Consider the following 267,996-nt stretch of genomic DNA (forward strand, 5'->3'; position numbering starts at 1 on the left):
TGTATTTTTCAACATTGTGCATAACTATGACCATTGTGTTATTTTTTATAAATCTCTGTTGAATATTACGCCATTATTCACAAAAGGGCCATAATATTTGACGAAATAAATTAAAGTGAAACTGAAAGTATTTTATATGTCAGAAAACAACGTCGTTAGCGCCAACGCTAAAACTGTCCTTCTAGAAAATTAACAAATTTATGATCGAAATTCTTTGCAATGATCAAATTACCCAGCATAATTAGAAGGAATAATTAGTTTTAGTCATGTTTTAGGCAAAAAGAGTGATTGCATGCCTTGTTTTCGTTAGAAAAATGCAATGCAGTAGTGCGCAGATTTAGGCACAGATTTTTTATTCATGTTCCAAATTCTGCGCAGTAATGTATCCTATGAAGAAATCGCGAAAAAATACGCAACTTCTCCCAAATGGCTGAGCTGTAGAGGCACAGAAATTCAAGTAGAACCTTTAACTAGCATTAATTGGAATCCTGTGTAACGGCTCGGGGTCCGAACCTACGAACGCCAATTCATGGAACCATGTCTTCTGATTTTTTTGACTGTCGAACTTCATTGAGCTGCCAGGGAGTTGGGAAGTGGTTTCTACATGAAAACACAATTGTTAGTATTAGTCTAAAGTGTAATGTTCAGTATATAGAAAACCCGAATGAACTCGCCCTTCACGTTATCGCCAATAAAATATTTAAAATAAGCCAATCCAAATGATAATAATGTTCCTGTGCCACCTGGACAGCAGAAGAAGGCCAGATCATGGATTTAATCATGGTAATGGCTAATGTCGGATTTTTGATGTACTTTCAGCGTATAAAGACATAAACAACATGGTATGAATGTGTATTGTTACTTTTTAGGTGCGCAGAATTAGGAACAAACATGCGCAGAATTAGGAACATGGGCAAGAGAGTGCGCAGAATTAGGCACCTTCAATAAATTTACAAAACGAAAGATATACTCAATTGTTGGTCGACTTTTAATTCCCATATTTTTTACCAGATATTATAGATCGTGGCACTACATGTTGCTGCTATCAACGTTATTAATTTAACTCTAGAATACTTATAATAGCGGAGGAATCATAAAAATGTCTTAACTGCGCAGAATATGGCACGTTCACGGTAGTCAATTGCTAATATTTTCGAACTCCATGTATTGTATCACATCTAAAGCAAGTTAACTTTGTCCAGTTTTCCTACGCAGACAATTCATTTTTCCGAAGGAAAACCTGGAAAAACCTGATATTGTTCGTGGGTGTTCGAAGTTTGTATCACGCCTCAAAACGTGATTCAAACTTCAAACACTTTAATGATTCAAACTTCGAACACTTTAATGTATCTAATATCTTTGAAATAATGCATGAAATATTGTATTTTAACTAGTACAGATATATCTTGCACTTATCTAATAATCGCGAAGTGGGAAGGTAAACGTTCTAAAATTGGTAAAATAATGCAAACGAAAAAAACAGCTACTTTTGCATGAAACGCTAAGAATATGCGAACCAAGTCAAAATCTGAGTTCTCACATTTTTCCAGCGCCTGCTTATTTCTTACAAGGAGTTCGACAGTTCAATGTCATACCTCACCGGATAGAGGACATTCTAACGAACACGGTGGTGTACAATAAACATAATATTTTATCATATTAGCGATACTGACGAGCATTTTATTCTGAAATGTTCCAAGTTTGATACTGTTCTAAGTTTGAGTCAGAACGGTACCATTCAATTGGTTCTTTGTGCAATCTTACTGTGGTTCGACCAATCACGGAATGCAAGTACGGGCAGTCTACCTAAGCTAAGCTAAGCTAAGCTTTTCCAGTATCGTTTTTGTTTATTTCTGTCTCATTACCTCCTTTACTATTTTTTTCATTTTCGTCCTTTCCGTTCTTCCCCTTGTTTTGTCCTGCTTTTTCACCTTTTCTGTCACATTCTGTTTAGCTTTTTATTCCGTTTTTCTGTCGTTTGCATTTTTTCTTTTCATTTTTATCTTTTTCTGTTCTCGTTTTTTTAATTTACTTGCTCACGGATTTTATCCTTTTCTTTTCCGTCTTTTCTGTTCCGTTTTTCCCTTTTTTTGTTCCGTTTTTTCTTCATTGCTGTCCAGTTTGCTTACATTTTCTTTTTTGTTTTCTTTATTTTTCCTTCTCATCTCTCATTTTGCTTCGGATTTTCTTTTCAGGCGCCTCTTTTTTGCCTCGTTTTCCTTTTTTCCTGATTTTTACTCTTCTTCAATTTGTGTCTAAAAATAGCCCAATCCATGTAGCTACATTAATAAGGGGGGTTGTGCAGTCTCCTTTTGTCCAGCGCCTCTGTGGTTCATAGATTCACGGGTACCAGCGAGCCACGTGCCCTGGAGGGTGTTGTGGGTTTGAATTCGGTTATAATCTCAGATTATAGCTTGGTTCGACCCATGCACCTTCCAGCATTGGACAAATAGTAGGAGTCACAACGACAACTTGTTAAGCGTAGCTACCTATTACTCCCCCTTCCTTTCCACTCTTTCCCCTCCATTCCCAAAAAATCCTTCTTCACTATTTTCCCTTACCGTCCCTTCATCAATTGTAGAACCATCGTTTCAAAAAATATTAATAGAAATAGAAGAAATAAGACATAATAAGATAACGGAACTGACGAAAACTAAACATGAGATAGAAGTGAGAAAAGACGAAAACTGGGACCAAATTGAAGAAATAACAGAAAACAGCCACAAAATGACGTAAAACGAAAAAAAGAGCTTTGCACAGTGGCGATATCGTAACCAGTGAGGTTTTGTCGAGGTGCATTTATTGCTAGTTGGTAGAAAAAAGATGAAAAATGAAGATGAAGACGACAGAGAAAAATCAGGGTTTTAGAAAAGGACGAAAAGAAAACGTACAGAGAAAGAGGAACCAACGGATAAACAAAAAAAGAAGGAAGTGGGAAAACGAGATAAGAAAGAAGACGAGAACACGAGAACACGGAATACAAAACTGAAAATTAAAAGGGAAATTACGAGAAAAGAAGAACAAAGGAATTACGAGAGAGAGAAAAAGGAAAATCGGTAAAGGAAACGGGAAAGAGAGGTTAAACAGGATATAAGATGGGGAAGGATATGGAAAGGAAACCCTGTGACGAAAGATAAAGAAGGGAGCAAAAAATTGGATAGCAAAAAGAGGAAAAACGGAGTAGGCAAAGGCGGATGCAAGACTGTCGCAGTGGCCTTTTACCCCAGTTTTAACCCTTCTGGCATACAAAAAAAAGGCGAAGGCGAAAAACGAGAAGGAAAGGAGATAAAAAGAGTTACAAAAAGACGTAATGTGTAAACGAGAAGACGGAAAACGCGAACGAGAATAACAAAAAACGAATGAAAAATAGGACTGAAAGGAAAAAATAAATGGATAGGATAGGAAAAAACAAGAAACAAGGAACAGGAAAAATGGAAGACGAGAGAGAAAAGAAGGAAAAACGGGAACAAAGGGAGAGTAAAAACCTAGAAAAAGGTACAAAAATGAAAAAAAAAACCAAAACAAAAAGAGGAAAAAGTCGACAAAACAAAAATGGGAAGATGAAAACGGAAGACAAAAAGGTCAAAACGGAAAGGAAAAACAGAACCCATTCGAAAAGGGGGAACAACAAAACGTAACAAAAGGAAGAATCGAACAGACGAGATAGAAAAATAGAAAAGTGCAAAAGATAGAAGCAATAAGTCTAGAGTCGGATAGAAAATGACAAAAAACGGGAAAAAGAGGAAAAACGGAACAGGAATAATTTTTTTATTTCACTTTTAGGGGGATTAATCAAAATTCAAATTCTACCAGACGATAGAGCTTTCAATTTCAAGAAACTCTTACAATGGTTTAATAAACTTAAAACCAAGTTTTCCCAGTCAAAACTCCCTTGCACACGTTTTCTTTGGTTTGGGACTATTTTGCGCGCGAATAACTGTATTACAAAAGTTGGCGCGAGTGTTCGAGGGTTAATATCTATTGACCGGTAAAACCAATTCTTATGAAATTTTGCATATATATTCGTAGTGTGAAAACCTCTCGTTTGATATTAAAATAATTGAAATTAGGTAAATTTTCTTCGTTAAAATCATTCTAAATTATTGTTAATTTTGGTGTGGTGTATACGGTTGCTCATAACTTTCAAATTAAACGTCCAATCAAAAAATCATTCAATAGTGATCTATTAGGATATATTATCTTTCAAATGAGACTAATAGCGCATAAATCGGTTTGGCCATCTCTAAGAAACAGGCGATAATTATTACCTTGTCAAAACAGGTTTTTTAAGGCTAACTTTTAAACTACTTGTTTGTTTTCAATAAAAAAATCCTGAACAATTTAGCTTTAATAAGGGCTTTCATTTGATACTAAGATCGTTGAAATCGGTCATGTAGTTCCGGAGAAACCCGTGTCACGTATTTTTCACATTTTTGCTTATAACTTTTAAACGAAACGTCGTATCACGAAACAACTCAATAGTGATCTACTAGACAATAATACCTTTCAAACAAAAGTAATAGCGAACGATTCGGTTCAGCCATCTCTGAGAAACAGGCGATAGAAAAAATCATTACATACATACACACACACACACACACACACACACACACACACACACACACACACACACACACACACAGACATTGCTCAGTTCGTCGAACCCTGTCGATTGGTATATGTGGCTCGGCCCTCCGGGCCTCGGATCAATTTCGTGTTTTTCGACCAATTTTTAAACCTTTGTTATAGTATAACAAAGGTAAAACGCGTAAATTCCAAAATTTGCGTAAAAAAATCGCGTGAATTCCAAAATTCGCGTAAAAAACCGCGTAAATTCCGAAATTCGCGTAAGAAAACCGCGTAAATTCCGAAATTCGCGTAAGAAAACCGCGTAAATATTGAAAATCGCGTAAAAACCGCGTAAATTCGGAAATTCGCGTAAGAAAACCTCGTAAATTTTGAAAATCGCGTAAAAAATCGCGTAAAAAACCGCATAAATTCCAAAATTTGCGTAAAAACCGCGTTAATTCCGAAAATCGCGTAAAGAAACCGCGTAAATTCCGAAATTCGCGTAAAAAAAACCGCGTAAATTCCGAAAATCGCGTAAAAAAAACCGCGTAAATTCCAAAATTCACGTAAAAAAACCGCGTAAATTCCGAAATTCGCGTAAAAAACCGCGTAAATTCCAAAATTCGCGTAAAAAAACCGCGTGAAATCCAAAATTCTCGTAAAAAAAACCGCGTAAATTATAAAATTCGCTTAAAAAACCAAAATTTCGCGTAAAAAAAACTGAGGATTTCAACACTACGCGAAAAAATAGACGTTTTGAGCACATCCGCGTAAATTCCGAAAATCGCGTAATAAAAACCGCGTAAACTCCGAAATTCGCGTTGGAAATGAGACTTGAAATTGAACTTAAAATAGGAATTGAATTTGGGACTTGAAATCAGTGTTAAAATCGGGTATGAAATTAAAATTGAATTTGAACTTGAAATTAAGCTTAAATTAGGCTTGAAAGTAAACTTGAAATTTACTTTATTATTGGAGTTGAAACTGAAACTATTTTTAAGTCATTAATTTACTTATCGTAAAAATAGTGTTGGATTCAATTCGAAACTGCGGACTTCTGGGTCGCAGAAATGATTTTGTTTTTCATTATATTTTTCAGAGAAGGTGGGACACATGGCCCAGCCTGAGCATGCCAGTGATGAAACCTAAACCAAGCCCAATACCAGATAAATACCGGGACAGGCTGACTCATGGTGCCACATCCACAGGTCGCTTACCAAACAAAGTTTTTTTTAGCGAATTTAGACAACTTCTTGCGTACATTCTCGCCAACTGCAAACATAGAGGTGGTAACACAGTATTCCTGTCCCGGCATTTGCCTGGTTTCAGCTTTGATGTAAGTTCTGTTGTGAGACACTTCTTGTACAGTTACCTTGCGCGAGTGTTGGCTATTGTTTGTCATTCCGGTTCGGTGCCTTCTGAACTTTATACAGATGTAGTCCAGAACGTGTCATTGTTTTTTTAACAAACCAAGAATTTCGTCTTTTTTGGTATAGTCCGAATCGAAACATTAGGTAGTGCTTGAATGAGTAGCTACCATCCGGCATTCTCTGGGTCTGTCGTGGCACGTTTCCTACTTCTACCTTCCATCCGGTTGGTAATCTGATGTTTCTTGAATGTTCTGATCACTTGGGATATGGTTGAATGTGCACTTCATAGCTATTTATCGATCCATCGGTGGAAATATGGTCTTTTTAAAAACGAGTCTCGAATCAAAAGGGTATTTTCGCCTATCAAACATATAGGTAAAGTTTCCTCGAAATCAGAAAGGTTCAAATTTTGTCATTTACTTCATTTATTTTTCATCGTCATTTTTATCTATTCCAACTGACGTGTCGGTAGAAGTAGCCCAGAGATCAATGTCATTTACTCAACTTATCATGCATTTTATTGGAGCCACAGAAAAGCGCTTGCTTACAACCTAACGGCAATGACACGGACCGGCATGTTGACCTTTCGCCTCGACCATCGGCAGTCGGCCAACTGTTCGGAACAATGATGACGTGACCACTCAAGTGGGTCAACCTGACCAACAGGAGGAACCCTTTCTGGTAATTTGAGCGTGTACTACGGCGTAATATGTGTATCTGCATCATTAGGCCGCATTGTTGATCCAACCAATATATTATGGAGGACACTACGCTTCCTGAATTACGTTTCCAATTCTGATACTGATGATGTGCTTGCATCCAAACAAGTATTTTGTTTGAATAGAAGCCAATACAATTATTATCTAGCCAATATCCAGACAGTAAGAGCTTAATAAACAATTTGATATGCAGCAAAACCGTTTGTCGGAAAGTTTCAAACAGGATTTTTTTACCCATTTTACCCAAATCATTTCTTTTCACACGTTATCCAACGCTTAGAAAGCTACGAGTGATAGATATGCTTGCATAAGCAGCGTACGGACACCCATCATAGTAGCCATCGTGAAAAGCGTGAATGGCATGATACTCGAGCGAAAGGATGGTGCACGTTCTCATTGATCATGAATCTAATAAGTACATAAAAGCCAATGCAATGCAATGGTAGGATTTCGTTCACCGACTAAAGTAGATCCCTTGCTTTGCAGTTAGAGTCACGTTTCGATTCGTAGTGGAAGAGCGGGTAAAATGAACGTGAACCTGACCGTGATAATCGTTTAACATTCATATCTCATTTAATAATAAAGCCATCATTGAAAACCAGCCGTTGGATCAATACTCAATTTCCCGTTATTCGAAACCGTAAACGGGTCAATTTCCCAGGAAAATAGCTGCACCACCAAGAATTAAAATTGTTTTCGACATCTCTCCAGTGCCCAACCATCCCGGAGCAACCATCCGCACGTAGTACCTATAGTGGTGCTCAACTCACACAAATTGCAAATCACTGTTGGGACGCTCCAAGTCGGACGGACCGATCGACGAATCGGATAGCATAAACTAAACCTAACCTAACCTCAACCGGAAGCGGTTGGCCGGAAAAGCTTTCGTAGCATTCTTTTGCTCGTTCAATAAGCATCATGACAAAAAGTTAGTGTGAGTGGAAAATGCGAATTTTGAGTGAGCTTAGGAGCGGTTTTCGGTCTACGAATGCTGCACTATATAGCACAATGGATAACGAGAGGTACTGGAGGTAATTCTTAGGCAAATTTAAAGTTGCTCTGCAACGTTACAATACAATCCATCCTGTCACTCGCTTGAGTAGACTTATTATGTAGCTTAACATACAATCACAGACAAACAGATATAGAGTAATTCTCGCTGAAACGGGGTCACTACTGGCACGAGGTCTTCAAATATTGGAACTTTTGCACTTAATTGGTTGAAAATGGTTTATATTTTTAATTCCTCGAAATAGTGAACTCCTCGTTCGCCAAGGGGCCTAACAGTTTCGAAAAAAAGTTGAATTTTGAGCAAACCTTGAGATCTATATCATGTGTTATTTCATGAATTTGCCATGAAACAACTGACAAATGGTCCGGTTATGTAAAGAAGAAGAATAGGGCTTTCAAATGGAATAAAAAATTTTGGCGGCTATCTTGGATTTGGCAGCCATATTGGATTTTATCAAAAAATCGCCGTTTTCACCATGAGCCCCCAAACGAATTTTATTTTAAGACCGCTATTGGAAAGCAGAGAAAAAATGCTACAAGAAACATTCATAAAATTAGGTGTGCAACGGCACTAACTGAATAAAACATCCAGTTATTTGTAGCAAGGTGCACAATTTTCGTATAATTATTGTGATATTTCCAAAATTTGCTACGAAACAAACTACAAACGACACGATTTTGTAAAGAGAAGACATAGGGCTTATAAACGAAGTGAAAAAAATTGGCGGCCATCTTGGATTTGGCCGCCATGTTGGATTGTATCAAAAAATCGCTGTTTTCGTCATGATCCCCCTAACCGATTTTAATTTTAAGACCACCATCGGAAAGCTGAGAAAAAATGACATGAGGAACATCCATCAAATTAGATGTGTAGTGGCATTAAATAAACGAAACAAATAATTATCTGTATCAAGGTTTACAACTCTCATATAATGGAATATCTTGCTACAGAAAATTAATTGTTTTATATAGTTAAGGACAAGGTCGTCAGAGTTCATTTATGGCAGTCAGTATGGCACCGAATATTACCCTTTCCTTCCCTTCTTCAGTGTATCAACATGCTCCCATAGACTCGGGAAACCATCACAAAAAAATAAAATTAGTTCAACTAACCAGCTAGTCGTAATCAGATCTTGCTACTCGAAGCACTAAACATTGCATTCTTTAGGTTCTATTACTTTTTTGGGGCATAAATTACACTAAATACTGAGATTTCTGCCCAATTAAAATTCATCACTATATTTTCACTTTTTCGCCGTCGATTTTTCTTTAATTTTTTTCGGCCGTTCCATGCATCACATCACTCGTGAAACTTAACTTGAAACACAGAGAACTGGTAAGATATTATAATGATTTTGCTCAAACTGTTCACTTGAATTGATATGAAAAACTTTACTTCGTTTGGATTGCAATTCCGAATCCGCGACCGTCGTTGTTGATACGTTACCAAGGAAACGGAAGTGATGCCATATTTACGTTGAGCGTCAATAATTTTCACTATTAAATTAACGGTCGTAAAGTGTCGAAAATATACTTATAAAATTCTCTGATAATAAAATTTACCGTAAACAACATTTTATGTGATAGAATTACTGTCGGATCTAGTTCAACAGGAAAAATAGTTACGCGATTCTACGTTTCATAATTTTTCATAACAGATTATTACCTACTACTACGTGAAAACAAGTAATGAAATCAGTAAAAAAGCATCTGGCCTCTGACGACCTTCACCGTAATGCTATTGCAAATCTAATTTGATGGATGTTCCTTACATCATTTTTTCTTTCTGTCAGGTGGTCTTAAAATTAAAATCTTTTGAGGGGATTATGACGAAAACAGCGATTTTTTAAATAAAATCCAATATGGCGGCTAAATCCAAGATGGCAGTCAATTTTTTTCGCTGCGTTTATAAGCCCTTTGTCTTCTCTTTACAAAATCGTGTTGTTTTTACTCCATTTGTAAGCCCTGTTCTTCGTCTTTACAGAACCGGACCATTTGTTAGTTATTTCATGGCAAATTTATGTCTGTTTTGACAAGCGAGTGGTCGTGGGTTCGAATCTTAGTAGTATTAAGCCACTCGATGTCAAGTGACTTCAGCATGATTATGCTCAGGCCCCTCATTACTCTTCTTTCATGCTTAATTCTATATTTACCTACTGAAGCCCTTTGACAGTGCAAAAGTCCCTCCTATAATTAAGTGTACTGGTCAGAGGAATGAATTGAGTCCTCGCCAGGGACGGCTATAATATGGGATAGTACTGGCATCGAGGAATAAGTGGGTAATGTAGATCAAGCTTTGTACACAAGCACGCATATAAAATTTAATAAGCATATCGCTGATTCAATAGCGATTATAGCAAAAGAAAATGCAGTGCAGGTCGTACAGCAAACACCCGGGTGATATCACAATAGATCAACTATACTGGTCGCAGTGATGAGTCCACACAGGAAAAAAGGCAAATTTATGAAATATCACATGATATAGATCTCAAGGTTTGCTTAAAATTCTTCTTTTTTCAAACTGTTAGGCCTCTTGGCGAACGAGGGGTCCACTATTTCGAGGTAATAAAAGTGTAATTCTAATTTTTTAACCATTTTCAACTAATTAAGTGCAGAAGTTTCAGTATTTGAAGACCTCGTGTCAGTAGTGGCCCCGCTTCAGCGAGAATTACTCATAGCTCTTTAAATGAAAACCCACAAAAATTATCGCTCCGCACATTTCGCCTGAACACTAGCACCATCTATGATTGACATTCCCAAATATTAACTTACAACTGGAGTATCTCTCGAACAAGGAAGTATTTTTATGGAGCATTCCTCTCCTACAGCTTGCGACAAATGGGAGAGTGAATGTTATCTTTGTTTGTCTTTGGTGTAACTTTCTCCATGAGAAGTCTGATATACTGGAATATGTTCTTCTTCAAAAAGAAAGACTCTGTGGCTAGTCAGTTAAAGCGCTATCAAAAAGACTTCATTTTATGTCTTGGAAAATGAGTTGTTTAATTGATATTGCAAGATACATCACACATTATTAGACTCCAGCGCTGGATATCGATTTTTAGCTGTAACAAGTATTTTGGATTTCTAACATTTCGATACTGTAAAGTTTTTCATGACTCTGCTCGACTACCTTTCACCATTTTGGATTTCAAAATGGTATTGAACATAAATTTTCAGCTTCTTTTTCAACATATGATGCGGTAGATATTCGATTCCTTTAACGTCCAAGCGGCTTACACATGCCGTTCTCATTTATAGAAGGCACAAAACCCTCCTGTTGGAGAGGTCACCACGATTAGGTTGGATAAATCGAGCAGAAAATAATCACCACCGAAAGGATTACGGAACAGCGCAAGTGGCATTAATTATATCGAATCATACCCACATAATTCAAATAAATTGCCGAACCGAACAGGAACTGTTCGCTGCTGCTCAAAAATTTCAACCAACTTAATACTGGCATTAAAGTAACTTCGATATTTTGCCAAATTTTCCCTCAAAAAAAATGACAAATTTCTTCGACCAAACAGCCCTAATCGGAATCTAAATCAAATAAGCCTGAAGCGTAAGGAAATCAAATTTAATCAATCCTGTTACCAGAGTGGACGATTCCACCGAACCACATCGCACCGTACCGACCGCCAGCCAACCAACGCAACGCAACCCGCCAAGCCACCGGCCACAGCAGCGGGCGTGCGGTGAAGCTTTTATCTTGATGCCTAATCTGGAAGATTCATGCTAAAACATATAGCTGCAAGCTAAATAAAGAAGGATAAACGAGGCACGTCAGAAATGGCATGCCGTGCCTCATTTTGCGATTATTTACAAGCTGCTGGAAACGAGGCGGAAGGATGGCATCAGGAGACGACTTTTCCGGCTAATTTTTCACACCATTAGTCTGAATCCAGAAAGCCAGAAAGCCGATCTGACAGGCAGACATCGCCGTTGATAAAATTCGACTTATTGCTGCGTATTGAAATTCCAAAAAAACAGGAATGATACGGGAATTAGAAGGAAGAGAGCTTAGCTATGCCAATCACGGTATTAACGGTATCTTTTCTCAGATAAACTTTGAGCAAGGCAGCAGCTTCGCCCGTGCACGGATTGAAAGCAATAAACAACAACACCAGCACTCAGCAGTGCGTACTCAAGTCTCAAGTGGTTTTAAATTGATTGTATGAAACTTCCCGGAAATTGGTTTGAACAATTTACATATGTAAATGTGTTGCCTACATGTTCTTATGTAGGAACGATGGAATGCCTACGGGAAAATCTCCTCTGTATGTTTTATTTTGGCAGGCCAGGAATGTTTATTAGGACGTGTGGCACAGCCTGTAGATGATGCGATACGTAATAGAGTAAGTTTTATTCCGAACAGCTGAAGAGTGTTATTCTAAGGATAACGAAATTGAGAGATACTTGCCATGTGCGATCTTTTGCGATGTATACAGAAGGGGGCTTTCAATACTAGGATGTAAACGAGTTTTTTATGTTTTTGAATTCCAGTAGAATTAAAAGGAAAAATTTCTCGTTTGCTCATCATTAGGGATGAGTTTAGACGCTCAACAATAACTCTTTTAATTACCTATTAGAAAGTTTATGTTTACTGATTCGCCACTAATGGTTGCATAAGTAACGAACTTAGTCACAAATGTTTCATTTGAACACGAGCAAAAGCCAGAAGCACTATTCAACCAAGATATTGAATATTCTGCAAGCAAAAATCGTGGTTTGATTGAATAATTTAAAAATCAGCAAAGAGAACCTTCACCGGAAATTTATTTTCTTCAGGCATAGAAGCAGAAGAAGGCGATAACAGCAAACGAATGGCACTAGGATAATTCCGGCAATCTTTTCAGTCGTGTTGATACCGCATGGATGCTTTTATCAATTCAAATGCTGTGCTCTGGTTAGGAAAATACTTAGACGTTGATTGTTTTTCATCCCATTTTGTTTTTTTATTCAATCTATACCATTCTGGTTGATGAAATTATTAATACATTGCACGTTTCAGTTCTTTCTTCTGTGATACAAAAAACACGAAACGTTGTTAGCAACGCAAATCAGAGACTGTTTAAAAACGATCACAATAAATTTGCGCAAACTGACACTTGCTTAGACTGCGATCTACATCTATACCTATAAAAATGGATTACTGTCTATCTATTTGTCAGTTTTTTTGCGTGAGGAAACGCTCAATGCCAGGCACACTAATGAATGATGTATTGTTACATCACGTGGCTTGCGCAAGCTGAGGCACGCTGGAGTAAATATATATCACGCCTTCTCTATAAAATTTATTGTAAAAAAATATCGTTAATCCTATCTCGTATCAAAGTTTAAGTCCAATTTCAAATTCACAGCCTACAGTATATACAGCCTGCTAGCCAATGTGGTTTCATTATGCTTTTCAATTTTAGGAAATCCGAAATGTGGCTATAAGAAAAAAGCTACCAGAAATCAGTTTACCAACACCGAAGGTTATGTGCTATCAACCTATTTGACCAGGCCGAAATTGCGCACGAGCAGTTATTAAATACCGATAGACATTTGTTACTATACGCGAAAGTTGCAGTTTATGTTATGTCGGTTTTACCGTGTGTGATATCAACTCTGATAGTGCCAATCGCAAGCAGCCCGATACATACGCGCGCTTTTGATCCGACTTTTGTTGTTAAAACGGTAGTGCAGCAAAATGGATAAGAAATTGTGCGGAGAATGTGCGTTGCGGTTTTTCTGATAGGGTATGTTGCTGCTTCGTCGTAATTGCCTATTCCCGTCCTATCCAACACAAATTGTTAAAAATATCAGCATTTTTATGTCACACAATGCAAAACTAGTTATTCCCTAATAATTTTGTTTTTTGTCTATCATACGCGATCAATCAAAGTGAGCTGGGATCTATTTAAATGCTTTTTATCATTAAAGAAGTGCTACCAGCCAAATTTCCTACGTTTTTTCGTGCGACGAAGAAGAAAATGTCGACCAATCGTTTTAATTTCCGTCATTCAGAAATGAAAATAACTCATACAAGGCATTGTCGTTATTCTACAGCCAGGAAAACTTGCCTGACCTGCAGAAATTTTGCAGAATAACATTTGCCATGCCGTCCTACACAAATACATGCGCGTTAACTTCGTAAACATTGTTGTGATTTTTAGTTCGGACGATGAAAAATTTTGATGGACGGATTTGAAAACGGTCCGACGAATTTAAGCAGGAAAGCCAGTTGGGTAATTTCAATAATATGCTTTAATAATCGCTTTTTAGTGATTTCAAAGATCACGGATCGGAAGATAAGTGTGTTTTAGTCATATTAGCACAAGAACTTTTGGAGCATTCATTAAATCCATTCAACAAATTATGAAAATTAGAATGGCTTTACTTACTACGACGGGAATTAGAAATAAACCCTATATGAATTTGTAATATAAATAACAATTCTTTATGTCATTTACAACAAAATTGGTCATAATAATTATTTTTCTAAATGCAGCCGTTCGGAGAAAAAGTTAGATTTGTTTTAATTTTTTATGTTGAACACGTCTTTTTCATATATTACTCCAGTTGCTCCACTGTTTCTATAAAATTTCTAATAACTACATTTAATTTCCTACAACTTACCCGAAAATACCTTATTGATCCAACCTTTTACTTTTGAGTTGTGGGTATTTGGAAAACTGTATTCGAAAAAACTGGACACACAACACACTTATTAGTTAGTAACTTTTTGCCGCGTGACTAAATATAACAGAAATTTTAACTAAAAATAGTTAAAAGTACATATGTTGTTTATACCGGTAAAGTTTTACCAAAATAGATTAAGAGATTACAGTGATATCTTCTGAACAAGAGAAAGTACGCAAAAAACTGTGGGTACTTTCTTCGAAAAGCCAAATGCTTCTCATCGACGGAGCAGTAAACAGCTCAGAATCGATCTACACTCAACCGTATCCCAAGTAATCAGACGTTTAAGATGCATCAGATGATCGGAATGATGACAGCGGTAGGAAACGCGGCACCACAGACCCGACGAATGCCAGCATGGTAGCTGTGCATTCAAGCACAACCATATATTTCGATTCAGGATGTGGCCAAAACAGGTTAAATTTTCGATTTATTTTGTGCAAAAAAATCAGAGGGGTTGTGCACAAGATACGACCGCATAGGTGACGTAGGACCACGTAAGTCTCTTTGTAGCGATAGTAGGATGTATCCATGTACGTAATAATACGATTCTCCATGTATACAACCTACATACGTCGCGTTTATCAAAGTAGTAACATTGTATAGGTTCAATCCTCAACCGATTTTGGAGTTATATCCATGAATTGATTGAAACTATTTTATTAAAACGAAACAGTAAATAAATTTTTATGATCTGTTTCTACGTTGAATAGTGCTTTTCCTCAGTTAATCAGTAGACGGTACACGAGTTTTGAAAAGGTTGAAAGTTTTATAATACTGATAATAAAGCATTAACAAGCTGCAGACGTTTTGGAAGTCGCAGAAAATGTCGCCCGTGACCAGAAAACTTATTACCGTCATTGGTTGGTCGCCCGCAATGGTGAAAAATTCAACTTTTCCCTCGTTGACTGTAATTATGGTATTAACTGGGCAAGAAAATATAATAAACTCTTCAAACGTTGTGTGGCACTTAAAAGAACCGATTGTTTGATTATCATAACTCCTGCTTGCAATAAACTTGCACCAACGCACTTAACGAAATTCTCTGTTCGGTAAATTGGAGTACCGATAACCGCTAACCAGGCACGGCTTATTGCAACGTCGCGAGCAGCATATTTCCTGCCAATTCCAGAACTTCAGCAGCCAGATATTCCATCACGGCAGCGAAATGAGTATTCCAGCTCCAACAAACGGTAAGTAGCCGACCGGGAATTGCAAACGTTCACGAGTTGACTTTCGTTTGCCCTGGCAAACCATGTTGCCAGTAGCTCAGCTAGCGTTTGAATAATGCTGTTCGCCGGCTTACCACGTATTATATACCAGAGCAAGCGACAAGAATCGGCCACACCTATTTTTCATGGTCCTTCATTGTATCATCTACGTTAAATAAAATAGAGCATTTCAATTTCAGTCTGAACAAAAGAGCAAAGTTACCAGTGAGTCGTTCGCCTTTTGCTGCCAAAGAAAAATTACGCTACGTATTAATACTGTAGCATTGGTGATGGATAAATTTGTGTTGCTAAAGAAAACCGAGTGAAAAGCCCAAGTTTCTTAGGTTTCATCAATTACCGAAAACCGTTCTTTGAAGAACGAACAAATTCTCGTATGAGGACGCAAAGATGTTACTAAAACTGTTTCATTTTATTAAACCCATGGTTTTATGCATTTTGACGTTTGACCGAATACATTTACTTGGAGTTGGTATATTTGTTGGCTGCTTTGGTACCTTCCGAGACGACCAACTTAACCAGCAGCAACAAGCGAACAGAAGCGCGAGAGGTGATCGGTTAAAATTATTTGATAAGAAGCGAACAATTAGAATCAGTCTAAATTAAATAGAATTAAAATCAGTGAGCGAAAATTCCTCAAATTTTCATGAACATTATGTTTTGTCCTTAAAAGAACATTTTGTCGACGTGATATGTTGGAAGTTGAAGCCTTCTTTTCCATCTTCTTGGGCAGCAACAAAACAGCTTGGATGTTCGGTAAGACACTTCTCTGAGCAGTGGTGACACCGGACAGCAATTTGTTCAACTCTTCGTTGTTGCGGATGGCCAGCTGCAAGTGACGATAATTTTGATCGTTTCGTTGTCGCGACTCGCGAGCAGCATATTTCCTGCCAATTCCGGAACTTCAGCAGCCAGATATTTCTTCACGGCAGCGAAACGAGTGCTCCAGCTCTAACACACTATAGGGCGTAAATTAAATACAATCATAAGGAAGCTTAACCCATAGCTTATATCGTATATATTTCTGTCATCCGTGTTAGGGAAGCACTGACGAGGGAAGGCAAAAATATGAAAATAATTCAATTTTTCAATGGCGCGCATTGAAAATCAATAGTTTTCTGTATTTTCAATATTTTTCAAATCGATTTTTCGATCAATTGGTGTAAATATCTTGGAAATCTATTGAAAATTGACTGAATTATAAGCCGAAGCGTGAAAACGCGTTTCTACTTTGATGACGTCATTTCCAACAACCAATCACGAAGCAAGAATTCTGGTAAAACATAGGTTCATTATTTTCAATTTTCAATAGTTCAACATCAAGAATCCATACTTTTCTTCATTTGGGTCAGATTTTCCGATCGATTGGTGTAAGAATATTGAAAATCGATCGGAAAACCGCTGAGCTATTAGCGCTCAAAACTCATTTTTCGTGACGCTCGCATTTTTCGATTATTTGGAATGACACCCTATCTCAAAACTTGCCGTAAGACGTAGTCCTACGTAAAAAAAACTGATAAATGTCATAGGCTACGAAAGTATACCCAAAACCTTCGATCTCATTTTAAGAGGTGTCACAGAATTAAACCTAGGGATATTCACCAGTTATACGACTCATTTAGGAATAACAAAAGGAGGGGAATGCCCCATAAAAAATATTTGCTTGTTCGAGAGAAACTCCTGTTGTAAGTAATATTTGGGAAAGCCGATCTTAGATGGTGGGGTTTTATTCATAGAGTTATGTCTGTTTGGTTATTGTTACTCTATACTTCGTCGTAGAATAGACTTGTATCAGCATGTTCGAAGTTCTTCTGTTGGTTTTGAGACAGATATCAGATCAGAGTCAGATATTCAAGGGACCATTTCGGAGCTCTTGTTTATTTTTAAAGCTTCTGCATGTACGACATAGTGAAGCTCTGCGATCAATGATGATGATAAATCTGGTGTAGTCATTAAAAATCACTTCTAATTTTGAAGCAGTACTCCCGTTTAAGAAAGCAATAAACATAAAAAGATTATAGATAAAAACTTGATACTACCTTATCCTAATAAGCAGGAAGAGAGGCATATTTTTTTCTGTAATGTACAATAATTTCTACAAAATTTGCTTTGAAAGAGAACACTAATTTTATCGTTTTGCACTGATAAAATCATTCCCATTGATTTCGAAACATCCTTTCAATACATATGGCTCGAATGACGCCGAGAAAGAGCAAAAAAAATCTGCACTCAATTTGCGAGAAGGCTTCTTCCTCGGACGTTGAAATGATTCTAACGAACAGTCGTTCTCATTTCAGAAATGTTCGACTTTTTCAAGCTGTAAGGCACGTCCCGGAAAAGGGCTTCAATATGCAAATTGTACTTTCATCTCAGGGCGTTGTCGATGCTGTTCAAAAGCAAATTCATCACACACAGCAGATACGGTGTTTTGTTTTTCGTATCGTAGGTACCGATTAAAGGGGTTCGTAGTAACCCAGTGTTTGGCAGATATATGTCTGTGTACGTTTGGTATGCTGGCCTAAGTAGGCCACCAATCAGTTTAGTTAACCAATCAGACAGGATAAATGTGGGTTTTGGCTCTATTTCCTTATTACTAGTTACATCAAAACGTTGGAATAGGCCATTGGTAAATAATAATTGATTTGATGAAGACCTGTATCAAGACGATGAAACTGGAAGAAACTTTCGTGTCGCATTTATCAAAGTGTATAGCATTCATTGTACTGCCCATAAATGAAAGACAGTCACATCTGCAAAAACATGCAACTACGAAAAACGCTGTTGAAGCCACGGCACTTTTTCTTTAATATTGAATCGATTTTGGAAACAAATCGTCCAAATCGTCATAAAATTACTTGAATGTACATAACAGAATACTTTTACAAGCAATTTGTTCACAAGTGACCTTAAATTTGTTCCAAAACTTAGAAACACTGCCGAAGTTACTGATATGCGTTTATTTGTGCTTAAATAACGGGTGGTAACTAAAATATTGGATTTTTTTCGCGGCCTTATACTCAACAACAAACGAGCTCAGAGAGAAATGAGAGTATGAATGTGTTAGCTCTCGCTCTCCTCTTTTTGTTAATATTTTTTGTTTTGTTTATACTTGCCCAGTTTTGCTAAAATGACGTCGAAACAAGAAGCATGTCGGGAGCGCGTTGTACACTTCTACGAACTGCCCCAGAAATCGCGGATAAAAGTATACGGTACAACATTCAAAAAGCAAATATGTTACGACTTCGACTATTTACCATGCTCTAAGATGCTCAACACCAATTCGTAAGCAAGGTAGTGGAAGACCAGTCAAAATTATGGACGCAGAAAACGCCAAAAACACACAATCGTTCCTGAATAACCATTCGTTCCCATTTTTACCCAAAAACCACGACCCGAAAAATCTGTTTCAGTGCACCCAATCGAAGATTTCTTCGGGATTTTGAGTTCCTTGGTGTACAAAAATAACCGGAGAGCCACGAATTGCTAACAGTTGATTGGTAGAATCAAGAGATGCATTTGCAAAGTTGACATGACGGTCGTACAACGCTCCTGTTTCGACGTCAAACTGAAGCTACGCCGAACAACCGATTACGGACCGTTTTCAAATGTACACCAATTTTTTTCAACAATGAATAATGTATTTTTCATTTTGGTAGATCAGATCTTCTTCATGTATCTTTGTCTTTTTTTGACAGCTTGAAAAAAAAATTCAAAAATTTTAATTGCCACCCGTTAAGCAAGAATAAACGCATAACAGTCACAGCATGCCTTGATCCTTGTGTTGTCGGTGACTCGGCAGTATTTTCAAGACCACGTGTCGTTGTTGTTTCGATAATTCACGTGCTCGTTCAATTCAATTGTTCAAAATGTCCTTTTTTACTCAAATCTTTTCCTGGCCTTTTCTCCTCTGTGTTGTAATTTGTTATCTTAAGTTTATAGCGAGGTCGCATGTTGGGGTTTGTTTGACTCAGAAGCTGGTCGCTTTCCTGTGTATCCGGAACACTCCTAGAACGTGTCCGAGTATGACCAATGTAATCCTGGACACTATATGTGACAGCAAATGAACTATTTCACACTAGTTTTGCAATTTCAAGTACCGACTTAGAGATGTCACATGTTGTATTTTAGCTAAATTCAGAAACTGAACACTTTAAACGGCTACCAATAGTCTAGATTTGCAAATCCGTGTATTTATAGGTGTCACATGACATGACCGAGAAAAGAATCATTGAATCATTGAAACTTGATTTTATTATATCAGAAGATAGCACATCAGATTTAGTTACTTTCAAAGAATTTCAATACATTAATCTAATAAATGTTACACTAAATTTTACATTCCTGTCGATACCGAACCAAGCATATTCTTCACCGAGTAGGTCAAAACTCAGCGGGTCGGCCGTCTTCTTCATTGCTTGTTATCGTCACCCGTTTGATGCTTCTCATGGTGCATGTTGCCGAAGAGTGCCGCGAAGAACGAACGCATCGATTGCTCGCCTCCCAGGCCAAACTTCCCAAGCCGATCCGTGTTGGCTATCAGCATGCCATCGATGACATCCAGCTGTCGCTTCACTGACAGCAGAAGCTCGGTGTGGGAAGCCATCACTCCTACGATGGGACACCGCTGTGAAATTGCGTTGAAGGTTATCGTCAGGACGAGAAGGTTTAAAGCGAAGGTAAACATTGACCTGCTCGACGGTCGGTCGGTCCGCTGAGATTCTGAAGGATAAAATCAAGAAAGCTACCATTCTACTAAGTAGGTACTGATTTGGTGTTCTATTATACATTCGACCATAGCAAAAAGCATACTCCGCTGGAATGATTGAAAGGTAGAGGATGTGATAGAACACGTTTTTAGTTGGGATGATAAAAAAAGCTTCATCAGCAACTGATGCTGTAAAAATTATCGGAGAACAAAGTGGGTAAATTTATTATACAAGTCTGAACCAAAATTTATTTCAATTTCATTTGGAAAATATGTTAAATCACTTTAAGTAGCTTTAAGTAATTAATCTACTTTTTTGCCACAAAAAGTACACCTAAGCTAATTTTCATTGAGCCATCGAAGCACTACAGTAGCAAATTTTCATGGATTCAAATTAATTCCATTATCGCTCGAGTTTGCAACGAATCCAGCGTGCAAGCGGGAAAGAAAAAAAATCAGGGAACAATCAGTGAAATCAGTGAAAAAGGTCCGCACGGAAAAGGAGGAGAGGATGATTCGAATCCATCGAGACAGCCATCGAAGTGCTAGAGATCTACTCGTAGCGGACAGTTTACAAAGGTATAATTGAATAAGAGGATTTGCATTCGAAAAAAAAAATCGGCCAGGTCCAGTTGGTAGACCACGGGACGAACTACGGTCCAAACTAGCTCGAATTTTCCAAGACCATCGGTGAAAAAACTTTCTTTAATTTCCGGACAAAACAGTTTCAAATATGCTGTGCTACGGGGGCGAGGACGCCGTTGTGGTTCTATTCAACTTTGTTGAATAAACTAAAATTCATCTGCAGGCTCTAACTTTAATTACAATGTTAAATTTCATCCTTTTTTATTTTTGGTACTTCCCACTTACGCAACCAACAATTCAAAACCAGCACCTAAAACAGGCAATTACAATGTAATAAATATAATCTGCCCACTCCCGGGCGGTGGTGGCAATTAGCGAGCACTAATTTGTAATATTAAAACAGACTGCCAACTTTCTGCCAATTATTATCAATCTTCAGCATACAATTAAGCACAGGTTACAAAGCTGAAAACAATTGCTAGCATTTTTACCTTCTCATAGTCTCTTCGGTAATCGTCAATTTCGTCCTGCAATCGCTTCGCGTGCGGAAGCAGGCTACGTTCCAGATGTTCCATCTCAGTCGGAAGCTTCAGCAAACATTGATACCTGAGAGCAACAGATGGTAATTTAGGATCACAAACGATGTGACGATACACACATGTCGGGAAAATTTATCGCCAAGCAAAGGCACCGATGAGTTCCGAGATATAATTGGATCATTTATACTGGCTGACAATTGTCTAGACGGGCGATGCTTATGATTTAGGGGAAAATGATTGGTGCGAAAATTATAACATTGAATCCTATCAATTAGAAAAATACCGGCCGCTGGCAATGAATACAATTCAATCAGCACGAACGGAAAATCCTACTTACAGATCGTTCCGCTGCTTGAATAAACCAGCCAATAGTGGTGATGTATGTCTGCTGCCAGCTCTGCTGGTTGTTCCCCCGACGCACCACGGCCACACTTGTCGAGGACACTTCTCCAAAGTGCTGATTGATTGTTCCAACTCGGAAAGTTGCCGCTCTAGCATGCGCTCGTGGTCTTCCAGCGCCGATTGCCGGGCTTGCATCGATTCCAGATGGTGTTGCAATGCGATACACTGCTCGTGTCCGGTACGGTACGGTACGGAATCATAAAATACAGAAAGCAAAAGCCATCAATAATCCAGGAATTGTGCCTTTGAAAATGCTAGGCATATACGTTACCCAGTCCTGATTGTGGCACACAATGTTATCCTGCTGAAGAACGGCTGCCGATTGCCGGTTGAAAGCAGGTTCAAGGTCGGTCTCAAGTTCAACCAGCAATCCGTCCGTTAGATGATCCAGTTCAGCGAAACTCATTTCTACGGGTGAGCAAACTTAGGGGAAAAATCTTCAAGCAGTGAAGTAAAAACAGACCACAGGAGATTAGCCGTTTGTTGCTATGGGGGTTGTAACAGGCCTACTCTTCGTTTCGTATTTATTTGCATCTGTATGTGCTTTGATTCCCAGAGACGAACTTTTATTGTGTTTCTAGACTGTTCACATATTACGAACTTGCCTTTAAACATACGTAATATATCAAGTAATCCAAACATGTAAATGAAGCCTGTCATACAACCGAGAAAACAAATATTGTACAAAACCACCGGAAAGCTCTCCCAATAGTTGGTTCCGGTTGTCTCACCGCTAAATTACAGCATCGCATGTCATGGTAATGATGAAAACCATACAATATTAATAATAACAATAACAATAATAATGATTGGCTCCATTAGCAGGAGCTCTTGCTGGCGGCTGGTTCAGCACGGCGGAACCACATAGATAAACAAAAGCTATCCAGATCCAGACAGGATCCACATAAGGACGAGGCCGAAGAAGAAGGAGATCTCGAACGGTAGGTATTTACAACTAACAAACAGCTGCGAATTGGGATGGTAATCAAATTTCGAGTACTTGTTGAAAAGCCTGTTTTCCTATGGGAAAACCCCTGCCCTCATTTGATTCGTTCGCATATGTGTTGTAGGGACGTCCTTTCGGAAAAGTCCCCCCGAAATCAGTGAGACAAATGTTCCTCCAACGCAACGCAGGAGGTCACGTTCGTAGCCGGCAAAAACCAGCAAAGCCACACCGGCTCGGCGAAGTGGTTCCCCTTTAGGCATTTACCGAAGAAATTCGAGATGAGAAAATTTAATTCGACAGACACACGTCAGACGGATGTTGAACCCGATTCGACAAATGGATAACTGCCCTGTCGCCAGAAGGCAAGATGTTGTTCTCGGACGTGTGCGTGTTTGGTGTGTTGTAAAATTTGCTGATATATTTGGACATGATGATACCATAAAAGCTTGTCAGAACAGTTACGAGAATCGCAACAAACGAGTTTCAATGTTTTCAAACTCCCACAGACTTATAAACTTCGGCATAAAGTGACAGATTAAGGAAGCTTCCCGCTTGCCGGTCAGTAAATAGATAGTTGGAAAAGAGACGCTTGGGTACTGGAAAGTTTCTCGTTGTCTGACTATGCGGATGCGATTGGCTGAACGATGTTGAAGAGGAAAATGTAGTTGAAAGTACACTTTAGAAGTGGTGGTTGCTTCTTTACTATCGGTTATGACGAATGATGAAGAAAACTGCGGTTGGGAATGAACGATTGGCCTCTGATGTTACGACAGAAATAACCAGATTAGGTCATTTCTTGCTTATTGCCTACTGCTAATTGCTAATTGCTTGTTTAAAAAATGCTAAATATGCTTGAAAAATTCTTCAAAAACTATTGAAAATGCTTGAAATATGTTTGAAACCCCCATGTAGCTTTTAGGAACAATGCTGGACTAGCAAGCCAGTCGTCGAATGTTCGAATCCCGGCAGGGCGGTGCTGACAGAGTCGGTAGGACCGTTGCACTAGCTCCGTAATTATCTTCGCAGACTTTGCATGTCGCTATGTTTGAAAAATGTTTAAAAATTGCTTGAACAATTCTTAAAAATACTTGAAATATGTTTGGAAAATGCTTGAAAAATTGTTAAAAATGGTTCCAAAAATGCTAAAATTATTTAAGAAATTGTTTCAAAATGCTTAACAAATGCTTGAAAAGTTATTGAAAAGAGCTCAAATAAATTTTGAAAAGTTTTTGAAAAAATCTTGAAAGATGCTTAAAAAATGTTCGCAAAGTTCTTGAAAAATCCTTGAAAAATGAATGATAAAGCCTTTGGCTTAAACGTGTTTTCAAAGATAAAGATATCGACTTCACAGCCGACTATTAGGGCATAGGACAGTTATGGGTCTAGTGCAACAATCCTACTGACTCTATCTAGCAGCACCGCCTAGCCGAGATTCGAACATACGACGACTGGCTTGCTTGTTAGACCAGCATCGTACCTCGAATACAACTAAGCATGAAAAATGCTCATGGAATGTCAAGAGCTTGAAAATGTCTTGAAAAATATACTAAAAAATACTTTAAAAAATCATAAAAATATTTGAAAATTTCTAAAAATGCTAAAAAGTTTAGAAAATGGTTGAAAATTGCTTGAAAATACTGAAAACTATGCCTGAAAAATCTTTGAAAAATTACTTAAAATGCTCAAAAACAGCTTGAAAATGCTTATGCATGTCCTAGAAATGCTTAAAATGCTCGAAAAACATAGACATTTCTTCTATTCAAAAACGTTAAAAAATACCTAAAAGTGGTTTAAAATTGCTAGAACAACGCCCAAACAAAGATTTAACATTCTTAAACAAAATTTAAAAATATCCAAACATTCTTAAACTTGAGAAATGCTTCAAAAACGCATGAAAAATGCTGAAAAAAGGTTTTAAAGCGTGCTTAAGGCATTCTTATAAAATATTCGAAAACTGCTAACAATATCACACAATGGTAGATGCTTCCAAAATGCAAAAAAAAAAAAATTGAATATTGAAACTTTATTGAAAATGCATGAAAAATGCTGCAATAAAAAAATGTTTAAAGGAACGCTAAAAGTATCGTAAAAATACATTTAATATTCACTTAAGTCAAAAGTATTTTAGGATTACAAAGTCCATTAAAAATGCCCCGAAAATACGTTGAAAATATCCTGAGAATTCCTTAAAAATGCCTTTAGAATCTTTGGAATAGGATTGATTTGACAAAAATTCGAGCAGTGAAAACAGCCGGTTTTGAGTAAAATAGTTTTTATATAAACGCGAATTTGCAGCCTTTCGATGAAATTTCAAAAGAAACAGTTTGAAACTGGAACTTAAAAAACTCTGTATGAATACATTTCTACCCGATGAATATAAATATGACTCCAGAATGACTGAAAAATAACTTGTTTTTAACAAAACTTTATGGCAAATACCTTAAAAATGTCTTTACAACACCAAAAAAGCGCGTTGAAAATTTCATAAAATTTCATGAAAATTTCACTCTAAAAATGTTTTGTTTTTTGGAAAGAAAGGAAGTGTCTATGGTGAAGAATGATTAATTTGATGAACTGGAAAATTTCGATATAGACCCAAAATATATTGGGTTGTGCAATGACAAGCAGGGCTCGCACCTACGCTCTTTCGGTGTTGGTACCCAAATGTTTTACTCACTAAACTACTGCCGCCCGTTATATTAGGTAGTCTAATACCTAGTCTAATAGCCATAACATAGCATAGCATAGACACTATTTTGATTAAAGCAGAGGAGCGTTTGGTGCGAAAAATGTTAGACTGAATACTGGGAAAATTTCGTTCTGCGGCTAAAAATATTGGGTATTGGGTACTCGAGTACTAATCGAGAAATTGTGGGTTGGAGTCCCACTGCCACAAACTACCCAATATTTTTAGCTGCAGATCGAAATTTTCCCAGTATTCAGTCTAACATTTTTCGCACCAAACGCTCCTCTGCTTTAATCAAAATAGAGTTTACGTTACAGTAAAACGAATAGCATAGACAACCGTACACATCATGGGTGGCTGATATGTTGTACCCGTAAGTACACCATACATCTGGCCATGTACCTACGATTGTAGAAATAGGTACGTTAGTTGACCACCTACTTCGAAGGATGCGCAAAAACTCACACAATCTTCATAGGTGTTCTTGTACCCAGTATATAGGGTATGTTGCTACATCGTCGTAATTGCCTATTCCCGTCTTATCCAACACAAATTATTAAAAATATCAGCATTTTTATGACACACAATGCAAAACTAGTTATTCCCTAATATTTTAGTTTGTTGTCAATCATACGCGATCAATCAAAGTGAGCTGAGATCTATTTAAATGCTTTTTATCATTAAAGAAGTCCTACCAGCCAAATTTCCTACGTTTTTTCGTGCGACGAAGAAGACAATGTCGACTAATCGTTTTGAATTCCGTCATTCATAAATGAAAATAACTCACGCAAGGCATTGTCGTTATTTTACAGCCAGGAAAACTTGCCTGACCTGCAGAAATTTTGCAGAATAACATTTGTCATGCGTCCTACACAAATACATGCGCGCTAGCTTCGTAAACATTGTTGTGATTTTTAGTTCGGGCGATGAAAAATTTTGACGGACGGATTTTAAAACTGTACGACGAATTTTAGAAATAAAGTCAGTAGGGTAATTTCAATAATATGCTTTAATAGTCGCTTTTCAGTGATTTCAAAGTTCACGGATTGGAAGGTAAGTGTGTTTTATTCAAATCAGCACTAGAACTTTTGGAGTATTCATTAAATTCATCCAACAAATGATGAAAATTAGAATGGCTTTACTTATTACGACAGGAATTAGAAAAAAAGCCTACGTCGAATTTTTTTAATAAAATCAATTGTCTGTGGGCTCTACAGCCTAAAGAACTCGAAAAATGACTACATACACTCATGTTAACTCGTCTAACATCAGACAGAAATGGATACTTTAACAATAGAATTTGCAAAAAAAAAGTAAGAACAGATTTGGTTTTCACGTTTAAACTTTAGGTAAAAATGCGTTAGTTTTTCTCGATTAAAAAATTCTCTTTCCGTTCAGTTACCCAACAGTGGAAGGACAAAAATTTTGTAGTAGCCTTATTGACTAATGTTTTATGGAAGAGTCCAAAATTTCCTGAGTTTGATTAGTTTTTGAGTTACGCAAAAATACACATGTTTTATCTGTATGTGAGTCCTCATTCCACTACCACAGGAGTGAGGGGTCTCAAACCATCATAAAACAAATTCATGCCTCTAAATTCCCCCACTTGCCAAATTTGGTTCCATTTGCTTGATTAGTTCTCTAATTATGCAGAAATTTGTGTATCAGTAGTATGGGAGCCCCCCCTCTTAGTGATGGGAGAGGTCTCTAACTATTATAAGAACCTTTCCTGGCCCCAAAAACCCCTGCATGCAAATTCTCACGCTGATCGGTTCAGTAGCCTTCGATTCTATAAGGAACATACCGACAGACAGACAGACAGACAGAAATCAATTTTTATAGGTATAGATTTGTGATTTTGAACATCAAATTTTAGACATAGTAAGCAAAGCAAGTGTGAGCTTAAACGTCTTTAATCCATTATGTCCTAGCGTATGAAATTTAATACGTCATTTCAATATATGCCTGGTCACGATAAGTTAACGACTTAGCCCTTCTTTATCAACAGAGTACAACCGAGATTCATATTTTTTTGTGTATTTTATATTAAGCAAGTTTTGGTGGTAATCGTGTTCCGAGAGTTGGAACGGTGATCCTCTAATTTAAAAGTGTCCATTAGTTGTCCATGAGTTAGGACTGGGAGGCCACCAGAATCATTCGATAGAGGAGTAAATGAACGGAAGTTTATATTTTCTCGGCTTGAGCTACGGTTGTTTAACTCACGTCCTTGTTTTCATGATTAGGATTAGGCAATATTTTATTTTCCTAACTGCCGGCTCCCATAAGCCGCCGAAATGTGGGACCCCTCATAGAGGATTGAACTAGAATTTAGTTACTCACGGAAAGAAATAGACGCACTAGAATTTGTCATTTTTTGGTTGTTTTATTTTAAGCATTTTAATAGTCAGTTAATCTTCCAGCAAGCTCGATAGTGAGGAAAATTCTTTTGATCATACTTTCATTTTAGTTCTTTAAAATTTCCATATTAAAATCCTTGTACACTTCCAAACTACCACTTCCAGCTTATTAGTGCTATCGAATTGCTTCTTTTTGCACAATATTTCTCATGAGTTCTTTGTATTTAGATCTTGATTGTGGACTGGACCCTAGCTAAAATTTTCCTGATTTGAACACTATAGTGTTGTCTTTTGCTGGAACACGATGCTTTTGCGTCGGTATTTCTCTTTGAACTGTGCATCTTGCAGAATATGAATGCCAGTTTAAGGACAAGGTCGTCAGAGTTCATTTATGGCAGTCAGTATGGCACCGAATACCACCCTTCCCTTCCCTTCTTCAGTGTATCAACATGCTCCCATAGACTCGGGAAACCATCACAAAAAAATAAAATTAGTTCAGCTAACCTGCTAGCCGTAATGAGATCTTGCAATTCGAAGCACTAAACATTGCATTCTATAAGTTCTATTTTTTTTTGGGGCATAACTTACACTAAATACTGAGATTTCTGCCCAATTAAAATTCATCACTATATTTTCACTTTTTCGCCGTCGATTTTTCTTTAAGTTTTTTCGGCTGTTCCATTCATCACATCACTCGCGAAACTTAACTTGAAACACAGAAAACTTGAATTTATCACTCGACCAAATATCTGGTAAGATATTATAATGATTTTGCCCAAACTGTTCACTTGAATTGATATGAAAAACTATACTTCGTTTCGATTGCATTTCCGAATCCGCGACCGTCGTTATTGATACGTTACCAAGGAAACGGGAGAGATGCCATATTTACGTTGAGCGTGAAATTGGCCAATAATTTTCACTATCACATTAACAAACATTTGTGAACAACATGTGTGAACTACATTTTATGTGATAGAATTACTGTCGGATCTAGTTCAACAGCAAAAATAGATACGCGATTCTACGTTTCATAATTGTTCATAACAGATTATTACCTACTACTAGCAACTTAGCATAAACAAAACGATAGTGAAAACAACTACTGAAATCAGTAAAAAAGCAGCTGACCTCTGACGACCTTCACCTTAAGCTTCCTGATTGATCAGACCTTCCAAACTGACCATTTTTCATCAGAAAAGATAATCCACACATTAAAATGAATTAAGCTGCATCATCATCATTCATATAAGTGCCTTATATGGATGGAAATCCACTGGAATTTTTTAAAATGCACGTTTGAAGCTCAGAGAGAAGAAATCCGGCTTCTTGACCATTCGTTTCTTGCCGATCTATTGATCACCGTCATCGAAACGCCAACTGTAAGGTTCCTTTTTGGGCTCCTCGAACAATTTACATCTGCGGGTGATCATTGGCAGGTATATCATCATCACAATTCCTTGCACTTCCCAACTGCCAACTTCAAGCTGCTTCAGTCGCGTCCTGGAATAGCGGACGCAATCCGACCTCGGATCCAACCGTTGCGAGTTCCTTCGTCCACAATAATCACTAGGTCTCCTATTTACAGCGGCTCTGATTCCTCGTATCGTTTGGAACGGTGCGCAATTACGGGCAAGTACTCCCACCCGAATCCATCTCGTCCAAAACTGGTCGATTAGTTGCCTCGCCAAATCCCAGTTGGTTCTCGAGTTGCGGATAAAAACACAATCGAGATAAACGTAAAACAAGCTATAGAATACCCGTAAAATTTTTTTGCTCCATTTAATATACTCTAAATATGTTCTTGAACATGTTCAAAAGTGCAGTACAGTGGGGTACAAGTGCCCACACATCATATTTTCGTGATTTTCAGGGCAGCGTATGATAGAGTCGAGCGCAAACAGCTATGTTGGTACTCGCATAACAGTCCCATTTATATAGGAAACTCAATGTGAAAATGAACGATTCACCTATCTCGTAAAGCTGATGATAATTCAATTCTCCTCATATACAGGAGCTTGAAGCTTATCTCTTCAGTATCAAAGCACAGCCAGATAATTAGAGAACCGAATTAGTTCTATTAAAGCTTTCTTCGGTAACGAAATTTGTGTGAGCGAAAAGGCGTTTTATCAGACATGTTAAAAATTGCAATTCGAACAAAATAGTAAATTTTAAAAAATCAATCAAGATCAATCTAGTCGAGATCCAAGTGACTTTGATCTTTGACTAAATTTTTATATAAATGGGTGCAAATTCAGTTGAATCAGTATAAATGTAGAATAACGAGTTTTTTGCTCGTTGGTCCCCGGTGATCAATTTCGCTCGAATCGACGGTAGTTAAATAATGAAAAGACTCTCAAAAAACGCTGAAAAATGCCTCAATAAAATAAAAATAAATAAAATTAATTCTGCTACCTAATACGAACTTCATAGATTTGTTCACGTGTACTCCGGTTACGGCTTGTAACCTAATTTTTCTCTTAAATCGTAAGTTCGAATAAAAATAATTTAGGTATTCCAAAAAAAATTGGCAGTTTTTATTTCTGGACAGGTAAAACTTTTATCAGTCTCTAATGATTAGCATAGGCATGCTGTTGCACATAACAGCCAGCGGTCTGTTGTTGTCATCCCTGTTATGCCATTGCAGCCAGTTGAAAACAATCACTCGCATTTCAATCCGACATGAATTTTCTTACTTTGAAAAACAATTGATTAAATAGCTAGGTAGGGGAGCGCACTTGGAACGAATAACGTCCGTCGGTCGGAAGCAATGTGTGGTTGTCATACCGAATGTACGAGACTAGAATCGCAGTACCTAACCCTATACAGGTGGATTGTCTGGCTGGATACGCTGGAAAATATTTCGGCATGGTTAACCAGCGCCAGCACCAACAAATCATAAATACATCTGATTCGAAATTAATTTTCGTTTTATTGATTCATAGGAAAATGAGAGGTTCCCCAAATGAATTCAAAACTTTTCATGTCAAATTTTATTTCCTATCAGAAACATTGATGTTATTCAGGTCGGTTAGTATGCAGTATACATTTCATTGAATTTTTTTCAACGGAACTAACTTCATTGGCAACTACATCCAGCTGCGGATATGCAAGTTTAATTGTTCATGTAAGGATATTTTATTTTGCTCCGGAATTGATAAAATGGAATACGTTATTCAACTTTTTTGCAGATGGATGAATACAGATTGAGATGTTTTATTTATTGTCTGCTCAACTCGATTTTTGACTGAAGTTTTGAGAGCGATTTTTGAATAACAACAAAAAAGCTTATAGGTAGTTGAAACGTGTTCTAACTTTACACGAAACTACACTGTTCTTTTTTTTTAAATAAACCGAAATACCTAAATCAATATTTTCACGGTGTGCTTACCAAACAAAAATCCTTGAATTGGATTCATTTCCAATAAAAACAAGCATTCACTGTGGAAGTATGTATTTCACACAGCGTAAACGCCGATGGATTGATCCGAGACCAATCCAAATCCCACCTAGAGAATATATCATAGTACAGATGAACGCATGCGAATTATTGAATGCTATTGAGAATTATTGGATGTATTTCCATAGCAAAAAAGATACTCGACAGCAAAGCTACATTCCATTTCTATATTTGAAATCGTTTTGGACATGGTAAAAGTTTGGAATGGTGTAACTAAGTACAAAGTATATATTGAATTGCTATTTGATTGTCTTAAAATTGATTATTGAAGTTATTCCACATTAAAAAATATTATTTCATTGTTTTTCTTAGGAACAGGACGAAATCGTTTTTCTTTTTAATTTGGTGTCTTCATTTTATTTTTCATTTTCATTTTAACGATAGTTCTGCACTGACGTCACATGTACACATTTATTTCACAATTTTGGTTTGTATTTCACCTTTTCAACTTGTTCGGTACACACATAAGCGAAACCGACCGGAGCACAGGTGAACAAGTTTGTTAATAAAAATAAAAACCGCAATCGGCATAAAAACTGCGGAAAATAAAACGAACCGCATCCACCTAACAGTGAATGGATAACTCTCATAAATAATTATGTAAGACAAAAATGATTGTAACGCAAATTAAAGTGTTTCACACTTTGACATTCATTAAATCCACTGTGAAAAACAAGCAAACAAAAAGCAAAGCCTTTCCCTCAGCGAGGAAGGCAAATCGCTTCCAACGGAAGGAAGGCAAGCTTCCTATCCGTGTGCTCACCTGACACCCTGGCAGTGAAATTAATTTGCGATGACATCGTGCTTCGACTCGAAATTGAAAGCGAGCGACAATATGAGTAGGTATAGTGAAATGTCCTTGAAAACGTGCTGAATGCTTTTCCAAACCAGACGCAATGTCTGCGTAGCGGTAGATAGGTATACCGACCGACACACATAGTTAGTGGATTGAAATGTGCTTCAAAAGCAGACTGCTGGCTACGGCTGCTGCTGTATCCTACGTGAACAATAGCAACTAATATACTAGAGGCGCACAACAATGTTATATTCATGGTAATGCGTTTACATGCAGCATTTCCATTTGAAACAAAAGCTAACATTCTGCAAATAAATATACTCATTATGCGAACAGAGAGAAAAAGGTTAAGCGCAACGCAGAGACCCGTCCTAGTAGGCGGAATTAAGGTACCGGCAAATGAGTACACCTTGCTGAATATTTTAGCACAACATTCCCACCGCAAATTTTCCGCCGAAACATACATACTTAAAAGACTAACAGAAATCTTGGCTACAGTATTTTTTGAACACAAATTAAATTATATTACCCACCTTGTGGGTTGTTGCGTGCTTCTGGAAACAGGTAGGTATGCCCAAACTTTGACAGAAGATAGAGCACCAACGTTATGCAAGGTAATGGACTAAACTATTATTATTGGAAGGTTCCGCAGCCGCAGGATTAACGAGTCTGCTTTGACAAACGAGTGATCTGTGTTCGAATCTTCGAATAGCATCAGGCCATTCGATGTCGAGTGACTTTAGCATTCATCGCCAAGGATGTCCATAATGTGAGATAATACTGGCGAGAGGAACGAGGTGGCTAAAGTAAAGAAAAACTTTGAAGGAAGGATTATGCCCAATACAATCGAAAATCAGAGGGGTTGTGTACAAGCTACGATCGCATGGTTGATGTAGGATTACGTAAGTTTCTTTGTAGCGATAATAGCATGTATCCATGCATGTAGGATTCTTTATATATACATGCTACATGCTACGTTGTATGTAACATTTATCAAAGTAACGGGTGGTAACTAAAATTTTGGAATTTTTTCGCGGCTCTTATGCACAAGAACAAACGAGCTCAGAGAGAAATGAGAGTATGTATGTGTTAGCTCTCTCTCTCCTCTTTTTGTAAATATTTTTTGTTTTGTTTATGCTTGCCCAGTTTTGCTAAAAATGGCGTCGAAACAAGAAGCATTTCAGGAGCGCGTTGTACACTTCTACGAACTGCAACAGAAATCTCGGCAAAAAGTGTACGGTACAACATTTAAAAAGCAAACATGTTGCGGCTTCGACTGTTTTCCATATCCTAAGAAGCCCAACAAATATTCGCATGCAAGCTAGTGGAAGACCAGTCAAAATTATGGACGCGGAAGGACATCGTTATCTTTCTCGTTTCTTCAGCAACAAGCCCTCTGGTTAGGCTATCAATTAAGATGCACCAGACGAATGTTTGAAGAAAATTTTGATTCCGTTTCTACAAAAACATCATGCAGATAGACAATACGTTTTTTGGCCAGATAGCGCATCATCGCATTACGCCAAAAAAAAACACAATCGTTCCTGAATACCCATTCGATCCCATTTTTATCCAAAAACCACGACCCGAAAAAAGCTGTCTCAGGGCGTCCAGGCGAAGATTTCTTCGGGATTTTGAGTTCCTTGGCGTACAAAAATAACTGGAGAGTCACGAATTGCAAATAGTTGGTTTGGTAGAATCAAGAGATGCATTCGCAAAGTTGACATGACGGCCGTACAGCGCTCCTGATTCGACGTCAAACGAAAGCTTCGCCGAACAGCCGATTACGGACCGTTTTCAAATGTACACTAATTTTTTTCAACAATGGATAATGTATCTTTACTTTCGGTAGATCAGATCTTCTTCATGTATCTTTGTCTTTTTCGAGCTTGAGAAAAAAGTTCCAAAATTTTAGTTGTCACCCGTTATACAGTGTGACGTAAACTGTAGTAGGTTTGTAGAAATAGATCTCCCGGGAAGGAAACCATGCTGAGCAGTTGAGATATAAGATTTGACTGTTTGCAGCAGTTGCCTACTGACTAGCGTTTCTAGCTGTTTGGATCCAGCACTTAGCGAAGTTATGCTACGGCAATTGGCGATATTTCTCTTTTCTCCTTTTTTGAACACTGGGAACATGATGGTGCTCTTCCAGCGGTCTGGAAACGTAGATTGGCTCAGTGAATTATTGCATATGAAACGTAATGGTTCACATAGAGTTCTCGCACACCGCTTTAACACAAGCGTAGGAATTCCGTCAGGCCCTTCAATAGCCAACGATTTAATTCCTCTGATAGCGGCCTCAACATCCATAGTGGTGAATTTGCCCGCACGGAAGTACAGTTTTGCAATGCGCTTCTCACTAGCTGGTCGCTGATAATTCCCTCTTCAAACACACTAGAAAAATGATTTGCAAATAGGTTGCAAATGCCGTTAGCTGAATTGGCAAACTCGTCACCAAGAAACATACTGCATGGAATACCGGATTCATTGCGTTTTTTGTTAACGAACGCCCAAAAACGTTTTGGGTTGCTTTTGAAATTACAGCAGAAATAGCTTCGTTAAGAGAGTCAGACATTCCTGGGGCATTTGCAACTGCGTCGACTGAATTAATAAGCCTTTCAATAACGCTTGCCTGAGCTGCGAGATCAGGTGGAATGTATACCACTTCAACATAAATTTTCTTTCCTGCGCCGTGTATGCATATCCAGAGCTGTTCAATTCCTTCGTCAACTTGAACTGTACAGCGTGAAGAGGTTAATCGGTTACTGACAGCAATCAAAACCCCACCACCTCTTAATTTTCCAGCACGAATGGGATCACGATCTTTACGATAAACGGTATACGCCTGACTGAAGATCTGAGGTGATTGAATCTCGCCATTCAACCAAGTTTCGATTAAAACGACCACATCATACACAGCGTCACAGGCAGCAACAAAAAATCGTCCACTTTGGTTCTTAAGCCTCGTGTGTTTTGATAGCAGAAGCTAATTACAGTACCTTGAGGTGGCGCTACTTGTACATCTCTGGAACGAACAGGAACTATCGGATATAGTAGAGAGAACACGGCCGACTCCGTTTCGATGCGTAGCGTTGCAGTAACAGCGGTGGATTGGTTGACAGAAACGGTGTAATTCTGGAATCGTCGAGATTCATTAAACGGGCCTGCAGTATCTTGCATAACTTCGGCTAAACATGTACTGTTGAATGATTTAGCTAGACAAATGAAGCGGTGCTTCACCGTAGAATAGCCAGGTAGAACTAGGCTTATAACAAACCTTGTAAAATGATTTTATCTAAATTGTAATACATTGCGTAAAATGTTAATTGTTAACACTTCCAGATATTCCAAAAATAAGCTTGCAAATAAAGAGATATCAGCTACTATTAATAACTGTGAAGTGATGTATTTAATATAGTTTTAAAATGCTGATGGTAATTTTGCTAATTTGCTAATGCTAATTTTTTTGCAGGTAACATATTTTTTTATAAAAGTGATATAAAGTAATAAAGATTATAAAAGTAATAATTTTAGGGGTGGAATCTTTATTGCTCATTTATAACTCAATGTGTTACTCCTATCTGAATCTTTTGTAAACTTGATTTATTTTGTTTTTGCTTCCTAATTAGTTTATTTTCGATTAGTACCGTAATGTGTAATGAATATCAGAATGTGTCATAAAACAGACATAATCTTGTTATGGCCTCCTGATCGGGGTAACATTGACGACGATTCGGAAATCTTAAGTTAATCATCGGAGTGGAACTGTCGACCGGAAACGGCGTGGTAAGTTTTTGAAGACCATCAAGAGGAATCTCAATCTATCGGACCGTGATTTGGCCAGAAAATTCGATGCGGCTCTTAGTATCGTATCGGAGAATTCGACTTCGGGAAGGAATCAGGTCGTATCAAGCTAGCAAACAGCCAAACCGAACCATAAAACAGAATAGTGTGGCCAAAATCCGTGCTTGAAAGCTATACGACCGGGTGCTAACCAAGTTCGACAGGTGTCTTCTGATGGACGATGAAACCTATGTCAAGGCTGACTTCGGGCAAATGCCAGGTCAAAAATTTTACTTGGCAACGGCTATCCCCCCGAGCCGTTCCAAGAGAGTTTAAATTTGTTTTTGTCGACAAATTTGCACGAAAATTTATGATTTGGCAGGGCATTTGCAGCTGTGGCAGGAAAACGAAAGTGTTCGTTATAAATAAGACAATGACATCGGAACTGTACCCAACGGAATGTCTCCAAAAACGATTTTTCCCGTTCATTCGATCCCACCACCATCCCGTGATGTTTTGGTCAGAATTGGCAAGTCTACCACTTCTGGTTTGTCGCCGTCAACGATTACCGTCTGCGAAAAAGGCATGTTCGTCTCTTTCGAGCCTCTGTCATTCAGACAAAGAAACAAAGCAAGGTTGAGAAAAAATCTAATCGACCTGTTTTTGCTCAAAGATTAGATATTACATATAACAAAATTACAGCCGTGTAAACATAACAGTTCTAGCTAATTTTCGATTCGCGAAATTTAAAATGTCGTCTATTACTGGTCTAGATGGTATCCCATCAGTAGTTTTAAAAAAATGCGCAGGTGCAATATATCTCTACAACAACATAAGTTCCCGGAGCTCTGGAAAAGGTCTTACGTTTTCCCAGTTTTCAAGAAAGGTGATAAAAGCAACATAGAAAATTACCGTGGGATTACATCCTTATGCACGTGCTCTAAATTGCTGGAGATTATTGTCTGTGAACTTTTGTTCAGTAAAGTAAAGTCATATATTTCAACAGAACAACACGGCTTTTATCCAAAGCGTTCTATTGGCACAAATTTATGACAGTTCTGTTCGTTTTGTCTCTGCCATATGGAGGATGGTGCTTAAATTGATGCAGTATATACCGATCTTAGAGCCGCTTTCGATCGCATAGACCACCAGGCTTAGAGGTTCTAATGAATTTGTTCGCTGGCTCCAAACATACTTAATGAATTGTTGCCTCTCGCTACGGCTGGGCACTACCGAGTCGAGTAATTTTTGCAACCAGTCCGGCGTTCCCCAAGGAAGTAATTTGGGTCCACTAGTTTTCCTTATATATTTCATCGATGTTTGTTTTGTGATACCAACTGGAAGCAAGTTATTATATGCGGACGATTTGAAGATATTCCTCGCTGTAAGATCAGTTGAAGATTGCAAAGAACTACAAATGTTGGTTGATCGATTTGCAGATTGGTGCAGTCTAAACAATCTTACCATATGCGTTTCCAAATGTACAGTTATCACGTTTTCCAGAAGCAAAAACCCAATAATACACGCATATAGGATTCAAGCAACTCTTCTTGAACGTGTAGCTTGCGTCAAAGATTTGGGAGTTGAACTGGATTCGAAGCTTACTTTCCATAACCATTATTCCAACATTTTATCAAAAGCAAATCGCAACCTGGAATTTATTATGCGCATAGCTAAGGAGTTTCATGATCTGTACTGTCTGCGCTCCCTTTACTTTTCACTAGTGCACTCAATCCTTGACACAGCCTCTATTGTGTGGAACTCTGGATATCAAGAATCGAAGCTGTGAGATTCATCAGGCACGCATTAAGATTCCTTCCCTAGAACGATCCTTCAAATCTTCCACCGTATGAGGATAGATGTAAACTGCTGAACATTAATACTTTGATTAAAAGAAGAGAGGTTTCTAGAGCCATCTTTGCTGCCAAACTATTGAAAGGGGAAATCGACGCTCCAGTTATTTTGGCCCTGCTGAACATCAATATCGCGCCTCGAAATCTCCGAACCCGCAACTTTTTCCGACCTGCATTTCATCGTACGACATATGGTAACAATGAACCGATCCAGGCCATGTGCCGCGCTTTCAACCGTGTGTACCATCTCTTCGATTTCACGCTTTCATGTGATCAATTCAAGCAGAGAATTTCTAACTGTGATATTTTAGGTTAAGCTGTGAAAATGTAACTCTGTAACTAATTATGTTGTATGACTTCTATTTCTGTAAACCCTATTTATGTAAAAAGATGAAGGATTTTTATGCCAATTTGAGAATGGTTGTAATGTGACCAACTCAAATTGGCTTTTCCCATTTGCCTCAATAAGATATAATGTCAGTTGAGGATTAATAAGTAAATAAATAAATAAATAAATAAAATAAATAAAGAATTGAATCCTAGATTTGACAGTGACAGCAATCTGTCGACCAGTCCACATAGGCTTAAGGGGGCATAGTATTTTTTTTATTGATTATATCGAAAGACTCACATTTTGAGCATATGTGTTTGAAACCGCTTCGATGAATTCCAAAAAATGACAAAGTTACAGCTATTTGTATCGCGCATGTCTGAAGCGATTACATTGCGAATAAAAACTTCAATGCCGTTTTTCTCGAAACCAGGTCTTCAAAGTCGGTACCATAAATATCTCAAGAACGGCTCAAGCAATTCACTTGCTTCTTTTTTGTTTAAAAGCTTATAAAATTATCTTGTCTTTGACCCATCCTTTTTTCGATATAGGAAATTATGTATTTTTTAGAAACGTTTAAAGTCAATTTTTCGACTAAAAAACTGACTTTTGTGTTTGAATGTCCGCCATTTTGTTCATGTCGTTTTGGAATTTTTCATTTCGGATAAACCCCCAAGCGCCAATCCATGGTACCGCAAATCATGTTTTTTTCGAATGATCATGTTCAAAGAGCCACAGGGGAGAGGGGAAGGGGTTCACATATGAAAACAAAATTGTAAATATTAGTATAAAATGCAATGTTTAGAATGTGACAAACCCGAATCGATTCGCTTTTCGCGTTATCGAGAAAAGAATATTTGAAATAAGGCAAAAAATTTGGTGTAAAAAGTACTATGCCCCCTTAATGTACCATGCGTTTCCATCCGGAGCATCTGATGGAGGCGCTTGGTGTATAACGCTCAACACCACGGAAACTTCGTTTAAAATGTGATTGTTTTATGCTGTAATCGGTATTATCGCAATATTTTATTTCAGAATTGTACAGAGAATATAATGTAGGTTTTCATTTACTTCCAATCGGATTTCAGGTTAGGATTGTGAATGCTAGCAGAAATTGTCTGTCTATCTCCATCGTTGTGCTTCAGCATTGCGGCCAGTTCCACAATCAGGCAGAGGTCGTTCGTTATTCAATACTCGGCTCTTTTAGTTTTGGTTTTGTTTTTAGTTTTTCACTACGCCACTAGCCGGTTGTTTTTTCTTAGTTGCTGCAGCAGCAGTGCAAATGCTGAATGCTGTGCAGGCAGGCAAATGAATAACGGATGACCTTGGCACTTGATGAACACAGCCCGGGAGAAGGCGCTTGTGCACACCTAGCAAATAAACAACTGGAAGATGAAAATAAACTAGGATGGTTGGGGAATTTACGCACTATAGTGCTTCGTTTACTTATGGTCGTTTCTTTATTATTTTTGCTGTTAGCGTAGATAAAGTCAGTGATGTCTGATGTGGCACTGCTATGGGTGTTTACTGATAATTAAACTTATTCATGGATTGAATGGGGTTCTTGTTTTCCATATTAAAGAACTTAGCGTGGAGGAAAGGATTCCGATGTTTTAAATTAAATATTATCACTATTATTATTTACATAGTAAACAACCGCAGCAAAAGATCCAGCTGATGTTAAAATAAATGGATCTCAGTGGTGTGGTTTACTCTACCTTCTTCATTCGATCCAATATCCCATTCTGCAACTGATGGGCACTGCCATTCGAAAGGTCAGACCATAACAATAGCCATTCGGGGACAAAACTCTTCACCACATCGAACCCGTCTGTGTACACGTTAACATTGTAATTCCATTCGGGTCATCTAATAACGGAATTGAAAATTCAGGTAGCTAACTGAAGGCAGATCGATGTGACTGCTGGTGGGTCCAAACATTATTGGAAAGGTTTGCGTCACGGCATCATGATTTACAAGTTTAATGGCAGTGGGGATGGGTGTTTTCAATAATGCAACTTTCTTGCTCTAAGCCGTCTATTTTCAATATGTTCCAGTGGCTTTTCAATTGAGAAATTATGTATGCAATGTTTCAAGCCTTATATGAACCGTCGATTCAGTGGGCACAGATTGTATCGGTCTTTATAAAAGAAAGTTCTAGACTGTGACACAATTGAGTTTCTTTTTGAGCTAGAGAAATTGGTCATAAATGAAACAAAAATTGTTTATTTTAATTTCAAAATGAAATGAGCAACAATGTTAACAAATAATTAAATTAAAGATATTATTTTCATGTTAAGTGACATTGAACTAATCTAGAAAACTTCTTCAGGTGTAGTTCTATCCACTGCCCGTTAATTAGAGTGTTAATTGCCAGCAATAATTGGCAGTTGGTGATACGCTTAATACGGTAATAATAGAAACAGTTTGAAACAATTTTCGATTTCTAAGCCGCTATCAACCAGTTTGAAACTTTTACTGTTCAGTGACAGCAGATAAACCCGCATCAGTGCATTAACCAACACCGCAATTGTTTATGATAATTATATGATAGTGCTTCAACAATAATTACGGTGCATTATGCAGTGCGACATCGATAGTGGCACTGCTTGTCATGATTATTATTAGCTGGTTTTCCATTAGCGAATGTTGTGACCGGCTTCGCACTGCAGCAACAACTTTGATACTTGCAATTGAACCAAATTGGGAGGAACGGTAGATTACATTTCGGAAAATCGTTTAGGCCGTTTTACGTCAAGTTAAATAGAAGCGTTGCAGTTATGGAGTCTGACTTTATGTTCCCATGGTTACTCATTTTGTTTGACAACTGACCATTATTATCAATAAAATATTATTAGCAAATAATTTTCAGACATATCAAAAAGTGTGCAATTTGTTTGTTGAAACGGCAATGCAAAAGTAAGTAACCATGTCCTGCCGTAGATATATTTCAATTACCGAGTCTCTCTCTTTCCCGTACATAGCGGTCACGACGCCTAGGCCGATGAACATAACAGCAGCGTAGGGCAACAGGTTTTAACTTCCGCTTACATAGACGTCTGTCTCTGTTACTACATGACGGTCTAGCCACCTGGCCCGTCGTCCGTAGTAATCCTCTTCCTCCCCCAGCCCCTCTCTCCTTAAAACGGATAAATAATATTCCTCGGGAATCAACGCACTGTGTCGGTCGTTCCATTCATTGAGCAAAACCCGCCCGATCTGCGCAGGTGTCACGAATGAACACTTCCACCGGAATTCGACGTGAATTTCACCTCAACCGTTTACGTTGTCCCACCCAACCAAAGGCTCGAGCTGGGGCGACCGGCGGACGGATGGATCTTGAACTTGACTGTGTCACGTTGGATCTTCAGTCTAACGGTGCATATAATCGCGACAGCAGCAACAGCAGCGGCAGCTCCGAGCCTGCTCCGGTTCCGGTCGACATTAAAAAACAGTTCTAGCGTTTAACAGAGTGATCTTTTTTAGATGTGTAACGACGGTTTCATGAAATCGCGACTCGATGATCGGGTTCGTTGACAGCAGAGATGTAGTGCTTTGGTGGTGCTGAGCTTTTGGCGGTTGCTCGCCTCTGTGAAACACGTGCTCAAATGTATGATAGTTTAAATTAGGGAGGTGCTTAAATTAGTTTAAAAATTGAATCAAAATCTATTTGGAAAAGTTTGCTCAAATCCAGTTATTCATGTTTCTTCTTGTGTCAGAGTTAGAGTGATAAGCAGTGTGAATAGAAGTGATATCAATTTCAATAATCCATTATGGATAGCTTACCGCACAGTTACTCGCTCGGGGGTCAGGATTTTCCCAGCGCAGTACCCAACCATACCGGTGTTAGTTTACGACGAATGGTGTCTGTGCCGGGGGTAGCGCAGGATGTGAATGCTTTGCAGACCAATACCGGATCGTTAGTTGCAGCTGAGGATACATTGCATCGAAACTTGGCCGTTATGGCAGGAAATACCAGTGGAATCGTTGTCGGCATGGAGGCGATCAACAGCACGGAACCGGGAATCGCACCGCCAGGTAAGTGATTAAACTGGTTTTGGTTTGGTTTGGAGGTACAACCCGGGTTGTGGATAGAAATCTCGTGCGTTCTAAACAGATGCCCTTTTACGGTTTCGATTAGATAGTGATTATTATTAGGTGAAATAGGTATAGTTTTTTTTCTTTGGAGTTATCCGACGCCATGGAAAATATAGTAGAAATTTTTTTCATGATATTTTCTTCGTGGATTAGGTACTAAGAAAATTTGCTACTTTTTTATGAACGAAATAAACAATGTCATAAAAAATATGCGGTGTATCCTAAAGTTTTTTGGGAATATTTACGACATTGAGTTTTTAAAATATTATTCTCGTTTATGAGTGACATAGCATATAACAAGAACGGTACTAATAACCATACCAATACCAATAACTAACAATTTTCACTCGAGCACCAACATTTGGGAATAACACTGGTCCAGTTAACGCTGGAATATTACATGAAAATCATCATAGCAGGCCACGCCCATTTTTTTAGCGGAGTTTGCTTATACAAAACTCCGACCAAAATCTTTATTCCATGTATTATTTAAGCCCTAGTTTATTTTTATTCTACAAATGCATGAAAACTCCACGAAAACTTTTATCCCTTTTTGACGTTGACTATAATCCGCGCTGTTCCTTCGTGCTAATTCTAGATATAATATTTTACCCTGACCAAAAATGGAACCGGGCTATAAGCATTAGTGTATAAGCTGGCTTAAACATCCCTCATTACTATAGCATCGCTTGATCGTCATTAGTCTGATGCAACCGCGGCTCGACGATTGCACCTCAACCGCCAACCGTCGGTCTCACCGTGTGGTGCTGGAAATGCACCTGCTGATGCTTGCTGGAAGCTCGGCTCACTTTTTGCCACGAAAACGAAACGAAGGCAGCATTCAACATCCTCCAACTCACGTTCCCTGTGGTTTTTGTTAATCTACCCTTTTTCAGACTGTGCAATGCATTTATGATATGAATAAATTAGAAATTAAAGATAATAGCTGGCTAATCGTGTATTTTTGTCTCAACCTTAAAAATGAGGTCAGGCATTAAATTAAATTTTTATTACGATAGTTTTTACAATCCATGGTTTTCTCCATCGTCGTCCGTCTCGTCCAAGGGCGGTAAAGTTCAGTTCGGATCCGGCTGTAATTGGATTCCATTATAGCTTGGTTCCATCAGCGCATCTACCAGTTTAGCTAATGAGTAATGGTACACATGTTACGTAGTTAAGCGTTGCTGCAATGATCATCTTACCTAATTTTCCGCTTTTTCCCCTTCACGTCTTGTCCCACTTCGTTTGAATACTATAAACACCTTTGTTTCTTTACTTTCTTCTACCGTTCTGTAAAATTATCTCTTTCCTTTGTTCGATTTTATCGTGTGAACATCGAACCTACACGAACTTAATATCTTGAATGTAAACCGTTAAAAAAGAGTGTTCCCATTCCAATCATTCTCTTCAACCGATTACAGGAATCCTCCGAAGAAGGCGATGGGTGGTGCTCTACACCCATCGCGATATATCAGCTGTTTATTGACCAATAAAGTTGATTTTTGGTAGTTGACTAGGTATTAGCAGATACTAACAATGTACCAAAAATCAACTTTCTTGGTTAATGGGCGACTAAGAAATCGCCGTGGGCGTAATGTACCACCCACCGTCTTATTCGGGAGACCGCTGTACATCGATATACTGTAAGAATTTATTTGAAATTGAAGTTTTCTATGAAAACGTCGTTGGCGAAAGATTCTGGCACAAGACAGTAGAAATTTTCAAAGAGGAGACCTGCACTCAAAGACTACTGTCTTACTTGACTTACAACGAATATATTCAGGAGTATTTAGTTGCGTGCTATTTATTATTAAATCAACGGGCTCGAGATAGCCCCAATGATTGTCGATAGTTACATAAAAATACAGTAAAGTGAGTAAAATACAAATACAAAAACAGTTAAAATATAAGTCTACATCACACGCGGATTATTGCTCCCGAAAAAAAGCTTGCAAATCTTCTGCCAAGTATTCGACGCGACAGATGAAAATCGAATAATGACGACACTTGATTAAAAGCTCGCTGCAAGCCACCGAAAGCGCCATTCATAGAGTAATTAGTGCGACGAACTGGTAGTCTCAGCATGGCGCTATTACGCAGTGCTCGTGGTTGCACATTTATGTTAATCTGCTCCATAAGCACATGGCTGTCTATTCTACCCTGCAGGCAATCCGCAATAAACAAAGCTCTAGAGGCAGCTCTACGAACATAGAGAGGTTCCAAGTCAATCAGCTGACAGCGGCTTACATAACTAGGTAGACGGAACGGGTCTCTCCATGGCAACCTACGCAAAGCGAATCGAAGAAATCGGCGCTGAACTGATTCAATTCTCTCTGTACTGTTGTTGTAGTTAGGATTCCAAACGGGCGAACAGTATTCCAGGATGGACCGCACCAGCGAACAATATAGTGACTTAAGGCAATATATATATCAGAGAACTTTTTCGCGATCCTGAAAATGAAGCCTAATGACCTCGAAGCTTTAGCGATAATGTACGAGATATGCTCCTTGTACGTTAACTGCGGATCCAAGATAACTCCCAGGTTTTTTATATACGAAACACGTTCGATGGGTGTGCCATTGAGCTCATAACAAAACAGGATCGGGTCTTTTTTTCTGGAGAAAGTGATTATTGAACACTTCCCCGGGTTCACTAACATGCGGTTCACATCGCACCAAGCGGCAAAGGCCTCCAACTGATTTTGGAGAAAGTGACAATCGTCTGTCGAACGGATCTGGGAAAACATTTTCAGGTCATCTGCATACGAGAGTCGAGGGCATTTGATAGCCAAATTAACGTCGTTGAAGTAGAGCAGAAAGATCAAAGGTCCAAGATGGCTTCCCTGAGGTATACCTGAAGAGGCTAGATAGCTATCGGACCTACAATCTCCAATGGCAACCACCAACTGTCGATTGGTCAGATATGAGCGAAACCAGCGCAAAAGGTTGTCGCTAACGCCCAGTCTATGCAATTTTGCAATTGCGATGTCATGGTTTATCTTATCAAAAGCGGCCGACAAGTCTGTGTATAAGACATCGGTTTGAGCACGGTGGTCCATACTTCCCGTTATGTATGATGTTAGACACAGCAGGTTAGTGGTGGTAGAGCGCTGGGAAATGAAGCCATGTTGATCGGCACTTAGATATTGTTTGCAGTGTGACAATAGAGGTTCCATGATTACTAACTCAAATAGTTTTGAAACTGCACTGAGCGATGTGATTCCTCTATAGTTGTTCACATCTCGTTTACTACCTTTTTTATGCACAGGAAACATATGCGCAAATTTCCAACACGATGGGAATACGCCGCTAGAGATAGACATTCGGAATAGGTAGAGCAATGGCGTCAACAAACAGGATATGTGTCTCTTCAGGAATGCAGAAGGTACTCCATCAGGTCCAGGGTTGAAGGACGACTTAAGCATGGAAGCGGCTTTTGAGATTTTCTCGACGTTGACATCAATGGCACCTAGCGTTTGACCATAAATTGGAACATTGCATGCTGCTAGGGCAACATGGTCAACGCTCAATACCTCGTTAGTGAAAACACTTGCAAATTTGCTGGAAAAGGAACGGCATATATCCTGAGGTGCGGCAGCGAATTCCCCGTTATACTCCATAGAAGACGGGAGGCCGGACTCTCTGCGTTGATCGTTTACATAGTTCCAGAAGCACTTCGGATGACGCTTTAGTTTCCGTTGAATGCTCTGTTGATGCCGTGAAAAGCATTGCCTACTGGCTCGCCTATATAAGTGGCTCACTCTCGCATAATGACGTTTTAGCGAACGCGTGCGATGCTTCGTGAATCTCCGCAATGCTGCTCTTTTGAATGACTTCAGTTTGCGCAACTCATTCGTGTACCAAGAGGGGTGAGAAGTGTAGCGGTGACTTATTTTCGGGACGTGTCAATCTATGACATATAATAAAATATGTGAGAAGGTTTGCGCTGCAGCTTCGACGTCCTCTGGGTCAAGTATCACTGCCCAGTCAATACTGGACAATACGTCATTAATACTATGCATATCAGCTTTACGGAAGTTGTAGGATATAGCCGCGGGAAATTCAATGAAGTCGCGAAGGGGCTTATCATCAATACAGACTATCAGGGGTGGGTGGTGCAAAACTGGCTTAATTAGCGGGCATGGAGCTGCGGTGATGAAGGGGGGCTTTTCTAATGAGCTCACGAAACAGAGATCCAAACAACGGTTGTTTTCGTTAACTACATGGTTAACTTGATGGAGCATTGCAGCACTATAATTGTCGAGAAGGTTTACTGCAGCAGCGTGAATCGTCGAGTTTTCAGGATCCGGGAAGAGAAATCCGCTATGGACAGTTTTCCATGATATACCTGGGAGGTTAAAGTCGCCCAAAATGATAATCTCATCAAGAGGAGTCGCCCCTCTCATAATAGAGTACACCGATTGACAGTGGACATCAATAAGATCGTTGTCGCGGACACGATCAGGTGCGATGTATAAAGCGCAAAGAAAAAGTGTGCGATCACTTAGCTTGATGGCCGTCCAAATTTGCTCTACACAGTTCCATGCATTGTTCTCGATAGCCCTGGCTTCTAACCCGCGACGGACTGCTATCAAAACACCTAAAAATAAAAAATAAGAAAACTTATCCAATTTAATTCTACTATGTGTATTTTATTCAATGACAGATACGTATTTCGCCTACGACTTGCAGGCTTCCTCAGTGTCTGTTTTCGAACCCAGACACTGAGACAGTGTTCGAAAACAGACACTGAGGAAGCCTGCAAGTCGTAGGCGAAATACGTATCTGTCATTGAATAAAATACACATAGTAGAATTAAGTTGAATAAGTTTTCTTATTTTTTATTTTTAGGTTTCGTATTCTACTAAGACGCTCCAAAAACTTCAGTCTATCAAAACACCACCGCCGATAGATTTGCGGCTATTATTCGGGTTCCGATCGCAACGAAAGACCTCGTAATCGGATCCAAACACTTCACTGGAGACTGTTCGGGAATCGAGCCATGTTTCGCAAAGGGCAATGACATCATAGCAGCGATCTGAGACAGCTAGTCGGTACTCTTCAACATCAGAATTCATTCCACCGGCGTTTTGGTAGAAGACGATGATATCTTCCTTGCGGCTCGGAGTGGAGCAATCCGTTTCTCTGACAAATACGTTAGGTGGATGTTGTCCATTTTCGATGCTGAAGCAAACAGGATTCTCGCCGTCGTCGGCGGGCTGGGCTATCCTCTTGTCAAAAGATGGCGCAACTGGACCATTTTCGCGAAAATTAACGTAGTCCACAGTACTGTGAATCGGATCAACATCAGGCAGCGAATGAACAATATCGTGACTATACTTGCATGAGGAGGCAAGTTGGAAGACCCCTGATCCACATCTAGCCACAGGTCCGGGACGACTTAGCTGGATACTGGCAGGGGACGGTACGACTGGGCTAGAGGATCCAGGATCTTCTAAAGTGCAGTCCAATGAGCGTCCCGGTGGTGAAAAATGATGACTCGGACGATGACACGGGTGTTGAATGTTGACGAGATGAGACATGCCCGTTGGCAGTAGCAGGTTGGCAATAAAACGGTCACGAGTGGTTCTGGTAGGCCATTGAGAACCAGAGAGTGTGCTAGAACTCGGAATCTGATTAGGCAGTGAAATGTCGCCAGTATGTACATACTTGCCTGAGGATGAAGTTTGGGAGAACCCTTGACCAGACTCGGCTACAGGGCCAGAACGACTCTGATGGCAGGATACAGTACAACTTCGATGACAACGGCTTCGAACGGTTAGCGCGACTGCATCGAGTGGTTTAGGGTCTCCCATAATTCAACAGGCAGTGCGTTCTGACTCACGGGTTGGAAGATCAAGACATACTTCTTTGGCAGATCGGTGACGATTACGATGAATGTGAGATTCAACCAACGTGGCTGAGTTTTGTAAGACGGGGGCTGCACAACAGTTGGGTAAAGTGCATTCCGGTTCTGGCGTTTCTAATGTTCTTCCGGTGGTTCCGGTGGCCCGGGTTGAGTTGCGGCTTGCGGGTTTAACTGCAATCCGACAACGACGTTTTTTGCTCGATAATCCTCAAATTCCCGAAAAAGCACATTGTCTGGCCAAGAGTCACTAGAAAGCGCAACAGCTTTAAAAGCACGACGGACGCCAACTTTGAAGAAACGAATCTCCATGTGGAAAGATCCGTATCTCTGGGCACCAGCCTAACCACTTTTGGTTTAGTATCTGCATTTAAACCCAAGCAATCTTGGACAAGTGCCGCAATCTCATCTTCAGAAGTTCGTGGGTGGAAGGCCGAGAGATAGATCCAGAAAAGATCATCGCTTAGTGATGCCGTATTTACTGAACCTACTGAGGGTTTCGTACCACGAGTGCCGCTTGCTTTCTTCAACGGTTCAACTGAGTTGTCGCTGTTCCCGCGTCTGCGTTTAGGAGTATAAGGCATCACGTCCTTAGGAGCTCCCCATGGCATAGGGGCGCTTGGGACAGAAACTTTCAGTTTAGTGCCTGAATTTCTGAAAGGGGTAATAGGGTGGTCATTAACAAGAGAAGAATTTTCGATGAGAATTTTCGTTACAACCGATGTACAAGTGACTGAGAGACAAAGAGGCTCCGAGTAAGATCGGGCAATCAGCTAGTAGGTTTATATTTACAGTGGAAGGTGAAGCATTTTGAGATGCTGACGGTTACTCGGGCACCAATCTTCAAATTTGTCAACTAATCGTTGCAGGTCATTGCAGTCGGAAACCATTTTATTTACTTTCAAAATTTTTACATCGTCGGAATAAAAATACCGACAACCAAGTGGTGGAGAGCTGATAGTTTATTTTATGAAAAGAGAAAAGAGCAGAGGTCGAAGGTTGCTGCCCTCTGGTACGCCAGAGATTATCTCGAGCACTATAGAGCTGGAGTACAACGATGTAATTTCTCGATAGTTTTCAACGTTACGCTTATCACCTTTCTTGCGTACAGAGAACATAACTCAATCTTTCCATAGGGTAGAGAACTTACATTGCTGAATTGAAGCATTGAACAATAGCGGAAGAGGTCTAACGAGAACAGTAGCGCACTTTTTCAGGATGCAAGATGGAATACCGTCAGGTCCGGCCACTAACGAATATTTTAGTTTTCCGGTGGCAGTCTCGACAATCTCCTCAGTTATTCGACGTCAACGTTCAGGTTGACGATTTTGTTGGGAATGTATCTAACAGCAGAGGCACAAAAGACCATAATTGATTATTGCTTATTTATAGCTATCAATATCTATCTACATACTAAACAATTTTGTAATTACTTCTTTATCAGTTTGTTACCAGTTTGTAAAATAAGAGATAAATATCATATAATGTTATGAAATTGAGAAAACCTTGTTATGGCCTCCTGATCGGGTTCGGTTCTGAAGCAGATCTAACCGGAAATTTAGTTCAATGACAACCGGTTTCAGTACGGTCGTCGGATAAAAGAAAAGTTTTACTGATCAAGAAATGCCGCAGCCGAGGGTAAAAACGGCATACCATATTCTGGCCGGGTTCTGGTTGTTATGCTTCCCAAGTGCCGAAACCAGTTTGGCAGAGGTACATATTAATAACAATAACATCGTGATATGACGGTTTCACGTAAATAGTGGCCACAAGCTTTATATCAACGGTGTCCGGTAACAGTCACACACAGAGGACAATGAATAAGGAGCTATTAATTCCGAAAGTGCGTTGTCACTGTGTCGGTTGGGGTGGATCCGTTTTTGGATGGTTGAGAGATGTTCTTTGTGTTCTATGTTCTATGTTCTAATGTGTTTTCTCTATTTATTAACAATTAAGTTGCAAATTCTTTTAAAGTAGATGTATTAATTGGTTTCTGAAAGTTTCCAGAAAAAAGTTTGTTTCAAATTTTTGAGCAGTCGTTTTAAATAGTCTCCAAGATGGAAATAAACTTGCAAGTCATTTAATTTTTCTCCTACTTGTAATGGATGATTATAATTTATGGAATTTTATCCCAGTTAGTTGGTTGCTTGTTTGGCTCACGAAGAGGCGTTCATTTATTGAGGTGTTTCTTCGACACGACGACGATGTCGATGTGACGCTGGCGGTAGGTATCGTTAGGCAGTTGTTTTGATAAATACTTGGAAGAACGGGAGCATGTTTTCAGCGTAGGATGTAATTATTTCAAAAGTCAAGAGCGTTGCTTAATTGTGTACAGTGAACCAGCCAAGTGTGACTAACTCGCTGCTTCCATAGGCGTATATCGCATCGACAAAAAGTCGCATTTTTCGCCAACGCCAATCTACAAGTTTTTTTATCCACACGGACCGTAAACAACTTCCTTTCAAAGTGAACATTAAGGAACAAGTTTAGTTTTTTTTTGGTGTGTGAATGTGTGAAAATAACAAAGTCAGTGATAATGTGAACAAGGAAGGATGAATCTGTGGATGAATTATTGTCCGTTTGAAAAAATACAAACATTTTTATCTTTCAGCCACAGATTAGCTTTCGTCATTAGCGCTAGACACAGCGAGCAAACATGAGCACCGTAGCGGAGGAAATGATGTGGTAATATTATTTTATTTTCCTTGCTGTTGAATCTCCTATTGTTTGTCAAACCAACATGTTGACGTTCAATTACCTGAGCTTGATTGATTACCACCGTACACCGTGCACCGGTGAGTTGGTGTCAAACAGCTGGATGCCGGTGCAAAATAACGTTTCAAAGTGGAATAATTTAATTCACACTAGTTCTCCAATAACACGAAAGCCGAAAACACATTGCCTACAAATTACCGTAAATCTATGAAACCTGGACTACGGAGGATTTGTCACGCACAAAAATAGCGAGATCCTTTTAGATTGGATCAGCACTATATGAAGCCTCAATTACCAACGGGCTTTATTTTATCTGAGTTTCAAAAGTTGCGACAGCACACACGTGGCAAAGTACATATACCTGCGATGCAATACATACAATACATGGTTTGCGTAAATCATCTCAGCTTAACTGTCCGGTTCTGCTACTGTGCGTAGCAGTTTTTTTCTTCTGTGAGCTTCGTGCTAATAATATATGGGGAAAAGCATCCATATATGCCGGCTCACGTTTCATTTTGCTGAGCCTTATTTGCTCCACTGTTTCTCTTTTCCTTTTGTAATGCCCCAGAAAAACGCCGGGACACAAATTTCGATGATTTCGTTCCGGTACACTTTCGTTTGCAGTTGTGCCGCAAATTTTACCGAGTTTTTTTTTGCCAAACCTCATAGCTGTATGTTGAGGTTATCGATACCTAATGTCATATTGAACCTATTGCGGGATTGCAAGTTTATTATCGGAAGAACTCATTTCTACCAGGATTTACTGTTTTACTGTCATCCGATGGTTCCGTTTTATTCTCAATCTAATTAATTTATTAAATACGAATTTACGAATCTATTTGAATCAATAAAAATATATTGGTATTCATCGAAAAAGAGAATTACAATTACATTTTTTATAAAATACCAAGCGCCTCCATCGACAGTGAGCAAGTGGCGACGCATGGTTAAGTTTGGAAAATTTTCCAAATCCAAGAAAAAAGAAAATTTTACAGATATCTGCTGTTTTCTCATTTTTCATTCTTTCATAAATTTGAAATGTATTTCAAGTACTTTTAAGTTCGACTTCAAGTCCGATTTCAAATCCAGTTTCAAATCCAAATTAAACCAATTCAAATTCAATTCCAATTTTAAGTCTAATTTTAGTTAAACGAAGGCGGAGGGCTCCAAAGAAAAGTCGGAAAATTATCTTCTTAATTCGTAATGATATTTAATATTTATTATTGTTGTTTTGTTGTTTCTGAGCATGACAAATGTTATTCTGCAAAATTTCTGTAGGTTATGCAAATTTTCCCGGCTACAGAATAACAACAATGCGTTGCGTGAGTTATTTTCATTTTATGAATGACTTAAATTGGAACGATTAGTCGACTTTTTCTTCTTCGTCGCACGAAAAAATGCAGGAAATTTGGCTGGTAGGACTTCTTTAATGATAAAAAGCATTTAAATAGATCTCAGCTCACTTTGATTGATCGCGTATGATAGACAACAAACTAAAATATTAGGGAATAACTAGTTTTGCATTGTGTGTCATAAAAATGCTGATATTTTTAATAATTTGTGTTGGATAGGACGAGAATAGGCAATTACGATGAAGTAGCAACATACCCTATCTGTTCCATTCTCATTTTTCATTCTTTCATAAATTTGAAATGTATTTCTTATAATACAAAATTACGTAGCAAAGATCAACACGAGCAATTCCCACATGCGTTTGTGGACACTGGCGTGCTCAGGATGGACACTGCACTGGGACCCATGCCTCACCTTCACTTTAAAATTGACTAAAAAACAAAATAATTTTCGAACCCCAGAGGTCCGTTAATTTTCATCTAATCTGCCACTATTTTTGCGATTAGTAAAATAAATGCGTTAAAATAGTTCCAGTTTCAAGTCCAGTTTTAGATTAAATTCCAACTTTAGTTTCTAACCTAATTTAAGCTTAATTTCAAGTTCATATTCAATTCTAATTTCATGTCCAATTTCCATGCTGATTTCGGTTACAATTTTGAGTCGGTTTTCAAACTGAATTCCAAATGCACTATTAAGTGCAATTTCAATTCCTGCTATAAATTCATTTTCAACTCTAAATTAATGCCCATTGCCAAGTCTAATTTCAAGCCCAATTTCACGTCCGATGTCGTGTCCAATCGTAAATTCTTTCAAGTTCGGCTTCAAGTCCGATTTCAAATCCAGTTTCGAGTCCAAATTAAAACCAATTCAAATTCATTTCCAATTTTAAGTTAAACGAAGGCGTAGGGCTCCAAAGAAAAGTCGGAAAATTATCTCCTTAAGGACAAGGTCGTCAGAGTCCATTTATGGCAGTCAGTATGGCACCGAATATCACCCTTCCCTTCCCTTCCCTTCTTCAGTGTATCAACATGCTCCCATAGACTCGGGAAACCATCACAAAAAAATAAAATAAGTTCAACTAACCTGCTAGCCGTAATCAGATCTTGCAACTCGAAGCAATAAACATTGCATTCTATAGGTTCTATTATTTTTTGGGGCATAACTTACACTAAATACTGAAATTTCTGCCCAATTAAAATTCATCACTATATTTTCACTTTTTCGCCGTCGATTTTTCTTTAATTTTTTTCGGCCGTTCCATTCATCACATCACTCGCAAAACTTAACTTGAAACACAGAAAACTTGAATTTACCACCCGAACAGTTATCTAGTAAGATATTATAATGATTTTGCCCAAACTGTTCATTTGAATTGATATGAAAAACTTTACTTCATTTCGATTGCAATTCCGAATCCGCGACCGTCGTTGTTGATACGTTACCAAGGAAACGGGAGTGATGCCATATTTACGTTGAGCATGAAATTGGCTAATAATTTTCGCTATTAAATTAACGGTCGTAAAGTGTCGAAAATATACTTATAAAATTCTCTGATAATAAAATTTACCGTAAACAACATTTTATGTGATAGAATTACTGTTGGATCTAGTTCAACAGGAAAAATAGTTACGCGATTCTACGTTTCATAATTTTTCATAACAGATTATTACCTACTACTAGCAACACAGCATAAACTTAGCATAAACAAAACGATAGTGGAAACAAGTACTGAAATCAGTAAAAAAGCAGCTGGCCTCTGACGACCTTCACCTTAATGCTATTAGGTTAACAACTCCAAAGTTTGGAGTTACACTATTAGGACTTTTTACATTTAATTTTATAGAGACGATGGGATGTGCGTTCCAGTCTGGGCACAACCGCAAAATATAAATTTAATTGAAAACCAAATTTAAAATTGAACTTTTGATTAGAAATAAGATTAGCATTTGAATTTGAATTCGGGTTTGACGTTTGGTTAGAAAATTGGATCAAAGTTGAACTGAAAATTGGACTTCAATGTGGACCTGAATTAAGAAGTTTCGATTGGACTTTGAGTCGAACATAAATTGGAATTAAATTAGACTAAATGTTCAAATTGGACTTGAAATTGGACTTTAAACTGAAGTTAAATTCGATTTGATATTGGCTTTGAAATTGGACATTAAATTGGGCTTGAAATTGTTAAAATTGTGCTTGAAATTGCTCTTCAAATTAGTTTTGATATTGGAGACAAATCGGAGTTGAAATTAGATTTAAATTAGACATGAAATTGTACTTTGAATCGGATATTACATTGGACTTCAATTGAACTTGAAATCGGACGAGAGATTGGAGATAAATTAGGCTCGGAATTGGACTTAAACTGGATTTTTGGACTTGAAATTGTATTTAAATTGGACTTTGAAATTGAACTTGAAATTAGGTTTGCAATGGGACATGAAATTGAAACTCAATGGGATTTGAAAATGTACTTGAAATTGTACTTGAAATCGGTAGTGAAATAGCAATTTATTTACTATTTATTTACTAGCAATAGAAATTTACTTTCAAATGGGGCATTGAAATTAGATCTCGATTGAACTTCAAATAACAGTTTAAATTAGATTGTGTTTAACCTTAACATCGGACATTAAATTGCACTTGAAATTGGACCTCAAATCGAAAATGAAATTGGAATTAAAATAGTCTCGGAAAATGGGACATTAAATTGGACATGAAATCAAACCTAAGCTGCAAAATAGACTGGAAATTGGATGGACATGAAATTGGGTTTAAACTTGAACTTGAATTAGACTAGAAATTGACTTTAAAACGGGATATTGAAATTGGACTTGAAACTAAGCTTGCGATTAGACATGAAAATTGACTTAAATTTAAACTCCAAATCGTACTTGAAAATTGACTTAAATTAGACTCGAAGTTAAGGTTTAAATTGGCTATTGAAGTGACCACTCCGGCATTCCCGGTAGTCTTTTGCGAAATGATTTTGTTATACATTCAATTTGTTATAAAAAGTGGGCCACGTGCCCCAGGCTGAGTACGCCAGTGATTCTTAGATATGTTTACCCGAAATACTCGGGTTTCCTGATAAATCTAGTGGTAATTAGACTCTTGGTGATCCTGGATAAAAAAATTAAAAGGAGCACGGGAGAAAATGGGTGACAATAACTGGACAAACTGGATATAAAAAGGGAAAATGTGACAGAGAAATGAAAAAAATAAAAAATAAAAGATAAATTGTGACTGACTGCGTGGTGAAAGTGGAAAAGAAAGAAATGGGAGTATAAAAAAGAAAACGTAGGCAAAAAAGAGGAGACTGGACAGAAAAAAGGGGAGAACGGAAGAGAAAAGAAGATCAGTGAGAGAAAAGAAGGAAAACGATTTAGAAAACGAAGACAGCAAGAAAGAAAATGACGACAAACTGGACAGAAAAGGAGAAAAAACGAACAAAAATGCAGAAAAAACCTGATAGAGGAGATAGAAAGAGGAGACGGAGGATAAACCTGAGAAAAGGAGAAAAAACAAGCAGAAAAATTAAGAAGCGAGAACCTTAAAAGTGGAAAATGGAAAGAAAATATGAAAACGAAAGACAAACGGGATGAAACTCAAAAGAAACAAAAGAACATGACAGAAAAGGAGGGAGAGCAAGACATAATAAGAGCTAGGACGGAACAGATAAAAACAAAAAAAAACAGAAAAGGAGTTAACGGGACAGTAACCAAAAAACGAGAAAAAAACAAACGGAGCAGAAAATAGATAAACAAGAGGACAACCAGGACTGAAAAGTGTGAAAAGCAAGATTGGAAAAGAAAAAAAAGAGGAAACAGCGGGCAGAAAACCTGAGAAACAAGATAGTAAAGGAGGGAAGACGGGACGGAAAAGTTAGGAAAAGGCAGAAGAGAAAGCAAAATGGAACTCAGCAGGAAATGGAAAAACGGGAGATAAAAATGAAAAATCGGCGAGCAAAGGGAAAAACGAGTCCGAAATTAAAGAAAAGAAGAAAATTTTTTCCAAATTAAATTTTACTATTCATATCTTGCCAGACACGTATTTCGCTTACGACTTTAGGTTTCTTCAGTGTCGGTTTTCGAACGAGCGAAAACGAGTGCCAAAAACAGAATAAACATGATAGAAAACAAACGAGAACAAACTAAACGAGTGTAGACTATAGAGAAGGAAAACAGACAAAACTTGGAAACGAAAGATAGAAAAGGGAAGAGAAAAGCCTAAAACCGGGAAAAAATTACAATGCAAAACAAGAATAAAAAACAAGAGGAAAAATAGGACTAACAATACGAGAAAACACTGAGGACTGAGACAGTAAACGAAGAAAAACGGAACAATGAAATAACAAACACGGAGAACAGAAAGGCAGAAAAATGAGTGAAAAACAGGTAAAACGGAAGAAGAAGAAGAAAAATGAGAACAAAAACCAAGAAAACGGATAAATGAAAAACGAGACTAGAAAGGAAAAAAAAGAAAAGTAAAGAGGTAAAACGTGTGAGAAAGCAGGAAACAAGAGAAATCAAATGGGAAAAAAGATTAGCGAGAGAGAGAGAAAAAAATTTTCATCACTTTCCCCTACCGTCCCTCCATCAATTGTAGAACCATTGTTTCAACAAAATATTGAAAAAGGAACAGTAAAGTGGTAAAACGTGTGAGAGAGTAAGACGAAAAACGTCAATCCTGATTTCATGTAAAAATTCGTGTCTGTTCAAGTCGAATTTAACGTCCAATGTCAAGTTTAATTTCAAGCCAGAGTGCATGTCCGATTTTAAGCTCAATTTCAAGTCTAATTTCATTTAATTTAATTTAAAATTTTTAGTTAAATTTTAAGTCAATTTTAAACTTTGATTTCACATCCAATTTCTAACACAATTTAATTTTCAATTCCAAGTCTAATTCCAAATCTAATCCCAAGTCCAATTTGAATTTTATTTACGTCCAATTTCAATTCCAAATTTAGGTTCAATTTTTAATGTTTGATCCAAATTTCAAATGTCTAATTGGATCCCAATTTCGAATAAAATTTCAAGTCCAATTTCTAATAAAAATTTTAAATTGTCTTTTAAATCCGATTTTGTATCTAATTTCAGATAAAGCTTCCAGTCCAAATTACTCCAAATTTAGGTTCAGTTGAAAATCCCATTTTAAGTCAAATTTCCACTTTAATTTGAAATAAAGTTTCAAGCCCAAATTAAAGTTTAATTTAATGCCCTATTAAAAGATATGGCTTTTTGGTCTCGGATTTTTTACGTACGCTTCATTTGACGTTCTCGGCTGACGTTTCGACGATCTATGTCTGCATCCTCGGAGTAACAATCTTCATCTTGATGCCCTATGTCAAATGAAAGTAGACAATCATTCTTGATGTGGAAAAGCGCATCGACGAAATTGATAGAACCAGACTACAATCGCATTTTCGATCGTTACCAAGTGGATGAAGGGTTCCGTGCCGCAAACATGCGCTGAACGTGAAACTGAGATACCTACATCTCATTCTAATAACTATAACGAGCTTGCATTGCGAGCTTGTTAGTGTAGACAATAGCAGCTTTCTCTCATTACCTAGGTAAGCACTTCTCTAGGTGTACTCTTGCAACAAATTGAACGATGCTATGCTACGAATCAAAAGTCAAGTACAAATGTGTGTCACCCGTTGCTCGAGTGCACCGTCTGCAATTTAATGACTTACGACCCTGCAGATATTTACGCTTTAACATGCTGTTGAATATGGTATTAGCTTTCAGATTGAATTTATTAGAGATTTGAGGCATCGTATCGGATGACGACTTCGCTCCGAGTGCGAACTCGTGAACCAATAACAGGATAATAATATGCTGCTGTTCAGCTCCATTCGCTCATGTTTATTGATAACCGCATCTGGTCGCACGTCTGGATCGTTTCGATGGGATGTTAAAAAGAAATTTAATGCTCGCCAGCAGTCAGTGGTAGGAAAATATCTCGATAGATTTTCTCCGCTGCCGTCGGTTCGTTTGAAATTGAATTTGCGCAGCGTTCCCGTTCGCCGTTTTGCCGCCGCCCCCTATAGCGGCAGGAAGTGACTAGACTTGTGAGGATGGGTCTTTCGTTTGTGAATTGCTTGCGGCTGTCGCGGCTGTCGTTAATTGGATTTCAACATCTTGAGAAAGGAAAAGAAAAGAAAGGAAAACCACTGGATGCTGGTCGAACAGAAAATTCTGTTCAGGAGAATTATTCCAGGAATCAACATCAATGTTCTATCCGAACTGGTCCAATGTAGCTCTGTTCTGCTGACAGTGTTTTTTCCCAGGAATCAACGCCTTACCTATCTGTTTGAAGCTTCCATCAAAGAGAAAGAACAAGAAAGAGAAAAAACAACTTGCAATTTGAAAACAATGTTAACGGGTATTCCGAAGGATTGTGAAAATAGACTGACGAGGAAAAACAACGCTTCCAAGTAAAGCATTATTCTTGATTCGTTGGATTGTGGTAAACCGTTTGTTGCAATTGTTCATCTTTTCGTCTGTCTTCGCGAAAACCCGCTCAGTGTTACGGAAATTGTCTCCGGGTTTGCTTTCGCAGTTACTAGGAATTTCATAACCAGTTCTAGCGGATGAGTCAAACTATTTCGAAATAGTCATACAATCTAGTTATTTTAATTGCGAAACTTTAGGAAAGCATTTTTTGTGAGTTTTTAGATTTGAGCTGTTGTATTTTCAAAGTAAGTTTTGTGCTAAATTCAGTTATAATAGTTGAGAGTTCATTCACGAACAGCACAGCTCAAGTTGCTGCATATTTAACAACTCCGCCTTAACTCTTCCATCGCCTAAGGATGTGTTCTAATGTGTTGACATTGTTGCTAAGAGGTTTTGCATACGCGTGTGAAAAAGTAGCCGAAGTCGAAGCAGTCAAAACTAGAGAACGTTTTCGAGTTTAAATATCCAACTGTTATTTGATTTTCATTAATCAACGGTTTAATGAACCAAAAGTTTTTTAACTACTGAAAAAAAAAAAACAATGGTGCCATGCTACTCCTGCTGGATTTTCCCTTGCTATACCAGGAAGGAAGGAAAAAAAGAATATTAAGTGCTCACAGAGTACGACAAAAGGCTATTCTTCCTGGATATATTATCAGAACAAAGAGTGGCCGCAAAATGCGACAAAAAAAAATTCAATCCCATAATCAGCGGTCTAGAAGGCATGCCTAGGAAGTAGTCTTTCAAGTGATAGGTATAACGGAGCCATAAAGCAAAACTAGTTCCCTTCAGATACGCTCAGTGAAACGATGGAAGGACGATGCGTATAAAATGCCGTACCTACGGTTTATGCGGAATGAATTGCTGGTTGCGGTTGGATGGAAGCGGACATTTTACGGTGTTGGGCTGGTTGGTTTGGTCGTACGATGGGGCGGGTCCTATTATCAGGATTAATAACACTGTAACCGGATAAGAATATTGTAGGTAAGGACAATTTAGTGGACATAATGGTAGCTTAACTTTATACACCGAAACGGAGCTAAAGTATTTAGAATATTATCCTTAGTCTGGACTAATCCTAGTAGAAACCGGTTTGATGATAAAAATGTAACTGTGTTACTTTAACCTTATTACTTACTTTGCTTAAACCTTTTATATATTTGAATTGAAGTACGTCGGTACTGATAGGGGGAAGTCCTTTAAGCTCGGACCCATTTTGTTTTTAGTAAAGAATCAGTAATTATTGAAAAGCAAGCAAAAAAGTCATACAATTTACAGTAAAGATGTAAGTTTTAACAGGTTGTAGTGGAAAAATGTTTTGTATATCTCGGGGAAAGTGGTTAATTCCAATAAAACGAAGTTATACGGCAATTTAAAAAAAAATCAAGATTTCTAATCTTTCCGAAACACGTTAAGTGAAACTTTCCGATTTCCTCGCTCATTGCTTATTTCAAAAGTTCATAGCTCTTGAAGCACGCATCGTAGATTAGATTGAACATTTTATTATGAAAATTCAAGGACATTTTTTTCAACTGAAAAAGTTTTTCACATAATTTTCCACAATGGTGGAAAACTCTAAAATGTAGCAAAAACTTTTGAGCCACTATTTAACGGGAAATCGATCTAAAAAGCTGAAATCCCAGGTGACAATTTAAGTTTCATATCACAAGAATCTCTTTTTAGGTTCATTGATTTTACGTGATTTTTTTACAGTCCACTTTTTAACGTCCGAAATTTAAATTCTCATTCTCGTTTTACTTCCAAAATTTGAATTGACGTCCTCTCATTTTACGTCCAAAATTTGAATTACGTCCTCTTTTTTAGGACCTAATTTGAATAAAGGTACCTACTCTTTTTTTACAATTGATATTTTTAGTGACCGTAAAACGAGATTTGAATGTACTCTTCAAATGGACCAAATGGTTTTCAATATTAGGTTATCAAGTTGCTCCACACAACGTTCTGACTTTCTGACAACCTTCTGCTATAAAACCATGTTGCCAAGGGACCCACTCTTTGAAAGGTTTTGATATCCTTTCTAAAAACAAGGTTATATGCAAAAGTAGTCTTATTACGCTCTACGGGAACCAGCAATAAATCCGATTATGCAAGTCAGTTTCGCAAACAAGTGGGGTAGTCCCAATGACTAAAAAGGTTTGTGTCCATCTGGTATTTAGACGGTTCTTCCTCAAATTTGGCATGTTCTTGGACGTAATTAGCAAGAATCAGAGAAATTTACAACGAGGACAGTCTCTTACAAGGAGAAGGAAGGTTCAAATGGGTACAGGAGTGCGTTTCTTGCGCATTTGGACCGATAGCAGTTGTATAAACGGCTGGTAACAAGATGTACAAGAGACAGACTTGTAAAAATATATTATCAAAATTGTGACGTAAATAGCCGTATTTCGATATCTCAATTTTTACTGCATTTTTAAACAAATCGTTACATTTCGCAACCAATAAGAGATAGATGGTTACTATGTATAGCAAAGTTGCTTATTTTACTGTGTTCTACAACGTTTGTAAAGACTAAGTACTTTTCTGGGCGTATTTAAAAAAACAAAAATTTGTATCACCCTAATAGATGGATTTTTAGTCACTTATATAATCGAAAATTTACAAAAGATGTGGCAGTAGAAAGACCTTTCATAGTATAACAAAGTTTTTATAGTATAACAAAGGTAATGTAGTATAACAAAGGTAAAAAGAAACACAGAAAGATAGAAAGTTGAAAACATAGAAAGACAGAAAAAGAGAAAGTCAGAAATCCAGAAAGACAGAAAGGCAGATAGCAAATCAGAAACTCAAAAAGATGGAAGACAGAAAGAAGAAAGACAAAAAAACAGAAAGAGTGAGAAATAGAGAGACAGAGAGGCAAAAAGACAGAAGACAAAAACAGAAAAACAGAAAGCCGTAAACACAAACAGATAGAAAAAAACAGAAAGACAGAAAGGCTGAACGACAGATAGCAAACCAGAAACTGAGAAAGAGAGGCAGAAAGACTGAAAGAGAGAAAAACAGAAAGAGTGAAAACCAGAGGAACAGAAAAGCACACAAAGACAGAAAAACAAAAAGACGGAAAGACAGAAAAACAGAAAGACAGAAAGACAGAAAGACAGAAAGACAGAAAGACAGAAAGACAGAAAGACAGAAAGACAGAAAGACAGAAAGACAGAAAGACAGAAAGACAGAAAGACAGAAAGACAGAAAGACAGAAAGACAGAAAGACAGAAAGACAGAAAGAGAGAAAGACAGAAAGACAGAAAGACAGAAAGACAGAAAGACAGAAAGACAGAAAGACAGCAAGACAGAAAGACAGAAAGACAGAAAGACAGAAAGACAGAAAGACAGAAAGACAGAAAGACAGAAAGACAGAAAGACAGAAAGACAGAAAGACAGAAAGACAGAAAGACAGAAAGACAGAAAGACAGAAAGACAGAAAGACAGAAAGACAGAAAGACAGAAAGACAGAAAGACAGAAAGACAGAAAGACTGAAAGACAGAAAGACAGAAAGACAGAAATACAGAAAGACAGAAAGACAGAAAGACAGAAAGACAGAAAGACAGAAAGACAGAAAGACAGAAAGACAGAAAGACAGAAACACAGAAACACAGAGAGACAGAAAGATAGAGTGATAGTAAAAAGAAAGACAGAAAGAAAAGGAATGAAAGAATGAACGTAGGTGAAAGGGAACAAAAGAAGGATGAATGAGAAAGAATGAGAGAAAGTATTTAAAAGAAAAACTGAAAGAATGAAACAAAAAAAAGAAACAAAGAAAAAAAGTGGAAAAATAGGAAAAAAGTAAGGAAAAAATGATAAATAAAGAATAAATAATAAAGACAGAAAGGAAATTTTAGAAAATAACGAATGGAAGAATGAAGGAAGGGAAGAAAGAAGGAAATAAATTTAATACACCGGTCAATTTAGAATTGCATTCAATTGTATTTCAATACTCTATAGGTTTTCGTTTCATATTCAGTTCAACAATTTATTCCAATTTCATGAAATCAACGTCAAATTTTTTTTTGAATAAGGAATGGAATGGAAGGAATTATAAGGAATTATTCTATGGCAAGGTAAACTAATACGACAGTAAAGATTGAACGCGAATAAATTCGGGCAAGAAAATCTTGTCAAAGTAACATGCCATAGCACAATGGTCCAAAAGGACAAATTTCTAGCATCTTTTGCTTGCATTTTGGGACTTGTTTTACGAGTAGGGAAAGCTGCTAAGCACCTTAGAAGATACGGCGCTATCAGACACCTGGTAAAAATAAGCAAATTTGCTAAAGAAATAACATTTCTATCTCTATGCGAAACTATAGAGCATTTTCTTAGAAAGTTCTTTAAAAATTAGTTTTTCTTAACTTAATTTTTGTTGATTGCATTTTACAAGAACTCATTATTCTAGGCAATTACCGAAGTACTTAAAACACACGTTTTGGCAGAAGCTCGTAAATCTCTGCGACTATTACTTGCTAAGTTATCGCATATTCAAGCATTATTTTTTCTTAGCCTCGCAAGTCTATAGGATGAAATGGGGCAAGTGGATAAATCAAATCAGTGCTTCAAAGGTTTATTTTAGGTTAAGTACTACAAAGTTAGATATGTGCCGCTTCCCCACACCCACCCAAAGTACGACATAGCTTCAACATACGTCCACTTTTTGGTGTTAGTAGATAGAGACATGATTTCTTCGGCAAAGTTGTAGAAAATGTAAAGGCAAACAACTTTGCTGCAAAAGTGACATTTCTATCTCTTTCGGGTGCAGAGTTATGGAGCATGTTCTCAGAAAGTTCCTTAAAAATTAGCATTCCATACTATTTTGTTGGTTGCTTTTTACAAGAACACATTATTCTAGGCAATTAACGAAGTACTTAAAACACACGTTTTTGTAGAAGCTCGGAAATATCTAGGACTTTTACTTGCTAAGTTATCGCATTTTCAAGCATTATTTTTTCTTAGCCTCTATACGCAAGTCTATAGGTTGAAAAGGAATTTTCTGTCTGTAACTGAATATGACCCTTTTGATTTGAGGATTCGATCAAAAAATACTTCTAAAGATTTGAAAGCAATAACTGAACCGCCAATGTTCACTCATTTGCCTTCATCGTTCAGGCAGACTGACCACGGTAGACTACAAAGCGGATATTTCAAGCCTGAACGCGCTTTTCCTCAACAAACCAGGAACCAGGTTTAATTATAATTCGATTAATCTGATTTTCAATTCACACGAAATTCGAATTATCACTTACTATAGAAAAAGGGTTGAAACAATTATGTCTAATTATTTTGTTGGATACATGTACTAATTGGGCGGTTATCATGTACCGTCAATGTTTAAATTTAATTGACGTTAGCCAATCGTGCAATGCGTTGTTAAGTAAGAGTGAGTGGAATTCCAATTATATTATGGTCATCGAAAAGTTCTTCCCGATAATTACTTTCTATTTGAAAATTTAATTGAACCATACTGCGGTTGATTCAGTTACTCTTGATTGAATAGCTTCTGTTGAATCAATATTTTTCAAACTAATTTGCGGTTAATCATGGCAAGTGGTGCAATTGAAATATTCATCGACACTGTGCTGTCTTCTGTCACGTGGACAGTTTCGCAACAGCTTTCAATGTTCGTCTTTAATGCACCCCTTCTTAGCCGGGGCACGCTTCTCTGCGGTTGGCTTTTTCAACTTCAACTTACCAATCAAACAGCAACCAAACCAAAGCTTCTCGAAAGAAGGCGGGTAATTGCACGCGGAAGTCAATAAGTTTCCGGACAATGCTGCATTTGTCCGGTCCGGTGGGAAATCGATTTTCAATTGGTTGGTCGTTTGGAAGCGCTGCAGTCACGGAACGAGCCTGTCCAATGCAGCTGCAAGCCGTTTGTTATGGCCTGAATGCGGCAAAGCAAACAAGGTGTTAGTAGTCCCAGTACAGAGTGCGAAGAATGTGAAATGGCACGGTCAGTGCTTAGTGAAAAAATAAATTGCGTGCATAACCGGAGACCGGACTGTCGGGAGACAATAGGATCTGTGTTGGGAAAATTATTATGTTTTCCGCTTTACTGGTTCATAATATTTGCATGTGATTAAATTTATGTCAATTACGACACTTGAATTAATTGTCCTTTTTTATTTATTTTCATGCTTTGATATTCTAAAATTTGGGTAAGGTTCGGCTGCCATGAATAAATTTCATTCATTTTTGAAGTCAGCAGACTTCATGAGTAAAATAACGTCCATTCGAGATTCGGTTTATTGCGAGCTTTTCTATTCGCTTAACTGACTAAATGAAGATAAAAAGCTAAAAAGTCTTTCGGTTGAAGATGGACATAATAGAATCACTGGCAGCTGTGATTCGTGGGGACTTGGGTGGCAGGTGGATTTCCTTATCTTCATCTTGCTTCCAATCTTCTTGGTTGAGGAGCCCCTACTAATTGCTGGATATGGTTGAGCGGCAAATAACAGGTGACATGTAATTTAGATCCATCATTTTCCATGACACTGCACATTGACTGTACGGATAACACATAGGCACATAGGCGGGCAGCATTGTTTACGTTTTGATACGAAGATGCGTAGAAAATCTATGTGACTACCTTGTTGCTTCTATTTTTATGGGGAACGTTGATTGTAAGGAAACAATGATGATGATCAAGTGTATCAGAGCACAGGAGAAAGATGCACGAACGAATGAGTGAATATTATTATGACTGATATTGTATTCACTTTTCTTGTGTTGGGGTTGAAACTGAGTGGCAGTTATTTGGTGGGCGAACGGTTGCTAGCATAATGAGGGTAAGAAAATAATTAAAACCAACAATCTTGGGGCTATAAGCCACATTCCACAAAACATCCGCTGCTCCCCGCATTATTGAGATGGTGGATCGGGCCGTGTTGTTTGAAGCATGAAGGTCTTCTATTTTGTGAGTGGGTACAATGACTCGTGAATTTATTTCGCAGCAGCCAGCCAGCAGCAGCAGCAGCAGCATTTAGTCAACATTGAACCGAAAGGTTACAGATGAAAGGTTATTGTTAAAAGGTGTGTACAACGTATCGTTCGTCGTTCCGGTGAAAGAAAGTCTTCAAACCGTTTTACCTATGTTTGCCTGCTCGAGAAGGCAAATACCGTCATTCTTCTTTTTTTTCACATTCCCAAAGATAATGTTTAACATTTTCCTGGAATGAAGAATCCGAAAATATTTGCCTTGGGAAATGATATTTCTGCAGGAATTTAGACGTGTTCGTTGATTGAATTTCAATTTGTGTTGAAGCCGTTGAAGATCTGAATGCTGTGGGAGGTAAATGTCATCATTTTTTCTTTAGTGTTTCCAATAAAAGTATGACTAAAAAGTGTTAGCCATTGTGTCTGTGCTTGAATAAGCTTTAGAAGGTAAACAAAAAAAACTAGAAGGGTTTGTTTCTCAGGACACTCACTGTTGATACTAAGGGTCACTTTATAGATTTCATATAAAGATATTAAATTTAAACATTATTAAGTCGAAGTGTATGCTACAATTCAACACTTCTACAAGAATCTGTAAAGTTCGCTCTTTAAACATTTTAAATTATGAAACATTTGAAATATTGTCTGTCCAGTTTTTGATCAAGCTATAGCCACCATGCATTTTCAGTGACTAGTCTTAAAATAGCGATATAGATCTGCGTAGCTACCAGCGCTTTGCATAGTCAATATTCAATAAATAATTTTAATATGTAAATGTACCCAACTAACGTTGTGATCCTGTAACCTAGAAGAAATCTGAGATTTTTTAGTGTACGTAAACGAACTAACTTCTGCTTCTGCTTTTCAACAAAGCAAAAAATAAACGTTTTATCATAAACCCAGCGGAGAAGAAAAGATAGCAATCACTGGGTATTTACGTTTTCCAAACTCGCTGTTTATAACCTAGTAGTTCCCAACAGGAAACAGCCATCAGTTGATGATTTTCGAATCATTGCTCAAAAGGATCACCAAACCACGAGAGAACATTACAGTTGCCTTGACGAAAATGCGTATTTGGAAGCAAAGAACAAAACTACTACTGTCCTTTTATTTTACAAAAATCAAAGATTGTTTTTTAAACCAACCCTTTCCTCACGTTGAAGTTATTTTACTACTTCAATCCCTTTTTGATCTGTTGCGCATCCTTGCCACAACGCAATATACTCTCTGTTTATTATTCTTTCAATGAAATGGCAAACGTGCGCATCATTTAGAATCATATTCGCGACTATGACTATGGTTTTTAAATTTGCGTGAAAATAAAAGCATTTCCTTCTCTTGTTGACGTAGGACTACGTCTTTGAGTTCTATATTGGGGTGCACTTTAGAAAAACGGAAAGGGAATATGTAACGAAAAGTCATCATCCCTCGATGGATTCTAGCGATATTGGTATAACTCGATTGGAAATTTTTCTAAGAATCTAATACATTACAGTAGATTACAAGTTTCTCTATTAATATTTTTTGAAACGGTGGTTCTACAATTGGTGAAGGGACGTTTGGGGAAAGTAATATAAAGTTTTTGAATGGAGGAGAAAGAGTGGAAAGGTGAGGGGGGGGGGGGCAAGCAATTGGTAGCTACGCTTAACAAGTTGTCGTTGTGACTCCTACCTTTTGTCCAATGCATGGAAGGTGCATGGGTCGAACCAAACTATAATCTGAGATTATAACCGGATTCGAACCCACAACACCCGCTAGGCCATGTGGCTCGCTGGTACTTGTATCTTTGAACAATAGAGGCACTGGAAGTTTCTCTAACAAACCTTTAAACAATTGAAAAATGTTAGGCATTGTCTAACTAAAAATCCTCGCTCTGCGATTGGTCGGAATAAGTAGTACTAATTTAATTTGATATATGTACCTCGGATGCACTCTAGAAAAAGTGATGAAGTCCTCTCGTTCTAACAAATAATTTTAGGATCGCTTTAAACCTGACCAATTTGATGTGATGAAAGTAGTCGAAATCACAGTTAACATACGGTATATTAATCAATCGTTCATGCCTTGAAGCTAGGGCTAGGGCTAGGGCTAGGGCTAGGGCTAGGGCTAGGGCTAGGGCTAGGGCTAGGGCTAGGGCTAGGGCTAGGGCTAGGGCTAGGGCTAGGGCTAGGGCTAGGGCTAGGGCTAGGGCTAGGGCTAGGGCTAGGGCTAGGGCTAGGGCTAGGGCTAGGGCTAGGGCTAGGGCTAGGGCTAGGGCTAGGGCTAGGGCTAGGGCTAGGGCTAGGGCTAGGGCTAGGGCTAGGGCTAGGGCTAGGGCTAGGGCTAGGGCTAGGGCTAGGGCTAGGGCTAGGGCTAGGGCTAGGGCTAGGGCTAGGGCTAGGGCTAGGGCTAGGGCTAGGGCTAGGGCTAGGGCTAGGGCTAGGGCTAGGGCTAGGGCTAGGGCTAGGGCTAGGGCTAGGGCTAGGGCTAGGGCTAGGGCTAGGGCTAGCCCTAGGGCTGGGGCTAGGGCTAGGGCTAGGGCTAGGGCTAGGGCTAGGGCTAGGGCTAGGGCTAGGGCTAGGGCTAGGGCTAGGGCTAGGGCTAGGGCTAGGGCTAGGGCTAGGGCTAGGGCTAGGGCTAGGGCTAGGGCTAGGGATAGGGCTAGGGCTAGGGCTAGGGCTAGGGCTAGGGCTAGGGCTAGGGCTAGGGCTAGGGCTAGGGCTAGGGCTAGGGCTAGGGCTAGGGCTAGGGCTAGGGCTAGGGCTAGGGCTAGGGCTAGGGCTAGGGCTAGGGCTAGGGCTAGGGCTAGGGCTAGGGCTAGGGCTAGGGCTAGGGCTAGGGCTAGGGCTAGGGCTAGGGCTAGGGCTAGGGCTAGGGCTAGGGCTAGGGCTAGGGCTAGGGCTAGGGCTAGGGCTAGGGCTAGGGCTAGGGCTAGGGCTAGGGCTAGGGCTAGGGCTAGGGCTAGGGCTAGGGCTAGGGCTAGGGCTAGGGCTAGGGCTAGGGCTAGGGCTAGGGCTAGGGCTAGGGCTAGGGCTAGGGCTAGGGCTAGGGCTAGGGCTAGGGCTAGGGCTAGGGCTAGGGCTAGGGCTAGGGCTAGGGCTAGGGCTAGGGCTAGGGCTAGGGCTAGGGCTAGGGCTAGGGCTAGGGCTAGGGCTAGGGCTAGGGCTAGGGCTAGGGCTAGGGCTAGGGCTAGGGCTAGGGCTAGGGCTAGGGCTAGGGCTAGGGCTAGGACTAGGGCTAGGGCTAGGGCTAGGGCTAGGGCTAGGGCTAGGGCTTGTTATTGATAGACTTCGTGCCGACTATTACAGTACAGGACAAATACGGGGCTAGTGTAAGAATCCTACTAACTCGATCTAGTAAGCACTAGCGTGTCCAGACATAAACAAAAGGTGGGGCACCCGACTTATCACAAAAATATCGGCCGATTAGATTGAAAACAACGGACTTAGCAATTAGATTTTAAATCAAAGTTGAAATTTGACTAGAAATTAGACTTGTAACTGCATTAGAAATTAGAGTGGAAATTGTTATTGAATTCGAACTTCCATAGGATATTAAATTTGACTTGAATTCGCACTAATTTGGGCTGATTGGGAGATTAACTTCATATTAGAGATGGGTGAATGGCTCAAGAAATTAGTCTCGAAGTTTTACTTGAAATTAGATTTGACATTTTCCGTTTTATGCTCTGACACGTTTTCTTTCTTCTCTGTTTTGTCTCTTTTCCAATCACATTTTTCCACTTTTTACTCGTTTTTTTTTTTCCCATTTTCTGTTCCGTTTCTCGGTTTTTAGTCTACTTTCCTTTCGTTTTTCCTCTTTTTCTCTCACTTTCTTGTTTTAGTCTCGTGTTTTTTGTTTCATTGTTCCGCTTTTCTTCGTTTTCTTTCTTGAAGGAGTTAGAGAGAAACGAAACCGAAAAAAAAGGAAAAGTGAACGGTAAAGACGGAAAATAGTAAAATTTCTTCCAAAAAAAAAATCTTATTTTCAGTCCTGTTTTCTCTCATATTTCTCACTCTTTTTTTGGTATTATCTTTCCCGTCTTCTGTTTTTTCTCTTCTCTTTTCTTCTTTTTTCCGGTTTCCTTTTCAGTTTTTTCTAACTCTTTATCTCCTTTCCTTCTCGTTTTTCGTCTTCGTCTGTTCTGTTCTGTCTTTGTCTGTCCAACGCCTCTTTACGACGTCCCGCTTTCCATCTTTTCTGTCACGTTTATTCTTGGCTCCCTATTTTCCTTTTCCTCACCGGTATTCCTTGGTTATCTCTTTCCTTTTATATCCCGTTTGTCCTCATTTTCCCGTTTTCCTCGTTTCTTCTAATGGTTTTCTATATTCCCTTTCATGCCATGGTTTTCCTCTTTTTCCTCTCTCGTTTCACCTTTTTGTCCCCGCTGTTTTCCTTTTTCTCTTTTTCGCCTTTTTTTAATCCTGGTTTGGTTTAGCTTTCATATTTTTCTTCCGATTTTTGTCATTTTCTGTCCCGTTGCGACTTTTTTTTCATGGTCCCGGGTTTCGTTTTTTCTCGCTTTTTAACTCCTCGGATATCCCATCGTTTGTACCTTATTTTCTGTCACGCTCTGTTTTTCTTTTCCGTTTTGTCCCTTTTCTGTCCCGTACCTCTCTTTCTGTTGTCTTTGCTCCATTTTCGTGCTCCCAAATTTTATCTTCTTTTTCTATCCTTTTCTATCATTTTTTTCTTTTTTTGTCCCTTTTTACCTTTGTTATACTATATAACAAAGGTTTAGGAATTGGTCCAAAAACACGAAGTTGATCTAAGGCCCGGAGGGCCGAGTCACATATACCAATCGATAGGGTTCGACGAATTGAGCAATGTCTGTGTGTGTGTGTGTGTGTGTGTGTGTGTGTGTGTGTGTGTGTGTGTGTGTGTGTGTGTGTGTGTGTGTATGTGTGTGTGTGCGCTGCTTATTTTCTATCGCCTATTTCTCGGAGATGGCTGAACCGATTCGTCTGCTATTACTTTCATTTGAAAGGTATTATTACCTAGTATATCACTTTAAAAATTGTTTCGTGATCCGACTATTAGTTTAAAAGTTATAAGCAAAAATGTGAAAATTACGTGACACGATTTTCTCCGGAACCACATAACCGATTTCATCGATCTTAGTACCAAATGGAAGCTCTTACTATCGCTAAACTTCACACCAATTTTTATTGAAAACAAACAAGTGGTTTGAAAGTTAGCCTTAAAAAACCAGTTTTGACAAGGCTCAAATGATCGCCTGTTTCTCAGAGATGGCCAAACCGATTTACCCGCTACTAGTTTCATTTGGCAGGTAATATAGCCGGATAGATCACTATTGAATGGTTTTTTGATTGGATGTTTAATTTGAAAGTTATGAGTATTTGAATACACCACACCAAAATTAACAATAATTTATAATGATTTTAACCAAGATAAATAACCTAATTTCAATTATTTTAATATCAAACGGAAGGTTTTCACACTACGAATATATATGCAAAATTTCATAAGAATTGGTTTTGCCGGTCAAAAGATATTAACCCTCGAACACTAGCACCAACTTTTATAACACAGTTACTCGCGCGCACAATAGCCCAAAGCCAAAGAAGACGTGCGCACTAGAGTTTTGACTAGGAAATCTTGGTTTTAAGTTTAACGAACCTTTGGAAGAGTTTCTTGAAATTGAAGGCTCTATCGTCTGGTAGAATCTGAATTTTGATTAATCCCCCTAAAAGTGAAATAAAAAAATTATTTTCCATCAGTTTCAATATAACACATTGATGTGTTCTGCAAAGTTTTAGAGCATATTATCACAAGAAATTTTGCCGAGGTTAGTAACCTTATATCTCTTCAACGAAGAGATCTTATTGTATATAAGTTTGTAAAATCAGTTTTTCTATTTTAGCTCTTTTTGTAATTGTTGTATGACTTTTTCAAGTATTACAAAGTTGTATAAATAATAAAAATACACAACTTTGCTGAACATAGTATACCTCTATGTTTGCTTGTTTACGAACTGTAGAACTTTGATTATAAAAAATACCCTGATTTTGACCCCGAATTACTCAACTACCAACAGACGAATACATTTTACATTTGCTGGTGGTTTTGCTGCATACAGACACCATTTTTTCATATGAAGAAACGAGAGAAAATTGCTGTTGGGACCAATTACGGTACACCTCACATGCTACTTGCTTCGTTTCCGTGATGTCGGGTTATGCTAATCTATTTTCCTAACAATTTAAAATATTAATGCATTGAATAATTCTGACATTTTGCTCATAACAAGTTGATTGAAGAATATACGTTAGTATATACGTAATACACGATTTGTAACTTTATAACAATATGGCATTCAAAAACCTACACATGGTGTACAAAATACAACAACGTGAGTAACCGTGAGTAACGTGAGTGAGTAATAAAAATTAATAAAATTTATTCGAGAAAACTTTATTGTTGTGAATCAAATAGAATGGCAATACAGGAAATTATGCATAGTTCAAAAACCTATAAACTAGACCTTTACTACACAATGTATATGTTAAAGAATAATATTTCATGTTACAACTTACTTTTACTTGCACTTACCCTCATTAGTAACAACTTGCACAGCAATTTCATGAGAAAAGGAACTATCAAAATTTATAAGTGCTTCTATTTGGTTCAAATTTTGTAAATTTATTCAATTTCAAAAATTTCATGTAAACCAAACGTGTCGATTCCTATCTCAAATAGCAAGTAAGACCGTATAACAAAAGTTCCTTTCACCACTAGGTGGATTAAATCAGGTTTTTACTCTTTCGTTGACTAGTTTATCTTCATTTTCCTTATCGTTTCTCCTCTTTTTTCTCATTTTTATTCTTTTCCTTTCCATTTTTCAACTTTTTCTATTCATCCTTTTTGTTTTTGGCTTTAAAGATTTTCCCCTTCTTAATTGACACAGATTTCGCAGCCGGTTACTACAGTACAAGACCATTAGGGGGCTAGTGCAACGTCCTACTGACTCCAGAAGCACCGCCCAGCCAGGATTTGAACATATGATGCCTCGAACATATCGTACCTCGAAGGTAACTGAGTGGTCGAGACTTGAACCTGAAATTGGGCTTTGAATTAGTCTTGAAATTTATCATACAACTGGACTTAAAAGTTGACTTCAAACTGGAACTACACAATCAGTAGAAATTTACAGAGAAGGTGGAGCACGTGCTCCAGTGTGTCCCAGCCCTTGCTGGCCGGTGCGGTCCAACGGAGATTCGAACATACGACGACTGGTTTGTCAAAACTAAACGTACGCTAAGGCCATTACAAATATTTAAAAAAGTTTTTGTCCCTCCGGTGTTGGGCCACTGAAGGGGGGGGGGGGCGAAAAAAAAACAAAGAGAATTTTTTAATCGAGAAAAAAATATGGATTTTAGGCATTTGTAAATTCCGTCTTCGATCTTCGCGCACTGGTTCAATTGTCCTTTCTTTCTTAACCTGGCCGATTTGCACAGGTTGCCACAGTTCGCGCGCGTATAGAAAATTGTGCCCTACAAATGGGAATTTTCTTTGAAAGCACAAGAACAGGCCAGTAAATGCCAAAATGTACGTTTATTGCGACAAATAAATCTGGCCGTATATTTGCGGCTGGTTTGTTCGAGTACTTATAGCTAACTAAACTTCTTTACACTATCTGTTATCAGAGCTATCAGATTTAGGTATCTACTATTCTGGTTCTCCGAACGTTGGGGAGAATGACCGTATATTAATCAATTTATGAGATTACGATCGACAACCTGCGAGAGTAAGTTACATTCTCGCGATCATCAGGTAAGCTGATGATCGTTGCAGAGTGGGTTCAATGATGCTAAATGTATGGCCAAAAATAACATAAAAGATTTTACATACCGGCCGCCTTGGAATACGCGGTATTTCAAACAAACTATATACTACAAATTAAGCTCTATTCTACAAATAACATATCCATATACTACAAATAACAAATTTAAAAAGTAAATAATACTATCGACAACATAATGAGATAAACGTCTGATGCGTTAATGCGAATCGTTGATGTAGATCAAATTCTTTCACATTCTCGGACCTCGGAATCAGCGAACGAAATATGCGTGATTTTCAAAAAAAGGAACCCATCGAGTTTTGCTTTGTTGCGTATTCATGCTGCCGCACTACACCACCTGGTGGGATAACAATTTCCTGTCGACGCACTTGCGCCAAATTGAACAAGACTCCTCCATTCTGCTAGACTGAGTGAATCGTTGAGATGAATGAATACTTGATGACATACTTGATGGACGTTTTCCTTGAACCGCTGCAGACTGACGGATGCTCTAGTAGTGATGAAACGGACGTATACCAACTTTGGTACTAATGATAAGTACCAGATCCCGTGACTCAAGTGGTGTTGATCACAGAACCGATCCGGCGATATCCCGGATGTGGAAATGGTAGAACTACGCTGGCACCGCGATCATCTGAGCATTCACAGGACGATGATGTTTCACAGAAGACATCTTTCGTGGGGTGGCTTCGTTGATCGGCCGTCCGCCGTTGGAGAGTAGTGGAGTGCGGGAGCCCGCTGGCTCCCGCAGGCGCATTGCGCCTTCGTTGGAGGAGGCCTAGTTCTCCCCAGTTGTTGCAGGTTGCTTGTGGTGTTAGAGTGCTGCGAGCCAGGCTTCGAGCGCTGAGTCACCAACACCATTCACGAGTACTGGTAACCAGCAGTAGTAATCCAGCGAGGAGAAATTCGAAATGATAACGCGTAACCATGGTTGCCAATGGAAGAGTGTTATCCGATAGTGTTGGGTGCCTTTTGTCGACCGGGATATCTGTATGTTCTAACCGGCCGCCAAACCGCAATACGCCGTCAATCAAGCATGGATGCCGAATGCTGGTGCGAAATGTTGAGTCTGCTTTATTGTCTCTTGCAAATTCTTTGACCTCTTGAGCGAAGCATTGCTGTTGTGGTAGCGCCACTAGTTGTAGCAAATTGTTCTCGTTCGCAATTGTTATAGGACCCGAATTTATACAAATCAATTCGCGTGTATAGAGAGGATAGAAAAACATTAGCAAAATTGCGAGCAAGTTTGTCCAACGACGCCGTGTAGATTTCAGGCCAAAATTTGCACTTGATGAGGAAATGGTGGCTACCAAAAAATTTGACGTAATTGCTCCATAGGCCTTCGTCGAAATATCACAAAGGCCGTGGAGAAGACAATCGTACTGGAACGTCCTCCATCTTAGAATCTGCAGATTTTTTAATCTGGATAAGAGGATTCGGAACGTAAATGATTGTGCTTGGAGATCAAAATGCAAAGGTTTGTCCAAAGAAACCTTCTGCTTCCAGAGAGTCTGGACGAATATTTGAGCAAATAGAACCATGATTGCATTTAGCAGGATTAAATAGAAGACCTCTCTTAAATTGGAAATGACCATTCGTGAGCAGATTTCCAATGACGTCCAGTTAAGAGCTCTGAATCGGAATACGTTTTCTTTGGCATCCCATTCTCGTGTTGGTAAGTCATTGCACCGCTCTGTGAGTGCGGTTCTAATGTGTGGTCTGCTACTGTCCGATTCACCAGGAAGATTTCTGCATGCTATCCGAGCAAACGATGCATTGTATACGATCGGTCCGTCTTCTCCTGGTCTGATAGACTCTTGGTTTAGCAGGTCGAAAAATAATCCTGTTCCAATGATGACGTCTATCCTACCAGGATTCATAAACTGTGGATCAGCGAGAGCGATGTTGTCCAGAAGCTGTAGACTCGTAAAATCGATGCCGCTTATCGAGACTGTTTCACGAGATCGCTTGAAATGTAATTGCTGCGATGGCCGTTTTGAGATGAAAGAGAGCTGAGAGCCACTGTCGAGTAGCGCTCTAGTTTGCATAGAGTGACCAAAGTTATCCTCAAGAATCAAGGTTGCAGTTGCTTGTAAAACTGATTGCGATGGCTTGATTTCTTGGGCAGTAAGCGCAACGTTGAGAGAATCAACAGTGGGTGGTGGTGGTTGTAATGCAGTTAAGAACATCTGGTTACGTTGTGAGTTCTGTGCGCTTTGTTGCGAGCGATCGCTCGATTGCAATAATTGCTGTTCAATAGTGTTAGTATTGATGTGCAATAATAAATGATGCTGCTGTTCACAAACACGATATTTTTCGCTCGAAATCGACTGCAACACTGTCCTGTTGTTCGATAGGAATTTGCTGTCAGATAGCTGAGTGCACGAACTAGTTTCACGTGAACATGCTTCCAGTGCCTGCGTTAGCCTGAAATAACGATTAACAAATGCTTTCAAAATCTTCGAATTCTGGGCTGTACTGTCCGCTATCTTAGCCGCAGTCTTTTGGGCCTTGGTTATAGCCGATATTGTAGCCCGAAAAGATGCCTCTTCCTTGCCCGTATCATCGTCTATATCACATTCTTCCAACATAATTTCGATATCACTGCGCACTTCAAAATATTCGTCGTATATTTGGTCAAGCTTTGTCAATCTTACCGAGACTGATCCCTTGTCACGATCATTCTGGTATTGTTGAACAAATTCTTCGATAGATTCCACCAAATCTAGTAATTGGTGCTCCCGTTTTGTCAGTTTACTTAAATCGGAGCAAGTCATAATGGCCACAAAATGGACGCTGAATAATGCACGTTAAGCGTCGATGACAGTAAATTCACGCCGCGTAATCGAATGCTTCTGCACTTGAATTGTTAAATCCGAAAACTAATTGCTACGGGGCTTGGTTAGAGTATCACTGTCGACAGGTTTCCGCAGCAGAAATCCGCCAATAGTCACCGCGGTAGAGGAATGTCTCGAAACACCACGTGTTCGTATATCACAATAGCCGCAACCACACCGAGCAGCAAAAAAATGCTGGCAAGCAGCAGCAAAAGGTAGCACAATAGACAATGCTGCCTTTGATTCTCCTCGCAATAGCCGATCCTCGCCGTCGCACAGAACTAATTAACGATTCACGATATGGCGCACTGTGGTCCTTTGTCGCTTCGATCGAATCCGGCTCGAAGGACCAATGTAAATTCCGTCTTCGATCTTCGCGCACTGGTTCAATTGTCCTTTCTTTCTTAACCTGGCCGATTTGCACAGGTTGCCACAGTTCGCGCGCGTATAGAAAATTGTGCCCTACAAATGGGAATTTTCTTTGAAAGCACAAGAACAGGCCAGTAAATGCCAAAATGTACGTTTATTGCGACAAATAAATCTGGCCGTATATTTGCGGCTGGTTTGTTCGAGTACTTATAGCTAACTAAACTTCTTTACACTATCTGTTATCAGAGCTATCAGATTTAGGTATCTACTATTCTGGTTCTCCGAACGTTGGGGAGAATGACCGTATATTAATCAATTTATGAGATTACGATCGACAACCTGCGAGAGTAAGTTACATTCTCGCGATCATCAGGTAAGCTGATGATCGTTGCAGAGTGGGTTCAATGATGCTAAATGTATGGCCAAAAATAACATAAAAGATTTTACAGCATTTTTACTTAAAGTTTAAACGTGAAAACCAAATCTATTCATGCTTTTAATAAATACGTTGTTATTTTTCCTGCAAAAATTCACGAACAAAAAGGCAAAAACGAAAGAAAATTTTTTTGGTCGAGTTTCGGAAATTTCACTATTTGAACTTCCATTTCTATTTCGTGCTAGAAGCGTAAAGTCAACTCGTACACTCATTTTTTGAGCCCACAGACAATTGATTTTATGAAAAAAATTTAACTCATATCCTACAAATTAGTTTTTTGCCCCCCGATTTTTCAAGCAAATTTCCAGGGGGGGGGGGTGACAAAAACTTTCAAAATGATTTGCAATGGCTTAACTGGGAGGCAACAACTGATAACTATTTTAAAAATATATCCAAGCACTTGAAAATCAATTGTAGGTTTTGGTAAGTAGAAAAGTATTTAATAAGACTTGACAATCTTCTATAGGGCATATCTTGAAGCCAACCATATACAAGACATGACGGAGATAGTTATTTTCGTATTTAATTAGTGAAAGTAGCTTAAGCGTGTATTAACACTTGATTCCTAATCTTAGATTAATTTGATATTCATTAAGCACTGCTGTTCACCGAAATTGGATGCCATTTTCTGCTACTCAGAAGAGATGAGATTCAATGCATCCATACGATGCTACCATTGCGACAAAACATTTCCTTCTTACTGTTTCAGCCGGTGCTGCTGGGGACTCGACGGGGAAATTAGTCGGCACAAGCATTGATAATGTATTCTATTTAGGCGATTCAATATCAGTCACAGTTTCTGTATCAAAAATGAGCTTCGTGCGTAAATAACAGGCTGTATAAAACCACGAACGGAAAGGTTAATTACAATTGTAATACTCTTGCTTACTAGTAATTGTAAGAAAATTTATGCTCTCCTGTTTACATTATATTAGGCTGAATGTCGATTTTGAGTATCAATTTCGATAGAAAACTTATGAAATATGCGAAAAAAACTAATATTGTGGTACTTGGAAGTTAAAAAAGTTTTAACATTATTGAGGTTCTTTGTTTTCAATCCGCTCCTTGGTCAGATGCTTACAAAATTAGTATTAAAGTAAGGGTAAAATTCTGTAAAACCAAAGTCTGGAATAAGAGAATACTGATTTAAAAAACGATCAAACATCCAACAAGTCGCTTTGATAAAAATCAACTTGAAGCTAAGTAATTGGTGGCAATATGTTTCACGTTTAAGGTTGGATGTGCTTTTGTAGCACAATTTTCTTTTGTCCGGTAACAAGAAGTTCCTTGGAAACGAGTAGGTAAGTACGAAGTGAATAAATCCATTGTCTTTACCGTCCATTCGGGATGATATTAAGATAAACGACTTGCCGACGAGAGCTCCTAAATTCTTGCACGCTTATTCAGCTTTAATTAACGTCGGTCGTTAAGAAGGGTTGTCATGGAAGATTACACCATCGATTCTGTGAGCCTTGTTGCTGTTGTTTAATGCTTTTTTTTCACTTTCATACTACCGTCATCGGTCCCAGCTCTTGTTGCCAGGGTAATTTAAACTGAAAGCCTTTCTCACTTGGTTCGGCATTTTGCTGGCAGCAGAAGTATACGGCAGAAATCAAGAACACCGCACCGCCATCGGTTCGTTAAAATTGATTTCAATTTAAATCAGTTTGTGCCAACGGAAATGTAATCAAATTATCTCTTTTTTTATTTTCATTATTCTGCTGGTGTCGCTGGGAATTTAATTAAAATATTTTAATGACAGTTTCAATCCGTATCTACGGTGTTTGAGTTTAATTGTGAAACATGAGCTGCCAACAGTTAGTTGGTAGAGTCGTGTTCGTCTTTGTGTTGTGAAAAGTAATCCGTAGATCGTGTTTACCACATGCTGTCCATACAGGCAGTCTGGATTCCTGTAACTTTTTCAATGGAAAGATACGATAGTCCTCCCTTAGAGAAGCGAGCACTTAATCTACAAAGTTGACAAGGGCGTCAGGTTGGTTTGCACTGGTAAATCCACAACAAAGCCAACTAGCTACCTAGCCATTTTCGAAGAGAATAAAAAATTCATATCATAATCATGATACATCGGCCACAGACAGAATAGCCAAGCCAAGCATTATGCATTTTCTAGCTTGCATATTCCGTGCATCGCCGAGTCCCGAATATATTGGAAAAAGACCGGTCTTATTGTGGAATTCATTTTGTTACCCTTCTAGGAAATCATTGTTGGATATGTCCAAGGGGTGAAAGCTTCTATATTTTCTCAACGTAGGGAGAAATATATTTTGCATTCAGACACGACGGTATGGTATATTTTCACTCAGTATATTGACACAACATTTGTTAGTTTAAGTGCACATTCAAGCGCTGAGCTGCGAAAACCAGAAAGGGGAAACATTTTTGTTGCTGCTTTTTTCTAACAATTTATATGTTTCGCTAAGATGTCGCTTGCCATATTCTGAAAAGCTAAATTGAAGTATCGGTTTGCATTACTCTGTTCTACTTGCTTGTAGAAGTTATGGGGAGAAGTTTTGGATGTAGAACTACGCCGTTGAAAAATCTGCTGATATGCTATGAACAAGAGTAACAATTGGAGTTAACTGAAATTAAACTCTAACTCACCGCAAATACGTTAGAATGCATGGAAAACTATGGGTTTATTGAAATAAAATTGTTTTAGTAACATTTTTGCATCTTAATATAAGAATCTGTTCGTTCTTAAAAGAACGGTTGTCGGTAATTGATGAAACTTAGGAAACTTGGAACTTAGGGCTTTCTTCTTAGTTTTCTTAAGAACATAACGGCTTGGCAGTTCGGCAGTATACCACCTTTGGCAAAGGTAACTCCATTCATTAATTGTTTGCCGTTGCTTCCAGTTCCAACATTCAATCCTGGTTGTTCAATCCTAGCACAAATGCTTAATAAATGGTACGCGTATCGTAAAGTCTCTTTGGCAGAAAACGATGAACACGACACGAGCATAAATTGAATGGGACTTAACTTTGCCTCCTTTGTGCCCAAACTGCAATTGAAAAAGCATAAAACTCGCCGATTTACTTCTTACCGGAGGAAAATGACCCGAACAGGAGGACCTAACAAAATTATAACACATCTTGTTATGTTGTTATCAAATTTTCTACCAACAGTTGTTATTAATTAGATATATTACCGTTGTTATAAATTACCCTCCGTAAGTGGTTAAAATTTCAAAAATTATAACTAAACTGCCCCTAATTAATACCTGATTCATAACAAATCCTGCAATGATTTTATCTTAATTGAAACACATTGTGTTAGAGATTAATTGTCAACATTTCAAGATATTCCAAAAATAACACAGCAAATAAAGATATATTAGCAAGTATTAGTAACTGTGAAGTGACGTATTTAATACACTTTTGAAATGATGGTAATTAATATTTTTTGCATTGATTGATATTTTTTGCAAGAAATGTGTCATTTTTAGTGGTGGAATCTGAATAGCTCATCCATAACTCAATGTGTTACTTGTATCTGATTCTGTTATAAACTTGAAATTGCCTCCTAATTAGTTTTTTTCGATTTGTAACACAGTATGTCAAAGATATCAAAATGTGTTATAAAACAGATATAATCTTGTTATGGCCTCCTGATCGGGGACTGTTCTACGTAGTAATGGAATGACAGATCATGAAAAATGGGACGGACTTAAATTGGACCTGAAATGTGTTGGAATAAAATAAGGTGTTTTAGCATCAGTCAGCAGTGTTATCAGTTGCAGCGGAACAAACGAACAACAAACACAAACAACAGGTCTTCGAAGATACAATTTGTTCGAACAAAACACGGCCTGCTGCGTAGTAAGGTTTCCTCAGTTGCTGTAAAGCGAGCTATTCTTGTTTTTTTTTGTTTTACTCAGCGTGAGAGACGTAAATGATAAATGCTGGGATTGATCCCTCATTTTTTGAAGACTTTTTACTTTTGTTCATCGTTTTTCGTTATTTTTAACACCTGGCTTTCCGGGTCTGTGCATTTTTTTGTCTTTTTTCAGCGATTAGTTTTTTTATCGTCTTTTGTGACCTTATTTATTTGATGGGGTCTCTGTTACATTGCTTGTTGCTGTTTTGTAGTGTTTTTATTGTCTTTCAAATTGCTTTTTCTGCTTCTATACATGGTCTTTTCTTCATTTTGTATTTTTTTCAAGTATTTTTATCACTTTTTCGGTGTATTTTCACCGTATTTTTGTCGTTTCTGCTGCTTACATACATTTTCATTTTATTTCCATGTTTCCCTTTCACTTCTTCGTGGTATTTCCTTCGTCTTTTCGCTGTCTGTTGCCTGCCTGTTCATCCTCTTTTTGTTGTTTGTTTGCTGTCTTTTCGTCGTTCTTTCGTCATCTTATCGTGGTCTATTCGTCATATTATCGTTGACAATTTCACCGTCTTTTTGTCATCTTTGCCTTTTCTTCGTACTCGTCGTCTCTTTGTCATCCCTTTGTCATATTTTTGTTGTCTTTTTCATGGTATTTTTTGCCATGAATCGTATATATCGTTATATGATATTTTAATTAAATTAAAGAATTGTCTTAAAATTACGCCTGATTACTTCTCTGGACAAATTAAAGTCAAAACCTTCTGCAACTCTAGTAATTGCAACTCTATCGAAAAAGTTCAGCGGTACTACCGTATTGTCAACGCAACAACAATGTTGTCTTTTACTTGTCTTTTCGTCATTCTACGTGGTCGTTTAACGCTTTTTTAACCGCCTCTTTGCGTTGTTGTCGCTGATTTGGCGTCTTTTTGTTATCTTTTTATAATATTTTAATGTTATTTCCATCTTTTTTCGTCTTTTCGATTTGTTAACGTTAATTTTCATTATCTTTTTTTTTATCACTGTCTTGTCACCGTCTCTTTGTTGTCTTTTCTACGTATTTTAGTCATCTTTTCATCGTTTACTGAAGGCATAAATACGTCGATCTGGCACCACTGGTGCGTGCATCTGTTGTTGCCTGGTGAATTTGATGAGCACGTAACTGTTAAAGCAGGCTTGTTTTAAGTAAATATTGCAAGCTGGTGTTATGATAACACTAGTTAACAGCATTTATGAACTCAGTATGCTAAAGGTAATTTTTGATGTAAAATTGGCCGCAGAATCCGAAAATGAGGTCAGAAAAAATTAAAGTAATTAGTTTTTGAGATATGCACTAAAGTTGAAATTTTGCTTAAAGAAAGAAAGTACATGTACATAAATTCAAATTTCTCCGGCTACGATGCATCAATTTTAAATCTCTTTTTTCATATTAAAGAGGAGAAAATTTGCTATTGATTAGATGAACTTCACTTTTCTGTAAGAATAATAGTATTGTAGATATTTGAGAATTTGTTCACAACAAAACAAAAAAAACACATTTTTAGGAAGAATTTCAACTTTATCAATGATTTTAGACAAGATTAACGTACACTGAAGTCGCTTTTTACGCGAATTTCGGAATTTACGCGGTTTTTACGCGATTTTCGGAATTTACGCGGATGTGCTCAAAACGTCTATTTTTTGCGTAGTGTTGAAATCCACAGTTTTTTATTATGCGAAATTTTGTTTTTTACGCGAATTTCGGAATTTACGCGGTTTTGATTTACGCGGGACGTATCCTTCGTGTAAAAAGCGACTTGAGTGTATTTTAAAAATTTCATTTTACGTCAATCTCAAAGAAATCAGACGATTAATGATTACAATCGGTTGAAAATTGTAGAAGTTATGACCATTTTACTAAATCAGTAATGTTTGCGTATTTGAATCTCATGCTCTTGCAAACACCCTCTGACTTATCCACATGCAAAAAATACCTCTCTCTCTCTCTCCCTCTCTCTCTCTCTCTCTCTCTCTCTCTCTCTCTCTCTTTCATACACACATAAAATAATTGTGTATTTCTTTTATTTTCTCAGCTAACTCAAAACAAATATGGAAGTGAGTGATTGAATTTCACAGTAAGAATTGTAAGAATTTTTCAGACGGCAAAATTAAATTTTTCATAAAGTTTAAATTATTCCAAAAGAATGCGTTTTTTTTTGTTTTGTTGTGAACAAACTCTCAAATATCTACAGTACTATTATTCTTACAGAAAAGTGAAGTTCAACTAATCTATAGAAAACTAGAAGACCCGGCAAACTTCGTACTGCCACAAATTGGACTGAATGTTTCAGATTGTAAATTTTATGTCGAATTTGTTTATTCAATCCGGGTTGAAACTGGATTAATTTTATCTGTCAGATAGGAGCAAATGAACACAAAAAATTCATCCAGTTCTAATCCGGATTGAATAAACAAATTCGACATTAGTCTGCTGTCTAATTAAGTCTAATAGTCTAATGGAATATACGTTAAAACATTCCTGAGAACAGAATGCTGAAATATGTCATTGTTCTATGTAACGCTCTCAAACACTTTTTATTCGCTTTAGTACTTTCGTGCCATTATCATCTTCCTATTCTGTATGCTGGTTCTTAAGTTAACCAATAACAGTCATGCAATGTTTTTTTATTTGATTCATAAATTGATTGATAAAAATTAAGCGAAATAATTGCATTGCCGAATATTAATAATTGTAATTCGCGAACTACGTTAGTATTAATTACTGATCCAGTTGACTTCATTATTGCACAAAATGAATTGGTGTGTTAATTTCATTTCTAACAGCCTCCTCAAATATATGAAAATACTAATAAAAGCACCCATTTGCCCTGAATCAATTTTTATTCTTACTGTTCCTTTGGTAATTCACGCACTAAAATAATTTAACAAAGAAGCATAATTTTGTGCGCTTTCTAAGCTTTTTAGGGGTGCAATACGAAATGAAATCGGTATTTTTCATTTGGCGATTGAGAAGTGTCAATTTAGTGCTTTAACCATTTATATGAATTTCATTACTGACACTTTAGGCTTGAGCTTAGGTTTATCAATAAGTTATACAACACATTACATAATGCTGATTATTTTCTGATTTTGCAAGTTCACAAATATGGTTAATAGCAAGAATATCCCTCTTTGTTACATGTGGCGATTTCAATAAAGGTAACATGTGCTTGTTTACCGCGGTAACGGCGCTGTTAAAAATCGTACGTGGTATCGGTCGATGATCATAGTAGCCAGTAATATGGCGCATTGAATGTGCTGCAGGTTTTATATGGAAAACTAATTTTTGGAGTTTTCCAATCTCTTCAGTAAATTTTACAATTTTTCTCGCCGTAAAGACATAGCGGTGGTGGAAACGAACACAATAAAAAAAAGATCACTCAAATCGGACGCTCCGTTCTCAAGTGATGCGCGGTCGAACTTTTTCGCTCCTCTTTTATATATAAGATATTCTCATCTTTAATATGAAAAAAGAGAAAAAAAAATTGGTGCACCGCAGCCGGAGAAATTAGTATTTATGTACATGTACTTTCTTTCTGTAATCTAAATTTAAACTTTAGTGCTTATCTCAAAAACTATCCTATTTTAAATTTTTCTGACCTCATTTTCGGATTCAGCGGCCAATTTTACATCAAAATCACCTTCAGCTTACTGAGTTCACACTTTTTGTTTTATTTTGTTAACTAGTTTAATCAAACAATCGGTCCTTTTAAGGGCCACAGACAACGATTGAAGAGTTTATTATATATTCTTGCCCAGTTAATACCAGTTAATACCACAATAACCCCCAGGCAGCGGGAAAATTAAATTTGTCAGCTTTTTGGACGCGTAGCTGCTGAGACTTCTTGGTTGGCTCGTTACAACAACTTCGCTTGTTGTTGCCGGGTGAATTGACCACGTACGCCGTCTCAGGTGATACCAAAGCCGCCAACAAATATACCAGCTCGAAGTAAATGTGTTCGGTGAGATTTTCTATGACCGTCCAACAATTGACCAAATATGTAAATGAAGATGTAATTAAATTTTCTCACCAACCCATTTGGTCTTAAATGAGGAACATGTGTAACTATTTGTAACAGGTTGTAATTATCAGCGCATCTGCTCTGTCATTGCGGGGATCTTGCTTTATCTAGGCATAACTTCTTCGAAAGTGTTTTTCTTATTCCATACGAAGTATAGAACCCGAATACCAACAAAAATTAATTGATTTTATTAACCATGAGTACCAAATAACTAGTTCAACTTCATCAATGAGTATAAACAGCCCGTAAACTGTGTACAGCAATCGAAGCCTGTCCCAAAAGAAGATCATTTCCTGCTGCCTTTCATCAGTTGGCAATCTGTACTAAAACATAACGAAATGCATACAAAAACGAAAAGCTTTTGGAGCTTCATTTGCACTGATTTTATATTCCCATTGGATACACGTTTTGCAGATGAAATTAATCACGCAAATCTCTTCAATCCGCTTTTGATTGAAATTATTTGTCAATTCTGCAGATTATATCGATTAAAAGGAGTAACAGATATTCAATTGGTGGTCGAATCGATTGTGCAATTATAGCCAGCTTAAATGTTCCTGAGTGGATTTGCGGACAGCCACCACTTTACGTTAATCGTTTATAATTGCGGGCGACCTTCTATCGTTTCGATTCACATCAACATTACCTACATTCGATAATGTAAATTGTGGAGCCATCAAAATATGTACCACCGATTGGTCTCAATTAACTTTTTATATGGATAAAACATATCGTTTCAACTCATGTTTTCATGTGTCACGTTATTGTGTACCAATTGTATTTATCTTGTGAAACCAATGTCCATCACCTCCGTTATCGTTTTATTGGATTTTATTGAATTTCGTCAATATCTCTAAGGAATCTCTTGGAGTCTGTTGCAAAGCATTATTTACGTTTTCAACTTGCAACCACAACAAGCTGATCACCTGAGCATTATCTGAGCAGAAATTATACCGCAAGAACAACGTCTACTGATAAATGTAATTCTGTTCACTGATCCAGAATAATGAAGACATATTTGCAACGTCTGCGACGTTGCAGCAGCCGTGCTTCTTGGCGAAGAAGAAGAAAGGACGGCTATTTTGTGATTCATGAGCCGCACTGTTGAAGTTGAATTGCGCCATTTAGGTGTACACGAGGAAGAAAATCGGCTGGACAAGATTTATCAATTACCTGCAGATTATAGCCTTTCCTTTCCCGGCTGGTAAGGAAGACAAACGACTTTGCCAGTTCACAATTTACTCAAAATGAATTGCCATTTTTAAAAGAGGAAAAAAAAAGAGATTTGTTGAACAGGATTTCTCAATTACCTGGAAATTATCTGCACGCAGTTAAATTAGTAAGTTGTCAAACAAATTTGTGTTCGTGTTCGTGTTCGTGTCAAAACAGAGCTTCACAAAACAGAAACAGCTTTACGTCACAGCTAATGCTGTAAGCACAGGAAGCCACCACAGGAATTAAGTTGATTTATTTCTGCTACTGATTGCACTAAGCGCCTTTCAGTGAGTTGTGATTACACCAAGTTGAGAAGTTCCGAGAGATAAAAATAGCACCCAGAGCTATAAACTGTCAAAAAGTTCTACTGTCCGGTCCGGGTGCGTAGGTATATGAAAATTAGTTTGCCACTCTCGTTAAAAGTTTCCACCAGCTGTGATGCGAATCAAAGGAAAAGTACATCAAACGGTTTTGGTCTATGGGAGAGTTTGCGTAACATTAGCAGGACGGAAAAGTCGTCTTTGCTCTGAAAGTTCTAAGAAGCAATAATAATCTACCATTGTCATAGAACTTTTAAACTTCTGTGATTTCTAAAAAAAAGCCCAATTAGGTTTTTCTCATGAGTTGATATCACTTTAACCACTTTTCTTCTAGTTCTATCTTCTAGTTTAACCAGATGAATGAGATGAGATGGATAACCACCCATGCAAAAATATAAGTTTTATTCTACTCATATTGAGGTTTTTTAGCCAAATTTAAGCATAAACACTTGCGTAAGTGTGCAAAATCTAAATTTACCTAAAAAAAGGTTTGATACCGTATTAACAAAGATCCATAATTTAATAACAAAAATTATCAAAAACTCGTCTTACTAATTAAGAATATCCGCAGGAAACGGTAAATGAATCGTTATCGGCTTTTCCTGACAATCACTAACGACTGCCATCATGAAGGGCTCGAAGTACGGATTACAGCCTATGAGCTTATTACCGATGGCTGTGCTTTTGAAAATTACGGGCACCGACTGGTAACCAGCGTGCACGGATGAAGCTTATTAGCCAACTGCGTATCGAATCAGCTTATCATCCAGAGTTCACTGCACACAATTAATAAGCCCAGCAGTGATGCAACTGCCACTAATTAGTTAGCTCGTCGGTCTCATAACCTATGCGGCCGGTCAGTGCCTATTCGCTGCCAGTCCCGGCGGCGGAGGTAGAAATAGACTTACATTAATCAATCAATCAACCGGAGTAATATCGTTGTTCTCCTGCAGAAACGGAAAAAATATTTTGTAAATACTAGTAATGAGTAGAGAGTTTATTATTTTTGAGTTATTATATTTTCGGTGCCCTACCAAAGTTGAATTAGGTGGATCGATATAGTTAAATCCACCCCATCATTTGTAAATTAATAACAAACCAAATAGAAGTGAATAATCATCATTCGCAATATCAATCACTTACTTCCAGCAGAAATCCAAGGATTCTAACCCTACCTCCTCATGGAACCATCTGGAATATGAGCAACCCCTGAACGGAACGAACGGCTTACTATAGCTTCTGCTCCAGAGCGAGCGACTGAATTAAGAAACATGGTGTCTCGGCACTAAAGCTACGAAGACAGTCTCTTTACGAGACTCGGCAGGTAGCGTAACTCCGGTAAGGTAACCTACCTAAACCAAACTACTTCGAACAGTCAACTCAATCTCAAACTGACGCAATTTGAGATCCCAAAATTTGAACACCCAAAACTGAGGTCCCAAAATTGAAGTCCCAAAATTGAGGTCTAAAAATTTGAGCTTTAAAAATTTTAGGTCTAAAAATTTGAGGTCCCAAAATTGAGGTTCTAAAATTGAGGTCCCAAAATTGAAGTCCTAAAATTGAGGTTCCAAAATTGAGGTTCCAAAATTGAGGTTCCAAAATTGAGGTTCCAAAATTGAGGTTCCAAAATTGAGGTTCCAAAATTGAGGTTCCAAAATTGAGGTTCCAAAAGTGAGTTTTCAAAATTGAGGTTCCAAAATTGAGGTTCCAAAATTGAGGTTCCAAAATTGAGGTTCCAAAATTGAGGTTCCAAAATTGAGGTTCCAAAATTGAGGTTCCAAAATTGAGGTTCCAAAATTGAGGTTCCAAAATTGAGGTTCCAAAATTGAGGTTCCAAAATTGAGGTTCCAAAATTGAGGTTCCAAAATTGAGGTTCCAAAACTGAGGTTCCAAAATTGAGGTCTAAAAATTTGAGGTCCCAAAATTAAGGTCCCCAAATTGAGGTCCCCAAATTGAGGTCCCCAAATTGAGGTCCCCAAATTGAGGTCCCCAAATTGAGGTCCCCAAATTGAGGTCCCCAAATTGAGGTCCCCAAATTGAGGTCCCCAAATTGAGGTCCCCAAATTGAGGTCCCCAAATTGAGGTCCCCAAATTGAGGTCCCCAAATTGAGGTCCCCAAATTGAGGTCCCCAAATTGAGGTCCCCAAATTGAGGTCCCCAAATTGAGGTCCCCAAATTGAGGTCCCCAAATTGAGGTCCCCAAATTGAGGTCCCCAAATTGAGGTCCCCAAATTGAGGTCCCCAAATTGAGGTCCCCAAATTGAGGTCCCCAAATTGAGGTCCCCAAATTCCAGGTCCAGGTCCAGGTCCAGGTCCAGGTCCAGGTCCAGGTCCAGGTCCAGGTCCAGGTCCAGGTCCAGGTCCAGGTCCAGGTCCAGGTCCAGGTCCAGGTCCAGGTCCAGGTCCAGGTCCAGGTCCAGGTCCAGGTCCAGGTCCAGGTCCAGGTCCAGTTCTGTTTTCTATTTTATTTTTCTGTTTTTAAAAATGAAATTGGGCTGGGAAAGTGAAAAAACGGCCATCCAAACAAGGGAAATGGAAGAAAAGAGGAGGGAAAACGGGAAAAAAGAGTACTGATAGCAAGATAAACCAAAAGGGAAAAGAGAATAGCGAAGGAGTGATAAACTCATAGAGGACACAAGGAGAATGGGTAAATGAGATATAAAAGGAGAAAGATAGGACACGATTCGGGAAAATGAGATAGAAAATGAAAAAGAAAACAGGGATGGACTAAATAAATAGGTAAAATGGGCGAGAAAAAGACGAAAAATGGAGGATAAAAAAGGAAATCCGGAGAGCAAAGAGAAAAAAGGGGTCAAAAAAGAAAAAACGTGACAGAAAAGAAAGCCAAGGCATCGAAAAGAAGAAAATGAGAATGTAAAAAGAATAAAAAGAATAAAACTGGAAAGAAAAGAGAGAAAATGAAAAGACGCGAAACGGGAAAGAAAATGACAAAAACGATTAAAAAAGAGAATTGAAGGCAAGAAAAAAATGTAACAAAAAAAGAGGCAAAATAGCGGAGGAAAATGGACAAGAACACAAAAAATTGGAGTGAAAAGAAGGAAAAAGAAAATGAGGACAAATTAGAAAAGAACACGAAAATGGAGAACAAGCCGGAACAAAAAAGGAAAAAACACTGGGGCGGGAAAATAGAAAAAATGAGAACAGAAAAAAAGTAAAATGAAAGAAACAAATGAAAACGGGATAAAGCGGAAAGAAAAATAGAACGTGACAGGAAAGGAGGAGAACCAGGACAAGATAAGAGGAAGAATAGAACTGCGGAAACGGAAAAATAGAAAAGGTGTAAACAGGACAGAAAATAATAAGAAACGAGAAGGAATGAGGAAAAACGGACTTGAAAATAAAAGAGAAAAACAAGGGAAACAGAGAGAAGACAGAAAGAGAAAAGAACGTGACAAAAGGTGGGCTAATGGGAGACAAGAACGGAACACAAAACAAGAGAAAACTGAAGGCGTATAAAGAATAATGAAAGAAAAAAAATTAAACCGATAGAGGGAAATGATGAAAACGGGCAATAGAGATCAAACGCGATATAAAGCGGGAATGGCATGGAAAAATGAGACAGAAAAAAAGAAAACTAAAACAAGAAAAACAGACTAAGGAAAAAGATAAAACGAAATAGATAAATTCGAAAAAACAGGGAATTTAAAGGTAGATAACAGTACAGACCAAGACGGAAAATCAAAAGGAAAAAATTTAATAAGGTTTAGAGAAAGAAAAGAGGAAAAAAAGAAGTGAAAAAATATAAAAAGGAAAAGAAAAAAGCAAAAAAAGATTGTAAAACAAGTTGACAGGACTTAAAATGAGAAAAAATGGAACCTAATGAAACTAAGAAAACGGAACAGTATAACAGAATAACTCGTGATAGAAAAAAATAAAAAATAAAGAATAAGAAAGCAGAAAAGTGAGAGCCTAAACCAAGAAAACGTTATAGAAAAAAAAGTGACAAACACACGGTACTCACGTATTTTACACCGGACTGGAAAAGAAAATGCGATAGAAAAGATGTAAAACGTGCGAGAAAGTAGGACGAAAAATGGATCCTAATTTCAAGTAAAATTTCGTATCTAATTTAGTATCCATCGGCAAGATCTATTTCAAGTTCAATTGCATGACGAATTTAGAGCCCAATTTTAAATCTAATTTAATTCCAGTTTTAAGTCTAATTTTAGGTTTAATTTATACTTTGAATTCATGTCCAATTTGAATTCCAATTTCAAGTCAAATTTCATGCTTAATTTCTGTTCCAATTTGAATCCAATTAACGTCCTGTTTCAATTCCAATTTGAAGCTCAATTTAGAGCTTAATTTCATGTAGGGTAGTTGATCCAGTAGTTGTGGTAGTACCAATAGTTGCGCTACTATTCATTATTAATGCATATTTTCGTCACCGTAGCATTTTAGATAAAACAATTACATTTATTATATAAAACAGATTTTTAGAAGTATTGGTAGTTAGACTACACCATTTAAAATTAAAGCTTTATTTGCAAAAATGCCAATTTTCCAAAATCTAACGCGCAGTTGGAGCGCACAACTATAGGCGCTCATCTATAGTTTTGCTACGATGTTTTTTCACTTAGCAACCTAGCAATGTATATGGAATAACACAATTAAAGGAATATAAAACTTAATTAAGGAAACATTAGCGTAACTGTTGGTACAATGTAATTAAATCGGAAAATTCATTTTTTCTTTATAAAGCTTCTCGTACAACGAAAGCAATTGTCTTGCCTTGTGACAAATACCTTGTATTTGATAAATTTATATCCCACAAGCATTAATTGAAGCATATACCTCAATGAACAAGCAAAATGAAGGTATATTGTGCTTAGTGGCGCAACTAATGGATCATCTACCCTATCATATTTGAAATTAGACTGAAATTCAAATTGAAATTGAAGTCATCAGAATTTCCTCATTTTGATAGCTTGTTCTTCCGTTTTGTTTATCTTTTGTGTTTGGGTCCCCTTTTTTATCTCTCGGGTTTCGTTTTTTACTATGCCGTTTAACCTTTTTCTTTAGCTTATTTTTCTAATTGTTCATTTTATCTCTTTATTTATTGATTAACTGATTGATAGGCTTCGCCCGTTATTATTATTAAAACTAATTAATTATCACATAAAATTTACATAAAACAATCTAAAACTACACTTAATTTGCTGCTTTGTCATTTGAACATTAACAATATCTCGATAATTATTAAATATGGACATCATTCTGTATACTGGTTCGTTTCTAGCATAGTTTTGGACTCTATTTGTCAGTTGAAAAGGCCTAACCCGCCTCAACGAAGAACGTCCATCGTACACGGTTATCTGACTCAATAGATATGGCGAGTTATACCTGCCGCTGAGTAGATCCTTTAAGAAAAGAGCATCTGTGGTACGTCGTCTGCTCTCTAAGCTTTCCGTTCCAATCAACATGCATAACGACTTGTAATCGGGCATCTCTCCAGACCATCCTAAATTTCGAAGGGCATACCGTATGATTTTTTTCTAAATTCGTTCGACTCGTTTCTTATGAACTTCATAGCATGGTTGCCAAATTATGCTCGCGTATTCAATACCACTGCGTACTACGGAATTGTATAGAGTAATGATAGTATACGGGTCATTCAGATCTCCACTAAGGCGTTTGATTAAACCGAACAGCGAATTTGCCTTTGCTACTATCTTTTCCACATGACGAACAAAGTTGAGCTCATTATCTATTTCTACTCCAAGATCACATACACAATCCTTTCTAGGAATTACGTCACCTTCTATTAAATACTCAGACAACAATTTGTTTGGTTTTCGAGTGAACGAAACCACGCTGCACTTCGTTGTATTCACTTTGAGACCAAACATTTCGCAAAAGCCGACGAACCGATCGACGCTATCTTGAAGTATGCGACAATCTTTCATGCATTTTACTGGGAGAAAAATCTTAACATCGTCGGCATAAATTAGGACGTAAACATCGGGAAGCAGTTCCGGGAGCTCGTTCATGATAGTTACGAATAGTAAAGGTCCAAGATGACTCCCTTGGGGTACGCCAGACCAAACGGGATACGACATTGATTTGCTTTTATCAATCTTGACATATTGCGATCGGTTTCTTAAATAATCGTCTATCCACTGCAGATTCATTCCGCCTATTCCATATTTTGGTAACACAGCTGTAATCGCATCTATATTAATTACGTCAAACGCTTTCGACATATCAGTGTAGATTGTATCCACCTGATAACCATCCATCATCCATTGCGCAGTTCTCGAGACAAATTCTGCCAAATTCGTTACCGTTGAGCGGTTTTTAAGAAAACCATGTTGAAAACTTGAAATTTTTGGTTCAATAACAAGATACAATTGGTCATATACCAGAGATTCAAACATTTTAGGTATGGCCGAGAGAATGGCAATTCCTCTGTAGTTCTCAACCGGCAGCTTAGAACCTTTTTTGTGAATGGGTATAATGTGCGAGATCTTCCATAACTTTGGGAATGAACCTGTTGCTAATGAGGAACTGAATAGGCTATGTAGTGGAGATAATAAACCATCTACACAACTTCTTAACAAAGCATTCGGAATTTCGTCAGGCCCACTGGATTTAGAAGTATCTAAAGACAAAATCGCATTACGAATGTCTGTCAACGATAGTTCGAATGTAGCTGGTGTTGGATCTTTCTGTTCCATATTCCGATTTATTGTCCCATCTATCTATCTATACATATAAAAATGAAATGCTGTTCGTGTGTCCGGTATAGACTCGCAATCCGCTCGACGGATTTTGATGAAACTTGGCATACACATTGCGTTTGATGTGAGGAATGTTGTTAGCATGGTTTGAGACCCCTCCCCCCTCTAGAAGGGGGGCTCCCATACAAATGGAACACAAATTTCTTCATAACTCGGGAACTAATCAAGCAAATGGAACTAAATTTGGCATGTGAAGGTTTTCGGAGGCAGATATTTTTTCTATGGTAAATTAAGACCTCTCCTTTCTTTAAGAGGGGGGCTTCCATACAAATAAAACAAAAATTTTCTCATAACTTGACTATTAATCAAACAAATTTCTCTATAACTCGGGAACTAATCAAGTAAATGGAACAAATTTGGCATGTGAAGGATTTTGGAAGTAGAATTTTTTTTTTCTATGGTAGATTGCGAAATCTCCTTTCTCAAAGAGGGGGGGCGGGCTCCCATACGAATAAAACATAAATTTCCCCATAACTCGAATATTAATCAAGCAAATGAATTTGGGGGTTCCTGGAGGCAAAAATTTTTTCTATGCCGTATTGAGATTCCTCTCCCCTCTGGAAGGGAGGAGGGCTCTCATACAAATTAAACAGAATTGTTCGCTATATTCAAAAATAATCGAACTCGCGAGTGTTGCCGTCTATACTAAAATGTAAGATGAATTTGGAACAAAATTGTTAAGAATAAATCGGTGAAGCCTAGTAAGATAATACAACACTTATTTTAAAAACAAAATTAAAGAGAAAATACATTATTGAGATGAAAATATGAAGAAAATAATATTGAGATTACACTAAGTTTATAGTTTCTGACCAATTTTCAACTGATTTCAATCGAACTGCACTGATATTTTATTACGATTTGCCAACATTACCATTTTAAGGGTTGGTAATAAAACCCAAATTGTTACGTTGAACTTTCTGCTCGAGTCACAAATGCTGATGCGTTGGATTAGAAATTAGCGGCATGATTTAGGAATATCTTGGGTTGTCAAAAAGAAAGCTCTTGGTTGCAAGATTACAATTAATCAAATCTTCAGGATTATGCATGTACCCCCTTTTTAGAATGGCGTAGCAACGCGCGCCGGGTCCTCTAGTATATCATATTTCTTTTAGATCCCGTTTGAACTCTTTTTCCTGTTTTTCTTGTTCCCTCCATCAGATATTTTCTCTCTCGTTATCTTCTTTTTGTTTTGGTTTTTCTTGTGTTCTGTTCCGTCTATCCTTTCTTGTCTTGTCTCTTTTTTCTACCCGCTGTTTCCTCTTCCTGTTTTCCTTTTTTCTTTTTTCCTGTCCCGTTTTTCTCCCTTTTCCTGAGTCCTGAATTTACCCTGTTGCGTTTTTTTATCTTTCTTCTTCCGTTTTTACCCATCTCACTTCTTTTCCTCTCTTCTTTCTAGCCATTTTCTACCCACTTTCGACTTGTTTTTTTTGCCGGCTCCGGTTTTCGCCTTTTTTCAGTTTAACTCCTTTTTGTTTTCTCATTTAGAAGTGCTTCAAGGGTTTTCGTATTCAGAAGTAGCTCAAGGAGACTGCAATTGAGCTCAAAACTTAACCCAAAGAGACGGCGTCCATTCCTGACGAAAGTCACTACCGGACCGCATGCTGAAACATGGTCATGTAATTTCTGATTTTATTTCTTGTTCAGATCAGATCAGAAAAAATCAGATTTTTCCAAATGCCAACCGAGATATATGTTGGATACCCAAAAATTATAAATTTGCTCAGTTAGATAATCTATTTATGCTTTAAAATTTCCAATAAGTTTTAAAATAGTACTATCGATCTCAAAAATTCACGGGCAATATCAGTAGCCTACCATCACACGCAAACAGGTTAACAACCGTTGCGTATAGTGTCACGTTCGAGCCATAAGCCGACAAGTAAATGAAGTAACTAAGCTGACAGCCAATTGACCCTGCCGCACTCCATTTAATCCTTTAAGAAACTGTCAACACGTGAGGGATAGCAGAGGACAAACTACTGCTTGTAAAGGCCAAGTCAGCTCATTGAACTTGGCAATCAAGTTCAGCAAAAACAAACGTAAATGCAGAGGATTGCTTTTATAAGTCAGCGACAAATCCAATCTCATGATCACAGATGAACGAAAGTGCCTTTAACCTCACATCGCTCTCGTGTCACACTATTAACTTGATGTGATATTGGCTGCTGCGCCTTTGATGAAACTAGCAACTACTGTATTAAATCACAAGTATAACTACGAATGATACGGTATCCCGCGGAGAGCACATGACTTCAATACGAAGCAATATTATCCACGAGCTTTATCTGCAACTGATGTCAACTAGTTGCAAACAAACAGATCCAAATGCTGAGCTTGATGAAAGCAAAAAAAAAAAAACAGATTCACAAGCTTCCCTTGTCGTGCCATTTTAATGAAGCTTCAGTGCAGATAATTAATTTAAAAATCAAGCGCAGACTTCGCTGTAAACACCACATGGTTTGCAATGTATGCTCTGCTTGAGGGCAAAAAAAACTTTCCCATTAATATTTATCATCTACAACAGCTGCTAGTATTCTATGCATATCAATTTAACAGTAACAGTTTTTCCACATCTGAATGTTGTGCAACAAAAAAATAATTAAACTTTCACCACGAGGGTGTATTCATCAGCAACAAATTACCACGATGTCATGCATTCATCTAAATAGTTGCTTGTGAATTCGCGTTTCTAGTTCTGTGACCTTCGATGTCAATTACAGGCAGAAGCTAATTGCAACGACTGAACTAGAGTTACTGATTGTTCTTTTGAAATTATGCACTGCAGGTGGAAAGTGTTTCCTAATAGCTAAATTTTGATTTATCCTATCACGAAAATGATGTTGATTTAAGAATCTTACAATATTTTCAAGAAAGTAATTTCGTTAGATTCTTTCCACATGGCTGATGTCTACGTTCGGCTGGAAAGTTATTGTAAGCATATAAAACTAAGCTGGCCTAAAAGTCATTCCACTGTACACAATCCTGATTCAGAATCTGATCGGCAGAAAAGCGCAGCTAAGTCCGGATATTCCTGCTTCGCTCGCATACGTGGTATGTAACAGCTGTAGCCACTTAGTCAGATAGCACGATAGCACGACTTGATGTATCGTTTTTCCGTTTTTCTTCGAATGTCATGGCTCTTTATTGTCGTTTTTTCCTCCGCTTGGCTTGGCATCATCGGGTTAAAATGTCACCGGAAAGCCGCACGTGGAAGCAACAGCAGGAGTAAATAGGATTTCCGAACCCACAGTACGTTGGGTACTGTACGTTCGCACGATGCAGAATAAGGGATTATCAGTAACATGAGTTGCTGGTTCCCTCGTGTGAGCTTAATCGTTTTGATGATTGTGAATTGGAAAAATCCAACGTTTTTTGTTGATTGCCAATTAACAGCGACAGGTGTGTTTGATAAATGCAGAAACGCACCAACTGAACGTGCTTAACAAAAAATACACACAGAAAAAGCTGAGTATGTTCCTCGGGAGCAAGTTTATCCTCGTGACGGAGAGAAATGCGATAGTCTGTAACGAATAGTGCTAGCTACCGATAGACAACGGCACGTGAACCTCATGAAAGCCGACGTACCTTGTTCGGTTATTACGTTGCGTAATATAATCTTGTTAAGATGCAGCTTCTTCATTAGTTTTAAATTAATACGACAGAGTAGCGTTATAGTTTGCGGCAAAATGAGCGGCAGTAGATAGTGAAGAATGTTGCTGCGCAATATGGAAATATGAAAATACGAACTTCGAAGCAGCCACCTTCATCGCCGGAAAATGTACGTGTTCCTGTCATTCGTGTTTAGTTCTAACAAGTTGAAATAATATAAGCAGTCCCGTAACAAAGGCGACGCACAGTGGTAGAGATACTGAGTACTCTCACTGAAAGGTATTCCGCCACCCTGAAAATTTTATCTTTTACATATCCTTGCGTTCCGTCAATAATGCAATCTCAAAAACTTTGGTATCTAACAGCTGATGAGTCAAACATTTTTCATTGCATCACCCAAAGCAGTGCCTTTCTGTACCTTACCCCTTCAATGGATCCCATTTTTTATTATGTTTTTGACTTGGGAAAGTGACGATTTTCTAGATTCGCAACCACAAAGTGACTATTTATCTCAATGAAGGCCCTTTTCAAGATGTCATACAACGTAAAAGAGAGCGGACATGGTCGAATAATTCAATTAGTAAATGAAATTTGTTAAATTATGAGGCTTCTCTGAACGCTGAAAGTAGGTATGTTTTCCAACTGCAAAAAAAAAAACGCAATGAATTGCTCACACGGAGAATTTTAAAACCATTTATATTCCAAATTGAAAGTAAGAGTCGCATATTCTGATGCACTGCACTCTCGTGTACCGGAAGCATTGTCATGGAAATATATTGAATATCCCATCTGTATGATTGGACCGGTCAGGAAATGAGCCGTCAGACCCATTTGTCAGAGTTACGAATGATGCATTCGCATTGGCAATATATGTCACTTCGTATCTTAAGTGGCCTATGACAGCACATTTATTCTCGTTGGAGATATGTTCCTGTTTATATTTTGGAATCGTTAATTCGTGGCGGAAAATTGGACTGATTGCATCCGTTTTGCTTAAACATCATTACGAATTCAAAGACACTCCTCACATTGACTAAAAAGTTAGGAATAGATAAACAAGGCTACTGAGTAATTCTCGCTGAAACGGGGCCACTACTGACATGAGGTCTTCAAAAATTGGTACCTTTGCGCTTAATTGGTTGAAAATGGTTAAAAAATAAGAATTACACTTTTGATACCTCGAAATAGTGGACCCTTCGTTCGCCAAGCGGCCTAACAGTTTCAAAAATAGGTTAATTTTGAGCAAACCTTGAGATCTATATCATATGGTGTTTCATAAATTTGCCATGAAACAATTAACAAATGGCCCGGTTTTGTAAAGAATAAGAACAGGGCTTTCAAATGGAGTAAAAATTATTTTAGCGGCCATCTTGGATTTGGTCGCCATATTGGATTTTATCAAATATTGACCGTTTTTACGATGAGCCCCCCAACCGCTTCTAATTTTAAGACCACCATTGGAAACCTGAGAAAAAAGGCTAAATGCCCCCATATGCTTTTTATTGCATTTTTTCTCAGTCAAAAGTCAACATGGCGGCCAAATCCAAGATGGCCGCCGATTTTTCTTTCACTTCGTTTATAAGCCCTATCTCTCCTCTTTACAAAACCGTGTCGTTTGAAGTTTGTTTCATAGCAAATTTTGGAAATATCACAATAATTATATGAAAATTGTGAACCTTGCTTCTTCTTTACAGAACCGGGCTTTTTGTTAGTTGCTTCATGGCAAATTTATGAAATATCACATGATATAGATCGCAAGGTTTGGTCAAAATTAATTTATTTTTGAAACTGTTAGACCCCTTGGCGAACGAGGGATCCACTATTTCGAGGTATCAAAAGTGTAATTCTTATTTTTTAACCATTTTCAATCAATTAAGCGCAAAAGTTCCAATATAAGAAGACTTCGTGTCAGTAGTGGCCCCGTTTCAGCGAGAATTACTCACTGTAAAAAGCGTCGGAGCGAGTGGACAGTCATAAAATTTGTGACTGATTAGGAAACATCACTATCGGTCACAGGTTAGAGCATAACCATATACACCTTAGTGTAGTCCTGTCGATGCAAAACTTTACTGCACTGCTCGCATAGGTGTAGTCTATGGAACTTTTTTGAGAAAATTTAACTTGAAATTTGTATGGGAATGTGCCTCAATGGAGGCGCATGGTCTATTATGAATATCCTGAATACTTGAGTAACAGAACAAAACAAAAATGCTAGTGATTGAAAAAATATGACGTTGTTATGCAACAAGTGTTTGTAAAATCACTTTTTTGTCCACCTGCAAGTGTTATTAAACTTGTCTCCTACCAATAATTTGTTAATTGCGGTACAAGTTATTCGTTTACGGTAGAGAATGGAATTTTCTCTCTATTTAACTAGAGACTGTGGGATAATTGGGGCAAACTTTCAACAATGTTTGCAATACGTTTGCTGCTAGATAATCGACTAATGCATTCTTTTTTAAAAATGCTTTTAACCAATTGGTCATTCACCACGGAAAGCATTCTTCTTTATCTTTTCTTTATTACGTCGAATTTTACAATTGATATTTCATGATTTAACTAATCAAAAGCCTCTCTGGTCGGTGTAGGCTGCACACGTTTTGAAACGCCCCGACATGGTATCCGTAGTAGTAAATGAAAGCAAATTTTCAAAGCACTTGTACCAAAATTACTTTTTCAAATAGCTTGGATGCTGCACACAAGGCGGTGGTACCTCGATAATTATAGCCATTTTTATGAACCGGAAACATAAACGCCGTTAGAGACAAAGATGACGAAGAGGAGCAAGCAACCCTGTGGTGCATTTCTTGAGAAGAATAGCAGGTATTCCATCCAGTCCAACGGAGATGAACGGCATCATTTCGGAGATGGCTTTTTGTATAATACCTTCGCTCACGTTAATAACATTCAACGAAAGCCCAGAATGCGGAACATTTTTTGCAGTACAGGAGATTTGGTCAGCTGACCGTGTCTCATACGAAAATGTACTGCAGAATGCAGAATCATGCGAAAAAGGATCTTGTATGAATTTTTGCATTTTGAGATGTTCTCATTGTGAGCTATACTACTGCTTCAATGAACATCGGGATAGAAAGGTGTTGTAAAATGTAAGCTTCCTATTTAAATTGCAGCGACAGCAGTGTAACATAAACTCAGATTTATTACAAATACAACTCATGTTTTAACGTTTTAAGTCAGAAATTATTCAAATTAATATTGTGCCTGGCAACCAAATCTGGATTATTTACTCTAGCACCAATTACCGTTGTTGCTCTTTCCCTTTCTTACGCCAGTGATTTCAGTATTTGATTTGTATTTTAATTAATAATTTTCTACACGCACAAAATTACAATTATCTTAAAATAAACAGTATTAGCATAGTATGTCGCAGTTTGATCGCTGTTCTGTGCAGTTGCACTTTCAAACCGCGGGGTCCCGTTTAGTGGGAAGTGCAGTATATAGTAAAATAACATGGAAAGTATTGCGTAACGAGGAGAAAAGTTTAATCACACTTCCAGGTGGACAAAAAAGTGATTTTAGAAACGCTTGTTGCATAATAAAATCATCCTTTTTCAGACAATGCCATTTTTTTGTTCTAGTGTTCAGGAGATTCGTAATGTATCATGCGCCTCCATTGAGTCACATTCCCATACAAATTTCAAGTTAAGTTTTCTCAAAAAAGTTCCATAGGCTACACCTATACCAGTATGGTGTATATGGTTATGCTCTAAGCCTGTGATCGATGTTGATGTTTCCTTGTGAGTTCACCAGGTTGAACTTTGCTTGGAGCTTCAATCCACCAGCATCTCCCCCATATGGGTGGCATATGGGAGAGAATGGTGTAGACGGTAAAAAATGCTAAAAGAAACATAACCGAAGCGCTCAGGAATCGCATGGCGATAACCGGAACCGGACCGAACTCATGTTCCTCTTCTGAATCACCTCCCGTTTTAACACCGAACAATCTTATAGTTGGATCATCGAATGTTTCGGGATTGGAGAACTGCATCCGTGCTATGCTTGCTATACCTTGATTTCAAATAAATGAAACACGGTCTCAAAATTGAAAAGCAAGTCTTATAAAAACAAAACGCTTCTATCACGTAAGCAACTTATATCCGTGAATGGAGATTTGAGTTGAACAACTGATTGATGATTCAACTTAGCGCGATTTTTTTACGAATATTGTATATCATTGTTTTTTTAAACAAAATTCGCATTTTGTCTATCAGTCCTTTTCTGTGTTCATCGGGATTGAGTCATGTAAAAGAGTTTAACCAGCTATTTTTCTCCTAATTAAAAAAATGTGGTTTCTCGGTTGCGCTACAGGAAACAGGAAACGGAACATTAATATTTCTGCAGCAAACCGCAGCCAAGAAGCCACATCTTTCGATTAACTTGGCAAAATAACGCTATGTAAGCTGTTTCGTCTTTCGCTTTAAAATTTAATTACTGTTCTCTTACTTACTTACTTACTTACTTTACCGAGGCCGAGCGCCGGGGTTGCTCTTAAACGTATCAAGAATTCCTTCACTGACTCACCCCACTAAAAAGAGTCAAGAAAATTCTACTCGGAACTGATCTTTTGTAAGTCTCCTTTAAAAAAATATACATTGATTATACCAGAAGTGAGTGGAATACATTGCACACTTTAAGAACATTCTGCGTAGTTTCAGTTAAGTTTCAGATAATCTCAGCCAAATTGTTACTGGTTACTGGTAGCTCAATTGATTTCTGCTTTTCTTTTTCATGTTTATGAAGCTGTTCTCACTTCATTCAGCACCAATAGCGTGCCAATCGGCCTTTTAGAAGAATGGTTTGGACTGAAAAAACGGGATATTCGTAGGATGGCGAATCTCATCATTACTCAGCACAAATATGCCGACCGATTAGGTTGAAAATTTAGGACTTTCGTTTTCAATTGGATATTAACAATTAAAGTTAAACTAGACTAGAAATGGAGGGTGAAATTGGACCTGAAATCGAACTTGACATAGGAAATTTAATTAGATTTAAATTGGATTTAAAATTCTATTGAATTTAAAATAAAGTTGAAATTTAATTTGAAATTATGCTCGAAACAGAACTTAAAATTGAACATAGAATCGGACTTGCAATTGAAATTGTATTTGAACTTGACATTGGACTTTAAATTAGGCTTGATTTTGGACTAATTTTAGCTTGAAGTTTTACTTCAAACCGGACATAGACACAATGTTTTACTTCAAATTTGAATTATTGTACCTCTTTACTGTTCCGTTTTCTTCTTTTCCAGCCCCGTTTTCCACGTTTTGTTCTGTTTTCTCCTTTTTGCTTCGTTTTCTTGGTTTTTTGGTCTCATTTTGCTTCCATTTTTCCATTTTTCCTTTTTTTCCTTTTTTAAGTTGCGTGTTTTTTGTTTAATTATTTTTTATTTCCTAATTCTAATTTTTCGTTTTCATCTGTTCCGCTTTTTCTCTTTTGGATTCAACGTTTTTTGCCTTTTCTGACACGTTTATTCTTTATTTGACTCCTTTCTCCCTTTCCTCTACGATTTTCCTTTTTTATTTCTCGTTTTTCGTCTTCTTCTCTTTGGTTTTATCTCTTCTTTGGTTTGACATTTGACCCTTTTTCCCGTTATCTTTATTTTTCTGTCGGTTTTGTTTTTCTTCTCTTTCTATTCTTCTTTTGCCTACTGGTTGCTTTTGGTCTGTATTCCGTATTCCCTTTCTTGTCTCGTTTTTCTGCTCGCTATTTCCCCAAACTCCGTTAATTGTCTCTTCTTTTCTTGTGCCCTTTTCAGTCCATTTCCTCAGTTCTGATTTCCTTCTGCGCCGTTTTCCATCTTCGTCCTTTTTCGCTTGTGTTCAGCCCCATTTTTCTTCTTTTTCTGTCTCGTTTTTGCCATTTTCTGACCGTCTGTTTCTCCATTTTATTTTTCTCGGCCCTGGTTCCTCTTATTAACGTCATATCTATCCTGTTTTCGTCCAGCTTTTTCTCCTTTTCTATCCCATTTCTATTCGATTTCAATCCCGTTTTCACCGCTTTTTTGTTCTTTTCATTTCCTTGCTCCCGTATTTTCTCCATTTCTTTTCTTCCTTCTTTATCAATTTTTGCTCCCTTTCGGTCCAATTTGTCCTCATTTTCTTTATGAGCTCTTTTCATCCGTTTTTTTTTCAATTCTTCGACTTGTTCTGTTCAGTGTTCTTGTTTTCACTTTTTTTTCTCCTGGCTTCTTTTATTCCGCATTTGTTTTCTCTTTTCTGTCTCGTTTTCCTTCCCATTCTGTCACGTTTTTTCCCTTTTTCGTGCTAGTTTTGGTTCTCTCTCTCTCTCTCTCTCTCTCTCTCTCTCTCTCTCTCTCTCGCGTTGTTCCTTTTCTTCTATCCCGTTTGTCAATTTTTGACCATGTTTTTCTTCGTGTTTCTTTCCGTTTTTTTTCTTTTTGTCTCATTTTTCCGTATTTACTTCTTTTTCTGGAGAGCGACTAGAGTAGAACTACTTCTAGATCCATCGGTAATCCCTCTGTGTAAATGCTAAGAAATTTTTTTACTGACATTTTCATAAGAAACTATTTTTTTAAACAAAATTCGCATTTTGTCTATCAATCCTCTTCTGTGTTCAGTCATGTAAAAGAGTTTAACCAGCATTTTTTCTCCTAATTAAAAAATGCGATTTCTCGGTTGCGCTACAGGAAACAGGAAACGAAACATGAATATTTCTGCAGCAAACCGCAGCCAAGAAGCCATATCTTTCGATATGCCCCACTAAAAGAGTCAAGAAAATTCTACTGGGAACTGATCTCTTGTAAGTCTCCTTTAAAAACTAATACATTGATTATACCAGAACTGAGTGGAACATTCTGCGTAGTTTCAGTTAGGTTTCAGGTAATTTCAGTCAATTTGTTGGTAATACTATTTGACGGTGTACAGAAAAAATGTTTTCAATTGACCTCCAGCTCAATTGATTTTTGATTTTCTTTTTTATGTCCAGGGAACTGTTTTAACTTTATTTTTACCATCTATCAGAACCACTAGCGTGCCCGAAACGCGGGGCACTCGACCTTTCAGAAGAATGTTTTGGACTGGAAAAACTTATCGCGAAAATACCGTCGGTCGGTTGAATTTAGGTTGAATATTTCGGTCTTTCGTTTGCAATAAATAGATATAAAATTAACTGACGACGGAAATCAAATTAGACTTGAATTCGAGCAAATTTTGGCTTGAAGTTTTACTGCATATTGAACAGAAAATTGAACCTAAAATTGGGTTTGAAATTGGACTTAAATTTAGAGTAATTTAGGCTGGAAGTTTTACTTGGAATTAGACGTAAAATCGGACCTTCAACAGAGTGTGAGATTTGAGTGTGGATTTCAAGTTTTATTGAAATTGAAGGCCAATTTGATGTCCATGTTAGGGGAGTGCGCCAGAAAAAGTAACAAAAATCCCTTGTCCCAACCGATACCAAATTCTTTACGGCGAGACGATTAAGCCTAGCCGAGTTTGATATCTGTGTTGGAAAATTTCTTGCAGAGCTGAGATAGCTTGACTCTTTATACCTCTGATACTTACAGATAATAACTCTGAAATCTATTGAAGATTGAAAGTATACAATGTTACTACTTTGATAAATGTTGTATACAACGCATGAAGCATGTATACTTGAAAAATCGTATTATTAAATGCATGAATACATGCTATTATCACTACAAAGAGGCTTACGTAGTCCTATGTCAGCTATGTGGTCGTGTTTTATCACAACCCCTCTGATTTGTTTCTTTCTACGCTGGTTTTCTTTTTTATTTCCAGTTTTCGTCTCTTTTTCTTTGCTGTTACCTATTCTTTAGTCCATTTGCATTTTTTTTCTATCCGGTTTTTGTCCCATCTTTCTCGTTTTATATCACGTACGTTTATCCCTTTTTCACATTTTCCTAGTTTCCTCTGTCGGTTTTCTATTTGCTCTCTCACTGTTTACCTTTCTATTTTGGATTCTATCATTTTCTGTTACGTATTCCTTTTGTCTCGTGTTTCTGCTCGCTGTTTCCTCATTCTCTGTTCATTTTCTCTTCTTTTCCTGTCCCGATTTTTGCTCTTTGCCTGATTTTCTGCAGTTCCGTTTTTCGTCTTTTTTCATCCGTTTTTCCTTGTATTCAGCCCCGTTTTTCGTCTTTTCCTGTCTCGTTTTTGTCATTTTCTGTACCGTCTGTTTTGCCTTTTTCTTTTTTTTTCGGTCCTGGTCTTCGTTTTTATTCTCATTTCAATCCCTTTTTTTTCATTATAGCCTGTCCGGTCTTCCTTTTATTATCTCAGCCTTTTCTAAGTTTTATCACGTTCTGTTTTTCTTTTCCGTTTTAATAAAAGGGATTTTGTCTTCCAGTTTCATTTTTAGTTCATTTTTCTTTTTCTATTCCGTTTTTACCGCTTTTTCTGTTTTCTTCATTTCCGTACTCCCGTATTTTCTCCTTTTCTTTTCTTCCTTCTCCATCTTTTTCGGTATAGTGTCCTCGTTTCTCTCCTTTTCTCTTTTTCGTCTTCTTTTTTTACACCTTTTTTTTGTTTTTGTGTCCCATTTTCCCTCCCATTCTGTCATGTTTTTTCATTTTTTTTCATGCCAGTTTTTATTCCTTTTTTCTCTTGCGTTTTTCTTCTTTTTCAATCCCGTTTATCCTGATTTTGCCACGTTTTCCTTCGTGCTCATTTTCCATTTCTTGCTTTTTTTTGCTTGGAGGGTAACTGGAGACGAATTACTTCTAGATCCATCGCCAATCAATCTGAGAATATGCTAAGAAAATTATTTACAAACATTTTCATAAACTGTTTGCTCTTCGTAGTTCTTCTATAGTGTTACGTATTCGCTTTCTTGTCTCGCTGTTTTGCCCACTGTTGTTCATTTTCCATTTTTTTTCTGTCCCGTTTTTCACCCTTTTCTTATGTTCTAATTTTCTTCTTATCCGTTTTTCGTGTGTTTTTGTCCTTTTTTGCTCGTCTCATCATAATCATTTTTTGTACCATGTTTCGCCTTTTTTTCGATTTCGGTTTTCGTCCTTTTTCCGTTTTAAAAACAATTCTGTCCCGTTTTTCGTTTTCGTTTAATCCGAACTTCATTTTATTACTTTTTGCTTTTACTTCTTATTTATCACGCTCTGTTTTTCTTTTCCGTTTTTCCCTTTTGTCTTCCGGTATCATTTTTACTTCAGTTTTTCTTTATCTATCCCATTTTTAATGCTTTTTCTGTTCTCTTCATTTCCTTGTTCCCATATTGTTTTCCTTTTTTAACTCTTTTTCTACCCATTTTTCTCCTTTTCTGTACAGTTTATCCTCATTTTCGTGATGAGTTTTCCTGTCTTTCTTTTAGTTTTCTTCCGTTTTTCATCCTTTTCTTTACTCTGCCCTCGTTTCTCTCCTTTTCTCTCCCGTCTTCTTCTTTTCCACTTTTGTTTGCTCTTTTTGTGTCTCATTTTTCCTCCCATTCTGTCACGTTTTTTTTTCCTTTTTTCATGCCAGTTTTTTCCTCTTTTCCAACCCCGTTTGTCCAGTTTTGTCAGTATTTTCTTCGTGTTCATTTTTCCTTTTTTGCTTCTTTTCTTCGGAGCGCGACTGTGGGTGGATTACTTCTAGATCCATCGGTAATCCATCCGGTGATCCGTGCTAAGAAAATTATTTACTAACATTTTCGTAAGACTGTTTGAATTAGGTGAATAATTAGGAAAATCGGCGTTTTCAAGCATAAATCAGGAACAACAAAAAATGTTATCATGAGAGTTTTTTCATTATATAGAAACTAGCTGACCCGACAAACTTCGTATTGCCACAAATTAACCCGTGTGGTACATAAATCATGAATCTCGGATGATCTTTGTCACAATATCGAGTTTTGCAAGCCCCCAGTGGGCGGCGCTTCCGACGGCGGGTCACCGGCAACACTCACGACCGTCTCGTCCTGAATGATCTAGTGTTACTATAGATAGTTTTTGTGGTCTTGTATTGACTAATGTTTTATGGAAGAGTCTCGAATTTCTCGAGTTCGATTAGTTTTTGAGTTTCGCAAAAATTTCTGTTTTATTTGTATGAGAGTCCATATCCCCCTACCACAGGGGTGAGAGGTCTCTAACTATCGTAAAATAAATTCAAGACTCCAAAATCTCCCACATGCCAAATTTGGTTCCATTTGCTTGATTAGTTCTCAAGTTATAAGGAAATTTGAATTTCATTTGTATGGGAGCTCCCCTCTTAAAAGGGGAAGGGGTCGTAATTCACCATAGAAAAAATTTCTGCCATCTAAAACTCCCACATGCCAAATTTGGTTCCATTTGATTTAATATTTTTTTTTTTTTGAAACGATGGTTCTACAATTGATGAAGGGACGGTAGGGCAAAGAAATGAAAATTTTTGGTGAAGGAGGGGGGAAGAGCGGAAAGGAAGGGGGGGGGGGGGGTATTGGTAGCTATGCTTGACAAGTAGTCATTTTGACTCCTACCTTTTGTCCAATGCTGGAAGGTGCATGAGTCGAACCAAGCTGTAATCTGAGATTATAACCGGATTCGAACCCACAACACCCTCCAGGGCATGTGGTTCGCTGGTACTTGTACCTTTGAACCATAGAGGCGCTGGACAAAAGGAGACCGCAAAATCCACTTCTCAAGGATAGCTACGCGTGTTGGTTGTGTTATCGACACATATTGTGCCGCTTCCTGCATCAATTGCAGATTACCACCGAGCGAGAAGTTTTAATCTAACTACTATTTACTTTCAGGACGACGGCACTGTGCCGGCCCTTACGACTTGCAAGGTACTGCACGTGACGCTGTTCGTCCGTCAGCGTATGTTAGCCGCGTTTCTCGGCGCGGGTTTTCGAGGGGAGGCCCCGTTCCTATGTAATAGACTAATCTCAAGATTTTAGTCTTGACCTTGGAATGAGGTCATACATATATTTAATTTTTTTTTTTTTTTTAAACGATGGTTCTACAATTGATGAAGGGACGGTAGGGGAAAGAAATGAAAATTTTTTGGTGAAGGAGGGGGGAAGAGCGGAAAGGAAGGGGGGGGGGGGTATTGGTAGCTATGCTTGACAAGTAGTCATTTTGACTCCTACCTTTTGTCCTTTTGCGGTCTCCTTTTGTCCAGCGCCTCTATGGTTCAAAGGTACAAGTACCAGCGAACCATATGCCCTGGAGGGTGTTGTGGGTTCGAATCCGGTTATAATCTCAGATTACAGCTTGGTTCGACTCATGCACCTTCCAGCATTGGACAAAAGGTAGGAGTCAAAATGACTACTTGTCAAGCATAGCTACCAATACCCCCCCCCCCTTCCTTTCCGCTCTTCCCCCCTCCTTCACCAAAAAATTTTCATTTCTTTGCCCTACCGTCCCTTCATCAATTGTAGAACCATCGTTTCAAAAAAAAAAAAAAATATTAAATATATGTATGACCTCAGTCCAAGGTCAAGACTAAAATCTTGAGATTAGTCTATTACATAGGAACGGGGCCTCCCCTCGAAAACCCGCGCCGAGAAACGCGGCTAACATACGCTGACGGACGAACAGCGTCACGTGCAGTACCTTGCAAGTCGTAAGGGCCGGCACAGTGCCGTCGTCCTGAAAGTAAATAGTAGTTAGATTAAAACTTCTCGCTCGGTGGTAATCTGCAATTGATGCAGGAAGCGGCACAATATGTGTCGATAACACAACCAACACGCGTAGCTATCCTTGAGAAGTGGATTTTGCGGTCTCCTTTTGTCCAGCGCCTCTATGGTTCAAAGGTACAAGTACCAGCGAACCATATGCCCTGGAGGGTGTTGTGGGTTCGAATCCGGTTATAATCTCAGATTACAGCTTGGTTCGACTCATGCACCTTCCAGCATTGGACAAAAGGTAGGAGTCAAAATGACTACTTGTCAAGCATAGCTACCAATACCCCCCCCCCCCCTTCCTTTCCGCTCTTCCCCCCTCCTTCACCAAAAAATTTTCATTTCTTTCCCCTACCGTCCCTTCATCAATTGTAGAACCATCGTTTCAAAAAAAAAAATATTAAATATATGTATGACCTCATTCCAAGGTCAAGACTAAAATCTTGAGATTAGTCCATTTGATTGATTAGTTCTCGAGATAAGAGGAAATTTGCATTTCATTTGTATGGAAGCTCACCCTCTTAAAGGGGAGATGGGCCATAACTCGCTTTCTAAAGAAGAGAGGGGTCTCAATTCACCATAGAAAAAAATCTTGCGTCCAAAACCACTTACATGTCAAATTTAGTTCCATTTGCTTGATTAGTTCTCGAGTTATGAAGAAATTTGTTTTTCATTTGTATAGGAGCCCCCCCCCCCTCTTAAAGTGGGGAAATCCATAGAAAATATACCATAGAAAATATTCTTGCCTACGAAAACACTCAAATGATAAATTTGGTTCCATTTGCTTGATTAGTTCTAGAGTTAAGAGGAAATTTGTATTTCGTTTGTATGAGAGCCCCCCCTCTTAAAAAGGCAAGGGGTCCTAATTCATCATAGAAAAAATGGTTGCATCCAAAAACACCCACATGCCAAATATGGTTCCATTTGCTTGATTAGTTCTCGAATTATGAGGAAATTTGTATTTCATTTGTGTAGAAGCACCCCCTCTGAAAGTTGGGAGGGGTCCTAATTCACCATAGAAAATATTTTTGCCTCCAGAAACCTCCACATGCCAAATTTGGTTCTATTTGCTTGATTAGTTCTCGAGTTATGAGGAAATTTGAATTTCATTTGTATAGGAGCCTCCCTCCTAAAGTGGGTAGGGGTCCCAATTCATCATAAAAAAATTTTTGTCTCCAAAAACACCCACGTGCCAAATTTTGTTCCATTTGCTTGATTAGTTCTCGAGTTATGAGGAAATTTGTATTTCGTTTGTATAGGAGCCCCCCTCTTAAAGTGGGGAGGGGTCCTTATTCACCATAGAAAATATTCTTGCCCTCGAAAACTTTCACATGCCAAATTTTGTTCCATTTGCTTGATTAGTTCTTCAGTTATGAGGAAATTTGTATGGAAACCCCCCCTTTGAAAGAGGAGAGGAGTTATAAATCCCCTTATAAAGAGGAGAGGGGTCTCAATTTACCATAGAATAAATTCTTGTCACCGAAAACACCCACATGACAAATTTTGTTCTATTTGCTTGATTAGTTGTCGAGTTATGCAGAAATTTGTGTTTCATTTGTATGGGAGACCCCCCCCCCCTTAGTGGGGGGAGGGTTCTCTAACCATCACGAAAACCTTTCCTGGCCCCAAAACACCTCTACATGCATATTTTCATGCCGATTGGTTCAGTGGTTTTAGATTCTATAAGGAACATACGGACAGACAGACAGACAGACAGAAATCCTTCTTTATAAGTATAGATTGCCTACCAAGAAAAAGCTTAGCTTAGCTTAGCTTAGGTAGACGGTCCGTAGTTGCAATTCATGATTGGATGAACTTTGAAAATTGACCAATAGTATTAGTTTTACTATTAGATAATTATTAGATAGTCTCCTATTTAATTTTGTCTCTCCAGACTAATCATTCCATACACGCACACATACGCTTTCCGCCGACGGTAATTATTTTTTTGTATGATAGCCTTCTACTACCGAGACAATTATCAATGGTAGTGCTGTAGGAGCGAGCAGTCGGAGGGACAAAATTAGATATGAGACTATCTAATAGAAGGGTGCGACTGTAGTTTAATTGCTAAAACACTTGAGTACTCGAGTAGTCTTCTCACCAAATGCTGTTTCACTTTACAAAAAAAGTTTACGTTGGATCACGATAGAGTGAGAGACAAATAAAACAAAAAAAAGTTTTCTTGAAATACCAAAAATCAATGATGCGAGATTCAAGTTTGACAGCTTAGCTCATATATGACTTTTGCGGAGCATTAGAACATGTGTCATTATCGTCATTATCATCATCAAATCATGTTTGAAGTTTCAAAATTTCAACCATGCCACATTGTTGCAGCATATTTTAATGGTTAAACTGCTACTGTATGTATGTACTAGTGGGAGACTTGAATACAATATATGAAAAATTCGTGAAATGCTTCCTTTTTTGCGTGTTATGCTTCGAAGCATGCTTCTGGAATTTACAATCCATGAAAATGAAATTAATATTAATTTTGTATTAATTTATTAGGTTTTGATTTCCACTTGAAATAGTCAATAAGCTAATCTGGAATTCATTACAATCCGATTATTAGAGCGTATTATCAATGCTGAATCTCATTAACTTGATTTTAGGCCGCTCAATCAATAAATTCAGCTTCCAGGCGTACAAAACACAACGGATTGTGTATTAAACACAAACCCAACACAACAATTATTGTTTGATTTTCGCTTGGAGAAGATAATCCTCCCACGCCGAAACGAAGACGAATGCTAATTATTTCGGGGCTGCAGGCTAAACATGAATACGATGCTCTCGTTTCGATATTTTACTCTCAGCCAATATTTTCGCTAGTATGACATATTTCCACGAATTCGTAAAATCTTTACCGCGGTCTTTCAGGGTATTTTTCGTCCCTGGATTGAAAGTCCCAGCTCAGCAGCAGCAGCAGTAGCAGCAGCTCAGTAGAATGCGGAGAGCATGCGAAGATAAACTTTTCAATTTCAACAGCCACTGTCAATAAAAGAACGAATAAGATAAACGATGCCTTCGGGTTCGGATTTCGATTCGGTGTGCTGCAAACAGTTAGTGTAAAATAAGGAAAGCTATTGATTTTACTCTGCGGACTCATAACGTTAAAGCGAAGCAATGAAGTGGTTCAAATCTGAAAAAGGCTTCTTAAAACTGATAATTAAAGTGAATTTAGCTTTAAAAATTTGTTTCCGATATTTTTTTTGCCGCTTTCAAAAATATAAATATGGCTTGCAAAAACCAATATTGTTCCCTGTTTTTGATCAACCGAGTCGACCTTAATTACTCCCGAGCATGGAGTGTATCGAACGAGTCCTAGCAATCAATTCTGTCGTTGTTGCTCCATTTTCGCAGTTTAACCACCTTTGTTGTTATAATGGTTCGTAGAAATCAAGAAAAAACTTTTGTTTTCCCAAGTGCCGTTTTTCCACTCACAGTAAATCCAATCAATCGGTAATAAAAACTTCGATGGATACAGTGAGTGGCCAACACTGTGGTCGCTGGGACTTTTATTTGTGTTCCAATGTAATTTGGTAGCATCCGTAACCACACAACTTGGATCCGCATTCGAATAATCCTTTTAGTTAAGTTTTACCTTACTGTGATGACTTTTTCTGATTTTCTGTTCCACATGTGCTGTCAAATAGATAATAATAATTGACAGTCAGTTTCAATTATCGTTTTTCAATTTACTTAGAAACAAAATCATATTTCATAAAAATATAAATAAGAATCCTATGACAATGATTTTAACAGCCTAGGTTTGAAAAAGTATAAAAACGTTCCCAATGTTCTCCAATATGGTGGCCACCCACTGTAGGAGTTTTTTTTTCCCGTGGCCCATCCTTATAAAGTTACCGCTGTCTATTTGTTGGTTTATCATTTTAGGTTGGTTCGTTACGTACCAGCACGGCACACTCAATAGCACTTAATATTAATAGAGCAGAACGGGAGATTGTTCTCACCTGCGTGCAACGTAAAATGAATCAGTGCTCGGTTTCATTCAGCATAAGCCACAATAAATTTTTGCGGCTGCTGAACAGAAGTGAATCTATTTCAATTGAATTGTGAAGGCGTCGTTTTTGAGGCGAAGAAGGGGTGGTACTATAAATCAGCAAAATGTTTTATGACTATCATTCGTATGCGAATGAATGGATTCGGAGTTGAATCGAAGAAACTGAAGCTTGTGTGCACCGCCGTGTGGCGAAGAAGGTGGTACGGAATCGCCGGGAGTCGTCGGGATGATTTTTCCGGGTGACATCGGATGCGCTGAATGTTTGCTATCGTGAAATATATTTTTTTATTAACATGTTTCGGCTTTATGACGCCGTCGTATGCAAATTCCAAAGCCATTTATATTCACGATGATTCTGCCGCCCCGGCTGCTAGCGAGAGCTAGATCATAAACCCGGCTGACGTCATATAATTCATAACCTTGCGGCGAAATTTTACTATTCATTTAGATAAAGGTGATATTTGGTCTTTTGTTGGATGTCAACTTGCTTCGAGTGTTGGCCAAATTGGTAGCTATATAATGAATCTTTTGCGGAAAAATATTAACATTCGAATGATGATTTTCTTTGCGCAATAAACTCAAATGAGGAATCACAAAAATGTTACAACTCTCCGTAGTAGCCTTATGGAATTTATCAGTACAGTTGCTGGTATATAATAAGTCGATAAGGAAAATATGAAATATTCTGGATTTAATAGTAAATGATTTTCTTCGAGATTGTTTAGAGACGAATTACCTACTGCCATAAAAATTAAAAGTTTTATAAAATATTTCATTCTTTACGGCACAATAAATTGCATTCTTGGCTCACCCTTTTATGGCACCATCTTGAAATTCAGTCAAAGTTGATTTTATTGCAGATACAGTGGGATTTTGATACAGATACAATGAGATTCGGCATGGTTCGATTTTGGCATGCCTCAATTTTGGCAACAAAAGTATCCGTTATTGGCAACACAAAGTTTTTTCCTTACAAAAATATGCTTACATATCGGTCAGTTTCCACATACATGCTTTAAATGACGCAAAAATGATGCCCTCAGTGTGTTTATGAAAAAAAATTTGCTGTTATAGAATGTTTCGAACAATAATATTTTTATTGCCGTAGGACTACGTCTTACCGCAGGTTGCCAAAAACTTACTTACACCGGACGGTTAGCTCTTTGCGGACTTTTCAAACATAAAATGGTTGCAATCGTTGATTAATAATATTTACTCAATTTCTAACGCATTAACATTAATTATTTTCATATCAAAAACGGCCTCGAATTTAGAACGGTTTCGATTTTGGCAACATAGGCGACACGCATTTGTTGCCAAATTCGAAATCCCACTGTACCTGAACCTATTTTTGTTCGGTGCACAAAAATTAGCGCATAAAAACAATCGTACAAACAAAAAATCGTACGAAAAGGCTTGTACGAAAACATAATTTTCCTGGCAAAACAATAAAAACCAAATCATGGTATATCCTGTCAGAATGTATTCAGATATTTTACCGTTTTGTAGTGTGTTTAATCTTTTGTTGTAACTTCTAACTTTTTGATTAATATTTTTTTAAAAACGGTGGTCTTTCAAATAAACGGAGGACGTGGTAGAAAAAAGTAATGAATCGAAAGTGTTGATAGTATTTCTAGGGCGAGACAGGACGTGATGCACCCTCACTAAATTTTTCGCTACTTTCCCTTCGCCTCTTGTCTCGTCCTGGAGATACTATCAACACTCTTCATTCATTACTTTCTTCTACCGCCTGCGTTTATTTGAACGACTACACCATAGAAAAAATTACTGCCTGTAAAAACCTCACATTCTAAATTTGGTTCCATTTGTTCTCGAGTTATGAGGAAATATGTATTTTGTTTGTATGGGAGCTCCCCCTATTAAAGGGTTAGGGGTCATAATTCGCCGTAGAAAAATTTTGCTGGCTTCTAAAATCCCCACTTGCCAAACTTGGTTCCATTTGCTTGATTAGTTTTCGAGTTACTTAATAGTTAATTGACCTCACGTCTTACGACAAGGCCTGCGCAGTATAATTTCTCCATCTGTTTCGGTCCATGGCAACTGATCTCCAGTTCCGCGGGCATCCAATGCTCGCCAGATCTCGCTCCACCTGGTCTTGCCACCTCGTTCGCTGTGCCCCTCTTCGTCTTGTTCCTACCGGATTCGATGCGAAAACCAGTTTTGCAGGATAGTTGTCCGGCATTCTAGCAACATGTCCAGCTGTAGCCACTTTCTGAATGCTTGGTTTGCCGTAGAGACGCGCGAGCTCGTGGTTCATTCTACGCATCCATACACCGTTCTCTTGCACTCCGCCATAGATGGTTCTTAGCACCCGCCGTTCGAAAACTCCGAGTGCTCGAAGGTCCTCTTCTAGCAGTGTCCACGTTTCGTGCCCGTAGAGGACAACCGGTCTAATTAGCGTTTTGTACAGTGTACACTTTGTACGGGAGCTCAGATTGTTCGACCGCAAGTGTTTGTGGAGTCCGTAGTAGGCCCGACTTCCGCTAATAATACGCCTTTTAATCTCACGGCTGGTATTGTTATCCTCTGTTGCCAGTGAGCCAAGGTATACGAACTCGTCGACTACCTCGAACTCATCCCCGTCGATTACCATGGTACTGCCCAAGCGGGTCCTGTCACGCTCGGCCCCGCCCGCCAGCATATATTTCGTTTTAGACGTATTTATCTACAATCCAATCTTCTCTGCTTCGCGTTTTAGTCTGGTGTACTGATCTTCTACAGCCTCAAATCCACGTCGTCAGCAAAGCAGATAAATTGACTGGATTTATTGAAAATCGTGCCCGCATTTCGATCGCCGCTCGTCTTATAACACCCTCAAGACTATCTCCTTGTCGAAGTCCCCTGCGAGATTCGAATGGGTTCGATAATCCACCCGAGATTCTCACACAGCACTGGATCCCATCCATCGTAGCCATGATAAGTCTAGTAAGCTTACCCGGAAAGCCGTTTTCGTCTAAAATTTTCCATAGCTCTTGTTGGTTAACGCTATCATATGCGGCTTTGAAATCGATGAACAGGTGGTGCGCGGGGATTCGGAATTCGCGGCACTTCTGAAGAAACTGCCGCAGGGTGAAGATTTGGTCCGTTGTAGACCGACCCTCCATGAAACCGCCCTGGTAACTTCCCACAAATCTACTGGCTATTAGCGATAGTCGATGGAAGATGACTTGGGAAAGCACTTTGTAGGCAGCATTCAGGATAGTGATTGCTCGGTAGTTCTCACAATCTGGCTTATCGCCTTTTTAGTAAATAGGGCGGATAACCCCGTCTTTCCACTCCTCCGGTTGTCGTTCCGGATCCCAAATCTTGACAATCAGTTGATGCAAACAGCCGGCCAACTTGTTCGGGTCCATTTTATTTTATTTTATTTTATTTTGATACTAGCTGACCCGACAAACTTCGTATTGCCACAAATTAACCTGTGTTGTACATAAATCATGAATCTCGGATAATCTTTGTCACTATCTCGAGTTTTGCAAGCCCCCCAGTGGGCGGCGCTTCCGACGGCGGGTCACCGGCAACACTCGCGACCGGCTCGTCCTGAATGATCTAGTGTTACTATAGATAGTTTTTGTGGTCTTGTTATTGATTAATGTTTTATGGAAGAGTCTCGAATTTCTCGAGTTGGATTAGTTTTTGAGTTTCGCAAAAATTTCTGTTTTATTTGTATGAGAGTCCATATCCCCCTACCACAGGGGTGAGAGGTCTCTAACTATCATAAAATAAATTCAAGACTCAAAAATCTCCTACATGCTAAATTTGGTTCCATTTGCTTGATTAGTACTCAAATTATAAGGAAATTTGTATTTCATTTGTATGGGAGCCCACCCTCTTAAAAGGGAAAGGGGTCGTAATACACCACAGAAAAAAAATTCTGCCATCTAAAACTCTCACATGCCAAATTTGGTTCCATTTGCTTGATTAGTTCTAAAGTTATGAGCAAATTTGTATTTCGTTTGAATGGGAGCCCCCCCCCCTCCTAAAAAGGTAAGAAGTCCTAATTCATAATGGGAAAAATGGTTGCCTCCAAAAACACCCACATGCCAAATATGGTTCCATTTGCTTGATTAGTTCTCGAATTATGAGGAAATTTGTATTTCATTTGTGTAGAAGCCCCCCCTCTTGAAGTGTGGAAGGATCCTAATTCACCGTAGAAAATATTTTTGCCTCCAAAAACCTCCACATGCCGAATTTGGTTCGATTTGCTTGATTAGTTCTCGAGTTATGGGGAAATTTGTATTTCATTTGTATTGGAGCCCCCCCTCCTAATGTGGGAAGAGGTCCTAATTCATCACAGAAAAAATTCTTGCCTCCAAAAACACCTACACGCCAAATTTGGTTCCATTTGCTGGATTAGTTCTCGAGTTATGAGGAAATTTGTATTTCGTTTGTATAGGACCCCCCCTCCTAAAGTGGGGAGGGGTCCCAATTCATCATTGAAAAAAAATTGTCTCCAAAAACACACATATGCCAAATTTGGTTCAATTCGCTTGATTAGTTCTCGAGTTATGAGGAAATTTGTATTTCATTTGTACAGGAGCCCCTCCTCTTAAAGTGGGGAGGGGTCCTAATTCACCATTGAAAATTTTCTAGCTCTCGAAAACCTTCACATGCCAAATTTGGTTGCATTTGCTTGATTAATTCTCGAGTTATGAGGAAATTTGTATGGAAGCCCCCCCCCCTCTTAAAGGGGAGAGGAGTTATAATTCCTCTTATAAAGAGGGGAGGGGTCTCAATTCACCATAGAATAAATTCTTGTCACCAAAAAAAACACCCACATGCCAAATGTTGTTCTATTTGCTTGATTAGTTCTCGAGTTAGGAGGAAATTTGTATTTCATTTGTACAGGAGCCCCCCCTCTTAGAGTGGGAAGGGGTCCTAATTCACCGTAGAAAATTTTCCTGCCCTCGAAAACCTTCACATGCCAAATTTGGTTCCATTTGCTTGATTAATTCTCGAGTTATGAGGAAATTTGTATGGAAGCCCCCCCCTCTTAAAGGGGAGAGGAGTTACAATTCCCCTTATAAAGAGGGAGGGGTCTCAATTTACCATAGAATAAATTCTTGTCACCGAAAACACCCACATGCCAAATTTGGTTCTATTTGCTTGATTAGTTCTCGAGTTAGGAGGAAATTTGTATTTCATTTGTACAGGAGCCCCCCTTCTTAGAGTGGGAAGGGGTCCTAATTCACCGTAGAAAATTTTCCTGCCCTCGAAAACCTTCACATGCCAAATTTGGTTCCATTTGCTTGATTAATTCTCGAGTTATGAGGAAATTTGTATGGAAGCCCCCCCTCTTAAAGGGGAGAGGAGTTACAATTCCCCTTATAAAGAGGGAGGGGTCTCAATTTACCATAGAATAAATTCTTGTCACCGAAAACACCCACATGCCAAATTTGGTTCTATTTGCTTGATTAGTTCTCGAGTTATGAGGAAATTTGTATTTCATTTGTATAGGAGCCCCCCCTCCTAAAGTGGGGAGAGGTTCTTATTCATCATAGAAAAAATTCTTGCCTCCAAAAACACCCACATGCCAAATTTGGTTCTATTTGCTTGATTAGTTCTCGAGTTATGCAGAAATTTGTGTTTCATTTGTATGTGAGCCCCCCCTCTTAGTGGGGGGAGGGGTCTCTAACCATCACTAAAACCTTTCCTGGCCCCAAAAACCTCTACATGCAAATTTTCACGCCGATTGGTTCAGTAGTTTTTGATTCTATAAGGAACACAGGACAGACAGACAGACAGACAGACAGACAGACAGACAGACAGACAGACAGACAGAAATCCTTCTTTATAGGTATAGATAACATACATCATCTGACTTAATAGTAGTCTTAATGATAAATAGTACGAGCACTATGCAACTAACAGTACAAGCAATATGAAAACATACAAAGAACATAGTTAACTACGAAGCCGTTGTTTGAACGTTGTTACGGTTAAGTTAAAATCAAATACATCGGCTACGGCATTAAAACTTGCCGACATGAAGCGGATGACCCCATCCCGTACGTTACATTCCGCTGAGGTAATAACAGCAGATTTCTGGGTCGCAGGGTTCTTTCCGGTGCGTACAAATTAAGCTGCTGTAAAATATTCGGACCATCGATCTCGCCAAACAGAATTTTTCCCACAAAAACAGCTTGAGCTTCGAATCGCCTTCGCTCCAAAGTCTGCATTTCAAGAAGCTGGCAGCGCTCTACATACGGTGGTAGCTGATGATGATTCCGCCATGGAAGGAATCGTAAAGCAATTTTCGCTGAATGGCTTCAATTCTTGCTATCCAGTTAGCATTGAATGGGCACCAAACAACCGAGTTGGTCTCAAGGACGGAACGCACCAGGGAGTAGTAAAGTGATCGGAGGCACCTAGGATCACGGAATTCATTAGCTATTTTGAATATAAATCCAAGCTGTCGATTTGCCTTGGCAATTATTTCGTTGTAGTGTGGCTTGAACGTTAGCGATGTATCCAAGGTAACGCCCAAATCACGAACCTGGTTTACTCTGGTTACTGTGAGACCGAACATTGTGGCCTCTAAAAGGGTCACTGGTTACGAATAACATCAAAGCCAAAGCTCGTTCAACGCAAATACGACGCCAATCGGCTGTCCTTCCCTTTTAGCATGAATGGCAACAGGCACGCTGGCCATCTACAACCGTTTGTTGCTTGCCGTGTCCTTGGCGATGTTGGTTATTCAGACTGTAAAATGAAACTGACACTGTTCTACAGCTTACCTCTTGCTATATAACAGAAAACATGATACGTTTTAGAAAAATTCTTACAAAGTGGTCTCATACCATATCATTTGGATCTGAATAGCTGAGTGTAGCTAATTGTCGTCCGTACCTGTGGAGCAAAGCGTTCGCAATGGGAAATGTATGGAGAAATTTAACATTTAATCTTTACATACATTTTCACTATTAAGCGTATAAAATATCATTATAAAAATATTACTATAAAATTGCTGTACAGTTTATCTACCCAACGACATATTAACAGCTATGTTTCGTTCAGTAGTATACTAGTTATAAGCATTTGAAATTTTTCAGTCAAACGTTACACTTCTATTTTCGTTTTTACAAAGTGCTACCCACTATTGTAAACAAAAACGTAGTCCTACGTCAAAAATTTATGCCTCATAGAACCCCCACATGCCAAAGTTGATTCCATTTGCTTGATTAGTTCTCGAGTTATGAGGAAATTTATATTACTTTTGTATGGGAGCCCCTCCTCTTAAAGAGAGGAGGGTTCCTAATTTGCCATAGAAAAAATTCTTGCCTCCAAAAACCCTCACATGCCAAATTTGGTTCCATGTGCTTGATTAGTTATGCAGAAATTTGTGTTTCATTTGTATGGGAACCCCCCTCTTAGGGGGGTGAGGGTTCTCTAACCATCATAAGAACTTGTCTTGGCCCCAAAAACCCCTGCATACAAATTTTCACGCCGATCGGTTCAAATGACCGGACTATTTTGATGATCGAAGTACACTCAATCGATTTGAACAAAATTGATTGCAAGTGAAAGGAGACCATTTTGAAGTAATAACTTGCAAAGTTAATGGTGATTGGAACAGAGATTGGAACGGCGATTGGAGCTGGGGTTGGAACAGGGATAGGAACGGGAATTGGAATGGGGATTGGAACGAAGATTGGAGCGAGAATTGGAACGCGGTTTGGAGCGGAGATTGGAACGCGGTTTGAGTGGAGATTGAAGCTGGAATTGGAGCGGGAATTGGAACGGGGATAAGAGTGGGGATTGGAATCGGAATTGTAACGCGTATTGGAAAGGGACTGGAACAGAGATTGGAAAGGGGATTGGAACGGAGATTGGAATAGGGATTGGAACGGGGTTTTAAGTGGGGATTGGAATCGGGATTTGAACGGGAATTTTAACGGGAATTAAAACGGGAATTGGAACGGGAATAGAAGTGGGGATTGGAACGGGGATTGGAACGGGGATTGGGACGGAACTGTAGCGGAGATTGGAACGGGTTTTGGAATGGTATTGGAACAGGGATTAGAACGGGAATCGGAACGGGGAGTGGAACAAAGTTTGGAAAGGTGATTGCGGGATTGAAGCGGGAATTGGAGCGGGACTGGAACAGAGATTGGAACGGAGATTGGAACGGGGATTAGAGTGGGAATTGGAACCGGGATTGTAACCGAGATTGGAGCGGGGATTGGAACGGGGAATGAAGCGGGGATTGGAATAGAAATTGGAACGGGACTGGAACGGGAATTGAAACGGTAGTGTTGAAGCGGGCATTGGAACTGGAATTGGAACGGGACTGGAACAGGGATTGAAACGGAGATTGGAACGGGGATTGGAGCGGGGATTGAAACGGAAATTGGAACGGGATTAGAACGGGGATTGGAATGAATATTGGTACGTGGATTGGAACGGGGATTGAAACGGGAATATGAATAGGGATTGGAACAAGCATATGAACGGGGATTGTAGCACATAACAGAAGTGGAAGTAGAAATCCAAACACGTACATGCTAATTTCTACAGATACTAACAAACCTGGCGGTAGCGAGTCACTTTTTTCCACGAAAACACACGAAAGCATGTGAAAGGTGCTATGCGATTGGCAGCGAGCGTTCTGCTTATATTGCTGTTATTTGCTTCTATGCGAAAACCTTCCCAAAGAAAAATAAAAACAAAAAAGACTCTGTTACCAGTTTTGATCGCCGAATCGTTCGGTCTTCCACTTCTGTTCTGTGATTGTACGATAGTTTCGTTCCTACCTGCTGAATCGCATACAGTTAATACAGTACGTTAATTGGGTGGTTCGTTAGTTAGGTGTTCGCTAGTTGGGTCATGCTCCAGCTAAAATGCACTTGAATGTCAAAATTCTATCGAATTTCTGTTCACTGTCAGTCGGCCTAATAAGCGAATCACGATTCGATAGTTGGAGTCCAGTCGTGACTTAATTAACGAATTCAGGCTGGGAATAGGTAATCAGCAAACTGAATATTTCTCGAAAGTCTCCGGCATTCCACGGGGCAACAATCTTATGCTCTTCATGCTATTAATCAATGATATAACACTCTGGCTTCGGGATGATTGCCACATGCTATTTGCAACCGATATCAAACTGTTTAAGTTTGTCAGGAATACAGCAGACTTTCGTCCTCCAGAGCTTAATAGATATTTTCATGCAGTGTTGTTTCAGTATTCTACTAACCGTTAGTATCGAGAAGTGTTGTAAATACCATTTCATTTTATAGAAAGTTCAACCCAGTTATATTACACTATACTGTGTGCGGTCAAGCAGTAGCTAGAGTAAACCAAGTTCGTAATTTGGGTGTAACGTTGGATACTTCGCTTACAGTGAAATAATCGACAGCTTGGGTTTGAACTTTTAAATACTATGTTGATAGAGTATAATCTTACGTAGAGGATTACATATATTACTAAAAAAATAAGATTTCAATCCCAGGATTAAAATTTTATTTTTTTTGGTTCATAACTTTACCGATATTTTATTCAAATTACAGTAATTTAATCCTCCCCTCTCCGTCGAATCTACCAGACCGCAGTTATTTATTAATATACGATTCTCATGCTTATTTTTAGGCCACGTAGCGTATCAACCAATTTAATTCCTTTTTTCCTGTTATTTCCCGCAGGCTACACCGATTCCACCGTGGCTGTGATAATCGTGTACTGCGTGCTGTTCGTCATCGCCGCCGGTGGCAATCTGTCGGTGGTAATTACGTTATTTCGCTCCCGTCGGCACCGGCGTTCCCGCGTTAGCCTTATGATCTGCCACCTGGCCGTTGCCGATCTGATGGTGGCCTTCATCATGATTCCCCTGGAGGTAAGTGACGGCGCCAGGTTGTCTGTCATCACCTGACCTGACCTGAGCTGTGCTGAATGTGCTTATTTTGTTGTCGAAACGCTGCACCAGAAGAGCAAACTTTGTTCCATGTGTCTTCGACGTGTCTTGTTTTGTTTTTTTTTTGCTCGGTGGAAATTGTTTGCGGATGAAGATGATTTTTTCATCTAGGCTTCCATTTTCTCACTTGCTGTTGTTGTGATGAGCAAGATTGCTCATGAATAAATGATTAACATAAAGTGGATACTACGCCAGCATATGGAATTTCATTCTTGTGCCTTTTTTGAGCTTGTTTTACTACTTTGTACAAATTTGTTGAATAAAAGCAAATTAGGCGCGAAGGATAAAAATATCATGGAAAAAAGATACCGCACTCCGAATAAACTGTCTAAAACAGAATACCGGATGTGCGTCCGGTCATCAAAATCATTGAGTGGCAAAAATGATGATGGTGACATTTTTCCACCCTTTTTTGATCGTTAAAATCTATTCATTACTGGAGCACTTCCGTCCGATTCATGCGTGACAACCAACCAACCAACCACCGGAGGACGGTTTTGTTGTTTTGCGTCTGGGTCCTGAGTTTTTTTTGTCAGCACTAAACTAGATTCATGCCATCCATTCGGACCGTCGTCATCGTAATCCGCATCGGTTTCGTAAATTTACGATTGTTTTTGCTCCGAATTGATTCCACTAGGGCCCACTAAATAATGTTTAAATGTCTAGCCTTCCCCGTCGAGTAGCGAAAGATATTTGCTGTCTGATCCGTTTGTGTCGGTTTTGCTCTTATTTACTGTTGAAAAAGATTGGTGTCAAATTTAAATTCTTTTTTTTTCTTGTTGTTCCATGATTTGAAAAAAATACTTCCATACTAGACGTCAATAGACGATTTGTGGTCGAACGAAATCGATCGCACTGAACTGGAAAGCATAATTTATTATTTGCATACTAATGATTGCGTGTCTCGCGTTGTCTTTCTCCCCATGCCAAGGGCGAGAGGCTATAATTCACTTTCGAATTGGATTTTTTTGATTTGAATTCAGATTTTTCACTGATTACTAATTTACATTCATTATGATTATGCGGTTTGAAAAATAATCCGAAGTTTAGTTGAATGGTTCGATTTACTTAATTTTTATGTTACGAATCTAAAACAAACGGAAAACGTAATATTTTCTATCGGATGCAAACACGTGAACATAGTCACGCAAGTAAAACCTATCTGATTAGGCTGATCTTACATCGAATCACTGCAACATCGTAAACGCCAAGTGGCCCATAAAATTTGTGTTGCTTCCCTAGCCTGGGAGCTGAACTTTTGATTGAGAGCGCACAGGGAAAATGGTGCCAAAGATTAAGCCGTCTAGCGGGTCTGTCTTTCTTGCTCTACCTACTGGCTGCTGTTGGACCTCCATTCAAGAGCAGTAGAGCATAAACCAGCCAGATTGAGTCAACAATATTCTTGCCATTCACTGATCTGATTCGGCATCTTTCGGTGGCTGTTGTGAATTATTTACTACTCAATAACCGCCCGATTTTCCCGTTGGGTGGAACTGCTGCTGTACCCCAACATGACCTTTTTCCGCTTGATTACGCTGTGGCGCAGTAATTTGCATCATGGTTGGGTGCGATAATTTTCAGTGCTCTCAGTTTGGTCGATGATGTTCATGTTGTTGTAGCAAAACAAATGGAGAGGAAATGATTCACATCTTTTGTGATATGTATAAGTATCAGAGGACTGAGATTGGAGCTTACGCTTGAAGTCGCTTAAACCTAATTTCCTGTGTTTTAGTCTTGCTATGGATGAAAACGACATAATTTTAATTATTTTTCTTAACTATCATCGTTAAAAGGAAAGATTTTGGTAATAAAAAGCAACAAAAACTGTAGCTTTCCCATAAATTCAAAACATTGTTCCTTAATTCTCAATTTTAAAGTTTCAACTTTCAATTTTTACTTTTTACTTTTTCAATTTTCAATTTTCAATTTTCAATTTTCAATTTTCAATTTTCAATTTTCAATTTTCAATTTTCAATTTTCAATTTTCAATTTTCAATTTTCAATTTTCAATTTTCAATTTTCAATTTTCAATTTTCAATTTTCAATTTTCAATTTTCAATTTTCAATTTTCAATTTTCAATTTTCAATTTTCAATTTTCAATTTTCAATTTTCAATTTTCAATTTTCAATTTTCAATTTTCAATTTTCAATTTTCAAGTTTGGCCATTGCAAATTATTTTTAGTCTTTGTCACCGCCCCCCCCCCCCTGGAAATTGGCTTGAAAATCGGGGGGCAAAAGAATACTTTGTACTACATATATGAGCTAAATTTAAATTATTTTTAGAAAATCAATTGTCTGTGAGCTTTACAGCATGATGAACTCTAAAAATGATTGTACGAATAAACTTCAAGCAAAAATGCCTAAAATCCATTTTCCATTGCTCGATTAAGAAAACTCTTTGTTTTTTTTCGCACTTTATAAAATATTTGTATGTAATGGCCTTTTTCAATTTTTCAGTTGTTCAGTTTTCCATTTTTTACTTTTTACTTTTTACTTTTTACTTTTTACTTTTTACTTTTTACTTTTTACTTTTTACTTTTTACTTTTTACTTTTTACTTTTTACTTTTTACTTTTTACTTTTTACTTTTTACTTTTTACTTTTTACTTTTTACTTTTTACTTTTTACTTTTTACTTTTTACTTTTTACTTTTTACTTTTTACTTTTTACTTTTTACTTTTTACTTTTTACTTTTTACTTTTTACTTTTTACTTTTTACTTTTTACTTTTTACTTTTTACTTTTTACTTTTTACTTTTTACTTTTTACTTTTTACTTTTTACTTTTTACTTTTTACTTTTTACTTTTTACTTTTTACTTTTTACTTTTTACTTTTTACTTTTTACTTTTTACTTTTTACTTTTTACTTTTTACTTTTTACTTTTTACTTTTTACTTTTTACTTTTTACTTTTTACTTTTTACTTTTTACTTTTTACTTTTTACTTTTTACTTTTTACTTTTTACTTTTTACTTTTTACTTTTTACTATTTAGAGTTTTGAGGTTTGGAAGCTGGATTTTGATTGAAATTTGAATTTGGAATTATAGCAATTTCTCAAAGGAGCGTTTTCCTTGATTTACCTTTTTAAAAATATTTTGACATCATTATGCTTTGTTGTCAATTGTTTTCGAAACCACTATTTTTATTAATTTCTAAAGCAGTTTAACACTAACCATTTGTTTAGCATTTGGTGTGTTAATATTAAATACAAGAAATACGTTGGTCAATTTTAAATTTTAATGGCATTTCTCCTAAACGCATACATCGTATATTCAAATTAGTTTGCCACTCGCAAGCTCAAACGCTGGAAAACTTGTCCTTTTGTCACTCCACGTTTGAGTGCACTCTCGCCACAATTGTCAGTGTTTGAGCTTTGTTAGCCTTCCGTTGCACTTTACAAAACCATCTGTTCGCCGCACTTCTCTGACGGTACTATATGAACTACAAAGCTTTCTTCTTTCACCAGCCACAATAGATCAAATAGCAGTTTGCTTCCACGTTCTCCATTAGGAAGCTTGTTAGGGGAATTTTTTTTTGTCAATTGCCCATGAAATGCTTTCCATCTCAATTTGTACTTTTTTCCACCGTCATCGTTAGAGTGATTTTTAACGAACGCATCTCACTTGCTGTCTCAATTTACTGCTTCCTTTTGATGCTTACTAACAAGGATCCTTATCAGGTATGACTTTTCTCTTGCTTCAACAGTTCTCAACCAATGCATAGCATTGCATTGCATTTTCTATGACGCTGAAGACATTCAGCTTTTGAGCCACTTTTCCTGTTTATAATTGCAAGTAGGGCTTGGGCTGCTTCGTCGTAATTGCATATTCCCGTTCTATCCACTAGAATTATTTTATAAAAAATTAGATATTCCCTAATATTTTTTTATCAAAATTTTCTTCTGACAAATCATCAATTCGTTTCAACGAAGAACTCGTTCAGCTTCAGTTTCATCATCTTTCAAATTAATCATCGTTATTTTAAACCAAACACTTGATACCAAGTTATCTAAAGTTTTCTGTGCAAAAAAAAACTTTCATTGCGTGCGTGGAGTTCTGAATGACGTCAACGCGTATTCGCGTTGATGGAATGAAAATCTTCAATGACAGCCAAGGTACAGCGAAGGAAACAACCGGATTTATTTCGTTCCACGCACATACTGTATGTATTCACGTGTACCACATTTATCGTATTTCGTTAACTGAATTTGATAGATACGTTTTTGGGAGCTACATTTTAAATATAGCACCATCATGTTACAACCAAACATGTTTTCCGTGTACATGTATCATACAGCCTATGATACCAAAATGTTAAAACAATCTGTACTTCAATTCAGATCCGGTATATCATTGCATTATTCCGAGCATAAAGTGCTCGTTTACCATATCAAGCTAGCCGACCCCTGCCGAATTCTAATATGTATGTAGATGCATGCTCCATATCCGTAAGATTTCGCATGATATGCGACACTCGACCCTGTCTGTCGTTTGTCATAAATGCTTGACAATGCTTGAGAAATAGCATGAGCTTTTACCGCGCTGCTGCCTCTGAAGAATAAGAAAAAAACTCAAACGCGAAAAAAATTACCGTCATAAGTATGAAGAGACGTGGTCGGTGAATAAATTCGTGCGTAACACATGGCTTCGTCTGGTTTTCGCTTTCTGCAGAAAGGATTCAGACCGAGGAGCAATTTTAAAGGCCCGGCTGTTGAAATAATATTTATTTTATTGAGTCGCAGAAAAAACCGCACATTGAGAGATGGTAATACAGGTTCAAAAAGTAATAAAAAATCTGCAGATTTTTGACGAAAGTCAGATAATAATCAGGGACATTTATTCGTTTCAATGGAATGACAATACCCGTCAAAGCAACCAATAAAAAAAATTACTTTTAAAAAGACCCCCAATTGATACCGATGTACCCCGCCTTGGCTACGCTGACGCTTTTCATCTGTTGGATATGAATAAATAATCGACACAGAGAAAGCACAACAAATATGACTCACGCCATTCATTCAAGATGGCAAACACTACCTTGCACAAGGATAACGACTTTCCTCTAATAAAAAATTGATGAACATAGATGCGGTAAAAAAAATCGTGGAGGAAAATATCTCTTTCTCTCAAATTTATGATACACTACTCAACTTCAAACATACTGCTATGAACTAGTGATACGTGATTGAAGCGAAAATGGAAGTACAATATATATCAACCGGCGCGGCGATATGCTAACGACACGGGTTCGGTACGAAACAGTCTGAAATCAATCATATCTCTGTAGTTCTTCAACATCCTGAAAAGAAAATGATAACTTGCTTTCGAGGTAATTTGTCAAATCGTAACTCCAACACATTTCTTGTATTTATTATTAACGTACAAAATGCTGATAAGACGCTCTAACCCTAATCGTTCAAAAATTAGTCACATTAGTCACATTAGTGACATGAGTCGTCATTGATTTTGTACATTTCAAAAGCAGTTTTTTTGTTTGAAACAAAAATTCTATTCATGAAAATATATTTGCTGTGTTCAGATTAGCAAGAAGATTACAGTGAATACATTTTTAAATACAGAACCCCTGTTTTGTGCCTAAAAACTGCTTCCGAAATTGGCCTTCGCGACGAAAAGTTAATAACTGCTAGTTTCCCGTTAATAGTTTTGAAAAAGTTTAAAAAACAAAATTCCCGAAACATGCTGGTAGCATTAAATTCGAACCTTGACAAATATCGAAAATAATGAGTAAACGCTAAAAAGTAAAAGCGAAAAATTAAGAAGTACAACAGGATTTCGAATTTGGCAACAAATGCGTGTCGCCTATGTTGCCAAAATCGAAACCGTGCTAAAATCGAGACTTTTTTAATATGAGAAATCTAAATGTAAATGCGTTAGAAATTGACTAAATGTTATTAATCAACGATTCCAACCTTTTTATCCGCGAGGTGCAAGCAAGTTTTTGGCGTCCTGTGGTAAGACGTAGTCCTACGGCAATAAAAATATTATCGAACCATGCCAAACTCGAAATCCCAAGTAAGTTAATACATATTTGAAAAACAAAAAAGTAAAAAGTAAGAGATAAAAAGCAGAAAGTAAAGAGTAAAAAGTACAAAGTTAAAAGTTAAAAGTTAAAAGTTAAAAGTTAAAAGTTGAAAGTTAAAAATTAAAAGTTAAAAGTTAAAAGTTAAAAGTTAAAAGTTAAAAGTTAAAAGTTAAAAGTTTAAAGTTTAAAGTTTAAAGTTTAAAGTTTAAAGTTAAAAGTTAAAAGTTAAAAGTTAAAAGTTAAAAGTTAAAAGTTAAAAGTTAAAAGTTAAAAGTTAAAAGTTAAAAGTTAAAAGTTAAAAGTTAACAGTTAAAAGTTAAAAGTTAAAAGTTAAAAGTTAAAAGTTAAAAGTTAAAAGTTAAAAGTTAAAAGTTAAAAGTTAAAAGTTAAAAGTTAAAAGTTAAAAGTTAAAAGTTAAAAGTTAAAAGTTAAAAGTTAAAAGTTAAAAGTTAAAAGTTAAAAGTTAAAAGTTAAAAGTTAAAAGTTAAAAGTTAAAAGTTAAAAGTTAAAAGTTAAAAGTTAAAAGTTAAAAGTTAAAAGTTAAAAGTTAAAAGTTAAAAGTTAAAAGTTAAAAGTTAAAAGTTAAAAGTTAAAAGTTAAAAGTTAAAAGTTAAAAGTTAAAAGTTAGAAGTTAAAAGTTAAAAGTTAAAAGTTAAAAGTTAAAAGTTAAAAGTTAAAAGTTAAAAGTTAAAAGTTAAAAGTTAAAAGTTAAAAGTTAAAAGTTAAAAGTTAAAAGTTAAAAGTTAAAAGTTAAAAGTTAAAAGTTAAAAGTTAAAAGTTAAAAGTTAAAAGTTAAAAGTTAAAAGTTAAAAGTTTAAAGTTTAAAGTTTAAAGTTTAAAGTTTAAAGTTTAAAGTTTAAAGTTTAAAGTTTAAAGTTTAAAGTTTAAAGTTTAAAGTTTAAAGTTTAAAGTTTAAAGTTTAAAGTTTAAAGTTTAAAGTTTAAAGTTTAAAGTTTAAAGTTTAAAGTTTAAAGTTTAAAGTTTAAAGTTTAAAGTTAAAAGTTAAAAGTTAAAAGTTAAAATTTAAAAGTTAAAAGTAAAGAAAAGAAAACAGAAAAGTAGAAAATTAGAAAAACTGAAAAACTGAAAAACAGAAAACCAAGAAAAACAGAAAACAATTGAAAATTGAAAACTGAAAAACTGAAAAATTGAAAAACTGAAAAACAGAAAAACGGAAAAATAGAAAAGCAGAAAAGCAGAAAAACAGGAAAAGAGAAAAACAGGAAAACTGAAAAAAACAATTGAAAATTGAAAAACTGAAAGCTGGAAAACTTAAAAACTAAAAAACAAAAATGCTGAAAAAGTAAAAGACTGAAAAACCAAAAAACTTAAAAACTGAAAAAGTAAAAAACTGAAAAACCGAAAATCTGAAAAACTGAAAACCTGGAAAACCAAAAATCTGGAAAACCGAAAGACTGAAATATTTAAAATCTGAAAAACTAAAGAACTGAAAAACAGAAACACAGAAAACTAGAAAAGCAGACAAATAGAAGAGTAGGAAAACAGAAAAACTAAAGTTCTGAAAAAGTAAAAAACTATAAAACAGAAAAACTAAAAAACTGAAAAAGTGAAAAACCGAAAAAACTGTAATACCGTAAGTAAAAGTTAAAAATTAAAAGTTAAAAGTTAAAAGGTAAAAGTTGCCATTGCAAATCATTTTCAAAGTTTTTGTCACCCCCCCCCCTCTCCCTACAGCTTGAAAAACTCGAAAAATGAGTTAACGTTAACGCTTCTAGCATGAAATAGAAATGGAGGTTCAAATAGTGGAATTTCCAAAGCTCGACCAAAAAAATTTTCTTTCGTTTTTGTCTTTTTGTTCGTAGATTTTTGTATGAAAAATAACAACGTATTTATTAAAAGCAAGAAAAGATTTGGTTTTCACATTTACACTTTAAGTAAAAATGCTTAAAATCCATTTTTTTTTGCTCGATTAAAAAATTCTGTTTTTTTTCGCCCCCCCCCAGAAGTTTCAGAAAAACAGAAAAACAGAAAAACTGAAAAACTGAAAAACTGAAAAACTGAAAAACTGGAAAACTGAAAAACTGAAAAACTGAAAAACTGAAAAACTGAAAAACTGAAAAACTGAAAAACTGAAAAACTGAAAAACAGAAAAATCGGAAAACTGAAAAACCGAGAAACAGAAAAACAGAAAAATTGAAAAACTCTAAAACTGAAAAGCCGAATAAAACTGAAAATAAAACTTGAAATCTTGAAAAACTGAAAAACTGAAAAACTGAAAAACTGAAAAACTGAAAAACTGAAAAACTGAAAAACTGAAAAACTGAAAAACTGAAAAACTGAAAAACTAAAAAACTGAAAAACTGTAAAAGTGAAAAACTGAAAAACTGAAAAACTGAAAAACTGAAAAACTAAAAAACTGAAAAACTGAAAAACTGAAAAACTGAAAAACTGAAAAACTGAAAAACTGAAAAACTGAAAAACTGAAAAACTGAAAAACTGAAAAACTGAAAAACTGAAAAACTGAAAAACTGAAAAACTGAAAAACTGAAAAACTGAAAAACTGAAAAACTGAAAAACTGAAAAACTGAAAAACTGAAAAACTGAAAAACTGGAAAACTGAAAAACTGAAAAACTGAAAAACTGAAAAACTGAAAAACTGAAAAACTGAAAAACTGAAAAACTGAAAAACTGAAAAACTGAAAACCTGAAAAACTGAAAAACTGAAAAACTGAAAAACTGAAAAACTGAAAAACTGAAAAACTGAAAAACTGAAAAACTGAAAAACCGAAAAACAGGAAAACAGAAAAATCGGAAAACTGAAAAACCGAGAAACAGAAAAACAGAAAAATTGAAAAACTCTAAAACTCTAAAACTGAAAAGCCGAATAAAACTGAAAATAAAACTTGAAATCTTAAAAATGTATTGCTGAAATTCTGAAAAACTGAAAAACAATTGAAAATTGAAAATTGAAAATTGAAAATTGAAAATTGAAAATTGAAAATTGAAAATTGAAAATTGAAAATTGAAAATTAAAAATTAAAAATTAAAAATTAAAAATTAAAAATTAAAAATTAAAAATTAAAAATTAAAAATTAAAAATTAAAAATTAAAAATTAAAAATTAAAAATTAAAAATTAAAAATTAAAAATTAAAAATTAAAAATTAAAAATTAAAAATTAAAAATTAAAAATTAAAAATTAAAAATTAAAAATTAAAAATTAAAAATTAAAAATTAAAAATTAAAAATTAAAAATTAAAAATTAAAAATTAAAAATTAAAAATTAAAAATTAAAAATTAAAAATTAAAAATTAAAAATTAAAAATTAAAAATTAAAAATTAAAAATTAAAAATTAAAAATTAAAAATTAAAAATTAAAAATTAAAAATTAAAAATTAAAAATTAAAAATTAAAAATTAAAAATTAAAAATTAAAAATTAAAAATTAAAAATTAAAAATTAAAAATTAAAAATTAAAAATTAAAAATTAAAAATTAAAAATTAAAAATTAAAAATTAAAAATTAAAAATTAAAAATTAAAAATTGAAATTGAAAATTGAAAACAACATAAAATAGACAGTTCTGTTGATGACAAATTGCTCTTCGGTGGAAAAGGCTCTACTAAAGGCGCTTGAAAAGTGTTATCCTGACACTGCTACTGCGAATCCAACCATTTGCTGATGCAAAATTTTGCTGGACCAACTCTCCGGTCCACTATTAATTGCCCGTGGCATAAATCAACAGAAGGATCCAACGCAAAATAGCAATATTTTACCGTCGTGAACTTGCCCAAAAGCTGTAGTGCTGTAGAAGGGCGGATCGAAAACCACATTTCGTATGCGTCAGCGTAATTGCCGTCATTTTTTATACGGCTCATGTTTGGAAAGGGTCAAAATCCTAAGAATAAGCACCTTCGGAACGAAGTAGAATGTTCGTCGCTCTTAATAAGGAAATTTATAACACTTTTGCGGGCGCTGTTATCCCACCTTTCAACCTCAGCTAGAGTATCAAATTTTTCAAACTATTTCAATTTAACGAAATGGTCTAGAGTAAAGATGAATTGGTTCTAACTGGAAAGGAGCATTGAACTATATCGATACAATAAGTTTATACCAGTATGGAACCAGAATGATGATTTATTGCACTATTTTCGTGATTTTCAGTCACAGGAAAAGGGCAGTAAAGATTTCAAAAGAATCCTCTTACTCCTCTAAGGTAGGATTTGTCTCATCTCGATACGATAATGATATTGATGCAATAAAGAATGCTTGAGTGAAGAAACCTATTTGTCTTTTGAACGCATGAAAACTGTACCTTCAAGCGATCTAGCGGACTTATCATCGGAAGATGTACGCTATAACGCAAGTAGTAATATTTCTTTCGTTGAATATTTGGTAATCATTCTGGAAATAAATCTCGATGATAAGCTGCCAACGTTCGAGTGAGATTACAATCATTCAACCGCGTTGCTTGCATCCTCTTCGAAGCACGAATCCGTAGTTTGTAAGCTTGCAGCAAAAATTTAATAATCCGCTTGATGAACTCGGAACGTCTTTTGTCGGATTTCAATGGATGATACTGAACAATATGAAGGGACGTTCCGGCAATGCATGCTGCATGCTCGTTGACAGTCGCCAGATTGCTCAATCGGATTCCAGGGAAAAGAAATTGATAACCGGGTGGGTTTCACTACAATACTGCACCAGTGAATTGCAAGCGTTCGATGTTTCGAGAAAAGTTAGACGAGTCTTTTTGAGGCACAAATCTTCCACACAATTTGAACGTGCTGCTCGAAAAACATGTTTTAGTTTCCAGCTTCAGTTCCTGATTAGGATACGCGCCAACTGAATAGCGTACGGTTGGGTAAAAATTTCTCCTAAAGGGTGTCTTAAAGAAACTTTTTCTCTTAATTTTAGTGAAATTTAAACCTTTCCTTCTTTGCCTCAGTGCATTTTGCGTTAAAACTAGTTAACTCAGTGCTTTGTTACAACTAAAGAATTAATGAGCTGTATTTATCGGTCACTGCTAACAAGGTTTCCCACCCACAAATTAACAAGTGTAAAATGCTGCACTTACTGATGTTGCTTTGAATGAACAATATTATAAAACATTTACTGTGGCAAATGTTGGTAGGAAGGTAGGTAGAAAAAAAAGCAAACTTGTCAAGCTGACGAGCTTGAAGTTAGTTGAGTGGAAATAGCAAACTGAAAACAAGCTTTCCGGTGTACATTCCTGTAAGGATGCTGGAATATGTTTGCGAAGTAGATCAAGCGAGTAGTGGGAGAGTGCTTGCAGCAAAATGTGCATCAACTTTGTAAAACTATTTACCCGTTAGAATTTGCAGAATCATTGCAACCGGTGGGTGCTAGGAATCGCGCAGTAATAGTCGTTCGATAAAGAAAAGTTAGTGTTGAGTTCTGCCGTATTGGCATTTGTTGGTATTGAACATAACCAACGTTGATAAGTATTTAATTAAATCCTGAGAGTTTTGTAATGTTTTTTTTCCACATGCCGACCGACAACTGCTTGTAGGTACATACCTCTTATATTTAGCAGTTTTCCGGATCCCGATCGCTATGTTTTGCGGAATTCCAATTACAGCACATTGTTAAGCAACCTCAGTGATGGTGAAAGCTTTTAACGTTTAGCTCATGTTAGGCAGGCCATTTTCACCCACAACATTAGTGTATTTGGGGTACCTACATTTGCTTTTGATGAAATTTAGCCTCAAAGAGCTTGTTTAGATAAAAGAACAATATCCTCCAGCTAATTACGTAAATGCTAAGTTGGTAAATGAATTTCGATAAAAAGATTATCTAATGAAAGTATGTGTGGGATCAAACGGCAGAGTTCGCGCACGATGACAGATTAAACAGTATGAAATTAGCTCTTCTAATGCGGTTGACAGCTTCCTTTACACCACCAGCGGGGATCGACCGGTGAAATTTGGGCTCCACAAATATCTAACCTTCCGACTTCCGGCTTTCTGTCTCTTCTTGCAGGTCGGCTGGCGCATTACGGTACAGTGGCATGCCGGCAATGTGGCGTGCAAAGTTTTCCTCTTCATGCGCGCGTTCTGTCTCTATCTGAGCTCGAACGTGCTGGTGTGCGTCTCGTTGGATCGCTGCTTTGCTGTGATATATCCTTTACGGGTTTCCGCCGCTCGGAAGCGGGGCAAAATCATGCTCGGCGGAGCCTGGTTTATAGCCTTTGTCAACGCGATTCCACAGGTAAGTGCCGCAACGTTGTTGTATTATTGTCATCGATCATATTGGTCGGTGGAATTCGGCGGAAAATCAATGCAAATGTAAATAGAAATCGTATTAATGTGCCAGTGCTATTATTATTAATGTTTGTTCGGCACGGAAATTTTGCCATCGAATGTGAAAATAGAGTGAGATTGACCGGACTTTCAATTTTTTTTTATTATATGGCGTTTGTTAATATTAAAACCTTCAGCGCAATTGCGATTCGAAGGAACCTCGGTAATGTTTGCTCCACCTGTTATCACTGGTGTGCCTGGGTTGTGGCACACTTGGGCTCGTGCCACACGATTGTCCTTTGTTTCATTGAATTAAAATGTCATAAAATACAGTTCCTGTTTCGAGCTTGATTGAATGAGTCGTAGCTGTCAAAATAAAATGAATAAATAAAAAAGTGACACCCAAACGAATAACGAATGACGCAATAATGAAAGAAAAAATAACATGTAAAAGGATACAATAATGGTACAAAAATGGCACCAAAATGATACAAAAATAACAGAAAGATGATACGAAATTTGTAAGAAAATGACTGAAAATGATACAAGACTTAATATAAAAGTAACACAACAATAAAGCAAAACGAAATCCAAAAAATCAGAAAAACTAACTTAAAAACGAAAGTAATGCGGAAACGAAGCAAAAATTGGTTTAAAAAATATTTTTCAAATAAACATGTAAAATGTGTTTTAGACTGAAATACTCCAAAATTATGTAGAACGTCGTAATTTTATTACTGAAACAGCACTAAAACGATGAATGGTAAAATAATGGATAACACCAAAATCATACAAATAATGATAGAGAAACAGTACAAAATAGTGCAAATATGGTACTAATATGATACAAAAAATGTAATAAATAATGATTAAAAATGGTACAAAATACAGAAATCATTATTGAATAATTTCGTGTTATGTTAGTATCATTTTTGTGTTATTATTACAACAAAGTGACCCTGAAAATAACACAAAAATAATTAAAAACAACACAAAAAAGAACGCGTTTTCCTCTTGATATTCGTATTAAACTCAATCGATGAACATAATCTTATAGCGAAGTTTCACGGCTGGTTTTAGGATTCTTCCGTATAACCTATACTGTTCCTCAACCAAGAGCTCCCTGAAGAATAGAGTTTGTGCCACTTGCGGATTAAATTTCGCATCTAAGGTAATGTTGTATGATTGCAAAAATATACACAAAATGACAGAATCCGTCAGAAAAGTTGTTCCAAGGCGTGTTGTTGCAAGGCGTCAGTAGGAAGTCCTGATTGTTTCAACTAGATCAGACGAATTTGAGTAGATGGATGCAGAGCCGTAGCGTGACACTGTGGCGCCCTTGGGGCGAAGACCCAATTTAGCGCTCCCTCGTTTTTTTAAATCCGTGTTTTTCCCAAGTTTATAAGATTTTAAATCACCAACCAGATTCTGAACCTGCGCTAAAGTCTGGACCATATTTTTATCAGAGTTTGTTCCAAATTTTGTAGCAGATTTGGATTAGATTCTGGACCAGATTTTGGACTACTTTTTTGATCAGATTGTGGGCAAGATTTGGGACCTCGAGTAGATTTTTGGTTACCGTTTTTTGACCACCACCAATCATATTTTGGATCTGATTTTGAACTAGATTCCGAACGTGGACTATATTTTGGACCTAGACTAGCACCCTTATTCTTGTTTTCGTTCGAATGATATTCGTTCGAAAGTTAAGCCGATTCGTATTTTTGTTTTCGTTCGAATCAATTCGAACGTTCGAACGCCCCTTTCTTTTGTTCATTCGAATATGAGAATAGTGTTTTCGTTCGAAACAAGCTATTCGTACGAATGTAGAATACGGCCGTAAACAAGAATAAAGGTGTAGATTGCGAACCGCTTTTGTTTTTATCAATTTTTGTTTCAAATTTTGGAACAGATTTGGACTAGATTCTTGACCAGATTTTGGATCGCATTATTGATCAGATTTTTGACCAGGTTTTAAATCAGGATTTGGATTAGATTTTGGACCCAGATTCTAGACCTGGTCTGGATCTGCATTAGTTTCTGGATTAAATTTTGGATCACATTTTTGTCGGATTTGGACCAGATCTTGAATAAGATTTTGGACTACATTTTTTATCTTGGAGCTGCATCAGATTCTATGTAGTTCAGATTTTGGACCACATTTTTTATCAAATTTTGGACCAGATTCTATAGACCTGAACCAGATTGTGGACCTTACCCCGAATCTGGACCGCATTTGTTTATTAGATTTTGAACTAGATTTTGCGTCAAATTTGGGTCCAGATTCTGGAACTGGACCGAAATTTAAACCAGATTTTGGGCCACATATTTGATTTCATTTTAAACCACCAAACAGAATTTGGATCAGATTTTGGACCAGTTAATGAACCTGAACTAAACGTGTATCAAATTTTAGAACAGATTTAAACTAGATTTTGAATCAGATTTTGGACTACATTTTCAATTAGATTTTGGCCATTTTTTGGACCCGTCTCTGAAGCTGAATCAAACGTTGGACCTTCATCAGATTCTGGGCCAGATTTTGAACCACATTTTTATCAAACTTTGACCAGGTTTTGAATAATATTTAGGACCACATTTTCGGTCAGATTTTGGATCAGGTTTGGGACCAGATTTTGAACCACGTAATGGACCAAGGTCAGATTTTGAGCCTGGACTTGATTCTGGAGCACATTTTTATCATATTTTGGTTCAGATGTCGAATTAAATTTTGGACCAAATTCTCGAACTGGATCAGATAATAAACCAAATTTTGGACCGCATTTTTGATCAGATTTTCGATCATATTTTTGCTTTAGTGCAGGCCGTTTTTGGCGCCCCCAAGAGCTAGCGCCGTTGGCGGGGGCCAGTCTGGCCAACTGCACGCTACGGCGTTGGATGGATATAAAGGACAAGGATATGCGCGAAACATTAATCGACGACACATCAGCGACAACTGAAGCGTATCCGATCGCAGTAATTGGATATTATCTTTAAAATCCGTAAATCGATGACTTATAAGCTCGAAAATTTTTCCTTTTTTATTTGCTGAAGTTCTGTTTTGTTATTTGATGGATTGATTGAAGTGAATTATATTGATAGCCTGAAATAAAAAGGTTGGAAAGTATATTTAATTATTTTGTTGTTATGGGGGAGGAGGGGTTAGCCGTAATGTGACGTACTTTCTCAGGGGGGTCATGAATGTGAGACAAAATGTAACAGAACAGAACAGAATGTGAGACAAAATGATTTTGGTTCAAACCAGCTAGCACCAACTCGTATATCAATGTACGAAAACTATCGTAAATATCTCCTAACAAACTCGAAATCGTAACTAAAGCTGGATAAAATGGGATCAAGTTGATTTTTTGTCGTATATAATGATAATGACTGACATACATACGATTTTCAGTACAAAATCGTAGGGTAGTACGGAGCGACTCGCGCTTAATCGGATATTATCGTATATAAATAGTCGTAACGCTCAAAATTATTTGTAATCACGTATATCGCCTCCAAAATAGTACGGATATGCCAATTTTGCGCATAAAATACGATTTATTTAGCATGTAGAGTAAGGAGGGGTAAAAGTGCGATGCGGGTAAAAGTGCGATTCAGTGATTTATCGGTGCAGATTCCGAGTAAATTTTCTACATTGGCATGGATGGGTGACTACTTTGACAGCTTTAATCTAAGGTAAACTTTGGTTGCTTACGAAGCATAGTTGCTGAGTTATGAGCAAATGTTATTTTAGGGCGGTTTTTATGTAATTTTTTGTTATATGGCAAATACGATATCAACAGGAAGATATTACTTGTTGAAAATTTGTAGCAGCGTTTTACATTACTCACATATCTGTTTTGAAAATACGGTGAAAATAATTTACAAAATATATTTCGCTTTTCCGTAATTTAATCTGAACCCGTCAAGCGCCTAGCGGGGTAATAGTGCGATTCACGGACGGTGCAAAAGTGTGATTCATGGACGAGGCAAAAATGTATAACTAATTATATACAGCTTTAGGCACTATATTACAGATACTAAAAATGAGTCCTGCAGAAAACTGTGTGCTCTACAGATGTTGGCCGAAGGAAAACAATGTTTTCCGCTGATGAAACAAAAAAACAAACGTTTAGAAAAGTTTCGATCTAACGGAGGCTGCAATACAGCGCAAAATAGGAAAGGTGCAAATTGAAAATATTTCTTACCGAAACATAACGCAGATTAAAGATAATATACCCCGTTAGTGGGGTAAAAGTGCGAATCAGCACTTGATCAAAAGAAAGAAGAATTTATTTTGCAAAACACTATTACCGCAGATGATTTATAGTTGAATGTGAAGATATTGAGTTACTGCATTACTATAAAATATATTCTGTTGTTGTCCTTTTTAATATCTCACGAAAATTGATGACAACTTCAAGCATCGCACTTATGCCCCACCCTGCTCTGTATCTGTACGTAATGCTGATTTTCACCTTTTTTATACATATGAAAATGCTAGCTGGGAAATTTGCTTGACTTGAATTTGCTATAATTCCGTTCAGTCGTGTACATAATTCCATGCACTTAACTACTATCGTAATTATGGGATTACCTACGAATGGCCGAAACACAAATGACCGAATCACGAATGGCCGAAACACAAATGGCCAAAATAACGAATGGCATAATATATCAAATGGCCAAATCACAAAAGGCCGAATCACGAATGGCCGAATCATAAATGGCCGAAACACGAATGGCCGAATGTCATATTCGACCGAAAATATTCATAGCCTTCAACCTGCGCAAACGATGGGTACATGCTGTCCTTACTCGCTGCCGCTCGATCGGACTTAACTAAGGGATAATCCCTAATAGACAGTAAACCTAGGAAAATGCTTGCGCCTAAATAGAGGTGATACTGTAGGGAGGATCTTCCAGATGGTCCCTTATGTTTATGTTGGCAATGTTTTTATGGCAAACGACGTTAGTCTAAGCAACATTGTGCGAAATGAATTTATGTTAAATGGGCGACCACAATCCTCATTCTTTTGTGAAAGATCGCTGATTAGCTCAAATGCGTATTCATAGAAAAGACCAGTGATTGATTTGTTTTAGACCAGTGATGGCCAAACTGGCCAAAGGTGGCCCTTTGAGACGATTCGTGCGGCCCGCGGACTGATTTGAAAGATGGTGGACTTAGGAGAAATTTGTTGATGACATAGGAGTCCCTCAGTTTAATCGTTATGCCTCGCGCATGTTCTGAATGCTTTGCGGTTTCAATATCATGGTGATTCCTAGAAAAAGGTTTTTGTTGTCACCTATTTTGCATTTTGTTATGTTCAGGAATGGCTAGAGATTACTGCGGCCCGTGGCATTCATGGGCGATCTGATTTGGCCTGTACCATGCATATGCCTGGGCATCACTGTTTTAGACTATTACCTTTGTTATTTACCTTTGTTTAGGAATTGGTTTCCGTGCTTCTTTTAGGCTTTACAAGAGCTCTTTTATATTTTTAAATCTTTTCTCCCTTCTGTTAGACTTCTTTTATGCTTTTGGGTCATTCCACGTCAAGTGACCGTACAAACCGTAGATCGTAGACCGTAGAAAAAGTACAAACTTGTAATTGACCTTCTCCGATTTGTAGTTTATAATGAGAAAAACTAAAAAGTTGCCGACATTGTTAAAAAAAACTCTATTATCTGTGGTATACAAGCTTTCACGATAACACAAAATGTTTTTACAATGCATAGAGACACACTGCTTCAATGAAATGTATTTTTACTATTGATTATTTATGAAAAATCGTTGATTTTTGTTTTTTCAAATCGCTATAACTCTGGATCGGCAAAGAATATCTCGTGGTTTTGAGTGATTCTTATGTAGAAAAACCTGAATTAATCCACCTAGCGGCGTGACCTAGCCTTTCTACTGCCACAATAATCATTATTTAATTTCTCAGGAACATCTATAATTAACTTGACTATATTTTTAAATATCCGTTCCGTATTCCTCAAAATCCTTATTTGCCAGTAAAATTCACAACGTATTGCGTAGAATAATTATATTTTCTTTCCTTGGGTGCGTAAATACTTGTAAGCGTCATTTATGTAATTTGATGAACACCTTATTTAGTTTTATAATCGGTCGGCCTTAACTTTCGGGTTTCAGAGCCACATACGAAACTTGTTTTGAACTGACAATATGAAATATGTGTTCATAGCAGATTTTTTTTTGATATTTTGATATTACATAATACCATGCGTTCAAAAGTTAGCATCTTTGAAAAACAAGAGTTCAGAAAAATTATTATTATACTTCGCTTTTGAAGAAAAAGGATATCTACAACAAAATGATTAATCTCAAAATTTTACTATTAGTTTGCTTGGCTTCAATTGTGCAATATATCTGAATTAGAAAAAATAACTGAATAGAGCATTAGATATGAAAAAGAGAAATTGAACTTTTTCTTAGATGGCGCTCCTTCAGATAATTATTTTTGCATGAAAATCAAAACCTGAGCTTCTTTTCAATGTACTTTCATAAAAAGATAGTCATTAGCTTGATCGCATCGTTTTTACAATGCTAGAGAGTTAGGAAAACAAGATCAGGTCGAAAAATATTGCAAAAACTGCGCCATAAACATGCTTGAGAATGAGAAATATGATCGATATGATTTCCAGTGCTTGTCATTTTTGATTTATTTATTAAAACATGATACATGACATAAGACATCTGTCCTTTAAAATGTCACTAACGAAAACAAATCTTACAAAGTTACTACCGTGCAACGTTTACTTCCTATTTTTCATATAACATTTCTAAGCTCTAGTATCTATGAATTGAAAAGAGCATATATTGATGCGCAAAATTTGTTTGAAATTTGTATAAATTTACTTGGAAAAATCAACTCACTAGTATTTTGATCCTATACACCACTACACTTATATACTTAAATTAACTGCTTTTCTCCGCTTTTTGCTTTTCGTGTACAATTGTGAGTAACAGCAAGTGAAGAAAATGACAATTGAAATCTAAAATCAAAGAAAAGAAAACAATTTGCAATTGAATCCCGCTATTTAATATTTATTTGCGACAGATACGTAGTTCGCCTACGACGTGCAGGCTTCATCAGTGTCTTATTTCAAAGCGTATACGTATCTGTCGCGAATAAATATCAAATAGTGGAATTTAGTCGGAAAAAGTTTTTTTCTTTTCTTTTATTTCAGAGTTCGTATTCCACTAAGAGGCTTCAAAAACTTCTGACTTTTGACATGTTTCTCACTTTTCTTGAATTTCATTGCAAATTGTCATCACATACACATACATACATACATACATACATACATACATACATACATACATACATACATACATACATACATACATACATACATACATACATACATACATACATAGATACATACATACATACATCGCACCCATTGAATACAATCAACATTTGATTGATACGTTTTGATTTCACACGTTTTAACGGTTTAATATAAGGTGCTTAAGTGTTAAAGTTTGAATAACTTTTGAATGAACCGTCCGATTTTCAATAACTCGGTTTCGTTTGATAGATCTCAGCAGTAATTTTCAAATAATAATAAAATGTGTGATGTTTTTCATTGAATTAATTCTTAAATGTTACAAAAATATGTTTTAAATACTACTTTTTCACATTTCTTTATGTAAATTTCAAAATACAAGTCCAATCATCATGAAATTTGAAAGTTAAGGGTTTGTAAGGCTTTTCTTTCATATGCAATCAATTTTGTTCAAATCGGTTAAGGGATCTATGAGATAATGAAGTCCCATAATTTTCGTATTTTTATACATAACTTTTGAACTAAAAGTCCGATCAGTATGAAATTCAATAGCGACCAATGGGACACCTAGACCTTTCATTTGACACTAAGAACATTAAAATCGGTCCAGCCATCTCCAAGAAAAGTGAGTGAGATTAAAAGCGTTACGTACACACACACACACACACACACACACACACACACACACACACACACACACACACACACACACACACACACACACACACACACACACACACACACACACACACACACACACACACACACACACACACACACACACACACACACACACACACACACACACACACACACACACACACACACACACACACACACACACACACACACACACACACACACACACACACACACACACACACACACACACACACACACACACACACACACACACACACACACACACACACACACACACACACACACACACACACACACACACACACACACACACACACACCACACACACACACACACACACACACACACACACACACACACACACACACACACACACACACACACACACACACACACACATACATACACACACACAGAAAATGCTCAGTTTTCGAAACTGAGTCGAATGGTATATAACATTCGGCCCGCAGGACCTTCTTTCCAAGTTTTCCAAGTGATTTCTATACCTTTATACTATATATTTATATAGTAGAAAGGCAAAACCTGAGGAATACGATGGAGTTGGAATTTTTAAAAACAAATTGTACTCATTGAGAGATAAATGCAAATTTAGTTTTAAAATCGAATTTAAAAATATTTGGCAGTCCTGTCCCTAAAAATTAAAATTTTTTTCTTTGGGCAACTTTCATGATTTCATGAATCATGATAAAATTGTGTTTCTAAACCTAGTGTTTTCAGAGTAGCAAGCGAAAGAAGAAAAGAGGATTTGACGAAAACGTGTCTGTTCGTTAAAAATGGAGGAACTTCCATTAATCGAGGGAACGTCCAATCGGCACCAAACGTAGGATTTTTTCTTGCTGACCTGAAACGAACAATCTGACAAAATTTGGTTCGAATCCGAGAATGTCGATTACATGGCGGAATGCGATTACATTTTTATTTCGCAACTAAACCAAAGTCGACAGCATTAAAACGAGGTACAGTACAATTCATATTCATGCCAAATTAGGATAAATTTCATAGTTTTGTCAATGTCTGAGCACGCTAGTGCTTATCGGGAATCAATCTGAAACAAAGAGCCCATCTTATTTCTTCAGGTTCAGTAATATTGGTTTAAAGATTTTGGCTTACGAATAGAATAACGATTAACGGTGTTGTTCAGGAAAATGCCTAATCTTATGGGAGTTATTGAGTGATAATTACTTAATAACATCTTTGTGGGTCACCTCACTACAAACCCAGATGTAGAATTGAACATTAAAGTATGCTAACATTAGTAACGACAAAAGTTTGATGAAAGTTCCTGCTAAGTAGTGAAGTCTGATGTGTGCTTTGAGCTGTTCTTTTTAGCAATCTAGCTATGTCAATAAAGTTTTCTGCCTTTCCACCGAAAGCGAGCAATTAATCTCTTTGATGCTGATAAAACTCAACAGTTTCGAAGAAAAAGATATTAGAAAATTTCCACAAACTTCATTCCGTTTGTGATTTTGGCGATCACATTCCTTTATGTCATTTGATGTTCGACACCGGATAGCGGCAAAATTTGTGTAGGCGAAATCATGGAAGAGAAATGACATTAAACTTTTGGCACATCACGGTGCTGCTGTTGTGTTGGAAAAAGAAAGCCACAAATGTCTACCTGGGGAGTTCCAAGGTAGCTTTAAATAGAATGTTGAACACAAATTATTAACTTTGGAATTGCGACCTATTTTATCACATTAATTCCATCAACAAAGATGTCAAAGAAATAAAACTCTCGTTAAATTCTTCTTCATCTATGGTTCTCAATTCATTAGACAACAAAATCCGTTGAATGTAACTGGCTTGTCAACGAAATTAATTCAAGGTACCAGTCAAAAGCTTCAATTATCGTTAAAACTTTTAAGTGTTATTCATAAGCGCAATAATAATAGTCATTTTCCACAGCTGCCTTCCATCCATTCTGTAGCAATAATTCCGTTCCGAGAAAATTTTGCTACGACCGGTCGGTCGGTTCGGTAATGAATTCAATTTCAATTGAAGCCCATTTTACGCAAGGCCACATTTGAAAATATTGAATCCAAGCGAACAGGAAACACGGCCCAGTCCGGATTTCGCAGGAAACCGTAATGTTATCATTGTTACGGACGGCACATTCGTCGCCGTCGCCGTCGTCGTCGCAACTTGCTGATTCATTGTGTGGCATTTTATGTGACATATAAAACGTTTGAAAGCTACTCTGTGATATTTCAGTACACATTCGTATTGCGCACACATAAAATTCCATTTAAAATGCAATACCGCAGACACGTACGAATTTTAATTTTGGTTAACTATACGCGTGGGAATTTGCCAAACCGACGTTGAAGGAGTATTTGACATACGTACATATATTCGCTTCGATATTGCGATAGCGGGAAATCAACACGTCCGATTGCTATACTAGCAAATATTTCAATTGGAAACAAATGACTCAGATTAACAATTCAGCTACTCCGCAAAATTGTCGTTATTCAACATTAGCAAATTGGTTGCAAAACAAATTTTTGAATGACGTAGTTTATGAAATTGCAACGTAAAGCAAATTATTTTATTCATTAGATAATTGTTCGTAATTGCTGTTGCGTAAAATGTTGTCAAAAGTTTTGTACTGATTGCAATGCGATTTGATATACATGTTTCACCAGTGGAAAGTTTTCAAATTACAAATAAATTGCTTCACTCCGACACTCCGATGTTATGTGTACTTTCGCATTAGACCAACGAATAACAATTTTAGGTACACCTACATGTATGGTAAAGGGAAAGTTTTTGTTCAGTTGGGAAAACGTCGTCTGCAAAATTTTAGTCGACTTTCACATTGACATAATGACATCTGTTCAGAGTTCGTCGGTGTGATAAACTGTGTTTTTAAATAAATATTTTAAGTGTCATGGGTTTTCCAGCGAAATGTTTAATAGAATAGACCCAGGTAGCCTGTAATGCTGTCGTGTAAAATTACCATATTAGTGGCCCATCGCTGTAGGGCAGAGATATGCAATAGTTAAGGGTATGCACTGGAGCAGCTGGACAACGAGCCACGAAATGAGGTAAATATTATCGAGATGAACGTGATCTAATTACAGACAATATTGAGGGAAATGAGCAGTCATTAATTTTTCGTCGGAAAGCCCAATTACGAAAGCTGTTTTTGAACCTAAAACAAGGCCTATGTAATAGACCAAACCCCGTGTTTTTAGTCTTGACCTTGAAATGCACTCAAGCATATATTCATATTTTTAACGTAGGACTACGTCTTTGTTTACTGTACTAGGACTGGGTAGCACTTTGTAAAAACGAAAATAGAAGTGTAACGTTTGAATGAAAGATTTCAAATGGTAATAACTACTAAACTACCGAACGGATCTGAACCATTTATATGTCGTTGGATAAATAAAATGACCAGCAGTTTTATGGAGGGGGTAAGAGAGCAATTTTATGGAGTATGTAAGAGGATGTGTAATCTCTATGTCTCAATTCAAAGCTACCATTGCATTCAATGAAGAATTGAATCTGAATATTTAGCTCTTCTCTTTTAACCATTCACTTAAACAATGGCACTTACAAATTTTTTATAAACATACATATGCCAGAAATGCAGTTTACGTTAGTCTTTGATCTAATGATCTGATATAGTCCTAACGTTACCCATTCGTACAACCCTTAGGGCTGTATACTTTGTAGTTTTTTTTTGAAACGGTGGTTCTACAATTGATGAAGGGACGGTAGAGGAAAGTAATGAAGAATTTTTGAATGGTCGGGAAAGAGTGGAAAGATGAGGTTATTGCTAGCTATGCTTAATAAGTTGTCGTTCGTTGTGAGTCCAATGCTGAAAGGTGCATGGTCTATTTCATAGGAACGGAGCCTTTCCCTAAAAACCCGCGCTGGGAATCGCAGCAAACACACTGACAGACAAACAGCGTCACACGCAGTACCTTATAAGTCACAAGGGCCAAGTGAGCAAGAGTGCTGAGAGAGACGTAAGAAAGAGTGATAAAGACGAGAAAGCGAAAAAGAGAATAGAAAGAGTTGAGAGAGAGGCTGGAAGGAGTGAAAGAGAATAAATACGTTTTTGTTTTCTTGTTGAACTGTTTTACTATGGTTTTCATCTCCACCACTGAAGTTTTTCTTCGATAACCGTCAAACAGGGTAACATACAACAACGCAATGTTGGTAAAATTTATTGTATTTTTTATCTGTTACTTCAATGCCACTAAATCATTTGTTTCGGCCACAAGCACTTCAAATAAAAGAAACCTCACATACACTTAATAAGGATAATATTAATAAGAACAAGTATTTAAATGGGGTAACCTGCAACATATAAAAAAACTGTGTTCCGTTAACTTCACGAGACAAGTTAGCATTTAACTAGTTGAGCCCGAATCTTACGATCCGGAAAATATAAATGTCTGTCAAGAAAACTGCGGATACCTTCCATTTGCCAGTGTTTGCGAGGATGTTTAATCTTTGTATTAGTTCTTTGAGCTTTATACTAAATTTGTTTACATGACGGCAAGCAAAGGTCTTACGATTACCTTACGATTCGGTCTTACGATTACGATAATATAGCTCTAAGATGTTGTACATAACATGTACAGAGTCATAGTCGGAAACTGAAACAAATAGTTTTTATGGTCGTATTGAATTTTATTTAACTGAATAAAAACTTCTGGCTGTTTGCAACATTTATGTAGTCTGATTAGAGTAAAATGTTGCTTAGAAAATTATTGATCGTTTGCTATCTCATTACCTCATTTATTAAAATTTTGCGACTTGGTCCGGTCTGATTTAACACCGACCATATGATATCGCGACAAGCAATCGAGTTGAGCAGGTGAGTCGAGCAGTCGAGTCAAGCAATCGAGTCAAGCAGTTGGGTCGAGCATTCGAGTCGAACAGTCAAGTCGAGCAGTCAAATCGTGCTGTTCAGTCAAGCAGTCCTGTCGAACAGTTGAGTCGAGCAGTCGAGTCGAGCAGTTGAATCGAGTGGTCGAATCGAGTAGTCAAGTCGAGCAGTTGAATCGAGCAGTCCAGTCGAGCAGTTTTATCGGGCAGTTAAGTCGAGTAGTCCAGTCGAGCAGTTGAATCGAGTAGTCTAGTCGAGCGCTTGAGTCGAGCAGTCGAATTGAATGGTCTAGTCAAGCAGTCGGGATAAGCGGTTAAGTCGAACAGTTGAGTTGAGCAGTTTATTCGAGCAGTCGAGTCGAGCAATTGAGTCGAGTAGTCCAGTCGAGCGGTTTATTCGAGCAGTTGAGTCGAGTAGTCCAGTTGAGCAGCTGAGACGAGCAGTCGAGTCGAGTAGTCCAGTCGAGCAGTTGAACCGAGCAGTTAAGTCAAGATGTCGAATCAAACAGAAGTCAAGGAGTTGAGTCGAGCAGTTAAATCAAGCTGGTCAGTCAAGCAGTCCAGCCGAGCAGTTGAGCCGAGCAGTCGAATTGGCCTTCGAGTCGATCAGTTTAATCGAGCAGTCCAGTCGAGCAGTTTAATCGAGATGTTAAGTCGAGTAGTCCAGTCGAGCAGTTGAATCGAGTAGTATAGTCGAGCAGTTGAGTTGAGCAGTCGGGTCAAGTACTTCAGTCGAGCAGTTAAGTCGAGCTGTCGAATCAAACAGTTAAGTCAAGCAGTTGAGTCGAGCAGTCGGATTGAGTGGCTAAGTCGAGCAGTCTAGTCGAGCTGTCAGTTGAGTCGAGCAATCAAATCAAGTAGTCTAGTCGAGTAGTTGAATCGAGCAATCGGGTTGAGCAGTAGAGTCGAGCAGCCGATTCGAATAGTCCAATCGAGTAGTTGAGTCAAGCAGTTCATTCGAGCAGTCGAGTCGAGCAGTTGAGTCGAGTAGTTCAGTCGAGCAGTGGAATCAAGCAGTTGAATCGAGCAGTTGAGTCGAGCGTCGAATCGAACAGTTGAGTCGAGTAATGTAGTCGAGCAGATATATCATGCTTGAAGGAAAAGTGCTTTATATGCACCAAGGTGAGTTAAAATAGGTGATCTAGTTTTCACAGTTTGTAGAACAGAAGTGCGCGGAACGATTGTTTAGCAACCATCGACGTTGTTTATACATTCAACAGTTTCCGCTTTGAAAATTTCGGTGATCGTCAAGGGTAACCCAGCGGGGGTGAAAAACAAATTTGAACATCAGAAAACCTCTCTTGACTAACCTTGATATGCACGAGGCACGACACATTCTTCACGAAAACCCAAATCTAAACCGCTGGATATAACAAATTTTATGTAAACAAACCACCCGATGCTGTCATTTGACCGCAAAATAACGTCATCATCATGTGATCTATTCTAACCGTAGACCAAATCATCATAGCGTCAATTGACGGATACTGGCGCCCTTGTTTACTGTTTGGAAAATTTTCCTATTCATGCATTTTTAACATTTTGCTGGCATAATGGCCTTTTTAATTTAGTCATATTGCTGTTTTAACAACAAACTTGTCGTTTAAATAACTGAGTCTTTGCTGGATTCTGTCGTCTGTTATGTAAACAAGGGCGCCAGTATCTGCCAAATCGTGCTTTTCAAATTTGGTGAAACAAAACGCTAATCTAACCACATTTTAGCAATCTCTATCAGCAGAGCGCACTTTCCTTGTCGCTGCTACAAACTTTTGTATGCTTAGAGAGCGCTTAAGTTAAACTTCAGGCATTATTGCGATGAAATATAAAAAAAAACGTGCATTACTACGTATATGCCGATCTAGTAGATAAACTTTACATACAAAATTGTCAATATATAGCGCTTGCATGTAAACGCCATCTGTAATTAATTAATAATGGACTGAGGAGCTGGAATTTTAACCGGGCAGTTGACATCTGTAAATTGTTGCATCAAAAATACTGTCCTTTTTCTTTTTTGGGCCTAAGCAAATCCTGCCGTGGATAAGAGAGTGTTCGTGAGGTGCTCGAACCAGCTGTAGTTGTTTTAGAAGTTGTATTTAGAAGATACTTACTATGAAAACATTAGGTCAGAGTCACAGGCTTGGTTTTCGGTACAGACGGTAAGCTTGTTATATAAATAGATATGGGTCATGGGTGTCATTCCACGCCAAGTATCCAAGACCCGTGTAATCGACCTTCTCGAACCAAAAGTGGTCAGATTGTTCGTTTTGGGTCAATACGCCTAATACTATCCCTGGGAGACCTCCCCCCCCCCCAGTTTTATCAGCAAAAGCCTTGTTTTTGTCAAGTCCGCTTATTTTCTTTTGCTTATATCTCCGGGAATATTAAGCTTAGAAACACCCTTTTTTTACATTTCCGAAGGAAATTGCCCAAAAAATTCGACAATATATTATTGTTTAGCTGCAATGCTGCTAAATATTTTTTAATTTGATTTGTAAACAAAATTTCCATTTTGCTCTTAACGAATACAATTTGATCTCAAAAAACCCAACTCCATCGTAATCTCCAAATTTTTTTAACATAAGAATCACAAAATCACTTATCGTCACGAGGTATTCTTTACCGATTCGGAGATACAGCGTTTGGAAACAAGCAACCCCCAATTTCTCATGTAAAACCCAGCGCAAAATTACTTTTTCATGAAGCAGTGAGTCTCTATGTAATGTCAAAATGCTTTGCCTTATTTTGAAAGCATGTACACAGTATATAATAAAATTTCCTTTGACAGCATTGCCAGCTTTTCAGTTTAAATTTTGACATTCCGAGAAGGTCGATTACAAGTTTGTACTTTTTCTCGGTCATCTGACGTGGAATGACCTATATAGAAGACTAGCTGACCCGACAAACTTCGTATTGCCACAAATTAACCTGTGTTGTACATAAATCATGAATCTCGGATGATCTTTGTCACAATCTCGAGTTTTGCAAGCCCCCCAGTGGGCGGCGCTTCCGACGGCGGGTCACCGGCAACACTCGCGACCGTCTCGTCCTGAATGATCTAGTGTTACTATAGACAGTTTTTGTGGTCTTGTATTGACTAATGTTTTATGGAAGAGTCTCGAATTTCTCGAGTTCGATTAGTTTTTGAGTTTCGCAAAAATTTCTGTTTTATTTGTATGAAAGTCCATATCCCCCTACCACAGGGGTGAGAGGTCTCTAACTATCGTAAAATAAATTCAAGACTCCAAAAACACCCACATGCCAAATATGGTTCCATTTGCTTGATTAGTTCTAGAATTATGAGGAAATTTGTATATCATTTGTGTAGAAGCACCCCCTCTTAAAGTTGGGAGGGGTCCTAATTCACCATAGAAAATATTTTTGCCTCCAGAAACCTCCACATGCCAAATTTAGTTCTATTTGCTTGATTAGTTTTCGAGTTATGAGGAAATTTGTATGGAAGCCCCCCCTTTTAAAGAGGAGAGGAGTTATAATTCCCCTTATAAAGAGGGAAGGGGTCTCAATTTACCATAGAATAAATTCTTGTCACCAAGAACACCCACATGCCAAATTTTGTTCTATTTGCTTGATTAGTTGTCGAGTTATGCAGAAATTTGTGTTTCATTTGTATGGGAGCCCCCCCTCTTAGTGGGGGAGGGGTTTCTAACCATCACTAAACCCTTTCCTGGCCCCAAAAAACCTCTACATGCATATTTTCATGCCGATTGGTTCAGTAGTTTTCGATTCTATAAGGAACATACAGACAGACAGACAGAAATCCTTCTTTATAGATATAGAAGATAATAGATAATTTGCTGTTAAAATCTAGTTTTACTGCATTTCAATAGCTTTTCAGCCACAAACTTTTTCACAGTGGCTTTTTATTAACAACGGGGGAAGCCGTTGTAGCTTAACTCAGACAATAGTACAAACTTTTATTGTTAGTTTTGTTTTGTATCAACTAAAGTGATATATATATAATAGTACAAACTTCCAAACCAACTAGCAAAGAAATTATGAAGCGGATCGAAAACAAGTGCGAAGATACCTTTCCCGACTCCAGGACACGCTAGAATTTTAACTCATCTGGTGCAGCCCACATGAGAGGCGTGTGGGAAAGATTAGTGCGTTCAGTGAAGGCAGTGTTGACTGTGTTCGACGCTGGGCGAACGAACACGGATGAAGTACTCCTGATGGTGCTGGCTGAAGCTGAAGATCTGATCAATTCGCGTCCACTGACCTACGTCGCTTTTGAACCGGGATCAGAAAAACCGTTGACACCTAACCACTTCGTACGGGACAGCGAATTCAGAATACTACATTCGACCAACTATCGAGACTGAAGCTTTAAGAGACCGTTACAAGCAATCGCAGCTACTAGCAGATCGATTGTGGTCTCGCTGGATGGTTGAGCACTTACCTTCGATCAATCGGAGAACCAAGTGGCTTTCCGACCATCAACATATGGTGATTTACTCTATTACATTTATTTTTAGATTAAATTCTTTGAGCCCCTGGAGATAACCTACCGTTAACGAAAAGCCATAGTTTGATTCGAAACCAATTTTGAAAAGTTCGGTAACTACAATTTTTACCTGTTGACACTTTGTTGACTCTGTCTACACGTGAAATAATACAATATTCAATCAGCTTTCAATCTGAATCACCTACCAATAGCCGTTGCAGGGTGAAAGGAAAAGTCTCTTGATATGAAAACAATCCAGCGTATCATTTGGGAAAAAAAATGTCTGGTGCTAGTTTTTATACACGGGTGTCTATTTCAGTTGCCGTGGTCTTATACACTTAAGCCCCAAACACAATGCATACGGATTCTACTACGTTGCGGAAATTTGACAGTTTTTACATGGGTTTTCTGTCAAATTTCCGCAGCGTAGTAAAATTCGTATGCATTGTGTCTGGGCCTTTAGTCCACGCTGACTGAACACTACGAGCGGTATTTGTTAGTGATTCAGAGGGAATTCATATCACAATCTTTGCTCCTTAAAACAGGTAATCTGGTAGAAGTAAAATGTAACAAACGAATTAACAAGCGAATTAAATTTTTCATGCTGTAGCTTGAGAAATTATTAAACGTTTACTGTCATTAACACTTTTTTTTGATTTTGCGACTTGGTTCAGTCTGACTGAACACTGACTAAATATAGAAATTTCTCGTCACTACACTACATTATGATTTAAAAACTGCTCCAATAAATACGTATTTGTTTACCCCAAAATAACCATGACTACGACGCTTGCTGAGATTGAATATAATGTCGGCCGCAACTGCTTCGTTAAGCCATAGTGGTAAAAAAAGTAGTATGGTGAACGGCAGCGGTAAAAGGTAAATATTGGTTTTCCACAATTTTCCTGCTTTTCCCTGGATTTTCATTATTTTTTGATGCACAAACACGACACAGATCAAGGCTAAACAAGCAAAAAAAAATCATTTAATTTCGTCAATCCGTTCTCGCGTTTATTCGTGGGCGTGACACAAACATTATTTAAATTTAACGGGTGGCAACTAAAATTTGGGAATTTTTTCACGGCCCCTATACTCAACAACAAACGAGCTCAGAGAGAAATGAGAGTATGTTAGTTCTCTCTCCTCTTTTTGTCAATATTTTTTGTTTTGTTTATGCTTACCCAGTTTTGCTTATAATGACGTCGAAACAAGAAGCATGTCGGGAGCGCGTTGTAAGCTTCTACGAACTGTCACAGAAATATCGGAAAAAGACATATGGTACAACATTTAAAAAGCGTTTATTTGGCTTCGATTGTTTACCATATCCTAAGATGCCCAACAACAATTCGCAAGCAAGGTAGTGGAAGACCAGTCCAAATTATGGACGCAGAAGGACATCGTTCTCTTTCTCGTGCCTTCAACAACAAGCCCTCTGGTTTGGCTATCAATTACGTTGTGCACCAGACGAATGTTTGGGAAAATTTTGATTCCGTTTCTACAAATGCAGATGGACAATACGTGGTTTGGCCCGATAGAGCGTCATTGTATTACGCAAAAAAAACACAATGGGATTCGATTCCATTTGTACCTAAAAACCATGACCCGACAAACCTATCTCAATGCGCCCAATCGAAGATTTTGTTCGGGATTTTGAGTGCCTTGGTATACAAAATTAACTGGAGAGCCACTAATTGCAAACAGTTGATTGGTGGAATCAAGAAATGCATTCGCAAAATTGACATGAGGACCGTACAACGCTCCTGTTCCGACATCAAACGGAAGCTTCGCCAAACAGCCAATTACGGACCATTTTCAAATGTACGCCAATTTTCTATCAACAATGGATAATGTATCTTTAATTTCGGTAAATCAGATCTTGTCCACGGATCTTTGCCTTTTTTTGACAGCTTGAGAAAAAATTCCAAAATTTTAGTTGCCACCCGTTATTATACAGATGCGAAAAGAAAATGTTTTCGTGAAGAATGAAACATTGAATGAACTGGAAATATGCTTGGAAAAAACTCTTGTTCTGTATTCTGACGGTTTTTAAATTTTGTTCGAGCTAAAAAACCGCGAAATAAAAATGCAGTCTAAATGTGTAGAGTACGAAGAATAGGGCGAAAAAAAACTTGACAGGTATAATTCCGCGGACGGTGGTGTAATTGGAAACATACTTGACCGGCAAATGAGAATTGTGGATCTAAATCCTATCTGCCCATTGTTCGTTTTTCGCGGTCTGTATGTCGTATTTTCCAGTTTATTCAATTCTCATAAAAACTACAAGGTATACAGCCCTAAGGGTTGTACGAAAGGGTGACGTAGGATTGTGTCATATAATACTCATTACATTGATAACATGTTTTAATCGATGAAGTATAACTTTATGTCTGATCATTAGATCAAAGACTAATGCAAACTGCATTTATGGCATATGCATATTTGAGTATCTGTGTATCATTGTTTGAGTGTTTATTTGTAAAAGAAGAGCGAAATATTCTGATTTAATTCTTCATTGAATCAATCGTGGTTTTGAAAAAAAAACCGTTTGAAATTGTTTGGTAGCCCTGAAAAAAACTATGTTTGAGCTGATAGCACTTCTTAAAAATCAGTACTATAATTACTGTTGTCAATATATAGATGGATGTCGCTATTCGGTCCTTTAGACTCTAGGACAGCGGTTCCCAACCTTTTTTTGGTTCGCGTACCCCCTGGCGGATTTCCCTATACTATTCTGCAGCGAACTAAAGTTTTGGCGAACCCCTGGGGGTTCGCGAACCCCCATTTGGGAACCGCTGCTCTAGGATGATGGTTGCCCGCTAATACAGGAGTGATAGGAAATACCAAATCACTGTAAAGTAGAAATGGATTAGTTTTATCAAAATACTGACCGTCCGTCAGTGCGATCGTGCGATAAATGAGCAGACGGCGAACCTAGTGTGCTATTTTATAGTCACTGGCACTGCCGCTGCTACTTGTAAGCTAGTGTAGGTGTTGGGGAAAACCAGATCGGCTGCTGCTGCTGCTCAAATGATTATCCGACGCTGAATAAGTAAGAATTTTCCATATTTACCATGGTACAACGCAAAATGGAACGTTAACCATTTAGAAAGTGTAGAAAAATCTTTCCATTCTTCAATTACTATAGTTCTTATAAGAACTGTTTAAGACCACAATGGCCTGCTGCTGAATTTGCTGCTGCCCGTCAGTCGATCCGTTTCCATTTGCGTTCAGTGTTGGTTTGCGATAATTGCCATTGAAACTGCCGCCAAAATGCCATCGGGTGGGTATGCCTCGAATTGCCATTAATTGCCGCAAAAGTCCTTGGATTTGCATCGAATTGCCGGTGCTGCCGCCAAAATGCCATCGTTTTTACCTCCAATTGCTGTCGGTGTTGCCGCCAAATGCCGTTGGTTTCGCCACCAATAGCTGTCGATGATAAATACTGACTGTCCGTCAGTGCGATCGTGCGATAAATGAGCAGGCGGCGAACCAAGTGTACCATTTTATAATTACTGGCACTACCGCTGCTACTTGTAAGCTAGTGTAGGTGGTGGAGGATACCATATCGGCTGCTGCTGCTTAAATGATTGTCCGACACTGATTGAGCAAGCTATCGAACAATTTCGCATGTCTGCGATGGGGATAGTGCATCGTAAAGTGCATCGTGTGGGATTCACGTTGACCATTGCCCGCTGATTCCGCTTGTCTTCGGGGTCGGTGTTGCCGTCAATAGCCATCGATGTTGCCAATTGGATTGGAAAAGGGGTGTGGCTTACAAAGTGGTCTCAAAGGTTATCATTTGGATCCAAATCCTTTGGTGTATCTAATTGTCGTCCGTGCCTGTGAAGCTAGGCGATCACATGGGAAATGTATGGGAAAATTCGACCTTAAAACTTTACACACATTTTCACTATTTAGCGTATAAAAAATTATTATTAATATGTTACTATAAAATTGCTGGACATTTTATCTATCCAACGACATATTAACTGTTATGTTTCGTTCAGTAGTATTGTAGCTATTAGCGTTTGAAATATTTCATTCAAACGTTACACTTCTATTTTTCGTTTTTACAAAGTGCTACCCGGTCCCAGTATAGTAAACAAAGACGTAGTCCTATGTGAAAAATTTAAACTTTTTTTGATTAACTTATACCAAAATTTTTTCCTTCTGAAATCTGTAATTTGAGCTTGCCAAACAGTGCAAAATTGCTTGCTTATGAAGATTCTCATCTATCTAGCTCCCTTTTGGCAGATGAGTTCTACATTGAATTTTCCCATAAACATCCTTACTGATGGCGTATAGATTTCCGCATGTAGGCACGTTTTGGTCTTGGCCCGGGTTTTGATGGCATTTTCGTATCTATAATATAAAATCGTATAGGATATTATAACAGTTTGACAAGCTAAAATATTTGTTTGACGACGAGCAAGCCAAAAAGGTGACGTCAAGTAAAATTTCAACAGAAAATTGAGCTCCGGTTTGGCACGGGATGGAGTTTGCTGAGTGATTTATGATCTTTTATTCTAACGTTTATGATTATTAAGCTGGAAGTGACTAAACTAATGGGTACCGGCTGATTAAGTATATCCTTCACCGCTCGCTCTCGCTGTTCGGTCGTTTGCCTTCTGGCTGGCCTTCACTTTACTGCTGAAATTGGCTTCGTTTCCAGTCCGGATTGGAAATTTTCCAAGAACCGGAACATAACTGATGGTATATGTCGGTTCGCAAGCTAATAGTTGCTGGCGCAGTGCAGCTTCAAAGCTGACATTTTAAAGGAAACGGTAAAAGGACCGACCGTTCGTCGGCATAATTGAGCTACTAGCCATCGCAGCGCAGCACAGCCGTACGGATATAGCACTGTCAACTTTAGCGGAATCAAATGGCGTTCAATAAATTTCGTTCGTGTAAACTGCATGTCGTTTGGAACGGTAGGTATAGCAAATCGTTCTCGGTTCGAGAAAAGGTAATCCTTGTTGATATGGGTTTTGTGGTTTTGTTGAAAACCACGAATTTCGTGCAGCGTTTCAATTGAAATTGGTTGAATAATTGACAATTTGTGGATCGGAGAAAATGCCAATACTACGTCAGAAGGGTTTCTGATCAGAATACACATCTCGTTTTATTAGCATAGTTATTGGGTAGACAAATCGGAATGTGAATTCATATCCATTTTTAGCAAATCACAGCAACAGCAGCAGCTCAGATGGAGGAGAGCATATTATCAGATTATTTCAGTTCACTTTTAATTAAATACTGAGTCCGGGACACGTGCGCCAGGTCCGTGGGCGATTTAATTCTAAAATAATTAGAATGGGATTCAAAAGCAGAGAATCTCATGTCAAATGTATCTAAATTTCGAATCGATGGATTTCTATCAGCCGAACGAAAGCTTCAGCGTCAATCGGTGTTGGGAATGCTGTAGCTGAAGATTTTATCGAATTTTCTGCAACCCAGAATGATAAATCTTCATCATCAAAGCAAATTTCAGTTCTCGGTGAATTTAATTTCATTAATTGCTGATTCAAATTTTCTACTATTCATTCATCCGGATACTCACAGCATGCATCCATTATTCACACGCACGGCCAAGCAAGCATAAGATTGCTGAGCCATGGTCAATTAGCTTACTATTAGGTACGGGACTTACGCTTGCAACCAGACGGAAGTGCATATAATTGTCGGTAGAACTAATTCGTAGATTTGAAAACAAAACCAGTTTTCCGCATTTGGTCGGCTGCATTAATTTTGTCGAAATGTGAGAAACACTGAACTCTGTTGTCCGCCGGTTAATGCAGTAGAAAATCCTTTTACCTAGTAGAAGAGTATTCGACTGTGGAACGTACTTCCGCTTCAGTCGGTCTTTGTCGAATTTCAACGATAAGCTTTTTATACCATCGAAAATTTTGGGTGCAACGTTCCAAAGCAGGGTTGATATCTTCGTTCATCTTCGTGGGTGTAAAAGGGCTTGTTTACTGCAAGATGTCAAACTTTTGCTGCTCCACGTGTGGGTTGTTCCATATACGCACAGGTTATTTTGCATATCACCACCTACACCAATTTAATCGATACTATAAAAATTGCTAGAATTTTATTCCACGAAAAAATCTATCTTTAGACGTAGCAGCTTGCTGTTAACTTGCTTAACAGCAATTTTGTTCTGAAATTTTAGTTTCGTGCATAAACTTTCAGCTTCAGAAGCTGGCTTTGATCTGCCGGGGGGAAATAATTTTGTAATTTTATCAGCTGCTGTGCAAAGCATGTTCAGGTTTATGCTTTAGTGAAGGCAAACTTTGCCTTATCTTGCCATAGCGTAGAGGCTAGGCTTTTCAACAGCTGTACAGATACAGCTAGTCGGAAAGGTGTGGTTATTTACCATCAATTAAATGATGGTAAATTTGTTTACACATGATAGCATCGAGCAATTGAACAGAAGCTGTGATAGCTATCACTATAATTGAATGTTACCCGAGAAGTATTTATGTTTCTTTCGGAATGAACGTTAAGTGGTGTTGAACAAAGCAACACCATTGCTCTGCAATCGGCTGAGAAGAATCCACTTTCCTCTTTAGAAATATTTTGCTCGAAAACTGAAAAACTGGTCGGAAAATGTATTGAAGCCTAAATTTTGAAACTATCTTGTGTGAAGAATTTGCTGCTACAACGTCGAACTGCAGCACAGAAAGCAAACACGGAATGCACCGAATTGGAAGAGAATTTTTCTTCGAATGAGTTTAGTCAAATACTTAGCCGAAGATTTTCACTTTTGTTGGTACTTTATTGCTTCACTAGAAAATTGCTTTTGATACCTTATTATACACCTTGAAACAATTTGCAAACAATTGCCATAAAAGTTGGGATAAAAGCCGATTTAGTCATACATTTCATACTCAAGCGAACGAAATCCTGAAGATGGCTCTTCCTGACGAAACTGGGACAGAGTTTGTGGCAGAGAATAATCCTTTTAGTTGATCGCCCAGATGGTACAGTAGTTGCGATTACCAACGCTTACATTGTTCAAATCCACGGCAACTCCACCCTTCGTTTTTACTCGACACTATGAAGCATACAATTTATTGGTTGTTGGTTAGATGTACGTGGTGAAATCGATTGAATGTCCATTTGCCCAATATCATTTTTTTTTCTTTGAGAAAATACAAGTTTCCGGGTCTTTCGGCATTGTGGATGATTCGATTCGTAAGCTAAGGCTAAGAGGAACTTTGACATCACGTAACTGCTGTTTTTATCTTTCCAGTAATGCGGAAGTCTAGCCTTCCTTCTAGTCTGCCAAGTAAATTTTTCTTCACACGCCTTATTGTGTCTTTCTGGGCCCGCAGGGCTTTCTGCCTCGAGATTTTGTCGAGGCTTGTCTAATTCTTGTTCATTTACACTTAATATATTACTCTTCTTCTATGTCACACCTTTCAGTACACAGTCACAGTCACAGTCGCCGTTAACAATCAGTGATGGCCTATACATATTTGTTCCTGCCATACTGAATGCGGTGAAACGGAAACAATGATGCGATTTAAATGGATCAACCATTTTATTTGCCAAATATCCAAATAAACTAACAGCTTAAACCAGTAAAACTAATTCATAATCAAGTACCATCATACTGAATGAAGCCTTCTTTTCCGACAATGATCGTACAAAAACACTTTATTTACCAATACGTATCAAACCATTTCATTAATATATTTTCTTACCGCTCCATATCTTTTCATTTATCTATGGTCGTTCCGAACCATAATACTTCAACAATGTTCGTACCGAATTATTTGACTTATCTATGGTCGTACTGAATAATTTCCTCCATCTTCGGTGGTACCGAACTTTATACTTCACTAGTTGAACCCGAATCCGCCCGATCCGGAAAATATAAATGTCTCTTCAGAAAACTGCGGATACATTCCATTGTATTAGTTCTTTGAGTGCTTATATTGCATAATATAGCTCTAAGATATTGTACATAAAAGAGTCTTAGCCGGAAACTGAAACAAATAGTTTTTGTGCTCGCATTGGATTTTTTTTAATTGAATAAAAACATTATCTCCACCGTGGTGATTCTATAGGTGGGCAAAATTCATACGGTCGGTGTTAAGTCAGGCAGAACCAAGTGACAAAATTCTGACTTCGAGAAAAACATATTCAAAGTTTGCTGCTCTGAATCGTTTATAGCTTTCAATCGTTCGAAATCATCTTATATCTCTGGCTGTTTGCAACATTTATGTAGTCTGATAAGTAAAATGTTGCTTAGAAAATTCTTGATCGTTTGCTGTCATTAACTCATTTTTTTTTTAAATTTCGGTCTTGGTTCGGTCCAATTTAACACCGACCATATGATATTGCGACAAGCAGGCTATCGAGTTGAGCAGGCGAGTCGAGCATGCGAATCAAGCAGTCGAGTCAAGCAGTTATCGAGCAGTCTAGTCGAGCAGTTAAATCCAGCTGTTCAGTCAAGTAGTCCAGTCAAGCAGTTCAGTCGAACAGTTGAATCGAGCAGTCTAGTTGAGCAGTTGAATCGAGCAGTTGAGTCGAGTAGTGGAATCAAACAGTTTAGTCGAGCAGCCGGGTCAAGTGGTTCAGTCGAGCAGCTAAGTTTCGCAGTGAAATCTAGCAGTTGAGTCGAGCAGTCGAGTCGAATTGGGCAGTAGATTCGAGCAGTTCAGTCGAGTAGTCTAGTCGAGCAGTTGGATCGAGCAATCGAGCAGTTGAAGCATACAGCAGTTGAATTGAGCAGTCGATTCGTATAGTCCAATCGAGTAGTTAAATCAAGCAGTTGAGTCGAGCAGTCGACTAGAACAGTTAACTCAAACAGTTGAGTTGAGCAGTTAGGTCGAGTGTTTAAGTCGAACAGTTGAGTCGAGCAGTTGAATCGTGCAGTCTAGTCGAGTAGTTGAATCCAGCAGTCCAGTCGAACAGTTTAATCGAACGGTTGAGCCGAGCAATCTAATCATACAGTTTAGTCAAACAGTCTAGTCGAGCAGTCGGGTCAAGTGGTTCAATCAAGAAGTTAAATTTCGTCGTCGACAGTCGAGTAATCCACTCGACCAGTAGAATCAATCAGTTGAGTCGAGCAGTTTAGTCAAGCAGTTGAGATCGAGTGGCTAAGTCGAGCAGATGAATCAAGCTGTCCAGTCGTTAAATAATCGAGCTGTTAGGTCGAGCAGTTAAATCCAGTTGTCTAGTCGAGCAGTGGAATCGAGCAATCGACTTGAGCAGTTGAGTCGAGCAGCCGATTCGAATAGTCCAATCGTGTTGTTTAGCCCAGCAGTCGAGCAGTTGAATCGAGTAGTGCAGTCTAGCAGTTGAATCAAGCAGTTAAGTCAAGCAGTTGAATCGAGCAGCCAAGTCGAGTGTTTAAGTCGAGCAGTGAAATCAAGCTGTCCAGCCAAGCAGTCCAGTCGAACTGCCAAGTCGAGCAGTCGATTCGAACAGTCCGGTCGAGCAGTTCAATCGTGCAGCTAAGTCAAGCAGTCGAATCGAGCAGTTAAGTCGAGTAGTACACTCGAGCAGCCTAATCGACCTGTCCAGTCGAGCAGTCCAGCAGTCGGCCAGTGAGGTGACTGAAAATAGAACTCATTGCTATGAAAACATGACGTCCTGTCAGGGGCCTGTTTTTAATTTCCGATAAGCCTCTTATGACGTCCTGTCAGAGATCTGGTTTTGGCTACAGACAAGCCTCTTATATAAATAGATTGAACAATGATCGTATCGTATCGTTTTACTTATCAATGGTCGTACCGAACCATATACTTTATTCAACAATAAACATACCGAGACATTTCATTTGAAATGAAACATTCAATTCTGTGTGAAACAGAATCATCTTATTCACCATTGATTGTATCGAAATATTTCATGCATCTGTGGTCGTACCGAACCATATACCTTATTGAACAATGATCATACCGAATTATTTTACTTATCAATGGTCGTACCCAACCATTTAATTCATCTTTGGTCGTACCGAACCATACACTTCATTCACAATGATTGTACGGGGAAGTCCTCTATGACCGGACAGCCTTTTTGGCCTAGGATTTCTCAAAAACAAAGATTGATAAAAATATTCGGAAAGCATGGTTTGCTCTATGGCCGGACACCAACTTCCCCCTACCGAATCATCGCAGCTTATTGCCATACAGAAATATTTTGATTACCATGGGTGGGTGACTGGGTCGTACGGAACCATCTCTTTTAATTTAGCTATGGTCGCATCGAACCTTTCCATTTATATTCTGAGTTCGGAGCATTTGAGTTTTCTTTTATCAGTTATGTTGGCCATGTGGACCAAGTCTTTCATCGAAAGGATCGTGAAAATGAAAGTAAGCAAGGTAATAAACAAGTATTACAAAAAAGCCGTCCAGTTAGTTCCGAGGTACGATGCTGGTCTGACAAGCCAGTCGCCGTATGTTCTCGGTTAGGTGGTGCTGCTAGATAGAGTCAGTAGGATTTTTGCACTAACCCCGTAACTGTCCTATACTCTAATAGCCCAGCCCGATTCTGGAAAATAGCTGCGACGAAGGTCCTTATACGTGCCAATCGTCCCGACGTTGTGATCTACGACAAAAGGAGGAAGCACGTTACCTTCATATACATCGCTGTACCACTGGGTCGCAATGTCCAGTCAACATACTCGGCCAAAATAACGAAATACCACGACTTGACCGAGGAGTTAAAGCAGAAGTGGCACCTTGAGGGCGTACGTATAGTTTCAGTGGTCATCTTAGCCACTGGAGTAGTGCCCTGCGTCTACAACGTTCCCTGGAAGAGCTGAAACTGCAAAGAAATTTGGACAATATTCAAAAAGCGGTGGTTCTAGGAACCTGTAATATAACGAGGAGGTTCCTGAATCATCACAAATAAACACAACTGGAGCAGACGTTAATAAAAAAACAAGGTGAATGAGAACCACAGAGCCCAACCCCTCTTGGCATAAAGAAGCCCGAGGGTAGTTGAAAGTTTCCAGCATTTTTGCTGAGAAGTGCCAAAACTTTATAATATTTATTATAGTAATTACTATATATAGTTTCCTTGTGTCTGACTGTAACGCTAGATCCAAGCAAGCTGTTGAATAAAAAATTTTCTAGAGTGCAACACGAGTTGTGAAGGTAACAATGATTTCAGTCAGTGGGTGGGTGGGTGAAATAGGCAATTTGATGGGCTGCGGACATAATGCGATACTGAATTTAACAAGTCCTGCGCTTGAATAAAATCATTTGATTTTAAAACAAATGTTTGAAGCAAACATCAACCGTTTGAGATTGATGGAGTAAGCGTGAGATTTGGCACGTGGTAAAAAGAATAGCCTACGAGCCATAAATGATTATCAGAAGCTGCCAAAGTAGCGCATACTCAATATAAAGCGCGAAAACGCATATCCCGCTGAGTATTTTTATTCCTACATTGGTACCATGGTAGTTAAAACCCTTTCCGAGTCAGGTGTGGGATGATATCTGAATCACACAGAAATAATGTAACGTGTTTTCTTAAACAGTCTAATGTTTTATCAAAGACACATTCATAGTTTGATGATAAAAAACAGCCAGAATTAATCAAAATATGGTTTATGTGGAATTTGTTGTCCCATTATTTTGACGTTAAGTTGATTTACGAACGTGAACTGAAATATCTCAATATAAAGTAACATAAATATTGAACTCCACAAATTCAGGTTCTTTAAAAATTTAGTAGAAGTAGCTTTAGACATTTTCTGTAGAGTATTTTATTTAAAGTATTTCAAAAGTATTCTAATTTTTTCAAAGGACTCGGTTGCAGAAAAGCCGTCGAAATCTCCAATGTCCAAAGATTTGGTATTGCATTGGTTCGATTTCAAACAAATAGCTAATCTGAGAGTTTGTTCGGTTTACTAAAACGAAGGATGTCTGCCCGGTATAATGCAATTAATGTTTTCTGCAATCACGCTTTTGGCGACACCGAATTTAAATTTTGTCTCGGTTCTAAAATTGAGTACTTCTAAAAACGGTTCGGTACGGTTCTAAAATTGAGCACTCGATCAGCACGTTCTTTACAATTGGTAGATTTTTGCCCTTTTATCTAAGCCCCGTTTGCTTCGTTTGTAGATAACACATGTTTTAATTAATGGAAGGTTGCCAATTTTAAACCTGTTTCACTAATAAATTTTACGTGCTATAGAATTGTAAGCCATATTACATTTTCAAAGGTTTTGGTATCGTGGCTAGCCACGACGGGTCAACCTAGTAATATTATAATAATTTAATAATAATAATATTTTCTACAGTTGATTTCCCGATCTTACTCGGGCCCCTTTGTCTCCCAGTACATCTCTTATTGTAACGAAAATTCTCATAATGCAAGTTTCTGTTATCGGGATTTTCATAGAGCAATCCGATACATAATTAGCTACGTAACAGAAGGGGCAGCGGACTAGGCAGTAGCCGACGGGAGGGGGGACAAGGAACGGGAGTATGAATGTTTATTTCGCCATAACTCCGGAACGTCTGGACGGTTTGTCATGAAAAGTCGTATGTTAAACACATGTTTTTTGACATAAAGAATCAGTGCAGGGGAGTTGACAAAAGCGGGAGACGCAAGGGGAGAGAAAAGTTCAAATGGGTAAAGGCGTACGTTTCTCTTGAATTTGAAATGATAGCAGTTGTACAAGTTGCTGGGTTTCTGAAAGGGGGAGTAGAGTGGTTATTAACAAGGGGGAGATTCAAAGTCGTAAAAAAGGGTTTAAAAGGGAGGAACTTTCAATGCGAAGTGTCCGAACCCCGTGTAATAGACTTTCTCGGATTTGAATCCAAATTTCATTGAATTGTTTGTTTCAAGTCAGCAAGTAAAAACCCTTAGTTTGGTGTTGGTTGAACCCTTGTCTCGTTTAATGGGAACACCTCCTTTTTTAAAGAAAAGACCCATTTTGTCAAACCCTTTTAACTTCTTTTGCTTACATCTCTGGAAATATTAGCAAAGACAAGCGCCCGAGGATTACGAAAAAATATTAATTTTTGACGGCAAATACGATTTAGAAAACTCAAAAACTCCAACTTCATTGTGTGCCACATTATGTTTACATAAGTAATTTAAAAAAATTCTTTGGTTGATAGGCTAAATCGCATCGCTAGGTGGATTAATTAAGATTTTTTTTCTTGTTTGTCAATTCATTGCTTTTGAGCGTCAAAAGTTCTGCATTTTTTGTTATTCTAGAGTTATGGTCCGATATTCGATGTTCCTAAACTTCAAATATTTAAATCTCTGAAACCATGCGTGGCACCGTACCGTGGGTTTAAACCCATATCTAGGTGAACATAAGTAATTACGCTAAAACCGTTAGTCCTAGGTATATAGTAGGTTCGGAATAAATTTTGTCACTTTTGGGGCAGTTTTGTTACTTTTGTCCACCTAGATTTGGGTTTCATCCCACGGTGTAAGTAAATTTCCTCACCTATCTAGGAAAAATATTACCTGGAAAAAAGTTTTTCGTAAAATACTGGAAAACACTAAAGAAATTTTGGAAAAACTAATCCTGAAAAATTAAAAAATATTTTTAAGAAACTTTTTCAAGAAATAAACTTATGTTTAACACAAAACGCGAGGTATAACATAAGTTTATTTTTAATTTTATAATTTTATTTTTTAACAGAAAGTAGACGAATATTTCTAACCGGAAAACGAATAATTAGAACTAATAACTCTTTTCCAGAAGTTGCCCGTTTTATAAGAAAACAACAAAGCACCAAATGCCTCCATTGCTTTAAAGCAACTTTATTTCATTAAACAATGTGTATGGAAAACACATTTTAAACAATTTTAAAATGAACACAAGACAGGACACGTACACAAAATTAAACTATGGTTAAAATTAGTCCCGTCCTGCCGGTGGCAAAATAAATCGGTCCTGGGCCAAACAAGATTTAGTCGGTCGATTAGATTTTCCGGCCGGGAACCGAGACAGCTCGAACAAGTGGCACATTTGGTCTTATTTGGAAGTTTTAACCCCGGCCCGCCACCGGCGGCGGCGGCGGGTGATTATCATAATGCTAAGAAAACGTGTCAACCAACGGTAAGAAGAACAGACAGCCTGCGACAGATGGCGGACACTCGCCCGGAGTTGATTAAACTTAGCTCACCGTTCGTTGATGTGATAAATTATCACATCTCCTCCTACGAACTTGAGCCTCGAATTTCGAGCTCCGGTCGACATGAATAGCGGACGGCAGACGTTCGTTGGTGCCGTTGTATTATTGATTAATTATTCTCATAGGCGAACGCGGCTGTGACCGGATCTTTCGGTGAAGTTTATGGTCTCGTAATTCTCGTCAGACAACATGCTCCAGTAATTACTAGAGTGGTACAATAAATAGTTTCATGAGTATTTACTGGAATTCTCAGGGTTGAATGGTATCCGGTTGGTTATTTCTTAGACACAGCGGAAAACCAAATAAGTAGCAAAGTTCATAAATTACGGTAGTGACCTTGTGTGTACAGGAAACAACTATATTTGGTAAATTGTGTTGGACAGTGTTGTATGAGAAATTCTAGAGATCCATGGTTTTTATTTCATTCTTATTTTCAAATATTTATGATTCATGATTCACTAATGGTTAGAAATTGTTATTAATTACTAGTGCTGGAGTAGTTTATGCTAATGCCAAGTTAGCCGTAGCAGCACTGTAAATAATTATAATCCTATAAATCAAATATCCTTGTCCCTCTTTTGATATTTTGGGCCGTGTGAATAATACTGTTACGCCAGTGCTATCAATAGCATTGATATATTTAGCATGAAGCAAATAAACATATTTAGGCCAATACCAATTTCTATTCACAACAGCAAAATTGAAGTCGAAATCCTATATACCATGCGGCCCACATTTCGTCAGAAAAAGGTTTGCTACTATAAAACCGTTAATGCAGAATCGAAATACCAAAATTGCTATAATTTCTTTTCCAGGAAAACTTTAATTTTCAATTCTGTGGCAGATTATCCCCCATTACTGATCGAATTCGGTATTTTGTTCTCTGTTCTTTCTCCCCCCATGGCTCCACCGTCCACCGTGCGCCGCTTCGTCGTTCCGGACCCGTGCCTCCGTAGAGTATAATTTTTCGCGTCCAGCAGCACCCACAGGTGCCGGGCTTCACGCAGTGCGTCACGTTCGGGTTCTTCCACACGCCCGGCATGGAAACGGCTTACAACCTGTTCTGCGTGATAGCAATGTACTTCATGCCGCTGATGATTATCAGTGCCGCCTACACGGTCATTCTGTGCGAGATTTCCAACCGGTCCCGGGAGAAAGGTAAGCAAATGCGAAGAAAAAAAAACAATGCAATCAACCCCCTGAGAGATTAGACCATTTAGAGTGGGATGTGGGAGAGTGCTGACAAGAACAAAAAAATTGAATGCGGAAATTGCCGCTCGAAGGGTGCTTGAAGTATTTGAAAAGTTCATCGTCGTCGTCGTCGTTGTCGACGTCGTGCACGGCTCAGATCAGTGCTCAGTCAGTGCTTCACTGGAGATGTAGGCTGAGCAGCTTAGCATACAACAAAACATTTCTGAAGGAAGAATCAAGAATGTTTTTCATTCGTTTTCCTATGAAGCACCTCTTCGGAAAGTTGCATCAGCGAAAAGTAAAATTCAGCGAACCTTGACGGGTGAAGAGCAAAAAGATCTGTCGAAAAAAAAAAGCAAAGCTCAGCAATTTCCAATATATATTGTGCTACTTTTTCCGATCCAATTAGTGAGTGGTACAAGGTTGAATCGGAAAATGAAATTCAGCGTATTTGAAAATGTGAATCGTGGTTGTGATGAGTTTCGTTTCGATTGACTTGATTCTGCATGAAGCTGCCAGTCAGCTTGTGGAAAAATTGCTCTTGCCTTGCCGGTTTGCCAGGTGCTATCCGCGATCGAGCAATCTCTATTCATAATTTTTTGTAACTTAAATTACGGTTTGGAAACTTTTTCATAAATAAATTGAGTTTTCTGTTGGTTAACAACAAACTCTGATGTTTGATGAAAACATGTGCACACTGTTTTTCGATCTCATAACTAGGTTGTGATTTTAATTTACTAAGGTAATCTGTTTTTAATCGAATTTAAACGCTCACGCTCTATATTTTTTGCTTGGTGAACAGTTTCCTGATAAAAATTGTTGCATAAATATGCTTACATGCAACAGCAATTCAAAGTTTCAAGTCTGCTAAAACGGACGTCGATCAGGCCTTATCATACAGCTGGCAGACTATGCTTTTAAACTGAAAGTTCAGTCGATTTACAGGAATTTACTACCCTGAAGTTGTTTGTTTATGCTTTACACCTGATTTAAAAGAAAAATGGAAGCCATCCGCTTGATGGTGACGAATGAATTTATTAAAGCAAAAAATCCTCATTTAATGCTTTCGTTGGCTGCTCCAGATGTATTTCCATGGAAACGACAGAATGTTCACCGGCTGCAAAGAAAATTGAGTATAGTCCAAAGGACGGTATAGAGCATTTTAATGAATCGTCATGAAAGAAGGGCAGAAGCAAGATGGAATAATAAATATTTTTAAATGTTTTGTGCATATTCATTTGGATTTTGTTATATTACTGAGCATGCTGGGTTTTATTGTTTATTGTATATTCATCTGATAGCATTATGTTTTAATGAAAGAAAAGTTGAAAAAAAAAATATTGAAAAAAAATACAGTCATGAACTTTTCATGTATTTATGCAGGGTAGGCCTCAAGGTGTGAATGCATGATCAAACAATTCTGGCAACAGGTTTCTGGTGGTCAACTGATGGAAAATGTTCGTCGTTAGGCATCTCAATGACAATATATACTTAATAGAAATACACGAAGTTAACCTAAAAGTGCCTACGAACTATAACGGGCTGCCAGCTTTCGATCCGGCGAGAAATCGGTCAGCTGAAGGACAATAGAGCCGCCGGAAAGAACCGGCCTTCCGGCAGAACTCTATAAAAATGGCTAATAATCGTAATCAATGGCACTTCACTGTATAATTTCAGGGTTTTGGGAGGAGGAAACACTACCGGAGGAGTGGATGCAAGGTGTGGTTTGCACCATCTACAAAAAGGGCAATCGGCTCAATTTCTGTAATTACCGATGGATAACGCTAACCGACGCCGCCTACAAGGTGCCCTCCTAGATTTTTTTATTAGAGTGGTTTAAACCCAGACGGTCATTCACGGTCGTCTATCTCCAATAGCAAGACATTTCGTATAGCAGTATCAGGCCCAGATAACACAAAATCGTAATAGAAAGTTCCCATTAAATCGTTTTCATGCCAATTTCAGATTGGAATTGTATAATGATTAGAGTATGTCAAACCGAAGTGAACAAAAAGTTGTTTTGCAGTCGTGCGTGTCTTCATATACAATTCATGACTGTGAATTATAAAGGAGTATGAACGATTGCAGCATTTCATTATATGTTAATCATATATTCAGGAGTATTTAGTTGCGTGTTATAAAAACTACGCAAAAAAGAATTACAAATAGTTGTCAAAATTCTCGCACGTATATCGCCTCCAGTTTGTTACATATATGTTCTTATATGGCGTGAAATATAACTTTTTTGTTCAGATATGATTTCGTATATCTCAGTTTCAATTGAGATATACAATCCAAATGGTTTACTGGGGGCTGGCTTTGTGGAGGCCCGTGCTACTACGGATCACATTTTCACACTCCGACAAATCCTCTAGAAATGTTTGGAATACAACTTGCTCACGCATTATATTTTTGTTGATTTCAAGGCAGCATATGATATAGTCGAGTGCAAACATCTAATAACACAGCAAGATAATACACGAGAACAGATTTTTGCACTAATGGACGCGGTTATTCGGTCATTTGGAACCAACTTGGCGGGGGTTAGGAAAAACCACCAAAAGTCGGAAAACTCAAAATAGCAAATAAATCTAGACAGATGTGATTTCTGCTAAGGAGAATTGCCCTCGTGGTGGCCGGCACCTCCGACGGCGGGTCGCCAGCAAGCCTCGTGGCCTGCGCCTGTCTCACTCTGAATCGTCTATGAAAAGTAATAAAACATTTTTCACGGAATTTTACCATAAAGTCGTTATACAAATTGTTTTTCGGCCAATTAGTCCCTTATGTTCATTAAAGTCTAAAGTCAAAGACCAAATACAAAAAATTGAAAGTTAAATGTGAAAGGACGAAAATCACAAGTCGGAAGACAAAAGTCACAAGTCTAAAGACAAAAGTCAAGAATAAATTTCACTCAAAAGTCAAAAATTAAAAAAAAACCCAAAAAGTGAATGTCAAGAGTCGAGGATTAAAAATTCTAAGTGAAAATTCAAAGGCCAAATATCAAAAATCAACGCGGAATTTTACGTTTCACGTGGAACTGGATTTCATATTGGACTTAAATCAGGCAATTAAACCTATAACTGAATTTAGAGCTGAGTTTGAAATCGGAATTCAAATTGGACATAAAATGTTTCTTGCAAATGCTATTAATCTAAGCTTTAAATTGGGCTTGAAGACGGTCTAAGTTGGACTTAAAGCTTTACTTTAGATTGAAGTAGAAATTTGAAACCGGATTTGAGTTTGGACTTGAAAGTGGACATGAATAGGTTTTAAATTAGTCTAAAAATTGAACATGAAACGAGAACTGAAATCCAATTTAAAGAATAATTTGAAATTGAACTGGAATCATAATTTAAATTGGATTTAGAATGGACATAAAATAAGACTTGAAATCGAACGTGAAATTAGGCATGAAAGTGAACTTGAAACGGGATATGAAATTGAACATGAAATCAGTGTTGCGAAGCCCACACTTGTGTGGTCTAATTTTCTCACACATGCGCACTAATTCTAACGAACACACCGACATAAGCATCCCTTTCGGACTGTTACTACTATTTATTCATGCACTGCAACGTATTTTTGCGGGGGTGTGTGTTAGCTAACAGCTACAGTCGTTGCTCTCGTTTTTCGTTGCAGCCCGATCTGCTGATGCCGATTACTCGCGATGGCTCACACTCCCGCCCGTAAGTAGTATCGAGGGCGAAGACGAAAAAGAAAAGGAAAAGTAATGCAAAATTTGTATCCCAGTGCACACCCAGCCTCACGGGCAGTTGATTTCTCACGAGTTATTTGACTCGCGAATAAGCTATGCAGGAAAACGATATAAGGATGTGCGTTCGTGAGTGTGTGGGTAGCAGAATGTTTGCGCACAACAACGGCGGCTGTTTCCTTTACGCCTGCGCGTGCGGTGTAAGCATTGAATGCTATGTTTTTCATACTCTTTCGCGTGTGAGTAGGCATCGTTGACTTCTCGCTCGATTCGTAACATTGCATGGAATAGCACTTGAAATTGAATTAGAAATCTTACTTGCAACTGGACTACAAATTGGATTCAAATTTAGCTTGGAATTAGACTTGAGGCAGAACTTCAACTTAAAATCTGACTTGAAATCGGGTATAAAATTGCATATGAAAGAGGATTTGAAATTGGCCTTGAAAACGGAGTTGGAACCGAACGTAAAATTGGTCCTAAATAAGGCTTGAAATTGGATTTCAAATTGGACATGAAATGAGACATAAAGTCCGAATATAATTTAAGATTTTACCTGAAGCTGGTCTTGAAAACGAGCTTAAACTGGGTTTGGATGAAAGTGGACTGGAAAGTTAGATTTCAAACCGACCTTGAAATTGGACTTCAAATTAGACATGAAATTGAACTTGAGTTTAGTTGTTGAGTTTATTATAGAGTGGTTTAACCGAGAAATTGAACTTGAAATAGTACTTAAAATTGAACTGAAATTGGACTTGAAGTTGAAATTTAAGTAGGAGTTAAAATTGAACTTGAAATTACACCAAATTGGTCATGAAATTAAACATGATAATTACCTTGTAATTATTGGGCTTGCAATCGCAGTTAAAATAAAATTTTATTTAAAACTGGATGAAATTGGCCTGAAAATGATAGGGGAGTTCAAAATGGACTTAAAATTGTACTTAAAATTTTGCTTGAAATCAGATTTGTAAAAAAGCAAAGCTTAGGGTTTAAACGTCTCTCTAAGACTTAAACCTTCTTTATCGATAGACTTCACAGCCAGTAGGGGCAGAGTAGGGGCAAGTCCTCTATGGCCGGACAGGCTCTATGCCCGAACACTAAAAATTATGACGCTTTTGTTTCAAAAGGTAAACAAACGAGAATTGACAAAAGTTCAACCATTTAAAACAGAGAGAATCGAGCAAATTTCATGAAAGTGTATGTAGTTGCAAATATTATTAATATATAAAGAAGCAATATTCTAAACGTTGGCTTGATAAAGTTGTTTTTTCAAAACAGTTTAAATTTGGCATGAAAATACAACATTTTGAGCAATAAACTTGTTATTTTGAAACTGTGTTGCGTCCCGATCAAATGAAAATAACAAATTTATAACAGAATGCGTTCTAAATAACAAGTGTTTTATAACAAAATCTCCTTTGCGTTTTGTTATAAACTTGGTCTCGTTAGTAGTTGAAATAACAAAAATTGTAACAAAACTGAGTACTGAGTAATTCTCGCTGAAACGGGGCCACTACTGACACGAGGTCTTCAAATATTGTAACTTTTACGCTTAATTGGTTGAAAATGGTTGAAAAATAAGAATTACACTTTTGATACCTCGAAATAGTGGACCCCTCGTGCGCCAAGGGGTCTAACAGGTTAAAAAAAAGTTGAATTTTGAGCAAACCTTGAGATCTATATCATGTGATATTTCATAAATTTATCATGAAACAACTAACAAATGGCCCGGTTCTGTAAAGAAGAAGAACAGGGCTTTCAAATGGAGTAAAATTATTTTTGGCGGCCATCTTGGATTTGGTTGCCATATTGGATTTTACTAAACAATCGCCGTTTTCACCATGAACCTCCCAACCGATTTTCATTTTAAGACCACCATTGGAAAGCTAAGGAAAGCTCTTTTACTTATAATCCGTATTTTAGTCATAAATCAATGAGAAAAAATTCTACAAGAAACATTCATAAAATTAGGTGTGCAATGGCATTAACTGAATAAAACAGCAGTTATTTGTAGCAAGGTTCACAATTTTCATATAATAATTGTGATATTTCCAAATTTTGCTATGAAACAAACTATAAACGACACGGTTTTGTAAAGAGACGAGATAGAGTTTATAAAGAAAGTGAAAAAAAATCGACGGCCATCTTGGATTTGGCCGCCATGTTGGATTTTATCAAAAAATCCATTTTCCATTCCATTCCATTTTCACCACGATCCCCACAACCGATTTTAATTTTAAGACCACCATCGGATAGCCGAGAAAAAATGCTATAAGAAAAATTCATCAAGTTAGGCGTACAATCACATTAACTAAACAAAACAATTAATTTTCTGTAGCAAGATATTCCATTATATGAGAGTTGTAAACCTTGATACAGATAATAAATTGTTTCGTATATGTAATGCCACTACACATGTAATTTGATGAATGTTTCTTATAGCATTTTTTCTCATTGATTTATGACTAAAATACGGGTTATAAGTAAAAGAATAAGATAAGTCATATAACAATTGGAATAGGCCAACTTTTAGAAACGATTAATTCGTCACCAATTAAAATTAAATAATTTTTATATTTCATTTTTAGGGAAATTAATCAAAATTTAAATTCTACCAAACGATAGAGCTTTCATTTTCAAGAAACTGTTCCAAAGGTTCGATAAACCTAAAACCAAGTTTTCCTAGTCAAACGTGCAGTGGGCACGTTTTTTTTCAGTTTTGGGCTATTGTGCGCGCGAGTAACCGTGTTACAAAAGTTGGCGCGAGTGTTCGAGGGTTAATATCTTTTGATCGGCAAAACCAATTCTTATGAAATTTTGCAGATATATTTGCACCATTAAAACCACTAATTTGATGCCAAAATAATTTAAACTAGATATATTATCTTAAATGAAACCGTCATAAATTAGAGTAAAATTTAATGTGATGTATGCGATTGCTCATAACTTTCAAATAAAATGTCCAATCAAAAAACAAATCAGTAGTGATCTATTAGGCTATATTACCTTTCAAATGAGACTAATAGCGCCTAAATCGGTTTGGCCATCTCTGAGAAACAGGCGATAATTATTACCTTGTCAAAACAGGTTTTTTAAGCATAACTCTTAAATTACTTGTTTGTTTTCAAAAAAAACTTCTTGCAAAACTTAGCGTTGACAAGAGCTTTCATTTGATACTAAAATAATTGAAATCGGTCGTATGGTTCCGGAGATAATCGTGTCACGTGGTTTTCACATTTTTGCTTATAACTTTAAAACGAAATGTCATATCTCAAAACAATTTAATAGTGATATACTGGGCAATAATACCGAGCCCGAGCATAGAGGACTTTCCCCAGCAGGATAGTTACGGGGCTAGTGCAATGATTGTACTAGCTCTATCTAGCAAGCACCGCCTAACTGCGATTCGAACATATGAAGACTGACTTGTTAGACCAGCGTCGTACCTCGAAACTAACTGGGCGATAAACCAGACTTGGTATTGAACTTGAAATCTGAATTGATTCAAACATAAAGTTTTACCTGAAATTGAAATAAAATTAACTTAGGATTGCACAGTGGTCCAAACAGCGAAATACGTGATCGTGTGATATTGCGCCGAAACGTGAAGTTTTTCGCATGTAGTGTCTTTAGGAACATTTGTGAGAGAAATCTTTAGGTGATTGATTCCTTTAAAAGTGGGATACGAAATTTATTTTCTCGTATATTCGAGATACAGGTCTGGTCTTTTTGGCAAAGTTGCAGTAAATTTCAATACAAACAACTTTGTCAAAGACAGCATACTTGTATCTCGTCATGGAAATTATCTATGAAGCGTTATTCGTGGACAAACTTTTTAAAACAGTTTTTAAACCCTGACTTATTCTGGTCAGTTTTTACGTGTTTATAGTGTTCTAGAAAGTTGTTTATCTTGCTAAAATCAACGTTTCAATAGAACATCATTATATGTTATCTTCTAAAGTTTCGGAGATTTTGAGCTTTTTTGATGAAAAATTGTACTTTTTTAAGGTTAAATATTTCCCAAATGGTGGCAGAACAAACAACTCCTACTTAAAAGTACAACAAAAAACCTGTAAAAGCAAGTGTCAATTGACTGTATCTGTTTGTATTCTCAAAAGTTATAGTTGTTTTAAAAATCCATCTCAGTCATTTTTACAGAACAATTAAACTGTACTTCGGATGCAACAAACGCCATTTTGTTTACGTTGACAATCGCTTTCTGACAAGTTATTTTTCCTCCTATTTCTGATTCGAAAATGAATGTAGACTTAAAATTATTTGACGCAATTTATAAGAGAAAAGCTTCCAAATAACTAATTTAGGTTTATTTTGTTCAATTTTGCATTGCTCTCTCTCTTTCCGCATTTTTCTAAAACAACATTTGATGATGAGTCATTTCATCTACACCTTTATTTAACATAATTAACTAAATATGGCGTACTGCTTACTTAATCATTCCAAGAAAATTCGGTCTTTCATGACTCGGCCTTTTGTGACTGTTGTTGAAATTCGACCATTTGGATTTCGGCCATTCGTGATTAGACCATTTGTGTTTCGACCATTCGGTACCAGCCCATCATGAGTGTGTTCTTTTGAAAAAACATCAATCGAAGGAATTGAACAAAATAGGCATAAGTTAGTTATTTGGAAGCTTTGCTCTTATTAATTGCGGCAAATAATTTTAAGTCTACATTCAATTTCGACTTGAAAATAGGCGAAAAAATTGCTGGTAACTTAACTTATTAGAAAGAGATTGTCAACGTAAACTAAATGGCGTTTATTACATCCGAAGTTCACTTTAATTGTTTTGTAAACATGAATGAGATGGGTTTTTAAAACAACTATAACTTTTGAAGATACAAACAGTGGCACTTGCTTTTACAGGTTTTTAGTTGTATTTTTAAGTAGGAGTTGTTTGATCTGCCACTATTTGCCACCTTGAGAAATATTTAAGCTTAAAAAAGTACGATTTTTCACCGAAAAAGCTCAAAATCTCCGAAACTTTAGAAAATAACATATAATAATGTTCTATAGAAACGTTGAGTTTAGCAAGATAAACCACTTTTTAGAACACTATGAACACGTAAAAACTGACCAGAATAAGTCAGGGTTTAAAAACTGTTTTAAAGAGTTTGTCCACGAATAACGCTTTATAGATAATTTCCATGACGAGATACAAGTATGGTGTCTTTGACAAAGTTGTTTGTATTAATATTTACTACAACTTTGTTGAAAGTACCAAACCTGTATCTCAAATATACGAAAAAATAAATTTCGTATCTCACTTTTAAGGGAATTAATCACCCAAAAATTTCTCTCAAAAGAAGGGACTTGTTATACCAAAAAATGTTCCTAAAGACACCATATGCGAAAAACTTCACGTTGCGGCGCAATATCACACGATCACGTATTTCGCTGTTTGGACCACTGTGGATTGTAGTCGAAATATTACTTAAACCGGACTTGAAATTGCTTTTGAATTTGAATTAATTTGAACTTCAAATTTGACTTCAATTTGAGCTGAAAACTCGTCTGGAAATTGGATTTCAAATTGGACTTCTCACTCACTTGAACTTTGATTTGAATTGTCTTAAGGTTAGACTTGCGAATGGAATTCGAAATGCAAAGAGAATTCTTGGTGCTACATTCCGACGCGATTTGGCCTTCTGTTCTGTTATTGTACAGGACAATTACTGGGCTAATGCTAAGATCCCTAACATTAATTCTAACCGTCTCTGCCAGTCGAGATTCGACCTCGAGGCCTAGAAGGCCAACTGAACTTCCTATTGGATCAATTTTAACACTATTGAATGTACTTCTCACAAAAATACCGAGCGATAAAACCAATATTTTTGTAGGTCTTATTATTTTTGAGTTACATTTGTTTATAAATTAACGAAGAATATGGAGCTCTTTTTAAAAGTTATTCTACACCTATTTAAAAAAAATTGAGGATATGTAATGGTGCTTATTTAGATAAAGTCCTTAAACCTAACAAGTTTAATTGGTTTATGAGGATGTTTATTAGGATGCTGCCAACCGCCTGGACAAGTTGGCGCGAATTGCATCGTTAGCGATTTTTTATTTGTACTTCACCACAGAGTGAAATTTAGATTTCTTGCCTTACCTATTCATATTGAAATTTCGTAATAATGGCTCAAAGTCATAAAAAGAAATCAGCAGCGAATGGCGTGCCAACGCGTTAGCACATTTGCGGTGAAATTACTTCATTATGGCATAATTGAGTTGAATTCTGGCGTTCCGGGATTTATTGTCGAAACATGCGTGATTTTGAAGAACCCCTTTTCGAGAAATGTGTCACTTTCAAAAACATTCCAACGGCATGCAGTGATGGCGAAATTTCGTCATCCACTTCCGTCGTGTGTGTGTTTGTGTGGTTGACCGGAGAAGTGCCCCCTTCTTCAGTGCAGAAGAGCATATTGATGAAATTGAATTTCGTTCTATCGTGGTTGAGTCTTTATTATCAATCCTTGCCTTAGTCGGCCGTTGATTATAATCAATCTAGCCTACACTCGTATTGTGCGGCCTGGCCCAGACTGGTGTCTCATGTGGACCCGACAGTTGCCAGGCTCTTTTTGATAGGCTCGACATAGTACATGGTCTAATGCCGCTCAATACCGGACAGTTGCAAATGACTCGACATTGGAAAATTTCGCTTTATCTGTAGCTTTTGAAGCATTAATGGCTCTATGCTGCCATTAGGCTGACCATCATGATGATGATGATGGTCAAAGTGTCACTGAATGTCCGAGCGCCTATCGATGTATGGGTTGCTAGCCACAGACCACGTTTTCGCAGAGGATATTATTCCGTTGAAATCGACGTTCGGGGACATTCGTTCGACTGAAGCAAACTGGCATCGATAATGATGGGGATTACTGCAGTGCTGTTATTGAAAATGCCATTTACCGAATAGTCACGTCATACCAAATGCGTTTCGAAATGTTTTTTGGACTGACTGGGAATTTAGAAAACTATCATGCGCTCGCGCTCATTCGAACTGCAATGGAGTCGCATGGTGTTTGGTTTAATATTCCTGATTTTCGTGCCCATTAAAATACTTTCAGGTATATTTGCATCAGTTAAACTAGCTTGTAGCACAGACAATTTAAAGAAGTCTGTTGTAGATTCTCAACGCATATAACGAGGTTTTCGAGGGAAATGGATTGTAAATTATTCGGAACAGAACGACTGCAATCGTCGTTTATAGGACTCGATAGAGCACCCTTCATTGATTAAAATCTCATACTACGGCTTTGCTCTTTTTCGTTTGCTTTTCCCACATTCGGTGCCACGATAATCAACTTTGCGGCAAACGGCAATTGGATTTTGGATCGTGTGCAGAAACTATCGATACGAGCCACCAGCCGGGAATGCGACTGCGCTGCAACGATCTGACCCACATCGAACGAGCCCGGCAGAGGACGCTTCGGCTCACCATAACCATTGTCGTCGTGTTCGTCTGGTGCTGGACGCCGTACGTCGTCATGACATTGTGGTAAGCCAACATCTAAATGTCTCCTCCCCCTCCCCTGTACACGTTCCTTTTCATTTCAATTTAAAACGATTGCAAATGAACTCCAGCTTTAAAACCAACTGAACCAATAACGACCCTGTAATAATTGTAATTTAATTGCCCGACAGGTACATGTTTGATCGGGAGAGTGCCATCAAAGTGGACGGCGCCATCCAGGATGGTTTGTTCCTGATGGCCGTATCGAACTCGTGCATGAACCCGCTGGTGTACGGTTCCTACGCAATGAAATGCCGGTGGCCCTGTCAGAAACGGAACACACCGAACGGACTGCAAACGCCCAACGCCGCCCAGCGAAGATCTACAGGTAGGAGTCTCCGAAATCCCCGTTTCGGCTAACGAAATTGCATTTTTGTTCGCAATTAGCTCATTTTCATCAATTTGTCATTCATTTGTGCCGGCAATGTTTTAATCTTTCTCATTGGCTATGTGACGTTTTCGCCCGCAGATGCTGTCTCTGGGATGGCGGGACCCCACTCGGATCGGCTAACCGGGCGTGACAATAAGGACGAGCTGGTGTACGAGCGGGAGCAGAGCATCAAATTGAATCGGCTCAGTCTTAATGATACGCTGCTCGGCGGTGGACAGCAGGGAAAACTTGGCGGCACCGGAGCCTGCGGTCTAACCGGTAAGTCGAAATTCGCAAGCGGACCGTCTGACTGACTGTCTGTCTGTCTGAGGGTTTGTCAACACGATCAAACACGGCCCGCTTTTGCTTTTCCCCTTGGGTGCTTCATCCATGCGGAATCCAATTATCCGTTGTTTGCGATGGAAATGATCACTAATTCCGCAGTCGCTGCAGTTTGATACGATGGGGCTTTTAGGCTCGAGCAGTCATGTTTCTAATTGTGATTCTACAATTAGTCAGAAACTACAACAGAATTAATTAATTTTGGCACCCAATTTGTTTTGAATACTTGTTAAATGGTTTTGGAATTGGTTGTTATTTTGATACAGTTTCAAAAATCACCATATAGCAAATCTGAAATAACAGATAAAACTATGCCCTTTGGATCTTCGGGTGTGTGTGTGTATTTTTCCACGCCGTTGTTTACTGTCAGCGATGGAAACACGGTGGCATCCACTTTAAACCTGCAACAGTAAGCAAACTCAGCATGCCATGCTATCCAGTACCGGTTGCTCGCTCGAAATTGAGTGCCGTAGGCAGTTTGCGGTGGTGGTTGAAGAAAAGTTTTAATTTGATTCGCGGTTTCAACCACCAATGGTGACGCACCGGAGAGGAAGACAGCAGCGGGCGGTCTGGTAAGCTAAACAATTGCTTTCGGCACGTTTCAGCGTAGGTTGCGAAACTGCTGTGTTTACATTTGTGGTGTCTACATTTCCGATCCGTCGTAAACAACATGGCTGGAGTGCAGAGCACTCGACCACGATGGGACATAAATCTAAACCTACAGCGACTACCGCGTGCAGGGATTAGAAGGAAAGTTTAGTTTTGTGCATAATCCATCGTTTAAAATATTATGTTGACGTATGTTTGTACTGGTGAGCTGGAAACTAATAAATACCTGGGAAAACGAGATATTTCCGCATGAAATGTACCATCGTTATCAGGCCACTGCAGCACACTCGAGGTAGATATGGGGAAACTATTTTGTCAGTATTAAAGGATTAGCGAGAGTGAAAAGGCTCATTTGGTTTGGTGTGCATTCGAAAATATGAACCAACGGAATCAACGGACAAAAAAAATCTACAGGGTTATGGCAAGAGACAACCGCGAGGTTGACGTGGGATTGCGTTAGTCTAGGTAGTCAAATTAATATGGCAGCAGCCAACATTCGACCAACCATTTTTTCCTACTTGTAAACGTTTGAATCAACCCTTCAATAACGAATTTAAGCAGTCCCGGAAAGGTAAAGTTCGGATGAACTTTGTTTCCGACGGTCGAGCCAGCCTAATATGTGTCCTTCGACTTATGAAATTACCCCAAAGATTACCCATCGACGGCGTTTGCCCTCTTGGCTTACGTGTTCAATAGTTTTTAATCATCGCATAAAAAGAGTAAAAAAAGAGCTGGGAACAACTATCTAAGCATATCCACGAGAGAGAATTTGGTCAAGTATCGACGAGTGCGGAATGAGTTGACCACGATTCTAAAGAGGAAAAAGCGCCAGAAGGAGGACATAGATCGTCAGGAGCTGGAACAACTATTCCGGGATAATGACACGCGCAAGTTTTACAAGAAGGTGAACCAAACTCGTAAGGGCTCTACACCTAAACCTGACTGCTTCGTCGTAATTGCCTATTCCCGTCCTATCCAAAATAAATTATTAAAAATATCAGTGTTTTTTATGACACCCAATGCAATCAAAGATCAATCAAAGTGAGCTGAGACCTATTTATATGCTTTTTTTTTTTCATTAAACGATTACTAGCAGCCAAATTTTCTATGTTTTTTCGTGCGACGAAGAAGAAAATATCGGCTAATTGTTTCAATTTCCGTCATTCATAAAATGAAAATAACTCACACAAGGCATTGTCGTTATTCTGCAGCCGGGAAACTTGCTTGACCTGCAGAAATTTTTGCAGAATAATATTGGTCATGCCGTCCTACACAAATACATGCCGGCTAATTTCGTAAACGTTGTTGTGATTTTTAGTTCGGACGATGAAAAATGTTGATGGATGGATTTTTAAACGGTACGACGAATTTAAGAACTAAAGTCAGTTGTCTAATTTCATTAAAATGCTTTAATAATCGCTTTTTAGTGAATTCAAAGTGCACGGATCGGAAGGTGAATGTGTTTCAGTCAAATCAACCACAAGAACTTTTTGAGTATTCATTATATCCATCCAAGAAATGATGAAAATTAGAGTGGCTTCACTTACTACGACGGGAATTAGAAATAAACCCGATGTTCCGAAGACGTGTCGATTTCTATCTCAAATAGCAAGTAAGATCGTATAAAAAAGGTTCCTTTCACCACTAGGTGGATAAAATCAGGTTTTTGTATCGTTTTCTTTGTTTCCGCTCTCATTTTTGCTCCGTTTTCCATCTCTTTTCCTGTTCCGTGTTTGCTGTTTCATTGTTCCGTTTTTCGACGTTGCCTGTCCCATTTTTCATTGTTTTCAATTCGTTTTTCCTTCATGGTTTTCACTCGTTTTTTTGTTAATTACTTTCCCGTTTATTATTTTCTTTTTGTTCTATTTTTTCGTTTCCAGTTTACATCCATTTCTAACTCTTTTGAGCTCCATACTTTTTGTACTTTTTGTACTTTCCAATCATTTGCCGGTGATAATAAAATAGTTATGTTTTGGGGGGGTGCAATAATAGTGATACGTAAAGTGAATTTAAAGAAAGCAGACAAATAATTTTATTTGCAGAACACCAGAGTTCAGTGAAAGTGAAAGAATAGCTATAAGTTCTATCATGCCGACAGTCGGCCATTTTATTTTGCTTCTGGTGTGCATGCCTGAAAATTGTGCAAATGCATGTCAATGCTATATGTTTCATTGTTCATTTGCCTGCCTCCAACGGATTCGTCAGCTATTAGTAGATTGCAGCGATGTTAGCAGTAAATTCCGGATACCTATAGCAAGATTCTGATAAGTATTCTGGTTCTAGGGCTATATGAGTATAAACAAATTGGTGAAATTGCATTTTGTCAATGTAGTTGTGGCGTGTTGCGGGCCGGAATGGGGCTCGGTCCTCGGTTTTGCTTTGCCGGCCTATTTACTTCGATTACTCGGCATCGGTTCTTGTGTGTGGGAGCTCTCCATATATTGTATGGTTTCTTGTTTTTGATCTGCCTACGTATACGTTCCGTTTTTGCTTTACTTTCTTGCGCATGGTGATCGCGCAAATCGTCAATATATTAATGGAACGTGCAAGTTTTGGTGGCGTTGTTGTTCATTTACTATCTCTATGAAGAATTTGTAAGGCAGAAGGGATTCCAATTTGAAAAATGGAAGTGATCGAAGAAACTTTTATTTTCACACATTTTGATGCTTTGATGATTAATAAAAAATGCAATAAAATTGTTTTACTTGTTAATATTTGGATATGGCTGTAATTTAGTAATTTCAGTAAGTAATTTTGTTCGTAAATAGGCATCTACTGTAAGCTATAGTTGGCACCACTTGAGCCGCCATACTCTGAAACAAAAACCATGGTATCTCCTACAATTTTGCAGAAAACGCATGCTTTTTGTAAGTACCATGAAAAAGCTATTCAAATTTACCATGATTCTTGTACAAGTAATATGTTCTCAGATAATTTTGCCACCTTTCATGGTCATGTCTAGTAATTTTGACTACGATTCTGTTATTTTTGTTATGTATCGGGGTGACGCCGAAAGTAACGCATAGTAAATTTGGCCAGAACACTGCTTAAGCTAAACAGAAATCTTTTCTGCAAAAATTCACTGGTGTGTCCTCTTAATTTTGCCCTCTAATATGGTAACAATTACCATGATTCTTGTTTCAGTGTAGAGTGCAGTGTAGGTGTACAGGGGGTCACGACCGTGTCTACTCGGGCATGTTGGATTTTCCACCAGTCATTTTGGTTATTTCTATTATGAATTTTTATTTTAGTTAACTGGATTTCTTAGAAAATAATCGAATATCAGGGCTAATCGCCAGAGACATCGCGCATGTTTTAATGAAATCTCACCGAATTCACGCGTAGCTTCCGTCGACAGATCACATAATCTATTAAGATGAATCCTGATATATCCCTCCTTCTACTAACAAAAATTCCTTTCCCGAAATGCTTGTGAAGATGCAGAGGATTCCCTGGTCTTTAGTAGCAACAAGCATTGGACTAACATTCCTTCCCATCCTATCAGGACCCGCATTCGGACGTGGCCGGCGTCGGTATTGATCAGCATGCAGGGACCTGATAAGGTTGCACAATGAGGAATAGCGTATTGTCCCAAGTACGCTTCTTCCAACCATCATTTTGCAATTTTAATTGGTCCTGGTCAGTAACGGAGTAGCAGCACACGGGCGGTATCCTATGCTTATGCTTATGCTTATGCTTATTTCTAACTCTTTTGAGCTCCTTTCTGTTTTCGTCTGTTCCGCTTGTCTTACTTTTTGATACCCCGTTTTTCCGTCTTTTCTGTCACGGTTATTTTGTTTTTTTTTTGTTCTTTTTCTCCCTTTCCTCTCCGATTTCCCCTTTCTATCTTCCGTTTTTGTCTTTTACTCTTCCGGTTTACTCTCTTCTTTATTTAGTTCTTTTTACCCGGTTTTTTCTTCTTTTTCTGTCCCATTTTCCCGTTTTTTGTCCCATTTTTCTTCTTTTATATCCCGCTTGACTTCTTTTTCTCTCTTTCTTTTTCTATCGGTGTTTATTTTCTTTCTCGTTCGTCTTCTTTTCTTTCTAGTTTCTCATGTTTTTCATTCCCTATTTCCTTTCCTGTTTCGTTTTGTCTCTTTTTCTCTGTCGTTTTTTTCTTTTTTGCCCGCTATTTTTTTTTCTTTTTTATTCTGTGCTATTTTTCCCCCTTTTCTTTGGGACCTGATTTTGCTTTGTTCCATTTGTCCGCGTTTTTCTGTTCTATTCCGCCTTTTTTACTATTTTTTGGTCGTCTTTTTAATGCTTTTTATACGTTTTCATTTTTTTCTCTCTGTTTTTCTTTTTCTATCTCGTTTTTCCTCTTTTTCAATTCCCGTTTTTCTTCCGATTTTTGTCCCTTTTCTATCTTTTTCTGTTAAATTTATCCTCATTTTTCTCGTTTACTTTATGGTTCATGTTTCTAGTCTGTAATTTTTTTCTTTACTCTTTCGTTCTTTATTTTTTTCTGTCTAGTATTCTCGTTTTGCCTCACTTTACTTCTTTTTCTGTTCCGTTTTCTTCTTTTCCACTTGTTTATCTTCTTTTATGTTCCGATTCTGTAACATTTTTTCTCTTTTTTCCATGTTTGTTTATTTTCTATCTCGTTTTTCCTCTTTTTCTATCCCATTTGTCCAGTTTTTATCCCGTTTACTTTCGTGCTCTTTACCGTTTTTTTCTGTCTCAGTTTTACAATTTTATTCCTTTTTTTTTTGGTGATCAGTAGGAGACGAGCTACCTCTACATCCACCTACATCCGTGAATAAGCGAAGAAAATTGTCAACATTGTCATAAGATGCTATTTGCTCTGCACCGCGGCTTTCAACTTTTTTCTCTGTGTTTCAACCATAACTTAACACAACAAAAACTTAACAACTCGCAATAAAAATTGCTATGAAAATTTTATCATTAAAAGATTAGAAAATGGCAAGAAAAAGATATTTTCAAAAAAATTTCATGGAGCACAGCCTAATTTTTCACCATCACCTAACATAAAATTGGACTCGCTTAAGTCCATTGGTTTTAATTTGGACTTGAAACTAGACTTGAATTTGGACTTGAAACCGGACTTAAAATTATACATGAAGTTGGTCTAAAAATCAAAATTGAAATTAGTCTTGACAATAGATTTAAAATTAGACTAGAAGTAGACATGAAAATGGTGTTAAAATTGGGCAAAATGAAACTATACTTTTTTCCACAATAGTGTAGTTAATAATTAATTCTACAATTGCCTTTTTTCGAACCCCGTTTTTTCTAATCGATTGGTGCAAATCTTTATAAAAACCATTGAATACTGACTAAATGACAAGCGTGCGAAACGTAAACACTTTACGTTACCTGTTGATTTTTCGTACTGCTGAAGTGCACCCATTTATAGTAAACTAAAACGTAGTTTTATGTTAAAATATTTTAACTCTTTATCGATGAAAGAAAAAAAATCTGCTATGATGTTTATTCTAGAAAAGCCGAACTTCGTACAGTACTAAATTAGTTAGACATGAACATAACCACTGTAAAAGATTGCAAACAGTAAACAAAAGATACGTGTCTAAAGAGAATCTGAAAGTTTGTTCATTTATGCTAGAATCAAACAAAGATTCTACTAAGATGCTCGAATGTGGGATATTGACGATGGCAATAGTCTATTGACCAACGTCGTCACTGCCTCTGGGTTCGGATTTCCGCTTGGCTCGAACGATCTCGTTTCGTTTTATGCTGGCTAGCTAAATAGGTTTGTTTTGTGCAGTCTATGGGAAAACAATCGGAAGAGAAAAAACAAATCGTTATGAGATCGAACCCATCCCCGGATCGAATCGCTGGCGGCATTTTGCAACAACTTTTTTCCTGATTTTTCTTTCGACGAGCATCTAGCGCAGCTGACCCAGCTACGGTAATTTAATAAACTGTGTGAAAGCTGTGCAAAAAATATGATGATTTTAATTTATTAGATCGGAACTATCGAAGGCTTAATTTGAATTTGCTGTCTCTGCTTTTACTTGTAGATTTCGCTTTAATTTGATTTCGTATTACGAAAACCTTTTTAGTATTACATTTGATAATTTTTACATTAATCTCATGGACTAATATGTCCTCTGGAAGCATTCAAAATAATTGTGACCGAGCTGAACCTCAAGCCATCGTTATGTGCCCTAGTTTATTGTAGTTCGTTTTCGTTTTGGCAAGTGAACTAATGTGGCGTTAGGTGAATTAAATTTTAGAATCAGTCCCTGGTGCGTAAAATTGTTTGCTGCGGTTGCCGCTGTCCTTTTGGACTGGTACTGGACAGTGTTCAGTTCAGTTCAGGTTTGGGGCGAGTCAACTGACGCGGCTCTTTAGGGAACGCAAATTATGGGTCACAAAGTAAAATTGGTTTTCATTTTCGTTGCCGTAGTTGATGTGCTGCCCGCCCTGCGAGAATGACACAACCACATCGTCGCATCGGTACGGTACGGTGTGAAAAGTGGCGCCCAATTCTGACCCAAGGATTGGTTTGAGCCGTGACCGACAAAGGACAAATTAATTAAGAGTGAGCTTTTGGTTCGTGAAAACCAGCGGCTAGAGGCTAGAATTCGATGCATTCGCAAATTTATTGACTCCCGTTACCAGACTCAATCCAACAAGGCTGGCCTCATTCTAGGAATCAATTACGAAGGAATGTTTATTGCTGGAATTTTATTGGAATATAACATAAATTCCCAAAAGCCGCAGAGTAGAATTTATTTCCACAGCAAGTTATTTAATCCCCCAGATTAATTCTCAGAGTAGTTTTGTTTTTGAGAAATAGTTTAACGCAGTTTATTAGCATTCTACATAAAAGCCGTGTTGAATAAGTACTCAATTTCTACTGTTTGAATTTTTCAGTTCAATTACCAAATTGTGAGAGCTCTACTTCAACGAACGATATAATCGAATGATTTCCGATCACTGAACTTTTTTCTAGAAAAACAGGCGTGGGCCTAACCCACACAAAACGGAATTAGCAATAAAAAAACAGTTCATTGATTTTTATCAAATCATTGAGAACTACTCTAGCGAATAGAGCCCTTCGATGTATGTGGGGCATTAAAAAATCAATTCCACGCTGCTAAACGTAAACCCTTTTCCACTCGAGTGGTTAACCAAAGAGCCAACTTTTTCCCAGTATGTTGTATCACGTTACAGAATTCCGCACACCCCACACTAGACGGGGCACCGGTTTCCGGTTTCCATCAGCTGGTGCGATCCTATCAGCTCTCACAAACCGTGATATACATTTTGTAAAAAAGTGTTTTGAACCGAACAAAGTTCGTCGGCTTTTCTAGATAGTCCATGCAGGGATGGGTTTGATTTTTCCCATTGAAAACAAATTGCCTTTTTGTGTTTGATTGAACGATTCGAAGGGGACCCCGGGGGATCGTGGCTCCGGATCGGACGTGCTGATTTACACTTCCGGTGGAGAAAGAAAGGAAAAGCAGAAATATTTTTCCTGGTTACGAATAACCGTTACTTTTATTTTAAAATCACTTAATCGTGAAAACGTGAGAATTAGATGAAATGACGTGATACGTAATAAATTCCCACAGACAACAGATTTGTTACTCAATTCGTCTGCCAGTAAAGCTATACGTAAAGGTGGAAATTCTAAGCGCCCAGCATTACTAAGGCTGACTATCTATTCGAATATTCATTAGTCTACGTATCCCGACTATGTGTTCATTACGATCGAATGGAATATTTATTACTAAAACACCGCAGGGTAGCAAATTGGTATTCTCCTCCGTAGGACGAGATGGACAATGTTGTGTAATTTCCAGTGCGATGCAACATGTGTCGTCAGGGTTTCAATGTTCGTTATAGGCTTCTGCAGGCTGTCCGTAAGGATTTACCGATCTAACCCATGCGTGCATGCATGAAGGCCACTGGGTGGGGTTTGCCCAGAATCACGGTTGAATTGTTCTTGCAACAAAGCGATTGAAGCTGATGGAGTAAATAACAGAACGGCAATGTGCGTCGGCGTATAATAATGTTCGTCCTATTAGTTTGTTTCAGTTGTCCAGGTTTGAGCGAATTGATTGAAATGCCTATTTCATTTCATCTCTACTGAAACCATAGTCGGATTCTAAATGATCCATTTATAGGAAGCCACGTGAGTTATATTGTTGAACACGAACCTGTTTCGATCAACTTATATTCAGTTCTTTCTTGTTAATACCTGACAACCGTTAAAACAGAAGTACAACTTCCGTTGGTTAGGGCAATAAAAAGGAGAATGAATTTAATCATTTTAAAACCTAAAAGTGGTTTTATTTAACACAAGGTATAGAGGACATCCAAAAGTCTAAATTAGTGATAACATTTTCGCCACCATGAGAAACAATTTTAATCAAAAAAAGTTTTGACTTCACTTAGGCGTAACCTACCTCATGAGTAACCTTTTAACGGATGTAGTGCACTTATTTTCTAAATAAGTCATTTGTGCTTACAAAGGGTCGTGACAGTCTATCAAAATGAACAAGATGTTGCTCTGCTTCTTGATAGCTGTAGCTTGAAGCATGTCAGACCCTTTTCAAAACAAAGGGCAGCAGCGAAGTGGTTGGCCTACAAATTGAGAACCTCGTCTACTATCCGGTAGCTCGTGTAAAAAAAGTCAATTTGTATTTTTCTTGTTCATGTTCAAACTGGCATCGGTTTGCGGTTGTTGTGTCTTAATTTGTTACTGTGAATGACAATCCAACCTTTGCTGAAATAATATAATATTTAATGGACGTTATACGCGAATAATCAAGATACAATCGTTGGTTTAACCTACGAGCTTGTATTTTAGAAACATATTTCCTTAATAAGTTTTAAAATCAATTTCCGGTCACTATTCAAATGAAAGTGGAAAATACATTTGTCGATATCGTATAGGTTTGTGCCGACGGGTTTCAAAACTACATGAAATATTACATCTCAAGTAACATTTTGGGTTTTATTGCACTCTTATTATGGTAATTAAGACCAAAATTAGTCAGTTGTATTTCGACCTAAAATTGGTGAGAAATTGAACATGTAATTGGACTGAAATTTAGGCCAATTTAAACCTTAAATTAAACGGTAAAGTTAATTTTAAATTGAACTCAAAAAATTGCACTTAAATTTGGACTTCAAATTTGAACTGAAGTCGAATGTAAAATAAGACTTGAATTTGGATCTGAAATCGCATTTAAAATTGGTCTAATAACCGTAGCCGAATCGTGTTCTTGAAATTAGAAATATATCCGGACCAAAAACTGAATTTGTAATTTTACTGGACTGAAACTGAACATTAACCAGGACTTAAAATTGAACTCTAAATTGAAATTGAACTAAACTTAAAATTAGACTCAAAATTAAACTTGAAATATTACTGAAATTGGACTAGAAATTGCACTTGAAACTGAATTTAGACAGAACTTTGAATTGAACTTGAAATAGAACTTAAACAGAACTTGAAATTGGAAATACTTAAACTTAAAATTGGACTTAACAGTAAACTTGAAATTTTAACCCTCTAAAGCCAAGTGTCCACTATAGAGTTTTTCAGGTAGAGCTAGAGAAAAATCTCACGTAGAGTTAGGTAGAGTAGTGTATACACCCTGTAGAGCTCACTGGTAGAGCTCTACAGCAACTCTATGGGAGAGTTCTCTACTACAAAAAACTCTAAAGTGTATACACGTTCGTTTTGTATTTGGTAGAGCTCTACATATACTCTACGCTTTATCTAACCTACTAGATAGAGCTGTTGAGAACTCGGTAGAGAACGATTTCCTTTTTGAAACTATTTCGCAATATGACGCCATATTTTGCTGATGCAACCGACGCAAACAAATCGCGCATGCATATACGCGTATATGAAGTGTGTAAAATGAATGTCAAAAATTTTTTTATTTTTCATAGAAATGGAAATTTAATAAACCTTTGCACGGTGCTTAACCTCAACTCTGGTTTGACGTTTTTGTGTGTTTTGTTTTGATTCCCTTTGTAACCTAATTTTATTGCTAGTGGGTTTATTACTTGTAATTCGTACCACTTGTTTGCGGAAACCGGAAATGCCCGACTTTTCCGAAGCAGAAAAATGATATCAGTTCTGCACAACATATATATTTGTTATTTTTGCAGTTTCTTGCTTCTGGGTCTTGCGAATAAGTAATCAAAATAAACCCCACAACACTGTCAAACCTGGGACGAAAAAAACGCACTGACATCTGCGTGCAATGCTTTATTGAAAATTATATTCTTCTATGAAATAAGAAGAAAACGGCCTTTCAGTACCCGGAAAAGAAATTTTTCATTCAGAAAGGCTTTTCTTTTGATGTAATTAATTGGGGTGGTTCTAATTTTTGCAATAATTGTAAAACTAATTTTTAATAATTAACTAATTTATTTTAAATTCGTTTTCCATTAGTTTTGTTATGCCTTGTAGGGTGGTTCTCATTTTTACAAAAACCGTGATACACTGAAGTGTGATACACGCGGGTTTTTAGCGCGACTACCCAACCGGCCCAACTAAAAAATGTAAACAAACCGAGTGAGAGTTATTTTCTGCTGGACTAGCAAAGCGGAAAGAACCCTCACTCGGTTTGTTTACATTTTGCAGTTAAGCCTTTTTAAAAAGCTGGTACCGAGATTTTCTGTTTCAAATGTGCCGATTTGATATCGCGTTGAGCAATCCAGTCGAGCAGGCGAGTCCAGCGAGTCGAATCAAGCAGTCGAGTCAAGCAAATGAGTTGGGCAAATGAGCCGCGCAGTCGAGTCGACCAGTTGAATCAAGCTGTTCAATCAAGTAGTCCGGTCGAGTAGTTAAATCAAGTAGTCTAGTCGAGCATTTTAATTGAGCAGTCGGGTCGAGCAGTTGAGTCGAGTAGCCGATGTGAATAGTAGAATCGAGCAGTTGAATCGAGGTTTAGTCGAACAGTTGAGTCGAGTAGTTCAATCGAGCAGTTGAATCAAGCTGTCCAATCGAGCAGTCGAACCGAACAGTCCAACCAAGCAGTTTAATCGACCAGTTCAGTCCAGCAGTTGAATCAATCTGTCCAGTCGTGCAGTTAAGTCGAACATCGAGCAGTTGATTCGAGTAGTCCTGTCGAGAAGTTTAATCGAGTAGCCTAGTTGAGAAGTTAAATCGAGCAGTATTATTGGACAGTCCAGTCAAGCAGTTCAATCGCCAGTTCAGCCGAGCAATCCAGTCGAGCAGTCGAATTCAACAGTCCAGTTGAACATTTCAGTTGAGCAGTCTTGTCGAGCAATCAAATCGAGCAGTCTAGTCGACCAATCCAGCCGAGCAGCCTAGTCGACCAGTTGAGCAATCGAGCAGTCCAGCAGTCGACCAGTAAGCAGGTGACTGAGAATAGAGCCCATGCTACGAAAGCATGACGTCCTTTCATGTTTTGCGATCATTATTACCAAAAGATGACCTATCATAATGCCAAATTACTTGAATTACCTGGATAATAAAAAGCTTCCTCATATAATTTCATTTAAAAATAAAATATTCACCTGAATTTCCATTTGGCCTGTGATAGCACATTCATTTCATTCATTTCTGACATTTATCTTACGCACGCTTTGCTGTATATGCGTAGGTACACAATTTGTTCGCAGCAGTTGCATCAGAAAAATATGGCGTCATGTTGCGAAATCGTTTCAAAAGCGAAATTGTTCTCTACAGCTCTATCTAGCAGGTTAGATAGAGCGTAGAGCTCTACCAAACGCTATGTTGACATAGTGTTTGGTTGAGCTCTACGCTCTACAGTTTCCCCAGTGGACACACGCCGTAGAGTGCGTAGTAGAGCTCTACGTAAAATTTCTCTACGGCTTCTCTAGGTAGAGCGGTAAAGTGGTAGAGATGCCTTATAGTGTACACACAGCTGGTAGAGTCTCTACGCTCTACGCTTTTTACTCTACCAAAATAACTCTATAGTGGACACTTGGCTTAACGGGCAACTCCGTAAAAACGATGCGATCAAGCTAATTACTATTTTACCATGAAAGTACACACAAAAAACCTTAAGTTCTGATTTTCATCCAAAAATAATAATCTGGAGGAGCGCCAGGTAAGAAAAAGTCCAATTTCTCTTTTTCTTTTTTCATGCCTAACGCTCTGCCCAGATATTTTTTCTATTCAGATATATTACAAAATTGAAATAATGCATGAAATTTACTCATAGAAATTTTTTTTAGGTGAATCATTTTGTTCTAGATGTCCTTTTCCTTCAAAAGTAAAAAAGGGAATATTCACGCGTTAATTATTTTCGGAATTTTTCAGAATTTTTGTTTTTGAAAGATGATAACTTTTGAATGCGTGATCAGAATGTTATGGATTTAGTATCAAAATCTCAAGAAATCTGTTCTGAACATATTTTGCACATTGCCAATTAAAAACAAATTTCGTATGCGGCTCTGGAGCTCCAAAAGCGAAGGCCGTCTACAGACGGTCTTACCCGTTAGAAGGTTAATTTCTATTTATATAAGAGGCTTATGTCTGTACCGAAAACCAGGTCTCTGACAGGACGTCATAAGAGGCTTATCAGTAACTAAAAACAGGTCCCTGACAGGACGTCATGCTTTCGTAGCAATGGGTTGTATTCTCAGTCACCTTACTGGTCGACTGCTGGACTGTTCGATTGCTCGACTGGTTGACTAGACTGCTCGACTAGACTGCTCGATTTGATTGCTCGACTGGACTACTTAACTGAACAGCTCGCTCGACTGAACTGTTCGATTCGTCTGCTCGACTCAACTGCTTGATTGGACAGATCGACTTGACTGCTTGACTGATCAGCTCGAGTGGACTACTCGACTTAACTACTCGATTCGACTGCTTGACACATTTTCTTGACTTACTACTCGACCGAACTGCTCGACTTAACTGCACGATTGAACTGCTCGACTGGACTGTTCGATTCGACTGCTCGACTGGACTGTTAGACTAGACAGCATGATTCATCTGCTCGACTAGACTGCTCGACTTCACTGTTCGATTCGACTGCTCGACTGGACTGTTAGACTGGACAGTATGATTCGACTGCTTGATTCCACTGCTCGACTGGACTACTCGACTCAACTGTTCGACTCGACTGCTCGAATGAACTGCTTCACTCAACTACTCGATTGGACTATTCGAATCGGTTGCTCGATTCAACTGCTCAACCCGAATGCTCGATTTAAGTGCTCGACTAGACTACTCGATTTGTTTGCTCGACTCAACTGACAGCTTGATTCAACAGCTCGACTAGACTGCTTGACTTAGCCACTTAACCCGACTGCTCGACTCAACTGCTTGACTTAACTGTTTGATACGACAGCTCGACTTGACTGCTCGATTCAACTGCTCGACTAGACCACTCGACTCAACTGTTTGACTTAACTGCTCCACTGAACCGTTTGACCCGACTGCTCGACTGAACCGTTTGACCTGACTGCTCGACTCAACTGCTCGACTAGACTACTCGATTAAACTGCTCGACTGGACTATTCGACTTAACTACTCGATTAAACTGCTTGACTGTACTGCTCGATTAAACTGCTTGACGCGACTGCTTGGTTCAACTGCTCGAATCGACTGCTTGGTTCAACTGCTTACCACGACTGCTCAACTCAACTGCTTGACGATACAGCTTGATTTAACTGCTCGATTTGACTGCTCGACTCAACTGATTGACTTCTGTTTGATTCTACAGCTCAACTTAACTGCCAGATTCAACTGCTCGACTGGACTACTCGACTCAACTGCTCGACTGGACTACTCGACCCAGCTGCTCAACTGGACTACTCGACTCATCTGCTCGAATAAACTGTTCGAATGGACTACTCGACTCAACTGCTCGAATAAACTGCTCGAATGAACTGCTCGACTCGACTGCTCGATTTGACTGCTCGACTTGACTGTTCGACTAGACTACTCGATTTGTTTGCTCGACTCAACTGACAGCTTGATTCAACAGCTCGACTAGACTGCTTGACTTAGCCACTCAACCCGACTGCTCGACCCAACTGCTTGACTCGCCTGCTCAACTCGCCTGCTCAACTCGATTGCTTGTCGCGATATCATATGGTCGGTGTTAAATCCAACGGGGTAACAAACTGACAGCTCCCATATATAAAAAACGTACCTCGAAATGCTGGTTCCTGGTTCCGCTACTAACCTTTGAGTGTGGTGAATAACTCGAAATGATAATATTGCATGAATTTGCATGCAATACGCGTGTAAATTTTGTCTTTCAGTATACTATTTAGAAACTATTGCTTCACTCAAGACCGTGAAAAAATGTCGGCATGGACCGACAATTCCAAAATCATCGTCGTAAATACTTATTGCATCAAAGTTGATCTACCTTTTCATTCCACTTTTTTCGTTGAAACAAAATACAGAACTGCGTAAACAGATATAAAACGTTTTAAGCATGAACCTACAAAAAGGCATTTGTGCAAACGAAAACCAAAACAAGTAAAAGATTGTTTTTCTACATATGCTGGTTGGTACTGCAAAAAATTTCCACTCGGTTTGTTTAGGTTTGTATATTTGCCGTGTGATGGATTGAGTAAATCTTATTTGCTTACGACTTTCATCTTAATTACATAATTATAAACAAATACAACAAAGAATAAAAGCTATCGATTTACAATCAGCAAGATAAATGTGCAATTTTGTAATACGCGCATTTCAAATATAACGTAAGATGAGCTTTTGCTTCCATAAGTGATGCTACAAAAATGAATGTTTTTCTATAGAAATAATGCATCACTTATTACGGACGGCCCGAAAATACGATTGCAGCGCCGCTCACAACACTGGTAGCAGTTACGGGAAACATGCTCTGAACTGTCATAATAGGGGGTAGGTTAAATCAGACCGAACCATGTCGCAAAATTAAATTAAAAAATGCGTTATTGATAGCAAACGATCAAGAATTTTCTAAGCAACATTTTACTCTAATCAGACTATATAAATGTTGCAAACAGCCAGAAGTTTTTATTCTGTTAAATAAAATCCAATACGATAGGCCATTTAAACGGAAAATGCCAGTTGGTTTGTATTGCCATCCTACACCTCGGAGCCAATTTTTAAAACAATCGGTCGACGAATTTTTGAGTTACACCCTTTTGAAGTTTTAAAGGGCAGATTGCTCATATAAAGTAAATAAAAATCTTCAATGACACTTCCAAAATGAACGTAAATCACAGCCGCTTTAGATTTTTCATGCAACATATGCCCATTGCCGAACATTTTAGGAGTTTTACGCTGTATTGGGACTAACCGGAAATGTTCCGGATTAAGTTATCGCTGTGGAAAATAATCACGCGACACCTCAAATTACACCAGAATTTAAAAACTAGATCACTGTCAGTCAGATCAACTACCTAGCTCCACGTTGGTTATATCTGGACAAGTTCCAGGGACTTCCGGGAACACCCAGACAAGTGGCCAGTTTGGTCCGTTAACCGGTTTACGGATCTTACTCAAAATATAAAATATTTGTCATTGGACGCACAACTTATGATTGAACGGAAAAAAATAAATAATCTGGGTTATCATTTACCAGTGGTTTGAATTCGTCAATTTCCATGCAAATAGTTAATTTCCTTGAAACTAGAGATACATTGTGCCTATCAATTATTTCACACGTGCAACTAATTGTAAAGTAACAAATTAAACGTCCAAAACCTATTTTCGGATCACACCGTCGCTAGATCACATGCATGAATATTCCGTCAACCCCTTTTTCATAGAAGCCTTCAGTTTTTAATTTTTTAGAGTTGGTAACTCAATTTTGACGAAGAACTACGTCTTACCGCAGGGTGTCAATCCGAAATTTGGATTCATGCCAGGCGTCACGAAAGAATGAGAGATTTCGAATGCTAATAGCTCTTCCACGTTCACGTGGCACGTTCTCCATATTATTTGGACATTTGTGCCTCATAGAAGATACAGCATTTGTATGGCTTTCTTAAAAAGATTGTTTTATAATCGCTATATAGTGAAAATCAACAGAAACTTTCAAGTTAAAATTTCCCCATACATTTTTCGTGTCGATGGACGACGATTACATTCACCAAGCTTGTGGTTGTGGTTGCGGTTGCGTAGTCCTGCCTTCTTGAAATGTGGAGACTATTGAACAAAATATAAAACGAAAAGCAAAGCCATTTTCGTTTGACTTTTTGCTAAATACATGATGCTGCAAACAGGGCTTGAAAAGGGATCGCCAGTTGAATGTGACTGCCGTGAATGCGAACTTTCCGCATTCAAACTCCGCTTTTTGAACGATCATTTGACTGTTTTTCTTATCCAGTCAATCTGCCGCTTGCGCTGCTGCCGTCTTACAATTCATGCGGCATCTCAGCAAAAGCAAACAGTCAATCTCCCGTTTTGCTTTGCGCTTTGAGAATATAAACTGCAAACTGACTGGAAGCATACGGTGACGTATTTTTTCGTTTCTCTTTTTGTCTCCAAATCGACTGCTCACAGTAATAGTTTGTCACCCGGACGTCGGTCCGACGCAAGCAAAATATTTGTTTGTATTGGACGGAGTCCGACCGACTTCTTCTATGCACATGTAGTGGTTGTTTTTTTGTAGTATTGAATCATACGATTGTGCGGTTGTTTTTCGTTAGCGTGGTGATTGCCAGTCATTTGACTGTTTTGCAGTCATTCGCTGCTCCAAACGGTAAAGGCAACTTGATCGAAACGAAAATGTCAAAAAGCTTTAGAACACGTTCATTCTGTTGCGTGCATTCGGCGTTTGACTGAGCAAACTGCCAGTTGTGTTATGCATAGCGTTCGTATTCCACCTCTAAACGGACGGTGTGAACTTGAATGCGCGTTGGTGTGACTGCGGTAGAAAAAAAGGATCGGTCGAAGCCCTGGCTGCAAACAGGCGATCTATGCAGTCATGGATTAGCTAATGTAAATCAATTTTCGTGCCTTAACGATTGCAACCGCGGAATAAGAGAGCAGACAAGAGTCATTGTTAGCGCGGACTAACGTATGCTAAATTTACAGCAGTCCTCCGAATAAGGCGGTGGATGGTAATCAGTAATGTTGATTTTTGGGACATTTATAGTATGTGGTATAACTTAGTCAATTATCAAAAATCAACTTTATTGGTTAATGGACAGCTGAGATATCGTGACGGGCGTACAGCACCACCCGTCGCCTTATTCGGGAGATTCCTGTAGTATTATTTGAATTCTGGTGAAGTGAGCTCAAGGAATGGCTCTTATTAGTGCCAAAAACGTATTATTTTGAAGATTCATTTATTTTCTAGAATTTTGTTAATGGCTGAGTGCGTAAGGGAAATTTATATTCTAAATTACAGCAATGATTTTCACTAATTGAGGGTTCGTCAATTGGACGGTTCGTTAATTGGGTATTCGTTAGTTGCTCCATGCCTCCAACTTGAATGTCAAAATTCTATCGAACTTTTGAGCTTAGACATTTGAAACAACTGTCAGTCGGCCCAATCTACGAATTCAGCCTGTACTACGATTTTAGCACTAGTAAAAATATTTGTTTTTGGCATCACAAAATACACAAAATACATACCAAAAATACGATACAATTATTAAGCATTTATTTACTTAACGCCATTTTACGCTTCACATATGGTGTGAAAAGTTTTTTTTAATATTCAAGGTTTCTTTGCAAAAGCCCACCTAACGTAGTTCTACGCCTGCTACGCGATTGTGTCTGGAATATAATTTTTCTGATTTTTATTTTATGACTGTTCAGTGTCAGGACATCAAATTGGACTAGGTTTATCGCGGTCATAAGAAATCTTGTTGGAACAAGAAGACTACTGTTTTACACGACTCATAGCGAATATACATGTGAGTGAGCCGCATTCGCGGGAGCTCAAAATCGGGAAAAAGTTGAAATGAGCGAATCGAACTTGATTTTCGTTTGTCCTTGATGCTTCCTCCTTTGTCACGTCCAGACATGCCACTGAGATGTTGGCAGTAGCTCAGTCCAGCTAGCGTTTGAATAATGCTGTTCGCCGGCTTACGTCGTGTTATATACCAGAGGAGCAAGCGACAAGAATCGGTCCCCTATTCTTCATGGACCATCATTCCATCATCCGCGTTGAACAAACTGGAGCATTTCGATTTCAGTCTGAAGAAAAGAGTAAAGTTACCAGTGAGCCGTTCACCTTTTGCTGCCAAAAAAATACGCTACGTATTACTGTAGCATTGGTGACGGATAGATTTGTGTTGCTAAAGAAAACCGGACGAAAAGCCCTAAGTTCCAAGTTTCCTAAGTTCCATCAATTACCGAAAACCGTTCTTTTAAGAACGAACAAATTCTTATATGAAGATGCAAAAGATGTCACTAAAACTTCTTATACTAATACTGCTTATATGAAGATATAAAAGATTGTTGTTCTCCGCTGATCATCAATAAAGTTTATTGGGTCAGCAATAATTATTAAAACAAAACATTCGGTTTAGTTTTGATGCGTTTTCCTGCGCATTTGTATCGGTCAATAGTGTTTAATTTGGTGTTAACTTGATTTCAATTGCTATCACTTGTTCACGGCAGACTTTCACGTTGATTGCTGAATTGTACCAAGACTTGTTCGATAATAATTGGAAATTATTCCAATCAATCATAAAGCGACAATTTCTAGTACAAGAGTTAGAGTTATTTTCAATTTTTCAATGACGCGCATTGAAAATTAATAGTTTTTTATATTTTCCAATTCGATTTTTCGATCAATCGGTGTAAATATCTTGGAAATCTATTGAAAATGGACTGAATTCTAAGCCGAAGCGCGAAAACGCGTTACCACTTTAATGACCTGACCACTTTTCGAGAAAGATTTTTTTGGAATGACACTCATCGGCAATTTATTGTGTGCGACAGCAAACTTCAAACTGAAAGTGTGGCACGTGCCCCAGAGTATGACCCAATTTAGGCACACCAGTGTGCATGATGCCCAACAAAAATCTTACGTTGAAATTAACTTGATCAATATGCAAATGTAACGATAAAATCCGGAAACCGCTTTCCTTCTTTAGTCGCAGCTCAAACAAACAGTACGGAAGCGTTGTGGCATCATAGAAGGAGTAACTTTTTGCTGTGAAGATGTGCGAACTCGGAAGCTCATAACCAATTGTTTACTGTTCTACTGCCGGTGGCGATGAGACTTTTCGCTTTGTTGACTTCAAAAACTGCTGAATTCGTCTATGCTGCTTCGGCATTCAAAACTGAAAGCTGAGTAAATACTTTTCGGTGACACGCAATGGAAATCTGTACATTACAATGTCTATAAGAAAGCAATATTCGCGAGTGAAAATTAAAAATGCAAATATTAACAACGCTCTCAATTAAAAATGTAAGATTGAGAAAGCGTGGAAGGTTTTTATTCAAACATTGAAGGCAATTCATGCCATGAGATCAAAACCTATTACTAAAACGGGTGCTTTCCTATTACATTTTTCTTCCTTCGAAGTTACTGTAACCTTCTGATGGCGCCGATAGGCGCCAGACTGCCAAATCAGCATATGAGAAAACTAATAAAGAGAACCATTTACCGTTTCACATACACGTAGGTAGTACCATTCACTCGTTAGTAGCTTCCTGTCAGTTGCAGAATGCTTAACAAAACAAAAAAAAACATCAAAACGAAAGTTCTACCGGTTTCTATCACCATTCATCAGTGGCACAGCAAAAAAAAACTCCACTTACCTACCTACGTGGGTTTTTTGCAAGTGACAAAAAATATCCGGAAGTGGACACAAAAACCTCTCCTCTCTGGTCTCAGCAAAAAAAAAAACATGTCAATATGCAAAGCTCTATACATTTGCCTGTCCCTGCAGCAGCACAGCAGCGCCATAGCTACTAGACTATAGGAGAGCGCCCACCCACACGTGGACCGACCCGAGCTGCGTGTGACAGAAAACGAACGCCAGAGGATTCACCGGTTGATTGGATCGCTTTGTGATTTTTAGTGATAGCTTTTCACTTTGATAAATAAGGCAGGCGGAAAATAGCTATCAGTTTATTGATGGAAAAAAGTAACACTTGGTTAGTGCGTGCGTTTTTTGTCCGTAATAAATAAAGCAATTTGTAAACAACAATTTTTGTAGAATATGTAAAATAGTTAGAAACCGTTACTGTGTTACTGTGGTTCGTAGTAAGTCCATGTTTATTTTGTTCTTCAAAACCTTCCGAAGCGTTGGTTACCGTTTCCATGTTTGCTTATTCCTTACAACTGTTGACTGTTGACGAGTAGGTACCTGGGAATGCTATTTTTTCTCGTTTAAGATTTTTTATTGCTTCACTTGTTCTTTGATCGCGGCAGTCTAGCCGTTTCAAAAATAGTCCAGCATTTAACGTGAATGCAGTGAAAAACTCAAAGCAGATGTAAAGCTTTCCTCGTAAAGAAAGCAGGAAAGCGTATTTTCCAGTATAAAAGAATGCAGAGCATTCAATACCGCAGCCAAAGCATTTCTTTTGAATGCTATGAATACGGAGAACTGATTTGAATACTCATTTGTTGGAGTGTATTAGCTTTCCTGAAACAAATCAGCAGTTCACGAGAAGTCGTACAAACAATCCATACTGTTACCACAGACAAACCAACATAACACTCACTGTTTCATTCTTCGCACGCTGTAATGGTCACTTTGAATTTCGTTTTCTGTTGGTGCTGTCTCTGTTCTTGTCATTATGGCAAGTCATTTTTTTTTAACGAAAAAGGGTAAACACTTGCCTGTTCAGGAAACACTGCTGTTGTATGTGGGAATGTCATTCACAGATAGTGGAAGTGAGCACGCAAAATACGTACGTTTGTACTACTTTAAAATTAATCTAACATTTAATAGAAATCGTACATACTAGAGTAATCTCTTTGAACTATTTTTAAACACATCAATGAATATAGAAAAGTCAAAATGAAAATCAGTAAAAGTAATCAGTGAACTGATATTGCTGTTGTATCTCATAATCTAAAGTTTCTAGCATTTCCACAAAAACTGCTGTACATATATGTTTTCTTTTTGCCAAGGTATTCATATCAAGCAAGCGGCAGCGCTTAACATATAGTGGTGATTCCTTTGGCTTTCTCTAAGACAGATATATCAACATGTAGCGCAGAAACCTTCCTTATTCAAGGTTCAGCTCCGATCCTATTTGATATATATTGGATAGCTGTAGCTGGACTCTAAATGGCAGCTGAAGCTTCTTATATGGAATGAACAAAGGAACAATACAATCTTCGTGAACAGTACAAATCAGTGAATTCTTTGGCAAGTCTCATAATAAATGCAAAATTTCTGTTCATCTTTGCAACGACGTGGGACTAATGATTGCTGAAGCAAATTTGATGATTCAAAAGTACACCTAGATCTTTAACTACCACATAAAACAATTCCAAAAGATCACGGAGCGTTTCGCTCTAGTTCGCTGCGGTCAGTCAGATGTCGCTGAAGTTCGATGCAATCAGCTGTCGAACGTACAGCAAAGTTTAGAGTTTAGATCGTCAGCATAAATTAAATATAGACCTTGCAAACGTCGTTGAAAAATATTAAAAATAGCAATGGTCCCACATTTCTCCCCTGTGGTATGCGCGAGAAGTTCGTGAAGCATTGTGATACTTTACCGCGTACTTTTACAGATAAGGTGTGGTCAATAAGGTATGATTTCAGCCATTCAATTATGTCGGGAGAAGAGCCAAGGAGCTCAATTTTCGCCAATACGATAAGCTCTACCGGTTGATCTACCGGTCTACGTAATTGAATGCTGGTTTTTTCCTACTTCACACTGCATTACATTTCCTTTTCCATAATTCGCCAATACAGTGTGAAGCAAATCATGCTAAACCCCATGTGGATCCGATAAGATACATGCTTTGGTTGGCCTCTCGGAATACGTCACCAATTATATTTCAAACAGCTTTGGGCCCATTCCTCGATAATTTGCTGCATTTTGTTTATCGTTTTTTTGACGTAGGACTACGTCTTACGGCAGGGTTTGGGATAGGGTGTTATTCCAAAAACTACAAGGTATACAGCCCAAAGGGTTGTACGAAAGGGTGACGTAGGACTACATCAGATGATTAGATCAAAGACTGATGTAAACTGTATTTCTGGCATATGTATGTTTATAAGAATCTGTGAGTGCCATTGTTTAAGTGAATGCTTAAAAGAGAAGGGCGAAATATTCAGATTCAATTCTTCATTGAATGCAATGGTGACTTTGAAAATACGTGGACGGGGGTTCATAAGTACAACGCCTGCAACCATTGAGACATAGAGATTTCTTTTAAAAATCACTTTTGTGCATCATAAAGGTTGAAATAGTAATGAATAACCAGTCCACAGGTTATTGTATTAAATATGATTATGCGTAGCTTGATAGGTTGCAATAATCTTAGTTTAACTTGCTTGTGGCCTTTAAAAGGGCCATTGTTTACAAATAACATTAAAGCCAAGGCACGTTCATCACAAATATGACGTTCGAATGTACTTCTCTTTTGATATGAATGGCACCTCTCAAGCAAAAAAGGGCATGCGTTTCAGTAAACCATTAACAATAAGATAGGCATTAAAAGCCGGGCTGAGCGAATTTTCATGCCACGCTACCAGTTAATTTCAATACAACAGCCATGGCAAAAAATTAAACAATTACGCTCGATACTTTGTTCGTACTGCCAGCTTCACCCCGTAATGAAAAAGTTGGACATGGTGGAGTACTTCGTATCCGCTGAATAAATCCAATCTGGCAAAACATCATTCCCCACGAGATAGGCAAAAGCGTTGAACGGAAATCTGGTTCCGGCCACCCGATAGTGCTACACGACCGTAACGTGCATCAGAACCTGAAGATCGAGAACAAGGTGGTCTAATAGTTCCGCGCTTTGGGCCGGGAGGTCGGAGCAACCGGTTAAACAGTGAAGTACTGGGCCAAAATGGACATTTTTTTGCGAAAGCTTTAGTCAACGCTGGTTATGTCTGAGTAGCATGCAATCATCCAGAAAACGGCTTAAGGTGCTGGTGAAAAACATCTTTCCGACGAAGCACAATGTCGCGTTCATAATGGGTGACGAAAAGTACTTGACGTTGAGCGGCAACGACTGGCAGAGAACCAGGTACTTTACGTCCCCCACCAAGAAAATAAGCGATGACGTCAGGAAAATCTTTCCAAAGAAGATCCTTCTGTGGCTGAGGATCAGCGAGAAGAGAATGTTCAAGCCGCTGTTGTTTTTTCGGAGTTTACGGTGAACAAGGAGATTCGAAGATACAGTACGAAGTATCTACCGGATGTTGCCGTCTTCATCAATAAGTATCGCGCAAAGAATGAGAAAGTCTTTTGGCCGGCTCTGTCCTTGGTCCATCATGACAAGAGATCACTAGAGGAGATGGACCGGCTGAAGAAAAACGTTGTACCGACGATCACCAACTCTCCGAACGTTTCCCAACTGCTACCAATCAAAAATGTTTAAGCGAAGCTCAAACGGAGCATTTACACCAATAATTAGGTGACCAAAATCGAGAAGGAGCTGACCACCAAGGCCACGAAAGAGTTAAATAATATACCGACGTCTATCTTTTGATTGGCCACCAAGAAGGTTCCAGTGAACCGCCGTAAAGCCACCTGGCAGGGCGTCAAAGCATTTTTATAGAAGGCCTAATAAATGTAGGATTTATGGATAATTTGTTTCATTGCATTATCTCTTGTATTTTTTTCTTCGCCATCCAAAATCCGAAATTTTGTCAATACATACGTTAAGTGGCAAAGTATTGGATAAAGGGCGAATACGAAAAAATGATAAACTTAGAAGAAATATTGATCTTGAAAACAAGGGGGCGCCAAACCGGCCAAGGTTTCGCCAAGGGCGCCACAATATCACGCTACGGCTCTGTCCTCCTACCACAGGCGAGAGGGGTCTCAAGCCATCATAAATTAAATTCATTTCCCCAAAAAACCCCACATGCCAAATTTGGTTCCAGTCAAGCAAATTCAAGTTATGAAAAAATTTGTATTTCATTTGTATGGAATCCCCCCTTCTTACAGAAGGCAAAGGTTCTAATTCACCATAGAAAAAAATGTCTGCCTCCAAAAACCTCCACATCTTAAATTTGGTTCTATTTGCTTAATTAGTCCTCAAGGTATGAGGAAATTTGTGTTTCATTTGTATAGGAGTCCTCCTCTTACGCCCTCCATAAAATTGCTGGTCATTTTATCTATCCAACGACATATAAATTGTAAAGTTTCGTTCAGTAGTTTAGTAGTTATTACCATTTGAAATCTTTCATTCAAACGTTACACTTCTATTTTCGTTTTCACAATGTGCTACCCAGTCCAGGTATAGTAAACAAAGACGTAGGACTCTACGTCAAAAATCAAAAAGTGCGAGTGTCACGAAAATATGAAAGATTTTGATCGCTAATAGCTCTGCCAATTATGAATGAATTTTTATGGCTTAGATTCCGATCGACTCATAAAAAATGTAACAATTTTGTGATTTCAATTATAACAATCTTTTTCACTCACTAATTAGTCAAAATTAACGAAAAATTTCAAGGTCAAATATCCCCATACATTTTCTTTGTGACCGCTTTGCTTTACAGGCAGCAGGGACGACAGTTAAATAAACCATCTGTTTATTGTGGTTTTCGATTACTTTATGCTTAGAAAAAAAACCCCTCGTCCCCTCGACAGGTCGAAGATTCTTTACGACGTTCGGACTTATACTAATCTGATATCTGTGCTTGGGTATGGGTAGTATGCCAGAAAGAGTGATAAAATCCTCTCGTCCTAACAAGACTTCGTAGGACCGCGTCAAACCTGATCCAGTTTGATGTCCTAAAAGTAAACAATTTTGTTAAAGTATAAAGCCACCCCTACCTTTCAACCCAATTTATCTTTAAACATTGAATCTAGTCCAAATTGATGTCCCGAAGGTGAAACGTCATAGAAAAGTGAGCGGTAATCCTTTCGTTTTGCCAGATTGTATCCACATTCGCGCCTACGAAATTTGTTTGCTTTTTGACAATCCGGCATGGGTTTTCGTGTAAGTGCAAACAGGATTAAAAATCTCTTTAACTTCCGCAGTCGCGAATAGGCACTGCAAGAATTCGTTCGGAACTGTTGACTTACAAGGAAACACGGCTGAAAGGATATTTGTGTATGTGAAGTTACGCAGCAATTCTCAAAGCGAGGAAATCAACGACTCTTCTAGCCGAGAATAGTTTTGAATGTCAGTTGGTTGCCTGCAATTCTTCACTATTCAATTGTCAAGCATTACATTTAGATTATTTTCTTTCGAAAATGATGGACAAGACGAGGCAGGAGGGATCTCTAGTGACGTTAAAGTTTATTTGATCGTCAAAAAAACTATTGACTTGCAAAAATTTGGATTTCTCAACCTGCAGCACAGTCAAGCCATTTTGACATAACAATTTTTTGATATCATCAAAATACCTATATTTGTGAATAGTGTTTGATATTGACGAGAGATTTGAGGCGCTATTAACATTCTTTTAAAAATAATTAAATTTTATCAACCTGCAGTATCAAAGCAAAGCCTAGGTGCTACATTCCGTTATCGGAACTTGACCTTCTGTTTTTTTATACGACAGACTTCGCAGCCAGCTGTTAGAGTGAAGGACAATTGCAGGGCCAGTTGCTACGAACCTATTGACTCTAACAGCCTCCTCCAGTCGAGATCCGAACATATGACGACTGGCTTATTAGGTCAGCGTCATACCTCGGAGCCAACTGGGAGGTATCAACAAACCCTATATATGCTGCATGTAGCATGTATACATCAAGAACCGAATTATTACATACATGGATACATCCTACTATCGCTACAAAAAGACTCGCGTAGTCCTACGTCACCTATGCGGTCGTGTCTTGTACACAACTCCTCTGATTTTTTTCAACGGTTTACTTTCAAGGCATCAACTTTGTCTAAATTTAATGTACAAATGATAAGATCGATCGAAGGGTACGGATAATTGATAGAATAGTTTTACACTCACACAAACTTGTTTACTTTCACGATATCAAATTCGTCTGGGTTCGATGTTTAAATAACAACATCGATCAAAGAGCGACGGTAGTTTCGAGTTTTTACAAAATTATTTACCTTCAGGACTTCAGTTTGATTCAGGTTTACTGGTAATGAATAATTCCTGTCTCGTCCTAAATAGGGATTGTGCGCGCACCGTTCGGTGGGTGCGCAAAACCGGTTGATGCAATATCCCAAAAAAAACTTTTTAATTATTACTTTGTTTAATTTATCGATAGGATCTTTTGTGGTCCCTAATCGTATTTGCAGCTAGTTATTTCTACTAGTTTAGACAATATCCATTCCATATTTTTTAAGTTTTGTATGAAGCTGATGTGTTAAACCACTATCATACTCGACAGCCACCCTTTTCAGATCTTCTTTTTTTATTCAAAATAGATTGAATAGTTTCTTTCTTATAACTGTTCAACCTGGCAATCTCGAAAATATATCTCAATTCAGTATCTTTTTCTTCCTTACTCAGTGAAAGAGTTTCCTCACGATGAATCATGTGGTGGAAAGCAGCCATTTTGTTTTGAAATGAGTGGTTGGACGTGATAGGTATCACCCGTTTAGTATTGATGGGTTTCCTATAAATTTCGAAATCAAATTTTGTGGAATTCCTTATGACAACAACCTCTAGGAATGGAAGTCTATTGTTCTGTTCCTTCTCAAATGTAAAATTAAAATCTCTGTGGACATGGCTTACATTAATCATGTTTTGAAAAATTTCTGATCGATTGTTCCAAATATCGTTAAAATCCATTGAAAAATGGCTGAGTTATAAATCATAACCACTTTTCATTACATGCTCATTTCTCGTACTTCTAAAGTGCACCCCTATATAGAAATCAGAAACGTAGTTCTATGTTAAAACATGAAAAAGGTTGCTACACCCTTCTAGTTGGATTATATCAGTATTTGTTAAACGTAGTCAAGTAGTAACAAAATAAAGTAATATTAGCTATATTTTTGAGTTCTTTTTGTATGCTTCGATATAACGTACAACTTGAAAATTGAATTGTACGTTATATCGAAGCTCCCATATAATCCTCGCATCCTGATTGGTTGGAAAAGGCGTCATCGAAGTTTGCTCGTGTTTTTTGCACTCATTTTAGTGTTATTTCAGAAACTTCCCGTCCCAACGGGTTGAAAATTCTTTACGACGTTGAAAAACCTGTACAAATTTATCATCTGTGCTTGGGAAGCACACCAAGGTGTAAAACCACCCCTTCTCCTTAACCAATGTTATGGTTTGGATATTTAACCTAGTGCACTTTGATGTCCTGAAAGTAAACCATTTGATCAAAATATAAAACCACCCCTTTTCTTCAACCGAGTTAATCTTTAAACATAGAATCTAGTCCAATTTAATGTCCTGAAAGTGAAACATCATAGAAAAGTGAACGGTCATCCTTTTCTTTTGCCAGATCGTATCTTTATAGGAACTGCAAGAATTTGTTCGGAACTGTTGTCTTGCACGGAAGGGATATTTATGCATGTGACAGCAAAATCAGCGACTCTCTTATCCGAGAATAGTTTTGTATGTTTCTTTTGCTGCTTTGCGTCAGTTACTTGCTTGCAATTCTTTACACAGTTTCAAAAGTCAAGCATTATACTTAGATTAATTTCTTTCGAAAGTGATGGACAAGACAAGGCAGGAGGGTTCCGTCGTGATGCCAATGTTTATTTGACCGTGTAAATAAGGCAGTAAGGTACTCGCAAAAATTTGGATTTCTCAAAAATTGCAACACAGTCGAGCAATTTTAACATAACAATTTTTTGATCAAATCATCAAAATACATATACATGTACAGTCAGTTCACAATCATGGGTCACACACAAAAGGGTTGATTATGCGACGTTCTGAAAACTTCTGCTAGAATTATGGGTCATTTTAGCTTTATCTGTTAATTAATGCATGAATATTATACTAATTGATTGATAAACTTATTATTCATAACCAGCACTAATAATTCGGTGATTCAAACGGAAATTAGCAGCTGAAGCTACAATGACCCACTTTTGTGGACTGACTGTAAATAGTGTTTGATGTTGAATTGAGATTTGAGCCTTTATTAACAATTCAGTCGCTAAATTTGGAGTACGTTAGCGAAACCGGTAGCTTCGCTAAAAATAAACCCTTGAAACCGCTAACCGCTAAATCGCTAAAGCTGCATGAAAATTGTGAAATCATTCAAACTTTACCTCGCCGTTTTTACATTGCATTGGTCAGAAATAATGTCACAAATTAACAAGTTTGTATGCGGTTGAATCACCAAAATAATAGTATTACTCTCTGATAAATGACAGAGGGAGTATCATATGATATACCTAGAGCACAGAGAACAGATTAACAGGCTACAGAATTATATTGCGGCCTACAGAAATAGTCAGACTGGTAGTCTGTTGTCTGTGAGTAAAGTAATCAAAGGTAACTTTTTTCGAAGATGCCTACCTTTCCTTGCCTTTGGTCTTTTTATTTTCGGACGATTTTTTCGGTTTTCGAAAAGTTGGCATCCCTGAGTTGATTTCCGTTTTTAAAAATTAAATCAACCAACGTTGAAGCTAAACGCTCTTGAGCAGTGAAAATTGATTGTTTCGTTTTTTCAAATAAAGAATTGTAAGGTAAGTCGTGTATCAAAGCATTGAAAAAATATTTATATTTTTTTAAAATAAATTTTATTCTTTACATTTTTATATTTCTAACAATTTTTAAGTTTTATGTTGGAAAACGGATACTGGTATTGGCGGGACAGCCGCCGTGGACGGGAGCAAACGGCGCACCGCTGGGCGCGGAACCAATTAAGACCCCGTTGCCGGGAAGAAGTGTCTGAAGAAATCAGCTTCACTATTCAGCAGTTGCAGTACTGGCAGCTGGAGCTGGCTGAAAAGCAACAACAGATGTTGGAAATACTTTCGCGAATTGAGGCAGCATTGGAATGACCACTGCGCAGCCCTCCGGGTATACAGCAGCCGCCAGCTCCAGCTGCCGGAATGCAGCAGCCGGTTCCAGTTGCTGGCATGCAGCAGCCGGTTGATTTATTATTAGCTTTTGAATTATTGAACCAAATCATTTTTAATGTTTTTTAGAATTTCGGCTGGGCAGTGCTCCTGGAGCCAGTTGAATTGAACAAAATATTCGCCCTAGATCATAATTTACTTAAATTTTGACGTAAGACTTACGGCAAGGTTTGGGATATAGAGTGTTATTCCAAAAAATGACAAAGTTTTCTCGTCTCAACAAGATTTGTTAACACCGCGATTTAACCTAGACCATTCTGACGTGTTTGCTTGGGAAATACGCCAGAAAGAGTGATAAAGCACCCTCGCCAACAAACTTCATGGAAACGCGATTGAACCTAGTCCAAGTTGATGTCTGTGTTAAGGAAGTGTGCCAGAAAAAATGACTAAACTCCTTCACCTCAACATATTGCAAATTCTTTACGGCGAAACGATTAAACCTAGGCGAATTTGATATCTGTGTTGGAAAAGTGCGCAACAGCTGTAGTGTCAGGTTATAATTTAATTCTGTATGGATGCGCAAGTTTGCGTTGCATTGGAAGTGTAGTGAAAAGCTGTGCTGTTGATAGAATGGGATTGAATTGGTAAAATACCTTCAACGTGGCAGAACGATTGGTAATAAAAACAATCTTTAATTTCTGTAAGGTAGCAGGAAAGCAATAGTTTGTGTTCTTGATTTTGTTAAATTGTTTCCAAATGCACATAGAAATAACTCGGGAATATATTGAGGATCGGACGTATACAATGTTACTACTTTCATAAATGTTACATACAACGCATGTAGCATGCAGGGTTGCCACATGCACAGATTGTTCTGAGTTTAACAGATATTTGAAAGAAATCGCCTGTACAGAATCTGTATGTATAGAATTACACAGAACCTAGCACAAATATTTCTTTACATTAGAGAATCAGCACTGGGAAGTTGATAAAAGGGGCGAATCCCTAACAAGTGAAGAGAGATCTAAATAAGTAAAAGGGGTTGCGTTTCTCTTGTGTTTAAACTGATTGCAGTTGTGCAACTGACTTTGAGAAAAGAGGGGGGTTTCGCCGAGAAGGAATATATGGTAAATAAACTTTTATTTCGCTTCCATTATAGGGATTTTCATAGAGCAAATCGATGCATAATTAGCTACGTGACAGAAGGGGGAGCTGACTGAGAAGAAACTGACATGTAGGGGGACGAGGACCGTGAGTATGAATGCATGTTCCGCCATAGCTCCGGAACTTCTGGACTGTTCTTCATAGTTGTTTGCCAACCACATGGTTTTTTCCAAGATTTTTTTTCCCACGGGGGGGGGGATAATTTTTTTTCCATGTTGGGTATTATTCTCCGTTTTATTATAGCTATGTTGTCAAGATGACGTACCACTATCAGAAGTGATTGTCATTGTTTGGCTAATAGCATTTGTCCAGCCCGGTGATGCACTTCGGATAAAGTGCACTACTGCGCTGGGAGCTGTTCTCCAAATATCAGAGGGTTCTAACAACCCTCTTTCGAAGAACCTTAATCTTTCATTGAGAATTGCCGGACATCGGCATACCAGGTGTTCCGAGTCTTCTTTTTCTATGCAACAGAAGCGACATATATCATCATGAAGTTTTCCCATTAGCTTCATATGATAGCGGCTTGGACAGGGTCCTGTTATAAGACCAGTAGCTCCAAGATTTTGCGAGTAATTGAAACGTTTGGAGAGATAAAACGTTTCGACAGCCTAGCATTGAAAGTGTTATTCCAATTTGATTCCACTTTCGTACATTCCCATGCTTTTAGCTCCATTTTTAAAGCAGAAGCAGATAAGTAACAGAAGGGCTCAGGTCCTACAAATTGATGAGATGATCCGAGTCTTGGTAGTGCATCAGCTCTTTCATTTCCATCAATTCCACAGTGACCTGGGACCCAGTACAAGTTGACTTGGTTCCGACAAGACAATTTTTGGAGTGATTGAATACATTCCCAGACAAGTTTTGATGTGCATGTCGCCGACTTTAGAGCGTTTAGAGCTGCTTGGCTGTCGGGACAGGTTGCATATATTTGAATGTCTATAGTTCCTGCGCAAGCACACAGTCGTACATTCTAGAATTGCTTGTATTTCAGCTTGGAATACAGTTGGCCATCTGCCCATAGAAATTGACATGTCTATTCCTGGGCCAATTACTCCTGCTCCCACTTGATTGTCCATTTTTGAACCATCTGTATAGAAAACTGTCGAACCTGGACGAATATCGGGACCACCATCTTCCCAGAGATCACGTCTAAGCTCAAATACACGAAATATTCGGTTGAAGTTGTATTTTTTCTCCATCCAATCTTCATTACTGGTTACAAGAGGATTAATACTAATAGTTTTTAGAACACTGAGATTAAGGTTAAGTCCCCTTCAAAAAGGTTCATTGATCTTTTGATCCTCAGAGCACTTTTTTCAGCTTCTAATTGTATAAACCGATGCAATGGAAGTATATAGAGTAAAGCATCCAATGCCTTCGAAGGTGTACTTCTCATTGCACCTGTTATTGAGAGAGTGGCTAGCCTTTGAAGTTTTTCCAGCTTTGTTTGGGTAGTTTTCTCTTTCGTTTTTGGCCACCAGACCAACGAAGCATAGGTAATCCTGGGTCTGACAATGGCCGAATAGATCCAATGGATCATCTTCGGTTTCAGTCCCCATAGAGCATTTCTTGCTTTGTTTACTGCTTGCTCTAGATGTGTGTTCCAATTGAGTTTTCTGTCAAGAAATACTCCAAGATATTTGACAGTGTCTGAAAGTTTTAAAAGTCTTCCTTTCAATCTGATGTTATTTAATGTAAATTTTTTCGTTCTCGTAAATGGTATGATAGTAGTTTTATTGGCATTTATGCTGAGGCCCTGCCTATCACACCATGATGAAATCAAATTTAAAGCCATTTGCATTCGGTCGGCGATAATAGAATCAAATTCGCCTCGAACAATTATGACTATATCATCTGCGAAGCCAATTATTTTAAAGCCTAGCGCCGTCAACTTTTGAAGAAGATCATCAACTAATAAAGACCACAATAGAGGTGATATTACGCCTCCTTGTGGGCAACCTTTTACTGCTCTAAAGCTTATAGATGAGCTTCTAAGGCTTGCTGATATCTCCCTTTTTGATAACATTTCGCTAATCCAGTCGATAATGGATATATCGAAACCACGTTTCGTCATAGCTGTAATCATTGAATTATGAGATGAATTATCAAATGCGCCTTCTATGTCAAGGAAGGCACCTAGTGAAATTTCTTTCGCTTCAAAAGACTTTTCTAGTTTTTTTACAGCAGTTTGTACTGCTGTTATTGAAGATTTGCCTTCTTGATATGCGAATTGATATTCGCTCAAAGGATCTTTGGCTAAATATGATGATTTTATATGCTCATCAATTATTTTTTCCATTGTTTTTAACACAACGGACGATAAGCTTATCGGCCTGAAGGATTTTGGTGAAGTCTTATCCTTCTTATTAGCCTTCGGAATGAACGTGACCCGTACTTGTTGCCATACTGCTGGTATATGACCTAGTATCAGGCTTGATTGGAAAAGGTTTGTTAGAATAGGTGTTAAAAACGCCTTACCCTTCTGTAGTAGTACAGGAAAAATTCCATCCCTACCCGGTGATTTGAAGGGTTCAAAAGTGTCAATCGCCCATTCAACCTTGCGTCTTGTAAAAATTTTTTGGCCAAAGTACAAGCATCATTCCTGTTTCTATCTAACCCAGTCATTTCACTCGCTATTTCGTGAATGTCTGTCCTGGTTTCAAGATTTACAGTTCTCAATACCGGTGCACTTTGGTCTCCGCATGTATTAATAATTGAACAGGGAAAATGTGTTCTCATCATTAGCTCTAATGTTTCCTTAGTTGAGTTAGTAAAAGAGCCATCCTCTTTTTTAAAAGTACCTAACCCATTAGAATGATCTTTAGCGAGGATTTTTGTGCAATCTAGCAGTTGCCGGAGCATGTTCAATGTTTTCACATGTGTGCCTCCAATGAATCCTCTTTGATCTTCGTATTTCCCTTTTATAGGCAGTGAGAGTTTGTTTATACTCCTCCCACTGTTGTGTTCTTTTTGCCCGGTTAAATAATTTCCGAGTTTTCTTTCGAAATTTCTCCAAAGTTTGGTTCCACCAAGGTACGTCTCTAATCGTAGAGCGTTCCTTCGCAGGACAGCTTTTGTGATAAGATTGTTGGATCAGGTTTGAAAATTGTTTTGAGTTGTCCTCAAGTTCTTTACATGTCCCTGAGCAGCCTTTCAAGTTCTTGACACCAACCTTCAGTTTCAAATTATACTAATCCGAGTTTGTTTTCCTGGGATCTCTTATAATTTCTTCAAGTTGCTGATTAGCTTCGTAATCAAATATGGTTTGCTTGTGATCGGACAAAGATTCTTCATTCGATACGTGCCAATTTTTTATTTTATCAGTCATCGTTGGACTGCATAGTGTTAAGTCAAGTACTTCTTGCCTTATTGCGTTTACAAAAGTTGGCTCTTCCCCTTTATTGCATATATCTATATCATTTGATGATATATGGTCTAAAAGGAGTTCACCTCTGTTATTGGTATCTGTGCTGACCCAAACAGTGTGATTGGCGTTTGCATCACATCCAATTACAAGTGCTTTGTTTTATTTCTTGCAGTAAGCAACCAAATTTACCACTTCTGATGGAGGTACTTCACCCAAATCTCCTGGAAAACATGCAGATGCTACGCAAATTTAAGTCGTGCCATGGGTCGTTGGAACCTCCATCATTATTGCTGTGAGATCTTTTGTAATCAATTCTGTAATTGGAAAACTTTTGATGTTTTCACTAACTAAAATGGCAGCTCTTGGCGTGAGCTCAACTTCGGCGTAAATCAATTTACACGACTTTGTAGGAATTCCTTGTATCCTATCTTTAAAGGTCCAGGGCTACAGCAGTTGCAGTTGCTCCCTTTGCATGGTGAAGATTCACCTGGACAAATTTAACATTTTTTCTTTGTAATTTTATATGATTTGTGGTACGATCGGACCATTTTGGGTTTAGTCCTGCACCGTTGACACCACTGGGTCCTGGGATTTGACTGATTATATCAGCATCGCCAGTTGCCTCTTGGGTCTTATCGATGTCAGGGTCACTCCTGAGCGCTGATCCCCCACTTGATTTGTTATTTATATTTAGATTAAAAGTTTCATTAATTGTTTCCATCTCAATGGTCTTAATTTGCTGGGAGAAAGAATCAGCTGTCCCTTACCAGGTTATAACAGAGGGAGCAAATTGCTGCACGGGGTGCCCTGGTACCATGCAGGCTCCGTTCGACCTTGGGAGACTTAATTAGACCCCCCCAAGCATTCATCCTTAGGCACGGGTCGCGTTGCACCGAGGATTGGGGTCCTCCTACGCAATTTACTCAGAATGCAGCATGCTCCAATGTTGTTGCTACATTGGAAGCAAGAGTTTTTTTTACAAGATTTGCCGCGGAAGAGACTCGGTGTGCAGATCTAGATGGATCCTTCACATGTTTGTCTTGGAGCCATCCAGCACTGCACACCGAAAGACAAATCTCAACACTCCTCCTTTATCCTGGCTTGTGACAGACAGTTCGCGTCCCGATCCAATTTCCCCATCACTTGTTCACTCTTTTTATGGAGTCACACGTGTTAGTTCATTAGCGTGGTCTCTCACTGGCGGAGTGGGGGGGGGGCTGGGGGGGGGGTAACAGAAGACTGTTTCTTACCAGGGGAGAGAAAGGTTCAAATAAGTAAAAGGGAGTGTTTCTCTTGCATTTGGAACGATAGCAGCTATACAAGTTGTTTCACTTCTGAAAAGGGGAATAGGGTGGCCATTAAAAAAGGGGAGGTTCAAAAACGTAAAAAAGGCTTTGTGTTGATTTACAGGCATTACCGAGAAGACTATTTAGATGTGGTTGGGGGACAACGTGAGAGGAACTGACAAAGGGAGTAGACATATTCAAATGAAAAAAAGGGTTTTGTTTCTTGCATTATGAGTTTTCGTTACAACAGATGTACAAGTGACTGAGTGACACAGGGGCCCCGAGTGAGCTCGGGCAATCAGCTAGTTAATTTAAAAAAGGATTTAAGAGAGAAAAATTCAACTGTTATTTAGAGCTTTAATTCGTTGATTTTCACGAGAGGAGTTAAATTTGATAGCGCCTTTCGTTGTGTTATGAATTTCAATATAAACACTAACGCGATTTGAACGAATGCTGTCTATTCTACTATCACAGTTTTCAAACAAGACTACGGTTTCGATTGAATGACAGTAGTAAATCGAGAAAATATCTTGAAGAAAAGAGGTGCTTTTACACTTTTACAAAGTTGTTCACTTTCAGAACATTAATCAGATTATTCAAATTAAATCAAAGCAAATAATCCTTAACCGAATGGGCGGGGAAACTATGTCGGCTTTATTTTAAAATTGAGCCATTCGAAATTGCACATAAACTTGACATCGCGGGCTTGGAAAGCAAAGGCGTGCGTTACATGGGATTGATAGATTCGTAAATTCAAGACAGTGTTTGATATTCTTGCTTATTTCAGTAGTGAGGCACTTTACTGAAGAAAAATCCATAATTTTACCATCTGTGTTCTTATCGCCGAAGAAAGGGTTATAATTTCGTTTTAAAATTAAGAAAGAAGTAAAAGTTTAATAGACATTTTTGCTTCGAGGTCGGTCAACCGCCAGCTAGATTCGAGGTACGATTCCGGTCTAACAAATCCAGTCTGCTAGCCCCGTAATTGTCGCACCCGACTGCGAAGTATAATTTAGATGAGGTTATGAAAAAACGCGTCAAGAAAAATATTGAGGTGGAACGTAATTGTTGCTCAAAAACACTTTAGGTAAATTTTTTGTGTCCCACGCCCAGGAGGCCTGGGCACGCTTCATGACATCAGTGAAATTTGTCGATATGAGAAGATAACATGATGTTATTGTTATGTACTTAGCTTCTGATGCAACATAGCATCCAGCAGTGACTAAAATTTCAGTTTACGGAACAAAGGGAAGAGGTAATTTACTTTTAAATACTCGAAAAGTGGTGTGGAATACCACCAGCTACAATGAGAAATTCCGGCATAACGACGAAATTGAGATGCAAACTGAATTGCAAAGATGTTCGTTCCTCTGTCTGGTACTTAACTGTAGAGTTTGTGCTGCTGCCTGGCAATTTTTAGCTTGAAATTCTTCTCGCTACGGATCTGATTTCATGTGCTCAGCTAAAACCGCAGCATGTGTGCAAACATTTGCAGTTAAATGGGAAAGTTTTTAAGAGACAAATTTGCTTAACTAAGATATAAACTTCCGCCGCTTGTTGTGGCAATGAAGCCAAACTTGTAGTGAGTTTGACAGTTCCTTCCGTATAAATAAAATAAAAAACGATGGTAAAAGTTGAAAACGACTTCAAGTGATCAAAATTTTCATCATAGCAGGCAAAAACTTATCAATTTCATGAATGGTATTGTTATTGATTAAAGCGTCATCCACGATTTTTCTGGTGTTCAAGAACCACCGAATTTTCACAACGCCTCCACTGCTCAATAAAAACAAAACAGCATTTCCTATAATTTGAAAGCAATCGTCCTACAATCCCATCACAGAGCCTCGGCAAACAGTCGAACCTCTACTTATGAAAAATGTTTACCTTCGTTTCGTTTTTCTCGTCCATTTATTTCCTACCGCCAACCAATTTGGAACTGCAATCACCATTTCCGGCTGGTACCCACCTACTGATAAACGACTCGGTCGAATCTTCCGAGAAGGCAGCGGCTGCCTTCAGCAAACGACGCGCTTTGGAATGGGATATTGCTCCGCAACAACAGCAGCCGCAACTTCTGCTGGCAGAAACGAGGTAAGTTGAATCTGGAGTGAAACAGGAAATTGACACTTTGTGTGAAGTACGCACATTCAAAAGTTTAATATAACACGGTTTCATACTAAACGAGCTCACAGAATTTAACACAATGGCACAACCAAAAGTTCATTCACTAAAACTTTTTCCATACATGAAAATTAGTCAAATGCTAATATTGCTAACCTTCCCAGCAAGTGTCTTGCTTTTGGCAATATTAACTTCAGCGATCAAAGCAACCTTCAACAAAATAATGTAAACTTTACATGTATTAAAATGTGTTTTGTGTCTCCCGTTCTGTGCCCTCCCGCCCCCCGGCAGCCAACCATCCGGAGCGTGCACATGACGGCATCTGCGCTGACGACGGGAGTGCCATCCGGTGCGTACGGTCGGCCGAAAGCATATCAACCCAGCTACAGTGATTTCACCATGATGGCCGACGAACGTTCGCTGATACTGTCGAGACCTTCCTTCTACTCGGATCCGACACCGAACGAGCTGGACTTCTCGGTGGACAGCAATCTGACCCGCAGCCTGGACACCGGCGGCTGGCGATGATAGATGAAGAGCGACGTCGTCGGTCCAACGATGATGTTCCGGGCTGGACCGGGTTGTTGTTTGCTGTTTATCTTCTATTGGAAACTGCACCGCCGACAGCACTATCATCAATTTGGAATGTGTGTCCTAGCAGGGGCCGGTTAATTTGGCGGGCACGTGCGTGTTGGAAGCGCAAAACGAATCAAATTTTCAAAAAAAAAAAGGTTTGTGAGTACAAAACGAAATGAACAATCGTACAAACAGTGAGACAGTGAGTGAAATCAGCCTGAACCGGAAATGGGATCGGATCGGATATTTTTCATACTCGTGTTAGACTTTATTTTTCTATTCGGGATAGTGAGGAAAAATCGAAATGAAACTTGGGAGAGTTTATTGTAATGCTTTTGGTGTCAAGCTTTGCTGTCGAGTAGTAAGGTATCACGGCCTAATAATTTCATTTATCTCATTACTTATTTTTTAATTCTTTTAGTTTGAATGTTTTTTCTACAATGTTTCTTCTTTGAAGTGTTTGTTAAACAGTAAGGTATGTATGTTTTTCGTTTTTAACCTAAATATGGAAAAGGTCCATTATCCTATTACATCTGATCATTTTACGTAGATTATTCAAGTACTGGGTAAGATCTCAATTACAGTGTTTGCAAGTTTGTTTTGAATTATCGACAGACAACGCAGCCGGTTAATAGAGTACAGGACAATTACGGGAGCTAGTGCAATGATCCTACTTGACTTCACCGCAGCAGCACCGCCCAACCGGGATTCGAACATGCGACGGTTGGCTTACCCCAAAGCTAACTGGGCGGCCAATTTAGACTAGATGGGTAGCTCGAATTGGAAATTGAAATTGGAATTAAATCAGGCGCGGAATTGAACTCAAAATAGATTTTTGGACTTGAAATCATACTTAAATTAGACTTTGAAATTGAACTTGAAATTGAACTTCATTTGAATTTCAAATTGCAGTTGTAATCAAATTTGTATTTGGTCTTAAAGTAGGACATTAAATTGTACCGGAAATCGGAGATGACATTGAAACTAAATTAGACTCGGAATTGAGCTTAATATGGGACATTAAATTTAACCGAAATATCAAATAAGACTTGAGATCGGAGGTAAAAATGGAATTAAATTAAACTCGGAATGGGACATTAAATTGGATATGAAATCAGACTTGAAATTGGACATTGAAATTGAACTTGTGATTGGACATGAAAATTGACTATAATTTAAACACCAAATCGTACTTGTAAATTGACCTAAATTGGACTTCAAATTGAAGTCAAAATTTAACTTGAACCTACCATTTCAATACATTTCGATCATAGAAGACAAATGCTGGTACGGGAAATATTTTTTTTTGCCGAATTATTCGCTTACGGTTGCAAACATTACACAAGAATTGCTCATTTCGCCGCATTCATACTGAAACTTTTTCTGGTATAAATTTTAACTGCACTCCAAAGCGCTCATTTCAATCTAGAAGGAACAATTGTTCTGGCATTTGACGAAAAAAAAGAGCGTAGAGCTAAGCCATTGTTCATCACAGCAAGGCGCTTTTTGCTCTGGCGAGCAAATGTTTAGAAGAAATATTTGCTGTGGACCAAACTGTATCAACGGCAGTTTGCCTCCTCGTTCCGGTTCGGTGCCATTAGCAAATGATTTTCCCTTCCAGTACCTGCAGATTCTTGTGTTTTGCTTTTCGGTTAAAAAAAAGCAAAGCCTCGTTGCGGCATTCCGTTTTCGAAACTTGGTCTTCTCTTTTTAAATTCTGTTTTTAATCCATACTTTTCGTCTTCCATTCGTCTTCCGGTCTGAATAAATTTGAGTTGAAAATGATTTTTGTACATCCTGAGCTTTCATTTTATGTACAAAATCTGTTGACAGTTGTACTTTTGTTGCTGTTGCTGTGTTTTTTTGCTACGGCAAGAATCATTTCCTTCTTCTTTAAATTGCTTGGCTCATATTCACCACCATTTCCAGTCTTTCTTTCCACAGTAAGACAACTTCGGACCTTCGAACTAAGCTCAAAGCTGAATTTGGACTAGAAATTAGACTTGGAACTGTACTAGAACTTGAAATAGGTCTTGATATAGGGCGTTCAATTAGACTTGTAATTGGACGTGGACATGAAATAAGACTTGAATTTGGACAGAGATATTTGAAATTAGGATTGACATTTTGTCTTACTCTTTCACACGTTTTAACTCTTTTCTGTTAATCACTTTCTTGTATACAGTCCATTATTTTTTCTCTTTTTGTTTCTTAGTTTTTGTTTTCACTTTTCTTATTTTTCATTCCGTTTTTCCTCTTTTTCTCTTGCTTTTCAGTCACGTGTTTTCTGTTTCATTGTTCCATTTTGCTTCGTTTCCTGTCCCAATTTTTCTTATTTGCAGTCCTGTTGTTTTTTCCTTGTTTTTCGCTAATATTTTTTAAATTTTTTTTTCAATAAAATTGAATTTATTTCTTTGATGAGAAAGAATTAAAATTATTTCCGGGAATCCTTTATTGTGGCTGTAACTAATAAGAATAAGAATAAGAATAAGAATAAGAATAAGAATAAGACTGAGACTGAGACTGAGACTGAGACTGAGACTGAGACTGAGACTGAGACTGAGACTGAGACTGAGACTGAGACTGAGACTGAGACTGAGACTGAGACTGAGACTGAGACTGAGACTGAGACTGAGACTGAGACTGAGACTGAGACTGAGACTGAGACTGAGACTGAGACTGAGACTGAGACTGAGACTGAGACTGAGACTGAGACTGAGACTGAGACTGAGACTGAGACTGAGACTGAGACTGAGACTGAGACTGAGACTGAGACTGAGACTGAGACTGAGACTGAGACTGAGACTGAGACTGAGACTGAGACTGAGACTGAGACTGAGACTGAGACTGAGACTGAGACTGAGACTGAGACTGAGACTGAGACTGAGACTGAGACTGAGACTGAGACTGAGACTGAGACTGAGACTGAGACTGAGACTGAGACTGAGACTGAGACTGAGACTGAGACTGAGACTGAGACTGAGACTGAGACTGAGACTGAGACTGAGACTGAGACTGAGACTGAGACTGAGACTGAGACTGAGACTGAGACTGAGACTGAGACTGAGACTGAGACTGAGACTGAGACTGAGACTGAGACTGAGACTGAGACTGAGACTGAGACTGAGACTGAGACTGAGACTGAGACTGAGACTGAGACTGAGACTAAGACTAAGACTGAGACTGAGACTAAGACTAAGACTAAGACTAAGACTAAGACGAAGACGAAGACGAAGACGAAGACTAAGACTAAGACTAAGACTAAGAATAAGAATAAGAATAAGAATAGGAATAGGAATAAGAATAAGAATAAGAATGAGAATAAGAATAAGAATAAGATTTTTTTAAATTTTTTTCTCTTTTTCTGTTTTCGTCTTTTGCTAACTCGCTTTCTTTCCATTTTTCCATCTTCGTTGGTTTCGTTTTTCTTCTTTCAGATGCTACATTTTTTCTGCTTTTTATTCTGATTTTGGTTCCCTTTTTTTCCTCTACTCTTCAATTTTCCGTTTATGTTTCCCATTTTTCGTCTTTTTTTTTGCAGTTTCAACTTTTACTGTGGTTTATTCTCCCTGTATTTCTTATCTACTTTCTTCCCAATTCCATTTTGTCCCATTTCTCTCCTTTTATATTCCGTTTGAATTCAATTTCCCTTTTTTTCATTTTCTCTATCGGTAATATTTTTTGCCTTCGTTATTCTTTTCCCTTTTTATTTCTCTTTCCGCCATTTTTTTTGTTTTCGTCTGTTTCATTCTTCCTCTTATTTGTTTTTTTGTTTTATCCCGTTTGTCTTCCATTTTAATTTTTATCTTTCAATTTTTTTCTTTACTCGTTTCTCACTTTTTCTGCTCTCGTATTTCCTCCTTTTCTATCCCGATTTTCCTTTTTATTCGTTCCGTTTTGTCCTTTTGCTGTCCAGTTTGTTTTCCTCGTTTTTTTATCGTTTTCCCTTCCTATCTGTAATTTTTCTTGTCTATTTTCCATTTGGCTCGTTTTGCGTTCTGTGGTTCCTTCCATTCTGTCGTGATTTTTTTCTTTTTTTGTGCCAATTTTTCTTAGCTCTCTCTCTCTCTCTCTCTCTCTCTCTCTCTCTCTCTCTCTCTCTCTCTCTCTCTCTCTCCGTATGTCTGTCTCACTCTCTCTGTCTCACGTTTTTTCCTTATTTTTTTATCACATTTTGCCCGTGAATGTCTGATCATCGATACTGACTATTCCAAAAAACAGGTCGCAGTGCAAAAAGGCAACTGATTGAAACCCATTCGGAAAACAAACTTGCCATCGAAAGTGGCAGGAGTTTCGCAAACCTATAGCTAAAGAGCAAAGCAGTGGGTTGCTTGAGAAGTTTCAAGGCACAAATGTTACCGTGAACCGAAATCTGACCTCAAAAAAATTGCTCAAGCGAACTCCACGAGAATTGACTGATGAAATACCATTGTCAATGGATGATGAAACGTACTAAAAGTCCGTTTCGGAACAAACTCCTGAACAAGAATTTTAAGCACAGGATGTCGAAATAAAAAATGGTGGAAATTCGTTTGGTCAGCAATCTGTAGCTACGGACAGGAAAGTGACGCTTTCGTAATTTATGAAACCATGAATTAGAAAACATATGAAAATAAGTGCTTTCAGAAGCGATTATTGCTTTACCTGGTTCGGCTTGGCAGGCTGTTAAGATTCCAATTTGATCAAATGCAGTGCAGTGGTACAATGACAATGGCGTCACTGTGATTCCCAGGGAGTGGAATCGAAGGTGAGGAATAGAAGTTGATCATGAAGAGCCAACAGGTACCCAAGAATGGTACCGGTGTTAGATGCCGAACATTGTGTTTAAGGAAACTTCCAACATTCATGTCCGATTTCATATTCGTGTTCAACCTTTAATAGGGAACAGATCCTGTTACATCCGATCGTTTCACGTGTAGATTGTTCAACCCATTGGGTAAACGCTCGATTACATCTTGGACAAGTAGTGCAAGCAAACGAAATCTCATCACCCGCAAATTGAGAACATCCTTATGCAGATTATTCAATAACATTATTCAACAGCACTTCCAGGAAAGCTGCCGGTATTGAAATGAGCAGCTTTCAACAGAAAGCGCATTATGCATTGCTCCACAATACCGGTCGCATTCTTCGATCCCTGGTGACTCTCTGTTTGGTTTGGCTTTGTAGAATCCTGCTTGAAAAAGGGGTCTGAGAACAAACTCATACTAATGAAACTGTTTGATCTAGAAATTCATTCATGTTTACCAGGAAAAAGTTTGGAATTTTTTTCAATTGTCCTGTGCACGTTGAAACTGAAACTTGCAATACAAGGATCCAAAAAAAGTAAAATGTTGCACCGAGAGCAAAAGGTGACATCTTTGAACAGTTTTCTTATCTACTGCCCGGCCAAGAAGTGGCAGTCTCATGCAAATGAATTCCAGTGGAAATTTCTCCCATTCATATTCCTTCCTCGCTCGATATTCAAGGTGAAATCTGCTGACGAGTGGTCCGTGATGAATACAGAAGCAACAACGGCGGTTCAACAGCGGCTGTGTGTTATCATTTCATTCCATGATGTACATAGGTACCGAACCGACTACAGCCGGAAGCGGCCTAACCACCTAACCAGGCCTAGACCGACACGATACATTTGCTGCGCCCACACGGGAACTGACACAGGAAAATTGAAAAATGTCTCCCAGCCGTCCGTCGTCTCAAGAAATGCCAGCTTTCAGTGCATGCATCAGAAAGGTGGGCCTGACTGACTGAGGAGGGAAAGAAACGACGATGGAAACCTTAATCTGAGGAAGGTTAAAATAAATTGAGCCTCAAACTCCCTCTGAATGTGGGTAGTTTACAGCATCCCCCGATTGATATTCAGGTGTTATGCTCTCCTTTAGCAGTTAAGAAGCTCGATACATCAATGTGGAATTTCGTTCCTTTTGTGGCTTGCAAAAGACTTGAATCGACAGCGTGAGCTGAAAATTGTTGTGCAACCTAGCAAACGAATACAACCATCGGAAAGAAGACAACGATGATAATTTATTTCTCTTGATTTAAGGCTTCCTAGAGCAATTGGAAAATCGTCGGAAAACTGAGCGGTATAAGGTGGTCCAATAAATACGGACTAACAACTACTTTTCAGTACATCAAAATTTATGTTTTAGTCAAAATAAATAAAAAACATGTAAGGGGGATAGACAGAGAAGATATTTTTGCTGAAAAACTTTACCGTTTATATTTTATCATTTGGAGAAACAAGGAAACTTCAAACAAATAGTCTAAATTACTTCAGCCATACCTGGAATGCAATTTACCGGTAGCAAGTTCGAGATTCAGCTGACAGACTCCTCCCCTACGAAGAATTTGAATTTTCATCTCAATAGTCAACCGTAGGTGTACGACATTATTTCTACACTGACACTGATGCACTAGAGAAGGATGGCAAACGGTGGCGCCGTTCTTGGCAGTCAAGCGATCATCGATGTGAAGCAAAAAATTACTCTATTTCATCCACCTAAAAGAAACTTTTCAAATTGTTTGATATATAATATCCATACCTATATCTATACCACGCTGCCAGCCTGGTTGTCTTTATAACGCAACGTTCCGGATGATGATGGAATTTTAGGAAATCAAAGTTTGCTAGAGTATAAACTTTTTTGTTTAAACAAGCCCAAAGTTTCATCAATCTACTTGATCCGACCTATACCAACCGATGGATGGTAAGTTGAATTTAGATCGAACCATTTTCGGGTTTCCGGTAAACGGAAAAGAGTTGATTTATTGAGGCAGAAGAATGTCGTCAATCTTAAAGGACGCTTGCGCTGATACGCATCTATGACCGGAATTGAAATTCTATCCTGCTGGTACGGTGCTTGGTACGGAGCGGACGGCTACAGGGGCAGAATCGGATACTTTTAAAACAGATTTCCTGCTTTCGCAAAAGAATCTTTTTCCTGAGCTGATGGAAATTTGTGTTTATACTTTCAAACATTACCTTCTAGATGATAGCGGAGCAATCTTTACCGACGGAAAACTCATAGCAATTTGTTTTTTTTTTTGTTTCGAGCAGCTCAGGTTAACTCTTACGGACATTACTCCTATAAAACCAAAGAAACCATAGAAACCTCTTTCCAGACCATGTTTTATCACAAATCATGTTACTAGTGAATGGATATATAGCTTTGAACGGATGCAAAAAAAATCTTATTGCAAACCAAAAAGATTCCCTTTCCATATCTCAATCATGCCTCTCGTGAATGAAATATTCATTCATCAACAGAAAAGCCAAAAAAAAAACAAAAATCTGCAACAGAAGACAAAATCGTTTGAAAGCACCGAAACGTACCGAGCGGCGCTGTTAAGATGAACGATGGGTTGGCCCTTCATTAAGGCTGTCTGTCTTTCCGTCAGACGCCAGAACAATTGCTATCTCGTCTAGGTTGAAGTTAGCTAGCTCCAGAGAATAGTCAAAATGTACCAGAAAAAGTTTTAGAAGAGTTTTAGCAACAGCATTCAGCGATATTTACGGTTCACAGGGCCTGCGGGAAAAGTTAAGTTCGAATCCAGTTCGAATTGGCTACCATTATAAAAGGAAGAGAACCAAAACGATACAATTTTCCGCTCATTCCCATTCATTCTTGTCCCACTCTGTTTGGATACTATAACACTAGTTAACAAAATAAAACAAAAAGCGTGAACTCAGTAAGCTGAAGGTGGATTTTCATGTAAAATTGGTCGCTGAATCCGAAAATGTGGTCAGAAAAAATTAAAGTAGGATAGTTTTTGAGATATGCATTAAAGATGAAATTTTGCTTAAAGAAAAAAAGTACATGCACATAAACACAAATTTCTCCGGCTGCGGTGCACCAATTTCAAATCTCTTCTTTCCATATTGAAAAGGAGAAAATTTGCTATCGATTAGTTGAACTTCATTTTTCTGTAAGAATAATAGTACTGTAGATATTTGAGAATTTGTTTACAACAAAACCAAAAGGAACGCATTTTTTTGGAATAATTTCAACTGTATCAAAGGTTTTATACAAGATCAACGCATTTCAAAAATTTCATTTAATATAGGTCTTAAAGGCCGATAAAAAACAAAGAAATCATGGGGTTAATGATAACAATCGGTTGAAAATTGTAGATGTTATGACCACTTTACTAAAACAGTAATATTTGCGCATTTGAATATCATGCTCATGATCATGCTTGAAGAGTGATTGAATTCTTAATAGTAAGAATTGTGAAAATAGTAAGAACAGTAAGAAAAATGAGCGTAACAAAGCATGAGTTTAAACGTAAAAATAATCCTCAGAAACTCTGTTACGCCTGTGGAAACTATATTTTTACAACCCCGGTTAATTTCACTGCTTCATTGCAAACTGCGTTTCCCTTTGCGTGTCCATTTATATAGATCATGACAAACAATTCGATAAATGTTATGCCAATTAAGACAATGCTTGTTAGTGTTTGGATATAAAGGGGCTATTCGATGTTACTGTTTGGATGTAAAGGGGCTATTGGTATGCTTGAAACTGTTAATGTTTTTCTGTTGAATACAACAGATGTCGTAGCTTAGTAACGCATATTGTACATATTGAAAACAACCCAATTTTGCGCAACAAAAAATTTACTCAGCTTGGCAACAGCACTCTCTCTTTCATCTCTGTTTCTTTTGTGTTTACCGTTGAAGGCGGTATAACCATTAACATTTGAACCAACAAATAGTTGACAAATATTGTTTTTTTTTATCGCGTCCATGCCACAAAATTTAATTTCTTTGAATTGAAATGTCGCAAAAATATTCAGCTCCCGGCTCTCGCACGGTATCAATATCACCTTCCCGGGCTCACGGAAGAATGATAGCAAGATGAAATGGAGAGGTATAGGAAAAGTTTGTTTTTATTAAAGTTAGGCAGAAGTTATGAAAATTAGATAATATTAGATTAGGTATTGTTTAGGCAGGTAGACATAGATAACGGAGAAATTTTGAGAAAAGCGTCATCTCTTGAAAAGTAACGGTTCATCTGGTAGCCTATTACTACATCAGGGATACAATTAATCCTCGGTTCCCGTAGCCCATGCTATAAGTATGTGAATAAATAAATACTAAAAATACTAAGTATGAGTCAAATTGTTGCGAACGCAACAAAAAAGACAGTTTTCCGGTTCTTTAATAACGTACTTTATTTATTAACAGCCACTGATGACGCTATTAAAAATTCCCTATCGAATAACGTAATACAAAGTTAATAGAATTTTCATGTATAATGTACAATATTTTAGATTTTGATATTTGGACTTATAGTAATTTAACAGTGTTTCATGCTTCATGCTTTCATGCGAAGTTTCATGGCACTTACGTTTAGTGTCTTTTCTAATTTTCGTTTTCCAAACAGGTTGGCTCAACTAGCTTAGTATTTTGTTTAATCCTTACGTTTTCTATAGACCGTACTGTAGGTTAAGAATCTGTCTAGACAATAATTAGAATAGTAAATTTTTGTAAATATTGCATGTAATCGTAAATTTCAATTTACCTTTATAATATAGATTTATTTAGTGTTAACAATTTTACTAATTTTAAGAAAATTCAGGTAGTTTTAATGCAATTAGCCAATAATTAGATTAACTTTTAGATTTAGTTATCTCCTCACTTACAAAACGTTTTTCTGTTTACCTCTTCCGAGTGACGTTTTAGAAGTTGTCATTTACTGACGTTAATCCCATCGGTTCGTTGACGTTAAGGGCGAACTATGGTATCAAAGTAGTTTTGACGAAGGTGCGTAACAACTGAAGGTTGTGACACAAATGGTTTTACATATAATAAAATACAGATAAGCATAATTAGAAAATTTGCACCGACTTGAATGTTGAAGCGTGTGTGTTTGAAAAATAAAGAGAGGAAAAATGGCTAGAGAGAGAGAGAGAGAGAGAGAGAGAGAGGTATATTTGTGGCATGTGGACAAGTAAGAGGGTAAAAGCTTAGTAAGGGGGTGTTTGCAAGAGCATGATATTCAAATGCGCAAATATTGCTGTTTTAGTAAAATGGTCATAACTTCTACAATTTTCAACCGATTGTTATCATTAACCCCATGATTTCTTTGTTTTTTATCGGCCTTTAAGACCCACATTAAATGAAATTTTTGAAATGCGTTATTCTTGTCTAAAACCTTTGATACAGTTGAAATTATTCCAAAAAAATACGTTCTTTTTTGTTATGTTGTGTACAAAATCTCAAATATCTACAGTACTATTATTCTTACAGAAAAATGAAGTTCAACTAATCGATAGCAAATTTTCTCCTCTTTAATATGGAAAAAAGAGATTTGAAATTGGTGCACCGCAGCTGAATAAATTTGTGTTTATATGCATGTACTTTTTTCTTCAAGCAAAATTTCAACTTTAATGCATCAAAAACTATCCTGCTTTAAATTTTTCTGACCACATTTTCGGATTCAGCGACCAATTTTATATGAAAAATCACCTTCAGCTTACTGAGTTCATAAATGCTGTTAAATAGTGTAATCATCTTTTTCATAACGTTCCGTCCGACGATTGTAAAAATAACCGCTATTAAAAATTTATGAAATGCTTAACCTCATTATAAACATCAAAACAAATACACGAGGTTGATCTATACAACTTTGATTAAGTCTAACTTCAAGCCTAGTTTCAAATCCAATTTAAAACCAATTTCCATTTTTAGGTCCAATTTTAAGTTGAGTGGTGATGGAAAACTTTAATGAAAAATCTGAAAATTATGTTCTGCTGCATGTAAATTTTTTGAAATATTTATTTCTTGTTTGTCAATTTTTAAACTTTTATTCTCACAAATTTCAACTTTTCTGTTACTCCTGAGTTATGACTGGAAACTCGGTTTTCTTGAAAATAATTCAAAAAGTCACATCTCATGAACCAAACAACGGAGAACAAACAGCTTCTTATTCACATTCACAGATGGATTACCGGTGGATCAACAGGTAGTCCGGCTACTGCTGCTCTCCTGAAAAAGAAGCAAAAAAGGAAAATGAGACAGAACGAGAAAAAACGGAAAAGAACATTAGTGTTAAGCCCAGCGACAATGAAACAATAATTTTATGAACCTCGAACAGCAATTGGTGTATTTCGCGAACGAAAGTTATAAAATTCCTATGGAACGTATATTTTGTTAGGCTAAGTTAATATAACTAGTATGTAAGACTTACTTTAAATGTTTCTCGCTGACTCAGGCTTTAACAATCTGGAGAATCAGTATTATGTTTGTATGTTTCGAAATCTATAGAATTAAGTATGTTTTAATTATTGTAGACCACTGATTTGTGTACAATATCTCACCTATCGACGGTGGTAACACGACACGAAATTTTAATCAACGCTGAGTATTTACTAGCCGTAGTCACACCTGTTCGCATATATAGATTTAAGATTATGCTTTAGCTTTAAATTATGTTTCGCTCACCTTCTTCTAAATTGCAGATTAACTACACTTATAGATGCCACAAAGCTGACCTATTACAATCTATACACTAGTTATTAAGAACAATAGGTTAGGAACAATAGTTATAATATTTCACTAATTTTCTCACCGTTTAGCGTTCAAGTTTAGCAATTAAGGCTACTCGTAAGTAAGATAATATAAGCAAATAGGTTAAGCATTACTTTTAACTATTTTCACAGTAACTTTAAGATAGATTAAGTAGATTAAGAATAATTTTAAGTAGATTTAAGAAATCGCCGCTAACAGCACACTGATCTAGCACAGGTTTGTTTTTATTCTCCTCTATTGTACGTCGAGATCGGACAGACGAATCCGCATTGCCCTTCGATCACGGGACGATCCCTTGCATGCCAACTGGTGTGGTTGATCTGTCAGTAGCATAGATTGGAGATGGGTGCAGTCGCATATCATTTCGACAGGGCGCAACTAACAATTAGTGTTCGACATCGGAACGAAAATTGGCACGAACAAAAATCGGCACGAACTTTGTTATTCCGACTCTAAAGTCAAAATAATCCGGTCCGATTTGGCTCTGTTCTGGTTCCGGAACCGGAACGTTTTGCGTCGATTATAGAGTTATACTCTTTGGTAAAAATAAAAATACAAAAATGAAAAGAAATTTTCAAAAAAAATTAAATTGCATCGTTTTACCTTTGTGTCAAACTGTAAATCTCGTTATCTGATAAAAATAATCACTGTACGTCTCCATCGAACACAAGTACAGAGGTGGGGCTTGGTCAAAGCAAAATAACCCATTTCAGTCATGGTCCTCAAGTGAACTAAACTGCATGTTGTTTACACGCTGAGATAAACTTTCACCACAAGTGAAACACTTCCTTCCAGCACTATAAAGTTTTGTTTTTAAATAAAGTATTTTCCCACAACATTTTTCCCCCAACCTAAAGCGGCAGCACAATGTTTCAACTCTGGATCCTCTCGGAACCAGTATTTGAAGCCATTCCCTTTAGATAGAAGAGAAGGCTACAAATTCATCTTGGTTGACCAGAGATTAATATCAGAGTTTTTGGCAGTGTAGATTGATGTGCTTAATTTTTCTACCTTTCTCTTTCCGACCGAGCGCTTTGCTTGGTGCGGCTTTGCGTTAAAATTCCAGAAACCGAAATGTGAACAATTTCGTAACCAGAAGCATTGCCCTTTTAATTACTTTTCAGTACATTTTAACCTCCTTCCTTTCCTACAGCTAGTCTTAGAAAGCTTTTAATAATTTTAATAGAGTTCATATCTCTCACTGAGTTCACAGCAAATTTAATTACTCTATATTTAGCTCAAAACTTAAGTCAACGAAATCTTCTTACCTTTTCGTTTCAAGTTACTTTAGGTGGTGTGAACACAAATTGGAAATTTGATGCCACTTAAAACTTCTCAGCTGCAAGACTCAAAATATTTATTTATTAACAGTAAGAGTTTATAAAATCTAATTTACTTTGCTTTCATTGCGTTCCACTACTTATCCATGCGAAAACAAAAGAACGGACGCAAACTAGAAAAAGGTACATAAAGTTATTTTTCAACTTCCAGTGTTCATTATTCACCGACCGAGCTATTAAAGTTCTGAACGAAAAATGAAGTGAATAATGAAACGTTGACGGCTAACGACTTGAAAGCGTAAAAAGAGTCCGAGATCAAGCGGGGAGAAAACACCTCCCGCGGAGCAACTTGCACTTCCAATTAAAATCACTTTCGCTTCGCCTTTTTATACAATCAACCGTGATGAGCTAAGCAAAACAATTGACATCCAGGAGGAGCATCCAAAGCTGCAAAAACAAGTGAATGACAGTTGAGTTTAATAGCATTATAAAGTACATAAGCGTATTCTGTGACGCAGAGAAGATAGTTCTTTAAACAGCCCATCTAACAATCCCAACGATTCTTCGGGGAAACATTATAATCGAATTTCGAAAAGAAACCGCTGTCGAAATTGTAATTACACGACCTCGGACGTGTACCTGCTACCTAACCGCACCCGCACATAAATTTTAATGTCCTTCGAAATTTTCCGCACCACTGGCCCTTAATGTAGGTAGTATGTACAAACTTTTTTTTCTGTTAAAGCCAACAGCCCACAGAGAGTGTAAGCATTGGAGCAATTGAAGTAAGTTTTCAAAAACTTCTTCACCACTCACTGCAGTAGCTACCTGACCTGAATCTGGTTTATTGTCGCAAATGTTCATCCCACATCCCACATGAAAAGCGCACCCAAACTGAATGAGAAAAGTCATTAAAAATTCTTTGTCGGCATACATACTTTCTTTTATTCGATTTAACTGCGGAAAAAGCTGGAGGTGTCTAGGTAAAAGTTGTCATCATAACTGACTTTCTTTCTGCTGAAATGAAAATTACTGAATTAAACTAATTTGGATGGGTACATACGGGTACAGGACGAAACAGTTAGTACTACTCCTCTACTCCTCGACAATTGAACGCAGATTGTCATTCATTCTTATGAATGTATAGAATCACATTCCGCGTGTCGCGGATGGATGAAGATATTTTCCCAAATTTATAAGATCCATGTCATCGGAAACAGACGAATTAACTATATTTGCTGAAGATTGTGCCTGTGTGTTGCTCGGTGCATAACATCCTATAGCGGTATGTTGAACTACCCGCATGGGAGACCATCACGTCGACAAAGTCCTCTGCGAGGTTAGAATGCGCTACTAGGGCGTTACAAACACAGCTACAGCTGTTACAAACCAGTTGTGGCAACCGATATGTGACGAAATCGGCACAAATTCCACGGTGCCTGATTGGTTTGATCAGCTTTCCGGAAAAGCCATTGTCGGCATGATTTTCAATAGTACGGTCGGTTGATGGTATCGTACGCAGCTTTGAAATCAATGAAATAATTGTGCGTTGAAACTCTGTATTCATGGACTTTTTGGAGAATCTGCCATAAATATTTTATCCTTAGCTGACCGTCCTTCAACGAACTCGGATCCCGGAAGAGCACCTTATATGTGGCTTTGAAACGGGTGGTTCCTTCCCTCCACTCCTCTGGTAGCTGTTGTGTTTCCAAATTTCTTACAATAAGCTGGTGTAGACAAGTAACCAGCTTTGTTCTTAGGCATCTTTGGCTCGAGCCGCACGTTCTTACTTCTCGCGCTATTTTCGCCTTTTGGTCATCTCACAATCGTCCATCAAAATCCTTTGCAGGAAGGGTTGAGAGTCTGGAAGAACTTTTGCGTTTTCTGAAAACGAAGCAGCTGCCACAACTCCGCATACTTTACTCTTCCGGGCAACGCTTTTACTCCCACTAGGTGTTGGTTCGCAGCATCTTCTTCCGTCTGTGTCTTTCCCCATTCTGATCAGTGCCACTGTGCGTCTTTGTCGCCAATGCAGCGTTTCCCTCATCAATCACCCACCCCGCTCCACGATGGACCAGTTGTTTACCCTGCGTCAGTTACTAGAGAAGTTCCAGGAGTACAACTTGCAGACTTATCACCAGTTTGTGAACTTAAAGGCGGCGTACGATTTAGTTAAATGAGCTGTGGCCGATAATGCTAGAGCATGGTTTTCCGACTGTAAGGTACAATACGAAGAGCAAACGTGGAAAGGAACGGACTATCATAACGACATCTCCTATAGTCTTAGATTTTGCGGGTGAAGAGAAGTGGAAGAGACCGTTAGGCCTTTTAATCGGGAGGCATCAAAATTGGGACTTATCATTATTACTGCCAAAACTGGCTGGCAGGTGCCGAGGTGGGGCAGAATGAGGAACGATAGGAAGTAATTGAAGAATTCATATACCTTGGTACGCTCGTAACATGTGACAACGGTAGGTATAAGCCGCGAAAAGAAACGATGAATTACAGCCGCGATTCGGGAAAAAGTTCGTCATTTGGTAAGCAATCTGCAGCTGCGGAAAGTGACGCTTTCATAACTTATGGAACCATGAAGTAGAAAATTTATCAAAATAAGTGACGGATTTCGCGTCAATTCGACCCTCTCAGAATTCAATGAAACGTTGTGTATGTAGAGAGTTCATGTAGATAAGCAACTATTTTTTTCATTATTTTTTTTATGAAAATTCAGAATATTTTCTAGAAGTCACCCACACATAATTTTTTGTAGTTGCTATAATTTTCGGAAATATTGAAATATCTTTTTTCCGGTAAGGACTTGAAAAAGTTTTCGTTAGGAAACATTAGCCGCTTTCGTGACGTTGGATAAACTTCCTTCCAACTTCCGTTTTCCCTTCAATTATTAACATAAATTATCTATCAATAAAAAAAATTTCATCATTTTCTGAGATGGTGTTTTTTGGGAAACCGATTTTTAATTTTTAAAATGCTTTTTTTTTTAGTGTAGAAATTTATTTTTATTATTTTCAGTATTTTTTACCTTTGTTGTAGTATAACAAAGGTTTAAAAAGTGGTCTTAAAGCACGAAATTGATCCGAGGCCCGATCGATAGGGTTCGGCGATTTGGGCAATGTGTGTGGTGTGTGTGTGTGTAATGATTTTTTTCTATCGCCTGTTTCTCGGAGATGGCTGAACTGATTTGTTCGCTTTTACTTTTGTTTAAGTAAAATTAGTCGTTATCGATTCTGCCAATTTCAAAAGCAGTTTTTTTTATTTGATACAAAAATTCTGTTTACGAAAACATATTCGCTGTGTTAAGAATGGCAAGGAGAATGCAGTAAATACATTTCTATAAACAGAACCCCGCCGAAAAACTGCTTCCGAAATTGGGCTCTCCGACGAAAAGTTAATGACTGCTAATTTCCCGTTAAAAGGTATTATTGTCCAGTAGATCACTATTGAATTGTTTCGATGCAACGTTTCTTTTAAAAGTTATAATGTGAAATGTGAAATGTGAAAACTTCGTTACACGGTTTTCTCTGGAACCGCTCAACCGATTTTAACGATATTAAAAAACTGAAAAAACCCGTTTTGACGTTTAATTTGAAAGTTAAACATCTAAGATAATTTATCTAGTTTAAAATATTTTGGCATCAAATTAGAGATTTTAATACTGTAAATAGGGTAGTGTCGTTATCGTCGGGCCACTGTTATGGTAGGGCCATCACGATTTTACAGTTTTAGTAACTCATGATATCTACGATATAACCATTGTAAAACTTCTTACTGTGATAGCCAATATTAGCGTGATAGCACAATATCGTGAGTTTCAATCGTGTATTCAAAACACCCGTACTAAGTTCAGTGACTAAATCTAACAAAACAAGTTTTCCAGGCGCAATGAACTTTTCTTCAAGAAATGATTCATGAAATGCAATTATCGATTTAAATTTTTAAAATGTATGAAGTGTGTTGTGCTGCACACGAAGACTATAGAAAAATTGCTAGAGAATATCAGTCACGTAAAATGTCATGAAATAAAGCAAAATTAATACGATAAAAACCTAGATTTTTGCTGTATTTTTCATTGTAGTTATACACTTCGGAAAAGGCGATTGTAGCAATATTAATTTTACAAGATCGCCAAAATTTCGCAAAAATGCAATTAAAAATAGGGTTTTTGAACCTATATGAAGCGTTGTTCACGGAATTCATTCTTTTCGTGTCTCTATATAGAATTTCAATACTTAGTATGTCTTAGATTTTCTGCGGTGGCCCAACCTGTACAACATGGTCCGACTATGACAACATTTTTTGTCTTCACGTAAATGCCTATAACTTTTTTATTTGTCAAGCAATCAGTTTAAAACTTTCCGGAAATATACCTTATTCTTAGACCTTTGCAACGATGTATTAAGATTTCCAAAATTCCTTTTGTAACGAAAGTTAAGGGTGAATTCCAAAACGTGGCCCAACCACGACGACACTCCCCTATATAAAATAAAAAATGAATACTATTATATAAATTTTCAACGGAAGATTTCTGCGTACAAATGAAAACCATTTGTAAACAGTGCCATAAACATAAAAACTGTCCAATATACATGCATAATGCGAAGTAATGCGTATTTTTCATGCTATGTCAGTTCTTGTATAAGCTTAGGACCATCGTTGCTTTATTGTCCAATGCTTAAACAGTCAAATTTTAATACTTTAAAAACTATGAATAATTTTTTATTTTGCTTGAAAATGTTGACAAATAGTGCATAGAAGAATATCATTAGCAATGAACAGCATGATATAGTAATATAATTATTTTAAACGTTAATTAGTGAGAGATCTGAAATGCAAACAAAATTCAAGGTTATAGCCCATATTGTATAGGACAATGTTCAACTTGAATTTTTGTTATTAAATCATGCCTTATGCAACGCTATTGTTACAAGAAATTATCCACAACTGATCAAAGTGAGTAATTCGTGCACTTTGATAGGGTGTAAGCGTATATGTATTCTTGAATTAGCGTTTTATTGGACGCTGTCCAATAATTGGAATCGTTCAATGATAGGCAAAATACCCCTAAGCATAATCTTATAAACATTAGCTAAAAGTTTCCGGAGCTATTATGCGGAGGCCGTTTTTTTGTATATTTTTGATATCTTGATTTTAAGTTTTATTTTAAAATTTTTGAGAAGATGGTAAAATATATATTTTTAGTGCATATTTTTTCATGTTCAAAAATCAATTTTCTACAACTTTCGCTTACACATAATTTTTGACCAATAGATAGTTTTCAAGATGCAATCTTTCAAACGTAATATACATGAAAATAAATACGCCCTGTTTAAAAATGAGCCTTGAATCAAAATGGCGCCAAAACCTGTGGAAGGTGCATATTTTCTCCTATCAAACACGTTTGTAAAGTTTCATCTAAATCAGAAAGTTTCAAATTTTGTCATTTACTTATTTCACGTGAAACTGCTCAGTATTGCTCTGACTACTGGCTACAACGATTTACTAACACAAAAAATGAACGTGTATCGTGCCTTTAGCGAACGCGAAACACATAAAACGTATGCTTGCCGTACTCTCATTTGGGTGGTTAGAAACAAGCGAAATCCATACAAGTTTATTGTACTCGATTTAGGTTTTCAGATGAAGCACTGATTTCATAAATCCACTTGCCCCATTTTACCCCATGGGCTCGTGAAGCTACGGAAATTTAAAGCTTGAATTTGCGATAACTTGGCAAGTAAAGGTCCAAGAGATTCGCGGTCATCTGCAAAAACGTGTATTTTGAGTGCTTCGATAATTGCGATAATTGTATTCTTGTAAAATGCAACCAAGAAAAGCTAAGTATGAAAAACCAATTTTTAAACAAGTTTTAAAGAATATGCACTATAGTTCAGCACTCGATAAAGATAGAAATTCTATTTCTTCAGCAAAGTTGCTTGTTCTTATAATATTCACAACTTTGCCGAAGAAACTATGTCTATATTTCCTAACACAAAAAAGTTATTTTTTTATTTTCAGAATACAATAAGCAATTACTAACTTTTACGAACAAACCTGCTATAAATGATAAAATGAAAGCAAAAGACACTAAGAAAAGCAGCTGCCGGCATCTTTCGACTCTTGCAACCTTCTGCTTTTCAGTCAAACTGTATACCCGTCGTTTTGTATTTGTATGAAATCAATCGAAGATCAAAATATTCTTCATGGTTGGTTGCGAAATTCCCGGATCATTGGTAATGTTACGCCCAGACTGATCTGGTTTGCGTCGAATTCGCTCTTTTACTTGTTTGATGGCTTCCGGTGATCCTTACAGTGCGCTTACGGGCAGGTTTGGGAAGTATTTTCCAAGAATCGGTATCCCTGTATCGCTGGATGGTACGATAGATGAATCTTTCGTTTATTCCGAGTGGTTTCAGCTTCTTTAGAATATCACACGGTTGAAATCGTGTTCGAAAACAGACCCAATGCTATGGTTTAATTTAGTTCGCAAACAGACACTGATGAAGGCTGCAAGTCGTAGGCGAAATATGTTTCTGCCGTGAATAAATTTAATAGTGGAATTCAATCTTGAAAAAATTTTCACGTTCACGTGAATTTGCTGGTTTTAGTGAAAATGTCGGTTTGCAAGCTACAGGTAAAGATATCTTAAACGACATATTATTATTAGCGGACTTCGACTGTTTCATATGCTTGAAAATGTCTGCCATATTTCCTCATCTGGTTGTCGTATAACACTCGTGTCCAGAAAGCTGTTTGACGTTAGTTACATCATTAACTGAAAGTTTTATCTTTAAAAACTTGATAAAATATAAAACAAAAGTGCATGATGAGAGCTCTTACACTTTTCTATAACACCCAATATTTTTCCGAACCCTGGCTGCGAGTGTGAAATTTCGAATCCGCCAGACTATACGCTAGTGGTGCGTTCAACCGAAAGTCTTTTCCAAAGTAAGCAATGAAGCACAAAACTTTTCTCACTCGTCCGGGGAGCTCAAAGTGAAGCAGCCAATGGATGCATTGGCGGAACAAGACTATGCGCCTGAGGGCTGTAGCTTTTCGTCCACCGGAAGTAGAGATTAACAAGATAGACACTAATGTTTACATCACTCACTAGAGACAGATTAAGTTAATCTAATTGCTAGGCTAAACTAACGAAGCCTTTGCATCCGCACCATTTCCTACTGTTTAAAACAGGGATGTTACCAATTTGAAATTTAAATATGTATTTTCTTTTGTGGCACCAGTAGGTTAACTAAAACTACTCTGCCACATTATTAATTGAACTGCGTAATCAGTTTTCCTTTCATCGCATCGACAAACAACGACTTCCATCCATTTGAGTTTTAAAACGACACATAGCTTTCAGCCATTAATGTGAGAGGATGAAACAAAACAAAAAACGGCAAATAACCAAACGCCCAGGAAATACGCAGGAAAATTTCAATTCATAGTTTTATCTGTCGGAAAATGTGCTATGCTGAAAACGGTGGTTTTTTGTCCTCTATTCTATAAGCCGGTAAAAAACGAAGTTTTCCATCAAGCTCTGCTTTCACCGGTACATTTTTATCACTGATGATTTATGCGCATCCTCTGGTAGGGGGAGATGGTTTCTGTTTCGCAGGTTTTTTTTTCGTAATTTGTCACTACTAGTGTATAACTAACTGATAAATTACTTGAATTCCATCAACATAACTTCTACTGGTCGTTAATTTCCGGTTGACCGAATGAGTTGGTAAGAGTCGCTCCTCTTGTTTTAAGTTTAATTTAATTTAATAGGAAAATAACTGTTGTTTCGCTTATGCTTCAAATTCCAAACAGGTAAATTTCATGCTGAAGTGCCTGCATTTTAAATCACACCGGTAAACCCTTTTGCTGATTCGCAAAAACAAACCTGAAATGTCAGTGCTATCGTTGAGTTTTATATAATTCCATATCGAGAGTTTCCCGTTGGCTCCCACCAGAGAATAATGATATTTACTTATAATGCTTTAATTTAATATCAATTACTCTGCAATAAAAGCTACAAATGACCAACGCAGTCAAAACGAACCGGGTGCGACCGCCGCCGCCGGTTCGTTGCCATCCGTAAGTAGATCCATCCATCCATCGCTTACTGCTACAATTTCGTCCCATTTCGTTTGGCTCTCAGAAAAATAAGAAGTATAAAAATAATGCCATTTAATACCCACAGCCCGCGATACATTTACAGCTACTGGTAAAGAAGTTGCTTAGCCCACACCGAAATGTGAGATGCTTTGCACAAATGCTAATGCTTCGATCGAAAACTGCTAACGCAAAAAAAAAATAAAAAATAAATATGATACCTAGCGACATAAAAGTCTGACTGACGTTGCCATTGTCGGGCTGGCGGCGATAATGAAGATGAATTAAGTTGATGCAGCGAATTTCTTCGACATCATAAGACGGACTAGCTAATCAATGCTTTGGAATTCGATGCTCGCGAAGATTTATCTGTGCTACCGATTGCGCTGAGTTGAACGGCTCTTAATTCGACTGTACGTTCGAGGAACTCTAATTTAGCTCACAGCTAAGCGAGCTATAGTCGAATGCAATTAAAGCCAAGCGGAACCGTTTTCCGTATTTATACTTTCTCTAGATATTTATAGGACAAATTGCTTTATTTCCGGATGAATTGAATAGGTAGGAGCGAATTAATCCCGGGATGATGCAGTTCAACCGCAATTGCGCTCGAAAGCAAAATTCCAATGAAATCCAATTTCGGACAATTGCAAGCATGGTTGACTGCCTCTCTTTCCGGATTCGAATCGACGAAAATGGCACTGGATAAAGTTTTGCTTTCCTAACGAGGGAAAGGCTGTATAATTTTAGTCTAAAAGGGAAATAATTAGACAGACTCATTCCGGAATAGTGAAATAAACTTTAACGGAAATACTTTTGAATCCATAATTATTCTGGTGAAAACCTACCGAAATAAATTTGAAAAATTCTAAGACTTGAACCCGTCTTTACTCAAGTAATCAAGAAGGATTCCGGGAATTCAACTTGCCCACTCATCAGTTGCTTATAGATTTCAAGGTGGCGTACGATTTAGTCAAACGCAATGAACTGTGGCGGAATATACCAAAACGTGGTTTTCCAACAAAACTGGTTAGACTGATACGTGCTACCCTTGCCCAGTTGTCCAAAAAGGCGAAGTGTCTTTTGTTTTCATTTTACCATTTATGGTCTTCAGCACCTTTGTTCGTATGAATATCCCCCTTAATCAAAAGCTGTCAAAAGTTAGTCATCGTTTACTATAATGAAAATAAAAAAATAACTTTTTTGTATTGCGAAATATAGATGTTTTTGCAGAAGGTTGCAAATCTCTAGGACCTTTCCTTACAAAGTTATCGCTTATTTAAGCTTTATTTTTTCTTAACTTCACGAGTCAAAAGCGCTAGATAAAGATAGAAATTTTATTTCTTCAGCAAAGTTGCATGTTGTACAACTTATATTTACAACTTTGCCGAAGAAACTATATCTATATTTCCTAACACAAAAAAGTAATTTTTTTATTTTCATTATAGTAAGCGATGACTAACTTTTGACAGTTTTCGATTAAGGGGGATATTCATACGAACGATACGACAAAATGAAAGCAACAGACACTAGGAAAAAAGTTCCGCTTTTCGCCCTTTTGGACCACTGTGCCTTGATGTGCCTTTTTCCTCTGGCAGTGTTTCATTTACAAGGCTCAAAAGTTATAAAAGTCTTTGCCAAGCTTCTACCAACAAAACAAAACAAAAGTTTGTTCCAATACGTTCTGGTAGAAAAAGGTACATAAAGTTTGAAAATCGTAGTTTTTCAGGAGCGACCTTTTATTCCGTCGATGTTAAGTTAGATGGAACCGAGTGGCAAAATTCTAACTTCGCGAAAGACGCATTCGAAGTCATCTAACTCTGGCTGTTTGCAACATTTATGTAGTCTGATTAGAGTAAAATGTAGCTTAGAAAATTCGTAATCTGTTGCTGTCATTAACTTATTTTTTAAAATTTTGCGACTTGGTCCGGTCTGGTTTAACACCGACCACATAATATCGCGACAAGCAATCGAGTTGAGCAGGTGAGTCGAGCAGTCTAGACGAGCAGTCTAGTCGAGCAGTTAAATCAAGCTGTTCAGTCAAGCAGCCCGGTCGAGCAGTAGAGTTAAGCAGTCAAGTCGACCAGTTTAATCGAGCAGTTAGGTCGAGCAGTCCAGTCGAGCAGTTGAATCGAGTAGTCTAGTCGAGCACTTTAGTCGAGCAGTCGAATCGAATGGTTTAGTCAAGCAGTCAGGTCAGGCGGTCAAGTCGAACAGTTTAGTCGAGCAGTTGAGACGAGCAGTTGAGTTGAGTAGTCGAGCCGAACAGTTTATGCGAGCAGTTGAGTCGAGTCGTCCAGTTGAGCAGTTAAGTTGAGCTGTCGAATCAAACAGAAGTCAAGCAGTCAAATCGAGCAGTCTAGTCCAGCAGTTAAATCAAGCTGTTCAGTCAAGCAGTTGAGTCGAGCACTCGAATCGAACAGTTTAGTCAAGCAGTCTAGTCAAGCAGTCGGCTCATGCGGTTCAGTCGAGTAGTCCAGTCGAGCAGTTGAATCGAGCAGTTAAGTCAAGCTGTCAAATCAAACAGTTAAGTCAAGCAATTAAATCGAGCAGTCTAGTCGAGCTGTTGAATCAAGTTGTCAGTTGAGTCAAGCAATCAAATCTAGTAGTCTAGTCTAGTCGAGCAGTTGAATCGAGCAATCGGGTTGAGCAGTTGAGTCGAGCAACCGATTCGAATAGTCCAATCTAGTAGTTGAGTCAAGCAGTTCATTAGAGCAGTTGAGTCGAGTAGTCCAGTCGAGCAGTGGAATCGAGCAGTATAGTCGAGCAGATAAATCATGCTGTCCAGTCAAACAGTCCAGTCGAGCAGTCGAATCGAACAGTCTAGGCGAGCAGTTCAATCGTGCAGTTAAGTCGAGCAGTCGGGTCGAGTAATAAGTCAAGAAAATGTGTCAAGCAGTCGAACCGAGTAGTTAAGTCGAGCTGTTCAGTCAAGCAGTCAAGTCGATCTGTTCAATGAAGCAGTTGTAACTCTGAACCTGAAAGTTCAGCGCATCTGCTCTGCAATTGCAATCTGCTCCTTCTTACTCCATATCAGGTACTGAGCCTAAATCCCAAAACGGTCATTGGCTTTATAAACCATGTAGTACCGAATTGGGGCACAGGATTACAACTATGCCGCTCAACTCCAGCAATGGGTATGAGCGGTCCGTAAACTGTGTACAGCAATCGGGGCCTGCCACAAAAGACGATCATTAAAACTGTCACAGTGGCCTTTTAACTAGGGCTGTCGGTATAGGTGAACAAAAGCTTCATTCGACAAGTAGTTGGCGCCGCGGTAAAAATGATGATATTTTTATTTCGAGCTGTCAAAACACATAGAAAACTAAAATCATAAGAAGCGAATTTGAATTTTTTTTAAAACTGCGCGCTTTGGAATCAATCAAATGTTATGGTTGGGTTAGAAAATAACATATATACTTACTATAATTTTTATTTGCCTGCATTTTATTTAAAACCATTTATAATTTTATTACATAATAAATACTAAACAATAAGGACATTGATTCAACATGCCTTGTATGAAATATTGTTATAATTTTGCTTAAAATCATTGAAATTACCTTAAACAATATATAGAACACTTTCATGAATATATCTGGATCTAAATTTTTCGGTCTGGAACCTATAAACATAACCACACACACCTAAACTAAATCCGGATCTCAATTTACTTGTCCTAAGTACACATTTCATTTGCAACCACCAGTGCGCTAGCTGGTTAATAAGATTTCTAACCCGCTGCAGAAAATTCAATGTTCGCAATATTCATTTTACTGAGATTTAATTGAAAAATGTTTTGATTTGTATATCCGTCCAGCGAAAATTTGTAACTGATCATCATTTTCCTAGTTCAGACAGCCAAATGTAGGAGTCGCATGGGCTTCATTAGTTTTGCGTTTATTCGCCTATTGAGTGCTTTGGTGAAAACCGGTATTTCGGTATTGGCGTAGAAAATACCGGTAGTACCGGTAAAAAACCGGTATTGGCAGATTATTCGGAATCAATAGAAATGTCGATGTTTTTCAGTAAATGTCTCTATTTTCAATCTTTAGTTTCGGTATTGTTCCTTAGCAAAGTAGAATTTAAGCAGATATAATACGCTTAGTGATTTATTTCCCTTGCTAGATTTTATTGCCAGCGCTTCCAACGAAAATTTCTGCGTTCATCGAAGTCTGGCAAACGGCTCTAAGCGCATCAGGAATTTTTCTTTTATTTATTCAAATTTATAGTAGGGAAACCCGCTTTTAACTATTTTTAAATGTTCCATTAATGTAGCTTCCAGCATATTAAATGCCCGGACTCCTATTGTCTCTTCACGAATTTTCCTGCATCCCCAGAGCAGAACCCTTGCATAGCGTCATCCTCTTCATCATCGTTCACAGATAACTTCTCTTCTCTATTATCAATCCCACTATTCGCAGAGCTTGGAACTTTTATCTGCTTGTTTGATCAATGTATCACTCGAAATACTTGAAAAATATTCCAAAGTCTTTCCTGGCATATCCTTTAATGGCAAGAATCCCCGAAAAGTGGAAATATTCCCGTATTCTGACTAGGGCTCGGCATCCTCGAAACAAATAAATGAAGCTGACTTTCTCTTACCTTCGCTTTATACATGAAGCGATTTGTTTCATTTGATGAACAGAACGTTTTAAGCAAGCTTCAGCTGAAGTTAGTGACTATTGCAAATGACTACGATTGATAGTCAGGCACGATTTGTCGATGTTGAGTAGGTTAATTATAATATGCGCTAAATTGTCGGAAATGTTACTTAAATTCAATTCAATTGCATTCAAAGTTGCCAGCCTTCTACTGAATTTTTGATAGACATTTGATTTGACAAACGAAACTTCAAAATCGGTCGACATTATGAAGTGAAAACCGTTTTATTGAGGCTGATTGAAGCCAGTTTTAAAACGGAGCGGCATTGCTTCTGTCGAAACTAAAGCTTCATTACTTCATTGTTGAGTAGTGATTTGAAAAATCACTTATAAGTGACGTTGCTGGGCCCTGATCTTGTTACCTAGATTCGTTATTTGAGAACTTCGAATAATTTGGTGGCTTTTAAGTATCAAGTTATTCAAAAATAAATTAAAACGCGACGTCTGACTACTATGAAACTTTTTTACGGTAAAGATGCTCTACTGTGTCTTAAACGGGTTCAAGAGCTATAATTATTTGACCTACAATTTCACCTTCTTCATTGCTAGTAGTCGCAGAATGTCGTCAGCATTAACACCAAGTTGTTTTTCTATGAGTTTTACAATCTTTCATTAAACTTAGTTCTTCTTCGAATAAGGAGTTTAAAAAACTAATATATTAGAAAATACCGGAAATACCGGTTTTTTGCCTTGCCAAAACCGGTATTTCGGTATCCAAAAATTGGTCGGTATTACCGGTTTCGGTACTACCGGTACTACCGGTTAGACAGCCCTACTTTTAACCCAATGCCCTTCTGGCATACAAAAATCCCCCTTAATCGTAGACTGTCAAAAGTTAGTCATCGCTTACTATAATGAAAATAAAAAAATAATTTTTTTGTGTTAGAAAATATAGATATTGTTCGGCAAAGTTGTAAATATTGTAAAAACAAGCAGCTTTGCTGACGAAATAAAATTTCTATCTCTATCGAGTGCTAGACTATAGGGCATATTCTTTGAAATTTCTTTAAAAATTAGTTTTTCATACTTAGCTTTTGTTAGTTACATTTTACAAGAATACAATGTTCTAGGCAATTATCGAAGCTTTCAAAATGCACGTTTTTGCAGAAGACCGTAAATCTCTAGGACTTTTACTTTCTAAGTTATCATATATTCAAGCTTTAAATTTCCGTGGCTTCACGAGCCAATGGGGTAAAATGGGGCAAGTGGATTTGTGAAATCAGTGCTTCATCTAAAAACTTAAATCGAGTACAATAAGTTTATATGGGTTCTGCTTGTCTCCAACCAACCAAATGAGAGTACGGCAAGCATACGTTTTATGTGTTTCGCGTTCGCTAAAGGCACGATACACGTCCATTTTTTTGTGTTAGTAGATAGACATATGATTTCTTCGACAAAGTTAGGAAAATATATTGGCAAACAATGTTGCTAAAGAAATGACCTTTCTATCTCTATCGAGTGCAGAGCTATAGAGCATTTTCTTTGGAAATTCTTTAAAAACAAGTTTTTCAGAAGATTGCAAATCTCTAGGACCTTTCGCGCGATAAATTTGTAAGGAAAGGTCCTAGAGATTTGCAACTTTCTGCAAAAACATGTGTTTTGAGTCTTTGAATAATCGCCTAGAACCATATACTCTTGTAAAATGCAACCAATGCTCTATAAGGCGCTAAATCTCTCGGTGGTACGACCATACAGTGTGTAACCATTACCATCGGCTACAATGCGTGAATTAGCTTCACCAATTTAAGGCGTGGTACACTAATTACGTAACGCAAAAATTATAGTTTTTTGACCCCTCCCTCCCCTATGTAACAATAAGTAACGCTTGGCCTAGCCCCCCCTTTAAATTACGTAATGTTAACTAAACCTCCCCCCTATCATTGCATGAAAATCGCACAATCCGTTTAATTTTTTTAGTTTTGCTAACTCAAGAATCGCATCGATTCTACATTCCTATCAAAATTACTATCACAGAGAACAGACTACCAGGTAATTGACAAAAAGTGTGTAAAAGGGTTTTATGTAACCTACGAGTAATCCTTCAATAGAGCACCCCTCAAGCAGTAAGTGGCAAACTAAATCTTGATGTCGCTGCCATCGCTGCTATGTAACTCCAGCACAAAGAAATATTGATAAAGGTACATGGATATTTTTTGATGCGTTTGGCCAACTATTTCTGGAGGGCGCTACCGACAGATTTTACACACAAAAAAACGATTACTTCCTTCGAGCCTGGTAATCTGTTCTCTGTGCTACTATTTGACTCCAGAATTGGCATTCTGATTTCTGATCAACCAGGTCTGAGTTCAGAAAAAAATTTTGATCAAAATGGATTTGATCAAGTAGAATCGCGTCTAAAATCATAGAGTTACACAGCTGAAACAGCAATTAGGCATCACCCCATGTTGCATGTTGGGCTAAACGGTTTTCAGCTGCTCAGATTTATTCAGAAAAAAATAATTCCGTATTTTTTCAATTTGATAAATTTGTTACGTAACTCTTCTCAAGACTCCCCCTTCCCCCTACGTAACAAAAAGTAACGCTAGCTTGATCTCTCCCCCTCCCCTCCGAGCGTTACGTAATTTGTGGACGAAGCCTAATTTGCCTCTTCGATCAGATCAAAATAGAATACCGCCTCTAGTTTCTGACAATAAATAACAGAAGTGGGGGCAAGTGTTTCATCATGCGCCATGTGTGAGAGAGTATGCTTGAAACTATCAATGTTTCCCTGTATAGGAAATGTTTGTTTTTAATCAAAATTAGGCAGAAGTCATGAAAATTAAGTATAACAGAGTAACCGTACCACAAATAAAATATGGTTAGTGATTGTTTTTCAGGTAGGTAAACATAAATAAGTGAGAAATTTTGATTTTACTACCACTAGAAAAGCGCCATCTTTTGAACAGCAACGGTTCGTATGTTGTCCTATTCCCAACCCAAATTCAATAAAACTGCCCCTGAGCCAGCTGTCTACTGGGTGTGTGATATCCCTCCACGTTTGTCGCCCTGCGTCTGGACGGAGGGGTCTCACACACGGGAATGCTCTCTGCCATAGCAAAACGGACCCGAGCAAGCCGTCTACGGAGCTAACGGGGGAAGGCCTTCTCTAACACAAATCCGGTCAATCTCAGATGCATCGGTGGTATTCCTCCCCGTCTGACGCTTAGCGCCTGGGACGAAGGAGCCACAGATACATGATTGCCCACTGATACCCTGAAATATGCGCTCAAAGAATTCAATGCCACAGGGTGTCGACCAGGATAACTGTTGCCAGAACAAAAAAGCTTTGGGTTTATACCGTCTTTAGTCATTACCCTTCTTTATCGACAGCCTGTGTTATTATGGTATTAACTGGGCAAGAAAATATAATAAACTCTTCAATCGTTGTGTGGCCCTTAAAAGGACTGATTGGTTGACTATCATAACTCCGGTTTGCTATAAACTTGCACTAACGCACTTAACGTAATTCTCTGTTCGGTAAATTGGAGTACTCAGCAGCTATGCGATCAACGAAGCCGTTCGTGTATGGTCCTGAATCACGATGAAATACCACTCCAAGTAGCCAGCTGCAAGTGACGTGGGATGCTTCTGGTCGTTTTGTTCTCGCGAGCAGCATATTTTCTGCCAATTCCAGAACTTCATCAGCCAGATATTGCATCACGGTAGCGAAATGAGTACTCCAGCTCCAACACACGCTCAGTAGCCGATGAACACGACCGACCGGGAACTGCAAACGTGCACGAGTCGTGCGTGACTTTCGTTTGCCCTGGCAAACGATGTTGGCAGTAGCTCAGCTAGCGTTTGAATAATGCTATTCGACGGCTTACCACGTGTTATGTACCAGAGCAAGCGACAACAATCGGCCACACCTATTTTTCATGGTCCTTCATTCTATCATCTACGTTATATAAAATGGAGCAATTCAATTTGCCTGAACAAAAGAGCAAAGTTACCAGTGAGCCGTTCGCCTTTTGCTGCCAAAGAAAAATTACGTTACGTATTATTACTGTAGCATTTGTGATGGATAAATTTGTGTTGCTAAAGAAAACCAAGTGAAAAGCCCTAAGTTCCAAGTTTCCTAGGTTTCATCAATTACCGAAAACCTTCTGTGAGGAACGAACAAATTCTTAGGGTCAGTCCATGCGTAGTGGATAGCATTCACGCCTCTAACGCCGAGGACCCGGGTTCAAATCCCAACCCCGCAGAAGTCACGAATGATCCAAGCTGGTTAAAGTGACTATAATCTAACAAAAAAAAAAACAAATTCTTATATGAAGATGCAAAAGACGTTACTAAAACTCTTTCATTTTAATAAAGCCATGATTTCATTCATTTTGACGCTTGACCGAGCACATTTACTTGGGCTGGTATATTTGTTGGCTGCTTCTTACCTTCCGAGACGGCCAACTCGACCAGCAGCAACAAGCGAACAGGAGCGCGAGAGGTGATCGGTTAAAATTATTTGATAAGAAGCGAGCAATTAGAATCAATCTAAATTAAATAGAATTAAAATCAGTGAGCGAAAATTCCTCAAATCTTCATAAACATTATGTTTTGTCCTTAAAAGAACATTTTGTCGACGTGGAAATTGAAGCCTTCTTTTCCATCTTCTTGGGCAGCAACAAAACAGCTTGGATGTTCGGAAAGACACTTCTCTGAGCAGTGGTGACACCGGACAGCAATTTATTCAACTCTTCGTTGTTGCGGATGGCCAGCTGCAAGTGACGATAATTCTGATCGTTTCGTTGTCGCGAGCAGCATGTTTCCTGCTAATTCCGGAACTTTAGCAGCCAGATATTCCTTCACGGCAGCGAAACGAGTGCTCCAGCTCTAATACACGCTCAGCATCTGCTCAACAATTTTCGATCGGATTCTATAGGGCGTAAATTAAATACAATCATAAGGAAGCTTAACCAATAGCTTATATAGTATATATTTCTGTCATCCGTGCTAGGGAAGCACTGACGAGGGAAGGCAAAAATTTGAAAATAATTCAATTTTTCAATGACGCGTATTGAAAATCAATAGTTTTCTGTATTTTCAATATTTTCCAAACCGATTTTCCGATCAATTGGTGTAAATATCTTGGAAATCTATTGAAAATTGACTAAATTATAAACCGAAGCGTGAAAACGCGTTTCTACTTTGATGACGTCATTTCCAACAACCAATCACGCGAGAATTCTGGTAAAACATATGTTCATTATTTTCACTTTTTCAATAGTTTAACATCAAGAATCTATACTTTTCTTCATTTGGGTCAATTCTTAGAAGATTTTTCGTTCGATTGGTGTAAGAATATTGAAAATCGATCGGAAAACCGCTGAGCTATTAGTGCTCAAAACCTATCATTTTTCGTGACGCTCGCATTTTTCTATTTTTTGGAATGACACCCTATCTCAAAACTTGCCGTAAGACGTAGTCCTATGTCAAAACGGGAGATAAAAAAGGAAAACTGGAGGACAAAGGACCAAAAACAGAATAAACGTGACAAAAATGAAGATAAACGGCGTATTTCAAAGAGGAAAAACGAGAAGGAAAGGATATAAATAGAATTAGAAAAAGACGAAAAACTTGAAACGAAAAAAGAATACGGATAAATCGGAACAAAAAGTGAAAAAAACGTGTGAAAGAGTAAGACAAAATATGTTAATCCTAATTTCCAGTAAAACTTCATATCTGATTTAGTGTCCATTCCCAAATTCATTATACTTGAATCTAATCAAATCTAATTTAATTTCAATTTGAACACCAATTTTTGGTCAAATTTAAACTCCGGTCGCAAGCTGAAAGCCTCTGAAATAAAGAATCAAATCAAGTTCAATTTCTAGTGCAGTTTGAATTCTAATTTCAAATGTAATTCCAAGTTCAATTTAAATTTTACGTCCGATTTCGAATCAAATCAAATAAAAATTTCAAATTATCTTCAGATTTTATGTATAATTCAAGCAAAACTTTAAGTCCAAATAAGTCCAAGTTCATGAAATGTTAATATTTTCAAATTACATTACATTTTGGTCACTCTATGCGAAAGATACGTTCCGCGTAAAGCAGAACCCCGCAATTTCCAAAACTCGGGTAAATAAAAGGCGCCTAGGCTCAGTATTATAAATTATCGGTTAAATGCCAGGTCCTTACAAATCACCGTTCCATTGTTAATTCACTGTTAGGTGAATGAACCGTTTCCCATCCCAGCCGAGTAACATTTTTGACAAGTTGATGATATAGAACAGTGTCATAAATTTTCCACCGTCCAGAATACAGTTTAGCATGCAAAAAGTTTAACGCGTCACTGTGCGGCGCCGATTTTATTGTTTTTCTTACCGAATCAATCCGACTAAAAGCACAAAGCCTTCGTCGTCGTTATCGTCGTCGTCGGTCGGGAAAATTGTTTGTTCTATGTATGGGAACAGAAGTTCGGTATATCAACACTGAGTGAGATGCTTTTTGTGGCATTATGCCGTCATTTTATGACTGTTTCCAGGTATTAGCAACAGTTTCGGGGGCTATTCGGTCGCAATCCACGAAATGGAATGTATTCCACAGCGATGTTTTATTGTCTCATCATTCACCCTAACTGAAACTCCGTTTGATTGAACTAACCTACAACGCGTTCAACGAATTTAATTATACTAGTCATCAAATCAAATGAATCGAATTTTTAATTTTTTTGCCAATGAATTCTGATTATTATTTTATTTTTTTGTCCTACTTGCTGACTAGCAAGCATGGGGTATAAAACAATATTTGCATTATGTCTGGTTTCATTAATAGAGCAACACGAGGCACAGGCTAAGAAGTACAATATCGTCCTACTTTGAATATACTTATGTAGTGATAATCCGCATGTTATTGTAAACATGTTCCAAATTTGTGTTATGCTCCGTAGCAGTGTCACATATAGAGCTCTGAAACTATTTCGTACCGGCGAGCTTTTGCGTGCTTGGTTGATGTGTTTGTCGACGTTGCTGTTGTGTTGTTGATTGCGTTCGGTTCATGTGAATCAGCATTAGCTTTCGTACGTACAAGGTACACAGAAGCTTTTCCATCAAACGGATGCTGAAGAAAGGCATGATAATTTTGTAATCAATTGGGATTTAGTTCACAACGCACCGTATTTCAAATACGGCCGGACCGGTTCATGATAAAATAACATCGTACGTGTACGTCATATACTATAGCACTCGAGTGTCACATGAAATAAATCTTCGAGTGGAAAATAATACCGGATGATATATTTAGATGTGTGCCTCCTGATTAAGTTCTAGTGAATTGACATGAGCAATGCATGAAACTGGATATTCTGTACATTCAGAGTTTAGTGCTGCTAGAGTATACCTACAGCTATTCGCTACTTCTAGCTACTGTACCAACGTAATTTTTTCTTTGGATAGAGGGTAAATGTATGATGTGAGAAATGATTAATTGGATAAATAGAAACATTTTCGATATATAGACCAAAAATAGTTGAGACGGGAAGGATTCGAACTCACAACTCTCGATTGCCGGTTAAGTGTGATTCCATTACACTGCCGAGCCATTATTTTATTAAGTAGGTAAATTAACCTCTGTTCCGCGTTTTTGACCAGTTTCTGTACCCTTGTTATACTAGGGTGATTTATCTATTTAGGATTATTATTCTGCCATTTTAATTGCAATTAGTGTGACAGAGTCAGCGCCGCCGTAGCGTGCAGTTGGCCAAGCTGGCCCATGCCAAGGGAGCTAGCTCTAGGGGCGCCAAAAACGGCCTGAACGTCAATAAGATACTCTCGAGTGTTGCAAAGTAATGGATATACGGAGTTGTTCGAATCAAGTATAGGGCCGCCACAATGTAACACTACGGCTTTAGAACCTGGGTCCAAAATCTGATAAAACATGTGGTCCAAAACAGGTCTACAATCTCGTCCAAATCTGGAACAAAATTTAATAAAAAATGCCCGCGATATAGTTCAGGTCCAAAATATGGTCCAGGTTCACAATCTGGTTCAAAACCATATTTATGGTTTATACCATGGTTACCATGGTTTATAAGCTGGCCAAAATTTGATCCAGAATCTGGACCTCAATCTAGTAAGCAATGTCGAATCTAGTCCAGGTCCACTATGTGGTTCAAAATCTGGTCCCACAAAATCCAAAATCTGATAAAAATGTGGAACAAAATATTATCCAACACCTGCTTCAAATTCGATAAATCTTGTCCACAATCTAGTCCAAATCTGTTCCAAAATCTGGAACATAATTTGATAAAAAAAGTGGTCCGCAATCCAAGTCTAGGATCTGGTTGGTGCTTTGAAATCTAATCAAAAATGTAGCCCAAAAACCTAGTTTATGTTCTGGTCCAATTCCAGAATCTGGACCCAAGTTTGATTCAAAATCTGGCCTAAAATCTAATAAAAAATGGCCAGAATCAGGACAAGGTCCACAATCAATCAATATCATTCAAAAAATCTGGTCCAAATATGAAAAAATGTGGTCCAAAATTAGGTCTAGAGTCTGATGCAGTTAAAAGATCTGGTTCAGGTCCAGAATCTGATCTAAAACTTGATAAAAAAATAGCTTCAAAATGTGTTTAGAAATCTTATCCTAAATCTGGTCCAAAACTGATAAAAATGCAGTCCAAAATCGGGTCCAGAATGTGGTTAAGATTAGGTCTAGAAAATGGGTCCAAAATCTAATCCAAAATCTGGTCAAAAATCTAATCTGATCTGATGAAAAGCTGGTTTAAAATTTGGTTCAGAATTTAGTTCAAATCCGTTGCAAAATCTAAAACAAAAGTTGCTAGAAAATGTGGTCCACTTAACTAGAAAATCTGGTTGGTGGTTCAAGAACTGATCAAAACACTGTGGCCCAAAATCTTCTCAAAAATGTGGTCCAAATTATGGTTTATAACTTGGTCCAGTTACAGAATTTTGTTCAAAATTTGATCCAAAATCTGATCAAAAAAGTGACCAAAATGTGGTACAGGTCCAGAATTTGGAATTTGGTCTCGCCTGGTCCAAAAATGTGATCAAAATGTGGTCCAAAATCTTGTTCCTAAATTTGGAACAAAATCTGATAAAATGTGCGGTCCGGAATTTAGTGCAGTTTAAGAATCTGGTTGGTTGTTTAAAATTTTATCATAAATAATAAGCTTGGAACTGTACTGATGTAAGAAATGGAGGGGTGCCTAAGCGGGCCTCCGCCAAGGGCGCCACAATGTCACGCTACGGCTCTGGACAGAGTGAGCTGTGATGTCCTACCGCTCGCTATCTCACCCGACTGACTGAATGCGGGAAGCTGCTAGCCGACTGCGACACTTTCTCTCTGTTCCGGTTACACGCTACCGGCAACTACCCAAATAATGTGTCATTAGCATACTTTACACATTCCAGGCAAATCCCCTAATATGTTATAAATATCAGAATGCCACATCCTCCCCCTGCATAAAATCACTTCGAATGATAACTAAACAAGGTTATGGAGTAAAATTTCCCAGCATTTTTATTCAATTCATTGATTAACCGTTAAATTTCTGTCGATTGAAGTGACACGAACCAGCTAACACAGCGCTAACAGAAAATTGAACTATTTTCTGAAGTCGTCTTGGTTTCTAGCTCAGGTAATATGTACGATATGATATGATATGATGGTATAACAAGATTTCCTTTTACCACCAAGTGGATTTGAGTGGGGTTTGTTATATTCTGCTTGGCGGAGACGGTACAGTCAAATGACTTAAAAGTGAGTCAAAGTGATCTTCCCAGCTTGCACCAAATCGTACATCAATAACCGAAAATTATCGTTAATAACTCTTAACAAATTCGGAATCGTAACTAAAGCTTAATAAAGTCCGCCCAAGTTGATTTTCAGTCGTATATAATGATAACAGCTGACATACATACGATATTCAGCACAGAATCACATAGCAGTGCGGAGCGGGTCGGGCTTAATCGGATATTGTCGCATATAATCTTATATATAAAAATAGATGTCTGTCTGTCTGTCGGGATGCTCCTTATAGAATCGAAAACTACTGAACCAATCGGCGTGAAAATTTGCATGTAGAGGTTTTTGGGGCTCGTCCTTATGCCAGCAGGGACTCTAAACAGTGCTGTGCACGATGGTCCTCCGGCGAGACAGGGGGTTAGGGGCAGGCCCAACAAGCCGCCCTGGAAAACTAAAAGTTACCAACAACGAAGAAGAAAATAGAGATCGGAACAATCGGCGTCGACCCACGCGACGAAATAAGGACTACGATTGGAAACTCGGGACATGGAATTGCAAATCGCTCGGCTTCCCGGGTTGCGATAGGATAATATATGATGAATTACATCCCCGAAACTTCGAAGTCGTAGCACTGCAGGAAACTTTGCTGGACAGGACAGAAGGTATGGAAAAGTGGGCATCGAGCGGCTACTTTCTACTAGAACTGTGGCACCACCTACGAGCTGGGAATCGGCTTTATAGTACTGGGAAAGATGCGCCAGCGTGTGATTGGTTGGCAACCGATCAACGCAAGGATGTGCAAGTTGAGGATTAAGGGCCGTTTCTTCAATTACAGTATCATCAATGTGCATTGCCCACACGAAGGGAGACCCGATGATGAGAAGGAGGCGTTCTATGCGCAGCTGGAGCAGGTGTATGATGGCTGTCCGCGACGGGACGTGAAAATCGTCATCGGTGACATGAACGCGCAGGTAGGACGGGAAGCTATATATAGACCGGTAATCGGGCCAAACAGCCTGCATGCCGCAACGAACGACAACGGCCAACGATGCGTAAATTTTGCAGCCTCCCGCGGAATGGTAGTCCGAAGTACCTTCTTCCCCCGCAAAGATATCCACAAGGCCACCTGGATATCACCAGACCAACGAATAGAAAACCAAATTGACCATATTCTAATCGACGGTAAATTCTTCTCTGATGTTATAAACGTTCGCACCTACCGCAGTGCGAATATAGATTCGGATCATTTCCTAGTTGCAGTTTGCATGCGCTCAAAACTCTTGACGGTGCATAACACGCGTCGAAGTCGTACGCCGCGACCCAACATCGAGCAGCTACGAGTCACCGAAGTTGCCCAGGAATACGCGCGACAGCTGGAAGCAGCGCTACCAACGGAAGAGCAACTTGGCGCAGCAACTCTTGAAGATGGTTGGAAAGGCATTAAGACCGCCATCGGTAGCACTGCACTAGCGGCACTAGGTACAATGAATCCGAACCGAAGAAACGATTGGTTCGACGGCGAATGCGAGCAATTAGTGCAGGAGAAGAATGCAGCACGTGCGAGGATGCTGCAACACCGTACGAGGGCGAATGTGGATCGATATAAACAAGCACGGAACAGGCAAAACTCGGTCTTCCGGAGGAAAAAGCGCCAACAGGAAGACCGGGATCGCGAGGCGATGGAAGAACTGTACCGTGCTAACGATAAACGGAGGTTCTACGAGAAGTTAAACCGCTCGCGCAAAGGCCATGTGCCGCAGGCCGATATGTGTCGAGACTCAGACGGTAATCTTCTCACGAACGAACGTGAGGTGATCGAGAGGTGGAAGCAGTATTATGACGAGCACCTTAACAGCGATGTAGCTGAACATGGAGGTGACGATATGGCAATAGATCTTGGAGCACGTGCAGAAGACGACAGAATACCAGCCCCTGACCTCCAGGAGGTAGCAGAAGAGATCGGTCGGCTGAAGAACAATAAAGCGGCTGGGGCTGATCAGCTACCCGGCGAGCTGCTGAAATACGGTGGTGACGCACTGGCTAGAGCGCTGCACTGGGTCATTGTCAAGATTTGGGAGGATGAGCTACTACCGGAGGAGTGGACGGAAGGCATCGTGTGTCCGATCTACAAAAAGGGCGACAAGTTGGATTGTTGCAATTACCGCGCAATCACACTGTTGAACGCCGCCTACAAGGTACTCTCCCAACTTTTATGTCGTCGACTATCACCATTTGCAAAGGAGTTCGTGGGGCAATATCAAGCGGGATTCATGGGTGCCCGTGCCACCACGGACCAGATTTTCGCGCTTCGGCAAGTGTTGCAGAAATGTCGCGAATACAACGTGCCCACGCATCATTTATTCATCGACTTCAAATCGGCGTACGACACGATCGATCGAGATCAGCTATGGCAGATTATGCACTACTACGGATTTCCGGATAAACTAACGCGATTGGTCAAGGCGACGATGGATCGAGTAATGTGTGTTGTTCGAGTATCAGGGGCAGTCTCGAGTCCCTTTGGATCTCGAAGAGGGTTACGGCAAGGTGATGGGCTTTCATGTTTGCTGTTTAACATCGCTTTGGAGGGTGTGATAAGAAGAGCGGGTATAGACACGAGTGGCACGATATTCACGAAGTCCGTCCAGCTTCTTGGTTTCGCTGACGACGTTGACATCATTACACGTACCTTTGAGAGGATGGCGGAAACGTACATCGGACTGAAAGCTGAAGCCAAACGGATAGGACTTGTCATTAATGTATCGAAAACAAAATACATGAAAGGAAGAGGTTCTAAAGAAGTGAATGCTGACCTCCCTCCCCGGATTCATTTAGACGGTGATGAAATCGAGGTGGTAGAAGAGTTTGTGTATCTGGGCTCACTGGTTACCGCAGACAACGACACCAGCAGAGAAATACAAAGACGCATTATGGCAGGAAATCGTGCCTACTTTGGACTCCGTAGGACGCTGCGATCGAACAAAATTCGCCACCGTACGAAGTTAACAATCTACAAGACGCTGATTAGACCGGTAGTCCTTTACGGCCATGAGACATGGACTATGCTCGTGGAGGACCAACGCGCCCTTAGTGTTTTCGAACGGAAGGTGTTGCGCACCATCTACGGCGGAGTGCAGATGGAAGACGGAACGTGGAGGAGGCGAATGAACCATGATTTGCATCAGCTGCTTAGGGAACCACCCATCGCTGCCACCGCAAAAATCGGTCGCCTGCGATGGGCTGGGCATGTCGTGAGGATGTCGGACGACTGTCCGGTTAAAAAAGTTCTCAATAACGATCCGACTGGAACGAGACGGCGGGGCGCGCAGCGAGCAAGATGGATCGATCAAGTGGAAGGCGACCTGCGGACCCTACGTAGACTACGTGGCTGGCGAATTGCGGCCATGGACCGAGTAGAATGGAGACGACTTCTTCGTACAGCAGAGGAAACCACGGCCTGGAGCTGATTAAGTAAGTAAGTAAGGTTTTTGGGGCCAGGGAGGGTTCTTATGATGGTTAGAGACCCCTCCCTCCACTAAGAGGGGAGGCTCCCATACAAATGAAATATAAATTTCTGCATAATTCGAGAACTAATCAAGCAAATGGAACAAAATTTGGCATGTAGGTGTTTTTGGGGACAAGAATCTTTTCTATGGTAAATTAAGACCCCTCCCCGCTTTAGAAGGGGAATTATGACTCTTCTCCCCTTTAAGAGGGGGGCTTCCAGACAACTGATAGACAAATTTCCTCATAACTCGAGAACTAATCAAGCAAATAGAACTAAATTCGGCATGTGAAGGTTTAAGGATGTACAATGTACAAAACCATTATTAGACCGGTAGTTCTTTATGGACTTGAAGCTGTGACGCTGCTTACGGAGGACATACGCGCCCTTGCCGTGTTTGAGCGGAAAGTGCTGAGGACGATATTTGGCGGAGTACAAACTGAAAGCGGAGAGTGGCGGAGGCGAATGAATCACGAGCTACATGCACTGCTTGGGGAGACTCCCATCGTACATCTAGCGAAAGTTAGCAGGCTACGGTGGGCCGGACACGTCGTAAGGATGCCGGACGACAGTGTGACGAAAATAGTCCTCTTCAACAACCCCACCGGCACCAGGAACAGGGGGGCCCAACGTGCACGATGGCTCGACCAGGTCGAAAGCGATTTGCGACTTCTGAGACGACTAGGAAATTGGCGACGAGTGGCCCAAGACCGAGTTGAATGGAGACGAGTGCTTGAAACAGCACGAGCCACCCCGGCTCTATGCTGAAGAAGAAGAAGGTTTAAGGAGGTTTAAGAATTTTTTCTATGAATTAGGACCCCTCCCCACTTTAGGAGGGGGGGGGGGCTCCTGTACAAATGAATTACAAATTTTCTCATAATTCGAGAACTAATCAATCAATTAGAATCATATTTGGCATGTGCGTGCTTTTGGAGGCAAGAATTTTTTTCTATGGTGAATTAGGACCCCTCCCCACTTTAAGAGGGGGGGGGGGGGCTCGTGTACAAATGAAAAACCAATTTCCTCGTAACTCGAGAACTAATCAACGAAATGGAACCAAATTTGGCATGTGGGGGATTTTGGGGGCAGGAATTTTTTTATGATAGTTTTAGTCGCCTCACCCCTTTGGTAAGGGGATAAGGACTCTCATGCAAATAAAACAGAAATTTTTGCGTAACTCAACAACTAGTCGAACTCGAGAAATTGACTCTTTCATAAAACATTAGTCAATAACAAGACCACTAAAACAATCAATAGTAACATTAGATAATTCAGCGCGAGATGGCCACAGGCCGCGAGTGTTGCCGGCGACTTGCCGTCGGAGCGCTGGCCACTGCGGGGGGCAGGCCCCCGTAGAGATCACCTCTATCTAGGTTTATTTATTTTCCTAGATCTACTGTCCTCTATTACTTTCCTTCAGTTGGGTCACCCCTGCGAAATGGTACCTTCTACGAAAAGATTTTCCGTGAAATGGTACATCCCGTGTAAGGTTTTTCGCGAAATGGTATTCTGCGAAACTCTATATTCCGCGTTATGGTCAACCGAGAATTGGCGTTCTGCAAGATGGTATTCGGCGAAATGGTTTATAATGATGGCGAATATTTAAATTCTATCCGCTTTATGCTATCAGGCTAAGCAATGGGGGGAGTTGTTTTCTACTTTACTATTTGTATATTAAAACACCCATGAACTTCCCAAAAACTAACAAAACTCAAGATTGTGACAAAGGTCATCCGGGATTCACGATTTATGTACAACACAGTTTAATTTGTGGCAATACGAAGTTTATCGGGTCAGCTAGTATACATATAAAAATGCTAGCTGGGTTGTCATCCCTGTGCAGTGATCTGCTGATTTATCTGTAGTTCTACGGATTTAGGTTCGAAAACAGACACTGTGGAAGCCTGCAAGTCGTAGGCGAAATACGTATCTGTCGTGAATAAAATACACATAGTAGAATTAAATTGGATAAGTTTTCTTATTTTTTATTTTTAGGATTTAGGAAATTTCAGTGGACCTATGGATCAAATGCTCGTATCAATTGTTGAAAATTCCTTTCAGTTACAACATTCTTATTCTATTCTATTCGTTTACGCAACAATCTGTTGAACATTTAAGCCTTCAGAAAACACAACAAAGCGACGAAACGAAATCTAAAATACCAAGAAAAGACAACGAAGAGACACCCTAAAGACGACGAAAATGCGATAAAAAAAAGTAATGAGAAAATGGCAAAAATACGATGAAAAATTGACAAAAGGACATCGAAAACCGACTAAAAGAACACAAACTTGACAAAAGGAGGTTTAAAAGCGTCAAAAGGGTGATGAAACATGTCTCAAACGACAACGAAGAACGACGAAAAAATAAAATACGACGCCAAAAGAGCAACAAAAAAGCCGACAAAAATGACCCAATGCAAGAACAAAAATACGACAGGGAGATGGCGAAGAGATGATGAACACGAAAAAAGGACAACAAAAAGATGACAACAAGACGACGACAAGGCCTCAAAAAAAAGAATACAATGACAAAAAAGGCAAACGAAAAACGTCAAAAAGACGTTTAAAAGTGTCAAAATAAAAAAGACGACAAAATCCGATGAAAAAACAACAAAAATGTTAAAAGCAGAATTCAAAAAATGTCGAACAGATAACAAAAATTCATTGAAATGGTAGCAAAAACACGACAGAAATATGGCAGAGAGGTGGGAAAAAGACGACGTATCCGAATAGAAGAAAACAAAGAGATGTCAAAAAGATGACGAAATCAATAACAATAAGATGACGAACTGACTACAATTAGTTGAAGAAAAGTCGATGAAAAGACGGTAAAATAGGGACAAAAGGCAACACGACAAAAAACAATAAAAATAATTGAAAAGCTTCAAAGAGGCGACAAAACACGCAAAAAATACAGATGAAAGATGGAAAAATATAGATGAAAGGAGAATGATGAAAAAAGGAAAATAAAAGCTGAAAAACGAAAATATAGATGAAAGGAGAATGATGAAAGATCAATAAGGAAAGTTAAAACTAAGTGTCCTTAATTAATTCAAGCCAAATCTCAAATGTACATGAAATGGTTTAATTCAAAAATGTACTGATTTTCTGCAAATACAATCAAGGACAATACTTATAAAAGATATGTGATAAAGCGTGATCACACATTTGGGCGGATTTCGCTTCTCTATTGATTTTGAAACAAAAGTATAAAACCCTTTTTTCTGTGATAAAACTACAGATTTTTCTCGGCAAAGTCTAGCAATGCTGTCCCTGAGTGTAGCCTTCAGAAACCTCAAAAAAATAGTTGGAACAGTTTAAAGCAAATTGACATTCTACATCAAATAAGCTAAATACATTGATGGAAGGTGCGAAACGTGAACTTAGTCTTTAGAAAATTGGAAACCCAATCAAATAATTATTCTCTTTCATAATTATTCAATTTCAAAAGAAATGAATTTGATCATGTAGTATATAACATAGTTAGTGTTAATGCATACTGGACACATGTTTCATATTCCAAGTTTTTACCGTTCTACCCTTTAGGACAATGAGAACGATGCACACTAGATCACGAAAAAAAAAATCAACAAGCGCGAATCGGTTTTGAATGTCACAATCCACCAGTGCAGTGTTATGTTGATTCAATTCAATAGTATTTAAACGACGATGCAACCCAAATTGTCAGTTTCTCGGAACTCTTTCATTCACGGTCACCCGAAACGGGCTTTTCACGAATGTTCAATTTGCATTCCCATCTCTCGTCGACTGTCGACATTCCTAGCCGGCCAGCACCAAAGGCACAAGGCACAGAGTGCACATGTTTCACACCAGGCATTTGAGCGAAAACGTGTCCCCAAAAAAACTGAATTTGGGTTGTTTCACGCGTGACATTCTTGTGGATATTTTTCATGGGGCTCACCCGTGCGACCAGCAGAGCTGGTACCATGATGGCAGACGCGTTGGTAACAGCTTGTATAGCTACACGAAGAAGATGCTCACCGTTACTGCCGAAACGGTTGAAACAAAAAAGAAGGAACGGTAAATTACCATTTCCGTACATATCCATTGTACATGGATACTCATGAGTTTTCCCATTATGGTTACGACTGGAAAGGATGCCGATGAAGTGGGGCATGACCAGAGTACTTCTGCTAGATTAACCGTGCCATCAATGGGGTGTATTATGCGGGGCTAAGTCTCATATTTGGGTGTGTTGCAATGGACAAATTGAATGGTCTGTTGCTGGTCGACCGGAATTTCGTTGTACTCATTGTCGCGAAGAATACGAGTGAATGAATGTGTTATATCCTACGAATTGCATTTTTATTTTGGCCGCAGACTGCGGAGTAAATATTACTCCCATAATAGCCATAATAACCGGTCTGGGAAGTGTGTTAGAGTTGAGTAACGACAAGGGGCACTGTAATCGGTAGCGTGTTTGGATTTATTTTTGAAAAATTTCTCTCATTTCCATAATTTGCTTTTCTAAACAACCTCGCAGTCCCCATTTCCCAGACAACAAACCTTGGAAGATTATATTTACGAGATAATCTGCATTTAATGACGCAATTAATTAGAATGTCGAGCAAAGGGAAACATGTGGGCCGCTGTTCGCGGCAACAAAAATTCTCGAAGCCGAAAATTGGGCCTTCCAGCGCCACTCATGGTGGCGTTTACAGCGAAGATATGAATAAGGGTGTGTTTTCGTACCCAACCGGGCGGAGATTATTACTGACTTGCTTGAGATCCCTCTGCGGACTTTTCCGTTGTACCTACTGTGTAGTGCTCTATCTATCGTGAAGTGAAGCTGTTGTGCAACGTGGGGCTAATCAGTGGCAGCACGGAGTTTTAGCTCTTTAGCAAATACGGCTCCATTAAATAATGATGCGGAGGATACGCGGCTGCAGAGTGTAGAGCTCATTTACAATAGGTTGTTTGATTATTCTGTGCATGTTAAACCTGTATGGAACTTATAAGTAGGTTGATATCGCCAAAAGACAAAAGCTATTGACAATATTAAACACTATACTTAGAATTCTTGAGAAGCGAACCAAATCATATTGCCGACTCTGGATAAAAATATTACTAAAATACATTATTCTGCCATATTAGTTATGATTACAAATGAAATACTTTTGTTATCGATTTTTAGTTCAAATTTGATCGGAATATGAATTTGTACTCTTTTTGAAGCTTCTAGCTTTTCAATCAAATTTAAGGTGAAGGTCGTTAGAGGCCAGTTGCTATTTTACTGATTTCAGTACTTGTTGCCACTATCGTTTTGTTAAGAATAGAGTTGCTAGTAGTAGGTAATAATCTGTTATGAACAATTATGAAACGTAGAATCACGTATCTATTTTTGCTGTTGAACTAGATCCGATAGTAATTCTAGCATATAAAATGTTGTTTACGGTGAAATTTATTATCAGTGAATTTTATAAGTATATTATCGCCACTCTACGACCTTTAATTTAATAGCGAAAATAATTTGTCAATTTCATGCTCAAATGTTTACGTTGGCATCATTCCATATAAACGTCCGTTCCCTTGGCAACAACGACGGTCGTGGATACGGAATTTCAATCGAAACGAAGTGAAGTTTTTCCTATCAATTCAAGTGAACAGATTGGACAAAATCATTATAATATCTTATAACTTAGTTGTCATTATAACTGTTCGGGTGGTAAATTCAAGTTTTCTGTGCCTCAAGTTAAGTTTCGCGAGTGATGTGACAAATGGAACGGCCGAAAAAATTCAATGAAAAACCGTCGGCGAAACAGTGAAAATATAGTGATGAATTTTAATTGGACAGAAATCTCAATATTTAGTGTAATTGATGCCCCAAAAAGTAATAGAACCTATAGAATGCAATGTTTAGTGCTTTGAGTTGCAAGGTCTCATTACAGCTAGTAGGTTAGTTGAACTAATTTCATTTTTTTATGATGATTTCCCGAGTCTATGGGAGTATGTTGGTACACTGAAGAAGAGAAGGAAAGGCTGCTATTCGATGCCATACTGACTGCCATAAATGTACTCTGAAGACCTTGTCGTTAAGCTGATTTGGTTACACCAGCGTACTTTTTCTTCTTCTCTATAAAATTTAATATAAAACTATATTATTCAAAGTGTTACCCGGAATTTCAAATTGTTAATGCAAAAGCTCGGTAAACAATAGGTTGGTAAACGGCTGGATAATGCGGAATATAGACCTCATAGTGATCGTTAACCTCTTATCCAGCAACTCTGATCCCGACCTCCTCGTGGTACCAGCTGGAATACGAGAAACCTTAGCGGAGATCGGGTAACCAACCCCGGTGGAAACTAAGGTCGTATACTAACCGGGAAGAAGGTATAGTGAGTCTCGGCACTATAAGATGGCAGCCCCAGTACGGCTACACACCTAAATTAAAAAAAACTTACAAAATTCAAGCAAATTCGGAGCGGAATATTCGGCATCGACCTAGGCGACGGAACAAGGACGACGAATGGAGACTCGGTACTTGGAACTGCAGATCGTGAAATTTCGCAGGTTGCCAGCGGGTACTGATTGAACAGCTTGAACCCCGCAAACTCGGCATCGCAGCTCTGCAGGAAATCTGTCGCAAAGGAGAGAAGGTATGGAAGATCCGTGGCGGAAAGACCCAGTTTTACCAGAGCGGTGGCGCTACCAACGAACTGGGAACGGGTTTTGTAGTGCTGGGCGGAATGCAGGATCGCGTGATAGATTGGAAGGCGATCAACGAGAGAATGTGTGTATTGAGGATAAAGGGCCGTTTCTTCAATTATAGCATCATTAACGTGCACTGCCCGCATGAAGGTAGACCCGACGATGAGAAGGAAGCGTTCTACGCGAGGCTGGAGGCAACGTACGACAGCTGCTCGTCTCGGGACATCAAGATCGTCATCGGGGATATGAACGCCCAGGTCGGTAGGGAAGAAATGTATAGACCGGTGGTAGGACCCTATAGCCTGCACACCGACACGAACGATAACGGCCAACGATGTATAAACTTCGCAGCTTCCCGAGGGCTGGTGATCCGAAGCACCTTTTTTCCGAGCAAGGATATCCACAAAGCCACCTGGAGACCTGACCTGACCAACGTACAATAATTGACCACGTTCTCATAGAGGGCCGCCTTTTCTCTAAAGTCACGGACGTACGCTCCCGACGTGGTGCGGATATTGATTCTAACCATTACCTAGTAGCAGTACATGTGCGCTCAAAGCTGTTCACCGTATACCGGACACGTCAAAGCCGCCCTCCTTGGCTGAACATCAGGGAGCCAGATAACCCACAAGCTGCCGAGAACTACGCGCGGGTACTGAATGAGGCACTGCCTTCTTCTGAGAAGTTAGGTACTTCAAACTTCGAAGACGGTTGGGGCAGAATACGCTCGGCCATCGGAGAGGCCGGTATGTACCGCGGCACTAGGTATTGAACCTTGGAGTACACAAAATGATTGGTTTGATGGGGAATGCCAACAAGCGGTGGAGGGGAAAAAACTGCTTGGAAAAATTATCTAAGTATTGCCACTAGAGAGAATCTGGCAAATACCGACGAGCTAGGAACGAGTTGACCACGACCCTGAGGAGGAAAAAGCGCCAAAAGGAGGACAGAGATCGTGAAGTATTAGAGCAACTATTCCGAGCTTATGCGCGTAAGTTTTATGAGAAGGTGAACCAAACTCGGAAAGGCTACACACAGAAACCTGACGTGTGTAAGGACGAGGGAGGGAACCTAATCACAAACGAGCGCGGGGTGGTCGACAGATGCAAGCAGTTCTTCGATGAACACCTCAATGACGAAGTCGCAGAAGGAGACGGAACGGAAATTAACCTAGGAGCGCCCATGGAAGATAGTAATGTCCTAGCACCTGATCTCCAAGAAGTCAAACGAGACATCGGGCTGCTGAAGACCAATAAAGGCACTGGGAAGGACCGCCTACCGGCAGAGCTTTATAAACATGGCGGAGAAACGCTAGCAAAGGCTCTACACTGGGTTATTTAGAGGATTTGGGAGGAGTAAAAGCTACCGGAGGAATGGATGGAAGGAGTGGTTTGTCCCATCTACAAAAAGGGTGATCGGCTAGACTGCTGCAACTATCGTGGTATTACGCTGGTAAACGCCGCCTACAAGGTACTCTCCCAGATCCTGTTACGCCGGTTGTCACCGATAGCACAAGGTTTCGTAGGGAATTATCAGGCGGGTTTCATGGGGGCTCGCGCAACTACGGACCAAATTTTTACTATCCGACAGAACTTACAGAAATGTCAAGAGTACAACGTGCCCAGGCATCACATCTTTATTGATTTCAAAGCAGCGTACGATACAGTCGATCGAGACAATGGTGGCAGATAATGCACGAACACGGACAAACAGACGCGACTGATCAGAGCTACATTGAATCGAGTGATGTGTTTAGTACGCATTTCTGGGATACTCGCGAGCTCCTTCGAGATGGTTTATCCTACATGCTGTTCAACATCGCTCTTGAAGGGGTGATCCGACGAGCGGGCATCGAAACGAGAGGCACGATTTTTACTAAGGGTAGCCAACTTCTAGGCTTTGCAGAAGACTTCGATATCATAGGCAGGAACTTTGCGATGGCGGAAGCAATCTACGCCAGACTGAAAGCGGAGTCTAGGAGAATTGGGCTAAAAACAAATGTGTCGAAGACCAAATACATGAAAGGAAGAAGCTCAAAGGAAACAGACGCGCGTCTCCCACGGACGGTAATCATTGACGGCGACGAACTAGAAGTGGTAGAGAAGTTCGTGTATTTGGGATCGCTGGTGACCGCGGACAACAATACTAGTAAGGAGATCCAGCGGCGCATCCAAGTAGCGAGGCGTATGAATCACGAGCTACAGGCACTACTTGGGGAGACTCCCATCGTACATCTAGCGAAAGTTAGCAGGCTACGGTGGGCCGGACACGTCGTAAGGATGCCGGACGACAGTGCGACGAAAATAGTCCTCTTCAACAACCCCACCGGCACCAGGAACAGGGGGGCCCAACGTGCACGATGGCTCGACCAGGTCGAAAGCGATTTACGACTTCTGAGACGACTAGGAAATTGACGACGAGTGAACCAAGACCGAGTTGAATGGACACGAGTGCTTGAAACAGCACGAGCCTCCCCGGCTCTATGCTGCTGAAGATGAAGAAGAAGAAGAAGAAGAAGAAGAAGGGAGTGTAACCGCTTCTAGCACGAATTCTTTCGATTTTGGAAGTTTTTTGCATGGAAAATAATAACGTATACATGAAAAGCAAGAATAGATTCGAGTTTCACGATTATACTTCAAGTAAACATTCCTAAAAATCAGTGGTTGGAGAATTCGCGAAAAAGTGATCATTTGAATCGATGAACATCCCTCATGAACATACACTATTCGCCTGCCTCGCCGATAAGGCACGCATCAGCTTTGAATTTTATCACGAACAGAACCTCAATGTGAACATCAGAATTCGTTCAAAAATTGAATATTGAATATTGAGTGTGTTCGATTTTTCGGATATAGAATGCCCGGGGACGTCGGTTATTCAAAATAATATTACCACGAAAAGGGAATAGTTTAAAGTAGTGTTAGTGGCTTTACAAGCAGCAGAAAGCGTCAATTCGCACTTTTGCGTTGCTCACGATATTCGTATATTCAGCGATGCTACGAAGCGTGAGTGTATGCTGATATTGTTATAGGCGAATTGAACCACTCGCGTAGCTGTTTTATCATGATAAAAACCGTTTGCCGATGCTCGGCTTATCTATTCAATTCGCGAGTTTTCCAACCTCTGCTAAAAATCTTAATTTTTCGCCCCCCCCCCCCCCCCCCCCCCTCCTTCAGTTGTCCAGCATCGGAAGGACAAAAACTTTAAAAAATATTTGTAATGGCCATATAACTTCAAGCCTAAATTGGTCCAAATGTAAGTCCAATTTGAAATAAAGATTCAACTATAGTTTGGCCCAAATTTATACATAACAACTCAGTAAACAATTTGGTTTGTATATTTCGATTGTAACTGAGAAATACAAAATCATATCTCAACGAAAAAGTTATATCTCACACCATATAAGGACATATAACTACCAAAGTGGAGCAAAAAGTTCGACAACCATTTGTATTTCTATCTTATATTTTATTCATCGGTTTTTAGAACTTAATTCTTCTGAATTATATGATTAAGGTGTAACTTAATATTAAAGTCATCTATACTGCTTTATAATTCACAGTCATGAGTTGTATAACGGGTGGCAACTAAAATTTTGGAATTTTTTCGCGATCCTTATGCTCAACAACAAACGAGCTCAGAGCGAAATGAGAGTATGTATGTGTTACCTCTCTTTCTCCTCTTTTTGTTAAAATTTTTTGTTTTGTTTATGCTTGACCAGTTTTGCCAAAAATGGCGTCGAAACAAGAAGCATTTCGGAAGCGCGTTGTATACTTTCACGAACTGCAATAGTAATCTCGGCAAAAAGTATTCGGTACAACATTTAAAAAGCAAATATGTTGCGGCTTCGACTGTTTACCCTTTACCATATCCTAAGATGCCCATCAACTATTCGCAAGCAAGGTAGTGGAAGACCAGGCAAAATTATGGACGCAGGAGTACATCGTTCTTTTTCTCGTTTCTTCAACAACAAGCCCTTTGGTTTGGCTATCAATAAAGATGCACCAGACGAATGTTTGAAGAAAATTTTGATCCCGTTTCTATTAAAACATTATGCAGATGGACAATACGTGTTTTGGCCGGATAGAGCATCATCGCATTACGCCAAAAAAAAAACAATCGTTCCTGAATACCCTTTCGATCCCATCTTTACTCAAAAACCACGACCCGAATAATCTCAGTGCGCCCAATCGAAGATTTCTTCGGGATTTTGACTTCCTTGGTGTACAAAAATAACTGGAGAGCCACGAATTGCAAACAGTTGATTGGTAGAATCAAGAGATGCATTCGCAAAGTTGACATGATGGCCGTACAACGCTGCTGTTTCGACGTCAAACGAAAGCTTCGCCGAACAGCCGATTACGGACCGTTTTCCAATGTACAGTAATTTCTTTTTCAACAATGGATAATGCATCTTTATTTTAGGTAAATCAGATCTTCTTCATGTATCTTTGTCTTTTTTTGACAGCTTGAGAAAAAAATTCCAAAATTTTAGTTGCCACCCGTTATGAGGACACGCACGACTGCAAAACAACTTAGTGTTCACTTGGACATACTCTAATCATTATACAATTCCAATGTACATTGGATGTAATTGACATGCCTACGATTTAATGTGAACTTTCCATTGCGATCTTGTGTTGTCTGGGCAGGTGATCCGATGGTTAGATCTGGAAAGTGTGGGGCATTAAAGAAATTGGAAGCAGACAGCCATGGACCCAGTTTGTTGGGGAATCATTGTTATGCAGGTAAAAGCCTAAAGGACATCGCACCGGGATAAGTAACTCCCAAGAAAAGTTGGAGAATTATGTTCTGTCACACGGAAATTTTTTGAAATATTCTTTCCTGGTTTGTCAATTGCTAAATCTTTTAATAATAAAATTTTCATTATAACATTTTTTGTTGTCCCTGAGTCCCCGACCGAAAAACTGGATATTTACCTAGATTTACTAGATCAACGTATTTACTAGATATAAATTCAAATATTCATATCTCATGAACCAAACAATAAATTTTCATAGCATATTTATAGATGGATTACCGTTGGATCTAGAGCTGGTCCGTTTCCTGCTGCTCTCCAGGTAAAGAAGCAGAAAAGTAAAACTGAGACAGAAGGAGAAAAAACGGTAAAACACACGAAGCAAAATGTGACCAAAACTAGACAAACGAGATAGAAATGAGGATTTTGCTCGGTAATCGAGAAAAGGAATTAAACTAGCAAGAAAAAAATAACTTAAGAAAAACTTGATAGAATGGGAGAGAAAACAAGAGGAAAAA

At 38.2% G+C, this 267,996-nt stretch overlaps 1 protein-coding gene across 1 annotated transcript; it reads left to right on the plus strand.

Annotated features, from left to right (window-relative positions):
- The first annotated feature begins 96,016 nt into the window (after positions 1-96,016).
- Positions 96,017-217,200, plus strand: LOC128739314 (adipokinetic hormone/corazonin-related peptide receptor variant I-like). Its single transcript, XM_053834792.1, has 10 exons — positions 96,017-96,170; positions 122,022-122,212; positions 134,292-134,519; positions 166,945-167,146; positions 178,260-178,413; positions 178,560-178,754; positions 178,872-179,077; positions 191,354-191,373; positions 213,822-213,830; positions 216,964-217,200. Exons 1-10 carry the CDS (start codon positions 96,017-96,019, stop codon positions 217,198-217,200), a joined length of 1,596 nt encoding a protein of 531 aa, XP_053690767.1.
- Positions 217,201-267,996: the final 50,796 nt, after the last annotated feature.

The sequence above is a fragment of the Sabethes cyaneus genome, chromosome 3, assembly GCF_943734655.1.
Source record: "Sabethes cyaneus chromosome 3, idSabCyanKW18_F2, whole genome shotgun sequence".
Taxonomy (NCBI): Eukaryota; Metazoa; Arthropoda; class Insecta; order Diptera; family Culicidae; genus Sabethes; species Sabethes cyaneus.

Excerpts from the sequence above, each read along its gene's own strand:
- LOC128739314 (XM_053834792.1), top strand. The coding sequence starts at position 96,017 with ATGGCTGATGTCTACGTTCGGCTGGAAAGTTATTGTAAGCATATAAAA. Across the intron at positions 134,520-166,944 it reads TTGTCAACGCGATTCCACAG|AGTATAATTTTTCGCGTCCA; the intron begins GTAAGTGCCGCA and ends GTGCCTCCGTAG. Across the intron at positions 179,078-191,353 it reads CGGAGCCTGCGGTCTAACCG|TTGCATCAGAAAAATATGGC; the intron begins GTAAGTCGAAAT and ends TGTTCGCAGCAG.